This window comes from Erinaceus europaeus, chromosome 10 (assembly GCF_950295315.1).
Source record: "Erinaceus europaeus chromosome 10, mEriEur2.1, whole genome shotgun sequence".
Lineage (NCBI taxonomy): Eukaryota > Metazoa > Chordata > Mammalia > Eulipotyphla > Erinaceidae > Erinaceus > Erinaceus europaeus.
Genome location: NC_080171.1, coordinates 25,986,691 through 26,270,234, shown reverse-complemented (window position 1 = coordinate 26,270,234; position 283,544 = coordinate 25,986,691). Strand labels below are relative to the sequence as shown.

At 50.1% G+C, this 283,544-nt stretch overlaps 3 protein-coding genes and 1 long non-coding RNA gene across 5 annotated transcripts in view; 1 reads left to right on the top strand and 3 right to left on the bottom strand.

The window, feature by feature from the left end:
- LOC132540859 (uncharacterized) overlaps nt 1–236 on the bottom strand; it is a 234,429-nt gene extending 234,193 nt beyond the window's left edge. Inside the window, exon 1 of the long non-coding RNA XR_009551983.1 lies at nt 1–236. This exon is cut by the window's left edge and continues 14 nt beyond it. This is a non-coding gene — a long non-coding RNA (uncharacterized LOC132540859).
- A 64,911-nt stretch (nt 237–65,147) lies between these two features.
- On the top strand, nt 65,148–204,055 carry COL5A1 (collagen type V alpha 1 chain). Of its 2 annotated transcripts, none has more exons than XM_007521425.3 (66): nt 65,148–65,688; nt 98,476–98,643; nt 102,503–102,716; nt 104,209–104,371; nt 120,845–120,976; nt 121,973–122,113; nt 122,846–123,067; nt 124,396–124,557; nt 124,912–124,968; nt 129,160–129,201; nt 129,413–129,475; nt 132,739–132,813; nt 133,537–133,629; nt 135,208–135,264; nt 135,947–136,000; nt 136,283–136,336; nt 138,306–138,359; nt 139,621–139,674; nt 140,696–140,749; nt 142,635–142,679; nt 143,963–144,016; nt 144,620–144,664; nt 145,712–145,765; nt 145,977–146,021; nt 147,229–147,282; nt 150,046–150,090; nt 150,768–150,821; nt 154,847–154,891; nt 155,212–155,265; nt 157,209–157,316; nt 158,018–158,071; nt 160,385–160,438; nt 163,938–163,982; nt 164,107–164,160; nt 164,883–164,927; nt 165,385–165,438; nt 166,019–166,072; nt 169,919–169,972; nt 171,064–171,171; nt 173,226–173,315; nt 173,405–173,458; nt 174,817–174,924; nt 175,880–175,987; nt 176,932–176,985; nt 178,502–178,555; nt 178,640–178,747; nt 179,761–179,814; nt 180,205–180,312; nt 181,401–181,454; nt 182,199–182,306; nt 182,623–182,676; nt 182,901–182,954; nt 184,660–184,713; nt 185,522–185,575; nt 185,905–186,012; nt 186,120–186,173; nt 186,268–186,321; nt 187,961–188,068; nt 188,698–188,751; nt 189,504–189,539; nt 189,926–189,979; nt 190,659–190,914; nt 192,238–192,350; nt 194,470–194,538; nt 197,988–198,221; nt 201,449–204,055. In XM_007521425.3, the coding sequence occupies exons 1-66, from the start codon at nt 65,580–65,582 to the stop codon at nt 201,593–201,595; spliced, it is 5,496 nt and encodes a 1,831-aa protein (XP_007521487.1). In that variant the 5' UTR covers nt 65,148–65,579; the 3' UTR covers nt 201,596–204,055. The 2 variants fall into 2 exon arrangements, with proteins under 2 accessions (XP_007521487.1, XP_007521486.1); XM_007521424.3 differs by lacking the exon at nt 194,470–194,538 and adding an exon at nt 194,339–194,407 and having other exon boundaries at nt 65,149–65,688.
- A 40,680-nt stretch (nt 204,056–244,735) lies between these two features.
- LOC103112120 (ficolin-1-like) lies at nt 244,736–252,248 on the bottom strand. The gene is made up of 8 exons (XM_060199340.1): nt 252,131–252,248; nt 250,197–250,310; nt 249,062–249,115; nt 248,545–248,584; nt 247,390–247,546; nt 246,932–247,061; nt 245,952–246,086; nt 244,736–245,322 (listed from the first exon to the last, which is right to left on the bottom strand). Exons 1-8 carry the CDS (start codon nt 252,231–252,233, stop codon nt 245,063–245,065), a joined length of 993 nt encoding a protein of 330 aa, XP_060055323.1. The 5' UTR covers nt 252,234–252,248; the 3' UTR covers nt 244,736–245,062.
- Nucleotides 252,249–263,038: 10,790 nt separating this feature from the next.
- On the bottom strand, nt 263,039–269,139 carry LOC103112059 (ficolin-1-like). The gene is made up of 9 exons (XM_007521423.3): nt 269,022–269,139; nt 267,453–267,566; nt 266,555–266,608; nt 266,043–266,078; nt 265,830–265,862; nt 265,396–265,523; nt 264,937–265,066; nt 264,023–264,157; nt 263,039–263,401 (listed from the first exon to the last, which is right to left on the bottom strand). Exons 1-9 carry the CDS (start codon nt 269,122–269,124, stop codon nt 263,154–263,156), a joined length of 981 nt encoding a protein of 326 aa, XP_007521485.1. The 5' UTR covers nt 269,125–269,139; the 3' UTR covers nt 263,039–263,153.
- Between the last annotated feature and the right edge of the window lie 14,405 nt (nt 269,140–283,544).

The window sequence follows — 283,544 nt, the reverse complement described above, 5'->3', positions numbered from 1 at the left end:
GATCTCACAGCCACAGTAGGGCCATGTTTGCTCCTGAGAAGTTCTTCCTTGGGGGAGAGACTAGACGTAGAGCCTCCGGGACCAGCTTCTTCCAGAGTGGAGCCTGCTTACCTGCCACCCTGGGTCTGGGCTGAAGACCGTCTAGGGCAGTGAGGTGGGGTGGAAAAGATGCGTCCTGCCTGTGTGCCTAAGCTCTCCTCTCTGCCACCCACTGCAGCTGTGTGACTGGATCTCATCTCTGGACATCTCCTGTGATCACACAAACCCCACCCACGATGATGTGGCCGCCTCGGGACACTGTTCATCTTCTGTGCTGGGTGTGAACTTCTCAAACAGATGATGGGCAGGACCAGATGGGTGTCAGGGAGCAAAAGGGGAAAGGTGTTGGGTAGGCTTTCTTTTTGTCTTTGTTGCTTGGCTGGGACCTTGCACATGTGCAGTTTCACTGCTCCCAGGTGCTTTTTCATTCAGATAGAGGGAGAGATTGATTAGTTGAGTGACTGACTGATTGATTACAGCACCACCTATACCTTCAGTGCCACAGACACTCCCTCCCATATGCTGTCTGGGTTTGAACCAGGGCTGCACACATGGTAAGGTATATACCCTACCCAGTGAGATATCTTTCCAGTGTGTGTGTGTGTGTGTGTTTGTTTAATTAAATAACTTTATTGAGCCATAATTCACATAGAACATTCACCTAGGGCTGAGTGGTGGCATACCAAGTATAGTGCACATGTTACAATGCACAAAAGCCTGGGTTCAAGTCTGCTGCAGGGGGAAAGCTTCACAAGTACTTAAACAGGTCTGTGGGTATATCTCTCCTTCTCTCTCTTTTACACTTACCTATCAATTTCTCTCTGTCACTAATAAATAAATAAACAAATAAAATATTTAAAAGATCATCCATCTTAATATACAATCCAGTGACACTAATCATACCTTAAAATTATTATTTTTTTTTCCTGGGACTTTACCACTCTGGGATGACTTTTTCAGATAGGAGAGAGACAGAAACAGACACAAAGGAGAAAGACAAACACCACAGCACTGAAGCTTCCCCCAGGGCTTGAGTCTGGGCTGTGCATGTAGCAAAGCAGGCACCCCTCCCAAGAGGTTCTTGAGTGCTTGTTGGGGGTCCCCTGGGGGTCCCTGGGGGTCCACAACATTACAAATATTCTTCTCAGTTTTCCTTAACATTTTATTTATTTAGTTATTAGATAGAGGCAGAGAAACTGAGATGGAAGGGGGAGACAGAGAGGGACAGAGAGAAAAAGAGACACCTGCAGCACTTGTGAAGTGTTCCACCTGCAAATGGGGACCGGGGGCTTGAACCTGGGTCCTTGTGCCTGGTAATGTGTGCTTAAGTGGGTGTGTCACCAGCTGGACCACAGATACTCCTACAAATACCTTGACTGGAGGGGGCCTCTTGATTATAGGTGCCTGCTAGGTACCAGTAGGAATCAGACCCTTGCATTGTCCCCTGGGATGGTGGCCCTGACCTCCAGGTGGCATTTCCTCTGTTCTACTCATGATGTCACCAGAGCACATGGCTTTGTGCCAGTGCATGGCGGTGGAGAACTCTGGAACGAATGAATGGCTTCGTGATTCTTATTGGTAATGCTTTTTAAAATTATTATTAGTGATCTAATATTGATTTACCAGAGTATGGGGTAACAGGTATAATTTCACACTGATCCCACCACAAGAGAGTTCTGTGTCCTCGTCCCCTCCGTTGGGAACTGCAGTAGTTCTTCCAAGGTCACCGATATGAGATGAGATGACTACTTGCCTTTTTTTTTTTTTTTTTTTGCCTCCAGGGTTATTGTTGGGGCTTGGGGCCTGCACTATGAATCCACTGCTACTGGAAGCTATTTTTTCCCCCTTTTGTTGCCCTTGTTGTTTTATCATTGTTGTGTTTATTATTATTGATGTCATTGTTGTGGCATAGGACAGAGAGAAATGGAGACAGGAGGGGGAGATAGAGAGAGGGAGAGAAAGATAGACACCTACAGACCTGCTTCACCGTTTGTGAAGCGACTCCCCTGCAGGTGGGGAGCCAAGGACTGGAACTGGGATCTTTACGTCGGTCCTTGCACTTTGCGCCATGTGCGCTTAACCCACTGTGCTACTGCCCGAGCCCCCCTATTTTTCCCTAAATCCTGCCTTCTCTTGCTTTCTAAGTCACACCTACACCTATTACTATTTCCAAATGTCCTTCCTTTTTTCTTCTCTCTCTGTGTCCTGATGGAATTGGAGATCAGAGCTCTCTGGTTACCTTCCCCTAACATTTCTCCCCCTCTGGGGGTAGAGACCAAAATTCTTTTTGGGGAGCAAAAGCTGGGAGTTGTGGCTTATGTAATTGCTTCTCTGCTGGACATGGGCATTGGCAGGTCGATTCATACCTCCAGCCTATTCCTATCTTTCCCTAGCAGGGCAGGGCTCTGGGGAGGTAGGGTTCCTGGACACATTGGTGTGGTCATCTGCCCAGAGAAGTCAGGATGGAATCTGTATCTGCAACTTGGTGATCTGGGGAGGATGTTGGTCTGGTGAGACTTTGGCTGTTTCTAAGCATGTGAGATATCTCTCCCTGGCCTAGTGGTGGTGATTCCAAGTCACCTCTATAACACGAACTCCATAGTCTTGTGGAGGCAGAGGACAGTCCCTCCCAGAGGTAGCTGATTGGCCATTTGTCCCACAGAAGATCAGAGAAGGCCTTGCAGTCTGGGAAGAAGGTGCTCACTCCTCAGCCTGTCTAGGGCTTTCCTGTGTAGGTGAACTCACCTATTTAAGTTCAGGCTCTTCTGGGAAGTGGGACATCATCTCCCTGTAATGAACATCCAGAAGTAGGGGAAAGAGGGGGTGCATCTTGCCTGACATATGTCAGGGCTGGGGGAGGGGAGCTAAACAGCTTTTACCATGACACTAGCCCCCAGCCCCAAGCTCCAGCTTGAAGTGCACCCGCTGAGGGCTGTGTCTGTCAAGTGTCACCTTCCTTTTGTCCAGTGCTGCAGGGATGGGGTTCCAGACCACACACCAGTTTCCTTCACGCAGGGGCTGGGCTTTCGTTGAAAGTAGTGGGCACACCTTGGATGGAGCTTGAAGAAACCATGTTAAGTGAAATAAGTCAGAAACAGAAGGATGAATATGGGATGATCTCACTTTCAGGCAGAAGTTGAAAAACAAGATCAGAAAAGAAAACACTAAGCAGAACCTGAACTGGAATTGGTGTATTGCACCAAAGTAAAAGACTCTGGGGTGGGTGGGTGGGGGGAGAGTACAGGTCCTAGAAAAGGATGACAGAAAACCTAGTGGGAGTTGTATTGTTATGTGGAAAACTGAGAAATGTTATGCATGTACAAACTATTGTATTTACTCTCAACTGTAAAACATTAATCTCCCAATAAAGAAAGAAAAAGAAAAAGAAAGCAGTGGGTGAAGGGGTTTACTGGGGGAGACGTGGGGGTGCAGAGTGAATGAGGATCAGCCAGTGGACAGGAAGCAGGGGAGCCTCCACCCCTTGCCTCATGTTCCTGGGGTGGAGGTGGTGCATCCAGCTGTGCTCCTAGTAATTAATTAGCACTGTGGACAGCTGTTCCCAAAGTGCTTGCTGAGCAAAGAAATAAAGCAACTCCTGCGTGTGTGTGTGTGTGTGTGTGTGTGAAATACACTCTGGACACACCAAGGAAAGGAAGAATCTCTAATGCCAGCCACAGCCCACATCCCTGTGGCATATTCACATGCCATGTCCATGTGATGTGGTGGGACTGTACATGGTGATGATGAGGCATCATGGTCCCATGTAGCTGTATAGATGGATGTGAGCCAGGCAAAGGGAAGGAAATGATTACAAATTAGGGCTCAACCCCTGCAGATTGCCATGACAAATCACTGCAGGCTCAGTGACTTACTACGTGCATATTTGTGAGCCCATCCATCTGAGGTCAGAATCCATAGCCAGTTCCCATGGGGCACAGTCATTGAGTGGGCAGAATGCTTCCTCAGGGGCTCTGGGGACTCCCACGCCTGGCTTCCGTTCTAGAGGCTTCCATGCCCCTTGACTCATGGCCCCTCCTTCCCACTTCAAGGCCAGTAGGGTCCTTGCTCCTGTCACCTCTGCTTTTATGCTATGTCCTCTGTGATACTGCCTCCCTGCTCCCTCTGCTGAAGCTCCCCTTGTGTCCCCAGACCCTCCTCCACCCAGGACCCCTCCCTCAGTCACACCTGTGCCCCATTTGACACATGTGGTTACAGTCTCGGCTTCACAAGTAAAGCCTTTGGGGACATTAATTTCTCTAGTGTGTAAGAGCATGAATACGGTGGTCTCAAAAAGAGGCCATTACAGAGGTGTGTCCACCAGTGCCCATGCACAGCCCCCTGCAATGCCCCTAGATATGCCCAACACCCCAACACCCATCCTTTCTTGGCTGGGCCAGCATCTCTGGACCATATTCCCAGAGGACTTTACAGGATGGCACCCTGGCCACCCTCTGTGGGGACTGGCTTTCAGGCTTGTTTTCTGGGAGGTGAGATGTGCCTATCAGCCCTTTTAAAGGGAGCGATTCTGAGCTCTCAGTATGTTCAAAAGGGTCTGTGTGGCTACTGCTTCAGCTAGTAAGAATCTCTGACCCTGATGGACACTAGATAGTTGCTCTCCTGGTGCTGTACTCAGTGCTTCTGTGAGCCTGGGTGGACTTACCATGTCCTATCCTCAGGAGTGGTGTGCCCACTCCCCTTACTGACAGACCTGTTCCCTCTGACCCACGCCAGCCTCTCCACATGCTGAATGAACTACTGCTCCTTAGTCTTCAGGCAGATCTGGGGGCTAAGTCTGGAGAAGCGGAAGCTTCACAGAAACACCATCCATGTTGAGCCTCTTGAACAGTCATTTTCTCTCAACCAGCCCAGAAGCAGCCCCATCACCTGTGACATTTTAAGTTTTATTTTAGTCAACCAGTCAATTATTATTATTGTTCTTCTTCTTATTATTTTTTACCAGAGCCCTGCTCAGCTCTGGCTGATGGTGGTACTGGGGATTGAGCCTGGGGCCTCAGGCATGACAACCTTTTTTGTATGCACCAGCTCAATGTGACTGTGTGTGACATTTTAATATTTATTTCATTATATTTATTTATTTGATAGAGACAGCCAGAAATCAAGAGGGAAGGGGGTGATAGGGAGAGAGACACCTGCAACACTGCTTCACCACTTGCAAAGCTTTCCTCCTGCAGGTGGGGGACTGGGGGATTGAACCCAGGTCTTTGTACACTGTAACCTGTGCACTCAACCAGTATGCCATCAGATCACAGCCCTGCAATATTTATTTCATTTCATTTTATTTTGTGGAGGATGAGGTCTTGCATGTTTACAATTTTGCTGTTCTTGGGCTGAATTTCTTTTAAGGTAATGAGGTCACAGAGAGGGAGAGAGAAAAGAGAGAACCCTGCAACACTGCTTCACGACTTGCAAAGCTTTCCCTCTGTAGGTGGGGACCTGGGGCTTGAACCTGGGTGCTTGCACATTGTAACATGTGCACTCAACCAGGTGTGCCACCACCAGGTCCCATCCTGGGCTGACTTTTTATGCCAAGGCAGGTGCCTTACTTGGTGAGCTGTCTCTTCAAACTAACCTGTGACTATTTTAAATGGACACACATTCAGAACAAATCAGAGGACTTAGCAGGTCCCTGAGCCACACACACTGATGCTTCCTGCAGCCTCACGTATCTGTCTAGCAGCTTCAGGATTGGACAGGATGGACGTACAACACCCAGACCAACATGGGGTGGCCCAGCTCTTGGAGGACTCTGCATTGAACTTCTTGGTGTTTTGAAAACATTCCAGAAATGTGGTAAGGGCTGGGGAGACAGGGTAATGGTTCTGCAAATGACTCTCATGCCCGAGGCTCTGACATCTCAGGTTCAGTCCCCAGCACCACCAGAAGCCAGAGATGAGCAGTGCTCTGGTGTAAATAAAATAAAATAAAATAAAATAAAATAAAATAAAATAAAAGTATTAGAGTCCCCAAACAAATCACAGTAAGGGCCTAGAGGAGCTGGGAGACTAGGGCAGAGCTGTGAGCTGCCTTCTAGTCCTTGAGTTTGTCCCTCTGGAAGGTGGCCCTGAGGAGTATATGGGTGTGATAGTAAAGGCGAGTATAATGGATGGGCCTAGGTTTTGAACACCTAACTCACTGGAGCAGGCCCATGGACTCCCCTGGACTGAGAGTCTCTGGGAAGCTGGTGAGGTGACTCTGACCAGCCTTGTAGGGTGGCCGGGCGGCTCCCCAGCCCAGGGCCTTTGGCCTGCTCAGAGCTAGGGTAGCACAGGTCTGAGCCAGAAGCTTCTTACCAGCACTCTGCCCACCAGCTGGGCAGCCCCATATCTCTGAACCCCTCCTCCAGGAGAGACTCTTGGGGCTCCTGCCTGGCCACTGGGCTCCCCTGTCCTTGAACCCAACTTTCCTCCTTAGGCATCTTCTGAGTTTCACTAATAACCCACCCTCCTGAAGGGCTTGCCTGGTGCCATCTGAAACACCCTGGGGATGTCAGCTCATTTGATGTGACACTTCCACTAGACACGTGTGCATCTGACCTTGACTTTGCAGATGGGGAAATTGAGGCAGCATGATGTGTGGCCTGCCAGCCCCAGGTCACATGGTCAGCAGGGGATGGGTGGGCCTGAATATCTGAATGAGATGCTTCACCAAGTGTGGTGGCATCTCCAAGGAGGCTTGGGCAGTAGGTGGGCACCCAGGCCCTCTCCCCCTGTGGGTGCCACCCATGTGCACATGGTGGCTGTTTTGGCAGCCACTGTGCATCCGGCTCCCAGGCCCATGACCTCATCCCCACCCACACCCTGGCTCCACCCTGCCGATGACCCCAGAGAGACTGTCATTTATTAGTAGGTTTATGGAAGCCTAGGGAGGGTAGAAGAAAAAAAAAAAAAACCTGGACACTGAGGCTGAGATACATAGTCCATCAGTCCCCACTGCTCTGTGTTTCTAGAACATGTCTGGGCTCTCTCCCACATGTACCCCCTTAACCTTGGAGACCCCAGGAGTCCCAGAGGCCTGTCCCTACAGTGGACAGCTGGGGAGGCTTGAAGCATTTTCTAGAGCATTGACATGCTTCCCCACTCACCAGGGAGGGGGTCCCGCTGTCCTTTGTGAGATGTGTTCCCCCACCTCCCCATGCCTCCTAGTTGAATTCCACACCCAGGACATAGCAGGGGAGCTCTCATGGCCTCCTCTTCCTCCCTGTGCAGCCCAGAATGAGGGCGGAGAGAATCAGCAGCTAGCGTGGGAAAGAGTGAAAGTTTGGGTGCCAGGCCAAGGGGCCAGCACCGAGCCTGGGTCCTCCTTCCCCTGGTCTCCCAAGACCCATCATGTAGAAGTGAAAACCTCCTCTTCCAGGAAATTAATGAAAACCTCATTTACAAAGCAGCTGTTCTGGGGTGTGAACTTTGTGAAGTGGTCAGACGGTGCCGGGGTGAAGGAGTGAGGTCCCTTGTTTATCTCCTGATTGTGAAGTAACCCAGGGCCAGCACTGTCTCCCACCAGCAGGCAGGACCCTGAGGTAGGGCTTCAGTTCCTGGATGTGGAGTATGGAGCACTGGTGTTAACAGAGCTGGCCTCTACTGTGTCCCCTCTTTTGGGGACCAAAGGGTGGTCCCCTTACTTGTGATCTGAGAACTAGACGCAGCTTTGGGCACCACCTCCCTTTCAGCTGGGAGGTGGGATGGAGGTGGTGGACTGAATTTCCAAGATCCCATTTTTTTTAGCTCCCCCTGTGAGTAGTCGAGATGCCTTGTAAGGATGCCTTCATTGTCAGTGCTTGTGGCATGGGTATCTTTCTCACCTCTGGTTGACAGGAGAAATCAAGTGTCAGTGAAACCAAAGAACTTCCCAAGCTTGCTCATTTTGGAAGTGGCTTTCGTAGTCTATATGGGTGACTACGGTGTGTGGGATGGGTGCTCCAGTGACATTACACAGCCAGACAAGACTGAAACAGCACCCAGAGATGACCCTCTTGCCTTCTCACACTGCTGATGTGATCTCCTGTGCCCAGGAGGCAGGGAGCCAGTGCCTCTGGCTTGACTTGGTGCAGAGGAAGAACGGCAGCCAGCCAGCTCACTCTTGTCCACTCGCTGGCTAAATTGAGATGCAAAAGGTATTTTCTGGGCTGTGTTAAAGTCATCTGTGCAGAAGACTCACAGATGGGAATACAATCTTTACTGTTTGGATTTGGACCATGACTTCGACTGGAACAAAAAGCACTCTCAGAAAGGATGTGAGGACAGAGCAGGCAGCTGCTCCCCAGCTGTGGCGGTGGGAGCGGGTGGGGACCTGGCTGGGGGCTGGGAACTTGGCCCTGAGGAGGGACTCTTTGGAGTTGTCCTGTACACAAACACCCCATCACTGCAGCCCAGCAGTCCTCCCATCCTCACCCAGCACCTCGTGGCCAGGCTCTCTATGCCTCCATCACAGGCTCCCCCCCCCTCACCAACCTCCTTCCCCAACCTTTGAATCTCTTCCACCCAGTGGGGCCCTTTGGTGATCTCACTATAGCCAGCCCCTCCTCCATTGTGCTGTGAACACACTCACAGAGATGGCAGGTGAGCCCAGAACATCCAGCTGTGCCCTCATATGGAGAAACTGAGTCTGGATGGGCAGGGAGCCATGGAGAATGGCCGCACCCACACTCCACCTTGAGGCTGGCCAGCCCCACTCACCTCTCCCCCAGCCCAGACAAGAACAAGAACATGCCAGGGAGTCAGAATGATGGGAAAACTACAGACAATTGCTTTGGGGGGGTACATGCTTGTGTGCCCTTCATTTCTTAACTGGAAAGGCAGTCCACTGCTACTGCATATCCACTGACGCACTAGGGAGGCTCGTAGGATGACATGGAGGATGTTACCTGCCTTTGAGCACAAGCCACTCCCACTACCCCCCACCCCCGCCCCCAAATTGATCCCTGACCACACTGGACGACCCTGGGGACAGTACTCAGATGTCACCCAGAGAGTTCTGGAACCTTCTTAGGCCCAGGACCCAGGATCTGTGGAACATCAATGGAAAGGCTGAGGTCACCATTTCCTCAGGCCCTGCCCCCAGAGTGACCCCACACTGCTCCTCCCTCAGTGATTCAGGGACCCAACAGCCCATCTGTAGGACAAACTTCCCCATTGATTCTTGATTCTTGGGTTCATCTAGAGGGAACCCCCCTTAGCCTTTGGATGCCTTCCAGAGCTGGAACCCGGGAAGGGGAGACGCCCAGCTTTCTGACTTGCTGTAAATAGCTTCCTGGAAGTGGTTGAGCGTAGCGTGCCGTCTCTGTGACCTTACTGGGGAGCGTATTCTGTGCAGGGGTACTCTGTGGCTGGAACTGAAGGGCTTACTGAGAGGGAAGGAAGGCCCAGGTTCTGCTCCTGTAGCAACCCCCCCCCCCAACTCCCTGCCCCCTTCACATTCCTTTCAGGACCCTGGGACCTTTTATCATCTGCAGGGTGGTGACAGCTAGTTCAGGATGCACTGGTTACTAAATTTAATTGTCACATGTCACTGCTCAACACATGGGCTCCACTGTCTGATCAGTTTCTAGCAGATACCATGGAGTAGAGACCTGTGATCTCCTTCACAAGCCAGAGCACCCTGTGTCCACTGTGACAAGTACATACCAATCATGGGGACAGCTTCTGCCACATGCCAGAGTCCCTGCCGACTTGCCCACAGGCTGCTGTATGGCCTTCTGCTGACACCCAACCTCTTTGGGCTTGGTTTCCTCTTCTGTGTCACCAGAAGCCTGGTGATGTCTTCCTCCTGGTGTTAGCATCTCCCAAACCCCTTGTGGGTACACCAAATGCAAGAATGACACCCCATCTTCTACAGACTATTTGGTCTTCAAGCAATGAGGTGAGAAATTTACTGTTTATGTCATGGCCCCTGGGTCTAAAGAAGTGAATTTATTGCACTGAACTCCTAACTGAAGGTGCATTGAATGAATGTCCAGTAGCCCAGCAGGGTGTTTGCTGTCCTTTCTCCCACACCCTGGGCAGCACCAGAAGCAATGGCAACTCACGTTTTTGCTGGTGTATTAAGTTGGAGAGAACTTGAGCTGGGCTGCACGCACATAATAACAAGCAATGGATTTGCTTTTCTTTGTGGTCTGTTTTTCTTAGTGGCTTGTATTTGGTTTATAAAGAATAGAGAAAGCCAACACCAGGGGGTGGCATACCTGGCTGAGTGCACATGTCACAATGCTCAAGGACCTGGGTTCGAACCAGTCCCCACCTGCAGGGGGAAAGCTTTGCCAGTGGTGAAGCAGTGTTGTAGGTGTCTCTCTGTCTCTCTCCCTTCTCTACCACCCCCTTCCCTCTCTATTTCTGCCTGTCTCTATCCAATAAATAAATAAAAATAATAAAAAAGAAAATATTTAAAAAAAGAATGGAGATAGCCTTCTGAATATGAGGGGGATCTGGTTGTGACATCTGTCACCCACTGGGTTCCAGAGTGGATGTGGATGACTTGGCTACGTAGGTGGGGGTCCCCTTCTGTCCTCACCATTCCATGTGTGTCCCTCTCAAAGCCTTCTGCCCCATCAAAGGGGTCAATGTCCTTTCTAGAATCTAGATGAACTGGTCTTTGGTTGAGGTTATATGAGTAGCTGTGCTCCCCTGCTAGAACCTCCAAACAAGTTCTCAAGCATGGATAGTCTCCAGCAAGACATTTTCTTGATGGGGGTGTCTTTGCATTGGAATTCTGTGGGAGCTAGCCCTAACCCTAATACTAACTCTGTCTTCTCTGATGCAACACTTGGGGTTAGGTATGGGACCATCTTGCAAATTTTAGAACTTGAGTAGCTATATTTCCACATGAATTTCATTTCTCTTTCACATTTAAATATGTCTCCTAGGATTTATTTACTTATTTATTTTTATTTTCTCTTTTTCTTTTACCTCCAGGGTCATCACTGGGACTTGATACTGGCACTATGAATCTTGATGCTGGCACTATGATGCTGGCATTGCTCCTGGCTGCCTTTTTTTTTATTGGACAGGACAGAGAGAAATTGAAAGGGCAAGGTGAGATAGAGAGGCAGAGAGAAATATACCTGCAGACCTGCTTCATCACTTATGAAGTGACCCCCCCCCAAAGGTGGGAGCCAGGGACTTAAACTGGGATCCATACTCGGGTCCTTGCGCTTAGTACTATGTGTGCTTAACCAGGTGCACCACTACCTGGCCCTAATTTATTTATTTATTTATTTATTTATTTATTTAATCACTGACTTATGGGGGTGTGGGTATTGAACCTGGGACTTTGGAACCTCAGGCATTAGAGACTCTTTGTATAACTACTATGCTGTCTACCTTTCCCTCTCCTGAGACTTTTTGAGCTGTAAAACTGGTGACTAAGATCTTGTCCATCCTCTGACTTTCCTTCCAGATGGAAGGACACTGGTCATGCCCCTGATCACAGGGGTTCATACCTCTTCTCATGATGCCAGTTGCCTTTCTGAGATGCTTTCTGGACCTTTGGGGTTCCAGAACCGGCATCCAGTTGTTTTAAGGGGGGTGGCCTTCCTAGTGGGCAGGACCTCAGAGGTGCTTTCATCATTGCAGCAAAAGTCTCTGGTCTGCCTTCCTGAATCAGTATGTCACTGGAACTGCAAAAGCTGTTTGTTCTATTCCCTCCAACACCGCCAGAGAGAGAGAGGACTGCTGGTATTTTAATTAGCAGACTGGAGCTAGCTGAAAAGGACATTTTTTCTGTTTAACCTGTCTCCTATCCATGAGAAATTGCTTCTCACTGGCCCTCCCCCCACCCCATTTGTCTTCTTTTCCATAACTTAGTTTTAGTGTTTTCTGGAACCCGGGTATGTCTTGTTCAGCAGGAGTTGTCATTTCAGAACTGCCTGGTGTTTTGTGAGCAGGTCTTCTCAACCTCTCTGTTCTTGCTGGCTGCTTTGTCTCTTTATAGGCAAACAGCTGGTTACTGGACACCGGTCTGGACAGGCTCTGGGGGAGGGGTGCAATCTGCTCCTTAGCCCTGGGTTCTAGCCTCTCTACAGCGGTTGCTGGGAGTGAGGGGAGAGTTGTTCTGGATATTAGAGAAAGGGGGAAGAGGGTATCCTTTGAGTCCTGGATCCTGCTTTATCCCTGGTCCTATTAGAGGAGATGTGTGAAGTGGAGCCCTGAGTGGGAGTCCTCTCCCTGAGTCTGCTCTGCTTTGCACTCTGTAGGGCGGTCTTGAAAGAGCCTGGCCTTCAGTAGCTTAACTTCTCTTCTCTGTTCCCTGCAGACAGCCTAAAAATACCAGGGATGTGAGTCACACATGGGTGCCATTCAGAGGGAGAGGCTAGAAAGCAAAGGAAGCCACTATTCCTCCTCCTCCTCCTTGGTCTTCCCTGCCCCAGAGGAGTTACTTTCTTTAAACAATGAGCTATTTTTCTTTGCTCTTTCTTTTTCCTTTATTTAAGTAAAAAAAACAAAAAAAGATGAATTATTTTAGTGACACACACACAGAGACCACAACACTGCTTGGCTCCAGCTTATGGTGGTGCTGGGAATTGAACTTGGGACTTCAGAGCCTCAGGCATAAATGTTTGGTGTTGTGCCATCTCTTGAATCAATCTCCCTTCCCTTCCCTTCCTTCCTTCCTTCCTTCCTTCCTTCCTTCCTTCCTTCCTTCCTTCCTTTCTTCCTTCCTTCCTTCCTTCCTTCCTTCTTCAGAGCCTCAGGCATAAATATTTGGTTTTGTGCCATCTCTTTAATCAATCTCCCTTCCTCCCTTCCTCCCTTCCTTCCTTCCTTCCTTCCTTCCTTCCTTCCTTCCTTCTTTCCTTCAAATGGGGATCAGGGTCTAGGATATAGCTTATCAGGTAGAGCTCGGATTTTACCATGTGGAAGGACCCAGGTTCAAGACTCCTCAGTTACCAAATGGGAGCACCACACAAAGAGGAAGCTTCGTAAGAGGTAGGTCAGTGTTGTGGTGTCTCTCTTCCTTCCTTCTCTCTGTCTCTTTCTCTCTGCCTTTCATATTCTGCCTCAGAAAAAAAAAAACTACACACACACACACACATAAACACACACTAGGAGCAATGCAATCATGCAGGCATGAAACCCCAATGAAGAACTGGCAATGAGGGGTAAAAACAGGCCTCAGTGTGATTGCACAGCAATGGGTAAGCTCCATTCCTGGCCTCATGAGAGACTTGCTCCTGCTAAGCAGCAGGACATGGAAGTCAGCCTCCCAGATGTGTCATTTCAAGTCCTATGTTACTAGGGTGGTTGTTCACTAGGGATGGGCAGAACTGTTAGGGACAGCAAAAGGATAGGAGGTCTGGAAACCCCAAACATCTGGGGCATTTTATTACAGGTTCCCTATGCCAGTGGGGAAGAAGTCAAAAGTAACACTGAGAAATGTAATGGGACAGTTTTTGGAAAGCACAAAAAGAAATACCTTGTATGCTTTGGGAGGAGTTTTAATAAGGTGATCTCAGTTGACCAATGGAAGCTAACTCAGGTATGATGTAGATGGGGGTTTAAGTAAATGGGAAATCCATAAACACAGACCACTGTCTTTGACACTCAAAGGAATCTCCCACCACCCCCCCCACCAGCTGTCTGCACTTTGATATCACTTCTGCATGATTTCTACCTCACATCTTTGTAATAAAGAAGTTTGAACTTTGTGTACCTGATCATGAAGCTTCTTGTAATTCTTTCAAGGAGGTGACAGGAAGGACCATCTTCTTGGGTGAATATTGGCCCAGTATGCCCCCCCCCCAAACCCTTGGGGTGGTTCTCTGCTATAGGAAGGCATGGTGGGCAGAGGCTCATGGAGTTTGCAGAGAGCTGAGCCCCTGGGGTTCTGGTTATGTGTGTGATGTGCCACAGTTGCTACCATTTTCCATGAAGTATATCCTATTTTTAAAAAGGTGAAAAAAAAATTTTCATTGTGCATTTTCTGGAAATCTGATTTCCTAAAGTCTAAACCTGGGAACATCTGGATTTCCAGATCACAGGAAACTCCTGCTGCATTTGGAACATCGGCAACAGGACGCCACATCCATCAGATGAGGAACTGCTGGAGATAGCACAGGGACAAGAGGCCTGGAATCCCAAGTACCAGGGACATGGACACTTGATTGCACATTATCAAGTGTTTCGCAGCCCACTGGGGAAAACTGAAAGGTAGCACCGGAAATAGTAGTGGGACAGTTTTTGGAAGCACCTTGATACACTTTGAACACTATGGGGGAGTAAGGTAACCAACCACACCTGGTGATCTCAATGGACCAAGGTGGGGTGTATATTGGGTATTTAAGAAAAGATAGGGGCCAGGTGGTAGCACACCAGGCTGAGCACACACCAGTTCAAGTCCTCAGGGCCCTTCTGCACGGGGGAAGCTTCACGAGTGGTGAAGCAGTGCTGCCGCTGTCTCTTTCTTCCTCTCTGTATCTCCTCCTCCCCTTTCAAGTTCTCTATCATGAATAAATAAATAAATAAATGAATAAAAGATAAACACACATATCCTGGCCATTCTCTTTTGGCCCCTGGCTCTTTTCTCCTGAGCTGTCTTTGCACCTGAAATATCACTTCTGCAAGACTCCTACCTCACATCTTTGTGATAAAGAAGTTTGAACTTTTCAGAGCCAGGCAGTGGCACACCTGGTAGAGTGCATATGTTATCATGGACAAGGGACCAGGGGGAAGCTTCATCAGCAGTAATGCAGAGCTGCAGGTGCCTTTCTTTCTCTTACCCTCTCTCTCTCCCCTTCCCTCTCAATCTCTCTGTCTCTATTAAAAAATAAGCACATATTAAAAAAAAAGAAGTTTGAAATTGTACACCTGGTCATGGAATCTCTTGTAATTTTAATTTTATTTTTTTAATTTTTATTTATAAAATAGAAATATTGACAAAACCATAGGATAAGAGGGCTACAATTCCACACAATTCCCACCACCCGCACTTCCTGTCCCGTCTCCTCCCTTGATAGCTCTCCTATTCTTTATTTTTCTGGGAGTATGGACCCAGGATCATTATGGGGTGCAGAAGGTGGAAGGTCTGTCTAGCTTCTGTAATTGCTTCTCTGCTGAACATGGGTATTGGCAGGTCGATCTATACTCCCAACCCGTCTCTTTCCCTAGTGGGGCATGGCTCTGGGGAAGTGGGGCTCCGGGAAAACATTGGTGGGGCCGTCTGCCCAGGGAAGTCTGGCTGGCGTTATGGTATCTTGTAATTTTTTAAAGAAGGCTTTTCGAAGGACCGTCTCAGGAGTAAACTGGTGGTCCTGAGGCTTTCCATGTACCTAGCCAGCTTCCCTGAAGTAGCACCAAGAAGGAAGCCTGTCTCCCCAGACTAGCTGGTGAGGTAGTCTTGACTTCCCCTGAAGAAGTCCCTGGAGGCTCTCATGTTTCAAGCCCATTTTTCTTCTCTTGGACTTGGTGATGTGAAGGAGCATGTGTGCTGCCCCTAGAGGACCAGTCCTGAATTGCAGTTACAGAGAGCACCGCCCACCCCCACCCCCAACTCCCTTTCACCACTGCAGAAAGCATGTTTCCCCTTCCTCACTTCAATCTGGGCTTCACTCTTCTGGGTGAGTGCCCTGGGGTTTGGCCTGGTGACAGCCTCCAGACCACAAGCAGCACCTCTGGTTTGCGGGGGGTGAGGGGGTGTCTCTTCTGTCTCAGGGACGTTTTGGGGATGGGAAGGTCCCAGACTTTTAAACTGCTTGGGGGACTCTCCTCTGGGTGGAGTACCCACTACCTGGTAGTTAGCTTTTTTGGGGCTCCAGTGGAATTCAAAGAGTCCCCCCTCCCCATCCATTCATCCATCCATCATGCTCCCCATAACTAGGAAAAGGGCTGGCCAGCGGGGAAACTGCTGTGTGTGCTCCTTCTGGTGGGCTCCGCATTCTTTCCTAGTGAGGTATTGTGCCTGGAAAACCAGAATGTATGTCAGCATTCTTCCCACAAACAGAGCAATTGTACGTGGTGGAAGAGTTACTCAGCTGCCGCTGCTGGGGTGAGGGGTGTCACAGTTATCCTGCCCCCAGCCATGTGGTCCAGCCTTGCAGCTTCTGTGGGTCCAGCCCTCAGTCTCTGGAGTCCCCTGTGACTAGGGGTCCCCACTGACTTCTTCAGACCTTGCTGGGGCATGGTTTTGTGTGTCCTTTGCCATAGACTCTCACTTGAAGTGACACGTGGAAGTCAAGGGTGTGGCACAGACTGAGATGGGGGCCTTGGGGTGGTGGTTTGGGTGGGATCTGCCTCCTACCATTTTCTTGTCTTGTCTGCTCTCCCTGGATGGTACTTCAGGGCTCCAGGAGGCCGCAGAGACTCCAGTAAACACAGCTTCACTCCCTCTGTCTGCACTTTGGAAAATTCATCTCCTGTCCATCCTTCCATCTGTCTGTCTTGGCAAATACATGTCAGCTTCACACTTGCTGTTGTGTGTCTGGTGTCTTTTCCCGCCTGCTCTCAGATGCTTTCTGGAGGGGTTGGGACCCAGCTCCTCACTTCTGGAGGAAACCAGTTGGGGCGCTGTGTGTCCTCTGAGAACTGCTTGGCCTTTCTCCAGGGCCGGCGGACATGCAGCCTTGAAAGGAGTCACAGAGCCCATCCTTTTGTGCAGCTAATGGAAAGCATGCTCTGCCAGACCCAGCCCAGGCCCAGGACACGCCCTTCAGTCCAAGACTCCGGGATCCTCTATGAGACTGCAGGGTGGGTGCTCTGGGTCATCCTTGTGCTGGGAGAAGGGTCCCCAACGTTCTCAGGACAGGTGGGAGTCTGACCTGGGAGCACCACCTCTGGAGAGGTCTGGTCAGCTGGCTCATGTCCCCTGAGAGGGAGGAGGAGTCATCTGAGGCTCAGTACCCCTGCATGGTAACTCACTGAGCTCAGCTCTTCAGACAGCCTTGGTTTTGGCAGGGACAATCTCGGGGAGGGGGGACTCTAGCACCCACTCTTGTGCGCCTCTGTGTAGCACACTTGCTGCCTGGGATAGCACTCTAGGATATGGAGTCCCTTTCTTCAGAGGTGTTCCAGGACATCGAGGGGTGGGGTGAGGGGCTGGCTCTGCTGCCCTATCCTCCCTCTGTGTTGCTGGGCTCAGAGATGTGTACTCTGTTCAGACCTTTCTCCACCACACCGTCCTCTCCCCACCTACCACCTGTGATGGGCCACGCTTATATCTGGAGGGATCCCAGCCACCACCACCCCTGCAACCCCCCCACCTCTGAGGGCTTGATGCTTCAGGGATCACACCATCAGTACTCTTTCCCTCCAGAGTCCTTGGGATGGTTTGTGGGATAAATTCAGACTTACCACCCGCTCAGCTCCATGCTGGACAAAAATATAGTACTGGGGGCCATGTGGTGGCATCAGGTTTAACACACATCGTATAGTGAGCAAGGATCTGGGTTCTGGCCTCTGGCCTCCACCTGTAGTGGGGAAGCTTCATAAGCAGGAAAGCAGTGTTATAGGTCTCACTCTCATTCTCCCATTCTCTTAGCCCTCAGCATGGTCTTCTGTGGAACCACAGATGGGGCTGGGGGGTTGAAAGAAAGTGTCAGTTCTTGTCAGGTGGGGTCCTCTGCAGATATTCCATGACCATGGAAGCTTCATCCTTCTGTGGGAGCCCTCTAATTCTTCTTTTGGGGGACAGGGGGCTTGAGGCATCCCCCAATAGACCTTCTGAGGGCTGATGCTGTGGGAATATTAGTGATGGCTGTTCTTCCTTGAAACTCACTACACATTGTATTGGAATATTCATTTAAAGTTCCTTGGCCAAGTTTATATTATTTTCCCATTGTATTAAAAAAAGAGAGAGAAAGGAAAGAAGGGGGCAGGCAGTGCCACATGTGGTTAAGTGCACACTGCAGTGTGCAAGGTTGCAGGTTCAAGCCCCTTGTCCCCACTTTCGGGGGGAAGTTTCATGAGCAATAGATCAGGGCCGCAGGTGTCTCTCTGTCTCTCTCCCTCTCTGTCTCCCCTCCCTTCTCAATTCTTCTCTATCACTATCCAATGATAAATAAAAATATTAAAAAATGTTTGGTTAAACAAGAGAAGGAGGAGGAGGAGCAGAAGAAGCAGCAGAAGCTTCAGTGCAATGACTTTAACTTTCTCTGTGACCCACAGTCCCCTGTCTCTGGTTTCTAATGGGACCACTGGTGCTGTGGGTGAGGTGGGGTAGGGAGGGATATACAGCCTACAGCAGATGCCTTTGAGACTTTCACCCCCACACCCTGGGGGTTATCCAGGGTCTTGCTTCCACAGATGTGGATCCCAAGGTGCACCAGCAATGGGGGCTGTCCTGGACAGGAACACGGGTGTGTCCCAGCTCTTCAGAATTTCTGGGCTTTCTGTCCAGTGAAACTGGACTCTGGGAAGAAGGATACATAACCACGTGGTCACATCTTGCACTAAGCCTGGCTTCCTTCCCCGAGTCAGTGTTGGAGGTTGAAGTGGCTATTTCAAGTCCTTACATGTGGGCCTGGGAACCAGATGTACCCTTGTCAACGTTTATTGTTCTGTCTTTATTACTTCTAGCCTTTCCTCTGTGGGTTTATTCGACTCATGTTTGTCTCACTTTACTTTTTCCTATTTATTTATTTGAGAGAGAGAGAGAGAGAGAGAGAGAGAGAAACCTAGCTTAGCTCTGACTTGTAGTGGTGTCAGGGTTTGAACCTGGGGCCTTAGAGCTTCAGGCGTGCAAGTCTAGTGTGCTACCACCACACTGTCTACCTGACCCTGTCTCACTTTTTGTTTTGCTTATTTTCTAGTTTAAATATAAAAAATCCAGACAGTCTCCTCTCAGATGTTTCTGCTCCTTTCATGTATTTTGACACTTTTCATGTCTGGACAGTATTTTCTCCCCAGTCTCCTTTCTGTTCCTTCATCCCACCTCCTGACCCCTTGCAGAGGCATCATCTGGTGGCAGCCAGGAAGAGGTGACTGGTGAAGGGACAGCAGAAATAGTCACACACATCCTGGTGGATAAGGTGGTAGCCATGTCTGATCCTGCCTCATTAGGGGGACCCCAGGAACTTGCCTCCCAGAACTTCCTGTGCTTCCTGTGCTCTGTCCTCCCCACTCCAGGCATCTCCTCTAGTCCCTGCCCCTTGCCCCTCCCTCTCATCTGTCCTGAGGGGCTGTGGAGGGCTTGCTTTTTTGTTTTTTCTTTTAATCAAAATCCTGGTCTGTTAGGAGTGGTGCCTGGGAGCTGTGTTGAGAAGGACTTGGGGGGCAGAGTCCTGACTGCAGGCAAGAGACTCTCATCTGTGTGGGGCAGAGAGGGGAGTGGAACTGGGTGTTTATTCCCTGCTGTCCTGGTGTGGTTAGTGCCCCCCACCCCTCCCATGATGTTTCTGTCTCACCCCTCACACTGACTCTGAGGGGGTCATGTTCAGGCTAAAGTCCTAACAAATATGCTCTGGAGAAGTGACATCCTCCTGGGCATGTGGCCTGACAGGCAGCAGCGTGACTGGTGAAGAGGGTGGGTGCTGGAGTCCTGGCCACCCTAATCTTGGAGTTCTGGGTAGCTGGACCACTGAGCTCTCTGGTCTTAGCTTATCCACCCCCCTCTGCCCACATGGAGACTCCAGGGGTCCAAAGTGGTGCCCTGCAAGAGGTACCTTGGTGAGGAGCCAAATGGCACTGGGATGGGGAATGACCTCCAAGGCTCAGGGCAGGGCAGCTGGAGTTTGGCTGAGTTGCATCAGCCTCTGGGACCTGCCCAGGCTCCAAAAGTGCTGGCTGGGGCGTGTCCCCAACTGTCCTCTGACACCAAACAGCACCTCAGTCGGACAACACCGCTTTGCTCTTGTTTCATGGAGCCGGCAGGGACATCTCTTTTGGAAAGCTCCATCTGGAGCTTTCTTTTCCATTCACTGATTTTTCAGGGTATCCCTGGACACCCACAGGACTTGCACAGCCTAGGGATGTGAAGAAACAACTTCTGAGACCGATTCAAGTCCTCATGTCAGTAGACATGACAGTGATGCCAGCTTAGGCCAAATACTGACCGAGAATCCAGCTTTGTGTCCTGATGGAGAGGACAGTACAGTCCCTCTTGCTCAGTCCAGGGACTCACAGTCCTTGTGAGACCTGGACCAGAGGCTCGTCCATCTTTCTCTGATCTTGTGCACTGCTGGCCAGTGGCCAGTCTGTGGCTGCCTCTTCTTCCCCACGTCCCCCTTAACCTCACTCCTACTCACGCTTTTAACTCTGCCCCAGCGCAGAAGTAAGGCATAGAAGTGGGGAAGTGCCAGGAGTCAGCCTTCCTTCTGGGATGATGAAAGCCCCTCTGCTCAGCTGACTCACAGTCTAAAAATGCTCTCGTGGCAGGGCTGTGGCCTCTGGGCCTGGAGTGGTGGGGGGGGCATGGGGGGGGCGGCCCCAGCCTCAGGCAGCCAGGACCTTTCTGCATGAAATCCCCTCTCCCAGCATGCTCCTACTCACTCCACCTCTGCACCCCCTCCCTACTTTGACAGAGACCCTGGGGGTGGGGGTAGGGTTGGGGGTGGGGAGAGAGGGAAGCTGCCTAGAGAGGAATCAGTGTTCAGACAAGAGAGGAGATTGCCCAGAGATGATTGAAATGGGGAGCAGAGGGAGAAGCTACATAGCTGAGTTCAACAGATGAGAGTGCAGGCCCTAGCATACTCTGGGTGAGGTGAATAGGGTCTGAGGAGTTAGGGGGTGGGGCAGTGAGGGAGCTGTGTCCTGCTGTCCTTAACTGGTCAGGAGATGGAGGAGCCCTTCAAGGCCAGAATGGGGAGCACCAAGGTTGTGACTGGGGCTTTCCATGTAATGGCTCTCGGTGGCCCAGGACAGTAGAGGTGATCACAGGCTGACCCACAGTGGCAGACAAGGGGCCAGCTCCTCCCAGAGGAACTCTAATGGGTGAGATAACTGAACGCCCATACCTCCAGTGACCCTGCTGCAGAGACAGGCAGGTTGGACCTGGAGCAGGGCTGGGCTCGTGGAGACTCGCTGCTGGCTCAGGACCTACTGACCACACCAAGGCAGCTTGGCTTGAGAAGGGCTCCCCATTTTCCATCCCAAGTGCTCCTAACCAGACATTCTGAGTGACCAGCAGTTCTCTCCTCTCTTGGCAAGAGGAAGTGACTGGTTAGGGGATGGGAGTGACCAAAAGATGTCACAAAGCCCAACAGCTCACACTGGCAGTCAGAATTTCTGCTACAATGAACTGCCCCCAGATCTTGAAGACTGAGGGGTAGACCAGGGACATGAGGAGAGGGGGACCTGGGAAGTTGAAGAGGACAGATTTCCCCCTCCTCTGCTCTGCTAAGATTCTCCCTAGGAGCCAGGCTGTGATACCCAAGGTGATGCACAGCCTCCCCCAGCCTGGAGGGACACCACTTACCCACAAAGGAGGCACATCTTTGTGACCTTCTTCCCTTCCAGCCCTGGGCCTACCCTGCAGACTCCCAGCTCACCCAGAAGCTTAGTCAGGTCTCCAAGAAACTGCCCATGATCCCTGAAGATTCTGGTCCCTTAGTCTTCCCAGGAAAGTGTGCACATAGCAGGTGCAGGATGAGGACAGCTGCTGACTCACTCGTGGCAATATGTGAGTGCCTCCCATTGCCAAGGCCACCATCTCTGCAGCTTCTTGCAGAAAGTCAGTCTCTGCAAAGGCAAGACAGTGGAAGGGAGGGGTATGTGTTGGGGGAGATGCACTTCAGTCAGGCAGGAGCCCAGGGTGGGCACAGCACTTGGAGTGGTGGGTGACCTTTGACATCTGAGGTCAAGGGAGGAATGCACGAGGGGCAGGGAGCAGGGATGCCGGCAGAAGGAGAGGCCTGCAGCCCGCATCTGGGGCACAGACACTGACTGAGCTCATCCTCTGGGCCTCCAGGCCTGGCTGGGCTGGGCTGGGAGCAGGGTGGGTTCAAATGATCCACACAGCCCCCTGCTGTGGGGACAATAGCCAGTGGCAGCAGGGTCTGCCTCAGCCTCAGATGCTTTGGGTGCAGAAAACCAGGAGTCTCAGGAAGTCCCTGAAGTGTTGGGAGGAGAGGACCAGGCTTGAAACCATTCTAGATCACCACAGCCTTGCTGTATGGGCACTGGGTGTGTTACTGCCCTCTCTGTGCCTACTTTGCTGTGTCCCTTGGTGTGGGCACTGCTTTCTAGGCAGCAGCTGTTGCAATTGCAGATGAAGGGGCTGGGAAGCGACTTGATGATGCAGGCTGGAGGGCCACAGGAGTCCTCTGGTTACCACAGGGCCAGGTAGGGTGGGGAGGTCAGTTTCTTCCCCAGTTCTGGCAGAAAGGCTGCTTACGGGTACAGCTGTTCTACTCCAATAGGTATATGGGGATGTGAGGCTTCTGCACACTAAGAAGCTGTGTGCAGCTCCTAGAGGGGGTGCAAGAATTCTGCTCATGGACCAGGAGTTAGCTCAATTGGTGGAGTGCACACCGTGTGCAAGGACCAGGATTCAAAGCAAGGTCGTCACATCACCACACGTACAAGGGGAAGCTTCATGAGCGGTGGAGCAGTGCTGTGGTGTCTCTCCCTCTCTGTCTCTCACCTTCTAACTATAACAACACAATGAGAATCCACCTAGAGCAGTGGAATCACACAGATGCAGAGTCCCAGTGATAACACTGGTGGGGAAAAATCTGTTCAACTCTGTTATCACCTGCCCAGAAGCCTCGGGTAAAGTGTCCAGTGTCCTGCAACCAGTGTCTGCCTCAGCGGCCACTAGCCCATAGCCCTGTCGCACTGTCTCAGCTTCAATTAATTTGCTAGAGCAACTCACAGGATTCAAGAAGCCAGTTTGCTCACAAATTACAGATCTTTGACAGAGGCTGCGAGCAGAGGCAGGGGAAACTAACAAACAAAAAAACATGGAGAGAGGCTGTGGGGCTCCAGGCCCTTTTCAAGTGTGCCTCCTCCTCAAACCTCCCTGGGAATACCCCCTGTGGAGGGTCAGAGTGTTGCCCCTCATAGGTTTGTCTGGACAGCACCCTCCAGAGGCCTGTTGATTAAGTCAGTGCTACACGTTGTCCTAGTCCCACTCTGGGGCTGGGACTTGGCTGGTGTTGGCAGAGCTGCTCCCTGCTGGTTTCCTTGGCAACCTTCCTGCCTCAGCTGCAGGTGTGCCCCCAAAGTCACCCATCATGAACGTAGACCCAGTAAGAGCAACAAGACACACACTTTAACTCTTTTGTCTTCTCTGAAGCTTGCTCAGGAACTGAGGACTAGAGGCCAAATGACAAAACGAGATGGTCCCACTGCTCACTTGAGGGGACTATGGGGGTTGGGAGGTGAGAAAGGACTGAGAAGGCAGTGAGAGTGTGACTTCAGACATTTGTCCCCTAGCCACCTGGACAGCAAAGAGTTCCAGTGTCTCTGCTTCTGGAAGGAGACTGGCAAACTCAGAACCCCAAAAGAAGTGAGCTTGGTCTGTCTTCTCTGGCCCTGGGGGGAGAGGCTGGTCAGAGACCGATAAATTGGGGGTAGGTGGGTTCTTAACCTCCACAGTGAATGTATGAAAGCTGAGACTGGAGACAGAAGGATGGCTGCAGGGAGTACCCCCCCCCCCATCCTGACACACACTGGTTGTATCTTTGTGACAGTGGTGAACAGTTGAGGTCCCGAGTACTTTGTTCTAGGAGGAACCTTGCTCTTAGAGGCAGTCCAATTCAGGAATCTCTGACTCCTGTCAGATTTCCTCCAAACCCAGCTCTAGTTTCCTGCCACCCCCATTTCCACATGCTGATTTCCTTGAGGGTGCGAGGGTTGTTCTTGACTTGAATTAAGGGACCTCAGTCCTAGACTGTGGGTTCAAAAGACAATACATGTAGATTTTCCTTCATGCAAAAGCTGTCATGACAGCAGCCAGTTTGCGGTGTTCTTGTTGAGCTCAGTGAGAATAGGCATGGCAGGGCTGTGTAGAGTCCCAGGTGAGGCTCTGAAGCTAAGAAATACTAGGCTGGGTTAGGGTTTGGGGAGACAGCATAATGGTTATGCAAACAGACTGTCAAGTCTGAGGCACTGAAGGCCTCAGGCTTAATCCCCAGCACCATCATAAAACAGAGCTAAGCAGTGCTCTGGCAAGAAAATGTAATAATAATAATAATGATAATAATATAATTATTAATAATTATATTAATATGTACTATTGATATAATAATGGTGATGATAATGAAAAGAACAAACCCTATTCTAGGCTGAGTTCTCAGGGCCTGCTGGCCCCCAGGGAAGCCACCCCAGACCCTCTCCCTGTGGCCCCTTAGTCTGATGGGCCAAGTTGAGGATCTTGCCTTCAGAATGGAACCTCTTTGGAGCACCTCCCATATGCCAAGTCAAGGGATAGGGGTGGGGAGAGTGGAGATGGGGACTCAGGGACAAGTTCTCCACAGACACCTGCATACCCAGTAAAAGCATAGGTAACCTCATTCTACAGGTCAAAGGTCAGGAGGCCCACAGGAGGGAGGGAGGCATCCTGCCCCAGTCTCTGCCCACCCCTAGCTGAGTCTTTACAGCAGGTAACACTCTCCTTAGCCTATTTTATAGACAAGAGGACAGACATACAATCTTGGGGACCCCATCTCCATAATTAATCATTTTATGGGATCACGGTAGTCTTGAATTCAGATTAGCCTGAGCGTTGCTCCTTACTGCTGGGCTGCCTAATACTTGGGGTTCCTTGGGCTTGCTGACCTGTGGTGGCCAGACAGTGGAATGGCAGGAGGCCCCGGTATCATAGCTGGGAGGGGGCAGTGGTGAGCCCTGCCCATGAGCCACGTCAGTGCTGTGCTGCAGTGTCTCCAGCCCAGATGGCTTGGCTCTGGGCCTGGCTGCTTCTATACATCACGAATCTGATAGAGCTGAGATGTGTGGGCTTTGAGCAAGTACATTTTCACTAGCAAACTGAGGACTCAGGAATCCCCCCGGGGGGAAATGTTCTCCTCAGGCGGAAGCTGGGCTGGAGCTGGGCTGTGCTCCTCACGCACTGCAATCAGGGTCCCAGCCCAGCCAGGCTGTTCTCTGGAACAGCCCCTGGCCAGCAGATGTGTGGGAAAGAGAGGGCTGGGGCCTTGGGGGAGCGTGTTGCATATACAGAAGGGAGTGGGGGGAAGAGGTTCCTCCCCTGCTCTCCAGAGCTGCAGTGCTGCAGACATCTTCCCTTCGGTTCTACTTTCCTGCTCAAGTCCCCTGCACAACTTGCAAGTGCACGTGAGAAGTGGTTAAAGATTAGGAAGGGTCTGCAATGATGCTAGGATGTGATTCCTCTGCCCTGGCCCATGTGTCCTCCTGGCACAGGCTTCTTCTGTGCAGAGCTGATCTCTAAGTGTGCCTCCATGCCAGAGGCCTCATGGCGGAGGGTCAAATCCTTGTTTGGCCACCCAGAGCTATAGGCCTAGGCAACCACAGTCATTCAGAACTCAGACTCCCTCATCCCTTTCTATCTGTAATGCTTATCCAGGCAAGGCAGCTTGCGGGAAACCTGCCAGCACCCCTCTTCTGCCCAGAGCTAACAGGCCCTCCCCAGGACCCAGCAAAGAGCTACAGCTTTGGGGGGATGCAGAAGTCTCTCCCCCAAGGGGTCACAGAGGTGCTGGCTGATGGCTGACAGTCAGGGCAGAGCCGACCTGGACACATGAGGTCATTCTTGGAGACTCTGCTCCTGATCTGTCAGGGGAGACCCTCTTACATAGGCAGTCAGCAGAGGCTATGGCCACTACTGTGAGTGCCTTACATCCACGCATGTCACTTGGCTCCAAGCAGGCAGTAGCATAGTGAAAGCATCACTTTGCGATTGAGGCAATGAGGCTCAGAGTTAGGACAGCCACCTGCTCCAGGTCTGTATCTTATAGATGGTGGAGCTGGGATTCCAACCCATATCCCCCATTCTATAGGTCTGACTGGGGTCTTGCTGGGGGAGGGCTTTTGATTTTACCCCAGAGAGCCCAAGCCTCTCTTTTTGGTGTCACAGGATCTGTGACAGTGAACAGTATCTTGAAATTGAGCAGATGAGCAATGGTGCAGACTAGGGTGGTATCTAAGTCCCTTGAGAGGCATGGCCTGGAGCTTCTGGGTACTGCCTCTGTAGACACACTGCCTGGGTTTGAGCCCCAGCCCCACTATTTGTTTGCTTTGTGCCCTGGATCACTTCCTGATTGTCTCTGTGCCCTGGAGATGGGAATGTAACTGCCCATCAGATGGGAACGTAACTACGTCTCCCTCAAAGTGTTGCCTACCTAGGTCAAACGAGCCAGTACTGCAGACATGCAGAGGGTGGACTCCATGATGTGGCAGCTGCTACTTGCCTGTGGTCAGCACATGATACAGGGCTGAAGGAGTGAACGAGCACATGGCAGGACCTGACACATGCTGGCTCAGAACTGCTTTTCCCAGGACCTGCCATTGATTGTGGGCTCAGTCACGTGGGACACTCACTTGAGGGCATATTCATCCTGTGCAGCTCAGGGGACTATGGAGGGTGGAGGTGGAGCCTCAGATTTACAGTGAAACACCCCTGTAGTCAGCCTCTCAACTCGACAGCCTCATTGTGAACCTCAGACTGGTGCTACTCCCAGCATTGCTGTAATTATTAAGGATCATGGGCCTCAATGAGAGGTGAAGCAGTGCTGCAAATCTCAGTCTCTCTCTCTCTCTCTCTCCCTCTCTATCTCTCCTCCCCTCTCAATTTCTCTGTCTCTATCCTAAATAAATAAATAAAATATTTATAAAAAGAAAAATATGTGCCTGAAAAAAAGAATTAAATGCGGCCCTGGAGTAGTAGAAAGGAGCACCTTTGGAACAGGTATGAGAGGCTCAGAGGAGGCCTCTGTGAAGCCAGGTCCAAGCATGGGCCAGTGCTCAATACCACTTGCTCTATTACTGTGCCCTGGGAGTTTGCTCTAGGAGCTAGAGGGCATCAAGCCACATGGAGCTGTTGTGATGTGCCCTTCAGATGAACAAAAACAGCCATCATTGTTAGATGCTGGCAAGAATGTAAAGCCCCAGAAACTCCTCCAGAAGGAGCAGAGTGAGAATGAAAATGGGTTTGGGGTAAAGGTTAAACTGTAGACCCACTCGCTCCTCAGGTCAGCAGCTGTGGCTCTGGAGGTGTAGCCAAGAACCCACTGCTGCTCCTGGGCACCAGGAATTGAGTACAAGGCTTAGGATGACTTTGACAGCAATACACACATATCAAGGGAGAAATGGGGGCTGGAGAATCACTCCCTGGGGAGAGCTTGTGTTTTGCTGGGTGCACTTTCTGGTTGGAGCCCCGTCATGGATGGAGCTGGGGTCCCTGGAGTTCCAGTGATATACTGTCTTTTTCTTTCTCTGTGCTTCAGTCTCTGTTCTGAAGTGGTAGAAATCACACATGCTTGAAGACCTTGCTCTGCAAAAGAAAATATAGACAGACAGACAGATAGATAGATAGATAGATAGGTAGGTAGATGGTAATATAAAGTATTTGTACAGTAAGAATGCATACAGCGGGAGCCGGGTGGTAGCCCAGCGGGTTAAGCACATGTGGCGCCAAGTGCAAGGACCGGCGTAAGGATCCTGGTTTGAGCTCCTAGCTCCCCACCTACAGGGGAGTAGCTTCACAAGTGGTGAAGCAGGTCTGCAGGAGTTATCTCTCTCTCTCTGTCTTCCCCTCCTCTCTCGATTTCTCTCTGGCCTATCCAACAATGATGACAACAATAATAAGTACAACAATAAAACAACTAGGGAAACAAAAGGGAATAAATAAATAAATTAAAGAATGCAAAGCAAGGGAGTGACAATAACCAAACAGAATTCCCCCATCTAGATACCCACTGAGCCCCATTGAAACGGCAAGGACAAACCTAAAAACATAATTTTGAAGAGGAATCAAAAAACCCCAAAGACAAAAGAATACTTACTATATGATTCCATTTATATAACACTGAAATGCAGAGACAACTAAACTATATTGTTAGGGCTGCGTAATTAGACGGTAAAACTCAGAAGATGAAGAAGGAAGCAATTACCCTCGGCATCAGGGTAGTGGTTATGTCCCAGGGTTGATGTGTGTGTGTGTGTGTGTGTGTGTGTGTGTGTGTGTGTGTGTGTGTGTGTGTGTGCAGGGGGCAGCTGGAGAGGTCATGAGGAAGTAGTGTCTGTGGGATTTGTGGCTGTGTCTGTCATGACCTAGGGAGAGTGTGTATGTATGTGTGGGGCGGGGGTACAGTTCTCGATAATGGTTGCATTAGGGAGAGCTGGGAGGCAGGCAGGGCCAGTTTGGAGGAGATAGAAGGGAGGTCCAGACCTAGAAACCCTTCTCACCTACTTCCTATTTCACTTCCTTCAATCACTCTAAGGCTAATCTTGTCAAAGTAAGGATGACAAAAGCTGGATAAGGGCAAGAGACTGGCATATTTTAACGATAGCTCTTTAGTTACTACCAGGCCACCCCATCATCTTGGGCCCTAGTCAGGGAATCCTGGGATTCCCACACAGACATGATGGGTCTAGACCTCTAACAAATCCTTCTCTCCACTGCTACTTGTCACCCATCAGGAACAAGATAGTGGACCCTCTTGTGGGCCCCTACAGGACCTTGCCCTCGGTATGAATCAACAATGGTAGGGACAGCCCCATTCTCCGAAGGGAGGTTGGATCAACATTCTCTGCCACTTGAGGAAGATGGGTCCTGCAATGAGTGCAGCCTAGAATGTTCCTAGCCACGACCACAGAATGCAAGCGCAGACCTATAGGAGTGCAAAGGTTACACAGGCTCTTGTGCTGAATTTAGGCCCCAGATCAAATTGATGGATGTAATAATTAACAATATTTATATACTTTTCTCGTATTTGGAAGCTACTGATCCAGCTTTCTAATCCTATTTCCATCTCTGACACCATATCCCTAGACAATGGTCTTCCTTGAGTGGCAGGGCAAGATAACCCAGCCTCCCTTTGGAGAGTGGGGCAATCCCTACCATTGCTATTATATAGTGAGGGCAAGGCTCTGAAGAGACCCACAAAAGGGCTTATGATGATGTTCCTGTTCTCCATCTATTTATTATGACTGCATACAGCTATATCAAGTGCAAAAGTCTTAGGGGACTACATGAACATATTAAGAGAATTCATAATTGAATCATCTTTTTCCTAGTATGTAGACCACTCTATATCAGACCTGTTATCTCCAGTTCTAGTGATTACACCAAATTCTATGTTTACTCTTCAAATCCTGGCCCAAAGATATAGGCATAGTTCAGGGGTATCAGACAAGGCTTCTTTTAGCCTGCAGTGCCCTTTGCTCTGATTTGTGTTTACTCTGATATTGGCTAAACATCCATGAAGGGTGGAAACAGGAACAACAGAGAAAGCAAAGAATTTCTGACACGACTGGTTCTAAGACATAGTTCTTAATGATTGAAGAAATCAGTCACATATCCATAAGCAATCAGATATTATTATGAATCACAGGTTCCCATTTCTTTTTCTTTTTTTTAAATTTTTATTTATAAAAAGGAGACATTGACAAAACCATAGGATAAGAGGGGTACAACTTTGTACAGTTCCCACCACCAGACCTCTGTATACCAACCTCTCCCCTGATAGCTTTCCTACTCTTTAACACTCTGGGAGTGTGGACCCAAGATCATTGTGGGATGCAGAAGGTTGAAGGTCTGACTTCTGTAATCGCTTCCCCACTGGACATGGGCATTGACAGGTTGATCCATATTCCCAGCCTGTCTCTTTCCCTAGTGGGGAAGGGCTCTGGGGTAGCGGAGCTCCAAGGCATATTGGTGGGGTTGTCTGTCCAGGGAAGTCTGGTTGCATCCTGCTAGCATCTGGAACCTGGTGGCTGAAAAGAGAGTTAATATACAAAGCCAAACAAACTGTTGGACAATTATGGACCTAAAGGCTGGAATAGTGCAGGTGAAGCATTGGGGGGGAGGGGGTCCTCCATTTTGTAGATAGCTAGTAGGCATATTTTAGTTATATTTCAAAGGGCCTGTAGCTATACTAGTTTTTTTTTTTTCCTGAGCCTGAAACCTGATATGCAGGTGAATCCTAATTATTGTCTGGGGAGATGATGTCATGGCTGAGAAAAGACCAGAAAGCTGGATCAGGGAAGAGGGTAGCTCCCTAATATGGGAAAGGGGTATAAATATTACTGTAAACCCCATTAATTTGATGTGATCTGGGGCCCATAATTAGCTTAGGAGCCTGTGTGACCTCTACATCTCTCTATATCTGAGCTCACATTCTGTGGCCATGAGTAGGAACATTTCATGCTGCCCCAGTATCGACCCATCTTCCTCAGGTGTGTATCATAGAGTATGTTGTCATGATGGCACATTCTCTACCATTGTTGATCCAGGTTGAGGGCAAGGTCTTATGGGGGCCCACAAAGGGGTCTATTTTGTTGTTCCTGATAGAGATGACCGGAAACAATGGAGAGAGCAATTTATTTGAGGTCTAGGCCTATCAAGTATGTTCCCATTTCTAAGCCCTGCTTCTCTGACTTCACACCCCAGCCAGTGGCCTAAATCACCCAGTACCTCGTGCTGGGCAGCCCAAGGCCACCCTGTAGCCCAGAGCCATGGGTTTTCTAGCCAAGCTCACTGGGCCTCCTGCCCTAGAACCCACAGTGCAGGCTGCTCCTCCCCTGGCTGCCCTGTAGCCCTGCCCAGGCTACTGTCCTTCTCAGGAACTGTCATTAAGAAACTCTCTTTCATGGTCATTGATCTTGGCCACCTCTACAAATTACGTGCTGGGTATAATCATGGGGTGTGTCTGGTGCCTTCTCCCACATGGCACAGAGCTGCCTCCTCCAGCTTGGTCTTCACAGCGGCCCATCCCGGCACTCCTCAGCCCAGCATCCTCATGGATCAGACATGATTGTTCATGGCAGGAACATGCTGCTCTTTCCAGCCTCCCCTCCCACACTCCTGGTGTGTGTGTGTGTGTGTGTGTGTGTGTGTGTGTGTGTGTGTGTGTGTGTGTGTGTGTGTGAAGCCAGGAGCCCAGACACTTACTGAATCTTTCCTGGTTTTTTTCCCTTAGTCTTTTGGCCAAAAAATACCCCAGGATAATTAAGAAATCTATTTACAGTAGCAAGACTCAGTCTGGTGCCTTCTGGAATGAATTAACCACAGGAGAATGTTTTTTTCTTTTTTAATCTATGCGGAGGCCAGCTCAGGCGATGGACACAGGAATCAGCTCCTGGTGGGACCCCTAAGATGGGCTATCAGAAGCCCTCTCAGACCTAACTCCCAGCGTCTAGATGCTGCCCTGTAGGTCTCAGGTCAGTGAAGGGCAAATCCCCACTACTTGTGTTCAACCACAAAGATGGCAGCTAACCTGAACCTTGGGTCCCCAGCCTGAGAATCTGCTTTTGGGTCCCTTGGTGTCCCTTTATCTGCCTGAACAGTCTCCTTTAAAAGTGACCATCTCTATCTGCTCCCCAAGGCAGGCCCAGCAGGATGCTGGGCTGGCGGTCAGCCTCAGCTGCTAATCTGTGGCTGACTGTTCCACAGACTGGGGGTTTCTCAGAACAAACAGAATGTTCTTCAGTTCCGATGCTCACTCACAGGAGCTGGCCCAGAGCCTGTGTCTGTGGGGCCCCTGCCCTCCTCCTAGGGTCTCCTCTCTAAACAGAAATCTGAGCTCTGCGCAGTGAGAGCACCCCCATCCCCATCTGGGTGACTCACTGTGTTGGCATCCTTCCCTGAGGCCCTTGTGGGGTCCCAGGCTCAGGTGTGCTCCTGTTCTGTGGTTGGGAATCAGGCTGCCTCCCTTCCCCCTCCCCACCCCCCCTACCCCCACAGGCATGCTTGGTGGACCTGCCTCCCACCCCATAAGCTTCCTCCTGTGAGACACACCTCTCTCTCTATGTGCCCATGCCTCTCCTGTTCTGTTGCTCTGCTGGACTTGATGCATCTGAGCCTTAGTGAACCAGTGAGTTCAAAATAGTGTGTCTAGAGTCACCCCCCAGGCCTCAATGGGGCTGTGCTGAATGGAGCTCCAGGTGGCCCTGCTGGGTGACACAAACACACACATGGTCATATTCTTTACCTGTAGGCAGAGGTGGCAGAGGGGACGGAGCAGGACATCTGCTCTACCTGAAGTCTGGGACAAGAAGATTCTAACATCTTGCTTCAGAATCCCAACTCTGCTCACCTATAAGCCCAGGATAGCACTCCTGATTGCTGAAAAAGGGGAGCAGAAAATCAGACAGAGACTCTAAGAGGGTGTGGGGGGCAGGTCTGTGCTGGGCTGGTGAGTCAGCCTCTGCAGGGCTGTGGGCCTCCAGTCCTTAGGCCATAACTACTTCTTATTCTTATCCTCTTCCTCCTCCTCCACTTCCTCCTCCTCCCCCTCTTCCTTCTACTCCTTCTCCTTCTTCTCCTCCTCTTCCTCCTCCCCACTCCTCCTCTTTCTCTTCCTCTTCCTTTTATTTAATTGTGATTGACAAGTCTGTTGGATAAGAAGAGTACAATTCCATATTATTCCCACCACCAGAGTTCTATTCCCATCCCCTCCATTGGGAGCTTTCCTATTCTTTATCCCTCTGGGAGTAAGGACCCGGGGTCATTATGAGGTGAGGAAGGTGGAAGGTCTGGCTTCTGTAATTGCTTCTGTGCTGGACATGGGCTTTGGCAGGTTGATCCATACTCCCAGCTTGTCTATCTTTCCCTAGTGTGGCAGGGCTCTGGGGAGGTGGGGTTCCAGGACACGTTAGTGAGGTCATCTGGCCAGGGAAGTCAGGTTGACATCATCGTAGCATCTGCAATTTGGTGGCTGAAAAGCATTGTTATAATAAGCAGAACAAATTGTTTAATAATCAGGAACCTAAAGATAAGAATATAGCAGATGAGATTAGTGGGTCTCCATTTTTCTTGGTCATAACGTCTTCCTTGCAGTTTTGACTATTGAATGGATCACCTGTCTGTAAAGCGAGGCCCCACAAACAAAGGGAATACCCTGAATGCTGGTCTTCCTCAATGAACAGTGTAGGCCAGACTGGTTATTTATTTATTTATTTATTATTGTTATTTTTTTAACCAGAGCATTGCTCAGCTCTGGCTTATGGGTATGTGGGGGATGGAACCTGGGACTTTGGAGCCTCAGCAATGACAGTTTCTTTGTATAACCATATGTTAGCTACTCCTGCCAGACTGGGGCTTTCCATGGCTTGTATGGGCTGTCCATGGCACCATGCCAGGGGCCTATCCACATGAAGCAGCATGATGCATGGTAATTAGACTTTGTCCACAGTCACCAAGCTAGGCTTCCTCACCACTTTCACCCGGGGGCCTGGGACCCAAGGATGGTATTTTGGATAGAGTGGGTATGTTCTTTCCTCACCTCCTAATCTCATATCTTGAATTTGAAACATCCAATGTGATGGTGTTTGGGGGAACCTTAAGGAGGTGACTAGATTTAGATGGGGTTAGGGGAGAGGACCCCACAGTTGGGATTGGTGTCCTTATAGAAGAGGAAGAGACCAGAGTTTGCTCTTCTTACAGCATCTGAGGATACAGTAAGAAGGTGGTTGTATTTTAGATTCTCCTGGACTCTGATCCTTGACTTCCAGCCTCTAGAAATGGGGACTTTGACATCACCTAAGCTCCCAGGATGTGGGGTCTCCTACATTGGCCCAGGTAGACCAACAACATGGCTATGAGTGGCTCTTTGCTCGCTAGTCCCAGGCTCAGGGGCTTTGAGGAAACTGTACATTTCCCACCACCTTCTTTCCCCTTCTAAATGGCTGAGATTTGTTTACTTTTTTGTTGTCACTAGGCACTTCATCACTTCTGGCTGCTTTTTCTTTTCCTTTTTTTTTTTTTTTAAGCCCTAACAGAAAGAGAGTGGGGGACTAGGGAAAGATAGAACAGGCTGGGAGTATGGATTGATCTGCCAATCCCATGTCCAATGGAGAAACAATTACAGAAGTCAGAACTCCCCACCTTCTGCACCCCAAAAACAATTTTGATCCATACTCCCAGTGGTGGAGAAGTGATAGGAGGAAGAGGATAAAAGGGCTCTGGACTCCAGCTTTATCAGGACCTGGAGAGAGAGGAGGACCATTTAGAGGTCTTAATCTTCCTCCCGTGTTGTAGTGCTTCCACTGGTGCACCAGGACCTCCAACAAGTAAGGGAAAACAGGTACCAGGGGGGCTATCCTGCAGCTTCCAAGATGGCTGGAATTTACAAGGGAAGTTCTAGATTAAGCATCAGGAAATGGGAGGGAAATAAGAACCTTGAACATTGCTCATGGATGCCTCAGTTTCCTCATCTGACTCATTTTCTCCTCCTTCTTCTTCTTCTACTTTCTCCTCCTATACTCCCCCTCCTCCTCCTTTTTTTTTTTTTTTTCTTTCCAAGAGCACTGCTCAGCTCTGGCTTATACATGGGTGCTGGGGATGGAACCTGGATATCTCAGAGCTTCAGGCATTAGAGTCTCTTCGCAGAACCATTATGCTGTCTCTTCACCCTGAGACCAGCTTCTTTCTTGTCTGCATCTCTGGGTTCTACAGTTCTGTGTCTGTAATCTAGGGTAAGTTCAGGGATATGTTTTTTGTAAGTTTCACCACTGGGCATCTTACCCAGTCTCCTCTTTTGGGGGGAGAGCCAGAACATGCCCCGACTTTAGAGGACTCTGCCTGGTTTTAGATACCTTCTGTCCCCTTTTTCTCTTCCTCCTCTTGCCAGTGGGGACTGGAAGGCTGTAGTGGGCTTCTTTGTGACTCCCAGTGGAAGAAATTCTCTCCAGCTTTGCATTTTGATGCTTGAAAAAATTATTGGAGGGAGCAGATATGCCGCTGGCTCTGCCCTGATTACAGCCTCCCTAGCTGCGCTCTGGAGCTAGTCTCCACCCGAGCTGCGTGGTGGCCATGGCTATGAGAAATGGCTGGTTAGGAAAAGCCACACTCCTCCTGGGAAGCCTACAGTGCCATGGCCTGCCCCACGCCACATAAGGACACATGTGCTTTTGATTTCCCCCATGCAAGGGCCAGTCCCCATTGGATAGCAGCAGCCTGACCTGCTTGCAGTGGCACCCAGGGCACAGCTGCTCTGAGTCACGGCCACCATCTGTCCCTCCAGGCAGGCAGCTCTGGCAATGCAGTAGACAGGAGGACCTGGAAGAGGGCAGGCAGGGCTGGGGGTTCCAGCTGAGTGTACGATTGTCACTAGCTACCATCTTTCTCCAGCAGAAGCAGCCAGATTGTTACCCAGCTGTCTCCAGAGTCCATCTCCCTGAGCAAGGAGGTCTCTGGGCTGTAAGGGGATAGAGATCCTTGGGATTCCCTGGCTTGCAATTTGAGGATCTGGAGGCTCTATTCCAGGGAGAGGGTGAGCCCTGAGATGTGGACCATTCTTTCCTATTGCATGAGAAAGAGGATGTATTTCTTTCCAGAAACACCTAAAACATTTTTTCAGATGTACAAGCTGGCTTCCCAGACTTCAAGTTACATCTTGCTGTTTTTGTCGGGCTTGAGAGAAGGAGGGAATGAGAGACAGTGAATGAGACATATTGAGAATGCAAGGGAAGGGGACTGAGTGAGAACAAGACAGAGAGAAGGAGATAGATGCAGAGGGACAAAAATACAGAGAGCAGAGAGAGACAGAGTAAAGAGAGACACAGAGAGCAGTAATCTGAAGCCTGCTTTGGCCAAGGTGGGCTAAAAGGCTGCCCCAAGCCTGTTTCACTTTTTCACTGGCATCCAGACTGCCTCCCTCTGAAGTGTGGTACACTTGGCCTTCAGATAAAACAAGGTGCGTGTGCATTTGCGTGTGTGTATTGTCACCTGGGTTATTGTTTGGGCTCAGTGCTGGCAATACAGATCTTCTGCTCCCAGTAGCCACTTTATCCTCTTTTAAAAAAAATTATTTCTTTCTCTTTTGTTTGATAGGACAGAGAGAAATTGAGAGGGGGGAAAGAGAGAAGGAGAGAGAAAGACACCCAAAGACCTGCTTCAGCACTTGTGAAGCTTTCTCTCTGTAGGTGAGGAGCAGAGGCTTGAACCTGGATCCTTGTTCATGGTAATGTGTGTGCTCAATCAGATGCATTACTGCCCAGCCTCCAAGTTGTGTTTTAAAGAGTAAAGGAAACAGTGATTCCGAGCAGTTGGCTGCACCGCAGATGGTAGTCTTCACCCTCTTTCCAGGGAGAGACCCAGGGGCAGAGAATAAGTGGAGGAGAGAATCTGTCACATGTAATGGGGGACACAGTGTGTGTAGGGGGCTGGTGAGTGATACACCTCTCCTTCCTCCCTCACCTTCAGCACCTCTCTCCTCTGCTGTCTCAGGGGATCCCCAGCAGAGACACTCACATCCATCCCGCCCAAGTGAATGGAGGGGAGACCCTGTGTGCAGGGTGGTTTGCCATCAGGGTTCTGGGTGTCATCAGCCTGCCCATTGTGATCTGCCTTTGGGGGCTAGGGAACAGCCAATCCCCCTCCTTGCCCATCCCCTAATCTTGGGGGAGTTGGCCCTCCTGCCTTTGTGCTGATGTATGACCATGTGCCCCCCCCCTCCCCAGCATAACTAGTACAGATGGCGTAGGATATCTGGCTTCTCAGCAGAGGTACTGACAGAAAGGCAGGTTTCAACCTTGTTCCACCAGTGTGGGCAGGAGGCACCACAGGGTGTCACCATTGTCAGGAAGTAGCAGCATGGTTGAATAGCATGTCCTGTTGAAGTTCCAGGGGCAGAGGGGGCTGTTTGCTTCTTAGCACTCCTAGCCTGTGACCAGAGGGACAGGAAGGGTGCACTCCCACTTCTGGGACACAGGACACCAGCTCTCGAGAGCCAGGACCATGTCAGGTCCATCTGGCCAGAGTAGCTTAGCGCTCCAAGACTCCTTATTCCTTGCAGAAAACACTCCAGCCTCCTTTTCTGGCTGGTTTCTCACCACGTGCAGGGGATGCTGGCTGCCCAAGGAGTAGAACTGGGGTTGGTGTCAAGAGTTCTCTGCCATGTGTGATGTCATCAGTCAGCCTTCATCTCCTGCTGGGACATTAAACCCAGACCCTAGAGCTAGAGTCTTTGTGCAACACAACAGAAAGACCCACATTTCCCCCCTCCTTTCCTTCCTTCCTTCCTTCCTTCCTTCCTTCCTTCCTTTTTTCTCTTTTCTTAATTAATTAATTAATTCCCTTTTTGTTGCCCTTGTTTTATTGTTGTTGTTGGATAGGACAGAGAGATGTTGAGAGAGGAGGGGAAGACTGAGGGTGAGAGAAAGATAGACACCTGCAGACCTGCTTCACCAGGTCACTTGTGAAGTGACTCCCCTGCAGGTGGGGAGCTGGGGCTGGAACCAGGATCCTTATGCCGATCCTTGTGCTTTGCGCCACCTGCACTGAATCCGCTGAGCTACCACCCAACTCCCCTTTCCTTTTTTCCTTCCTTCCTTTCCTCCTTCCTTCCTTCTTTCCTTCCTTCCTTCCTCTCTTTCTCTCTTCCTTTTTTGGGGGGATATATTTTATTGATTTTATTTTAATAAGACACAGAGAGAAAGACAAAGAGAAGCACCAGAGCACTGCTCAACTCTGGCTTATGGTGGTCCTGGGGATTGATTCTGGGATCTTGGAGGCTCAGGCAGGAAATTCTTTTGCAGAATCATTATGTTGTCTCCCTAGCTTAGGCCTGGCTGTTGCTAGAAAAAAATATTCCTGAAGGACATAACCTGACCACATCAAGAGCATGATATGAAGTCTCACCCAGGGAGAGAGGCAAGGGCAGACAGGGAGGAGGAGTTCTGCTCTTGGGAAAAATCATATGCTTGGTCATAAAATAAAGTACAAACCTAACACAGGAACTTTCTCTTTCCCACCTATTTATTTGTTTTTATTGGCTAAAGACAGAGAGAAATTGAGTAGGAAGGAGGAGATAGAGAGGGGAGGAAAAGGGAGACACTCACAGCACTGTTTCACTGTTGGTGAAACTTCCCCTCTGCAAGTGGGGACTGGGGGCATGAACCTGGGTCTTTGGTTATGGCAACTAGTGTGCACTCAACTGGGTATGCCACCACCCAGTCTCTAGAAAATTTCTAGAATAGATACATATCATGTGACTTGTGCTGTTGGGTCATGAGGGTTATGTGGGGGCATCCTTTTCCTGTTGGGGCTTCATTTTCTCTGATTGTAGTGCTAAATTCTGGTCTTTTGTGTCTTGAGGACCATGTATCCCTAGTGAAAATGTCAAGAGACTGCTGATGACTAGGGAGGGGGTGAAGAAGTCCTTTACCTATATCTTGAATGGTTCACAATGTTTGCCTTGGGCTTGCTCAGAGAACAACTTCATTCTGAAGTTTTAGGGACACCCAAGTCCTTATTTGAGTCCTTTTTTAAAAAAAATTTATTTATTTATTTATTTATTTACTAGCTAAAGACAGAGAAATTGAGAGGGGAGGAGGAAGATAGAGAGGGAGAGAGACAGAAAGACCCCTGCAGCCCTGCTCACCACTGGTGAAGCTTTCCCCCTGCAGGCGGGGACCAGGGGCTTGAACCTTTGTCCTTGTGCACCGTAACATGAGCGCTTAACCAGGTGCACCACTGCCTGGCCCCAGTTTGATTCCTTAAGATTTGGCAAAACTAGAAGTCAAAGGCCCAGAAGTGGACTGAGGGGTCACAGCAGATTTCTGGGCTAGCTGGCTGCTGACTCAGGTCTGTCCACAGCACGGCAGCCTGCACCCCCAGCCCAAAGAAAGCCCCCTTCTCCCACCCCTGAGGGGCCCCAAACCTCGGAAGGCTTTGATTCTGCAACTTTTTCCAAACCCCAGGCATGAGTCACATCTAGACCCACAGTGGAATTTCTGGAACTAACTGCTGAGGCATCGTCTGCTCCTTCGAGGTCCCCTGGCTTCCACCTTGGGGGGAGGGAGGTAAAGCCTGTGAGAGGCTGGGAAGGCTAGTTACTCAGGGGTGACCCTGTCCATGACACAGAATTTGAGCAGTCCCACATCCAGCTCTGGTGTGCTCGCTTAGGCTGGGCTGCTGGGACATGTGTGGCAGGGTAGGTCCTCTGAGTCACAGGCCCCTCACAAGCAGGGCCCTGTGGAATGAGCGCCTCCATCCTGCCTGTCCTTTTTCTGCTTAAAGAAGGAAGCCACCAGCAGGAGGGACTGAACTGAACCAATAGTCCTCATTGCTGTGGGGGAACCATCACTGTGTCCCAGTGAAGCAGCCCCCCTGGAGGACTCAGGATCCCTTTATCCCTTATTCTTGCCTGGTTATGGTGACCTCAGGAGTGACTCCTGGGGCTGGGGCATAGTTCAGCCTCACAGCCCTGCTCATCGCCTCCTACCTGTGATTGTGCTCTGACTCCTCCATGTTGTTGTAGCACCATCACTTCCTCCCAGGTCTTTTATCTGCCTGTGAGATGGTTGAAGGTGGCTGGGATGAGTGGCTCCTTGCCCAGAGCACAGTCATGAGAGATGAAGGCCACAGCCATCACCAGCTACCCCGGAGTCTCAGGAGCACAAAAGGCTATTGTGATAGCCATCAAGAGGAAGCTTCTGTCGGAGGGAAAGGACCAACGAGAAGAAGGTGACAGGGATGAGGTGTCCTCCCCATGGGAATGTGAGCATGAAGTCAAGGAGGCAGTGGGCTCCCCTGTCAGAAGTAAATGGGTGTCCTGGGAAGGGGAGAGCGAGGCTATCTCTTCAAGAGACATTCCTTGTTCCCAGTCTGAACAGGGTTTAAATATATCAAGTCATCGGGGGACTCCAGGGACAGAGAGATGAATGAACAAATGAAGGAGAGGAGGTAGAAGGAAAGAGTGAGAAAGAGAAAGAGAGGGCAAGGGAGATGGACAGAGAAAAAGAGAACTTTCAGTGGGAAAGCAGTTCTGTCTGGTTGTCTGAACTCATTGCCTCTTGGCTCCATCCTGGCTCCCTTTGCTCCCCCTCCATTGTGGGTCTCCAGGAGCATTTGTGCAATATACTCAGTGAGCCAAAGAGATGGATGGTCACAGAGAGAATCAGTAAATTGGTGGAAAGAACTGGAGAAATTACCCTGAATGTATTACAGAGAATAATTAATAGGGAGTCTGGGCGGTGGTACACCAGGTTAAGTGCACATAATACAAAGTGCAAGGAGCCTTGCATGGATCCAGGTTCAAACCCCCAGCTTCCCACCTGCTGGGGTCATTTCACAAGTGATGAAACAGGTCTGCAGGTGTCTATCTTTTTCCCTCTCTATCTTCCCCTCTTCTCTCAATTTCTCTCCATCCTATCCAATAAAATGGAAAAATGGTTGCCAGGAGCAGTGGATTCATAGTGCCAGCACTGAGCCCCAGTGATAGCCCTGGAGGCGAAGAGAGAGAGAGAGAAGTAGAGATAGATATGTAGATAGATAGATAGATACAGAGAGAGATAGAATAAAATTAACAGAAGACATGAGAGACAGATAATAAGCAGCCTGTGAAATTGCTTAGTAGCCAGATAGCAGGACTTTGTAAGCATGATGTCCTATGTTCAATCCCCAATATCACATGTATCAGAGTGATGCTCTGATTATTATTCTGTCCTCCCTCTCTCTCTATCATAAATAATTTTTAAAATATTAAGAATTATGAAGTAGGCTTGGCAAGACAGCATGATGATTGTGCAAAAATCCTTTCATGCCTGAGGTATCATAGGTCCCTGGTTCAATGCCCAGCACCACCATATGCCAGAACTGAGCAGTGCTTTGATAAAACAAATAGATAAAACAATAATAAAAATTATTTTAGAAGAATTATGAAATAGAGAAGGCTTAACTCACATCTCCTTAGGGAGAAAAACTATTTTGTGAGAAATAATAAACATAAATAATTACACTGACCTTCTTATTCATCAAGCCTAGAAAATTCAGACTAATAAACATAAGTGAGAATGCAGAACCTCAAAAAAACTATTTATTTATTTAATTTTTTGCCAGCAGGGTTATCACTGGGACTTACCAGCATGATAACTCCACAGTTCCTGGAGTTATTAATTTATTTTTTATAAAGACAGAGGGTTCTCAATTCTAAAATTGAGAGTGGAAGGGGAGATAGAGAAGGAGAAAAGGGGCAGACACCTGCAGCACTGCTTCACAGCTCATGCAACTTCCCCCATGCAAGTGGGGGCAGGGGGTTTAACCTCCCCTCCAGGTCCTTGCACATGGTAACGTGTACACCTTTTACTAGGTGTGCCACCACTCAGCCTCTCCTTTTTCTTTTGTGATAGAGGATAAGAGGCAAAGAAGGATAGAGAGGGTGAGAGAGAAACAGAGAGGAGAGAAACCTGCAGCACTGTTCCACTGCTTATGACATCCCCCTCCCACAGGAATTTGAAACCAGGTCTTTATGTATGGTAATGTGTGCACTCTCCTGGGTATGCCAACACCTTGCCCCCAAAGGAGACCTTTAAAATGCCAAAGAGAAAGTCCATTCTTCTGTTTCTTGACCTGCACTGCTGTCCTCTTCACAGATAAATCTCCAGACACTCATGGATTTGAACATGAACTTCCCATAGATGTTGGATAGTATGCCAGCTCCCCCTGGCTTCTGCTTAACCATATGCCTATATAGGGATAGATTTAACCCCATTCAAAGCTTTGGTCTATTTACATAAATCACTTTTACGTTTATATAAAGCACCACACTCCCTCCAGGGCATTGGTGGTTTAGTGGTAGAATTCTCACCTGCTCCACCCCCTCTCCTTGTCACACCCTGATCCTCTCCTTGTCACACCCTGATCTTCCACCAGTCACTTTTCGCTCCACCCTCTCTATATCACATCCTGTTTCCACCCTACTTGGAGAGTATAAAAACAGCTGCTCTTCTGATTAAAGACACTTGGAAATTGCTTTCCGGCTCCGAGAGTTCCAGAGTGTATCTCCTGCGAAGTCAGTGCAGCACGAGTTCCTGATCCCTCTCCCACGCAGCAGCCTAGATCGGCTCCAGTTGAGTTCTCTCCAACCCAGAGAGCACTAGCTCGGGAAGAAGTACCCTCAGGCTATCCCAGCACATAGAAGGACAGATTAACAGCTGTCTTGCCAATATCACCAGTGGAAGCCACAGAAGAGTAGAATCATTACTTTCTTGAAAAGTACCAAGACAAGACAACAAAACAAAACAACAAACAATCCCCCCCCACAAAAAAAAAAAAAACACAACACAAAGCAAAACCAAAACCACCAATCACTATCTTCCCTAAATGTGTAGAACCTTGGATGTATCTTTCAAGAATAAGGGGGAAAATGAAATTGATTTTTTTTGACACTGAGTCACCTTTATCAACACTTTTATAAACTAGCTATAGATATAGATAGATGTAGATGTAGATGTAGATATAGATGTATATGTAGATATAGATAGATGTAGATGAAGATGTAGATGTAGATGTAGGTGTAAGTGTAGGTGTAGATGTAGATGTAGATGTAGATGAAGATGTAGATGAAGATGTAGATGTAGATGAAGATGTAGATGTAGATGAAGATGTAGATGTAGATGAAGATGAAGATGTAGATGAAGATGTAGATGTAGATGAAGATGTAGATGAAGATGTAGGTGTAAGTGTAGGTGTAGATGTAGATGTAGATGTAGATATAGATAGATGTAGATGTATAGACAGGAATCAGAACATTTTTTGTCATTTTGTGAAGTGCTGAGGATTGAACCCAGGGTTTCATGCATTCAAAGTGTGCACTTTACCGCTGAGCTATCTCCCTGGTCCTGAAAACCTTTTTAGACACAAACAGATGTTTCCCACCATATATAGCATAGAGGAAATTGTAGAGGCTGTACGTCAGGGAGAAGAATATGATCTCAGATGGGAAGGAGCCAAAGGGAGAGGTTGTGATCAGTGCAAGTGGGACATATGTGGCTCATGTAATCAGACCTGACTGTGAAAAATAATCAAATCACAGAAGAAATAATAGAAAATCAGGAAGAAGTGACTTTAGTGGCAGTGTTTTAAACCTTCCTTTATTTTTGGAGTTAGGTGAATATATCGATTGACTTTGAATTTTCTGAAGTGTACTATGTATGTTATAATGTCTGTAGTAGGTTTGAGTCCAGCCCCAAGGTGGACTCAAAGTGCAAGGACCAGCATAAGGATCCCGGTTCGAGTCCCTGGCTCCCCACCTGCAGGGGAGTCGCTTCACAGGCGGTGAAGCAGGTCTGCAGGTGTCTGTCTTTCTCTCCCGCTCTCTGTCTTCCCCTCCTCTCTCCATTTCTCTCTGTCCTATCCAACAACAATTACAGCAATAACCACAACGATGATAAACAACAAGGGCAGCAAAAGGGAAATTAAATAAATATAAGAAAAAAATTCAAAAAAAACCTAATTGCAAGTTGATTAAAGAGCTGAATTGAAAGGTAAGCTTGCAATACTCTTAGAATATAATATAAACACACCCATCCAAAAAGATCTGTGAACACATATGTTCTTAGCAGCACAATTTGTAATAGCCAAAACCTGGAAGCAACCCAGGTGTCCAACAACAGATGAGTGGCTGAGCAAGTTGTGGTATATATACACAATGGAATACTACTCAGCTATTAAAAATGGTGACTTCATCATTTCCAGCTGATCTTGGACGGACCATGAAAAATTCATGCTAAGCGAAATAAGTCAGAAACAGAAGGATGAATATGGGATGATCTCACTCTCAGGCAGAAGTTGAAAAACAAGATCAGAAAAGAAAACACCTGAACTCGAATTGGCGTATTGCACCAAAGTAAAAGACTCTGCGGTGGGTGGGTGGGAGTAGAATACAGGTTCAAAAAGGATGACAGAGGACCTAGTGGGGGTTGTATTGTTATATGGAAAACTGGGAAATTTTATGCATGTACAAACTATTGTATTTACTGTTGAATGTAAAACATTAATTCCCCAATAATGAAATAAAAAAGAATATAATAAAAAGTTACAATTTCACAGACCAGACAAAGGTAGCAGGTGTCTTAAAAGGAAAGATAAATTTTATTTGTTGCATTTCAATCCAGGACTTCTGCTTAGGAAACAATTCAGAGTGGGGGAAAAAGCCTCTAAACCCAGAAGCCATGTTTGTAACCTTCTAACGAAAAACAGTATAATAGCCTGCTATTTATTTTCCATTTTATTTTTATACTTATTGACTCCATGCTTTTCTACATTCTTTCACATTCCCAAGGAAATTCCTAGCCCAATGCCATGCCACCCCTATCCAAGTCACAGACCAAGATGGAAGGCTTCCCAAGCTGTTTTGCAAAACAGCAGAATCCTTCCACTTTCACTGAATAAGTGAAAATCCATGTGAGGCTGAAGTCACTCTCAAACTCAGATGAGGAAGTCAATTAACCCTTCTATGAAAGACTCACTATTTGAAAAATTCCTCATGGACAGTTGGCTCAACAGGAAAGTCTTATATACATGAGGCTCTGTGTTGGACCCCTTGCATCACATGAGAACAACACAGACAAAACAAGAAGAATTTTGTGGAAGGTGGAGCACTGCTTTGGATGTTCTCTCTTTCTCATTTCTTCATAATAGAAAATAAATAAAATATTGGCCTCAGAGGTGAGTGATGCAGGGGCAGTGTGCATAAAGACCTTGAGTTTGACATTCATACTGCTTTAAAAAAACTCTTAGAGCTTGGGTGTTGGCAAGCCCACATGATACCATTCTTAGGACCCAGGTTCAAGCCTCTGGTCTCCACCTGTAATGGGTTGGGGAGAGTTTCATGAGTGGTAAAGCAGTACTTCAGGTGTTTCTCTCTCTCCTTCTCTATCTCCCCCTCCCCTCTCAATTTCTCTATCTAAAATAAATAAATAAAATATTTAAAAATGTGTAAGAAGGCATTATTAACAAATTTGATTATAACATTATTATTGCAAACTGAGCCCACAATGTCAGACACTTCCACACATTAACAAACCTTGATGGTTATAATAATGTCAATTTTGGTAAGGATGAAAAATAGGACAATACTCATAGTTGCTCTTTGGAATATAAAGTGGTTCCATGTTTCTGGAAAACAATGCAGCACTGCTTTTCACAGTGGCCAAGAGTATGCCCTGACCCGGAGTGTTCCTGTGAGGGGTGTGCCCATAAAGATGAGTGGCGTGTGACTGCACATTCACAACTCACAAAAATGCAGCAGAAGGAAGAGAAATTGCACTCACAGCCATTCCCAAAGCTTGAGATGGTGATGATGATGATTATCAGAGTACTGCTCATCTCTGTTTTATGGTGGTACTGGGGATTGAACTTGGGACCTGGGAGCCTCAGGCATAAAAGACTTTTTGAATAACCACTATGCTATCTCCTCAGCCTGATCAACCCCAAATTATTGGAAACTAAAGGAAGTCAAGTGTTTAACAAATCTTCTCACATCCCTGGACAAGCCGTGTCATTATTAGCAAGCTACTCCTTTGATTTCCTGCCCCCTTTATCTGGAACTTTTCATTTAAATTCCTAAGTGAAATTATTTCTGTGAGGTTGTGCCTGGTAGAAATTAAAGACACATTTCTTTTTTTTTTTTCATTTATTTATTTTCCCTTTTGTTGCCCTTGTTTTTATTGTTGTTGTAACTATTGTCGTTATTGATGTCATTGTTAGATAGGGCAGAGAGAAATGGAGAGAGAAGGGGAAGACAGAGAGGGGGAGAGAAAGATAGACCGACACCTGCAGACCTGCTTCACTGCATGTGAAGTGAATCCCCTGCAGGTGGGGAGCCGGGGGCTTGAATCAGGATCCTTATGCTGGTCCTTGCCTTTGACACCACGTGCGCTTAACTCACTGCACTACTGCCTGACCCCCCAAAGACACATTTCTTGCCCATGCTCTAGAGGTTTGAATGCTGCTCCCCAGCTGTGCAACTCAGTCTTCTGTCTGGCCCTCAGTTTTCCTTACCTTAAGTGGGTAGTAGTAATTTTACTCACATCATGCGATGAATGAAATGCTTTCTCAACAATGTCCAAGTTGTGGAAGCACTCATTTTTATTTTCTATTGTCACAGAGAAAGTTCCATAAAATGAATGAAAACATTTGGATCCCAGCTGTGATTCGGAACCTGAAAATTAAGAATTCTAGAGCAGTAGAATGCTAAGGACATTCTTGAACATTTGAAAGACCTCCAGTAAAACTTTCTGGGCTCAGAGCTTTTTATCCTTCAAGGTGTCATTCAGACAAGTTTTCCTCCCATTTCTCAGAGTCCATGCTTCTTCAAGGAGGCTGTTTTAGAAGATACTGTTGACAGCCCATCCTCATTTCTATTTTTGAAGGCTGTGATTCTCAAGCTATCCTTTTGCTTTTTTATGACAAATGGCTGTCATAGCTCATCACTTTCTTGAGTTGCGATCCCACAGGGCATACACAAAGACAGGGTGTGTGGTGAGTGTCTCAAGAGATAGACTCTGTGAAGGCTTGTCTGGGTTCCAGAAATTGTTCCAGGGCAAAGAAAGGGAAGAATAGGGCCACTAACTCTGCTCTCTTTTATGAAAGGGCCACTGTGAGCATTTGTCATCCCTCCTTGTTTGTTCCTGCCTTCTCCTGCATAAGGAGCTGAGATGAGAATGGAGAGGGGACAGAGGAAATGACTGGTCCAGCACACTGGGTCCCCAAAAGGGACTGCAGAGGACCTAACCCTACCCTACCTGGCTCTAGTGAGGGGGGTCTGTTTTTAAGCCAATAACTGGATAGGAAAGATGGGAGGGAAACTCAGTCACTGGAGGAGTAGTTCTTGGAAATGTTCTGAATTACTAATACTTTTTCTCCTCCTCCTTTTCCTCTTCCCCCTTTTTGCAATTATTTTTATCAGAGAGAGAATGAGAGTAGGAGAAACCAAAGCACCACTTGCCTGATTCTGTATACATGGTAGGAATGGAGCCTGGGGCCTCAGGTGTGCAAGCCTTACACTCCACCTGGTGAGTCATTTCTCTGGTCAGGTCTGGTCTCCTTTGACAACCCACAGAAAGGCTCCATTTCTCTCCTGAGGACATTGGTGTGCAGAGTGATTCTTGGGGCTTCCTGGGGTGAGTATGGCAGCAAGGCAATGGAAAGAGTCCAGCCCTGGAGGTGGCACTGAGCCTCCCACTCCTGCACCCTCAGCACACCTGCTGGCAGACCAAGTCTCCCAGATGTTAGGATCAGGACTCCTGGTCTACCTGAGTGTGAACTCCCCAACTTCTTCCCTCCTGCCAGCTTCCCTGACCTTCTCATCTGGGTCTTATTGCTGCCAACTGTCTAGTTCCCGGTGCCCACCCCTACAGGTCACCCTAGCTCTGCCACTAGACGTGAGGGATGAGAGAGAGAGCAGACTTTCCGCCCCTTGTCCCAGGTCACTAGTGGTCCCAGACGGGGTCCCCCCAGGGTAAGGTTGAGTTGTACATCTGCCAGCACAGCTCCCCTTGAACAGCTGGAGCTGTTTCCTGTCCACGTTCAGAGAGAGAGCCCGTGGCTTTGATGAGCTTCCTGCGGGCCGCTCTTGTGGATTTCCTCGGCTGCTCTACTGGCCCCTGGCCTGATGCACAGACCATCTGCTCCCCGTGCCCCGCAGCCTTGTCTCAGCTCTCCTGCCAGAGAAGGGATTTGATGCTTTCCATTTCCTCTACTCCACCAGCATGTGCTTGTCCTGAGGGCTCCTTCCCTAAGCTTCCTCTGGACAGGGACATGCCTCCCCTGTCTGGTCCTGGTGACAGAGTGGACATGGAGGCCGCGTGAGTGCCATGTGGGAGCCGAGCCCTGCACCCCTCATTTACAGTAGGGGCTCTCGACAGGCCAGATGGCTTACAAGCCCAGTTTCTTGTTTTCTTTTTCTTCCTAGAGTAGACTTTAATGGCTGTGTCCCTCCTGTAATGGTCCCTGCACCAAGGTGAGGCCTGGTCAAGGAGACCTATGGAGAGGGATGTGAGCCTCTTCCTGTTGGCCCGGTCAGTCAAATGTCAGCGTCCAGTGTGTCAGCTGTGTCTTTGTGCCATGCCCAGCTATTCAGGGGACCCTGACAAGAGGCTCTGGGTCCTGTGTGTTGGGGACTCAGGTGGACAAAAGGAGGTGCTGAGGATAAGTAGATTTGGTGGCTGTTGGGCAGCCCCCCTGCTCTGTTCCATCGCTGATGCTATGGTCTATTTACATAATCATTGTTTTGCCTGAGACCTGCCCTGCCTGCAGGGTATTGGTTAATCCCACTGGTTAGGACCTTCGCAACAGCTGCTATGGAAGCTTTCTACCTTCACACTCTTTTCTCCATCCCCTCTCCTAGCCATTTCCTTTTCCCACTTGCCACTTCCAGTTAAAGATATATATATATATATATATAAAGGCATTGTCTCTGATCAATAAACGCATTGCATTGTGTTCCCACTCCACCATGAGTTCCTGGTCTCTCTTCCACGTCACTGAGTAAGCAGCAGTCCAGGTTGGCTCCAGTCGAGTTCTCTCCAACCCAGAGAGCATGTGCCTGGGAAGAAAGACCCACAACGCTAGCCCAGCAGGTGGCTTTCTGGGAACTGCAGGCTGGCCTGTCCCTTCTCTGTAGCTGCTGGAGTCCCAGCTTCATCTTCCCAGGGTCACATCCAGTCAGGGTATCCTGGGGTCTTGACTCTGACCCCTGAAGCCCCTCGTGTCCTGCCCCATCAGACATCTGCCCAACTTTCCAGGCTCAGCCTGCACACAGAGTCAATGAACCCAACCCTCAAAGCAAGCTCTGGGCTGCTGTCTACCTCAATAGTGTCGCCACACAGTGATACCAGTGAGGCAGTCCAGCAAGTGCATTTCTAGAACCTTCTCTGTTGACTTACATGAGAGACTTGGCACTATAGAACCAATGGATGGGGCTATAAAGGGAGCAGCCCACCTCCAGAGGGTAGACTCCTTGGTGGTGGTGGCAATGGTGGGGTCTCTCAGATCAGCTTGTCTCTTTCAGGCAGGTCAATACAGCTGTAGGGACAGGCCTGGCAGACTCTAAGACTAATGTGGGAAGCTCTGTCCCCTGTCATGCACAAGGAGTGCTGGCTTCTGATATGCCACTTGTCTGAAAGCTTTCCTGATGGTGCACTGGGGTTGGGATGACCTTTCTCACCAATGGGATTGACCCTGGGGCATTCCTTAATTGAGCTTTTCCTGTTAAGACCTGTCCCTCCTCACTCACTGCCAGATTGACCTTGCTCTCCAGGAATAGAACTAACTGTAGCTCCAGTTGTTGTTTTTTTTTTAGCATTTTTTAAAATCTTTGTTTATTATATAGAGACAGCCAGAAATGGAGAGGGAGGGGGGTGACAGAAAGGGAGAGAGACAGAGAGACACCTGCAGCCCTGCTTCACCACTTGTGAAGCTTTCCCCTTGCAGGTGGGGACCGGGGGTTTGAACCTAGATCCTTGTGCACTGTAGCATGTGCGATCAACCAGGTGTGCCACCACCCGGCACCACAGCTCCAGTTTTAAGGGGGCCTGAGGAGAAGCTGATGGGGTGGAGTCCCTCCCAGAATTGCACCTCCACCCCCACCCCAGATGAGGAGAAGGAGCCCCTCCAAGGATCAGGATCCTACCCCTTCTAGATGTGACATCTCTTCCAAGATCAGGCCATCTCTCTGCACCAGGGCATATGACCAAGGGCAGGGGCAGCTGGGCAAGTTCAAGTCATGTCTGTTTGGGACAATGTCACCCAGGGAAGCCACTTGTAGCTTTGTGAGTGAACAAACTCATGGGGCATCTCCAGAAGGGAGTGCCTGGGCTCAGGTAGGCAAACTCGCCCTTGCTTGTGCTGGTAAGATCTCAGAATGATGGTTTCTCCATCTTCATTATTTATTTATTCCTAAACCAGTTTGTATATATGATTAGTCATGGGCTATAAGATTGTAAGAGGAGCTGGGCATTTCTAAAAGCCAGTCTGACCTCTAAGAGCTGTGAGTGCTGTCCTACCTGTGAGAGTGATGTCACTTTCTGGGACAAGATGTGTGGGTGGATATAGCTGTGCACAGAGTTGCAGTGGCTTGGCCTTCCAGAATGGTCAACCAAGGACCTCCCACCCCAAATCTATGGGTGTCAGTTGTTAACTGCAGTCACTTGATGCCATGGGACATGTGACAATGTCTGGAAATGCTTTTGCATCTAGGAGTGGTGGTGGTGGTGCTGGGTTGTAGTCAGAAGATTCCAGGGATGCACCCCAAATACATAGGGAGGCCCCCAGTAGAAATCATTCCTGCCTCTAAGCCAGCCTTTTCTCTGGAGATGAGAGACTGCTCTAAAGCAGTGTGACTCTACCCATTGTGAAACATACCAGGTATGGCAGGGCACAAGGGGAAGAAACAATGAAAAGCAAATCCTAGAAGGTGTCTGGGCTCCCAGCAGCAGGATGGAGTCATGAGCTCAGCCATGGGGTGCTCTGCTTGGCTTGATGCCTGATTCTTTGGGGTTCCTCTTGGGCTTCTGTGTTCCAGGCCTAAAGGAGGCTGGATTGTACTTTTAATTCATAATGCCAGCAGCCAGGGAATTAAAATCACACCATGACATCAGACAGGGCCTGCCTTCCCTGTCCTCTCCTTCCTTGAAATATGGATGTGCATGCAGCCCTGGAACCTCGTCACCACCTATGTGACTGCTAACTCTAGTGTTTCTAGTGATTCATTTGGCACAGATGGGCCTCTTTGGAAAGTCTCTTATCCCCCCCCCCCAATTCTTCCCTTCCACTTTCTCTCTCCCTCCTCCCTACTTGCTTTCTCCCTGTTTTATTAATTTATTTTATTGCCACCAGGGTTATCTCTAGTGCTTGGTGACCATTTTTTTCTTTCTATTTTATTTTGTAGGACTGAGAGAAACTGTGAGGGGAGAGGGAGAGAAAGAATGAGAGGAAGAAAGACACCTGCAGCCCTGCTTCACCATTGAATCTGGATCCTTGTACACTGTAATGTGTGTGCTCAATGGGGCACACCACTGTCCCTGACCCCATTTCTTGTTTTTCATTCCTTTTCTTTTCTTTTATTTTCTCCTCTTTTCTTTTCTTCCTTCCTCTCTCCTCTCTTTCCTTCCTTTCCTCCTCCCTTTCTTCCTTTCCAGTTTATTATTATTGTTATTATTATAAAAGAGCCAGAGGATTACTCTGCCATATGTGATGCTGGGAATTAAGTTCTGGACCTCAAGTTACTAAGAACAGCATTGTAGTCACTGTGCTACCTCCTGGGCCACTTTTTGTTTTATTTTAAGATCTCTTTTTTCTCACCCTGTCTCCTCCTCTTGGTCTCTGTCTCTCTTTGTCTCTGTTTCTCTCTTTCCTCCCTTCCTTCTCTTTTCCCTCTTCCTCTTAATCCGTCTCTTCTCTCTGTTCTACACCATCCTCCCCCCATTAGTGTGTGTCTTCTCTGTGTACACCCACAGTGCATTCACTTCTCAGCACTGTGGTAGGCTGTGATGGAGTCCTCAGTGTCAGACTTGTGCCCTGTCCCCTGTTTATCTGGTGCCTGGTGTGACCCTGGCTCTGATGACTGGATGGACCTGGGCACCCTGGCATCATCTGGAGCAGCAAATGGTCTGGTAGAAGAGGCTGCTTTGGATAGGGTCTGTTGTGGATCCAGGGACTTGAGCACGGGTCCTGGGCTCTGGCAGCTAGCTTGGGGGGAAGGGCAGGGCAGTCCTAGACTGGAGGAAGCAGCCATCAAACCCTCCTTGAGTCACACTGATGAATTTTCCAGTACATGAATCCACAACAGACTTTAGAAACCCTGAATGGATAGCAAGAGGCATGAGTTTTGTCGAGACTGAGGGTCTGGCTCCAGCCCACACTCCATGATTCATTTTCAAGAAACGAGTTCTTGGCTCCCTGGCTGCTTGCTCTCTCTCTGTTGGAAAGTCATTTCCATGAAAACATTCTGGAAGAGTGAGCATGTTTTTGGAGGACTGGGCTCACACATGAATTCTCTGATGGATATTGTGTTTCTGAGCCACTGGTTTTCACATTGAAACAACTGCTTCCCTTGTGCTGGGTGCACAGAAGGTTGCAAACCACCACCTGGAGAGAATGAGGATGGAAAATGGACCTTGGGAGCCACCAGACCGCTGACGTGAGGATGGATGGCTATGTGAGAACAAAGCCCCACTGGGGACCCTGCATCAGTTAAAATGGCCTGGAGAGCTGCCTGGCCCCTAGAAGGCTCAATGCTATAGAGCCTATTCTGCTCAGTATGTGCAGTGCCAGAGTCACCTGGAAGCTTCTTAAACACCCCCCTGGTTTCCAAGGCCTTCGTCCCCATGAAGAAACTCCAAAGTAGAGTGCTGGTCCTGCATTGGGAACTATATGACCTCTTGACTGTGGGACTGTGATCTGGACTGTGGAACTGTCATCTGGACCAAGGCTGCCCATTACTACATCAAGGTCTAGGCATCTACAGAAACTTCCTGTCTGCTGTGCTGTGGCTGGCTACTACCTCTCCGTACCCATGGGCACTTGAAATGTGACTGATACAAAGGGATCAGACTTTCTATGGGTGGAGGGAAGGATGTGTTAACTGATAGAGGGAAACCAGAGCACTGCTTGGGGACTGTGATGTCAGGCATCAAACTCAGGGTTCTATACATGCAAAGCATGTACCACTTGGACCCCGCTGAGCCACTGCCTTGCCGTTAATGCTATACTGTTCAATTATGCTGAATTTCGATGAATTTACACCTGTATGGAAGTAGTCACATGTGGTGGTGGCCAGGGCATTGTAAACACAGTTGTGGGACTGCCATACACTACTGAGGTTGTCACTGAGTGAGCGTGAGTTGTCCAGCTGTCATTTGCCAGGCTGGGCAGGAGAGCTGTTCTATTTCATCCTCCAGAAATGGGGAAGCAGGAATTGTTTTTGCAGGGGGAGGGAAGATGCTTTGAGGTCACAAGAGCAACTAGCATTGATGGTCAGCTGTTTGCCCTTCTGTCTCTCAAACCATTGGAAGATTTTCATTGCACTGCAGAAATATGGTCACTGGTTAATTTGTGTTTTGGGATTCTGATTCTATAAAGAAAGCTTCTCAGGGGCCTCATGGTGGCACACCTGGTTAAGCACACATAGTACTAAGCACAAATGCCAGGGTGAGGATCTGGATTTGAGCCCCTGAAGCAGGTTTGCAGGTGTCTCTCTTTCCCCCATATCTCTCAATTTCTCTCTGTCCTATCCAATAAAATGGAAAAAATGGCCTCCAGGAGCAGTGGGTTCATACTGCCAGCACCAATAACCCTGGAGACAATAAATAAATATATAAATAAAGCTTCTCTCTCTTAATAACTGAGAGAGGGAGAGAGAGAGAGAGAGAGAGAGAGAGAGAGAATCCTTAAACTATGAAACAAGATGAGACTAGAAAAAATCATCAGTCATCTGGTCAACCTTTTATGGCAGTCAGGCAGAAAAGGACTTCTATCCTTCCAGAAGCTACCATAAGATTTCAGAATATCCTAGCAGGTGTGAAATGGCCAGAAAGGCCCACACTGCCCAGCCTACCTCCTGGATTATTGTCACATGTTGACCATCTAGATGCCACGTTGCTGTATCCCATCAGACTCTGACCAGCTTCTCCCAGGCCTGGGCCCACCTATCCTACTGCATGACCTCATGGCCCTGAGTCACTAGTGGGTCCTGCCAGTGGGCCTTGGGCATGAGGTGTGTCTACTGACTAGACCATACTCCAGTCACTGAAAACAGTGTCCCTGCAAAGGCCGAGCGCTGGCTCCCTGCCTCCAGACTCCCTGGCCAGCACAATTGCTCATAGCAGAGGGTGACAGAGACTTCCCTGCTGATTGACTCATTCACCCAGCCTGGAGGGGTCAATGCAGGGCACAGAGCCTCCCTGGAGCAGCACCTCTCACCCCCAGGAGGAGGGGGAAAGTAGGTCAGCCACTGACTTAGCAAGAAGCAAACTCCATGGGTCCTTTTGTGTTACAGAGAACACCTACCCCAGAGGCCACACTGCCTCTAAACTCTTGTTTAAACACAAGCTGACAGTTCCCCCATCAACAAAGATCCAACCTGACTTTGTGTCTCAAGTATCTCCACGGTGTCTGGCAGGTAACAGGCACTCATGCATGGGGGCTACTGTTTGCACCACACAGTCACTTTGGTAGTCTGGAATTAGTTATGCTTCTGGGGACAAGAACTCCACAGTGACCAGTAGTGCAGGTAGCACCCACAATGTAGCACAATGAGGCTGGGCTCTTGCATGCTTTCTTCACCCTGATCATGAGTTTCTTATGAGGAGCCAAGGAGACCATAAATTTTATGGCTTTGAAAGAATTGCACAGGGGGCTGGGCTGTGGTGAACTCAGTTAAGTGCACATATTGCCATGCACAAGGATCAGGGTTCGAGCACCTTCTCTGCACCTGAAGGGGGAAACTTTACAAGCAGTGAAGCAGGTCTGCAGGTATCTGTCTTTTTCCCTTGCTAATCCTCTCCTCCTCTCTCAACCTCTCTCTATCCTATTAATAAAAGTGAAAAAAAAAAGATATAAAAGGAAAAATGGCTGTTGAGAACAGTGGACTCATTGTATAGGCACCAAGCCTAGCAATAGCCTTGGTGGCAATAAAATAAAAAAATAAAAGAAGGGAAAGAAAGAGGGAAGAAAAGAAAGAATTGGGTGAACTGTGGCCAGCAAATCAATGGCAGAAGACATTTAGACTCCTTGGACAATGAGACTACAGGAAGGTCTTCAGGCAAATGCAATCCTTGCCCTTCAAAGACTGCTTATCAACTAGAGTCCAAATGAATGACTCATTTTGAGTTAATGTGTGTTTGTATTTATTCAGTAGGGGTCTCACACAGGCATCACTTCACTGCTCCTGGGCTGATTTTTTTCATTTAGGGACAGGGTGAAGTAGCATAGTGTGGAGTTTCCCTTGGTACTGAGGCACTCTCATGGGATGTTCGGGTTTAAACCTGGGTCTTGATGCACATGGCATGGCTTGTGCCCTCCCAGGTGAACTATGTGGTTATCACCACCCCTGTGTTTATTTGTTTTAGAAGTAGACAGAAGATGGAGGGACAACCAGGTGGTAGTAAGCCCACTGAGTGCACATATTACCACGTGTAAGGATCTGGGTTCAAGCTCCAACTCCCCATATGAAGGGGGATGTTTCGTAAGCAATGAAGCAGGGCTGCAGGTATCTCTCTTTCTCTCTCCTGATCTCTCCTTCCCTTCTCAATTTCTCTCTGTCCTATCAAAATTTTTTTAAAAAGGCCCCCAGAGGCAGTGGATTTGTAATGCTAATACCAAGTCCCAGTGATAACCCTGGTGGCAATTAAAATAAACAAACAAATAAATAAAATTTAAAAACGAGTACACAGGGAAGTTGGGAGGTAGCACAGCAGGCTAAGCACACGTGGCACGAAGCCCAAGGACCTGCGGAAGGATCCCAGTTTGAGCCCCCAGCTCCCCACCTGCAGGGGAGTCACTTCACAGGCGGTGAAGCAGGTCTTCAGGTGTCTGTCTTTCTCTCCCCTCTCTGTCTTCCCCTCCTCTCTCCATTTCTCTCTGTCCTATCCAACAACGACGACATCAATAACAACAGCAATAACTACAACAAGAAAACAAGGGAAACAAAAGGGAATAAATAAATAATAATAATAATAATAGTAAAAAGAAACGAGTACACAAAAGCAAATAGCAAGCTCCAGAGTGCAGACGTCCAGCGGGGGTCTGAATGAAAGCCATGCGCTGGTGCATGCAACCCTAGGAGGCAGTGGACCTTGGTGTTGTCACCACTGCCCAGGAGGGGCCCTGATGAGAATTCCACTGCCTGAGATATTTCCTGAGGGTAAGAGTGACTTTGCTGATCTCTGAGAGCCCACCCCACTCTGTGGTGCCAGGTTCTGCTATCAAGTACTAGCCAGCTGATGTGTACGCTGGGATTGTCACTGCAGTGTGGGCCAGGCCATCTTTCCAGGGGACAAAAGCAAAAGGGCTTTTCTGCACTGGAAGCTTCTCCTGGATGAGGGACCCTCACACAACAAGAGCCCTATGAAAGGTTTCTGGACTCTGACACATGGAGTGAGGGACGGCTGCTTCGGCACTCCCTGTCGGGTGGCTCCCTGTGCACGTGGCAGGGCTCCCCACAGCTGAGGGCAGCTGCTCAGGAGATGTGGCTCCTCAGGAAAGCAGATGGCCACCCCACAGGAAATTGGGGCTTTTAGAAGGATCAGGGAAGATCCTGCTTCCGTCATCCCCCAGGGCTTGATATGGTGCTGAATTGTTTCAGAGAATGATGTGGCCTTAAGAAGTTTTGGGGGACTCCAAACCAGAGTCCATATGAATGAATACTTTTGTGTCCTGTGTGTTATATTTAGTGGCAGTGCACCCAGCAGAATGGACATATGTGAGGACCCTGGTTCAAGCCCCCTGCTCCCACCTACAGAGGGAAGTATTCACAGTGGAGCAGTCCTACAGATGTCTCTCCTGTCTGTCACTCTCTCCATCTCTCTGTCTCTCACCTATTAAAAAAAGGAAAGAAAATATAAAGAGGGGGTTGGTCAGTGACGTACTTGGTTGAGTACACACACTACCATGTGCAAGGACCTGGGTTTGAGCCCCTGCTTCCCACCTGCAGGCAGGAGGGAAGCTTCATGAGCTATGAATCAGGGCCAAAGGTGTCTCTATTTCTCGCCATCTCTGTCTGCCTTTCCTCTCTCAATTTCTTTCTGTCCTATCTAACATCAAAAGAAAGGAAGAAGAAAAAGGAAAAATGACTGTCAGCAGCAGTGGATTTGTTGTGCAAGCCATTTTTCCATTTTTCTCTCTTTTGTACTTTACTTTCTTTTTTTTTTTAATTTGATAGGACAAGTAAAAATTGAGAGAGAAGGGGGAGATAGACAGGGAGAGAGATACCTGCAGCACTGCTTTACCACTTGTGAAACATCCCCACTGCAGGTGGTGAGCTGGGGCTCAAACCCAGGACCTCATGCTTGGCAATGTATGCGCTTAACCAGGTACACCACTGCATAGCTCCACAATGAGTAATTTTAAAATAAAAAAAAGTAAGGAAGAGAGAGATGGGGAGGGAAGGAGAGAGGGGAGAAAATAGAGAGATAGAGAGAATAAAAGAGGGAGGATGGGGGGGTGGAGACAGAAAGGGGAAACAAAATGGTTGCCAGGAATGATCAGGGCACTGAGGCTCAGCAATACTCTGGCAAATGCTATTGACTGACCCTGAAAGGAAAGACCCAGCTCTGCAGTGCCTATTGCCAAGGTGTAAATGTTCCTACCACTGTCAGTGTGAAGTCATGGTCTGTGATCCACAAGGCTGCAGGGAAGAAGCCTATGCTGGCCCTTGCCAGTCCCCACAGGTCTGCTCGAGCTGCCACCAGGCCTCCCAGTAGCTGTCCAAGACAGACCTCAGGCAGAGAGAGTCCTTGGGGTTAGAGTCTGCAGAGGTAAGTGAGAGGAGCTGCCTGAGTTGGCTTGATTCCTGGGGGCAGAGGGAAAGGGGGTCCCATTCTGACAGCTCTAGAGTAAGTCCTGTCATCTAGGTCTCAGAGGATCCAGGGAAGTTGTCCACAGCCAGTTCAGAAACACTCATGCAACCAAGAACCTCCCTCCTTGGGTACAGTGGCTCCAGACTGAAGCTTAATGGATACCAGAACTTGTGGCAGGTTACCAGGTGGAGTTCTCATTACAGTCCCAGGAGGGTTCCTATTTTACAGAGAAGAAAACTGAGGCATGAGAGAAGTTAAGGGCCTGTCCTTTGGCACCTGCCTGTCACAGTCAGGGAATGGGGTCATTGTCTCTTCCCAGGCTCAAGACAGGGAGCCTCGAGTTGCAGGGGGTGTGTGGGAGAGACTGGGAACCAGCCAAGAGGCCTGTCTGAGAAGCCCTCCCCACTCTCTCTCTTTGTACCCTGTCCTCAGGATTCACAGCTGCCTGGCTGGGAGGTGGCGTCAGGCTGTGCTGTGCAGACCTGCAGGAATGGAAACTCTGCAGTCCAGATTCTGCTGGTTCCTATTAAAATGGATCTCCTTGTTGACAAAGAGCGAGCACCCCAGCTCGACGCCAGCTCTTGCCCAGGGCACACAGCTTTTCCTTTTCCTGCATGGAGCTAGAGTATGGACTCCAAAGTGGGCTCCTGAAGGAAATTCTTCCAGGGATGGGGCTTTGGCAGGGTGCCCCAGCAAATGGAAGTGTCCTGGGGGCACCGACCTGGAGGTGCCCAGGCCTGGGTTAGTGCTACACACACTCCCTTTCATTTTCCATGGGCAGAGTCAGGGTCCGTGAACGGAGGGAAGCTCTGAATGCTGAACCAGGCAGGCTGGGCTTTTTGCATTTGGGCTGGCTGATGAGTCTGAAGTGCCACCCATGGGTGGTTGGCTGGGAGTGCCAGTCCCTGACCAGGGTTCAAAGCATCAGCCAGGAGTTAGAGTATTTCAACTGATCTCTGAGCTCTGAGTCTCTGGATGAGAAGAGGAAACCTGCCTCATGTAGCTGAGTGCTGCTGATAGGAACCTCAAAGTTGAAAATTGAGGTGTCAAGGTCTGTGCTGTGAGTCTTGGGTAGAGGGGGCTCCTTCCTGTCTCCCCAGACCCTGGAAATTGCAGGAGCCCTTTGCCCCAAGAAACATGACATCAATCTCTTTCTTTCCCTCTCCACAGAGTTTCCTTTCTTCTTTTGCTATCTCTCTCATGTGTGTCTCTGATTGGGACACTTGTCATTGGGCACTGCCATTGGGCACCCTGCCTTTGTCCTAGTGGGGACAGTGGAAGAAGGAGGAGGTGTGCAGACCCCCAACTGGTGCTGTGCCCAGAGTGCTGACACTTGGCCCAGATCCAGCACCTGCTTTTAATGCTCACCCTCTGACCAAGCAAGGGGAAAGGTAGCGTCGGGTTGTGCCACTGGACCACATCACCTAAGGGGGCTTCGGTTCACATCAGACCTGCCACTTGGTATGGCCTGCCTGCCCCAGCCCCTTCAGGTACCCCAATGCTGGGCACCCTCTTGTCTGGCCAGGAGAACTCAGAAGTTCTGTGTATTAGCATCCTGTGGGCACTCTAGTTCAAAATTGAAAAGCAAGTGCTTGAGCCACAAAGATCACTGTCTTCTAGTTCTGGATCTCAGATCCAACCCCCTTGCCCTTTGCTCAAACCCCCAAGGTAGGTGGGCTGTACTTTCTCTGGAGCCTCCAGGATAGTATTCTTTGCCTCTCTTCATTCCCAGGGCTCTAGATATTTTGTGGTTTCTGGTCATATGGCCTGATCTCTGCCTCCATCTTTCTGCCCCTTTCCTTCTGTTTGTCCTTTTTAGCCTTGTTCGATCACCTCCTAATAAGGACACTTACAACAGCACTTAGCACTTAGCTGGCCACCCCATGGTGGCCCCTTAGTTTACGGTTCTGAGCAGAAGCACACCTGCATGAGTTCTTTCCTTCATCAAGGCCATGGTCATGGTTTCTGGGAACTGAAGCCTCCACCTGGAGTGCCAGCTGCACCAGCCCCACACTCTTGCTGGAGAGAAGAGTGGCCAGAGCATCAGGAAATTGATGGCTGGGGTAGGGACTTCCCACTCCTCCACTTGAGGATATATTTCAAAAGGCTTTGAGCCTGCATTCTCACCTGAAAATTGAGGGGTTACCTGGGGTGCTGGAGCCAAAGAGGACTACAGAAAGACATGCTTGCTAAGGCAGCCAGTGTGTGAGTGATTCACAGAGACCCTTTTACCCAGGTGCTCCTCTCCCTCCTCCTATCCCCTCCCCTTCCCTTATTTCCGACTCCTCCTCCATTCCCTCCTCCAAATTCTCCCTCCCATACCTCTTGGCATCCCTTGTCACCTGCCCAGAGCCCAGCGGCTCAGCTCTTCAAAGGTTCTGAGGGAAGAAGACATTCTGTTTCTAAGCTGGCATCCAGTTTGGGAGTCTCGTTTTGGGGCCTATATGTTCCCTTTTATTTCCTCTTATGGAAGAAAATCTAATCTGGGAGTTATTTCCATGAAAAACATTGGTTTAAAACTGAAAATGAAAACAAATAAAAACTGGACCCTGTTGGAAAAAAAAACAAGCCCAGATGAGGTTTGGCATCGAGCAATGATGGGCAGGCAGACGCAGGGCTCCCGGGCTCCCTCTTCATAGCTGGTTCATTTATGCTCCCAGCAAGGTCTGGACTCATACCCTCACACTGAGGTGCAGAGAGCTCCACTTACTGGCTCTAAGCCACATCCTTAGGGCTGGGGAGCACAGGAGACCCTGGGCCTAGAAGCCCATTTCACCCCTTTCAGTACTGGTGGGTTGAGTGGACACCCCCAAGTCCTAGGTCCTCGTCCCAACCCCAGGAACTAAAGACCATGAACATATTGGGAAAAAGCATCTTTTCAAACGTAAGCAAAGATGCTCACTTTGGCAGCACATGCACAGACAGATATAAGCAAAGATCTCCAGAGCAGGAAAGCGCCCTAGCTCTCTAGATAATCCAGGTGGCCCTTGATGTCATCACTGGTCGTCCTTATAAGAGAGGTGGAGGGGTGCTAGGGGGGCAGGTACAGAGGAGTGGGAGGCCATGTGAAGATGGAGAAGAGAAGGGGTCATTGGCTCCATGATGAGGAGAGCTTGAGGTCTCCAGAAACTGTGAGAAACAGAAAGGATCCTGCCCCTAAAGCTTCTAGAAGTCAGACAGCCATGTGACACTTGGCCTCCATGACTGGAGGTAAGTGTGTGTGTGTTGCGGGGGGCCAGGGGGTAGAGTGGGGAGATGTCAAATCTGTGACTTTATTCTTTTGCTTTTTTAAATATAATTTTATTTGTTATTAATAGTATAGTTTTATTTCCTTGCTTGTGGTAATTTGCTACAGTGGTCCCAGGACACTTGTACAAGGACTGGGGTGAAGCTGGCATGACCACAGTACTACTGAGTCCTTCTCTATGGCTGGTGTGAGTCCTGTCTGGGTGCTGTCTGGGCCTGGTGCATGACCCCCTCCCCCCCCCCCCATGCTGGGGTTGCCCTGCACACAGAGGGCAAACACATCTTCTGGCTCAGATTGGGTTTGGTGAACTTGCATGCCCTCCCCCTCCCCCTACTACAAGATTGAGTGCAGATCTGACAGAGCTGAGGGAGGCCAGATGGAAGGAACAGCCCAAATCGGTCATAAGTAACCCTTGCAAACACTTCTCTGTTCTCTACTTTCTCAGAGTGGGTTAGGTGCTCATAGGCAGGAAGCCCTGCCCACCTACCCTGGGATTTCTTCACCAGAATTCACAGCAGGAATGCTTTTGTCAGCTATCATGCTCCCCAGGCTGCAAACCCGGGCACCGTTTTGCCTAAGAACAGTAGGATTTTGCAAAGTCTGCTGGGATATCGGGCTTAATAAAACCCCGCTTTGTGGGCAGGCAGAGAAATGTGGAGGTATTTTGCCCCGGCCTGGCATTAGGCTTTGCACTCTCTGATTTCTGTTGTCCTGACTTCGCCCTTGATGGAGGCCTCTCTGCTCCCCCTAAATCCTTGTGGAAAGACCTGAACAAGAGACTTCCTATTTCCTGGGAACCATGAGTTTGGTGTGAGTGGTGACACTGAGTGACCATGACCTACCTGGTCTTACCTGGACAGTTGGTGGTAAGGTGCCTGGAAACTGGATGTGAACTCTGGGACCAAACAGCAGCTGTTTCTCCTCCTCCTCCTCCCTCTTCTCCTTCCCCCCTCCTTCCTCTCCTCCTCCCCCCCTCCTCCCTTCCCTTTCACCTCCTTTTCCCCATTCCCATTCTTCTTCCCTTCCTCTCCTCCTCTTCTTGTTCTCTTTTCCAAATCATTTTGTGTGTGCGTGTGTGTGTATGTGTGTGTGTGTATGATCAGTAGTGAGTCACAAGATTGTAGGATTACAGGGCACAGCTCTACACACACCTACTACCAAAGTTCTGTGCACCCCCTCAATGATCACTACTATAGTTCTCACAACATCTTAAAGACTGTTTGCTTCTGCATATTTTATCCCCCAACTTCATGAGTATCAGTTACCCAGATTCCATATACGAGTGAAAACACCAAGTAGTTGTCTTTCATCTCTTTACTTATTTTGTTAAGGGTAATCACTTCCAGTCTCATCCATTTTGCCACAAAGGACACAGTATCATCTTTTTTGCTTGTAGAGTAGTATCCCATGGGGTGCATCTCCCATAACTTCTTTATCCAGTCAACTGTCAAGGGGGCATTTAGGCTACTTCACTCTGTAGGATGGTGTGCTTGGACATAGGTGCAGGAGGACTTCCAGTGTCAAAAATAGGAATAACCATAGTATTGGAGGTGAGACTGCTGTTCCTGATTCCCTGTGTCACTCCTTCCAGTCTGCACTGCTTTGACTCTCAGCAAACCATGACCCTGAGTAGATTGCAGCTGGCCTGGGCCCTCCTGAGCTTAGGAGCTAGAAGGATAGGAACCCTGAGCAGGACACTTGGAGGCCAACCAAGCCTCCCCATGTAGGTGAATAAGCACTCATTGAGGAGGCCCATTCTCATTCCCTGTTGCCTGGCCATCTGCATTGGGTTTAGGCTATGATAGCCCTATTCACAGAGAAGGGAGGGCTGATGGCTATCCTTGGGCAGACAGAGAAGCAGGGAGAGAGAGACTCAGAAGCCTGGTCCCCAGTCTGGACTGTGCTAACTCCAAGCTGAAGGAGTCAAGCTGTGGGCAGGCCTGGAGAAGAAGCACCAGACATCCCTACCCTATGGATAATGCCCTCCCCAGAGGGCTCAGAATGATTCTGTTTTCTTCTAGCGTTTGCCCTTCTTCCGTAGCCAGTCAACAGCGTCAGGTTGAGCCTGATGTAAAGTTTCAAGACCTCCTTTGAATCTGGAGAGGTGGCAGTCATTGACTATGTGGGTCATAGTCTGTCTGTAGCCACAGGGGCAGTTCGGGTCGTCTCTGGCTCCCCAGTGATGGAACACAGCGGCGCACCGGCCATGGCCTGTTCGATAGCGATTGAGGAGGGCCCAATCATAACGTGCTAGGTCAAAGCCGGGTTGACGCTTGCAGGGGTCTGTGATGAGGTGTTTGTTCTTTACCTCAGCTGACTGCCAACTCTGTTTCCAAGAGACTGGAACAGAGAAGTTCAGTGTAGGCATACGGGACCAGATTGGGTGATGAGACGTCAAGCGTTGGACAGGGTGGGCGAAGATATCCTTGTATATTGGCAGGTCCGGTCGAGCGTAGACGTGGGAAATGAACTTAGATGATGCCGCATCCCGACGAATATCTGGCGGGGCGATGTTGCTAAGAACTGGCAGCCATGGAACCGGGGTGGAACGGATGGTTCCAGAAATTATCCTCATGGAGGAATATAATTTGGAATCGACCAAGTGGACATGGGGCCTACGGAACCATACTGGGGCACAGTATTCTGTAGTGGAATAGCATAATGCCAGAGAAGATGATCGTAGTGTGGAAGCGCTCGCGTCCCATGAGGAGCTAGCCAGTCTTGCAATGATGTTATTCCTCGCGCCCACCTTTGCTGCAGGTTTTATGAGATGTTTGTGAAATGACAGAGTGCGATCGAGAGTAACGCCAAGATAGACTGGCTGGGCTTCATGCTGGATTCTCGTACCGCCAAGCTGCACATTAAGCTCACGCGAGGCCGAGGCATGGTGTAGATTCTGTTGTTCTGGAAAACAGAATGCCCCAAGCCCTGGGTTTTCCTAAAAGGACTGGGATTGCCAAAGAGTTATTAGGTGATTTCTATTCCCCAGTTCCTATGTGGAAGCCCTAACTCCTAGCACCCCAGAATGCGACTGTACTAGGAAGTGCCTGACTGGCAATGATGTCATCATCTTCTTGGGGTGAATTAGTCCAATCTGATGGGTGTCCCTGTATGAAGAGGTGGCAGGCATTCGAGGAAGCCATTGGGGGCACAGGATGAGGGGGGATATCTTCATAGCCAGGAGAGGTATCTGCAGACCCCCCTCTGCCCACAGACCTCTAGAGCTGTGAGCAGCCCATGAATTCTGATGTGTAGTGCCTTGGGTTAAGAGCTGACTCACATCCTGTCCTAGGCCTGTTGTCCTCCTCCTCCAGCCCCTCTGCCACCTCCCCCTGCTGCTAAAGTTGCATGAAGAATGCTAGAGAATCAGGTGATGAAGGACATGCTTTGTCCCAGGCCTTTCAAGCGGTGGGTCTTCCCAGGTAATTGTTTGGTGCTGACAATGAGATTAATAGGCATCCCAAGGTAGGTAGGGAGGCCCCCCCTGAGATGCTGAATGCCACAGTCTGTATGCAAAGCAAGGCAGTAGGGTGGAAGGTAAACCAAAGGCAGCGAAGACACAGGTAGGTTCAAAGAGGGAGCACAGTTGGTCTTCAGATGGCTGAAGTATGTATCCAAGCTTCTCAAAAGTGATTTTCTCAGCCCCACTTTCCAGAGAGCAATGCTGGTGACCAGCACTGAGAGTTCACTTGCCTGCAGCTACTCGGAGACTGGGTGCTGTGACCAGGAGGAGACTGTAGTGTCCTGGTCCCGGCTCAGCAAAGGCCACAGGATGTGGGTTTGGAGCACCTGCTAGGGCAGCAAAGAGGGGTGACCCTTTATGTCCCCGCTGCTGTGGGGACAGCTTAGGCGTTGTCTACTGACCTAGCTGCTTGCCCAGGGCCCAGTGAGCTGGGGAGGGGAAGGTGGTGGTGGTGGGGGGTCTAATCCCATCTGTCAGTTCCCTTTTTGCTTCTGAGGCAGTAGGAGTGAGGAAAGCATGGGGGGCGGGGAGACACATTCATGTTCTGGGGGCTGGGGGGTTGTCTATTGGGACATTGGTAGACCCTAACTTGGGCTATGAAGCTCTGTCTGGGCTAGGGGTCAGGTGGAGGGCGGCACTCGCCCCATGACACGTCTGCTGGCCACAGTCTTGGGCGCCCCATCTGGCTGGTTTGGAAGCTCCCGTCTCCACCCAGGGAGGCAGCCTGGACTCCACGTCAAAGACAAAAATCAGTCAGGGCGAGCTGCAACTCCTTTTCTTTTAACCCCCAAGGGATCAAACTCCAGGCCCCCTCCCGGGGCTTGGCCAGGCTGAGGCATCTAGATAGAGGAGAGTGAGGGGCCGGGGAACACCCTGGCCTGGGGACTCCAGGCAGCCCCCTCGCTCGCGGGCCCACGCTCGCTCGCAGAAAGAAGGGGCGCCGCGCCCGCCCCAAGTCGGTGCCCGCCCCGGGCCGCCCCGCCCCTCCCGGCCTCAGCCCCGCCCCCTCGCCCGCGGCGCCCAGTGGCAGGCGGGGCCGGCCCAGGCGGGGCTCTGATTCGCTGCGGGCGCCCGGGAGCCACAGCCTCCTGGAGCCTGCGGGAGGGAGCGAGGGAGGAGGCGGGAGGCGCGGGGAAAAGTGCAAGGCGCCCGGGGCGAGCCTGCAGTTCTCATCCCCGCGGCGGCGCAGCACCTCGCTCACTGCACCCAGAGCGGGTCGCGGGGTGGCGGCGGTCAGGAGGGGACGACAGGGTGTCGGGGGAGGCGGAGGCGGAGCGCGCACGAGCCGAGCGGGGTCCCCGCCGCCCCGCGGGCCAAGGTCGAGCCCTCCCGCCCGTGGGCAAGCGAGCCGCCCACTTCTAGAAGCGTCCACGCCACAAAGAGCCCCGGGCCGGCGCCTGCTCCCCATGACTTCTTAAAAGGGGGTCGTCCCTCCGAGTCCGCTGCCCGGGCCGCGCCCCGCGCCCTCCTGAGCGTCCCCACGCGCCCCGACCCGCGCCCCGCCGGCATGGACGTCCACACCCGCTGGAAAGCGCGCATTTCCCTCCACCCGCTCCTGTCCCCGCAGTCGCTGCTGCTGCTGCTGCTGCTGCGGGCGCCGCCTCAGAGCCACGCAGGTAGGCGCGGGGTGCGGGGTGTGTGTGTGTGGGAGGGGGGGATGCAGGGGACACGGGGGTCCTGGGGCGTGCAGGGAGGGTTTGCAGGCCTGCAGGATCCGCTGTCATCCTGGGCTGCCCCGCTGGCCTGCAGAACTCTGACCCCGGGCTTGTGGAATGCAGGGGCCCAGACTCCACATACCAAGAGTTGGTCCCCCTCCCTCCCCCCCAAGAAGGAGCCTGCACAATACCCCGAGCTCAACCAGCCGGCTGCATGGGGCCATCGCTCGAGCTCCGTGTTGGCCCAGCTGGGGGTGGGGGGCTGTCCACGAGGCCTCAGACTTTTGTCCCGAAACTTGTCCTGGCCCCCCACATCCCTGGAGGCCGGCTCTGGCCCACACGATCCGCAGCACAACTTCCTCTTCTTGAAAAGCCGGGAAGGGTCGCCCCCTAGAGTCACAGCCCCGTCAGTTCTAGTGGGGACTGGGGGGGGGGGGGGGGTCAGCTGGAGGAATTCCAGAAGCTAGAGCCCTCACCCTCCTCTACTCCCCACCCCGGTCCTGTCTGCCTTCTCTGCCTCTAGCCAGGCTGCCGCCTCCCCCCATCGCAGCACCCACAGAAGTATTGAGCAGTCCTGGGGTGCCAGCCCCACTGCAACCCCACCCCAACCTGAACCTCCTGACCCCCTGGGGTGGGGTGGGGCAGTTTTCTTGGGTTTGTCTCCATGAGTTTGTGGAGCGCACCAGGGCATGGGCTTGGGGTCCAGGTGTGCTCTTGTAGGATGTGCAGCGCAAGCTCCTAGCGGATCTTAGGGATGTTCTCTTCCTGCAGGAGCTCAGCCACGTTGGGTGATACCCCAGTCCCTGGGACACAGCTCCCAGTGACACCCATCGTGCTATCTGAGAAGTCTCTGGGTTTCACCTGTGGCACAGGTTTTCACACAACTGATGCCAGAACCCCCAAGTCTCCACTGTGAGTCCTAGAGTCCCAACTGATGGGGGGATGAGGGCATGACTCAGAGCTGTGGTGCAGAGAAGAAAAAGGGCTCAGTAGACTCTGAACCACCCAGCCATGGTGTGTGTGGGGGGTCTGATGCTCCTCTTCCCCACCCCCCACCCCCAGACTGTGAAGACTTGTGGGGAGAATCACTTTCCATGTTCCACTCACCAATTAGGATATTCTTTTCCTTTTTCCTGGCACAGTGAGTGCTCTGGGCGGGGGGTGTGTGGAGCAGGAGTCTGGATGTCCAGCCCATGAGGAGCTGGGGAGGGGAGATGGGAGAGGTGAGAGCTGACGCTGGACTAGCCAGCTTTGTGTTTCTCCTGGGGTCAGTAGAAGCTGGGGTTAGTAGAGACCCCCCACTCCAAGCAAACCATTTGGGGTGGGGCCCCTGACTTGCCTTCCTGCATGGCTGCCTACTGGGGACCAGGGAGGTGGGCGAGGTCCTGGGCCAGAGCCGCCCCCTCACTCCATTTTGCGCTTCTCCAGATGTTTCCCAAGTCCTTTCAGAACACGGCTTGGTTTCTGGCGTCCTCTTCAGCCAAGTGTGTGAAGGAATGAGGAGCCCTGATTGCATTGGGGGCCAGTTACCATTGTAACGGGACGAAGGCTGTTCTGTGAAATGAAACATGACCCCAATATTTGGAAATTGAGGTCATCGCTCCGGCCCGTCGTTGGCCAGCGCTGGTCATGTGGTGGCTTCGTGCAGTGATTTTTGTGGGAAGCTTCGCCGAGGTCTGTGGGATTTGACAGATAGCAAATGGTTAAGTTTCCTCTGACTCAATCGAGTTGGCTGGAAAGACATCCTTTCCATCCAGTCCCCCTTCCTCCTCCTCCTCCTGCTAGAACAGGCGATGGGAGGAGTTCAGAGCTGGGTCCCTCAGGCTGCCTCACCCTCTGTGGTCCAGGGCTGGGCAGATGCAGGAGTGGGGGCTGTGGGCCTGGGTTCCTGCCCCACAGCCAGCAGCCCCTGCCACCCAGCAGTGGCCCCAGGCTGGCCATCTTCCCCAAGTCTTTTCTCTGGTGATTATGCCTCAGGGCTGTTTCTGGGGTGCTGGCCAGAGCCTGCCCCTTCACCCCACCCTCCAGATATTTCTGGACTCTTACCCGCCCCACCCTTAGCAGCCCTCTGATGCCTCAGGCCCGCCCCTGCCTCTGGCTGTCTGGCTCTGTCTGTCTGTTCCCCACTTCTCTGGGTTACTTAGCTGGGTGGAGCAGAGGGAGTTGGGGCTCAGACACCCACTGTCCCTTACCTCTCACTTATTTATCTAAATGATCTCTTTTTAAATATTTATTTATTTCCTTTTGTTGCTCTTGTTGTTTTATTGTTGTAGTCATTGTTGGATAGGACAGAGAGAAATGGAGATAGGAGGGAAAGACAGAGGGGGAGAGAAAGATAGACACCTGTAGACCTGCTTCGCCGCTTGTGAAGCGACTCTTCTGTAGGTGGGGAGCCGGGGGCTCAAACCAGGATCCTTATGCCGGTCCTTGCGCTTTGCGCCACCTGCGTTTTACCCGCTGCGCTACCGCCGGACTCCCACCTCTCACTTATAACAGTGACCGTGAGGGCAGGCTCTTGAATCCCTGCAGGGTCCAGGATCGCACCCCCAGAACTGTGTGTGTTCTCACTGGAGCAAGGCAGGCAGGCTACCCCCACCTCCCCACCCCCTCCTTCCACTGTGCCCATAAATGTGCTGGTGCTTGCTTGCTGCCCTCGTCACCCCACTTGACTTACGGGGGGTGGTGGGGCAGAGAGGGGAACTTTGAGCTGAAGGAGAGGCTGCTGTTTCCAGAGGCCATGCAGTTGGGGAGGGGGACCCCAGACTCTGGGTCTGCCCTCTACCCCAGGCCCAGAATGGGCTTTGCCTGTCTGATTTGTCAGGTTGTGTCTTCTCATTTCCCATCTGCTTATCTTCTCTCTCCTGGGACAGGCCAGTGTCCTGGGCTGCAGGCTGGGCCTGGAGCCAGCCGGATACAGATACAGCCACGACTAGGGTGGCCAATATTATGATTCTCGCCCCGCCTCCATCCTTCCCTACCTCCCTTCCCCTCTCCCTCTCTTCTTTTCTTCTTCTCTCTGTCTCATTCTCCTCTCTTTCCTTCCTCTCTTCTTTCCTCTCCTTCCTTCTCATTTCCTCCCTCCCTCTCTTCTCTCATTCTTCCTTCCCTCCTTCTTCCCTCTTCCTCCATCTCCTTCTGCTCCCCTCCCCTCCTCTCTTTCTTCTTTCCTTCCTCTCCTCTCCTCTGTTTCTCTTTCTCTCCCTCCCTCCTTCCTTCCTCCTTCTCTTCATTCCAGTGTGCTCACGAGGGATTCACTTCTCTCCCTCTCTCTCCTTGTCCATCACCCAGGTCCTTTTCGCATCTGTATTCTGTCAGCCCCCAAAGGCTTTGCCTTTGCCCCCACGCCCACCCCCACTGTGGGAAGACTGAGGTGATTGTGGGGGGCACCTCAAAGTCTGATGGAAGGTACACATATGGACACTGTTTGTGTCACTTCCTGCCAAGTGTCCTTTAAAGGATCTGGAAGGGTTGGAAGGGTTGGCCTCTTCAGGGAGTCTGGAGAGGCTTCCTGGAGGAGGTGTTGCTGACTTGCCCTTCCCTGGTTCTTCTTCCCCTTCCTACTTTGGATTCATCTGTCTTGTCTCCCTGACAGAGCCGCCAGACTCTGTCCTTCTCCAGGCCACTTCTGGCAGCCAGAGAAGCCCTGTGAGCTTGGTTGGCAGGAAGCCCCACCGTGGTGCTTGCTCTGGGGATGCCGCGAGGGACCTTGGGGCAGCGGGAAGCAATGGAGGGGAGCAAGGCCTGTGGGTGCCAGGCCTGCTGTTGGGGTTTTCCTTCCCCACAGGATGGCCTCTCTGCACAGGGGTGTCCCAGGCCTGCAGTGCAGGCAGCCAGCTCTGGCTGCGGGAGCTACCCCCTGACTTCTACATTTGTTTGGTAGCTTTACTTTCCTGTGGTACCTCCTGGGTATACGTTGCATGAGGCTCCCTAAGTCTGCCTGAGGCTTGTGGTGTGTGTGTGTGTGTGTGTGTGTGTATGTGTGTGTGTGTGTGTGTGTGTTTATGTGGACCAAACCACCCCTGCCACAGGATACAGCACACACCAGTGGTGGTGTGACAGGTAGGGGCAGCGTGCTGAGGCTCCTGTCCTATCTCCAGCACCGACTAGCTATGCAGTTTAACCTACATGTGCCTCAGTTTTCCTGTCTGTAAGTAGTGGTGGTAATTGTCACTCCTTCAGTGTGCAAAAATATTTATTCTCATGAGAGAGAGAATGAGAGTATATCTCTGCTCTGGCATCTGGCATATGATGGTGTTGCGGATTGAACCTGGGACCTTTGGGATCTCAGGTATGTGAGTCTGATGTGCTGCTGCTACACTATCTCCTCAGCCATCCTGTAGGTCTTTTGTGAGGCTCCATACCTATGTGTTTGGAGCACAGAGTTGGGCCTGTTAATCACTGCTACCACCCTTCTGGGCCCAGAGGGAGTTCTGAGCCTGACTGTGGAGGCCCACCCCTGGCAGCGGCGGGATGGAAAGCGGGGGTTCAGACTGCCACCACCCCCCATTTCACAATGAGAAACCAGGATCCAGAGATGGATACTAATGGGTGGCGGCCAATGCATGAAAGTGTGTGTTCCGGGGTGGGTGTTTGCCATCTGGGACACTGCTTCTAACCCCTCCCCCAACCATCCCCAGGCAGCCTGAAGGAAGAGTGCAGAATGAAAGGATGTGTAGCTGGGTGTGTGCCAGTGGGGGCTGGGGGGGTGGGTTACTTTGTGTCATACATGTCACATTGTTGAAGCCACCATCCCAACAGCCTCACTCTTCCGGCAGCTTTTCTGGCAGGTCCCCAGGCTAAGCAGTGGCCCTATATTGGGAGTAATCTCTTCAGGTTTTGGTGATTTGGGCCTCAGAAATGGAACGGACTGCAGTCTGACCCACTTGCCTCCAAAGTCTCTGATACAGAACTTGAGGCGGCAGCCAGGCCCATATCCTGCCTGTCTCTGCACAGGCATCATTTTCTCTCTCCTTGACTGGTGTTCTTTCGGGGAAAAGTCACTCTTCTCTCTGTCCCTTCCACCTTTTCTGTCAGTTCCTTGGTGATAGTGATTCCACTGCTTTTTTTCTTTCTTTTTAAAATTTTTTTAAAAAAAATTATTATTGGATAGAGACAGATATTGAGAGGGAAGGTGGAGAGACAGAGAGACACCTGCAGCCCTGCTTCACCACTTGTAAAGCTTCCCCCCTGCAGATGGGGACCAGGGGCTGGAACCTGGGTCCTTGGCACACCATAGTGTGTGCGCTTGTGCGCTTTACCAGGTGTGCCACCTCCTGGCCCCTTTTCTTTATCTTTCTTTAGCAAATACCACAAATGACATTAGAATGTATATATATATATATATATATATATATATATATATATATATATATATAGCAGAGGTCATTGAAATATAAAGACTCTGACCCTTATATATTTAAAAAATTTTAATGATATATATATATATAGAGAGAGAGAGAGGGGGGGGGGAGAGAAGGAGAGAGATGGAGCAAGAGACGGGGGAGGGGGAAGGGGGAGAGAGACACAGAGCGCTGCTCAGTTTTGGCTTATGGTGGTGCTGGGGACTGAACCTGGGACCTCAGAGTCTCAGGCATGGATGTTATTTGCAGAACCATCATGCTACCTCCCCAGCACTCTGACCCTTTGATTCTAGAAAAGGCTGATCTCAAGACTGCTAGATAGCTTACCTGGGAGGGTGCCTGCTTTGCTATGCATCTGACCAAGGTTTGAGTTTGGCCCCAGGATCCTGGTGGAGGCTTTGTGGAGGTGGTATCTTTCCTCTTTTCCTCTTTCCCTGTCTCCCTCTGTCTCTCCCTGAAAAAAGTCTTCCTGAAGCAAAGAAACTCTGACAAAATTATACAAAAAAAAAAAAAAAAAGAAGCTGCTGTCATAATAGAAAGGCATGTGAGGGCTGGTGAATTAGCTCCCTTGGACAATGTGCTGCCCTGCCAGGTTCGAGCCAGGTATCCACCACACTGAAGGCAGCTTTGATTCTGTGGTCTTTGCCACTCTCTGTTCCTTTCCTGGTTCTTTTCTGCAGGCAGGTGAGGGGAAGAGGCTCTATGTGTTTGGTGGTGTGTCCTTCCTTCCTGTGGGGGCAAGCAGAGGGAAGGGTGACCACCCAGCTCTGTGCAGGGAAGTCAGGGGAGTGGGTGAAACTTTGCAGCCTCTCATGTGAATCACACCTCTGTGAGCATGGCCGGCAGGTGCAGAGGGCGAGTGGGAGCTCTGTCCTCTGGGAGTTCCCTTGGCAGTGGTGACATCAGCCCTTGAACAGGGCCTGCCTCCTGCCAAGGCAGAGTGGGAGGCACTGAAACTCATCACCTGCAGGTAGTGAGTACATGGCTTCCAGCCAATCAGCACCAGCCAATCAGAGGGAGGTGCTTGCCAGCTTAGGGGCTCTGACCAACAAGAGACCAGCCTGTTCTGCCCAGGCCTGTGGCATTTTTTGCTGGATGCCCCTGGCCCTTTCAAAACCATGTGTGGCTTGCCCCTGGTACCTGTGCCTATTCACCAGACCCACTGGGAGGTTACCTGTGGAGTCCCATGATCGTCCATGGCTCTGGACCGGGTAGGGATGACCTCACCCTCCAGATGTGCTTCCAGAGGAATGACAACGGTTTCCTCCTATGAAGTGGGGGTCATTGCTGTCATATACACTGACACAATGGCCATCCTCAACTGGGACAGTGGCATATCAGCTGTAGGAGAATTGAATGGGTCCCAGGTTCCTTGGGCTTCAGCCCCAGCCCTAGGTGAGGACACAGGGGACTTGCCCAAGGTGGGGACATGGGGAACTTCTGCCTCTGTTTCTCCTTCTTCCTTTCTGATACACGGACATGTCTCTGGGGAGTGCAGTGGGCTTGGCTCCTCTACCTGTAGCTTGATATTGTTAGATTTCAGGGTCCTAGGGCCCTGGTCCTTAGGGATGAGTTGCAGGAGTCTGTGGGGTGGGTGGGCAGATGCTAGGGCCCCTTACAGCCATGGACCCTCAAATTCAGTTGGCTCTTGATTTGAGCGAAGTGTATAGGAACCCTTTGGGGAGATGTCTTTTCATGCCTTCAGGAGCCTTCCAGGAACTGAAGTTCCTTCATGTTCATGTTACTTTTCTGCTTTTCCTTTTTTTCCCCTTTGGGGGTCAGTGTGAAACTGAGGGCAACTTCATCTTTTGCTGTGCTGTGTCAGTGTTCTGCTGGTTTCTCTGCGTCAGTCAGACACCCATCTCTATGGAGCAGGTATAGACCATGTGCTTCCTCCTTCCCTGTGGTTTCATGCACAGAAGGGACAAGGGAGACAGGGGAGACAGCATGATAATTATGCAAAATCCTTTCATGCTGGATGGAGCCTCTGAGGTCTCAGGTTCAATCTCCAGCACCACCAGAACCCAGAGCTGAGCAATGTGTTGAAAAGCCAAACAAGAATGCAAACAAACAAAAACCTACAAACAGGGAAAAAGTAGCAATCTCTTCTCAACTCCTTGAGACCAGACAGAAAGGCAGGAAAAGGTGCTTTATTGGGTGGAAGTGCTGAGAACAGTAAGAATTTTCCAGGTGGCATTATTCCTACTGGTTAGGCTCACAGTTTCCATAATGGCTGCTAAACTCAAAGTGTACAGGTTGGAAGATAGAAACCACGAGGACACCCCGAGACTCTTCCTTCACACAGTGGTGCAGATGCTCAGGAGGTATGGGCTAGGAGTTTAGGATGACAGTGTGAATGTAAGGGGCTTTGCTGAGGACTGATGCTCCTCAGCTCAGGGAGACCTGCCTCCAGGGACATGTCATCATATCTGGGAGCAGTCCTTGGCTGTCACAACTTGGATGGAAGGGGGGCAGCTGACATCTGGTGGTTCTGGTCTAATTATCTAGGAAACAGGCTTTGAGAAATACTGGGGCAGAGGAAAATGAGATGAGTCTCCAGGCACCCTTCCTTCCAGCCTTGTGGCTTCTCCTGGGGTCGAGTGAGACTATGTCGCAGAACTGGTGTGGACAGCAGTTCTCAGACTGCACTATTTGCAAGAGACCATCCTCCCCCTGGAAACTGGTTCCAGTCTGTTAAAGTAGGTTGGGGAGATAACGTAGTGGCAGCACACAGGACTTGTACTCAAGAAGTTCCCAAGTTTGATCACTGGCATCATTGTTGTCAGAGGTGAGAGTTAAGAGGCAAGCTTGTGGTGCTGTAGTTAAAAAAAAAAAAAAAAAGCCAACAAAACAAAGCCAACAGATTGAAGAAAAAAGCTTGTTAAAATTTCTGACTTAGGGGGTAGAGATCTGGGGTAGGGCTTGGGAAGCTGCATTTTGACTGCAGGAATGACACTTTGAAGCCTGTTTTGAAGGTTCAGCATCTGGGCCTCATATTGTGCTGAAGTGCAAATGGTGGGCTGAAAGGAGAGGGGAGAGGGGAGAGGGGAAGGCAGAGGCTCCCCTTTCCCTGCCTTCCCAGACACTGTGAGCAGGAGGAAGGGAGATAGCTCCAGGTAGGGCATCTGCACTGCCGTGAGTGTGGTTCAGGTTCAAGCTCTGGCACCTCAGGAAATGTACTTTGACAATGGAGGAAGCTTTGGTGCTGTGATGTCTCTCCCTTTCTCTGTCTTACTTTTTTTTTTTTTAAATTGCATCCAGGGTTATCATTGAGGTTCAGTGCCAGCACTACCAGTCCATTGCTTCTGGTGGCCATTTTTCCTCCCCCCCCTATTTTATGTGAGAGGGCAAAGAGAAATAGAGAGGAGAGGGGGAAGACAGGGAGAGAAAGAGAGACATCTGAAGCCCTGCTTCATCACTTGTGAAGTATCCCCCCTGCAAGTGGGGGCCGGGGGCTTGAACCTGAGAACTTGAGCATAGTACCACATGCACTCAACAAGGTGTGCTACCACCTGACCCTCGGCTTCCTTTCTTAATTTCTGTCTGCCACTATAAAAGCATCACCACCAGGAATAGTGAGTTCATTTTGCAGGCACTGCATCCCAGTGTCAACCCTTCAGCAAACAGACAGACAGACATCAAAGTAATCCCTTCCTGAGAGGCATGCTGGGAGGACTAATGAACTCATTTCCATAAATGCATGGACACTAGGCCTGCTGGCCCCCTGGCCAGTTTTTACTTTTACACAGATGCCTGTTAAGTGCCAGCATCTGGCCTCCTCCTGGGTGGTCCACTGGGAAGGGGATCCACTCACACCCTAGAGCTGAGCTGCTCAGGGCTCCCCCTCTTTTGGCTTATTTAGATCTGAGGGTGATGTGGCTGGACGGGGGCAGATTCCTACTTTATTACAACTTTTGTGGAAACCCACATGGGATAAATGCTTCCTTCCCTTCTCCTCTGATGGGGGTGGGGGTGGGGGTGGGGGTGGGGGTAATGTTGCCCCTTACTTGCAGATATGCTGACTCAGAACAGAAAGGTTTAGTAAAAAGCCAAGATCACACAGCCAGAACTGGGCACCCTGCTTTCTTGGCACCCTGCACTGTTGCCCCAGTTTTAGCTCCTGAACTTTTCAGGGTCAAAGGGTGACCTGACCTGAGCTGGCCCCATACAGGGAGACGGAGGGCCAGATCCTGCCGTATGCTACACGCTATGCTGGGTGCTTCAGCAAGAGCTGGCTACTGGCACCAGAATTCAGGGGGGGAAAGGGGGCAGGACAAGGGGCAGCCCCAAGGGCTGTTAGAACTCCAGGCCCTAGGACTGGAGAGACAGCATGATGATTTTGCAAAAGGCTTTCAAGCCTGAGGCTTCTAAATCTCAGGTTCAATCCCCAGATCTACCATAAGCTAGAACTGAACAGTGGTCTTTCTCTGTCTTTCTCTCTGTATCTTTTATTAAAATAAAATACTAAAAAAAATACCTAAAAAATTTAAAACTCCAGGCCTCAGGGCCCACCTCTTCCCTTGCCCAGGAATAGAGGACTTGACCATGGAGGTGCACAGCCTCCCAGACAGAGCTAAACTGGTAGGGTTCACCATTCAGCCTTGGAGTCATTCTGCAGGTACATGACCTCAGACCTAGACAATTCAGGCTCCCAGAACTGTTGAGAACTGGAGTACCTCCTATGGGCTGAACCCAGGGTCCTACAGCTGGAAGCAGACTGGTAGCCTTGAGTGTCCATTAGCAGGGCAGTGTTGGCACCTTGCAGCTTTGGTCTGAGACTTTGGGTACTCAGGAGGGGAAGGACGCATCAGGGGTCTTCTCCTGCAGGGCTTCTTTGTCCAGGGCAGGTTTCATTATCAGACACACGTGGTTGAGTTTATGCCTCTGTGCAGGCCAGGCCAGAAAGTGCTGGAAGGCAGCTTCTGGTAGCCATGTTTTGCTTTGTTTTTTAAATATTTATTTATTTTCACTTTTGTTTTTTGTTGTTGTAGTTATTATTGTTGTTGTTATTGATGTCATCATTGTTGGATAGGACAGAGAGAAATGGAGACAGGAGGGGAAGAGAAAGAGAGACACCTGCAGACCTGCTTCATCACGAAGCAACTCCCCTGCAGGTGGGGAGCCGGGGGCTCGAACCGGGATCTTTACGCTGGTCCTTGTGCTTTGCACCATGTGCGTTTAACCCTCTGCGCTACCGCCCAACTCCCAGTGCCCATGGTTTTAGCCATTATGCCAGCAAACATGGTTTGTGAAAGTGTCTTAAAGCTGCCTTGCTCATCAGAAATAGACCAAAAGCTTTCTTGAGTGGAGCTGCCTTACTTCTCTTTGCACCCCTCCCTCTTCTCAGTACTGCTCAGACAGCCCTGGTGGGAGGAGGCTGGTCCTTCCTTGTGTCCTGGCTGGCTGGCTGGTGTTTCTTTCTTTCTTTCTTTCTTTCTTTCTTTCTTTCTTTCTTTCTTTCTTTCTTTCTCTCTCTCTCTCTCTCTCTCTCTCTCTCTCTCTCTCTCTCAGGATGGTGACCGGCCTGTCCTCACATGCCCTGGTGCTGTGGGCCCTTCAGTGTGGACTGGCTTCCACTCTGCTCCCCGGGGCCAGGGCCTGTTGGATTACAAACAGCTGCCTGGCCTCAGCTGTCCTCCCCAACACTGGGGAGTGGCTGTGTCCAGGCCTGGCTCATGGGCTACAAGGCACACAGGCCACTCCTGCTCTCCTGTTCCAGAGAGACCCCAAATGGGGGTGGAGGACAGACTAGCTGCTAGCTGGGTGCCTGCAGGAGGGTACTCTGGGCTCTGGGGTCCTGATACTCCCTCCAAGGCCTCTCTTGAGCTGAAACTCCCACATGGAGGTAGAAAGAGCATACAGCAAGGAAAGGGTGGTGTTGAGAGAATTTTCTCTGCGGGTCGAGTTAGACTGGCTGAACTTTTGCTTTGCCTGGTGCTAAGTTCACTTTCCAAGGTAAGAGGTGTCATAGGATATAACATGTGCCACTCCATGGTGAGAAAGCCAGGCTGCAGAGCCCCTGGGGTTGGCAGGTGGTGGGGTCACAGCATCCAAAAGGGTGTGAGTATTCAGGGAATCTGATTCTGTGCAGCCTCTTGGGGAGGCGCCAGATGCTCAGCCACAGTGGCTGCGCAGAGCAGATGCCAACAGCAATCGGGGCTTCAGAGGTCGGGTCCCCTTTTCCTTTCTTCTGGGATCTTCTTCTTACATCAGGGGTCTGAGAGAGGAAGAGTTTGGGTGACTTACATACCCACAGTCTGTTTGCTCTGTCCTTAGGTGGTGGGTAGGGTCCTGGCTTCAGGAGGTCACTGTCATGGACACATCCCTGTTTCAGCCTTCCCCCCTCCCCCAAGTCCTGGCCCCCACTGTGTTCTCGAGCTTCTTCGATGAGATCGTGGGGATTACATCTTGAGCTATGTTCAGCTGCAGTGGGGTGTTTGTGAAAGGGGGGGTAGTGGTGGTGATGGTGAGCTGCCCTGTTCTGAGTCACTTTTTCCGTGTCAGTGGGAAGGAAAGAGTGATAGCAGAGGATTACAGCCAGGTAGGTGCTGCCTGTGTAACATCAGCTGACACGGGATGGGAGAGATTTGGGGAGTCCCTGCCAGCAAAATGCTGTAAAAGATAAGGGTGGGGGTTGGACAAGCCATCCATCAGATGTTCCAGGAGCTAAGCTGGTAGAGCTGAGCCATAACTCCTCATGGGCCAGGGAGGCTGGGCCAGGCCTGGGGCCACATCTTGAAGTCATAAGCTGTTCAGAAAAGGAAAATTAACCCCCCACCCCCAGAGAAGCAGTTTCTGGAGGCCCAGATTCTGAGCCTGCCTGTGATACTTCCAGAAAGCCAGTGAGATGAGAAACTCCCCTCTCAGACTTCCCTTCAAATGGACCTTGGATTCTGGGCCTTGCCAAAGCCCCTAGAAATGGTACTGCACAGGTAGCCCAGTGGGGGTGTCACACAGGTAGGTGCTTTGGGGAAAAGGAAAACTTTCCATTTGTTTGAAACCGGGGAATAAGGCTTCTCTCACATCAGTGGTCGTAGACGTGGCTGGTTGTCCTATGGCCAGTAAACTCTGCTGATGCTGGGGACACAGTGGCTGTGGGTGCCAGGACACCCCAGCACTGCTGAACTCTGGGACGCAACTCTCAGTTTCTCCACATGTGAACTAGAGCTGACGATGTCTCTGCCTCCTTGGTTTGTGTCATTCTTGGTGTCTGTACCACTGCAGCTGTGTTGGGCCTGGCTGTTGGAAGTGGGGCAGGGGACCTGAAGCACCAAGATCTCTCCAGGAATCCTCAAGCAAAGGACCAGCACGCGTGGTTTTGTGTTTATTCATGCGTGTGCATACTTGTGTCATGTTTGTTTTGTGTGCGTGGTGTCTTTATATATGCACGCTCACCTGTGTATGTGTGTGTGTACCCAAAGAGGTGTGAGTCCTCATCTTCTAGTGGTCTGTTGAGATTCAATTCCTGGTGCCCTGCTGCTTCTGAGAGCTGGGCACCTTCACCTCCCTGCTTTTCAAACCTTCTATCAAGCCTGAGCGTTTAGGATTGTCAGGATTTGTCCAGTGATTTAACACACCAGGAGCTTTGATGCCTGCTCCTCGCACCCCGCCCAGCCCACCCTCTGGTGTTTCTTCAGCTTTGGATATAATCTCCTCAGATGAAGGTTTCCAGGCCCTGCCACCCAAATCCTCTAATACTGGCATCGATCATCTTATCCTCTAGAGAGAACTTCCAGAAGCTCTTTGAGCTGTGTCTCAGAATTCTTTCACTGCTGTCAGCTTCTGCTTGCCCTTCTCTGGGAAGACTTTATTTTCATTCCTTATCTTGAAGTGCTTTTGCTCTCTAGGATTGGGGTGGGGACAAGACTACTGGAGTCTCCTCCAGGAAGCCCCTGCCTTGATCTAGCCATTTCCTAGGATGGTTCTCCTCTAGAATCTGGGGGAAGGTCTGTTCCTGTCTTTGTCGCTGGGCCCAGTGGGTCCACCTGCCAAGAGGCCAGAGCTGGGCCCCAGGCCTCCACTTTGGGCAGCCTGGTCCCCTGTCAGTCACTTGTCAAGTGTCAGTTGGTTGCCACAGTGGTTCTGAGTACAAGGACCTGGCCCTGTGTCCCTCCCTGCTGCTCCAGTTGGGGTGCAGAGGCTTCATGCTCAGCACATTCTGCTCCGATGACTCACTTCAGTCTCAGTCTCTCTATCCTGCCTGCTCCCCGCCCTCCACTTCTGCTTCTCATCACCCTGGGAAGCCCGAGGCTGCTGTTTTCAGGTGTCTCTGCCAACTGCTCAGCCCGTTCTTGGAATGCTTCCTGACACTTGGCTAGGTGCCTAGCGTTTTCTGCCCTGGGGACAGTCATGTGCCATGGGCACTAAAGGTTGGACATGGGCTGAAGTGAGGGCAGGGCTTGGAACTTCTTGGTAGGATGCGTCTCTAGTCAGCTGTTACAACAGCCGTTTTTCCTTGTTTCAAGATGAAAAAAGAACAGTTTTTTGGGGGGTCAGATGATGGTGCACCTGGCTGAGTGCGTGCGCCACCATGTGCAAGGTCCTGGGCTCAAGCTCCTGGTCCCCGCTTGCAGCGGGGGTGGTGGGAAGCTTCACAAGCAGTGAAGCAGGGCTGCAGGTGTTTCTCTGTTTTTCTTTCTATTTTCTCCTTTCTTTTCAATTCTTCTTAGTCTCTGTCAAATAAACAAATAAAATAAGCTTTTTTAATTTAAAAAAGAGATGGGAAATGAAAAATGTGTAACAGAGAAGTTGATATGCAGTAATGTTGGAGGAATTTCAACAAACTGAAAGGAGAAAGCCTGGAAACAAACCAACAAACAATGGACAGAAGACACAAAGGGTTCTTAAAAAGAAAAATACAACTAGCTTTGAGATGTATGAGGAGGCACTTGTCCTTAATAGCAGAAGGGAGAACAGGTGAGAACTGGGTGTGTAAGACCAGACAGAGGATGTGTTCATTTTTGTAGTCTGCAGAAGAGAGGTGAAGTGTCAGAGCGTGCCCTTCCACTAAGGGGTTTGCAGCTCTGTCAAAATGTTATCACAAAATGTAGGGGCAGGGAAATGGTGGACCTACTAGAGTCCACATGTTACCATGTGTGAGGACCTTAGCTTTATCCCTGACCCCACCTGCAGGGGAGAAGCTTCATGAGTGGTAAAGCAGTGCTGCAGGTACCTCTCTTTTCCTTTTCCCTATCTTCTCCTCCTTTCCTCTCACTTTCTTCCTGTCCTATCAATTTTTCTTTAAAGAAGAAAAGATTAAAAGAAAAAAAGGCCACTGGGAGCAGTGAATTTGTCATACAGGTGTTGAGCCCCATCGATAACCCTGGTGGCAATAATCCACAGACGTATGTTCCTGTACATCTAGTCTGACCTACATGGATATGCTCCATCAGGGAATGTTCTCTATTGACAGCGTCACACGTGTATCTAGACACCAAGGTGTAAGGTCAGTGACTGTGCAGCCACAGAACAAAACACAGTGCAGCCCCCATAAGAACAGGATTTATGTGGCACTGTGTGCACCATGAGCAATCGCCAAAACATATTAAAAAATGTAAGGTGAAGAAGAGGCCCTGTGGAGCACTCGAGCATGCCGTGAATCAGTTGGATGGTGCTGGTGCCTGTGGGTCCGTTGGAAGGTGGGCAGGTGTGCAGAGCAGAGAGGGGCAGGGTGAGGGCCCGTGGGCCGGCGGCTCCGGGAGCCGCGGGCCTTGGTGGTTGGCAGGCAGCTGCTTTTGGCTGGAGTGACTTAGTCAATTAAAATAGATTGTGGTCCAGAAACAGACAAGAAAGGGGAAGTGATGATGGGAGATCCAAGGAGAGGTGTGGATTGATGTCCATGGATCAGATCACCCTTGCTCCTGTGAGAACAGGCAGGTGCACTTGCTGAGTTTATGGAGCTGGTACTGCTCCTGTGACCCCACCTGCTTATTTTACAGGGAGGGTAACTGAGGCTGGTATACTTTAAAAATCTTGTTATGTAGTAATTATTTACAAGATTCTAAGAAAATAGGGTTATAATACCGTACATTTCCCTCCACCAGAGTTCTGTGTCCCATCCCCTTCATTGGAACCTTCCCTACTCTTTATCCCTTTGGGAGTATGGAACAAAACTTTTTTATTGGGTGCAGAAGGTGGGAGTTCTGGCTTCTGTAGTTGCTTTTCTGTTGGACATGGACATTGACAGGCTGATCCATAATCCCAGGCTATTTCTTTCTTTCCCTAGTGGGGTAGGGCTCTGGAGAGGTGAGACTTCTGGACACACTGGTGAGGTTCTCTGTCTAGGGAAGTGAGGTTGGGATTATAGTAGCATCTGCATCTTGGTGGCTGAAAGGCAGTAAGATATAAAGTAGGACAAATTGTTTAATAAACAGGAACCTAAAGTAGGAATAGAGCAGATAAAATTAGGGGTCTTTGTGTGAGAAGAAGCTAGAAAGTCTATTTTAGGTATTTTCTTCTAGGGTTCATGACTTTCGTAATTTTTACCTGATCTTGATAGCTAACATTTAGGTGGACTGAAAATATTGTTTAGGGAGATGGTGTCAGATAGTAGGGCTAGAAGACTGAATTAGGGCAGACAGTAATCCCCAAACTTGAACAAAGTATATAAGGTGGTCCGGGAGGTGGCACAGTGGATAAAGCATTGGACTCTCAGGCATGAAGTCCTGAGTTAAGTCCCTGGTGGCACATGTGCCAGAGTGATGTCTGGTTCTTTCTTTCTCTCCTCCTATCTTTCTAATAAATAATATCTTTAAAAAAAGAAAGTATATAAGTACAGTTAGCTGTTTACCCCATCGATTTGACTTAGTACCCATATATATTCCTAGAGGCTGGTGTACTTAGATCCATTTGGCAAACTGGGAGCTGGCTCCAGAGACATTGTATTTTTAAGTTATTTGTTTATTTATTTTGCCACCAGCGTTATTACTGGGGCTCAGTGCTGGCACTATGAATCTTCCACTCCCGGCAGCCATTTATGTATTTATGTATCTGTTTATTTTTGATAGGACAGAGGGAAACTGAGAGAGAATGGGAGAAAGAGAGGAAATGGGGGTAAGAGTATGTTGCGGATGTCTATGATGCAGAGCTGGGAAATGTGTAGATAATTGTGCTGCAAACCATTAACCTCCAAATAAAATGGGAAAAAAATGACACAGTGGGTTTCTTCTGGATCTGGAGGCTGGGCACCTGAGGTCCAGATGCCAGCATGGTGGGAAAGGGACACTTTCCTGGTTCCTAACTGACCTCATCTCACTGTGTCCTCCCCTGGGGCTGGGAGGTCTCTGGAGCTGTCATCTTTGGGGGGTGGGGGGCGGGACTTAACCTGTGAGTCTTGGGGGGGAGTGTTTGGAAGACAACACTTTCATAACACTTTCCCTTCACTGTGTGAGCTCCGTGTAGACACAGAGATGCTTGTCCTTTTAAAAAAAATTATCTTTACTGTTGGATAGAGACAGAGAGAAGTTGAGTGGGGACGGGGAGATAGAGACAGAGAGACACCTGCAGCCCTTCTTCACAGCTCCTCCTGCAGGTGGGGACCAGGGACTTGAACCTGGGTCCTTGCTCACTGTAATGTGTGAACTTAACCAGGTGCTCCACCACCTGGCACCGATGTTTCTCCTTTATATGCCATCAGAAACCCTCCAGAAATATCTGAACAACTCCCCAGTGTACCATCCCATCTTCCTGTTCCTGCTCACTTAGTTGTTCCCTTCCTCTGGTGCTTGGGTTGCTTCCAGCTGTTTGCTGTTGTAAATAACACCTGGAGGGACATCTTTCTGGTAAAGCTCTACTGCCTTTTCTAAGGATCCCTTCCTCAGGGTGGATTCCAAGACACTGAGTCATGCTTAAGCACACGGGTACTTGTTAGAGCCCTTTTACTGCAGAGCTTGTCCAGAGGCAGTCAGTTATCACCTGCACTGTCTCCCCTGGGCAGCAGCTGTGGTCGGGTGCTGCACCCAGTGGTCCCTGTGTTACAGCCTGGGGCCACCCAGCTGGCAGCAAGTCAGCCCTCCCCCTCTTCATGCTCCTGAGAGGTGTCAGGACCTGGTGTACTCATTCCTGGACTTGCAGGCCATCCCAGGCCCTGTGTCCCGAGGCTCACTCGACCTCTTTCCTCTGGAAGGTGGGACAATGATTCCTACCTTCAGGGTGGTTTGGAGAATTCAGGTTATTAGTACTGGTGACCAAACATGTATTCATTTTATGCTTTTAAAAATTTATTTAGGAGGCCTGATCAGTAGCGTAGTAAGTTAAGCGCCCACGGTGCGAAGTGCAAGGACTGGCATAAGGATCTGAGTTTGAGCCCCCCCCCCCATCTCCCCACCTGCAGGTGGGTCGATTTACAAGTGGTGAAGCAAGTCTGCAGGTATCTATCTTTCTCTCCCCTCTCCGTCTTCCCGTCCTCTCTTGATTTCTCTCTGTCCTATCTAGCAACAGCAACAACAACAACAGTGATAAACAATAAGGGCAACAGAAGGGGAAAAATAGCCTCCAGGAGCAGTGGATTCATCATGCAGGCACCAAGCCCCAGCAATAACCCTGGAGGCCAAAAAAAAATTATTATTATTTATTATTCATTTCATTTTATTTGTTAATTTAAGCAGAGTACTGCTAAAATGAACAATCTGATGGCGGTACCCAGCATTGAACCTGTGACCTCAGAGCCTCAGGCATGAGAGTCATTTTGCATCATCATTATACTGTCTCCCCAGGCCCCAGCTCACATGTATTCCAGAGTTTTAGCTTCTCCATCCCATGAAGTCAGAAAACATATGGGAACCTTCTTGAACCCCATAGACAGCTGGTAGATGCTGTAGCCCTCCCCTCCCCTCTCAGTGTTGAGTCATCTGAGCCTTTGCTGAGTCCCCACTGTGGCTGTTTGAGGGAGGGGAGCAGTGATATCAGGGTCCTGTTGGTTGTGGGGACCACTCACGCCGTCATGCGGGATGAATGTGCTTAAGGCTGACACTGGGGTGTGGGTGTGGGTGGGTGGAAAGGGAGCCTGGTGTAGGGTGGGGGTGGGGTCCAGGGGTGAAGGGGAGCTTCTGCTCAGAGCTTTGGGCAATGTGATGACATCCTCTTCTTCCTCCTCCTCCTCCTCCTCCTCCTCTTTCTTCTCTCTCTCCTACCTCACCTCTTTTTCTCATTCTCCCCCTCCTCTTATTCTTTCTCTGCCACCTCCTCCTCCTTTTCTTATTCTTTCTCCTCCTTCTTCTCCACCTCCTCCCTCCACATCCTTTTTTGTTGTTGTTGTGCCTCTTTTCCCAGAGATGGGGTCTCACACATAAGTGATTCACCATTCCTGGCTGACTTTCTCATCTAGGTGGTGAGGGGGAGCAAATAGAGGCATCTCAGCACTGGAGCTTCTCCTGGTGCTGTATCCCCTCCCATGTGTTGCCAGGGTTAGAGCCTAGACCCTCATGCATGGAAGGTTAGCACCCTATCCTGTGAGGTCTCTCTCCAAGCCGCCTCCCACACCTTCCCCACAATAAAAGAAACATTGATGCATTTCCTCATCCAGGAAACAGGGTCTGTTTCTGCCCCTCTACCCACCCCCCCTCACTTCCAACTCACCCCCTTCCAAGGGCAGACTCAGGATTGTGGTCCTGTGCAGGGAGCCTGGAGAGCCACAGCTGCTTCTCCCAGACTTGACTTTGTGGTGCTGTCATGTGGGGTCCTGGGGATGTGGACTCAGGTTGGTGACCATGGAGTTGGGGAGTCCTGTCACGGGCTGGTGGGCCCTTGGGCAGGGGGCTAGTTTATGTCTATCTGGGCACTGAGTGCCAGCATATGCCTGGGTGAATAATGAGGAGAGTGCTCTGAGAACGTATCATACTGTCTCTGGCCACTGGGGACACCTCTGCCCTAGGGACATTGTGATGTAGCAAATCCCTCTGGTTAGAGGGGCCCTTAGGATCTTACATGTGTGATCAAGTAAAGCTGTTTCAGAGCCAAAGCCAGAGATTCAGCGCCAGCACCCACATGATGGGCCCAGGGCTTGCACCTTGCAGGCAGCTGTCACAGGGCCTGATGAGCACCCTTCCCTTGGGACAGGTGGAAGCTGGACCTTAATTAGAGAGACAATAGCTTGAATGTGTTCTTTGAACACCACTGATCACATGACCCACTTGGTGACATTTAGTAGATGTTCAGTCATCTCTAGAGGTCAATTTCCTTCTCTTTTAAGAGAGGTTCTCTCTAATGAGAATTTCTAGGCAAATGCCAGCTTAAGCCAGGCTGGGAACTCTCTGGGAGCCAACATATGTCTTTGGTCTTTGTCCACACATCAATCTAGAGGGACAGGGATGACCCGTAGCCCAGCCTGACCCAGTGGCCCTGAAGACTCATGGTGTGGGATAGCCCTTTTCAAATGTCAGACTCGGAAATGCAGACATTCCTGAGAAGGACGAGCTCGGTTTCATTTTGTCAAGGTCAGTTAGAAGCTGCCTGCTCTCCAGTCAAAGACCAAAGGATTGGTGACTGCCTGGCAGTTCCAGATATGCGCAGAAGGAAGACATTTACCTAATTAAGTAATGCTATTTCCTTCTAGACATCGATGGGAATTTATTATTCCACTAATTCGTTATATATTGGACCTACATATCAGAGCACCATAAAAATGTTAGAATCTACTTTACTATATAAAGAAGAAAATAAAATCTAATTACAGTTCTTTAGTTGTCTGAACCATGCTGGAAGACTAGAGATAGATAGCTTACCTGGTAGAGCCAACACTTTACTGTGTACAAAGGCCTGGGCTCACTTTCCTCGCCACCACAAAGGCACACCATGAAAAGGGAAGGTCTTGGGGCAGGCAGTGATGTATCTGGTTGAGCACACACACTCCCATGTACAAGGACCTGGGCTTAAGCTCCTAGCCCCCACCTGCAGGATGGAAGCTTCATGAGTGGTGGAACAGTGCTGCAGTTGTCTCTTTTTCTCTCTATCTCTTCTATCCCCTCAGCTTCTCTCTCTGTCCTAACATATAAAAATAAATAAATAAATGATGCGGAAATAAATGAAATAAATGAATGACTTCTTTAAAAAATTAGAAAAGTCAGAAAGAGGACGAATCTGAAATGGTCTCATTTATACACAGAAGTTGAGAAATAGAACAGAAAGCAAAACACAAAGCAGAACTCAGACTTGGTTCTGTGTATGGCACCAAAGTAAAGGACTGTGGGTAGGGCGGGGGGTGGGGTCCGGGGTGGGCTTCAGGTCCTGGTGCATGATGGGGGAGGAGGATCTAGGCTGAGGGTGAGACTTCTGTAGAAAACTGGGGAATTGTACACATGTACCAACAACTGTGTTTACTATAAATCATTATTCTCCCTGATAAAAATATTTTAAAAATAGACAAGAATGAAAAGGGGGAAGGAAGCTTCATGACTGATGAGGCAGTGCTGTGGTATCTCACCTTATTTCTCTATCTCTTCTTTTTTTAATATTTATTTTATTTATTTATTCCCTTGTTGTTTTATTGTTGTAGTTATTATTGTTGTTGGATAGGACAGAGAGAAATGGAGAGAGGAGGGGAAGACAGAGAGGAGGAGAGAAAGATAGACACCTGCAGACCTGCTTCACCACCTGTGAAGCGACTCCCCTGCAGGTGGGGAGCCGGGCTTCGAACCGGTATCCTTATGCCGGTCCTTGTGTTTTGCACCACCTGCGCTTAACCCGCTGCGCTACAGCCCGACTCCCTCTCTATCTCTTCTTATCTCTATCTCTCATCATCTGTCTGGAAACAAAAAGGTTCTACATGCTTCACTCCCGCACAAGCCCTGGAATCATGCAGGAGCAAAACTCCCGAGGGGGAAAAGAAATCATGTGTGACTGTTGATGCCTATGATAGCTTCTAAGTGCAGCCAAATAAATGACTAGCTGAACATTTCAAGATATTTACTTCCCAGGATTTGTCTGTATTTACAAAATTGGGATGACATGCTATTTTGTAATTTTTTTTTTGTGTGTGTGTGAAGTTAAGCTAGAATGAGTAGGCCTCAGCACACGAGGGCTTCAGTCTGCTGAGTGGCCTCTGTGACGTCTATACTGGAAGCTTTCTCTGCAGCCAGAGATAAAGTGAGGGCCTTAGCTCATGCAGTTGCTCTGCAGCCCTGGCTTAGCAATACTAGCCAGTGGGATAAGACAAGAACAGGAAGAGAATGGCACGCACCCTGGTAGGGAAGAAGCGAAGCTGTTTCTGCACACAGCCTTCTGTTATTCATTGCAAATCCTAAGGCAGTTGCAAAAGGGTTTCTGGAATAGATTCTATAAGTTTAGCATGGCACAGAATCAGAGCCAGTCCACAGAAGTCAGCTACATTTCTTTTCCTTTTCCTTTCTTTTCTTTTTTGTTTTTAAGCTACATTTCTAGATGGTGCAATGCATAGTTGAAAATAGAAATTGAAATAACCTATATGGTCACATCAAGAGTGTGTTAAGTTTAGGGATCAATTTGAACAAGGCATCTGTGCACTCAAAACAACAAAATGTTTTTTTTTTTTTTACCATTTAAAAATTTATTTATTTATTTTCCTTTCTGTTGCCCTTGTTTTATTGTTGTAGTAGTTGTTGTTGTTGATGTTGTTCGATAGGACAGAGAGAAATGGAGAGAGGAGGGGAAGACAGAGGGGGGAGAGAAAGATAGACACCAGCAGATCTGCTTCACTGCCTGTGAAGCGACTCCCTGCAGGTGGGGAGCTGGGGGCTTGAACTGGTATCCTTACGCCGGTCCTTGTGCTTGGCGCCATGTGCGCTTAACCCGCTGCACTACCGCCAACTCCCAACAAAATATTCTCTATAGATATTAAAGAAGAGCTAGAGAGATGGAGAGCTATACCATTCTCATGGAGAAGAAGAGATCGTTGCTAACTTGTTATCACCCTTTCCCCCCATTTGAGCTGCAGTTCCATGCAAGGCGTGCCAGTGAAAATCCCACCAGGGACAAGGGGTAACTCACTTGGGTAGTGTGCCTGCCCAACCCAGTCTCCACTGCACTGAAGAGAGCTTTGGCACTGCAGTACCTTTTCCTCTATCCCTCTGTCTCTGTCTCTGCCTTTCTGTTTTTAAAAAAGTCTGCCATGAGTAGTGAAGCCTCAGCAACAGGAACACAATAACAAAATTGCAACAGACTTCTTTTTTTTTTTTTCCTTAAGTAGGGACAGGAAAAAGATCAATGACTTCCCAAGATCAGAGGCAAAAGAGTTGTCAGAGAGAGATGTAAGAGAATTTTGTGAAGTTATGGAAGTGTCCTTTAGCTTAATCCTGGTGGAGGGTTATAGGATATACATTTGTCAAAACTTGAACTGTACACACACACACACACACACACACACACACACACACACACTCTCCAAAATCTCGCTTAAATAAAAGCCTATAGGGAATCCGGCGGTAGCGCAGCGGGTTAAGTGCACATGGCATAAAGCACAAGGACCAGCATAAGGATCCCGGTTCGAGCCCTTGGCTCTTCACCTGCAGGGGAGTCGCTACACAAGCGGTGAAGCAGGTCTGCAGGTGTCTGTCTTTCTCTCCCTCTCTCTGTCTTCCCCTTCTCTCTCCATTTCTCTCTGTCCTATCCAACAACAACAACATCAATAACAACAACAATAAAACAAGGGCAACAAAAGGGAATAAATAAATATTAAAAAAATAAAAGCCTATAAGCATTTTCCTAGATGAAAGAATATTTTTATTATTATTGTATAATTAGTTATGTATTAATAGCACTATATCAACATAATTGTGGAATACAAATTAGTGGCTGTGTGGTGTTCTGTTTTTCTGGTGGACCATAGTAGATTTAATCCCTTCACCTCAGGCTGGGCCATTTCCTTTCTTTCCAAGTGTTTGGTATGGCACACGATTTCAGGGTGGGTGTCTGAGTATCTGTGCTGATCACTAGCTCAGTGTTAGAGATAACGTTTCCATTGGTGAGTGAGTGGAGGTAGTGAATGCTTTCAGGCTCCGGAGCCAGGTGTCACACTGTTTTCAAGGAAGGTGTCAAATTTGACTTCCATCCATATTACATGAGAACCTGCATCCTTGCCAAAATTTGGCAAATAGGCTTTGTGTGTGTGTGTGTGTGTGTGTGTGTGTGTGTGTGTGTGCTTTTTTCTTTAATTGCCACCTGGGTTATTGCTGGGCCTTGGTGCCTGCAGGACAAGCCCACTGCTCCCTGTGGCCATTTTTTCTTCTTTCTTTAATTTGATGGGACAGAGAAAAATTGAGGGGGCAGTTGCAATTAAGACTTTACGGGTTGGGAGCTGGGCGGTGGCATAGCGGGTTAAGTGCACATGGCACAAAGTGCATGGATCGGCAGAGGGATCCTGGTTCGAGCCCCCGGCTCCCCACGTGTAGGGGAGTTGCTTCACAAGTGGTGAAGCAGGTCTGCAGGTGTCTGTCTTTCTCTCCCTCTCTCTGTATTCCCCTCCTCTTTCTGTTTCACTCTGTCCTATCCAACAACGAAGACAGACGACAACAATGACGATAAACAAGGGCAACAAAAGGGAAAAAATAAAGTTTTTTTTTTTTTTAAAGACTTCATGGGTTTTGTTGTTGTTGTTAACAGCAGTTCCAGCCTTCTATGCATGTTGCTTCTGGTAGCGAGAAGCCTATAGATTCTCTCAGTTCTCAGTCTTCTCCCAGACATACCCCTCACTGTTTGGTGCTTTCTTCTGGCCCCTTTCTGAATGTGCATTTGCACAACGTGGCTTTGGATTCCAGGGGCAACTTTTGTTTATTTTCACAGGGAAGGGCTGGTGCTTTCTGGCTGTTTCTACGAGCACTGCTCTCACTCAGTCATCTGTCTGGGTTCTTTTGCCACGCTGGCCCACCGGATAACACCCTCCTGGCTGTTCTCTGAGGAGTATCTCTAATACCCCCCAACTTTTGCTCTGGGCACTTACCCCACTCTGGGCACCTTATTGTTCAAACAATACTGCACTACATAGTCCTTTCTGTAGGATTCACCCCCAAACTAACTTGTGGTGCCTGCTCAGCATATGTGTATGTGCTAGTTGAGAAGTTGCAGAATTGCTGCCTCAAAGCCTGCCTTTCCCCCTGGCTTTTATCTGGGCTTCTTTTGCTTATTGCTTTCTTGGCTGGCTCATTCCTTTCTTTTTTTTAAATATTTATTCCCTTTTGTTGCCCTTGTAGTTATTGTTGTTGTTATTGATGTCGTTGTTGTTAGATAGGACAGAGAGAAATGGAGAGAGGAGGGGAAGACAGAGATGGGGAGAGAAAGATAGACACCTGCAGACCTGCTTCACCACTTGTGAAGCGACTCCCCTGCAGGTGGGGAGCCAGGGGCTGGAACCGGGATCCTTACCGATCCTTGCGCTTTGTGCCACATGTGCTTAACCCACTGTGCTACCGCCCGACTCCCTTATTCCTTCCTTCTTTTGCTGTACTGATCTGAGCTCCCCCTCCCTCTTTTGCTGTGACTAATAGGGACACTTGTCTCTTCTCCTAGGACATTACTGTCTGGGAGTTGGCAGGCTCTCTAGCCCCTCCTGTTGGTTCTATATATGGAGAACATGGCGCTGCTGGTTGGAGGAAGGCAGGGCACTGGGAGGCAGATGTCTGTCACTCCTGTGGTGGGGTGTCTTATGCTCCCAGAGCATCTTGGGGTCTCTTATGGACACCCCTTAGATGTACAGTAACTCTTGAGCTTGGGGAAGAAGCCTGAGAGGCACATATTAGTGTTGCAAAGTTCACCTTCCACTGTGAAGAGGCAAGGGACAGCAGGGAAACTGAGGCCCAGGGTAGCTGAGCTGTTGTTGCTCTGGGGTCACCCTAGTGCCCTCTTCTTTAGAGACTGCCAGTTCTGGGCCCTGAGGATTCCAGCTCATGCACATCAGCAGGGATGAGGGATGCAAGCGCCTAGGTCAGTGCTGCCAGGCCAGGCCAGGCCATGCTGACGCTGGGCAAGGTGTGGGTGCAGAGGGCCCCCTGCCAGTGTGAGCCCAGCTGAGCTCATGGCTGCCAGCCACCCCTGGGTCTCCTGGAGGCAGGATGAGCAGTGCAGAGCCTGGCTGTGCAAACAGACACCCTGGCACAGTGGAGTCTGATGCCTGGGCCCTCCCCGCCCTTCTTCCCTCCCTCCCTCTAGAACAAGAGATAAATTACCTTTGAGGAAACACAGATTAATCATCTGGCTCCCCATCATGCTGCTGGCTGCACTCCTGGGCTGGCTTCTGCTGACAGTGCCCGGGCACACCGCCTGCTGCCCAGCACTGGCCTTGGCAGCTGTTGGCCTGGCCCTTTTCTGCTCTCTCTGTGCCCTTTAAGGAATGAAGAGCGAGGGTTGTCTCCTTGGTGTTTCTATCAAGGATGTAGAGATGGGTGGTGATCAGCCAAAGGGGAGGGGAGGGCTCATCCACAGAGCAATGATGATGGCCTTGCCCCTTCTTCCCTGGGCTCCCATTGGAAGAATCCTCCAGTTCCTTGCGGTGACTCTTCCTCCCAGCTGTGTGTGGAGCCCTGGCGGCACTAAGCATCCACAGTTGCCACTTAGTTATCTTTGCATGGCCCTGTGGCCTTGTTGCTGGGTGGTGACCCTCACTGGAGTGGGCCTGTGTGCTGGCCTATGGTCTCTGTCCTCTCTGTGTGATGTCCCCTGCTTTCGTCTTGTGCCTCTTGAAGAACTGTTTCCCAAGGGCCAGTCTGTTTTTTATTTTGTCCTTGTGGGCAGTGTGACTCTCTGCTAAGCCACTATGTGTGTGTACGTTTTTGTACAGGGGTCTCTTCTCACTCAGAGAGCATGCCAGGCTGGGTGGGGGGCACACTTGCCAGCATCTGGTGACAGTGTGGGGGTGACAAGAGGTCCAAGTGTGTTTAGACTTTGGGGTCAGCCTCATTAAGAGTTAGAAGACAGCGGTCACAGCTGGAGAAGGGTGAAGGCAGGGCTGGCCCCACGTCTGAGCGTGTAGACCAGAAGTCAGTCTCCATAGTGGCCTCTGTGGAGTTGACCTTGTGTTCATCAATATGGCAGGCAGCCCTTCTACCTGAATTTTTACATAGAATCTCCTGCCAGAATGTCTCTGCCAATGATTCTCAGAGCTCTTGGCTTCCTGTCTGGTAGAAGAGGGATGTCTAGGTGAGCATAGGGAGTGATGATCTTTGGTTTCCATCCAGATCCTCTCAGCAGACCCCTGCTGGTGGTGGGCGATTGGATTCTCTTCTGTGGTCTGTTCTGCACTGCCCTGCTCCCTACCGTGCAGGGTGCCCTGCTTGGGGAGGGAGTTGGAATGGAAACAAGCCAAAAACATCACACAAGACTTCATCCTCAAATTCAAAAGGAAAAGTGAGACCACCCAGAGCTGGCAGTCTGGTTAGGTGAATTATTGTTACCCACATCTTCAAGATGATAATATCCTTTAACTCATTTACTTACTCACTAACCACTTCCTGTCCACCCATTCATCTGTCTATGCATGCATCTATATTCATCATCTATCTGTCCATCTGTCTACCTATACCCCTTCTTCCATCCTTCCATCCATCCACCCACCCATTACCCACCATCTGTCCATTAATCCAACATCCATCATCCATTTATCCATCCATATTTCCATCCATCATTCATCAGTCCATTTATCCATCTAGTCATCCTTCTTTCCTTCCTTCCTTCCTTCCTTCCTTCCTTCCTTCCATCTGTCTATCCATCTATCATTCATCCATCATTCAACTTTCTATCCATCCATCCATCCATCCATCCATCCATCCATCCATCCATCCACTCATCCATCCACCTATTTGCCCATATAGTCATTCATCCATCTACCTGCTATCCATCATATACTATCCATGCATCCATCCAACCACCATCCACTTACCATTTATCCATCCATCCATCCATCCATCCATCCATCCATCCATCCATCCATCCATCTATCCATCCATCCATCCACTATCTATTATCCATTACCCATACATACACCCACCCTTCCATTTATTCATCCACCCTCCCATCTTTCCATCATGTAATCATCCAGGACATGTATTCCCATAAAGGTGCTTGGAGTTGTAGCATCCTCACCCCATCCAGGTGTGCACCCTCACAGCTGGAGTGGTGGCTGCCATGCTGTGCACAGAGCCTAGGATGCTCTGGAAGGAGCTCTACCTTGCCTCTGTGGTGTCAGATGGAATGATGTGCAGGCCTGGGTGGCCAGGAGCTGAGGGTGACTCTGCCTGGACTCCAGCTCTGTGGTAGCATCTGTCATGAGCCAGTGGCCTCCCCCTTCTACATCCTGCCCCTGGAAGAGGAAGGGTGGATAGACTTGCTGTTTTTTAGCTAACATCTGATAGCTGTTCCCCGAGGATTTCTGTAGACTGGACTTGGTGGCCATTAGTGAGCTCTTATCTGCTATCTGGAAGCTGACCATGGGGGATTGAATGAAGTCCTCCCCCCTTCCTACAGGGGAGCCCAGCCCACCTATTTGGTCTGCTCACAGGTCTCCCACCTGCCATGCCTTGGCATCACTTGGGCCTTGTTCACTGGGACCTGGGCTGTGGACTTCCAGTTCCAGAGGGTTGGAGATCCAAAGTGGCAACTGGGTCCTTGAGGGGCAGGCAGCATTGCTCAGACAGGGCCTGGGTCTCAGGGAATGAGTCTCCCTTCCCTGGAATTTTACATGGTCCAGAACCTTCTGTGTTAGCTGGGGTGAGTTGACATGGGTCAGAGATGAGTAGCCCAGACTAGCCCTTTCACTGGACACCCCTGACTGGGAAAGGTTGACAGTCCCAGGTTAGTGAGATAAGGGCTATGTCATTTCCTGCTTCACCTTCCCAATAGATAGTCTGGTGAAATTCTGTCATTCTAGAAGGAACCCAAGACCCGGGACACCTGGCAATGCTGAGTGACACTTTTTATTGAGGAATGGGTAGTAGGTGGCCATTGCCCCAGCTTAGGGGACTCTGGAGAGCTCAAATGGAGGGTTGAGGGAAGGCTGCCTCCTGCTGGTACCTGCTGTAGATTCTGAGGCCTGAGAGCCACTTCTGAGAAACCACAAATTTTTAAAATTTATTTTGGATAGATAGAGACAGAAAAATTTGAGAGCAAAGAGAGAGTTGGAGAGCAAGAAGGAGGGAGGGAAAGAGACAGAGACAGAGACAGAGACTGAGAGAAAGAAACATCTGCAACAGCTTCACTGCTGTTGAAGCATCCCCCCCCCCCCCACACACACACAGGTGGAACTAGGCTCTTGAACCCAGATCCTTGCATATGGATATGTGTCTACTTCAACGGGGTGTGCCACCTCCTAGCCCTTAAAGTCACAAATTCTTGAATTCAGGGGACAGGGAACTAACTGCTTCCCCAATCTGAAGTAGACAACTGGATTCAGAGGCAGGCTTCCCCACCCTCAAGCCTGTGTGACATATGTTGCTTATTTTGAGAAAAGCCAGAAGCAATGGCTTTGTGGCAGGTGACTGGAGCTAGTCCTGCCTTGCTATTCTGCTTCTTAGGAGGAGCTGAGCACTGCTTGAGGAGCTTGGCCACCATGATTCCAGGGTGCTGGAATTATGTCCATAGGGGTAGCAGCAGCACCTAAACCCTGCCTCCTAGTCTGTCCTGTCCTGGGAACCAGGGTTTCTGTCCCTCTGTCATCTACCAACCATGGCTGAGTGTCAATGTCACTCCCTCCCCAGTTCAGCTCTGGGCACTGCTGCTGCCTCTGCTGCTGCTGTCCCTGTGCCCCCTGCCACCTACTCTCCATGGGCCCTGGGCCAATAGCTCAATCCCACAGGGCTCTTTCCCCATCCTTGGCATACAAGTGGATCTTTCTGACTGAGTTCTTTTTGCCTTGAAGTCACCCTCCCAGCCCCTGGCATGGACTTTGAGGGCTGGGGAGCTCAACATTGACACGGACACTGGTGAGGGCTCCCTTCTTTGGGTACTGACAGGCTTAGGATGGTGCGGGACTGGTGAGCTCTGTCCTGACTGTGTGTCTTTGCTGGTCACTCTGGGCCTCTGTGTTGCTCTGAGCATCCTGGAGGGGTGTCCAGATGCCCCTGTGTGTCTCCAGCACCCTGTCCTGTCCTCTCTGTGTTCAGGGTGGCTCAGTGCACAGGCTGAAAGCGGGGAGCCTGGGGCTTGCATAGCAGGATCATCAGACTCCCACTCATGGGGGCTTCACAGGGGGGAGCCCCTTAAGCAGAGGCCGGGAATTCATGGAAACTGCTGGTCCCAGACCCAGCAATGGACAGGCTACCTCCATATTCCTTTCTGACCTCAGAAACCTGATTGACAGAGCCTGGTTTATCTCCCCAGTGTGGTGGCAAAGGGGGTGTGAGAGAGGTGACTTTGAGCCTCCAGACTCTGCAGAGCAGGTAGGCACAGAGAGAAGGAGGACTGGAGCTGGGGGAGGGTCTCAGAGTTCCCTGGGGGGTTATGCACAGGGGACAGGGGGCAGGAGGGCAGGGATGTCACCTGGAGTAGTAAGCTGGGGTCTCCCAAAGCTTTGGGGCTCTCTTCTGGCCTCACAGGTGTACCAGACAATACTGCTCTGCTATGTCTATTCTCCATGAGCCCATGGGCGCTGCTGGGGTGTCCTAGCTCACCTGCAAAGAGCCAGATTGGGGGCAGTGGCACCAGGGGGTGGGGTGGGGCTCTGCTGTGGAGCTTGAGGTGTTAGAGCTGGCCTGTGTCCTCTGCCCCTGCAGCTTCTCATTGGAGTGTTGGAGAGGAGGTGACTACAGGGGCGTTGAGTCAGAACCCTGTGCCTGGCTCCCCACCCATAGCCGCTGCTGCCTCCTGGTGGTGTTCTCAGCCTGAGCAGGAGCTGCCTGGCCCAGTGTGAAGGGCAAGGAAGGCCTTTGGGCCCTGGTACAGGGCATCCCTGGCTAGCTGGACTGTGGCAATGGGTCTGGGAATGGCCCCAGGGCTGTTTCCACTTGTGGCACCTGCACTCTGTAAACATGTCCTGGCTTGTTTATATGGAGGCTTCTGGAAAACAGCTCTGTCCCTGCCACAATGGAGGAAGCAGGCTCTCAAGCCTCACGTCTGGGAAGAGCATCACTGCGGTGGGGACGAGAGTCCAGGAAATCCAGCCAGACTCTTTGATCCTGCTCCGACCCAGCCTGGAGCGGAGTCTCAGCGATGAGCCAGCAGCTGGCAGAGTGTCACCTTGGCTGTGTCACCAAGGCTGGCACGGGGCTGGCTCTTCCCATGGCCACTTCCAGGCCGGCGGGCACCTATGCTCAAGTGTCCTCTGAGGTTTTTGGGGGTTAGTTGTCAAAGTGACAGGTGCTTTGGGGGAGCCCTGGATGTATGTGGGATGTCTATACTGGGCTCTGGGGAGGAATGAGAGTCACCCAGGAAGTGAAAGAGGCCACTTGAGGTGGGATGAGAGCAGGCAAGACAGGCTGCAGGGTGTACCTGGTTCCTGCTCTCCCCACACTTGCCCTTTGTAACCTTTGTCCTTTGGTGACAAGAAAGTGGGGGTGTAAAAGTGGCCCTGCTGGGTGCATGATACCCCAACTCTACTGCCCATCATAGGGTTCAGACAAGTCTGAGGTGACAGACACCAGAAACTCTGATTCCTAATCACCTTGTCTCCCCTGAAGCTGGCCCTCAAACCCAGATTGTCTTGGGGGTGCTGGGAGTTCCCGGGTGCCATCTGTGCCCCCGACCCCCAAGAGCATTGTCCACAGGGCCTGCTCCCTTCCAGGCCAGCCCTCTGGGATATGGGTGTGCTGGACAGACAGAGAGTTTGTCTGCACTGTCATCCCATGTCCCGCTTTCAACCCATGGTCAGGTCAAGCCCCAGTGTGGATACAGGGGTCTTCAGGGACTGGGAAGGGGAAGGGCCATCTGTTTCCTCACCTCTAAATCAGTCATCCTGGTCGCAAAGGTGACACTTTGGTCTCGAGCAAGTCCCAGGCACGTAGCATATTAACCCCCCCCCCCCACCTAAAAGGGCCAGGTGGGCAGTGAATCCAGTCAAGGAGGGGTGGGGCAGGGCTGTGGTGCACCCTATTGAGTGCACACATGGCACTACTCAGAGACCTAAGAGCAGGGCCCTTGGTCTTCACCTGTGGGGTATGGAAAGCGCTTCACAAATAGTGAAACAAGTACTGTAGGTATCTCTCTGCCTCTGCCTATTTTTTAATCGTTATTTATTATTATTATTATTTTTTTATTGCCACCAGGGTTATCCTTGGGGCTTGGTGCCTGTACATGAATCCACTGCTATCTGTGGTCATTTCCCCTTCCCTTCCCTTTCTATTTTATTGGATGGGACAGAGAGAAATTGAGAGGGTTGAGTGAGATAGATAGATAGAGAGATAGAGAGACACAGATACCTGCATCACTGCTTCACCGTTCTTGAAGCTTCTTCCCCCCTGCAGGTGGGGGGATCAAACCTATATTTTTGTGCTTAGTAATATGTGCACTTAACCAGTGTGCCACTGCCCAGCCCACACTCATATCTCTATCTCTTGCTTCTCTCTCAATTTCTTTTTGTCTTAATACAAAATAATAATAATAAAGGGCAGGGTGGGGGATGGCTATTGAAAGCTGTGGGTTTGTAGTGCAGGTGCCAACCTCCAGCTATAACCTTGGTGGCAATAAAACAAAACAAAACAAAAACAAACAAACAGATAAACACCCCAACACCACCAGCAATAACAAAACCACCAAGCAGGAGGCCAGAAATCCCAGACAGGACATGTGGCCAGTCCTCCCACTGCATCTGGCAGGGGGTGTGACTTTTGTCTGTAGGTGCCAGACTGTAACTCAATTGTGCGTACACGCACAGAGTCCCTCTTAACTGGCTCACTCAATGACCCTTCAGGCACAGCTTGACTTAGGAGCCCAAGCAGGGCACTGGGAGTCTGTCCATCATGTTCTCAGACAGTTGCTCCCCATGGTCACCTGCAGCAGGGTGCCATCATGGGGCCAGCAAGCAGAAGGGAGGTCCTGTTCTCTAGGGAAGAGACACTGCCTGGAGGGTCCTGGTCCTGGCACAGTCTCTTGCCCACTAGGGTGGCATGGCATTGTGCTCTGACTGGCCTGGGGGAAGTGCTGGTCAGAAGGAGGGTGCCATCTGTGTTGGGGTTTCTCCTAGAGGTGGGTGCCTCCCTTCTTATCCTGGTGGCCTAGCTGACACCCCACTTTGAGGGGGATCCTTGGGGCAGGCTGGGGCAGGACTGTCCAGGGTGATGCCTGCTGCCTTCAGCACCTGGGTTCCCACTGGGCCTCAGCCTCTCCAGGGCCAGGGAGTTTGTGGCTCTGTGTGTGTGTGTGTTGTGGGGGGTGTGGTAAGAATTGGGGGGAGGCAGTGGAGGGAGGGGGAGAGGGCTAAACCCTGGGTTTGCTCTGAGAAGGGGGCCTTTGCTCTGTCCCCTCTGGACTGACCTTCTACCCTCTCCCTTTGCCGTTTCAGCCCAGACAGCAGACGTCCTGAAGGTCCTCGATTTTCAGAGCCAGCCTGATGGTGTAGTGAAGACAACCGGCTTCTGCGCTACACGGCGGTCTTCCAAAGGCCCAGATGTGGCTTACAGGGTCACGACAGAGGCCCAGCTCAGTGCACCCACCAAGCAGCTGTACCCCAGTAAGAGGCTGTTTGTCTCAGGGTGGGGAAGCCGGAGGGTGAAGCCTTGAGGCTTGCCTGGTGGGGGAGGCATTGCTGGTTCTCTAGAAAGCCCTTCTTGGGGGTCCATCTGTCTCCAGAAGTATGAAGCACAAGCCCGCCTTTGTCACCTGCCCCCTGTCACAGCACTGGGGGGTGGAGGGGCGATAGCAGGTGTCTCTCCAGCTGCAAATGCAACAGGAGATGATGGTACCAGGGGACAAGGTCAAGAGAACCCAGGGCCACAGGAAAGGAAGTGCTTGGGGACAGAAGCCTAATTGGGGGCAGTGACATTAAGAGACACATGAATCAAACATCAGGGCTCTCAGCAAGGCAGCGGAGGTTTTAATGAGAATCAATTGCCAAGTGACTCAGGCTCGGCTTTTAATTACATACACAGAGCAGGAAGTGCCCTTAGCTGCTAAGAGGATACTGTGGTCCCTGTCACCTGGCCCGGGACCATATGTGACACCCCCTCCTCCAGCCCAGACTCAGCCACACACACTGGCCTTATCTGGGAGGACAAGTGAGTGGTGATTGATGCCTCTTTCCTGGCATGGAACCGATTCCTGTTGGGATGCAGAAAGGGCCAGACAGAGGGGGCCAGGACGCCCGGCAGATAAGCTCACTGCCGTTAGTGGAAGACTGCATACTGTCACCCTGGGGTGACCTGGAGGTGGCCCTTATGTTGATCCCAGAGTAGGGCTGGCAAGTAGTGGAGTCTGTCCAGCCCCCAAGGACACACTCTCCTTTGGGGTGCACCCATTTCTTCTGGCCTCAGCTTTTCCTGCCTGGAGACTCAGCTCCCTCTCAACCCACAGTGTTCTTCAGAGTCCTATCTCTGAAAAGCAAGTTGGCCCTTTCCAAGATTTCACCAGGGTCCAGGCAGATGGCGTCATGGTGATGCAGAAGCCTTTCATGCTGAGGCTCTGAGCACCCAGCTTCGGACCCTGGCAGCACCAAGACTGAGCCCATGGGTGACAAAGGGCAAGCCTGGCAGGTGCCTGGCTGGTCACTGCAGGCTGAGGCCACCCCCATGGCCTTCTGTACTCCTTCCACAGAGAATACAAGGATTTCCTCTTCTCACGCTCCAGTGGGTGCCCTGGCGACCCCTGGGATGGACATGTCTTTCATGTTTGGTAGAAGTAATGCAGAATTGAGAGTGAAGGTGCAAAGACAACTCAGAGGGAGAGAGTCCCTTCCCAGAGCCAAAGAGAATGACCAGAGGATGTACATTTTCCCTTCTCTAATATCCCCAATCTATGTCACACCCAGCCTAGCTTCCCATTGGTCCACTGAGATTACTAGGTGTGGCTCCCTTAGTAAAACTTCTCCCACTGTGTTCATGGTGCTTTTGTGTTCTTCAAAGACTGCCCCACTACCATTTCCTGGTGCTACTTTTTAAAGTTTTTCCCACAGGCATAGGGGAACATGTAATAATGTGTAATAAGGTGTCCATGTCCTGCCCCAGCTATTTCCTGGTTCCAGGCCTCCTGTCCCTGACACTGGGACCCAGTGGCACACCACACTGGGTGGCTGTATGTACTGTTCTGTGGCCTGTGGGTCTCATGTCACTGGTCAGGGAAATGCTCTAGGGAGTAGAGCTGGGCCTACCTCTCTCCTGTGACCATCTTCTGAAAGGTGAATCACCGAGGCTTCCCGACAGTTCTTTCTCCAGCCCTCCTGATGTTTGCATTCTCACTCTGGGGTATCCCTGAGACTAGAAACTCAGGAAATGGCACTGTAGCAAACTGGAGAGACAGGGTTTGGTCCTTGGCTGCGGATCATGCCCGAGAGCATGAACACACTCTCATTTTCTATTCTCTTTTTTTTCTTCTTTCTTTTTCTTTTTATTTTTTATTAAGACAGGACAGTAACTGTCAGTGGCATGGACTCAACAGGTAGGGACAACAGGCAGATGACGCTTTACAAGGAGATCACTGACTTTAAATCTTAAATGCAGAGTTGGGTGAGTCCCGGGCTCTTGGGTGCCTGTTCCACCACAAGGAACAGGCACCAAGCATGTTAGTACAAGCGAGTAGAAGGTGACTGGCCCATGCCTGTTACTTCTTTCCCTCTTTCTGTCCCTCTTTTTTTTTTTTTTTGTGGCCAGCAAGATGGGGGCTTCCTCCTGGTGCCCAGGGATGGAGCCAGAAAAGGCTCTCCCACTGACTCCACAGGATGGTTATGGTGGTGGCCCCTAACATAGCTTCCACCCTGGGCCCTGTGATGGGTGTGAAGGCTACACTAGAGCTTCCTCCTCCACTCCATTAGGGCTTGTAAGGGTGTCAGCCTGTCTGTTTGTCCCTGTCGCTCCCAGAACAGAGCTGCTTGCAGTACAGCCTTCCTGTCAGCAGAGGGCGCCATTGGACTGCTGCCAGTCTGCCCACACTCTGCTGCACAAGGCCTCTGCGGCCATTTGATTGTCCTTGATATGATTCCACAGGAAGGGTGGGTTTGATAAGGTGGGCCACGAGCCAGGATCAGAGCTCTCTTAGTACAAGTGAGTGGGAGGCGGCTGGTCATTGCCCACTTCTCCCCTCCCTCTTTCACTCCCTCCTTTTTTCTCTCCTTTCTTCCCTTGTTCCTTCCCTCCTGCTGACACCCCCCTCACTGTGGGTACAGGCTGCATTGATTATCCACCCTCTCCCTCTCCCTCAGCCCTGGGCTCCCGGCAGAATTGTAAATTGCACACAGGGAACTGAACAATTCTGCTGAAATGTGCTGACCTCACCACCAGATCCAAGGGGAGGAGGGGGCTTCCTGTCACCCGCTCTGATGGAGCTCTGACAGACAGGGAAGGACATGCCTGTGGAGCTTGGAGGGGCTTTGCCTGCCAGGCCTGGTTTCACTGGGGCGCCAGCCTGGCCTTGGCCTTTAAGGAACTAGCACAGTTTCTGGCCTGTGTTGAAAGGAGCTTGCCCTCCCACTCACATTCCGGAGTCCCCTTCCCCCACCCCCCTCTTTTAAACTGTGAAGTTTCTTGATTTCAACCTGCTTTTCTCTGTTTGGCACATCAGTGAGGAAATGACAAAGTGCAGTTCTCAGTGAGACTGCCCTGTCTGTTGCCCCTTCTCTCTCTCTCTCTCTCTCTCTCTCTCTCTCTCTTCTCTGCTTCCCTCCTCTTGCTTTATTCCCTCCCTCTAACGTGCATGCTGAATGGCTTCCACAGTGCTAGGCATGGCTCTAGCTGCTGGGCACAAAGATGCATCAGAAGCTGTTCCTGGGAGTCGCGCGGTAGCGCAGTGGGTTAAGTGCACATGGCGCAAAGCTCAAGGACCGGCATAAGGATCCCGGTTCGGACTCCCAGCTCCCCACCTGCAGGGAAGTAGCTTCACAACTGGTGAAGCAGGTCTGCAGGTGTCTTTCACTCCCCCTCTCTGTCTTCCCCTCCTCTCTCCATTTCTGTCTGTCCTATCCAACAACGATGACAATAATAACTACAACAATAAAAAAGAGCAACAAAAGGGAATAAATAAATATTTTAAAAAAGAGGCTGTTTCTGTCCTGGAGAACTTCACACTCTGGAAGCTTCCAAGTAGGAGCTGTGTGCAGACGTCTGAAGATGTAGAGAAGTGAGAAGACAGCTCAGAAGGATCACATCTGGAAGGTCCATTTGACTTTGCATTTAGAATAAGCCTTATAGAGGGGTGACTTGGCCAGCTGGTGATAGGGAAGGGACTCAGGAACGGTCTGATCATTGTGCAGAAGGGACATGCGCCATTATACCATGCAGAGGCTGTCAGGTCTCCCTGTGGGTCTGTTGGCAGAGAGTGGCATCTGCACAGGGTTGATGGGGGGTGGGTGCTGACGGCTTATCTCTGTGCTCCTTCCCTTCCAGCATCTGAGTTTCCTGAGGACTTCTCCATCCTTACCACTGTGAAAGCCAAGAAGGGCAGCCAGGCCTTCCTGGTGTCCATCTACAACGAGCAGGGCATCCAGCAGCTGGGCCTGGAGATGGGCCGCTCTCCCGTTTTCCTCTATGAGGACCACACGGGGAAGCCAGGCCCAGAAGACTACCCACTGTTCCGGGGCATCAACCTGTCGGATGGCAAGTAAGTGTGGGCGGCACCTGGGAACCTCATCCTTCTCCTGTCCCTGGTCAGGCCAAGCCACCAAAGGCTGTGGGTGGGTTGGGGATGGTGTCACAGGGTATGTATTCTGCTGGCTGATGCCAGCACACTCGAAATTGGACCCCAGGGTCAGGCCATCCCCTGTGGTTCTGAGGAGCCCTTTATCTCCCTGCTTCTACCTCCCCCCACCAAAATGCACAGAAGTGCATCCAGTTCCATCTTGAGTCAGGAGAGATTCAGGAGAAAGTAGCTATACCTAATTTTTTTTTTTGTATTTCCATTGTCACCAGGGTTATCATCAGAGCACAGTGCCTGTACTACAATCCATTGCTCTAGTGGCCATTTTTCCCCTTCCTCTTTCTTTCTTTCTTTCTTTCTTTCTTTCTTTCTTTCTTTCTTTCTTTCTTTCTTTCTTTCTTTTTCATAGAGAAAGTGAGGGGGCGGGTGGTGGCACACCAGTTAAGTGCACATAGTACTAAGTACAAGTGCAAGGGCCCTCGCAAGGATCTGGTTCAAGCCCCCGCTTCCCTACCTGCAGGGGGGGGGTGCTCCACAAGTGGCAAAGCAGGTCTGCAGGTGTCTCTCTGTCTCTCTCCCTTCCTCTCTCCCCCTCTTCTCTTAATTTCCCTCTATCCCATCCAATAAAATGGAAAAAAAAATGGCCCCCAGGAGCAGTGGATTCGTAGTGTTGGCACTGAGCCCCAGTGAGAACCCTGGGGGCAAAAAAGGGGGGAGGGAGGAGGAGATACAGAGAGGGAGAGAGAGAGAGAGAGAGAGAGAGGAAGAGAGACACCTGAAAACCTGTTTCACTGCTTGTGAAGCTTCCCCTGCCCCACCCCTGCAGGTGGGGAGAAGGCACTCTAGCCCAGGTCCTTGAATATGCTAACCTTTATTGTGGTGTGCCACCACCATCCTCCCCCATCCTGTTTCTTCCAGAAAGGACTTAAGTCATCCTTAAAGATACAGGCAATTGTGGATAGATGTGGGGGCCACTGATGGTAAAAAAAAAAAAAAAGGACGTCTTTTTAGAATTGTCTGTTGAGTGGGCCCAGCAGAGCTGACATGAGTACAATAGCGTGGTCTCTGCTTCCTGCCTTCCTGCCTTCCCTGTTGTGGGTTTCATTTGGAGCCATGGGTTCTGCCACTGCCCAGTCTGGCAGTTCACAGGTTCGAGTACCATGCAGCACTGAAGTTCAGAGGGGGATGGGCACAGGGTGCTGCCTTGCCCCCTGCATCGATAGTTTCATTGCCCACTGGGTTTGAAGGTTTGACCTTTCCACAGAGCTCACTTACAGGCTCTGGCAGCACCCTTGTCTGAGAGATGAAAGTGCCGAGCAGCTCTGGTACCATGCACTTCGACACAGAGCTGCCCCGTCTCCCCTGGGCCTGTGGGTATCTGTGGGGAATTCTTGTGTGGGCATTGCTGGACACTGTCCCCTTCACTCACTCACCTGGCATCTCTATGTCTTTGCAGGTGGCACAGAATTGCCTTCAGTGTCCACAAAAAGAATATCACCTTGATCCTGGACTGTAAGAAGAAAATCACCAAGGTGCTCAACCGCAGTGACCACCCCCTGATCGATCTCAATGGCATCATTGTCTTTGGTGCCCGGATTCTTGATGAGGAACTGTTTGAGGTAGGCAGCAGGCAGCAAGCAGGGTGGGCTGGTGCTGGGCATGGCTGTGGTTCCTGCAAGTCTGAAGCCTCAGTTCTGTCCCAGTGGGTGTTTGTGGCTGTGGGGAGGAGATGCCATGTAGGGGACAGCAGTGACTCCCCTTGTCCAGGGCCCCATGTCTGGCATGATCTTAGGAGTGGTTGGAGCTTTGGGGAGCTGAACATGAGCCTGGTGTGGAGAGTAGTGCCTTCAGGGAGAGAGGGGGTGTTGGGTGGTGGGGCTCAACTGGAGAATGGAAGCTTCAGGAAGGCCCTTCCTGGCTCAGTGGTGTCCAACTATGTCTGGCATGGGGCCCAGCTTCCCTTAAAATGCCTAGGAGGTGGGGATGGGCAGCTGAGCATAGCTGGGAGCCCTGCTTTACCACCTGGAGCCCCAGGTGGGTCAGAGTTGAGGAACTTTGCCCTCCTTCCAGAAGTACGTCACCTCTGTAGATGACAAGTGCCCCAGAGGGGCACAAGGCTTGAATTGAAAACCCCTGGGAATCTAAAAATCCAGATTCCTGTGCCCCACCACCTGAGCTTCTGGGGAAGCAGACCTTCAGCAGAGCCTTGAAGTCTGCATTCTCGAAAGAACTTCAGGTGGCTGGCGTGACATCTGACTTGGGCCGAATGATAAACAGACAACCACCAGGAAGTTGAGGGTGACTTCTTCCCTATAAACTTGCTTTGTGGAGAAAGACGCAGGTGTGCTAAGAGCTCCCCACAAGCATATGTTTGGACAGGCTAGAAAGTCTCAAGAATGCTGGTCTGGCTCCCAGACTCCATGGCTGTGAGCTCCAGGGACAGAGGACAGGGGTGGAAGACAGGCTGGGCCAGTGTTTCCTTCCTAAATAGTCTGAAAGACCAAGGGCTGGGCTAAGAACACCTGCAACAACTCACATGCATGACTGCCTTCAGTGTCACCCAGACTCATGGCAGAGTGGGGGCCTGGGAAACTGAGCATCCTCTCTGTGACTTGGGGCCACCAAGTCAGACTTGGGGTGACTGGACTTTGACACCCTGCCAGGGAAGAAAAGAGAATTTATGCTTTTTACTCAATGTCTGTTCTCAGTTTTTTATTTATTTAGTATGAGATAAAGAAATAGCATAGTGGTTCTGCAAAAGACTCATATGTCTGAGGCTCTAGAGTCCTAGGTTCAATCCCTAGCATCACCATAAGCCAGAGCTGAGCAGGGCTCTGGACTCTCTTTCATAAATAAATCTTTAAAAATTATTTTCTTGGCTAAGGGAGATGGCATAACGGTTCTTCGAAGAGACTGTCCTACCTACCTGAGGCCCTAATATCCCAGGCTCAATCCCCTGCACCACCATAAGCAGTGCTCTGAAAAAAAAAAAAAGGAAAAGAAAAGAAAAGAAAAAGAAGAAGAGAAAGGGGGGGAAGGTGAGGGAGGACAGAGATCGAGAGGGGGAGAGGAAGAGAAAGGAGCTCCAGTCTTGTGCTTGATCTCTGAGGAAGAAACAGGAAGTCTCAGGTGTGCAAGTCCTGTGCTCTTCCTACCGAGAAAGCTCCCCTGACCTCATTTTCTGTTTTTGTATAGTGATATCTGCCAGAGGGTGGGGAGAAGGGTCAACGAATGGCTCTTCTTTTGATAAAGTCACAGTAGGCCTGGCTGTGGCCTGGCTGTGACAGGCAGCTGGCTTGGGCACAGGCCTTCAGAGTGGGGCTTTCCACGCCTTCTTGCTGGAATCCAGACCTAGATTTGGCTGCTCTGCTTATCTGGGCCTTGGTTTTCCCATCTGTGAAGTGGATTATTAATACAGCAACTTTGTAAAGCTCTGAGCAAAATTATGAGAGGCTGAATGTAACACCAACCCCTGCCTCCGTCACTGCTCACTCCTGCTACATGCCAGTGGCAGCCTCGAAGGCAGGTAGGAGGCAGGTGGAAGATGGTGGAAGATCCTTCTCACTAACAGCCAGTGTGTGGATCATGAGGTTCCTGGGGTGTTGCAAATGCTGTGGATGTGTGGAATACCAAGGGAAGAGCGGAATAGCCATCTCTCCATGGAAATGTGTGGTGTGGGGGAAGCGGGGTGTGACACAGAAAAGGATCGGGGGTTAGGGAGATAGCATAATGGTTCTGCAAAAGACTCTCATGCCTGAGGCTCTGAGGTCCCAGGTTCAATCCCCAGCACCACAGTAAGCCAGAGCTGAGCAGTGCTCTGGTCTCTCTATCTCTTTCATTAAAATAATAAAATAAAAAAAAAAAACAAAGAAAAGAAGAGCATCAGGCGTTGAGATACAGAGAAAGAGAGAGACAGAATATCATGTATCTCTGAGAGCCAAGGCTGGTTTATTGGAAGGAAAGCGGGAGGTGACTAGTGGTCAAAAGTCCAGGCTGGTACTCTGTCCACAGACCAGCAGGTTCTTATACCTGGTGAAGGGGGAGGTTTGGGGGGATGTGTGCAAGCAGAAGATTGGGCGGTCTGGTTGTAATGGGCCATGTTGTTGTTGTGGATCAGTCCTGTATTTTTTTTTTCAAAATTCTAATGGCTAAAAAAGGTCAATTCCTCATTCCCAGGTCTGTGACTGAAGCCTCAGGAAAGGTATGGGGCTGTTATGGTCACTCATTCCGAGAGCTCTCAGGGGGCTCATTGGAAGAAGGCTGGGGGCTGAGTGCAGGCAGCCCCTCCTGGGGGTGATTCCAGGGCAGCTCTGGCCACACAGGCAGCAGGGTGGTCTGGGCACCTTGGCTCTGCCCATTCCCACGTGCTGCGGATGCACACACAGCTTCCAAGGTGCTCCTAGCTGAGCTCACCCACTGCCTCAGGGTCAGCCCTGAGGTGTCTGAGGCTGTCTCAGCTGGGCAGGGAGGCAGCTTTGGGGACCTGCTTGGGTTCAAAGCTGGCATAGGGGTTCCCCAAATGGGCACTGAGTTCTTTTCTGGTGCAGACCTCTGGCTAGCGGGTGGGTTCAGGTTTAGCAGGAGGCCTTATGGATGACCTTGTGACTGTCATCTGTCAAATGTGAGTGGAGCAACTCAGTTGGGCTCACCCACAAATCCCTTGGCTTGGACGCCTGCTCAGAGTGGGAGCAGGTTCTCTGTTGCTGCCCGTTTTCCTGCATCTGGAGACAGGAAAGTGCTCCAAAGGGTTGCAGGCTGGGCCTCAGCAGCTCAGCTTCGAGTTCTTTACTGTGCCTTGCCAAAGCTTTATTGCTCGCGCGTTTTGTGTCGGCACAATGCATCTTTTAGTATGAAGACTCAGGGAAAAAAGCTTCATCTATCTATAAAACGTAGCAGCCTGAGATAAATACTGCCTCCTTGATTTTTCTTGCTGAGCCAGACAATCTTTTTTCCCCTTGAGCACAGTGCGTGAAGACTCCACTGCTGTGTGTGTCTGGGGGTGGGATGGGGGTGGCAGAGCTCAAGACTGGGCTTGATTTCCCCTTCACTCATAGTGCTGTGAGATCTTGGGGTTTCTGCTTTCAGTTTCTGAGACTCAGTTTGAAAGTGGACGGGTCAGAGGGCCAATCCTGCATTTATCCTGAGATGCCTGCCCCCACGCCTCCTTGTCAGCGCTCGACAGCACCACTACAGTTAGCCTTAAAGGGTGGAAGCAGTTTCTGATTTCCAAAAGAAGTGTCCCTGGAATGCATCTATGTTGTCCAATTTATTTGCATTGAAGACACCCGTATTATTCTCCTATGATTCTTTGTATCTCTCCATCTTCAGTTGTAGTTTCACCTCTCTCACTCCTGATTGTTTTTATCACCTTTCTACCTCTTGCACTCCCCCCTCCCCACCCTCCCTTGGGTGAGTCTAGCCAGGGGTTTATCTGTTCCATCCTTTCAAAGAACCAGCTTTTATCATTCTTTGGAATTGTCTTTCTGCTCCCCATTGTATTTATTTCTGCTCCGACTTTGACTGTCTCTTTCTTCCTCTTGACTTTTGGCTTTCGCTGTTGCTCCTTTCTTTTTTTTGCTGATTCAGTTGTGATGTTTGATAGTTTCCTGAGGCCTCAAGGAGCCACTGTTTCCCTCCTCTGAACTGCCTTTCTAGCCAGTGATGGCCTAGATGTCTGGCTGGGAAGAGCCTGGCTCTGGGTGCTCAGCCTGCCTATAGGAGGAGGATCTGTTCTCTTGGTCACCCCTGAGTCTAGCTGGAGGCTGTGGGGATGGTGTCTGCTTGTGCACCCTTGTCTCTGGAGGCACTTCCAGGCCTTCCCTTGTCTGGCTGTCAGGCGTGTCCTCTTCTGACACTGCCCTCCCCCCCCCCCCCCCCCCCGCTTCCTTCATGAAGACCGGCAGATCCACTGCTGCCTTCCACACTCCCCTAAGCATCTCATGCTGATTTTCCCCAAAGATGATGATCAAGTTGGCTGCGGTGGCCTCGTATCCCAGTCAGCATTGTCCCCTGTCAGGCAAAACAGAATCTTGGCTTCCTGTGACATCAAAGTGACTTCATTTTTTCTCACTTTTTTAATATGTGATTAATAGTAAGCTATAAATTGTAAGGTCACAGTGTCTAGTGCCACACTACAGTGATTTCACTTTTTACTTTTTAGCAGATGCCAAATAATGATGTTTCTGATGTTTTTCTTTTTCTTTTTTTTTTTTCCCAGTTGCCACTGGGATTATCACTGGGGCTCAGTACCTGCACAACAAATTCCTTGTTCCTGGTGGCCATTTTTTCCTTTCTTTCTCTTTCCCTCTTATATGATTGAACAGAGAGAATTGGGAGGGGAAGGGGAGACAGAGAGGGAGAGAGATGGAGAGACACCAAGCTAAGGAGGCAGGGCTGGTTCCTGGTCTGCTGCTGTCCAGAGTCTGCTCTAGCTTGCTAACAGACACTGGTGGACACAGCAGAGCCAAGGTCGCTTTAGCCACCAGACAGAATAAACCAAGGACTCAAGGGTAGCATTCCAGGTGGCCCTGTAAAGGCCTGTGAATGTGGGTGTCCTTGGGCTCTTGGGGTTTGTGGGACCCACTTTCCTAGGAATGCCCACAGAAAGAGCCAGCACAAGCTGCCAGCAGGGGCTGGGAGCCAGAGCTGGCCTTCCCTGTACCCACTGTGACTCCTTCCACTCAGCACGGCTGTGCAGCCACAAACGCCACTCCCATAGCCTTGGCTTCTCCACAACCTCAAGCCAGAGCCAGCTGGTGTTGGGGGAAGGAGGGACACACTGAGGGACTGGGGCCTGGTGCTTGGCAGGGCTGGGACCCTTCTCTCTGAGTAAGCCACAGCAGGGGTGTGTGGAGGAGGAGAATGCCCCCCCGCAGGGGAGGCAGGCCAGGAGCCAGCTCTGTTTAGCAGCTGTTAGGCGTTTCAAGGGGCAACAGGACCAAACAGACTGTCTCCGCCCAGCCTCTGTGGGACCTCCGGGAGCCAGCGTAAGGATGACGGCATCACGGCCCAGCCATGGCCCAGTCTGTCTGTCTGCCCTCATTTTGATTGTTTGGAAGGACCCAGCAGTTTACCTAATCCCTGAGTCCCTTTTTCCAGGCCCCAACTTTTCCACTGACATGTTCTTTCCTGGACTTGAGCTTTTCCAGGGTAGGCATGGGGCCTCTGCTGAGCCACTGCTTCCCTCCACTGTGAGCAGGGAATGGTCTGGGGGATGTGAAAGCCAGGTCCCTGTCCCCCTGGCCAGGATGTGCCTGTTGAGCCCCAGGTCCTCCCTGGAGCCACCACCCCCCTCTGCTCCTAGTTTAGGGTTTTCCTTGGGGGTCAGGTTGAGGCCCACCTGGGCATACAGAACGTAGCCCAGCGCAGGACACCGCCTAGGGCTCTCCAGAGCCAGTGAAGGTGGACACTGGAATGAGAGTCATGAGGGAAAGTGTCCCAAATGTGCCAAGCATGGAGCCTCTGGCTGCTGAGACCTGTGAGTGGGGGCTGCAGAACATTCTGGGCCTGGTTTGTAGGAGAAAGTGGCCTTTAGTATAGAAGTGGGTGGGGTGTGCACACCTCCTGGGGACTTCCCTTTGCTCTGACCTCCATCTCTCCAGGGTTTTGTCAGCTGGGCTGGTCCCCACAATGAGGGTACCCACGGAGACATCTGAGTGTGCTTTTCCCTTCCTGGATGGTGGCCAAGAGGAATGCAGTTGTAGGGCTGTGGGGCCCATGCTGAGTCCCCCTGAAGCACTGTGTTTAGACTCAGGTGGATGAGAAATGGGGACTGGTGTGGGCACTCCTAGGACTGTGCTCTGTCTGTGCCCCACTAGTGGACATCTCCCTCCCCAGGCTGAGAGTGGTTCTCCTTTGGCGTTGTGGTGAACCCCATGCTGTTTCAGGAGGAGCCAGGTTTGGGTGCACACGTGGCAGGAACCTTCTGGAACACCATCACTAGTACTATTTTGAGGTCAATGCCTGGGTCCAGAGCTGCCTGGAATGTGACTCAGTGTGTCTGTACATGGGAAACCATGCTCTGGGCCCACGTCCTTGCCTACCTGGTCTGTGTGGTCACATGTTCAGTCCCAGTATCTTCCAGGGAGGTAGAAGCCTGGTCATTATGCATCTGACACCATCCCCGGCCAGACCCACGGGTTTTACCTTTGGAAATGGAGGCCTCCAAGGCTGAGTCTTGGACTCAGACCTGCTGGGGGAGCAAGTGGCTCAGACCTGAGTGGGGTGGAGCCAGAGGGCAGCAGGAGTCCTCAGGTTCAGCAGCACAGTCCCAAAACCTTTGTGTCCCTCCCACACACTCCAACTCCCATGCCTTCCTCTGTCCTTAGAGGTAGGTTACCTCTTTGCTGTGTTATGCCCAGCGCAGCTGTCCTGATGCTCAGCTAGTCCCTTAGATTCATGTAAGGATCGGAGGCTTTTAGGCCCACGTCACAGGGACTGTTTCTGGCTCCTGGGAAGGACAGGGTGTCAGTCAGTAAGTGAAAGGCCTGTGGTTCTACCCGACAATTTATTCTCTCTAGTCCTGGAGCCAGAAATCTGCACCCTAGGTATTTCAGGGTGTGCTCCCCTGTAGGCTCCACGGGAGTCCCATGTCTCCCCAGCTCTTAGGCCCTGTGTCCTTGACTCCATCCCCAAGTGCCACCCTCCTCCCCAAGCCTTGAGGCACTTTGATGCAGGGTGATCTTATGTCTTCCCTCCAGCCAACCTGCTTATGTCCACAGAGATCCAGTTTCCAAGTAAGGTTAGGAGTTCAGCTTCTGGGGGTAACAGTGTGGACCTGTCTTTGGGGGACCTGCATGGAAAGGGTTCTTTAGGGGGTGTGTGGCTCATGGCAGCAGTGCTGGGCCCAAGTATCTGACTGGATTCAAAGCCAGGCTGTTTGGGCTGCCAAGTGGGGCCAAGTCTGTGGAGATGGGGGCACACTCCTCCCAGCTGCAGGGGTGTGGGCATCAGGGCAGCCCCTGTGTGGCTCTCCTACTGGACAGACAGCCCACTGGCCTATGAAACTGACATGCAGGGCATTTGAGGTGTGGTTTCTCCTCTGGTTTTTGTGCGTGAAGGACTGGGTAGCAGGCAGGCGTGGGCATGGACCTCTGCCAGTGCAGGTGGGGCCTCTGGGCTGGGAGCCAGGGCTGGGCTCACCATCATGGGTGTGTGCTGGGTGTGTGTGTGTGTGGGGGCAGCAGGTGAGAGCAAAGTGATAATGGTCTTCTGGATGTCTGCACCCAGGGACTCGAGTCTGGAATGGCAGTGGCTGGATTCTGCCAGGTGCTGGCATTGACCCATCTTCATTCCCATGGGGCCAGGTGGGGGTGGGGCACAGAGACCCTGCAAAGCCAGGCAGGCCCTGCTCTCCGGGCCATGATAGGAGTTGGCATCTCAGGCTGCCTGGCCCTGGAGGGCTTGGGTTTGCTCATGGAAACTGTGAGCCGTCAGCCGTGTCTGGTTCAGACGGGCTGACGCCACGAGGCCGCCCAGGGGTGATGTCACAGGACTCAGGTGCTTTCTCATCTGTGGGCCTGGTGGGGCCTGGTGACCCCCAGGGCTGGGCTGCACCATGAAGGGTGCCTTGAGCCAGACTGGGTCTTGTCTGCAATGGAAGGGGGCAGCCCTCCAGGCTGACTCTAGGGCTGGAGCTTGGGAAGGGGGAGGACTCCTGCATCCTAGGTGTACTGTCTTTAGCATGACTGTCAGATGATGGCGTGCAGGAGGGGTGCTATGACCTGGCCCTGGTCTCTGCTCCCTGTTTTTGTGGCCGCGGCGAGCCTGAGCCCTGGTGTCCTTTCGCCTTGTGGTGAGAAATAGGATGTAACACCAGGTGAGCTCTCAGCTTGGTCCACACCTACAGAGAGCACCAGCCCCCTCCACCACTTGGTAGTAGCACCCCGCAGTCTGGGGGGTGCAGCCTGCACTTGTGTTCCAGTGCAATAGCTGGTGATTAGAGTGACTGATAATCCAGTTGGTGCTGTTGTCATTTCAGTCACCTCTGTCTTCTGGAGAGATTCCAGAGTGTTAGAGGGTGTGATTCAGTCCAAGCTCAGCCATAGGTGGAAAGCTGGAGTCCAGACCACCCCTGGCAGGTACAGCTGTGAGGGTGGGGTGATGAAACCCCTCTGTGCATGGGCTGCATGGGGAGCCAGGGAAGGTCTCCCTGAGACTGTTGGCTTTCAGTGCCCTTCTGTCTCCCGGGGAGGACACCTCCCTTAAACCTTGGGAGAGCCCTCTCCCCCTTAGACTAGAGCACTGACTCAAGGTCGCTGTGTCCCCTAGGGTCACATGTCTGTGGTTGGATGGCCCTGTGGGGTGGCTGCCAGCCTCGCTGAGCTCCTTGGAGGTCCTGGATGTGTTTTCTCCAAGCTGTGGTCTCTGAGAGCATGGAAAATCCAGTTGGGGCTTGTCTTCTTGTCTGTTCCACCTGGGCTTATTTGGAAAGTCTTCTAGTTCTGGGGAGGATGAGTTGGGGGGGGGGCAGTGAAGGGGTAGAGGGCTCTGGGCCACATGGAGCCAGGCAGGAAGGCTGGGGCCAGTGCTTGTTCAGAAAACCCAGCCCCCGGGACTGGTGGGGCTGTGGCTCTGGAGGCCCTCCCTGCCCATCCCGGACAGTGACTATCAGATGTCACTTACTGCCTCCCAGAACTGAGGCAAGTGTGGGACTGGGCTCCAGGGCCTGGTACAGACCTGCCCTGCACAGGCTGGGCTGCTGGTCCACTCTTCCCCTCAGAAAACATCCTGCCCCTGTTTGTTACTTCTGCTTGGGTTCCAAGTTTCCCTGGCTCGAAGTGGCTCTTCTTCCTCCCTACCCCTCCCAGCCTGACCCCTTGTCTCTCACTTTAGAACAGAATCTTCACGTTCTCCAGACTCCAGGAGGTTTCTAGACCCCCTTCTCCTCACCCCACCCAAACTGTGTTTGTCCACAAACAGGTTTTTAGAAAGGGCCTGGGTAGTCAGGTGGCAGCCAAGCCCTGAGGTTGCAGAGCTTGGGTTCTGCCAAGCAGACTTGATTTTTCTCTGTGCTTCTCTCTCCAGACCTTGGGATTGCTGGCTGAACAGCTCAGTGCCTCTGGGAGGCTGAGTGCCTGAAGCCACTTTTCCACGATAAGGAAGTACATCTGGTCCCCTTGCATGAGGCTTACTCTCATATCTGTCCCCCTCAGGCTCATGTGTAAATGTTTGCTGGTGAGGTGGCTAGGCTTTGGGGATTTGCTTGGGCTTCTTATTGTTTGTATCAGTGCTTGAGGTGAGAGTAGCCCAGGGCACAGGGTCTGCTTCAAGTAGTGTGTTGGCCGAGAGCCTGAGGAGCAGCTTGGCCTCTGAAATCAGGCCTCCTGCCCCCACTGCATGATGCCCTCCTTCAGGCTTGTGTGGGCCCTGTGTGCAAGGAGAAGCCTTCTGCTGGTGTGGATTTACAGCAAGTCCCCAGCAGCTCTGTGACATTATAGCAAGTGCCATCTTATGCTTGGTTGATACATAAGACTCAGGAAAGGTCATTTTGGGAGAGGGGCATCATAATCTGGAAGTGAGCAAGTGACATTCAGTAAAGATGCTGGTAAATTTCCTCACTTGGGTCTGTGACAATCAACCCTGCAATGTGGGGAAGGAGTGGCAGGGCTCGTCACTCAGTCACCTGGGCTGCCTTCTGAGGAAGCACCAAGAGGTCAGGGAGACAGATTTACTCATCTCTGTGTCCACTTGGGGGACAACGAGGGAAAGGGACACTTTGGGCAGGGGAGGCTGTGAACCTTTGTCAGGGTGCGTGGCTGCTGCTGGTGGTGATGATGGTAGTGAAGATGATGATGATGGTGCTGGTGATGTGACGGCGATGCTGGAGGTCATGTGGGAAGTGATACTGACGGTGAGGGTGATGGCGATGATGGCTTTGGTAGAGGTGACAGCACTGAGGATGACGATGGTGTTGTGGATGATGGTATGGGTGGAGGTGATGGTGCTGAGGATGATGATGATGGCAGTAATGGTGGTGTAGATGATATCATAAGAAGTGGTAGTGATGACAATAGTGGAGGTAATGGCGGTGATACTGGCAGAGATGGAAGTGGTGATGGTGGTGATGGTGGTGTTGAAGATGGTATTGGTAGAGGTGGTGGTGGTGATGGCGGTGATGATGGTGACAACGGTGATATTGGTAGAGATGGTCGTGGTGGTGATGATGGTGGCAATGACAGTGCTGACGGTAATACTGATGGAGGTGGAAGCGGTGTTGAGGGTGGGCATGTCAGTGGTGGTGGGAGCGACAGTGGTGGTGATGGTAGGTGCTGATATACCTAGTCCCAGTAAACACTAGGAGGCACTGTAAACTGTAAACTGTACTAGGCCCAGTAAACATTTAGAGGCACTGTCACAGTTATCTTCACTTCCACATGGTAGATTGTTTTTTATATAAAATGAACCAGTGGAGACCTGCAGAGAATAAGTGATGTGTATCAGGCAGGGGAGGGAGGGGTGCAGTCACTGTCATACTTTATAGTGTGAACTTTTGGGGAGGTGGGCTAGTTGATTTGGCCTATGCTACCTTGTTGCTTGTTCCGGGGGTATCCACTAAAGGGGTAGCCCTTTAGTCCCCAGAGTCGATGTTAGGATCAGACCGTGTGCCACCCCTGACTCCCCTATGTGGACATGGATGCGGCATTTTGCAGCCACCAGCAGCATAGGAGTGGGTACGCTGGACTCTAAACACCCTGTGACCACCTGGCTAGCTGGGGGACCCACAGGTGACCATCATGGGAGAAAGCACAGCCACAGACCAGCAGGGCAGGACCTGGGGGCAGGGGTTGAAGGAAGTGATTCCTAGCCATGCAAAAACCCCTTAACTCTCATCTGAACAGAGCAAAACTCAGTCTCAGACTCTGTGGGCACTCCAAGAAAAAAAAATCATGGAAAAACCTCTGGCTTGCAGCCCTTCATTTCTGTTTATGTAACTCTTAGATGAAAATGATTGAAGCAGATTACAGATGTGATTTGTAGGGGCCATAGGATCTCGGCTGGGGAGGATGTTGATAAGGTTGGGGGCCTTTCATGTGCCAGGTCTCCCAGGAAGTCATGGAAGTGGACAGTGGCTTGGCACTATTTGGGGACTCACCTTTGGGTTCAAACCCAGATGTGCCAGACCTACAGAGCCCTTGCATTCCCCACTACTGCCCATCACCCACCCCAAGATGGCCGAGTTAGGGTTCTGTGCCTTTCTTATGCTGCAGATGGCAACACCCTGGAATGGTCTTGCAGGTGGAGAGGGACAGCGTGAGGCCATAGCCCATAGCCCATGAGCTGCAGGAGGGTGGTCCTGCCCTTTTGCTTCTGCTCAAAGCGTAGCCTGCTGGCTGGGTCTTTCCAAGGCTACAGACAATAAGCATCTGTGTTTCCGAATCATCTGTGTGTCTCCACTCAACCAGTGAGAAGTGGTCTGACTGAAGCTAGTCTGTGTACTCTGTGGCTGAGCAGAGTGCCAGGATGCCCTGCAGGCCAGTTGGCATTGGCTGAGGAGGGGATGCAGTACAGCCAGTGATGGAGGGGGCGCTGGATCCCTCCAGACCCTGGGGGTTTTTGTGAGAGGACGAATGCACAAGTCAGTGGCCTGGGTAGGATAGCAAAAGGGGTGTGATTTGGGGGGAGCATAGAAATGGCAGGATGTGAAGCCTCACCTGCTACCAACCACGCCCCCCTGGGGGGTCTGTGCAAGTTCCATTTTTTCTTTATTGTCTTCATAAGCCCCTATGGTTGCAAAGCTTTCCAACAAAGACTACAATTTCCTTAGCTCATTGCAGAAATGAAGCCTGGCAAAAATCTCATTACTGGAGAAGGCAGGACTGACTCCCTTAGCAGAATGCTCCTGGCCCAGTGAGTGCCAAAGACAACAGTGTCCTCCCTAGCGCGTGCAGGAGGCATGGCAGAAGCTTCTAGGGCTCAGCATAGGTGTCTTAGTTGCGGGGGTGGGCGGGAGGGGAGCAGAGAAGAGATGCATAATCTAGGAGGCAGCCAGAGTCCCCAGGAGAGTTGTAGAGGGGACAGCTAACACCTGCCCTCGGGCGGGGTCTTAGGGACAGCCACCTGAGTGCTGAGTTTGGGGCTTGACATTTAAATGTAAACAGAGCAAGTGCAAGGTTGGGTCTGGGGGACCCAGAGATGGGGTGTAGGGCGGCCCCACCTCACAGATTGGTGGCCGCAGGAAGGAACCTCACTTCTGATTACTTTTGGCCATCCCTAGTTGTCACACGGGTACAACACTCCACTTCCATTCCAAGGGGACCCTTCAGATCTGGGGTGGTGTTTCGGGGGGGGATGACTTGGGAGGCCACTGTGTGCTCTTGTATCACTCTACTTTTATGAGCATCTACAGAATGGGGATTTGAGGGAGCCCCTCCCCAACCCTGGAGGCTATAGGTGGCTCACTTGTGAGCATGGGGGGGGCGTTGATCGTCAGGCACTCACAAGGGCTGTGACTGCAGAGGGTCCAGCACACTAAGGCTGCAGGCGGGGTAAAGGCACCAGCACCCCAGAGAACCTCGGACTCTCTAAGTGGTCCGTAGGCTGCATGTTTGGACACGGGGCGCAGGAGATGGGAATACTGAGGACACTGGCTGGCAGAATGGCAGCAAGTAAGTTGGGGAGCCAGATCTTACCCTCATGGGGTAAGTGGGGAGCAGGGGATGATGGGGACAGTGGACAAGTACTGACGACTGTTTCTTTGGGCTCAGTGAAGGCCTGAGGTTCAGAAATCTGGGAGCACTTTGGCATGGCATCCCTTGGTCATCCCATCCAAAGCCACTCAGTGCCCCCCCCACTTCCTGTTCTTCCAGTCAGGGTCTGCCTGTGTCCTTGCACCATAATTGTAACTGGGATGAGAGGGTCCAACTGTAATCCTCTCACCTTTGCTCATGCTGTTGGCTGACTGCCCTCCTTGAGGCACTGGAAGGGGAGATTCTGGGACTCAGAGCCCCTAGGGCACAGTCATGCCTGTTCTTGATCTTTGGTGAGCAGGTGTGCCCCGGGTGTGGCCAGGTCTGCCCTGTCTCAGCCACTGTGCTCATCCTCCCATTCAGGTGGGGGTCTGCTGTCAGAGGCAGACACAGGGACAGCCCCAACCCCACAGGAAGCCCAGAGCACCCCTCTCTTCCTCCCTGCAGGCATGGGGAGAAGGGTAGGCCTCTGCTCTGTCGGAGCCTCACTGCTCCCTGACCCTTGTGGGTGTGTGTGTATGTGTGTGGGGTTTGCAGTCATCCCCCCATCCTACAACTTGTGTGTTGGAAGAGATCATGAGTGGACTGAAAGGAGCCCTAGATGAGATCTGGCCCAGAGCTGGTCTTTGTATTCATACCTTAGTTTCCTTTTCTCCACAGTGGTTGGGTGTTGAACAGAGCCTGTTGTCTTAGAGAGCAAACAGGAACATTTGCTTCACTGGGAGAAGCCACTCGATTTGGTGTGTGTGTGTGTGTGTGTGTTTAGAGTGTTTTAAATGAGTCTGGGAACTTGCAGAAGGGAGCTGGTTGAAAGGGGTGCCATGGCTGGGCCCCCTCACTAGTACACTGTTTACACAGTCTCTGGGAGTCAGCAAGGATGCTGGGAACCCCGCTGGCGGAGGGCCTGCTCAGTAGATGTCTTTAAAGTTCGGGGCTCTAGTATGCCAGGCTAGCTTTGCGGCGTTAGACAGAGACTTGAGGACACATGGCTGTGCAAAGAAGCTGTATTTCTTTATTCAGGAGCAACGATTCAAAAACTAACCTGAAACTAATCACCACACAGATCTGTCCTGCATCTTTCTCCTCTGGCGGCAGCATCATGAACTCAGGAAGTACATAGGATAGGGGGCAGGGAGAAGGGAGTAGCTGTGAAAACTAGCAAGGGCTAAACCAAATCTCCCGGCGGGGGAGAGTGAGACCAAACCAATGTGAAGCATGGCAACAAGTAGAAATGGTGCTTAGGCTCAAAATGTGGGGAGCACCTGTTCACCCTCCTACTGAGCCTTGCTCCCAGGCTGCTGTGTGTAGCATCTGTATGCCTCTCACTGGACCTGAGTGACCAGGCAGGGGAAAGGGCTTGCTGGGACCCAGAGACGACAGACCTTCCTGGGAGGCCTGACACAGGTTTCATGGTGCAGGGCCCAGCGGCTCTATCCAGGGGAGCTTGAGGCCAGCAACCACAGCTGCCCCCACTCCACTCCCAGATGCCTCTCCTTTCCAGCAACTGCACTGGGAGAACATATATTTAGATGTCGAATTGCCAGTTGAAAGGAAAATGTGTTTTATTTGAATTGGATGCCATTCGAACTAGAAGTCATGCTGCTTAATAAAAATGTGTGGTTTTGATTCATGGCTCTCATCATACGGTTCTCATCTGCTGAAGAGTTGAAAACATAGGCCAGAAATCCCTGGCTTCCAAGAGGAGGAGTGGGGGGAGGATGGAGAGAGAGAGAGAGAGAGAGAGAGAGAGAGAGAGAGAGAGAGGAGGGAGCAGGATAAAAAGAGAAAGAAGAGGAGGGAGAGAGGTAAAAATGAAGAGAAGCAGGTGGGCAAGCGGCGTGCTTATGATATGAGGTGTGCATGGCTGGCCTCTCTCCCTTTTCTCCACACTCCCTGGTTTGCGCTGGGGGCAGGGGGACTGCTGGGGCTTGTCCTGTGACCTTGTGGAAGGCGGCCCACCTGGATGCCCTCTGGAGGCAGAGTGGCTCTGGGGCTGCATTAGCGGGGGATGGGGGAGTATCATTGCTCTGCAGCACTTGCTGTGAGTCAGGGATCAGGAGGCACCTTCCCTTTCTGACTCTGACACCATCACCCAGTTCTGCCAGGCTTTATCCTCTTTCTCTCTAGACTCTCTGGAAAGCTGGGGAGGGTGGCACAGAGCCTGTCTTCTGGGTAGTGCACAACACAGCAGAGGCACCTTGCTCCACAAACCAGGGGACACTGCGTATCCACTGTTAGTCACCCGTGGGTGTCAGGCATTCCCAGCCCTCCTGTAGTCCAGTGAGGCAGGCCTTCCAGGTGTAGCCACTTGCTGGGCTTGTGGTACTGCCTCCTTGGTCACGCTCATGGGCACCACAATCTCCTCTTGCCTCCCTTGGAGCTTTGTTCTTTAGGAATATAACCAACCTTTTGCTGGACCGCACCAGATCAGGGGCAAGGGCTCAGGGGCAGCCACAGACCTCTAACCAGAAAGTGGAGCTTGAGGGGCAGTGGAAAGCCTGATGGCTACATATGGGTGTGCTGGTGAACTTATCTGTGGGGTACAAGGCAAGTCCACAGTGATGGGGAGTGTGGGTACCTCTTGGCAGGGCCTGGACCATAGCTGCATCCCCTCTATTTGATGCAGTTCTTGGAACTCAGCAGCTGTTTAATAATTGCTTTTGAATGATGAGAACCCCACTGAGTGGTGGGTAGGTATCTGGGTGGGTGAATGGATGGATGTATAGGTGTATGTATATAGGTATATATGTATGTATGTATGTATGTGTGAATTGAATTGATAGGTGGATGGGTGGATGGGTGGATGGATGGATGGATAGATGGGTGAATGGATAGATGGACTGATGGAAGGAAGGGAGTGAGGAAAGAAAGGAAGGAAGGAAGGAAAGAAGGAAGGAAGGAAGGAAGGAAGGAAGGAAGGAAGGAAGGAAGGAAGGAAAGGTGGATGGATGGATGAGTGAATAAATGGTTAGATGGCTGGATGGTTGGATGCACAGATAGGTGAATGCTTGAATGGATATATATATATATGTATATATATGTATATATACACACACACACACACATATATATATATGTGTATATATGTATATATGGAAGAATATATGTATATTCTTCCTTATATATATATGGAAGAACAGATGGGTACCTGGATGTGAGTGGGTTAATGAGTAGGTGGGTGGGTACTTGTTTGAGTGGGTGGGCTAGTGGGTAAGTGACAGGGTAGCTGTGTGGACAAGCCTCCCTGGCTTGGGTGGCCCCTGGAGGCAGCACTTCCCGAGAGGAAGATGGCCTTACATAATGGTTCCTACTGGCCTCGGCCTGGGCTGCTGTCCCCTTGGGCACAGGCTGGTTTCCGGGTGCCCAGGTGTGTGAGCTTACTTAAGGGCTGTTGTCCTTTTGCAGGGTGACATCCAGCAGCTGCTCTTCATCTCAGACCACCGGGCAGCCTATGATTACTGCGAGCACTACAGCCCTGACTGTGACATCCCTGTCCCCGATACCCCCCAGTCGCAGGACCCCAACCCCGATGAATATGTGAGTCAATTCTGTTGGGTTAAGTGTGGGTATACCTGGGAAGGGTGAGGTCTGGCAGGCAGGGGGAGGAGGAACCCTCATCTCACGTGAATGCTCTGGAGAGAAGGTGATGGGGGGGTACCTGATTCAGTTACCTGGTGCTATATCACAGAGCTGTATCCACCTGGTGCTGTATTCACCTCTGACTTTTCAAAGGACCTTCCCAGGGGACCCAGCAAGCCTGTCTCTTACCTTCTGGTTTCTGACCTGCTGGGGCATCTATGAGCAAAAAAATACAACTTTGGTGGGCTGAATATACTGGGTGCATCAGAAACCTGCCAGATTGGGGGGTGTTGCAGACTGTGTTTGCAGGGTGATGGGATCTCTGAGCCCATATGTTTACCAAGGGGCAGTGTCCTTGAAGTGTTTCAGGGATATGCCTCATCACTCTACTTCTCCCTCATCCTCCTGCCCCAGACCCAGCAAGTCTCTTCACTGTACTTGTGATCCTCTCCATCCAGCTTCCTTCCCCACTCAGAGCCAACCCCCAGTTCAGTTAGAGGGTGGGGGGCAAAGCCCTGCTCTGGACTTTGACCAACAGAAAGGATGGAATGCAGTCTGCCTAAGGCCGCAGAGTCCCACAGCCCAGGGTGCATCCTGCTGTCTCCTGGGTCTTCTTGACACACAGTGGCTTTTCCTTTTGCTGTTGGGGCTCCAAGGAAAGTCAAGGGGAACCCTGAGTGCCAACCACACCAGCTGTTGAGCCCACAGTTTGGCCATTGTTGGAGTCCTGGGCTCTGTGGGGTCAGAAAGCCTGGACCTTTCAGAGCTCAGTTTTCTTTGAAGGGGGTCTGGGTTCCCCATATTGCCCCTTGGGCTTCTCGAGGGGCTGAGATGGAAGGAACCCATAGGGGGCTGGGTGCTGGTTTCTGGTGTGCACTCTTCCTGTCTGAATTCAGAAGAGGGAGAATGGGCAACACAGGCTGAGTCTGCCTCATGTGATCCTGTTGTTTCTAGTACCCAGAAGTAGGAGAGGGTGAAGGGGACACTTATTACTACGAGTACCCCTATTATGAAGACACGGATGATGGCAACAAGGACCCCCCTCCAACCAAGGAGCCTGTGGAAGTTGCCAGAGAGACCACAGAGATCACTGAGGTCTGAAGAACTCTGTGTGTGTGGGATGGTGGGGGAGGAGGCACCTTCGGTGATGTGTAGGGAATTGGAGGATGGGGTGGGGTGGCTTGGCAGGGGACGGGTGACAGTGACTGGCTGTGTTTTTGATTCATGAGAAGTATTGGGTGAAGAACTGTCCTTGGGGACGAGTGTGAGGAGTGCCGCCCTTACAGGGAGTGGGGACACTGGCTTCTGGTCCTACTCTGCTCTTGTGGGTGGACAGCAACAGCTGACCTTGAGGCTGTGGGGCTGTGGGTCCTGGGTTACAATTCAGCCAGGGGGTCATGGGCTCCAGACTGCTGCTCCAAGAGTGCTTGGCCTCAAGAGCCCACCTTGCCCCCTGCCACCTCTGCGGAGACAGTTCCAGCATTCAGTATAGACCTGGATGTGGGGGTGACTGCATGCCCCAAGGACCCCCACACGGTTGAGGGTGGGGTTGGTGAGTGAGGCCTTGCCTGTCTTGACTGCTTCCAAGGCAGATGACCTAGTCCCTAGAGCTCCAGGCCCTGAGTGTTACACTTCATGCTGTGATGGTGCCCGGACCCCAAGCTCAGTCCCCGGCTATTCAGCTGGGTCTGCTCAGCCTATGGGTGGCTGTGGTGTCTGGAGTCCTGGGGCTTGGTTTGAACTTTGCTGCTTCTGCCAAGCAGCAACAGAAAGGCAGGGGCCAGAACCATGGTCCCGATCACTCCCTCATTTTCTGCCCTGTTGCAGGACCTGCCCCTGCCTCCCACGGTGCCCCCCACGGCGGTGCCCGATACCGGTGAGGGGGCTGGCAAGGAGGAAGACCCCGGCATTGGTGATTATGACTACATGCCCACCGATGACTACTACACGCCACCTCCAGATGAGGACCTTGGCTATGGCGGGGACCCCGACCAGCTCCCCGACCTGGGGCTCCCCACCAGCACCGTGCTTAGCTCCAACTCCTCCAACGTGAGCACCCTCCTCCCTGAGTGGCCTTGCTTGCCTCTGCTTCTGCTTGTGGTGCCCTGGGTGACCTCCTAGGGATGCCCATGGAGCTTGGGACCAGGGCCCTGTAATACCCTGGGTGCACATCTGCATGGGGTGGGCCAGGCAACTCAGCCACCTTCCCTTTCTGGGGCTTCAGGTAGAGGTGGGGAAGGGTGTTGTGTTGGGAGAAGGTGTCCCTCCCTGTCTGTGGGGAGGGCCAGGTGCAACAGGTCCCTGAGCTGAGGGGCGATGGGGACAAGGCATCAGGAGGCTGGGACATACAGCGGACCTGGCCCGGGATCTCCTCTGGCCTTGGGACCTAACATCCCCCAGAATCCCTGCTTTCCTGGTGATGACAACCTCTCTGGGGGTATGGCAGGGTTTTCTGATTTTAGCAAACACATGGAAAATGCTTAAAGCCAACCAATGTAGAGGGGCTGAGTGGTGGGGGTTTGAACACACACGTTACTATGCTCAAAGACCCTGGCTCAAGCCCCCAGTCCCACCTATAGGATAAAGCTTCATGAGCAGTGAAGCAGGTCTGCAGGTGTCTTATCTTTCTTTCTCCTTTTCTTTCTACCCCCACCTACCTCAGTTTCTGTCTTAGCCAAAGAAAATTAAAAAAAAAAATAACAGAAAGAAATAAAAAGGAAAAATGATCACCAGATGTAGTGGATTTATAATGCTGGCACCAGACCCCAATGATAACCCTGGTGGCAGAAAATAGAAAGAAAATAAATAAACCAATCAGTATAAAGGGGCTGACTGGTGGTGCACCTGGTTGAGTGCATACATTAGCATGCCCAAGGACCCTGGTTCAAGCTTGTGGTCCTCTGCTGCTGGGGGAAGCTCCTTGAGCTGTGATCAAATGCTGCAGGTGACTAGCTCTCTCTCTGTCTCAACATTACCTGTCAGTTCCTCTCTGTCTCTAGAAAATGTAAGTATATATGCATATTTACAAATATATATATATATATATTTTTATTATATACTACACACATATGTAACCAGTGTGTGATGCAGAGCCTTGAATGCTGCCAGGAGGACTCCCCAGTTTCTTTTGTCTCTGGGGCCCCCATCTGCCAGCAGAGATCTGCTGCTATTCCCTGGGTGACCCTGACTTCTCTGGTTCCATGTCACCTGGGTCCTGGCACAGCCTTAGCTTCCCAGAGGCCTGGGGCCTGTTTGGATGACATGCACTGGACTGCTGGCTTGGCAGGCTGGGAATCCTGGAAGGGAAGGGCCTCTTAACAGGTTACCTGGAATCCTTTGGGGTGACACCTGCTCCCCACCGTTTACTCTCCCGCCAGCCGGCTCCAGGAGAAGGGAATGAGGATCCAGATGGGGACTTCACTGAGGAAACCATCCGGAACCTGGATGAGAACTACTATGACCCCTACTACGACCCGACCGTTTCCCCATCTGAGATCGGGCCAGGCATGCCCGCAAACCAGGACACCATCTATGAAGGGGTGAGGAAGCCCTGCCTGGGGTGGGTGGTACTGGGCACAGGAGGCCAGGAGCAGCCCCTCCAGAAAGGACCTGGATTAAGACCCCAGTCCCCATCTGGAGGGTAGAAAGCTTCACAAGTAGTGGAGCAGTGCTGCAGATGTCTCGATGTCTCTCTCTCTCTCCTCTCTCTACTCCTGCCTTCCCTTTTGATTTCTCTCTGCCTCTATCTAAAATGAATCCGTCATATAAGAAAATTAGGAGATCGGTTAGTGGTGCCCCTGTTTGAGTGCACATGTCACCATGTGTTTGCTGCCGCTTGGGGTTCCCTCCTCCCCCCTCTCACCCTCTCTCCACCTGTTTGTTTTAATCCCCAGATTGGAGGCCCCCGGGGCGAGAAGGGTCAGAAAGGAGAGCCTGCCATCATTGAACCAGTAAGGACATTTTTGTCTCCTCTCTCTGGAGGGTCACAGCTTGGGGTACATAGCCAGACTGTTGGGGTCCCTGTGCCATGGGTTACTGTGCAGAGCCGCGTGGTCTAGCGGGCTGCACATGTCCCTTTTGCTGGGCTTTGCCAGAGGTGGTCACCTGGGTCCTCTCTGGTTAGACTTTGCCCTGTGAGCTTGAGACTTCATGTCACTTGTACTTGGATGAGGAGAGGACTCCCATCTCCTCAAAGGGTGGGCAGGGTCTCTCGCATGGGCTGGAGAAGGTGGACAGGCAGGGGCTGTCCACTCAACTGCAGACCCAGGGCTTCAGCCAGGCAGTTATGGGGGACTCTTCCTGCCATGCCTCAAGTGTGAGCCTTTGGTGGGGTACGGCATTGGGACTCCGGACCCCTCTGATGAGATTCTTGTTTGTTCTGTCAGCCCATGCTGCTGGAAAGCCCCTGGTTGGACCAGGCAGGACATGTCCCATCTCTGGGGAACAGGGGGGAGGGGATCTCCTAAAGGATGAAGATTCAGCAGAATTCCCCTGATTTGGCCCTCTTCTGGCCTGCAGAAACATCTAGATTCCTGCAAATCTTGGGCAACTCTGTGTTCTCCTGCCAGGACTGTCCTGGGGAAGGGAACCTGTCAGCTCCCACAAGGCTGTGGCCACTGGACGCACCATTTTCTGAGACTTGGGGCAGCCCCTGTCTGGGGTGTTCCAGGGAGATGGGGCTAGTGTGAGTGGGAAGGCTGGCAGGCATTGCATTGGGGGTGCCTAGGAACCAGGGGGTACCATGCATCCAGGCCTGATAGAAGGAACCCTAGGGGAGCTGTGGGCTGTAGGAGCCCCAGCCAGCAGTGGTCTGGGTGAACCTCCTCCAGAAGGAAAGTGAAATTGCCCCCAAACGGAATGGGCCCCATGTTCACTGCTACCTGGGGCTTCCTTTGTGTTGTCCCCATCAGTGGCAAGGTACTCCGGAAGAAAGTGGGCCTGTGGAGCAGGTGGGGTCTGGGCTCACTGTCTCACCTGTGCTGTTCAGTCTGTTCACTCACACTCCATGGGGCCTCTCCTGAAGGAACCTATATCAGCACAGGTTGTGGTGTAGTGGGGGTGTGGACAGCATTGGGTGTCTTCCCTTTGCAGGTTCCCTGGGGCGGGGGTCGGGAGAGGACAGGTGGTGTGAGAGGAGAGTGCTGAGCAGGTCATGGTGATTGATCCTTCGGTGAAAACAGTTCAGATCCAGAAAGCTACCTCTTCCTCACTAGGGACAGCCCAGCCACATGGAAGCAGTTAGCATAGAGTCCCCTCCCCACCTCTGCCCCGACCTTGTTCCAGCCTCCCACTCACCCAAGAACGTTCCAAGTGTCCACAGACCCTGGCTGGGGCCCCTGGAGAGCTCATGTAAACAGTTGGAATTTCTCAGCCTGGAGCAGGGTCAGATGGTCCTCTAAGTCTTAGCTCCCAGTAAACAGATGGCCAAGTTCCAGGAGACAGCTGCCGGGAGCCTGCCACTGACCATGTGGGCGTCCACCCCGGAAGAGGGGCTCTGATCCCAGGCTCCTTAGGGAGATGGGACGCCCTGCCCTTGGAGCTCTGGACACCATCCCCCACTCATCATCTGTAGTGGGTACTTGGCCTGCTGTCCCCTCTCATCCGGCTCCTTCTGTCCTTTGTCAGAACTGACAGGGCTCCTTAAAAGGTCAGGAATCTACCTCTTCAAGCCCTACTCCACTAGGGAAAGATAAAAACAGACTGGGGGTAATGGATCCACCTGCCAATGTCTGTGTCCAGTGGAGAAGCAATTACAGAAGCCAGAGCACCCACATTCTGTACCCCATAAACAATTTTGGTCCGTACTCCCAGCAGGGGAACAATGTGAGGGGAAGATGACCAAAGGGCTCTGAATCCTAATTCTATCAGGACTTAGAGAAAGAAAAGGAATAAAGAGAGGACTCTCAGATGTAATAATAGGTGTTGGCGCTACTTAGAAAGGAAGAGAAGGCAAGGCCATAGAAAAAAATGAGCAAATATATAGATACATAGTTATAGAAATAATAATCCACCCATATCTGTGACTTTGAGAGAACTACTACTACAGTATCCAGTGGAGGAAATGGGGACACAGAACTCTGGTGGTGGGTGGGAATGGTGTGAAATTATACCCCTGTTATCATATAGTTTTGTTGATCAATGTTAGATCACTAGTACAAAATTAGAGGAATTAAAGAAAAAAAAAGGCCGGGAACCCATTCATCAGAGAGGAATAAGGTCCTGGGCATCTGATAACCAGGGCCTGTGGACCACAATGTCCCAGATTCAACCATGGTGGCTGACAGACACGTCACTCACTGTCTCACCTTCTGTTGTGGTTCCCACTGTGATTGAATTAGGGCTGAGTCAGGACTGCCGTCAGGTCCTGGGAGTAGGACAAGGCCACTGCTCTGCCCTCGAGCTCTCCCAGGTGCACCTGCCTGCCATGGCAAGTCTGTGCCACCTCCCGGACCTTCTCGGAGTCCCCCTGCCTGGAGAAGTCCCTTCCTTCTAGGTTTCTTCCCCTGCTGTCCTGGAGTGGTCTCGCTGTCCGCCCTGCAGGACCCAGTCTGGGAACAGCCTGGGTGTATCTGCAAGGCAGATGTCGTGCCCCCAAGCCCTGCAGTGACCACTCATCTCCCAGCCCAGGTCTGAGCCTTCCCAGCTGCTCTGTCAGAGGAGGAAGCTGGGGTGCACCGGGTTATTTGGATGAACTCCCTGTGGATATCACATGTACAAATATTTCTCTGTGTGCACATCTGTGTAAACAGAGCCTCCATCTCTCCAGTGATGGGGAGTCCCAAGAAAGAACTGGAGGGGGGGAGGTCTTAGTTCCCTGACTGCAGGGGTCCCTACTGGTTGATGTCTGCCACCAGCGGTGACCCCATGAGTCTGGTTTGGTACATCTGGTTCCAACAGTGGACCATTCAGTGTGGGGGAACAGCTGAGTGTAGGTCACCCCTGAAGAGATGAAGGGGACTCCCTTTGATCCAGGAATGAGGGAACTAGCTAAGGTTAATGCCTCCAGCACTGTAAACCATCTCTCCCCCCCACACACACACCAGGAGAATTAACCAAAATAGTGTTGCTGTGTTTACTGGCCACACATGCAGCCCACCCAACACGGCTGGACAAACATTCTTAGTCCCATACTTCATTACTCACTGTATTTTTGACCTATAAGCTCAAGCAGGTTAGGAGACCCTCCTCTTTCTGGGAAGAGTGGGAACCCCCCTCCTCTCCTTGGCAGACTCCACATTGCTTCAGACCTCACTAAAGTGGGCAGAGAACATGGAAGACATGGAGGGAGGTGTCTTGGTCCTGACGGTGACTAGACAGGAAGTGGACAAAGGGGTCCTGCACTGGAAAGGTGGGAGGGGTGGAAGTGAAGGCCTGAGGGCAGGGGGTTTGTCTGGCATTGAGCTGAAGCCCATGCTGCCTCTGCCTCTCGCTGGAGCCCAGACCCACAGGGTTGGGATTGCAGGAAATGAAAGAGAGGATAGAAAGTCTCATCCCCTTTTGGGAGAAGTGTGAGTGTGGCCTGGCTTGGAGGCAGGGTGGACCTGGACACTGTACTGTGAGGGGCCAGGGAGGCTGAGGCTGTGAGCCCCAACCACATAGTGACTTCCTATTTGCTGGTCCTGCTGGGCTGGGGAGCATTTTCTTCAGGAGGCAGGAGAGGGTGTGGCTGGTATGAGAAGAGTGGCCTCAGGGTCTCCAGGCCAGGGCAGAGGTTCAGCCTTGAGTCCATGATTGTGTGCCCCTTTACTCTGACTAGGATGCTCATCCTGGGGTCCCCTCACACTGTGGGTAGTCACTACCCAGCATCTGCCTGGGGCTCCCTGTGGAGGAGACAGGATAGAGCTGGGGTTCAGCCTTCCTAGCTCTCCTCTTGGAGAAGAGGAGAGTCTCTGGACATGTTGGTCATTGTCTAGTTAGTTGTCTCTGCTCTTGGATGTGCTTGGAGGACAGGGGTCGTGGCCCTCACCATAATCCCCAGCACAGGGATGGTGGCTCAGCCCCTTGTGGTCCTGGCACCCTGGCTCAGGGGCTGCCTGCATTACCTGGGGCCCATACTAGGATCTTGGGAAAATGGGGTCCTGGGAGCATTAGGTTTTGGGGGTTAGGACCCTAGAGTCTCAGACACTGTCTCTTTTTTCCAGGGCATGCTCATGGAAGGGCCACCTGGCCCAGAAGGCCCCGCTGTGAGTATTGCTTTCTATTTTCCCATGACTTGTGGGATTCTCGGGACCAGTGACACCCCTTAAGCTTCTTAGAAGGGAAAAAGGGGCCACTTTGCATCTTTTCTTGGCACCATGGGATGCAGCTCTCTGCTGGCTTCTTTCTGTCTCTCCTGGATGGGCAGGCACGGAGTTGTGTCTTTAAACTTCATCCTGATTTTCATTTCAATTCTAGGGTCTCCCAGGACCTCCGGGAACAGTGGGTCCCACTGGCCAAGTGGGTGACCCTGGAGAACGGGTAAGCAGTGGCCAGGCTCCCTGTGGTCACACACCATCCCCTGATTGCATCTCTCTGGATTTTGGGTAGGGGGAGTAAATATTGCCATCCTGAGTGAGACAGGTAACATCCACAGAGTGAGACTCATTGGGGGCTCCCATGCCAGTCCTCCTTCAACGTGGAGTCTTTATTTCCCTGTCTTTCTTCCTTATTGCAAATCAAGTAATGGACACACATCACCCTGGTCATGAGTCATGAGGTGCGCCCTTGACCACCATGGTGTTGGTGGTGTTGGTGTTGGTGTGGGGGGGGGGGTCCGGGGGGAGGGGGCGTTGTTCCCACTTGGGGCAGAAAAGATTCAGGCTGAGCTCTGACACCTGGTGGGGCTGGGTGGTACTACACCCTAAGGGCTCTGCCTTGGCCTCTTGAGTTTTTCCTGCTGCTCTAATGAGTATCGATGTTGAGTGCTGATTAAAAGCTTGTCATGCGTTGACTAAGTTGTAGGTGAGGGAAGCAAGGAGTGTGTGTGTCCTAATGGACCTTTATTCCTAGGCTTGGCCCACAGCCTAGAGCAGAGTGTGCAGTGGGAGCTTCTGGGGAAACGGTGGCTGGGTCACCTCTAGGAATTTGCTTCAGACAGCAGGATGGGGGAATCCCACAAGGATGCCTTCTAAGTTCTAGGAGGCTTGGGGCAGTGCTCAGGGCCATGCATGAGTGCAGATACAACAGTAGGGGGGCAGGCTCTTGGGGTATAAGTCAGGACCTCAGGTTCTCACAGGCACTCTTGTCTAGGTCAGAGGAGCCCACATGCGTGAGTCTGTGCAGCAGTGAGAGAATGCTGTGTGACGCAGTGGAGGAAGGGGCTTGCTCTCTTAGGCAGAGGACAGGGTGCTGTTCCCAGTGTGTGTGGACACGGACTAACTTCACAGTCCTACTGAGGCTCCTGGTGCCTCTTTCCATCCACCTTTCTGGCTGTCCATCACATGAATGCACCCTGAATGCCCACAGTGCAGGGTACCAATCAAGCACCAAGGGTCTAGATGCTTGTGAACCAGAGGGACACTCCTTTTCACAAGGTACCTGATGGTGGCAGACTGTTGGGTTCAGCAGCTGGTGTGTGTGTGTGTGTGTGTGTGTGTGTGTGTGTCCATCCAGAATTCATGCCTGGGGCCAGCAGTGTGTGGGTGTATTAAACCCACTTCCTCCAGAGCCTGGAGTGGGGAGCCCAGCATTGTCCACTCCTCTGGGCTCTGTTTAAGCCAATGATGTCCAGAAAGTTATCCCTGGCCTTCCAGCTCAGCCTCCTCTCAGTGTCACAGGTCCTGCACATTCGCAGATTAGCTGTGAAAGAGCACTGGAAGCCCAGTCAGGACTGAGAGCTGCCTGCTACAGTGAGGAGGGTATGCTTCCTCTGCTCTCTGCGAGTCAGTGACAGGGCCTGGAAACGGGACTCTTGTGTGCCCACACAGGGTGCCAAGGATGTGGTGGTGCTCTTTCACTGCAGGTTTTTGTTGTTGTTGTTGCTTGTTTTTTTTTTTTTTCCAGAAAAAAAAGTATCATAAGCTTTGGTTTATGGTTGTCCTGGGGACTGAACCTTTGTTGCTTCAGGCATATGAAATTCCGTTTTGCATAATCATTATCATTATACTATCTCCCCAACCTTTTTTTTTTTTTTTATTTTAGCAGCGCACTGCTTAGCTCTGGTTTATGGTGGTGGTTAGGATTGAACCTGGGACCTCAGAGCCCCAGGCATGAGTCTTTTTGCATAGCCATTATGCTGTCCTCCCCCTCAACCCTCTTGTGGGGTCTTGGTATCTCTGTCTCTCTTTCTCACTCTCATCTGAATTAAAGAAAAATCCCTGGGACAGAGAAATTGTGCATGGCTCTGAAGCATAAAGATTAGTAATTCAACTCTGAATCATCACTCACACGGGAAGTTCAGCTACTGGCCTTGGATTTACAAGAGGAAACCTGGGCTGGAAGTTTCTTTCTTCAAGTGTCTGTTTTCTGAGGATGTCTTCTGGAATGGCAGGCAAGAGCAGCTTGGCTATCTCCATTAGCAATTTAAAATAACGCCTTGCATTGACACAGCTGCTCTGCTGCTAAACCCACCTAGAGAACTTGGCTGCCTGTGTGATAGTGGAAGTGGGCCTGAGCCCACCGTGCATGGGCTGAATAAGTGACGAGTCCACCATGCCTGGGGGACACCAGGGCTGTTAAGAAGAATGAGGCCAAACTCATAAACAGGCTGCAATGAGCTGCAGAGAGGGCAAATGGCAGGACAGTATGAACAGAATGATCTTATTAGCAAAAGACGGACAGGATCTGGCACTGACTGGCTAGTTCTGGAGGGAGGGGAGGCGACTTTCCCTTTGCCATGGATCTAAGAACATGGATTCCTTCTGGACCTAACAGTTCTTGCCGAAGAAAAGCCAGCTCAGTGTTGCCACACTCTTTGGATGGTTCCAGCAGAACCTCCCAGCTTCCCGTTTTTTTGATGAGAAGTTGGGGATCAAGCTGGGGTTTCCATGCTAGCAGCTTCAACATCTGGTGGCATTAGCACACCTGCCCGAGAGAATGACCGTTCTTGGATTATCGTGGGGGTGTCATCATGGGGACCTTAGCTCATGTGTTTATGCAAAGCAGACAGCCACCTTGTGTGGAGCCTGCCTGAGGGAGGTGAGTGACAGAAAGCTTTGAAGATGAACTGCCCCACTGATGTGCTCTTGAAGCTCCTAGAGACTCCATGCAGGGGTGCTTGTCAAGCCCACCTGTGCTGAATTCCAGAAGATTTGGCATCCTTTTAAAATTGCTCCAGGGGGACTGTGTGCCCCCTTTGTGTACTCTGGCTCCTTATCTGCCCGAGCAGGTGAATTTCTCCCCCTCCCTTTGAGCACCCCCCTGGCAGAGCAGCTGGGCAGAGAGCCCGGCTCCCTCACAGATGACATGAGAAGGAATCGGGCCTGTGAGCCATGCAGACTGTGGGGTGCACTCCTGGGGTGGTCCTCTGCCTGCCCCCACCCTGGGGAGTGCTGTCTCCTGCCTTTCCATCTCTCTGAATCTCCCCTTGGTCCAGACCAGGCCATTCTTGTCATCCCTTCCCTTCCATCTCAGAAGCCTTTTTTTATTCTCAGCTCACTATAATGCCTCTCACTCTTCAGGGCTTGGCTTCTGGAACATTCCATGCTTGGAGGCTGGCAGGGCTCTTTGTGTAGTTTGTACACCCCAGCTCTGACTCTAGTATTCTAACCAGTGGTCTCTCTCTCTCAATCCTCTGTCCACAGGGTCCCCCTGGACGCCCAGGCCTTCCAGGGGCAGATGGGCTACCCGGCCCCCCTGGAACTATGCTCATGCTGCCTGTGAGTACCGTTACTTGTGGGTGGGGAGTGAACCTGGGACTCCCTGTGGTGGGGAATGGGGCCCTGGACTGCTTTTCTGAGGCTGATAATCTACTGGTCCCACCATGGGCCAAACAGCTTCAAGAAAGAGGCCCCTCTTGACATGCCCACTTATGGGACAGGGGCTGCTTCTCTGGGCTCTACCTGTCGTGGAAGGGCTTTAGAAGGAAGCTGTGTGGTGTCTGCCCTCTGTCACCCACTGTCACCATGTAGGCCTGTGGGTATGATGCTGTGAGCCTGTGGGATCCTGATCTCTCTCTGTCTTGGGGAGCCCAGCTGGGGAGGGTCTCACATCAGTCTTCTGGTGGTTGTCCCTTTCCTGTGGACCCCATGCTTGTGCCTCAGGGACACACAGTGTAGCCAGACCTCCTCAAAGCAGGTACCAACACCTGGCCTGGGCTTCCTTGTAGGAAATGAGGGCTGTGGCATCTCAGGCGAGGTGCTGCAGGTGCCACTGGGGCCCCTGGAAGTGGGCAGGTGCACCAGGCGGCCCAGGGCAAGGCTGGAGGTTGGGGTTTGGCCAGCTCTGCAGGCTTAGAGGGTGGCATCTGGGGTAGTCTTTTCCAGCTAGACCCTCTGAGTCTCCATGGCCCCCCCACCAGTGGGTGGGCACCGCTGAGCCCTGGGGGTCAGTGTGGGTGCACACACCATGCCTACCTGGTGACCTCTCTTCTTGCTCCACAGTTCCGGTTTGGAGGGGGTGGTGACTCAGGCTCCAAAGGCCCCATGGTGTCAGCACAGGAGTCCCAGGCTCAGGCCATTCTCCAGCAGGCCCGGGTGAGTGAGGGGGCCGGTGAGGTGCGGTGAGGGGTGTGGGGGTTGTGAAGGGGAGAGCAGAAGCCCCTCGTGACCTGGCTGAGCCAAGAGCCAATCGGCATGTCTAATTGTCCTGTTAAACTGGGGAGCTGGGTGAGCCCCAGGGAAGATGAGGGGAGGTTCCTCAGGGGAATTTTTGTCCTGGTACCCCTAGACTCCTGGACTGGGCTAATTGGGGGGTGGGGGGTAGGTCCAGCAAGACACCCTTGGGAGAGAGCTAGGGACCCCAGTGGTCACTCTTTGAGCTTTTGCTCACCCTCTGATGAATGAATGGAGTCTTTGCCTGAGGAGGTGCCAGGCTGCCGAGTGGGGAGCCTACCCTCCAGTGGAGCACCCTAATGGAGCATCGTGGGGACCTGCCAGCTAATCCCTCGTTGGGACATGTTTATGTGGCGCAGGGTGCAGCCCAGAGCTGTTAGCAATCAGAGTGGCTAATCCGCAGGCCAGGGCAGGCTGTGAGCTGTTGCCATGGAGCCAGTTGCCCTCCTGATGGGAGGGAAGGCCAAGGCAGGGCAGCACAGACCCATTACCTGCACCAGGATGGATGGGCTTGGCCTCCTGGTGGGCTTCTGCCCACTGGCTGTGTTCTAATAGAGGCCACAGAGGCTCCCAGCACCGCATCCTCCACACAAGAAGCAGCCTGCAGGGTGGCAGGGTTGCAAAGGGAGCAGAAGAGGTTCTTTGGGAAAGTGGATTGGAACCTGGAAAGTGGGGAGTGTGCTATCAACAGTGGCCTTTTCTTAGGCTGCTTTAGTTCTCAGTGGGCAAGGTGGGGTGGGGTGGGGTGGGGTGGGGTGGGGTGGGGGAGCTCCAAAGTCCCTGAGGGAGCTGGGCTGTCTCTCATGTAAAATAAAATGTATTTTCTTCTTTTCCTTTTCCTGGAGGTGGGACACCCTGAGCACACAAAATGTTGCAACTTTTAGCATTCATATATATTGGCCTATGGGAAAAGTCACATTTTTGCATAGAAAAAATAGAAATAAAACATTGTGACTTTTCCAACAAATATATATGGGGTGAGAGAGAGAGAGCAAAGGGAAAAAGAAGGAGAGGGAGAGGGGGAGGGAGAGGGAGAGGAAAGGGACAGAGAGAGGGGGAGAGACACAAAAGAGTTTCCTCCAGTGCCACAATGCCTCCCATGTAGTGCTGGGGTTTGAACCTGGGCTGTATATATTGGCAAGGCATATGCTCTATCCAGTGAGCTATCTCTTTGCACCCCAAATGTGTTTTATGTAAAAAATGTACTCCTCACCCAGCCCAGAAAGGGAGGATGTGTTTCAAATTCACGGAGGGTAGGGCCTCTAGTGTGGGCATGAGGTGGGGAGAGCCTGGGGGGACCCCATGTGAACGAACATCACTACAGATGGCACTACCAGAGGGCACTGGTACTGAACTGGGCTTCACCTCTGCTGAGAACCCCAGGAGTTACATCAGGGCCCCTCCTGAGATCCCTGCCCTTGGCCTTCCCTCCCGGTAGAATGGTGCCTGTCAGGACCGGGAGACTAGCTGTGTCTTAGCGAGTCCCATTGTCTCTTGCAGTTGGCGTTGAGGGGTCCGGCCGGCCCGATGGGTCTCACAGGGAGACCCGGCCCCATGGTGAGTGGCTGGCAGGGTGGAGGGTGGAGGAGCTGGGGGTGGTGGGGCCCTTGCTTTTTGCCCATTAGCTCCTAGCTCACCCTAGAGCTGCCACCAGCCCTTATTTATAGCACTGACATGTCTGGGGTGGGAGGCTGGCTGGTCCTGGGACAGGAGGAGGGGCGTGTCTACCTGGTCTTGGGGCTGGGGAGCTCCCCACACCTGTACTGGCTATAGTTTGTCCCTGTGACCCTGGGATTGGGAACCTCCTTCTTTTGGGGTTTTATTTTTCTTTACTGTCATGTTTGCAAGTCACACTCAGAGCCCTGCCCCCTCCCCCCATTCCCTGTCCCAGCAGTCTCTTCCCGAGCCCAGGAATGGGCCTGTGCTTAGTGCCTTCCTCATTTGGGTGCTGGTTTAGGGCCATTCTTGGACATCTGAAGCTCCTGCTGGGGGTGGGACCACATGATGCATAGTCATGTCTGTGACAGGCCCATCACTGTCACCTGAGTGAGAGGTTATGCTCATGCCTCCACTGTCTGGAATTCCCTTCAGCCCTGGGAAGAGCTCTCCACACAGAGGAGCTGGGCTGGTGCCCGTGGTACTACCCGAGGGTGGTGGTTGGGGGCCCTGAGGGTCTTGGAGGGAGCCCCACCCAGGGACTGTGCTGACTGAACCCTCTGACCCCCCCTAATCTTCTTAGGGCCCCCCTGGAAGTGGAGGTTTGAAGGGCGAGCCTGGAGACATGGGGCCTCAGGTATGCAGCCCCTCCAACTTTGTCTTTGGACCCTCTTTGCCCCATTGGAGGTGGGGACTTTGGGGGTTTCCTTATGGAGGTGGTACAAGGGGCCAGACATAATGGGCATCCCTGCCTGGGGAAGGCTCTGGCTTCTCTCTGTCCCCTCAGGAGTGGGTCCTGGGCTTCATCTCCTCGCCACCTGGCAGCTGGGGCGGCGACCCACAGGCTGTAGTTATCAGCATGGAGATAAGGCTTTGCTTTCTCCTCTGAAAATCACTGACCTCTTGTCTTTGATTTCAGGGTCCTCGTGGAGTACAGGGCCCACCTGGCCCCACAGGGAAGCCTGGGAGAAGGGTGAGTTTGTATGGCATCCCCCTGGATGTGAATCTGCAGTGGCTTTCTCCCCAGTGCTGGCCCACTACCACCCAGGGGTCCCCTAGGGTGAGGTCCACCCACTGGGCAGGGACCAAGGCCACTTATCCTGCAGCAGGTGCAGCTCATCTGTCGTCCTCCCCACCCCCGCCCATGGCTGCCACCATGTAGCTTGTGCCTTCAGCTCCACAAGCCCTGCAATTAAAGTGGCCTCTCAGGCTCTGTGGACACAAGTGTTAAGAAGGCAGATTGATGAGTGACCCGTTTCTTTTGGGCACCCTCCTTTCTGTAGGTGTTTCACAGTCTCCTTTTTTTTAGGGGGCGCTGCCCTGCACCTCCTTGTCATCCTGGGTAGCACTCACTCAGACCCCTGTTCAGGTTGTGACCATGGTAGATGGAGCTCATTTGTTTGTATGAAGGAGAAGGGGCAGGCATCTACCAGTTATTACAAATGAATGAACAAAGCCCAGACAAGCCGGGAGGTCCCAGTTAACCTGCATCAGGAGGCTCTTTTCAACTAGTGAATGTTTCTGGTAATTGAAGAAAGATTTACTTAGGGGTTGTGTTTGTTTAGGTGTGAGTGAGGGGTGGAAGCTGCCATTTCCTGTTCGTGTGTGTGTGTGTGTGTGTGTGTGTGTGTGTGTAGGAGACAAAAACATGTTATCCTACAGTGGCTCAGACTCCTCCTGGGAATTCAGTATGGTTTCTAAATAATCCCAGGAAGCATGCTTGCTCACACACCCTACAGCTCCACTGGTCTGGGATCTAGGGCGGAGAGTGGGGTTAGAGACTAGGACTGGGTGAGTCTTGGTAGATATCCAGGTCCATTGATCTTGATTGCATTCTGCAAAGCGTGTGTGTGTGTGTGTGTGTGTGTGTGTGTGTGTACAAATACACACACACACACACACACACACACACACAGGTTCGTTAAGCTTCATTAAGTTTGCTTGGGAATCTCTGCGAAGACTCATGATCAAGGCTCAACTGGAAATAGCTTCTCTTTAGAGAAGGCGGAACTGATAAAGGTGGACTAGCAGGAAGGTTGAAAGTGACTGGTTTCAGGATTAAGGGGTGTCAGTCCTGAAAGTGTCTGCCTTTCAAGCAACCAGTTGTTTCCCAAGAGCTGCTGGGGTGCAGAGATGGTGAGTGGTCCTGGGGTGGCCTCTGCTTGGTGTGCATGACTCTGCCAGGGGTCAGTGGACCATTGAGCCCACAGGGTCTGGCTGTGGAATCATGTGGACTGCTCCGCCAAGTCTCTAGTTTCTAAGAGTGTTTGGACTTTGGAGGAGTCCCTCCTCCTGCCTCCAGTGGACTGTGGGCCTGTATCTTTATTGGGATGACTTTTCCTCCCTGGAACTTGTAGCCTTCAATCAGGAAGAACCCAGCCCTCCTCCTGGTGGCTGTAGGATCCCAAGTTCAGATCTCAGCTTTTTTCTTGTCTGTGGTCTTTGTTGGTACTGTCGCTTTCTTTTGTGTCTTGAGAATGAAGGCTGCAGTCCTCTGTGCTTGGCAGCAAATTTCAGTGATGGCCAGTGAATGCTTCTTACCAGTGAGTCTAGTGGACTCTCCCCAGATGTTTGGGGGCCCCATATGAGACCCCTGGCAGGTCCAAGCCCTGTCCCTCATCTCCATGGCCACCAGCTGGGGACTGTGATTTGTCCTGGGCTCTTTGCAGGGCTGGAAGTTGTGGCTGGGGAGAAGCTTCTGTGGAGAGAGCATCTCACTTCCAGCCCAGACCCTCAATTCCCCTCTTTCTCTAGGCCTTCTCGAGTGCTTTAAATTGACCCAGGCTGTGCGTGAGGTGGGCTATGGTCTGGGACATCATGTCAGGCCTGGACCAGCTTAACACAGGGGGGTCAAGGTCATCATGGCCTGTGTCGGAGGCCAGTGTAGGGGTCTCGGTCACTCTGCACTGCACTTTGCTTACCATCTGCTGCCTCTGTTCCAGGGCCGGGCTGGGAGCGATGGGGCACGAGGAATGCCTGGCCAGACCGGCCCAAAGGTAGGTGGCTTCTCTCACACTGGGGTCTGGCCAATGGGATGGTGCCGTGCTGGTTACACAGCCACTTGGATGATGATGATGATGGTGACAGCGTCAGGGTTGAGGAAAGCTCTGTCTGACCCATTAATCTAAGCATGAACAGCAAGACTGAGGTGGGAGGGGTGTGAATTTCACAGGGAAGTGTGACCCTTGCAGTTACTTGCTTGCCACAAATAACTTGGGGAGTGAAGAGGGGTTTGCTCACTGAAGATCTGAGTTACATTAGCCCAAAAGGTGTGGGACACCGGGGGGAGTCCCTGTCACCCACACCAGCTCCTAGGCAAGCAGGTGCTGTGGATACCTAGCATCTAGTGGCCCAGTGTTCTTCCCTTTCCTGAATAACTGTCCCCAACATGGGCTCTTCATTGGAGAAGTCACCCTTCCACAGTCCTGGCCAGGCTCTCTCAGGAACTAAGAAGGAAGACTGAGCCCAGAAAGGGAGTGGGGCAGGACTGTAGAAGGGTGCAGTGGGGGGGGGGGGGAGGAAGCTCCATTTCAGAGACAGTGATTCCACAGGCTCAGGCAAGCCGGGCAAGGGGCAGATCTAGCTTGTGCCCCTGCAAGAACCTGTGTTCCTGCAGCACTCAAGGGCCCGAGTACACCCCAAAGCCTTCCTTTAGGGCAGGGTGGCAGTCTCAAGGCCACCAAGATTGTGACCTTGCCTTGGTGAATCTGTGAATGCTCTCAGAGTTGGGATGCATCCCTGGTGCTGGCCTCCTGAAAGGAAGGATGAGCAAAGGCATTGGAGAAAGACTTGCTGAGGGTCTGGATGGTGACACACCTGTTTGAGTGTACACATTATAGTGTCTAAAGACCCGGGTTCAAACCTCTGGTTCCCACCTGCAAGGGGGAAACTTCATAAGTAGTGAAGCAGGACTGCAGGTCTCTCTCCCGCCACCCTCCTTCCTTCCCTCCACTTCCCTTTCCTTCCTTCTCAGCTCCTTTGGTTAAATATTTTATTTGTTTATTTATTGGATAGAGATGGGGGAAATTGAGGGAAGAGGGAGTCTTAACACTGTGGGCTCCTTGGTCTATGACTCTGAGGCAAACTCCCTCTTTCCTGCAGCTCTTGCTGTTGGAGGGTGAGAGGCCAGGACTCAGGGTTCAGGGTGTGGGTGTGTGGTGTGAGCTGGGCCTTTGTCCCCCCCCCACACTTGGGGTTCCTGTGGCTCAGGAGCATGATACCTTGTGGTCCCTGAGCTTCCCTTCATCTCCTTCATAGGGTGACCGTGGCTTTGATGGACTGGCTGGCTTGCCGGGAGAGAAGGGCCACCGGGTGAGTGTTCCCATCTGTCTTCCGGGGGGGTGGAGGTTGGGGAGGTGGGGGGTCCTGCAGCTGAGGGTGTATTGAGAGGGGGAGGGGCTTGCAGACAACCGTGGATTACTTGTGTGGGACTGGGTCCCTTTGATTCCCAAGTGTCACTAAATGATGCTCTTGGGGATCTGGGAGTGGAAAAGAAGGTCAGTAACATGCCTCCATGGATGGAAAGGAAGTCGGCTCAAGGGAATGGGTGGGTTTCTGGCCTGTGGCTTGTGACCAGGGGCTGCTTGTCCACGTGCTAGGGGAGGGGTGTGTGTGTGCACGAAGTGAAAAGGAGTCAGTTCTAGAATCTGCTGGGCAGATACCCAGTAACTAGCATTTTAGGAACTGCTGAGGACACTTTGCACCTCTCAAAGGCACAATGCACATGAACATGCACACACACACATGTTCACAGAGACACAAAGACACACAGTATGCATACTTGCACACACGTGAGTATATGTGCACACAGGTGCAGTCACATGCCTTCCACGCTCTGTGCTGGTGTTGTGAGTGAAGCCTGTCTGTTAGACTACCAGTCACTGAGAAATGGCTGTGGTGGTTTCCCCAGCACTGCTGCCTCTACATCCCATGACCTTGTGATGAAGGGAGTGGAGGCAGCCCTGGGTCAGGCGTTTCTTTTGATTAAGGGGTATGTGTTAAGTGCTGCCTGCTTGCAGGCCTGAAGCTGCAAGGGTGAGGTGGACAGTGCTGTAGGGGAAGCGTGGTAAGGCAGAATTTCACTCCTACATCTTGGGGAGGTCTGCTGAGTGCTCTTTGGTGTCCTGGCACCCTGCCTGGCCCCACTGGGTATCCAGTCCAGTAGGTCCCCATCCAAGTCAGCATGAGGCCTCACTTCCCATCTCCAAACAATCTGACTCCCAGCACATCTTCAAAGGAAGGGACTTTCAGTCTGAATTAGGGGAATGATGGCAGGGCCAGCTATGTGCCCCCTGTTCAGGAATGACTAACACTGACCTCATCTGCTTCCTAGGGTGACCCTGGCCCCTCTGGCCCGCCAGGCCCTCCAGGAGACGATGGAGACAGGGTACGTTCCCTCGTGCCTGCCCTTCTTCATGGGTTTGTGACTTCAAGGCATCCCTGGGCAGTGATGTTGGCTGCATGCACACAGACGGAAATGAAGGAGCTTTGGAGCTGGGAAAATGACAGCAGGGTTTGAGAGACCCAAACGCTACACCTGTGTGGTGTACTCCCACCTGTGTAGCACCTGGAGGGGCCGTCACCTTCGTAGGTGTCACCGGGGGAGGAGAGGGCCTGAAGGCAGGGTTTATTTAGCAAGCTCACCTTCCTGGATCATCTGAGTGTGTGGAGGCCTGTGCAGGGGTGTGGGAACAGGAGAGGGGGACAGATGAGCGTGAGTGGAGAAAGATACTGCTGCCCACAGCTTCTGGCTGGAGGCAGGTTCCCTGGGAATCTGTGGGTCTCTGTTGATCAGGACCATCTTGTGGGGGGTGCCAGCCAGGTGAGTCCCTCCACATAAGTCCTGCTCTCCTTGGTGGCCATGTGTTCTTAAGAGTCTCTCCCTTCAAATGTCCTGGTTGCTTGTACAATTTCTGAGGTGTTAGGCACTCTGGGAAGGGTTCCAGGAGCAGGCTGGACAGCGGGGGTGAAGTCTCGGCTGCCCTCTGTGCACTGCCACAGCACCTCTGTTCTCAGTCTCAGCACAGCTCCCTGCAAAATGAGGAAGGGGGAGTAGTCCTCCTAGATGCCTGTGCTTCCTGAGCCAGGACTGGCGTGCATGTGTTTATGCATATGTGTGTGTGCTTGGGCCGTGTGTACATCCTATGGTATGTGCCTGCTGGCATGTGTGTGCACACAGGCAGACCTGGCTGCGTACACACTTTCGTGCTGGTGTGGAGAACACACGTGTGCGTGTGTGTGTGTGTGTGTGTGTGTGTGTGTGTACACAGCTGTGTACATATGCAGTCATTGCTTGTGTGTGCGCGCCCATGCAGGCATGGCTGTGTACACATGTCTGGTGAAGGGAGGAGGAAGAAGCAGTAACTTGATGGAGGGAAGTGGGATGTGGACCCCCAGCTCCTGATCATCAACCACCAAGCCAGGGATGCAGTCCTTCTAGAGCTGGAAGGAAAAAGATCTGTCTTGGTTAGCTTGCTATGCTGTGTCAGGGGCCTTGGCAGAGACCCTGAGCACTAGAGCACTAGGGGGTGCTAGACGGCTCTAAGGCAGGTGGATCCCCATTATGTAAGCAAGACGTCAAGATGGCATCTTTAGGGGCCATCACCACCCTGCTGTGGTGGTGTGTGGTCAGTGTCACCTGGAGGCAGCCCCCTCTGTGCACACACTGTTCCTCCATGTGCCCCATCATGACCAGTGGTGGTGGGGGGACACTCTGCTTGGGACTGCAGCAGCCGTCCCAAAGAAGATCTGTGAACCAGGCTTCTTCCCTGTGCCCGTCAGCCACTCATTACTCTCCCTGTGTCCACAAACCTGTTCATCCATCCATCCATCCATCCATCCATCCATCCATCCATCCATCCTCTATCTACATATCTACCTCTAGTTTTTCTGTCTGTCTGTTTGCCTGTCTGCCTTCCTTACCTCCGTCTTCTCCATTTGGTTGACCTCCACCATTCAGTCACTCACTACCTATCAAGGAAGCCAGTCTTTTGATTGCATGACTTTGGGGCACGGCATCCCCTCCTCAGAGCTGTGGTTGGGGAACTGCTGAGGTCAGCCCTCACCTCTTATCTACAGCACCCACATACCTGGCAGCTGCCAGAGTGAGGAATCCTGGGTTTCCTAGCTGTCACAGATACCTGTAAACCCCAGCATGTGCTGTGCTCACCCCAGGCCTGAGCATCCTTCTGTGCAGCTGAAGGAACAGGTGTCTCTCCACTGTGCAGGTTTTGCAGCTTGTTCCTAAAATCTACCTTGTTTCTTCCCTGCAGGGTGATGATGGAGAAGTCGGACCCAGAGGGCTTCCTGGGGAGCCGGTAAGCCTGAGAATTGGGTGGGGTTCACTCCTAGGTGGTACTGGGGGGCAACAGGGAACCCATTCAAGAAGAGCTCAGACTTGAATGGGAATTCCCCTGGCAGAGATGGAGTGGTGGGGAGGGACAGCTTGAAGGAATCTATGTGAGCCATGCTCAGCCCTGAGGTTGTAGTTAGGACCTTCTGCTGCTGCCATGGCTGGAGGCCAAGGTCTTTCCATGATGGAGGCCAGGGTGATCCCTCCATGATGGTGGCCAGGGTCCTTCCATAATGGAAGTGGCCAGGGTCCTCCCTTGACTAAAACTAGTGCTTCCCATAGACTATCTCTTCTTCCCAAGCTCCTTTGTATCTAGGGCCAAAGCAGATTTTCTCAGTGACAAAAACAACACCAGTTCCTTTTCTCTCACCATCTCTGAGTCTTGCCTCTGCCCTCTCTCCCACCATGTGCATCTGGAGATGTCAATGGAAGGGAAAAGGGGAAATGCTGCAGGTGCTGGGGGGGCGGGGGGGGCGGGGATTTCCTTCCAGTTCATTCGGGACTAAATGACCTGATTAGGCACTAAGAGGGATTCATCAGCGCAGCCCTCTCAGCACATGTCTGAGTGATACCTTCTGGGTTATTAACTTGCTGAGAACATAGTTATGGCTTGGAATTAAGACAATGAAGAGAGCGTTTAAGTGGCAGGGGGGGTCCTGCATCTGAGATGGGCCCCCCCGAGCTGTTCCTCCATGTGCCCCTCATGGCAAGGGTGGGGGTTGTGGGGCTGGGGGCCAGCTCTCTCGGGGCTGCAGAAGCCGTCCCAGAAAAGATCTGTGAGCCAGGCTTCTTCTCTGTGCCCATCACATGCCCACTATTCCCCTCTCTGTCCCATGTCCACACACTCCAAGACCAGGAATACAGTTATTTGTCTTTGACCACACGAGAACGGAGAGGGGCAACTGGGAGAACTGGATAGAGTTGCGCACAGTGGAGTGTAATCGTGGTCTTAGCTGGAAGAGTTTGTCCCCCACCTGTCGTCAGGAGGGGGGGAGCACCAACCCACCCTCTCTGAGGGTGCCTCTTTGACCTCCTGTCTGAGCTCTTGTTAATTCTCTTGTTAATTCCCAGGGGTGGTGCTGTGGGGGGTGAAGCAGGAAGAGGCTGACGTGTGGGTCCCCCTCCCTGAGTAGCAGGGGAGAACTGTGTTGGCCACAGAAACTCATGAGGAGCGTGTGGGGTGAGGGTATCCCTGGGGCAAGGGCTTCCTGCCGGGTTCTGAACCTGCCTTCCGTTTTCCTCTTGCAGGGACCACGTGGTCTTCTGGGACCCAAGGGGCCCCCCGGCCCTCCTGGACCTCCTGTAAGTCCTGTCTCTTCTCTGCATGTCTGTCCACACTGCTGCCCTCGGACCCCAATGCCCTGCTTTCAGGCCACACTGGCCTTAGAGTCCTTGAGGTGCTGAGGGCTGTGCACAAGGACGGGTGTTGTTGTGAGGTGGTGGCCGTGCTCTGGTTCATAGCTGGTGGGTTTGCAGGTGCAAACAGCTGTCCCCAATGGTTCTCCCACCACAGGCTGCATCCCACTCCTATATGAAATAGTAATTTGGGACGCCATATTTCCTCCCTACTTGGAGGCCCTTCCAGAAGCTTCTGGGAGGTTCTGGAAGGAGGCATGGTTTTGGTAGTGCTCTATCCCTAAGGCTGGGCCTCACCCTTCCAACCCTCTGGCACTTATGCCCTGGAACTCAGGGCCGTGTCACCACTTCCCAGGACTGGTGGCTGGGTTACCTTCCCTGCCAGACCCGTGGGAGTGGCTTAGGATCAAGCCTCTCTCCTCCCACCAGTCTCATACTATCCTCTGACTTCCCGGGATTGGACAAGCTGTGCTGAACAGGGTCTTTCTTCTGAGCTTTAAGTCTCCCAGCATTCAGGGTTTTTGTTTATTTGTTTCCATTTTCATCCAGGGTGTGACGGGGATGGATGGCCAGACAGGTCCGAAAGGCAACGTGGTGAGTCTGGGGGCCCTGAGACCCACCCTCATGACTGTTTCCTCCAGGGGGCGCTCCGAGCCAGAACAGGAGAGCTCAGACCATGTGGGGGAGGGAAGAGGAGTCAAGCTCCTTCCAAGCCAGGCCAGGACCTTGCTGCTCACTGTGTAGGACAGAGCTGGTCTGCAGGCCTGTGAGCCGTGCCCACCCAGATAGGTTTCACAGAGCCTCTTTCCATCCCCTCCCCTCCCCTCCCCTCCCCTCCCCTCCCCTCCCCTCCCCTCCCCTCTCCTCTCCTCTCCTCTCCTCTCCTTTCCTTTCCTCTTCTTTCTCTCTTTTTCTTTCCTCCCTTCTTTCCTGCCTTCCTTCTTTCCTCCTTCCTTCCTCCCTTCCCTTCTCCTTCCTCCCTTCCCTTCTCCTTCCTTCCTTCCTTCCATTCATCCTCTCTTCCATCTATCCTCTCTCTTTCTTCACCATCAGTGAACGAATCAAGGCCTCACCCATGTGTGATGCACCAAGCAGCCTCCCAAGCCCAATATTGTTTTGCTTCTTAATACTGGGAAAAAGGTGGGAAATGAGGGGGGGAAAGGGAGAGACAGAAAAGTACTGCTCCAACACCCACCCCCTTGGTGCTGTCCATGGTGCTGAGTGATTGATGCCAAGGGTAGAACCCAGGGCCTCATGCACAGGAAGTGTGTGCTCTAATCACTGAGCTATCTCCCATCCTCTCCATTTATCTTTTGGGCATTGGAGACTTCAACCTGGCACTGGGATTGGGATAGTTTGTGTCCAGTAGACTGTTTTCTGGTGATTCTCTCTTGATATTTCCCGGGAGAGGTGGGCTGGTGTGTCTGCATGGCAGTCAGCACTTCTGGCACTGGTCAGCACCAGAGCCTGGACAGTGCCCAGTCTAGTACCCATACTGGTTCTGTGCTCTGCCTGGCCTCCTGCCCTCTCCCGTCTGGGCTCTCTCCTCTGCACTGGAGTGGGCACAGGGGTAGGCTGCTGGTTCTGCTCACCCTCCCCCTTCAGAGCACCCTTCAGTGCCTCCGCCTTTGTTCCCTGCAGGGACCCCAAGGAGAGCCCGGTCCCCCTGGACAGCAGGGTAATCCAGGTGCTCAGGTAAGTGAGTGGAGAGGGCCCCAGGGCTGGGTAGGGGGAGGCAGGCCTACCCTGTGGTAGGTGACCTGGGTGTGAGTCTGAAGAATATGAAGCTTGGGGGTAACCTAGAACTCGGGAGTGCCCAGTGAGGAGGTGGGTCAGAGGAAGATGGGGATTGTCGCTGAGTATATATGTTTCCTGACCTTTGCTCCTCTCCTCACTCCCCTCATAGGGTCTCCCAGGTCCCCAGGGTGCCATTGGCCCTCCAGGAGAAAAGGTAGGTGAACTGGGCTAGATATCTGCAGGTAACACTCCCCTTCCCCTTGTGAACCTCTGCCTTTTTCCACTGAGGGGGCCATAGACACACACACACACACACACACACACACACACTGTGCCCAGAGGGCTAGATATCTGCAGGTAACACTCCCCTTCCCCTTGTGAACCTCTGCCTTCTTCCACTGAGGGGGGCATAGACACACACACACACACACACACACACACACACACACACACACACACACTGTGCCCAGAGTATACCAGCTATGTGTGTGTGTGTGGGGGTCTTTGTCTTTTATTGCTCTGTAAGTCCATTCATTTGTTCATTCTCTTGCTCTGTCTATGCTAACCCCATTTTTGAAGAAAAGTGATTATCCCCCTTCCCTAGTTAAATGTGAACTGTTGTTTGTGTGCAATCCAAATATAGCTGGGCATCTTGTTTCGTTGCTCTTTGTTTCTTTGGGGTGGTTTTTGCTAAATTTGGCAGCTCTAAATATATTATGGGCACTTACTGAGTCCTAGAAGCTGGGAAGAGAGCTGGGGATACTGGCTCCTGCAGAGCTGGGGCTTGATCCAGGAACTCTAAGCACTTTGGCTAAGACCAGCAGAACTGCTGCAAGGGGTTGCTGGATGGTGATGTACCTAGCTGAGCATGCATGTTACCATATTCAAGGATCCAGGGTCAAGCCCGCCTTCGGGAGGGAAGCTTCATGAGTGCCGAAAGCAGTGCTGTAGGTGTCTCTCCCTCTCACCCTCCCTGTCTCCATTTCAATTTCTCTCTGTCCTATCAAACAAAAAGTAAAAACATGGCATCTGGGAACAGTGGATTCATAGTGCAAGCACTGAGTCCCAGCAATAACACCAGTGGAAATAAAGACAAATAAAGTAATAAAATAACATTTAATTAAACCTGCAGATTACTAGGCAGTGCAGGGTCTGGGTGCCCTCTGAAACCATATCCCTTCACTTGACGGGTGGTTTTGTTTCAAGATCACCCTGAGGACATGGGCACAGTAAAGGGTGAAATCCACGGTCTTTGGTGCTTCTGGAAGCTTGGGAGCTGTGGGAATGGACTCCCTCTGAGCCAGTGTCCCTTGAGCAGAACGCGGAGAAGTCAGTCCAGGCACAGGCAGGGAGAAAGGCGGGCGGGTGGTCTGGGAGGAGGTGAAACCAGGCTCTCAAGATACACCTCTGGTTCTTCCTAGGGTCCCTTGGGAAAACCCGGCCTCCCAGGAATGCCCGGTGCTGACGGACCCCCGGTGAGTCCCCCTGTCTGCTTCCCCTTCCCCTTGCCATCCTGGGGACAGCTGGGACCCCAGACACACTGTACTCCTTCGCCCCAGGTCCCCATTGTGCACAGCTTCCTTGCGTTCCTTCCTCTGCCGAATGAAGACACATTTGACAGCTGCTGGTGTGACTGCTCTGTAATGACTGAGTATTGGATGCGTGCTTTCCTAAAGAGCTCCTATCAAAGGATGGTGATTGCATGTATCGGCAGAAGTCATTTATTAGGGCGCATGTGAGTGTGTTACTTAGAGATCACAGCTCAGCCTTGAGTTTCTCGCAGTGAGTGGGGCTGGCCAGGCTCCCAGCTCTCACGCGGCACCCGTGTGTGCCTGGAAGGGCAGCGTGCGCAGGATATATATTTAGCACTCACACACTGGGTGGGGTGGGAAGCTGATTTGCAAATGTGTTTGCAGTGTGTGAGCGCACAGCTGTGGAGCCAAATTAGACAGGACCCAGAAATAGCGGGAGAGTGACAAATCCAATCTGCTGTAAGACCTGTGAAAGGAAAGGAGTGAGGAAGTGACAAAGGCTGACTGTGAGCATACGTGTGCGAGTGTTCACATGTGTGTGTGCTTGTGTGAGTATGTATGTGCATGCATAAGTGTGCGTGTGTGTATGAGTGTCTGTACCAGTGCTTGTGACTGTGCATGTGTATGTGTGTTTGTGTCTGCATGTGTGAGTGTGTGAGTGTGAGAATTTGTCCCCACCACCCTCTTTGGAAGTTGCCGACAGGTTTGTTGGTCTCAGTGTTCAGAAGTACTGAGTTAGTGCTGAGGAGACCTTGTTTCAGGAAACAAGCTCAGCTGAACTAGTCATTTCGGACAGCGTGCTTTATTGTTTTAATAACACCACTAAAAACTAAGCACCAAAGTTAAGTGTGTTGACGGCTAGTGGATGCCTGTCCCCCGCACAGCTGCTTGTCCCCATCTTCACGGCCTGGGGCCTTTGGTGAGTCACAGGCACCCATGTACTGTTGGGTCTGAACCAGCAGGTGCCTGTCATCTCCTTCCCATGAGAACAAGTGGGACCTGCAGCCTCCTGGGCTCTGGGCGCGTGGATATGAAGTGACACATACTTTTCAGCATGCCACTTATGTCCTTTGATGTATGTTTGCACTTGATTGCATTTCCTAATTATAAAATAAAACTCTCATTATGGAAAATTAGGCAAATAAATAAAATGACAACAAAACGAAAGCACCACCATGGCCGTGGTGGTTAAGCCAGGGCACCAGGTGTCCCTCCAGTCTCCTCCTTTCTTGTAAAGGAAGCAATTTTTTTTGCACTGTGGGGTATTAAGACTCTCCATTTTCTCCCCAGGCAGTGCTGAACTTTAACACCAAGTGCCTGTGTGTGCTGGCTCAGCACTGCTTAAACACATAAAGCAAAAGGGCAAACCAGGAACCTCCACTCTTTGAGTCTAAAGAAGTGGATTCAATTGTCATGTGTGGATTTGGCGGAAAACGTTAAAAACCAAGCCACAGAAAACCCTACATTGTCCACCAGCCTCAGAGAGAGGGTTCTGCTGCTTCTTATCCTTTGTGTTGGTTTGGTTGGGACTTGAGAGAGAAAAGCAAATGTTGAAAAAAGAAAAACAGAAAGTAAGACCTTGTAAGAAGTCTGAGGTGTTGAGAGCACAGGCTATGTGTGGAAATGAATTGAGCCAACGGGACTGTTAAGTCTTTCCGGTAGTGCATGATGAGGGAGAGCTTAAGTGAATTATGGTTCTGAGGAATATTACAGAGCCAGCAAAAATCAAATTTGAACAAATATTCGGTGACTTAAGCAAAGGCCCTGGGAGACTATGAAATTAAAATCCCCCACCTGGTGCCAACCCTGCCTGCATATTCACAGAGAAAGTGGATTAGGAAGCTGTTGTCACAGAACCCGCTGGGGTGCTGTGGGGCTGCGGGGAATGTTAATGTGCTCTCCTGCTTGCCTGACTGTCAACAGTGAACATATATTACTTTTTTAATCAGAAAGGTACCAAATACAAATAATGTAAGCTTTATTATTTCCCTATTATATAAAGGAAAGCTTATTATAGGATATTGGAAAGATACAGACAAATAGAAGGAAATAGCCTGACTTTTTATGGCAGAGAAGCCAATGACTTCTTTTTTAGGTCATATTCCTTTCAATATTTTCCTGTTCAGACAGTTTTAATAAGTACATTTCATACTCCCTGCCCCCCCATCTCCGCCAAGGTAATCTCTTGCTTTAGAATACAGCAGCTGCATCTAAAAAAGTGGGGCCTCAGTCCATATGGTAGTTGCCATCAAGGTGACTGTCAGCCTGTGCTGGTCACTTGCTGGGGGATGAGGGTGCCTTCCTAAGTGCTTGGCCAACACGAAGCAAGTCTGGGTCCACTTCATCCCTCCTTGTTTGGCCAAAGAAACCTTTGTTTCTGGATGGCCAGCAGGAGCGGACACCCTTGTTGTCACTATCCCACTTACCTTGCTTGGAGGTGGATTTGTGACTTGGGGGACACCCCTGGGATTGTGCCTGGTGCCACTAGGGAGCCTCAAAGCTTGTTTCTTTCCCCCTCATTACAGCCAGCCCATTACAGTCCTGGGTCACAAAGACACAGGGCTATGAGAAAGGAGTGTCTCTAACTCCACTGTGGTTATCTTTGGTTTTCTGATGGGTGGAAAGGAATGGCTGGGGGGGGGGGGTTAACATCACTCTCACAGGGTCAGACTATCACCAGCTCATGACATTTCTCTCTTCCCACAGGGGCACCCTGGCAAAGAAGGCCCCCCTGGAGAGAAAGGAGGCCAGGTAGGTATGGCTGGGTAGTTGTAGCCTGGTGCAGGGTCTTTGCCCAGGGACTGTCCCCAAATAGAAGAATCCTTCCTATCAGTGGGGAGCCCCCACTTGGTTCCCTACAATAGCACCCCACTCTCAATTAGGAAGGAACCTAGTTGGGAGAACTGGTCTAGTCCCACTGTACCCCCTCCTCAGTGTACCCCTAAACTGCTCTATTCTGGAGCTGCACCCTGAGTAGGGGATCATCAGAAACTGGGGATTGGGAGTGGGTGGTAAGAGGGCAGAGGACTACAGTGGGGCTTAAGCTGGTCTGATATGTCTGGATCATGTGGACAGACAGACCTCCAGAAGAAGGGTGTCTGTGATTGGGTGGTGTCTGGCACATGGTTCTGCCAGAGGTGTGGGGCCAGCACTGGAGTCCCTGGGAAAGACCCCTTTATTCCCATCCCCTTTGGGACTCCTGAGTGGTCAGAACATCACACTGAGGTCAGAGTGACCTCAGGAGTTCTCACTGGTGTCCAGACACAAGCTGACCTTCCTTGCTCATGCTCATGTGGGCCCAGGAGCTGGGGCTGTGGGGACTGGCCTGGGATGTGGGTGGTGCTTCTGGGAGAGAGGTGTGGCGCGGGGAAGCAGAAGTGTCAGCGAGCAGAGGAAAGAGAGCTGATGGCCTTTCCCTTCTGTTTCAGGGTCCACCTGGCCCCCAGGGCCCACTGGGCTACCCTGGTCCCCGAGGAGTCAAGGTCAGATTCCTACATCCAGGACTGGAACACACAACAGCGTGGTTGCTTGGGGTGGGGGGTGGTGGTGGTCTGGGGGCTGTGTGTGTGCACATTCTTTCCTGCTTAACTCTGAACATCTGGGCGCCCCCCCCCCCCCGTTTGTGTGTGTGTGTGTGTGTGTGTGTGTGTGTGTGTGTGTGTGTGTGTGTGTTCAGGTTCCAATGCTGTGACCAGAACAAGTGATGAGTCACCCAGTTCTGGAGCCAGGAGGGGCAGAATGGGAACAGGGACTGTCTCTAGTGGGCGTCCTGTGCTGGTACAGGGTGCAGTGATGGAGGCCATCTGCGGGATGCCCTTTTTGCCTTCTGCTGCTCTGGTTTTGTCAAGCTGCTCTATCTCCAAGGTCCCATAGACAGGGGCCCTCTACTGAGAAGAGCTGGCCTCTCGCTCCCGAGAAAGCTCAGGAATGTTCCTTCCCCTTTGCACCTTGTGGGTGAGAAAGGAATGGGCCATGGCATAGCATCAGAGATCTGTTCTGGGTGGAGGTGTGTGGAGGGGTGTCCAGCTATTCCCTGCTGTGTTTCTGCCATGAGGAACTTCCTAAAGCTCAGGCCCCATCTGTCTCAGCAACCTTATCTGGGTTTGATTTCAGCTGTGTCATGTAACCCTGAATCAAGCTGTGCCCAGCACACATTTACACAGAGAGGGACACCCCCCTCCCCTGAGTGCCTGTGGGGAGGCATTTACCCCCCAGAACCGGGCCCTGAGGTGTCTTCAAGTTCCAGGCTCTCCACCTGTAGGAAGACCACGTGAAGCTGCTTCCTTTTCAAAGGCCTCTAACTCCATGTGAAGAAAAATCCATTCCCTTGAGTATAGGAATCACCAGTTTGGCTAGACGGTCATGTGAGCACTGTGCCTCATATCTGATGTGCTTTGGGAACATCTGATTTGCACTGTTGGGGGGCAGGGGTGGTGGTAGTAGTGGTGGTGGTGGTGGTGGTGGTGGTGGTGGAGAAGTGAGGGCTCACATTTACAGTAATATGTCCCAGTTATCAGTGAATGGTCACCCTGTGAAGACTCCAACCCAGACCTGCTGATCACTAATCAAGTTTTCCAGCCTTGACCATAAATATCCTGGAAGTCCATATCCAAAGGGCCAGGCCAGAGCAGAGTCCTTCCTGGGTGAGGGATTCAGGTGGGTAGGGTCCCCGTTGAAGCAGGTCATCACCAGTACACACTCCAAGACCTTTACTGAAGTGAGGATTTAGTGACAACACTAGTTGTGTAAGCATTAGGTGAGTTTATGCTACAGATTCTGGTCGCCTGGAAAAGCCTTTGGCAGCTAACGCACATGGCTAATTGCACAGTGCTGCCGATGCCAGCTGAAAAGGTGTCTGTTCAGGATGCTGGTGGAGAATGCTCATATCTTGCCTGTCTGATCAGAATTCATACATGGCAGGAAAGTTCCAGTGAGGATTGGAAGCTGGAAGAGGTGGGGAAAGCCAGGTTGAAGACTCTTCCCTGGACAAATACCCTCACCTCTGGTGCATTGGGGAAACGGGATCCTGGCCCGCAGGCCCCTGGGAAGGGATGGGGTGGGAGCGAAGGCTGTGTGGCCTCCTTAGGGATAGTAAAGTGGGGGAGGGCATTGGGACCCTCCAGCGTCCTGCTGTCCTGATCTCTTTTGAAGTGGGGTTGTGCTTGGCTATTGATGTGCGATGAAATCCACCTGTCAGCCCACCGGTGCTAGGTGTATTACAGTTCTGATTGGGTGGGAGGGGGGAGAGAGGGAGGGAGAGGCTAGGAACCACGTGGAGGTCAAGGAATAGCATTATTATGCTGTCGGGTTCAGTGGGTTCATCCAGGAGTCTGAACTTGCCCCATAGTCGGCTCAGGCTTTGCAAAGGGGGCATGGCATTCAGGATTCTTAGTGCAAGTGTATTGGACAGAAGCAAAAGCAGCAGGAACTTTAAACTGGGCTGTAGATGGGCACAGTCAAGGGCATAGGAATGTGGAAGTAGAAGCCTGACACAAATTAGGGAGGGGGGTCCCTCTCAACCTATAGGAATTGGGGAATGGAGGTCTGCCACAAACCACAGTGGTTCCTCCTCCCCCTTTCATTCCCCATCTGCTGGTTTTCCCATTTCAGGTGGGTCAACATAAAGACCCAGATAAGAATCCATGGGAGGTTGCAGGCAGAGCTGCACCCAGCCCCTGCTCAGACTGGCTGGCCTAGCAGTTCCATCTGCTCAGCTGGTCTGAAACCCCAGTGCTGGCTGATGGCCACAGGAGATGCTGTGTCCAGCCTTCTTAACCTTCCTGCCTGTCGGGGGGCAACTTGGCAATGCCTTGGAGACATTTGGCACTGTCAGAGTTGAGGTCTGTTGTCTAGGCAGGGATGCTGGGTGTAGGAGCTGGTCTCTCTGCTATGTGAAAAGGGCAATTGTGCCACATCCCTAACTAGTCCCTGGACAGGCATGCAGTGACATGGCCTTCAGGCTTGTGTTGTGTACCCGCTCTGTGCTTAATTCCAAGCTCCACTGCTCACTTCAGTGAAACAAACCATGCAGGAAGTCTGATTATGGTCAGTGGGTGACGGGCCACAGGCATGGCTGCCTGAGTGCAGAGGAGGGGCTGGCAGCAGCCAAGGAGGAGGGAGACAGGGGTTTCCTATAGTGGAAAAGCCCTAATGGGATTTCAGAGTGACTGTGTGCCATCCCTTTGACCTGGGGCCCCTGCCCATCTGTGGCCATGGAGAGTGTGGGCCACACTCTCAGCGTCAGTCTGTCTGTCCAGCTCCATTCTCCCTATTTCTGTGCAGTCCCTCTAGGCCACTGGGAAAAGGCTCAAAACTGTAGAGTCAGAGAAGTTCTGGTCACAGAATTGGCACAGAATTGAACTGAACCAAATGTCTGGCCTAGGTTGGGCTGGCAGGGCAAGGGCAGCTAGTGCAGGGCTCTATGAAGGCCCAAGTTTGAGGGGGAGGGACATAGGGGAGCACAGTGGCTGGTGCTGGCTGGCGTGGGTCACAGGGAGGACATGGAGCTGTGCCTGCTATTTCTGTTCAGCATGGACGTGAGCTGCGTCCTGAACTGCTTACAACAATAAGAATTACTGCTGCTGCTGCTGGAGTTGTGATTACTCAGTAATTAACAATATTATCACATCACCATGTAGTCAATGCTCACCATATATTAACACTAGTAATAAGAATGCAAAGAATCAGATGGGGACTGGGCAGTGGCACACCCAGTCAAGTGCACACATCACCATGCACAAGGACCTGGGTTCATGGCCTGGCTCCCCATCTGCAGGGGGGGAACTTCACAAGCAATGAAACAGGGCTGCAGGTGTCTCTGTCTCTCTCCCTCTCTAGCTCCCCATCTCCTCTCATTCTCTCCCTATCTTATTAAATACAACAGAAGGAAAGAGAGAGAGAGAAACAAAGAAAGGAGAAAGAAAGAAATGAAGCAGGGGCCTTGTAGTGCAGGCACTGAGCCCCAGTGATAACCCTGGTGGCAATTAAAAAAAAAATCAGATGGCATATAGACATCACCGGAGTGGTTCCCATGTCCTAGGTGCTGTCCCCAGGGCCTCATGGATGCCCTGACACCACACTGCAGTAATGGTGGGATTGCTAGCACACTGGCTTTCCAAACCAGTAGAGCAAGGAAAGGAGTCTAGGACATCAGCAGAGGCCTCGAACAAGGCCTGACCGAGCCCATTGACCTGATCCAGAATCCCTGCCCTAGGCCTTCCTCCCTTCTGTCTACCTCCTCCCAAGCCTAGGATCAGTGAGTGTTTCTAGAAGGCATGATGTTCTGGGAGGCCTCACAGGCTGTGGGGAAGCAGTGCCCTGTGGGATCATCCTGCAGTGCTCTCCCTCCAGGTCCCATGGAGACCATCTGCTTAGGGCCTGGCTGGGCCCATGCAGTGGCTGGCCCTGGAAGCCCCACTATCCTCCATGTCCAGGGCTGGGACCTGGGTGGGCTTGAGTGGGCTTTGCTTCAGAATGGCTCACTTTTCTCCTTTTTCTCTTTGCACAGGGAGCAGATGGCATCCGAGGCCTGAAAGGCACCAAAGGCGAGAAGGTGGGTGTCCTTTTCTTCCAGCACTGCGCACCCTGTGGGTAGAGGGGCTTCAAGGCCCTCAGAGCCTGTTCTACCACATCTACTGCTCTCAGGGGGGGCTTCTTTAGGACCCTTGCTGGGACATGGGGATACAGGGATATACTCTCTGCTTTTTCACGGAGCAGCCAGGCCTGTGGACATGGGAGCAGGCTTCCCAAGGAAGGCATGGGGCAGGCCCTTGAGAGCGTCCACATGGCCCTGAGTCTTCATGTGTTGCAGGCCCTGGGCCTGGGAGGTGGGGTCCTTCTCTAAGCTGAGGCTCTCTGTCGTCTCTTATTCAGGGTGAAGATGGTTTCCCTGGATTTAAAGGAGATATGGGTATCAAAGGAGACCGGGTACGTATTTGGGGGGCAGGGCCAGTGGGGTGGGTGTGTGGGAAGGCCTGTGATAGAGGCTGGGAGTGTTCTGGGGTTTCAGGGCAACTTCTCAGCATGGAGAGAACATCCACTGGGAGAAACCTAGTCCTCATGTAGGGCTTCTAGGAGGCTGGAGCTTGGTTCCCTCTCCTCTTCACCCTTACCCCCATCTTGGAAGGCACAGTGGGTCTTGCTTGACTTCAGCCCAGCTACAGGGAGGGGCTGGCTTATCGTCACCTGGCCACACCACTCTGCAGAGCCTGGTCAGGGGACTTGTTCTTTGCTGGTTGTTTCTGTGAATTGCAGAACAGTTTGCCCAAGATCCACAGGGAAGGGTGCTGGGAGGAGAGGAAGGGGTGCAGAATGACCTGCCCTCACAGCATCTTGACCCACAAATGTGGCTTTTGTTGCTCACCAGCATCCCCAGACATCTGTGTTTGGTTGCCTTATGCTGACCTTCGAGCCACCTGGCTGTTCCTAAGTACTTGATGTATCTCAGCTCCAGGGAGCTTGATTGGGACTGGGGTAGGGGATTCATGTGGCTGAACCTGAGGGCCATGGGCTGTTTCAACATGCCTGAGGAGAGGGAGGCAGGTGGCACCCAGGCAAGATGGCTTGTAGCCAGTGGTGCCAGAGTGGGAGCAACTTGAAGTTCTCTAGTCACTTAAGAGCCATGGCTACAGGGCTGCCTGCTGGGCACAGCCAAGACAGCAGCAGTAATGCAAATCTGGGTGGCTGTCTGTGGAAGCCAGCTGTCCTGTAGTTACTGCTGTGATTCCTCCCCCAAAAAAGTGGGCCTGAGGGTACCATCCAGAAGATGCCAGAGCCAGAGCACCCCATATTCAGGGTCTCTGTCCTGGACTTCAGAGGCTGACCCCATGTGCATCTGGGTCAGGCAGAGGAAGGCTGAGAAGGCTTCATTTCACACTGGAATCCAAGCTTATGGCTGTGACACCCAGCTTTTCTAGAACTTTTTCCACTCTCAGAGCCTTTCTCTGTGTAGCTGGCAGAAGGCCTTTTTTATCCTGCCTCTGTGTGCACAAGGTCTGCAGCTCAGGGTATATCTGCAGGAAAACCTTCCAGGATTTCAGACTCTGAAGGGTGGAGCTCTGGCCTGAATTGGATCACGACAATCCAAGGGCTGCAATACCTCCTCCACTGGGGAAAAAAGAATCGTCAACCAGGATTTCTTCCAGAGAGGAGTTTCTGTCCAGCTCTGGCAATTCCTAGATGCTCAGTAAATATGTGAAGGCTTATTTTTGTTGGAGTAAAACAACAAACAAAAAACACTTCTTAGGGACAGAGTTCTCAGTCCTTAGACAAGTGGATCTAAAGAATAAGGAGGTGGTTATCTTTCTTGAGCATGACTGTTCTGGGGTTGCTCCTGGTTGGCAGGGCTGTCCATGGCAGAAAGTTCTGGAATGGGTACTCAGGACAGGAAGGGGTCACTGCTGGAACCAGATGTCATATCTGGGCCAAGCTTTAGCTCCTGGGACTTGGAAAAGTTGGGGAGTGACAGTCAAACATCTTCTGTCTCTAGGGGAGTCTTATGAAATTCCTGTGTCTAGTCTTGCCTCAAAATAAATCCACGGGTCTAGGGAAGAGTCTTGTGGAATTTCTGTGTCTAGTCTTGCCTCGAAATAAATCAAGGGGTGTATAATACATAAGTGCCTGTGACTGTGCTCTATTTGGGGAAGGAGGGATTCTGAGCTTCCTGGGTTAATTTTGGTTATTTCCGACAAGAGGCACTCAACATGCAGAGGGTCATCAGGAAGATGCTGTGTGCCCCGACCCCTGCTGCTTCCTGCTTCTCTGGGCAGGGCTTCCCAGAGCACCTTATTCACTGACAAGCTTGAGCCCAGCATATTACTTCCAGGCATTTGTGGGACCAGCCTCGCACTCACCTCTTCTCTAACTCACAGGGGGAGATTGGCCCACCTGGACCCAGAGGAGAAGATGGTCCTGAGGGCCCAAAGGGTCGTGGAGGTCCGAATGGTGACCCTGGTCCTCTCGGGCCCCCTGGAGAGAAGGTAGGACACAGGTGGCTGGGCCACCTACTGGGAAAGGCTCCTCTTGGTGGCCTCAGGCTTGTAGGCTGGTGGCTCGGTCAAGCTAAGCCCCCAGGTTAGGGGGTGCTCTCTGGCAGGCACCCCATACCCCCTCAACTGGTGAGTTTGACAGATTGTCCTTTCCTTCCCCATGTTTGGTCTTTATGAGCACTTTAATAGATTCCCTCCCCCCAAATAATAAATCCTTCCATCAGCAGCTCACAGAGACTGGGGGTCCCATCAACCATGTGCATAATGGGACTCCCTTTTGTCCTGTTCCTGCTGTGGAGCAGCTCTTGATTACACCCAACCTTTCCAGCTGCAGGCTCAGGAACAAGTTCTTGGAACAACTCAAACCTCCCACCCCGTCTTGTCCTAAGACCAGAATGCTTTTGCAGTTGGGTGACATGGCACGGCACTGAGTGTGTTTTCCCAGTGTTTGCCCTAAGGGTCCTAGCTTTCAGCAGTGATATGGGGTCTGGGAGGTGGGGGACCTTTTCTGTGAAATCAGAGTGAGGATCAATGGAGGGAGGGAGTCCATCCTCTGACTGAGCTAAGGAAGTTCTCCTGGGAGGACAGGCCTGTCCACCAAGGTCAAGACCTCCAGCTCTGGAGCCCACCTCCCTGCCCTGCCTCATCCTGTCTTGGGGCCACCCATGATGGCAGCTCCTTTCCTTCCACAGGGCAAACTTGGCGTGCCAGGACTTCCGGGCTACCCTGGACGACAAGGGCCAAAGGTAATTCACATCTGTGTTCAGCTTCCAGGCAACTACCTGGGACACACAGCCTGCCCCCTACTCACTGTCCCTTGGTGTAGCTACAGAGACACATAGATGTCACTGGTCTGACCAAGTTGGAGGGAGATGCCTGGGCATCATGTTGTATGTTTCAGAGAAGGGTGGGGATAAGAACGTTGTAGGTGTGGACAGTACCCCAGTGTTCTCACTCCTGGGCCCCTGGGGGTGGGCCTCTGTCTAGAGGCTCCTCACAACCAGGACTCAGGACCCTTCCCCTGCTAGCTCCAATTCCCCTGGGAGAGTTGAAGGTTATTTTATCCTCACTGAGCATAAACGAAAGGCCATGCACTTCTTGTCTGAAATCATGTTCTGCTCTTCAGTGAGACAGCTCCTGGAAGCTTTGAGTATTTTTTTTTTTGGTCCAAATCTCACCTATTATTATTCACAAGTCTCCCTGTGAAAAGACTGCTTGTACTGGAGATACCATCAACAGACAAAGTAAAGTTGGGCTCTCTCAGCCAGCTCCACTTCCACTTCTGTCACCACAGAAAAGGGCCTACTTTTTAGACCAGCCTACTGGCAGGCAGTTCTGCAAAGAGGAGGCCTTGTTCACAGTCATGCCTTCAGTGGTGCTCTTGCCAGCTCCAAGGAACACTCTCCTGGGGTAGGAGAGGTCAGGACAAGAGTTGTTTGAGGCAGATGGGGGAACATAGTTCAAATTCATAATTTTTTTCCAGAGCATTGCTTGACTCTGGCTTATGGTGGTGCTGGGGATTGAACTTGAGACTTTGGAGCCCCAGGCATGATAGTCTGTTCACATAACCATTATCCTGTCTTACCCCCTGGCAATTCATCTTGTTTTTAAAGATTTATGTGTGTGTGTGTGTGTGTGTGTGTGTGTGTGAGAGAGAGAGAGAGAGAGAGAGAGAGAGAGAGAAGACACTAACGCTAGAGCACTGTTCAGCTGCGGCTTATTGTGAAGCCAGGATTGAACCTGGGACCTCTGGAGCCTTAAGCATGCTGATGCTATGCTATGACCTGTTGGGCTATCTCCCTGGCCGTCAGGGAGCCTTTCTGGAAGGTGAGGGCAGAGCTGGGAAGCCACATATGTGGATGGGAAGGTACTGGTAGTGGCCAGCTCTCACACAGCACAGGGCCTACTCCCAAGCCTGTACTGATGTTGGCAATGGGGTCTCTGGGGGGAGGTCTTCTGCTTGGGGAGGCCATGCTCAGCCCCCTGAGAAGTACAAGGTTAGATCAACAGAAAGCTCTTTGTGGCCTGAGCATTGGATGAGGACAAGGGCTCCACAGTGAACACAGGCAGACTTCCTGTAGGCAACAGCCACCTTCTAGCCAGATGAAGTATGGAGACACTGATGCAGGGGCTTTCATTCACATAACAGATGTTCGGACAGTTGCCAGACCAGAGTCCTTGAGCTCATCTGTTGTCTTTGCGCACTTTGTGGATTTCTAGAATTAAACTGTTATGAGATGCCACCGTTTGATGCATAAATTTGCATGCATTTCTGACTTTGCAAAGTGCCACACTTTATTTAGAGGTGTTCTGGGGAGATAACAAGGTGCAGTAAACAAGATGTCATACGTGGGAGGTTCATACATCATCTCCAGTTAATCTCAGTAGTTGGCGTTCTCTTCCCTTCCACCAGTGTTTTGCAGACGTGGGCTTGTTGAAAGCAGGTGTAGGGAACAGAGAGGAGAGGGAGGCATGGTTTAGACTTAATTCTGGCTCTTAGAGTTGGGAGCTATGTGATACTCGATGTATTTGTTGAGTGGGTGTATGGGTGGGTGGGTAGATGCATGGGATGAAGTGAGGAGGGTGCACGGGTAGAAGGGTGAATGAATGGGTGTCTGTGTGGGTGAATAGCTGGCTGGATACAGTGGGATAGATAATTGAATGGATGGATGGTCCAGTTGAATGAGTGGGTAGTCAGATGGATGTATAGCTGAAGGTAGGTGTTTGGATGAACAAATAGATGGTAGGTGGGTGAATGAGTATATGGATGGATGGATGGATAGATGAAGGGATGGGTACATAGATAAATATATGGAGGTAAGTAGTTGGGTGGATGGGTAGGTGCTTGAAAGGATATACGTTTGAAGGTGGCTATTTGATGGATGAATGAATGGATGAGTGAGTTGTGGATGGGTGGATAGGTAGAGTGGAGTGGGTTGATGGGTGGGGAATGGGGTGATGAGTGGGGCTCATGCCAGAGGCTGTGATCTTTCTCCAGCTACATAGCTGGTTCTTCTGGCCCAGTTCTCATGCTTCCTCCTTAATGAACTCCTTTTCAGGGTTCTATTGGATTTCCTGGATTCCCCGGTGCCAACGGAGAGAAAGGTGGCAGGGTAAGAAGGACTCCTGGCCTCTGCTCTGTTCTGCTGCTTGGCATTACATGGCCATGTCACTTTCCAATCTATGACCTGTTTATTTCTCATCCTCTTTGCTGCCAAAACTGCTTTCCAGAACGGCTGACCTTCTGCTTGCAGCCGTTAGCTCTAAGTGCTGGTGAGTCTTCCTGCGCTGGGGTGGGCGGTGAGGAGAGAGAAGGGTGGCAGGCAAGGGGGAAGGTGCCAGGCAGACACAACCCCACAGCACTGTCAGGCCACTGATGAAATCAGATCCTGGCCTTTCTACCCAAGTGACTGTCCCTCCAAGCCAAGTTTAAAGGGAAGGGGAGGGGACCAGGCAGTGTCACACCTGATTGAGCACACATATTACCATATGTAAACATCCGGGTTCAAGCCCCTGGTCCCCACCTGCAACGGGGAAGTTTCATGAGCGGTGAAGCAGGTCTGCAGGTATCTCTCTGTCTCTCTCCCTCTTTATCTCCCTCTCCCCTCTCAATTTCTCTCTCCTATCAAAATAAAATAGAAAGTTGAAAGTAAAAAAAAAAAATAAAAGGAAGGGGAAAGAGTTTCTCTCACTTCCTGTGTTTGCCCACGGTTGTTGGGCATTTGTTTATTTCTTTTCTTTCTTCTTCTTTCCTTTCCTTTCCTTTCCTTTCCTTTCCTTTCCTTTCCTTTCCTTTCCTTTCCTTCCCTTCCCTTCCCTTCCCTTCCCCTTCCCCTTCCCCTTCCCCTTCCCCTTCCCCTTCCCCTTCCCCTTCCCCTTCCCCTTCCCCTTCCCCTTCCCCTTCCCCTTCCCCTTCCCCTTCCCCTTCCCCTTCCCCTTCCCCTTCCCCTTCCCCTTCCCCTTCCCTTTCCCTTTCCCTTTTCTTTTCTTTTCTGCCAGAGCCTCCTGCAGATCTAGGTCCACCGCCCCTTCCCCACTGGGGCCACTTTTTTCAGGGAGACACACCACAGCAGCCAAGCTTTCCCAAGTTCCACAGTGCCACCTTATGGCGTGGAGATTTGAACCTGGGCCATATACATGACAAACTGCACACCTGCTAGTGAGTTCTTGCTGGCCCTCAACCACAGTTGAAAAGCTTCCCTCCCAAGCTGCCATCGTCTCTGGACACCTGCTAGATACCATGTGGTTTGGTCCTTTTTGCTGTCCCTGTGAACAAGCTGACCTCAGGTCCCAGGTGGGGGAGCACTGTTCTCCCTGACTCCCCGGACTTTGGGGGCAAACCTTCCTGCAGGAAACAGCTTGAAAGCTCTTTGGGGAAGCTTTATAACTAGGTGAGAGGATTACCACTCAGCAAAATAAGTGCAAAGTCCTCTTGGGCCTTGAACTTAAGCAGGACTTTTCCATAGGCCTGGGGTGGATGGGATGGAGGGATGGGACTGGGAGCCTCTGTGGGGTTGATGTTCAGGGAAGCATCTACAGGGAAACCTGAGGACTCAGCTCTCCACATGATATAACCACCTCTCACTCCTTTGTGTCCCCATTGGCTCTCCCAGCCCAAACCTCAAGCTGTATCCTCTCAGCGTGGCTCCAAACTTGAGTTCCCATGTGGAAGCCTCTGTGAGCTATTTTGAAAGCCAGGAGAAAGACCTACATCAGCCCACACCTGTGCAAATGGACATCGCTGACAGATTACAACAGTGCAAGTGGGGGATTGTTCTGAGCACAGGGGGCCAATGTCCATGCAGGAAGGTGTCTGTTTATCTACATACATGTTTATGTACACCCGGAGAGCTGTTATGGGTACAGCTGTCATGTCTGTGTCTCTGCTTATTTCTATATCTGGGTGCCTAGCATCCACCTACCTATCTGGTTCTGTCTGTCTACCTGTTTCTAGTCTACCAGTATCTGCCCATCTTCTACATATCTATTTGCCTCTATTCTTTCATAGTCAGCCAGTCAGCCAACCTGTCTGTCTGTCTGTCTACCTATTTACCCATCCTGTCTACTGCTGTATATCATCTGTCTGTCTATCATTATCTGCCCTGGTAATGGCAAAATGTGCTGAAAGATGCATCCATTCCTGAATCATTCTCAGTACCTTCCAGGAGTGGGGGTGTGGAACCAGCCAGAACTGGAGTCTAGGGGACAGTTTCCCCTTGCCTTCTCCAAGAACCCTGCTCCCAGAAGACCAGACTGGAGCTCTGTTTTGTATGCATGTCTTGGCCACAGACCTGACCTCCGGGGCTGAGGCAGATGGTCAAACCTGACTGTGTGGGTGCTCAGGTCTCACTTGATATAAGCCCCCTTTGCTGTATGTTTAGACCCCCAGGGGAACCCCAGAATCACGAAGCACACCAGCCTTCCCATCCCTTTTGGAAATAGAAACCTTTATTCCAGAATCTTTGCCAAGGAAGAAAGGGGTCCCCACTTGCCTGCCCTGTCCTGGAATGCAGGCATATGTCTTTCCTGGGAGAGAGAGCTTTTTGACTCCAAACTCCCTGGAGGCAGCAGTGAGGATTTGGGCAGCTGTGCTCGGTCACAATTGCCAAGGAGTGACTGGGTTAGGCATGGTGTCTCCACTGGCCAAAAGCCTATTGTTTGAAGAAAGCAGATGTTTCATTAATTTTTGTGTGCAAATATTATTTTGAAGCCAAAGGATATTGCCACGTAATTACACCAGTGAAACCAGAGCCTTGCTGCAAAGCAACATAATTACCGCATCATCATAAAACGATTTTATTCAATTAGTTCAAAATGGGAGAAGACAGTGTTGATTCTGGCAGTGAAGGAATGAAAGATGGTGAGAGGAGTTTTTATCAGGTGGCCTTTCATAAAAACAGGACCCCCCTTGGGAGGGGGTGTTGTCATTAGAAAGCAGGAAGAAAGTTCTGGAAAATGGATTTGGAATGAGGGGGCAGTTAGTGGGGCTGTACCTGTGTGCCTTTGTGGTCAGCTGCTCTGACCAGCTCCAGGGAAAACAGAGGAGCGGTGTATTTTTTTCCTGTGGCTTGGAAACAGGCAAGCAGCAGCAACGGGGGTGGTGGTGGGGGAGTGGGAGAGAGAAAAGGCCTCTAAATTCTATTAAAGGAGAAGCAAATGACTCTCGGATAGATGATTTATGTATTATATTGCAAGTTTGCTCTTCAGCAAAGCCTGTTGAAAATTTAATGGCTAATATTCTTAACTGTAGCAAAAGTAAATTATGTATGAAAGGGCTGGCTTTCTTCTCTTTTCTTGCAACAGTGATTCCTTGCTCCCCCCACTGAGAGAGAGAGAGAGAGAGAGAGAGGGAGGGGGTAGGAAAGAGGAGAAGAGGGAGAGGGGGAATAGTGAGAGGAGGGCAGATGCTTTGGGAAGAAAACCAGGCACCTGCCAGGCTGCAGGAGAAAAGTGGATTCCAGCAGGCCTTACGTGTGCGGGCTCCAAAGCAACCCCTGGGACAGAAGGTGGTGGTGCTTTCAGGCTTCTGCTTCTGCACGGTCTCCCCCTCAGCTGGGAGGGACAGTGACCTCCAGTGACTGACCTGACCAGCCCCTTCTCTTCTGCTTCCAGGGCACGCCTGGGAAGGTGGGACCACGCGGGCAGCGAGGCCCAACGGTAACCACCCCTGGGCTCCAGTAACTCATTGCAGGAGGGTGGGGCAGGTGGGGTGGGCATGAGCATGGGGGCCTCCAGGGACCTGGGGGCTGTGAGCTGACTTTGCTTCTCTCCCTCTGTCCAGGGGCCGAGAGGAGAGCGAGGCCCCCGGGGCATCACTGGGAAGCCTGGCCCTAAGGTATGTCCAAAACCAGGCTTCTTTGTGGCCTGAACCAGTATTGAGAGGCAACAACAGAACTTTGGGGGGTGGGGGTGGGGTGGGGAGGGGTTGCTTAAGAAGAAACTGGTTACTTACTTCCAGCTGCCTTGGAGTAACTCAGTTCCAGTGTGCTGGGCTGTGCCTGATGCCCAAGGTCTAAAAGGAGAGAGTAGGGCAGAACCTCAAGTTCCCAGGATACCAGCTTGGGTTTTGGGGGCTGGGATGGTCCTCGTTCGGCCAGATGTTCCAGCCCAGAGGCTGGAGACAGTGCCCAGTAATAAGCTTGGGGCATCGCCTGTCCCCCTGAAATGTACTCACCCCTCACCCATAGCAGCCAGTGGCCTCAGGGATCTGCTGAGCTCAGCTAACCAGTGGTTCCAGAGTGGATGCTGCAGTCTTGTGTTAGTGTGTATCCTGGATGCCTCTCTGAGCTGGAGCCCAGTCTTTGGCCCCCAGCATGACACTGTCCCTGGGAGATGGCCCAACCCCTGTTGACTGTGTGTATACAAAGAAGTTTGAGAACGAGCAAGTGGGGAGCCCAGATCAGTGACTGGGGTGCTCTTCTCTCTGCTGGGGGTCAGGTGGTCTTTGGTGGATGCTGTCTATACAGTGGGGCTGTGTGGTCTCCCCCCTGGCTGTCACCAGAGTCTTTATCCAGCCTGGTGATAAGAGGAACACTAATTTGCCTTCTGGCCTCCTAGGGCAACTCTGGAGGTGATGGCCCGGCTGGCCCCCCTGGGGAGCGGGTAAGTGCCAGAGACCAAAGCCTGCTGTCACAGACTGAGAGCAGCTGCTCTAAATGTCCCCTCTGTGTTTTCCTCCTTTCCCTTGAGGCTGGGTACAGGGACACCAGTGCTGCAGAAGGATTGGAGTTTCCTAAATGTATAGGGGCTTGGGGGGGGGGGGGGCGCGGGGAATGTGCTTTGGAGTGAGGTTGAAGATGGTGGCTCTACTCACTTGGTCCTGGCCTTGGGTTTTGGGGTGGCTGAGACATGGAAGACAGGGTGCTGTGCTCTGTTACTCTGTTTCCTGGCCTTTCTGCTCTGGCCCACTTCTACTCATCAGTCCTAGAGGGTACTGGACTCGCTAGAACAAAGCTGTGAACACACAGTTTACTGGGCAGGTATAATCACACAGCCACCAGCTTGGGGCTGTCAGACTGGGCTGTGGGGGGTCTTCAAACTGGCTATTCTCTGTCACCAGGGACCCAACGGACCCCAAGGACCCACAGGCTTTCCCGGCCCAAAGGGCCCTCCAGTAAGTAGTACATGTTTTGGCACAGCCAGTGGGAGGGAAGGTCCCTTGGGGTCACATCAGCATGAGGGAGGGAGGAAGCGCCTGGTCACCTCCACCTACTGGGCCCTCCTGCATGTCACCCCATCTCTGCCTCTGCTCTCCTGTCAGGGCTCCAGATCTACCTGTTAAAGATAGCGGTTACTGGTTTGGGGGTCACCCCAGCCCAGGTACCCACCAACCATTTATCCCATCAGCAAAGCCTCTCTTTTCAAATGAGGTCACACTCACAAGGCCCGGGGGTGAAGCTGTCATGGGGGGCATGTGGCACAGTATACTGCCAGCTGGTTCAGATTTACTCTGAGACCTTTCTGGGACAGGCTATGTTATAGGACCTGCAGGGAGGGGGCTTCACCTCCAGAGAGACTGGTCCCCATGCCACCTGCTGCTCCCTGGCAGGACCTCAGGGCTTGGCTCCTCTCTGCTGCTAGTTCTTTCTGGGAGAGAATAATGACACAGAAGACCCAAAGTGACAGGCACTAAGCCCTGAAGTTGCATTCTTTTCAGAACCTCACAGACCTTCTGCCTTTGCTTCTTCCTCCAGGGTCCTCCAGGCAAAGATGGGCTCCCAGGACACCCTGGGCAAAGAGGCGAGACGGTGAGTGCTGACCTTCTCTGCTGCTTCCCTCTCAGCTGGGGAGAGAGTGCTCCCTCCTGGGAGGCTCTCTGACTCCCTGATTCTTCCTCAGTTTGGGCTCAGACTTGCCTGGGTGAGCCATGTGCAGAGGCTAGGCAGCCCACAAAGGTGTGTTAGCTGCTTCATTCAATGTTTAACACCTTCCACACTGTCATAGCAAAAACTAAATGCCATAGGCATGTGGAGTCCTGTTGTGGCTGGCATTTTCTCCCCTCCATAATCATTTTGGGGCCTAGGCAGTGGTGTACTTGGTTGAGCGCACGTGTTACCAAGCACAAGGACCTGGGCTCAAGCCCCTCCTACCCCCCACTTCTCACCTGCAGGGAGTAAGCTTCATGGGTGGTGAAGCAGTGCTGCAGGTGTCTCTCTTTCTTCTTATTTCCCCCTACCCTCTCAATTTCTGTCTTTTCTATCAAATAAATGTGAATGTTTTTTATAAAAATAATTCTGAATATACCCTAGCTCAAGCAACATACATTGTAATTGGAAAGCAGTTGAGGATCCCCCTCCCCATTTCTTACCAAGCCCTTTGGTGGTCTCAGGCTGTGAAGCCTCAAGAGAGGGGCATGGCTTTGTTCCCACAGCCCATGTCTGTCCAGTCTGCTGGGTGGGCATGGTGTGAAGGGCTACTCAGTTTCCTTTTCTTTGTTTCCCTTGACCTGGGGCCCTACACATGTACTACTTCACCTCTCCTGGGCCACTTTTTCATTCAGATTCAGAGGCAGGGGAGAGAATAATAGAGACAGTGTGAGGAAGAGTCATCCTAACACAGGAGCTCTCCCTGGTATTATGTTATCTCCCATGTAAAGCCAGGACTTGAAGCTGGGCCATGCACATGGGAAGGAATGCACTCTACCCCATGAGCTATCTCTTAAGCCCTCTACTTCCTTTTCTGTAAGAAGATGGTGGCCAGTTGATGGCGGAATAGACCTCAGTGGGATCAGTTAATAATGATGAATCCACAGCCTTTGCCTGTCAATGCCTGCTTTAGGCTATCTCACCTTGGCTTTAAAATACACTCAAATTTTCAGCTAGAACCTAAAGGCTTTATGGAGAATATGACCATTCCTGGCCCTGGCAGTCTTTTTTAGACCTCATTTTGTGGTGTCTGCTATTAGGGGTGTCCTGGGAAGGATGTGACCTACTCCTGTGACCTTGGGGCTCCCGTGTGACCTTGAGGCCTCAGGCTTTGCACCATTGAAGTTTCTGCTGACCTCACTGTCACCAGACAGCTGGGGAGGCGGAGGTGGGGTGGAGACAGAAGTGGCCCTTTATCTCCGCAGCCTGTGTCCTGGTGGACAAAAACAGAAGCCCTGCTCTCGTGAGCGCGTGAACCTCATATTTAACGTCTGCTTGCTGCCTGGTTCGCACAATCCCTTTGTCTCTCTTTATGGTGAAACCTCTTTTAATTATGCCTTCCCTGTGATCTGCCACGCGGCACACCAGGGAAGATAAATGAGGATGACTCGGCTCTTTTGTTTCTAGAGAAAAATTAAAACATTTCGTCAGAGAGCTTTGCATATTTTTCTCTAATTCCTTTCTGGGGAGACAAGATGGAAGGCCCCTGCCTGTCGTATGCTTTCTTCCCTTTGGAAGAAGCGGGCTGGCTAATTAAGCTGCTGTCTTTGCTAGGAAGATAAGAGATGCTTCCTTTCTTCTTTTTTTAAATCTTTTTTTTTTAAAGAGCTTATTCATTTATTATTGGATAGAGACAGAGACATTGAGAAGGGAGGGGAGATAGAGAGACAGAGAGACACCTGCTGCACTGCTTCACTGCTCCTGAAGCTTCCTTCCACCCCCAGCTCCCCCGCAGGAGGGACCAGAGGCTTGAACACAATGTGTGCACTTGACCAGTTGCATCATTTCCTGGCCCCTGAGAGGTGCTTTCTGGCCATCCCCCAGCCTGCTCTTTCTTTCCTAGAGACTGACTTTCCTCTTTCTTTATCATTTTGCCAAATAGGAGCCAAAGCCCACTTTCTGGCAGGGCCTGGGCATGGAGCCCCCTCAGCTGTCTCGGGAGCTCTCCAGCTGTGGACCTGCTGGAGCTCTTCCTGCTCGCACTGTTGCCTGGCTTGGGCACTTCCGCCCTGACTCCACTGAGCTCGCCCTGTCTATCACCCTTCACTTCCCGCCCTGCAAATGCTGCCCAGGAGGCAGCTCAGCTAGATAAAAGTCATTGCCTTCCACACAGGAGGCCTGGGGTTCAATCCCTGGCACCACATGAGAGCACCCAGGGAATTCTGTGAATGGTGGAGCTGTGCTGTACTCTCACTCTCCCTCTCTCCCACCATTTCATTCTCTAAAAATACTGAGTAGCAACTGGCAATATCTAGGTTCCTTCCTGGCACTGTATAAGAAAGTTTAAAAATGAGGTGTTGGGTGGTGACACACCTGGTTGAAAACACAAGTTGCCACATGCAAGGACCCATGTTCAAGCCCCTAGTCCCCACCTCCAGGGGGGAAACTTCACAGATGGTGAAGCAGAACTGTAGGTGTCTCTCTTTCTGTCTGTCCTACTTCCTCTTCCTCTCTTAACTTACCTCTCTCCAATCCAATAAATCAATAAAGTAATGAAAGTGTTTTAAATGGAAATGGCCACTTTAGCCCATTCGTTCAGCTCACCTGAGTCCTGAACTGGAGCATCCTTCCATAATATTTGAAGATGCTGCTGCAAGCTGACAGCAAGCAGCTCCATGAAATCTCTGTGTCTGCACTTGGCTGTCCCAAAGGCTGAGCTCAAGCCACTGGGCTCATCAGCCCCCCACCCCACACATACACACCTGTCTGTATGTATACCCCCTCCCTTGGGAGCCTAGTCAGAGTCTAGTTTTCCCCATGAAACTGCCTGGTGTGATATCCTGCCTGTCTGATGTCTTGGGAAAGGGATGCTTAGTGGCAGGGTGAAGAGGGCCTGTTCTGGGTGTGTATCTCAGTCCACAGGGGCAGCAGTGGGAGCTGCTAGGGAAGATAGCCTTCCATTACCTTCCGGAAATTAGCATAAAAATGAAGCAAGAGGGGGCTGGGCGGTAGCACAGCAGGTTAAGCACACATGGTGCAAATCACAAGGGCCAGCTTAAAGAGCAAGGCTTCCCTGGACTGAATACCCCACCAATGTGTCCTGGAGCTCCACTTCCCCAGAGACCCACCCTACTAGGGAAAGAGAGAGGCAGACTGGGAGTATGGACCGACCAGTCAACGCCCACGTTCAGCGGGGAAGCAATTACAGAAGCCAGACCTTCTACCTTCTGCAACCCACAATGACCCTGGGTCCATGCTCCCAGAGGGATTAGAGAATGGGAAAGCTATCGGGGGAGGGGGTGGGATATGGAGATTGGGTGGTGGGAATTGTGTGGAATTGTACCCCTCCTACCCTATGGTTTTGTTAATTAATCCTTTCTTAAAGAAAAAAAAAAAAAAGAGCCCCCAGCGGCGGCGTGGGGGGGGTCACTTTGCAAGCAGTAAAGCAGGTCTGCAGATGTCTTTCTCTTCCCTCTATCTTTCTGTCCTCTCTCAAACAACAACAACAGCTATGACAACAATAATAATAACAGCTGCAACAAGCGCAACAAAATGGGAAAAATGGCCTCCAGGAGCAGTGGATTCATAGTGCAGGCAACGAGCCCCAGTGATAACCCTGGAGGCAAAAATAAATAAATAAATAAATAAATAAATAAATAAATAAATAGATTTTTAAAAAATGAAGCAAGAGCAAGGGACCTTTCAGATCCAGTCTAGAACATCTGCCATTGGGGATGGGGCAGGGGACAAGCCTCTTATTTGCTCCTCACTGGGTACATCTCTCCACAGGGTTTCCAAGGCAAGACTGGTCCCCCAGGACCCCCCGGTGTGGTTGGCCCTCAGGTAAGATATAGACCCTTGGGTTTCACTGTGGGGATGAAGGGTGTCCTAGGTCACCTTCAGGCACAGGAAAGAGGACCCTGCCTGGGGTGTTTCTTCCATGGGGATCCTGAAAGTTGTGACTGCTTCAAATAGAACCAGAAGTCGTGTGGTGCTTGTTCTCATCTCAGGATTTACTCTGTGTAAAAACACTTTCAGAGAGGAAGAGGCAGCACTGTAGAGAATTAAGCTAAGCAGACCGTTGGTTGGGCAGTGGCTCTAGACCAGGCGGGCCCAGGAATCTGTGTTGAGCCAGGGCTGGCTACGCCCTGCTCTTATAGCCAGTATCCATAGCAGTTCCTGACTCCAGCCCTTGTCTCTTCTGAGGCCCTGAGGGTCTAACTAACAGCAGATAAATGCCAGGAGAGGCTCAGAGCCAGGATTGGTGGCTTAGAGAACCAAACGAAGTGGCTGTCACCTTGCTTCTGGGAAAACTCACACTTAATGTAGCAGCAAATGAGATATTGACCCTCTGTAGCCACAGCCTGCAGGAAGTGTGGCTTCCCTCTTCACCTTTCCTGGAGCCAGTTGTCCACCCCTCACTGCATGGCTGCACCTGTCCTGGGAAATATCAACACAGCCACCCCCTCATCGAAGAAGGGAGTGATAGGATGAGGAATGCAAGGTGGCACACCTGGTTGAGCACACATGCTACAATGCATAAGGACCTGGGTTCAAGCCCCCCAGTCTCCACCTGCAGTGGGGAAGCTTTGCAAGTGGTGAAGCAGTGCTGCAGGTTTTCTTTTTCCCTACTTTCCTCTCGCTTTCTCTCTGTCTATCCAATAAATAAATAAACTACTATGCTGGGACAGAGCTAGGGTCAGGCCCTAGGCTGTTCAACAACCTCCACCCAAGGTGTTTTGATCATCTCTTTCCTGGACCCCCCCACCAGAGACTTATAGAGGAACCTGGAATCATGTTGGACATGCCATGGACCTCTCCCCCTCCATGGCCATGGCTGTCCTTATATATAGGAAAAGAGGTCACTTCTTTTGCACTCCACTTTGAAATACTTTATTTTTAAAAAAAGTAATTGCTGCTGATCTTCCCTTTAGGGTCCCAATGGAGAAACTGGTTCAATGGGTGAGCGTGGTCACCCAGGCCCCCCAGGGCCCCCTGGTGAACAAGGCCTCCCAGGCCTGGCTGGAAAAGAAGGGACAAAGGTGAGTTATTCAGACCTGACTTTTCTTAAGGAATTATTTTGGTACTTTTATTCTCTCTCTCTCCCTCCCACCCCCCAATAAATAGCTGAATTCTCAAATGCTTCATGCCAACCTTCTCCTCAAATCATAATCTTAGCTTGATCTTTGCCACATTAGAAGGAGGATTTGAACTGGCCAGCAGAGGGGGGGGGGGTTGACTTTCTGCTGCAGCTGCATCCTGCATCCTGCATCCTGCTAATGACTCTTCCCTAGCTGCCACCCCTGAGCTTAGACATGGAAAGAACAGGGGAGTCGGGCGGTAGCTCAGCGGGTTAAACACAGGTGGCGCAAAGCGCAAGGACCGGGTTCGAGTCCCCAGCTCCCCACCTGCAGGGGAGTCGCTTCACAGGCGGTGAAGCAGGTCTGCAGTTGTCTGTCTTTCTCTCCCCCTCTCTGTCTTCCTCTCCTCTCTCCATTTCTCTCAGTCCTAACTAAAAACGACAACAGCAATAACAACAAAATAACTACGACAATAATAAAAAACAAGGGCAACAAAAGGGAAAATAAATAAATATAAACATTTAAAAAATGGAAAGCACAATCTGACATAACACCCTAAATTCATGTCTAACAGGAATTTAGCAGAAAGTGATCCTTTAACAAATACCTCTTAACTACCTTGAGAGGTTACAGAATAAATAATAATGTAGGAAATGGATATGTTTCTAGCCTGCTTCTTAGCACCAGCTGTGCCCTCCTTCAGTTAGTCCTCAAAGCCAAATGTGGAAAACCACACACACATGTGCAGCATACACATGAATAAACACAAGAGCACTTGTCAATTATGCATGCTTGTATGCACATGTGTATGTGCATGTAATAGAGGTAAGTAGAGATGCAGATATAGGCTTAGGTTTAAATTCCACTTATAAGTGGAAATCTGAGAGTTTGGAAAGCCTAGAGCATGCTGGGTTTGGAGAATGCCATGTTCACATATGGGAGTCTCATGGAAGATCCTAGAAGATAGCAATGCTTTAGGGAGGCTTAGGTGGTTCATCCTTTCAGAAAATGCGACAAGCATCCAATGCATTTTGCTTGATTTCTTTAACACCTTGACCCTCACCCGCACATGCTCCTACACTGAGCCCCAGATATATGCAAGGGGCAGGTGCCAGAGTGGAGCAGATGCCTGGCCATTGACTCCTGCTTAGCCTGTGTGGCCCCCAAAGACCTTAGGGGGTTCTGGGGTTCTATGGGGCTTAGCCAGAGCGGGCTCTTCCTAAACCACCCACTGAACCTCAGCTTACCACATACTACCCCATGTTGCCTGTATGATAGCCTGTGTGTGAGCCTGATGCTCCTGCAGGTAGAGCTGCCATGAATCCAGATTCAGATTAAAATTTTTTTTTAATTTTGCTTTTCATCCCCTTTTGTTGCCCTTGTTTTATTGTTGTTGTAGTTATTGTTGTTGCTACTGATGTCGTCATTGTTGGATAGGACAGAGAGAAATGGAGAGAGGAGGGGAAGACAGAGAGGGGGAGAGAAAGACAGACACCTGCAGACCTGCTTCACCACTTGTGAAGTGACTCCTCTGCAGGTGGGGAGCCGGGGGCTCGAACCAGTCCTCATGCTGGTCCTTACCACGTGCGCTTAACCTGCTGCGCCACTGCCTGACACCCTCAGATTTCTTTTAAAGCCAATGTCCACCCCCCATCTGTGCTCAGAGTCCCCAGTCTAACCCAACTCTAAGCCCAGCTCCTGGCTTCCTGCTCCTGGGTATCATTCAGATGCTAGTGAGGGGCTGGGTGGTGGAGCACCTGACTGAGCATACATGCTGACATGCAAAGGGCCCCAGGTTCAAGCCCCTAGTCTCCATCTGCAAGGGGAAGGTTCAGGAGCAATGAAACAGTATTGCAGGTATTTCTCTTTCTCCATTCCTCTCTATCTCCCCCCCCTCAATTTCTCTGTCTCTATCCAGTAGATAAATACAATAATAATAATAATAATAATAATAACAGCTAGTGGGGACCTGGATCTAGGCTTCCAGAACTCCTAACCTCTGGCTCTGTTTGCAGGGTGACCCAGGCCCTGCCGGTCTTCCTGGAAAGGATGGTCCCCCGGGGTTACGTGGCTTCCCTGGAGATCGAGGGCTTCCCGGACCAGTGGTGAGTATGGGGCCAGGCAGGAGGAACTGGGCAGTGTCCAGCTCTGGCCTCTTCTGCAGTGCCCTCATCACACTCTCTTTGCTTCGCAGGGAGCACTTGGACTGAAGGGTAATGAAGGACCTCCCGGACCCCCAGGCCCCGCAGTGAGTGGCACTGGCCCCCAAGAGGCCTTACCTCCCTTCTTCCTAAAACCTGGCCTGTGGGCAAGTCCGGGCATCCTGGGGTTCAGGGAAGATAGAGGTGCAGGTGACACATCTGGAGGGGGCGGACAGTACATTCTCAACTGTCAGGGTCAGATGGGTCACTTTGTATGAGGTATGCAGGGGACAGTTAGAGGGAGGAGGGCCCCTTGTGGCCCAGCTGACACTCTTATGCAGGCCTGGGGCTCAGCAGGGAAGAAGCCATGGCCTTTGGATGCCAAGCATGGACCCCAGGTCCAAGCAGCACAGGAGGCCCATCCCCCAGCAGTGGGTCAAGACAGTCCCCCTGGCTGCTAAGGCCAATGTGATGCTCCCAGGTGATAGTGGCTGGTGAGTCTATGTTCCCGATGTTCAGCTGCAGTCCAGGGACTTTCCGAGCCATAGCAGGCTCTGCCTCCTCAAAAGGCACACACATGGGCCCCGTTCCTGGCTAACCCTCTATGGAGATGTCACGTCTGCCCTCCAGTGGGGTCCACCTGGTCCCCCCTGCTTTTCTGGCTGTACAGATGTGGGGTTACAGTAGCTACCCTGCTCCTGGCTGGTTTGCAGAGTGAATCTTAAGTCACACACACACACATACACACACACACACACACACACACACACACACACACACACACGCGGACAAGGGAACTGAGGAAGATAAAATTTCCACCTTGCCTCCAGATGAAGTCTGTGTATGGATCAACATTTGCCCGAGCTGGTCCCCTGGGATGAAGACAAAGTCCCGTTCAGCAGTGCTGGGACAGAGCCCTGCTGTGAAGCATGTGGCTGGGAGGTTCAGGGCTTGAAGTGAACAGCATTTGGACAGACCCTACCAAAGGGACAGGGGTTCAGAAGATGGAGCTTTTGGACACTTAAAAGGACAGACAGGGCACAGGGGACGGCACACCTGGTTGAGTGCATACATTATAGTTTGTGAGGACCTGGGTTCAACTCCAGTTCTTGTCTGCAGGGGTGGGGGTGCTTCATAAGTGATAAGTGGTGGAACAGTCCTACAGGTCTCTCCCCCCCCACATCTCTCTTCCCCTCCTCCTTCCTCCCTCCCCCCTCTACTTTCCCTTCTGTTTCAATTTTTCTCTTTCTATCCAAAGGTGGGGGGGAGGATAGACATGTGCTTAGAATAGAAGCCAGAAACAGTACCTCAAGTGCTAGACCCATGCTTGAAAAGGGTCTTAGGGAGCCATGGTGGGCTCTGAAGTGAGGAGTGTACCCGGAGGTGCTTTGGGAGATCCTTCCCATGCGGTTGCATACATGTTGAAACTAACGTTTTCTTTCCCCCCCACCCACCTCCCCTGCAGGGGTCTCCAGGGGAGAGAGGCCCTGCAGGTGCTGCTGGGCCCATTGGCATTCCCGGGAGACCCGGGCCCCAGGGACCTCCAGGACCAGCTGGAGAGAAAGGTGCACCGGTAAGAACTGCCTAGGAGGACCCCCATGTCCACCCTGGCCACTGCCCCATGCTGTCCCTGGGCAGCTTGTCCCCCAGGCTGCCAGGTCCTAGCATGCATGGGGGGGTCAGAGGCAGGGGCAGCTGGAGGCAGCTTGTGTCCAAATGTGACCTCAGACCTGACTCAGAGCCATAGCTGCGTCCTGTGTCCCCAGCCCATGATCACTCTCTGAGGAAGATGGTCGTTGGAGTGGGTCCGGGGGGGGGAAGATGGGGTGAGAGGGGGTTCTCTCAGATTCATTCCGCTGGGGAAGGGGGGGAGGAGGGCCAGAGGACAAGGAGTTCCAGGAGGGAGAAGGGGAAAGCTGTATCATTTCCATCATCTCATATCCCCAGAGTTCTAGCCACCAGCTGCAACCAGTACTAGGCACTGTGGTGTCTTAAGCCACAGTATGAGTGTTAGCTAGTGAGGGCCTAATGACTTAGCTGTATCTGACTCCAGAAAAATGGTGTTAAAATCACAGGGTGTGGCTTCAATGGTCTCTTCCTAAGCATTTTGACTTCCTATTTGTGGACTCTTCCTTCCAGTCCACAGTAGGAGTGAACTAAAGGCAGGAGAACCCCTGGATGGAGATATGGGTTTTGCCACTATTGTCCTCTGAGGACTCACCACTCCTGGCTGACATTTATTTATTTATTTATTTATTTATTTATTTATTTATTTATTTATTACGAGAGAGATACAGAGAGGAAGACAGAGAAAGACTAGAGAGCACTGCTCAGCTCTGGCTGATGGTGGTGCTGGGGATTGAACCTGGGTCCTCAAGGCCTCAGGCATGACAGCCTTTTCCAGAACCATGATCTATTTCCCCAGCCCTACTCCTAGCTGACTTTGTCAGACACAAATAGACCAAGACAGAGGGAGAGAAGGAAAGACAGAGCTGTATTTAATGGGGGTCGTCTTCTCTCCTCTTTAGGGTGAGAAAGGTCCGCAAGGCCCTGCCGGCAGAGACGGTCTGCAGGGTCCTGTGGGGCTCCCTGGTCCAGCTGGCCCGGTGGGCCCCCCAGGAGAAGATGGAGACAAGGTAAGGAGAAGCCCTCTTCAGAAAGAGCCCAGCTGCTCCCCAGTAACACATGGCTACACTGAGCCAGGGACTAGGAGTGCAGGCAGGCAGCCATCATAAACAAAGGGTTCCAGTGGGATATAGAAGGGGCCAGCAACAGATGCCCCAAGCCCATCCAGCCCTTGTGTTAGTGGATGATTTGGGGACAGCTCAGCAGTAAGTAAGTAACTGAGCTCTGTGACCTGCCCAGGGGGACTTAGAAGCTTCTTTCATCTCATGTGGTTTTGGTGATCACAGCATGACACCACTCTGAGTGGTTGGAGCAAAGAAAAATCCCCACCCACCCCCCTGAATCAGCTCAGATTTTGATTTCACAGAGCCCGGCTTAATGAGGTTTTGCTTAATATCTATTTTTAAATGTCTTCGCCGAGCTGCCCAAGCTCCCTTTCATCACTGTGGTCGCCTACACGTTATCCTTCATTTAACAAGGGTGGGCAGATCGAGCTCTTGTGCTCAGCTCTCCACTGGTGACAGCCCTCTGCTCCGTTCCCTCTCTGTGTGGATGATACCTTGCCTTTCAGAGTGAGAGACACCCATGAGGCAGAAACATGGGAGTGGTTTTAATAGTTTCTTTTGGAAGCACACTAATTGAGTTGTCTGTTATTATTCCATCATGTCATCTGGTTTGACGCACAAAGTAAATATTTGCATTATGGTTTTTAGCACATTTTCCTCCAATCTATGGAAATTCTGTGTAGTGTGAGATCAAGAACCTCCTCCCTTTCAAGTCTCCTCAAGAAACTGGAAATCAAATGAATAGATGGGAGCGTTTCCTTTTAGGAAAGCTGTGAGACTTCCTGGGGAGGGGAAGGAGGCTTAATCTGCAGGGAGGGTCAGCTTTGCAGGGACAGATGGCATCCAGATGGAATGGGGCCGGCTGAAGGGTCTTCCACATTTTCCCACAGGGAGAGATCGGGGAGCCAGGACAGAAGGGGAGCAAAGGGGACAAAGGCGAGCAGGTAAGAGGCCACTGGGTGACTACTACCAAAGGGCTACTTGCTCTGTGTGACATCCAGCCTCCATTCACAGTAACTGGAAACTGTCAGGGTGCTTCTTTCCTGTTAAAGTTCACTGCATGTGTGTAGGTGTGTGTGCATGTGTGCATGACTATGCACACTGTACATGTGTGATGTCTGTGTTGTATGTGTACAGGGATTTGTGTAGGTGCTTAACTCTACGTGTACGTGTGTATCTGTGAGTGGGTCCTGTGGTGCTAATGAGTGAATAGAGAGTGCCGGCAGGTTTTGTGCAATAAAGCAGACTGAACGTTTATATCTTGAGGCTGTACCCTGCAGATGTCAGTGCCACCCTCTGATGCTGACAGAGCAGAAGGCTGTGACAGAGGCACCTTCGCTGGTGGCAGCTTTCTTAATGAGTGAGCTGAAGAGACAGTAGAGCAGAGCAAATCACTCCCCCATTTACATCCTATGTGTTGTTTTTCTTGCTTTTATGAGGTATGGGGGATTGAACCCAGGGCCACACACATGTCAGGCATGGGCACTACTGCTGAATCACCTCCTCAGCCCTGCACCAGTTAACTTCCTAATTTTCTTTTAAAATGGCTTTTTTTTTAACTGATTTTTTTGTTGTTTTTGGAATATCACCACCACCACTCCATGATGACTTTTTCAGATAGAAGGAGAATGGCAGAGACAGAGAGAGACACCACAGCACTGACACTTCTGCCAGTGTCATGGGAATTGGCTGGGCTTGAACCAGGGTCATGTGCTTGACAGAGTAGGTGCACTACCCTGGTGAGCTGTCTTGCCAGTCCTGTCTTTATAAAAATAAAGCTTCTTCAGAGATGTCTATGTGTCTCAACAGTGCTAGCCCACTCCTTTCTATGGTTGAGGTATATCTTCTGCACAGTGGGGCCTGTCCCCCACATGGCCGTCCCCGGCTCACAGTGACCATATCCTAGTATGGCCTGTGGTCTCAGTGCCAGCTGTGCCCTACTTCCCCCTTTCCTCTCCCTCTGCTTCCTGTGCTGACTCTGAAGGGCTCTTGGGGACATTCCAGGAGTCATCTGTCATGGAGTGGTGTACAAGGGATGAATGCACGGCCTTGATCCCTAAAGCCAGAGCTCTAGGACCATGTCCTGGTGTGTGTTGGTGTGTGTGTGTGTCTTTCTGTATATATGTATCTGTGTACATATATGTGTATCTATGTGTCTGCATGTGTATATACATCTGTTGTATGTATGCATGTGTCTTTGTAAGTGTGTGTGTGTGTCTGGTGGAAATGACATAGAGTGGCTTCTGGCAAGACTCTCGTAACCGCTGCCCCATCGCCCATGACACCCATGACACCTGCCAGGGGTGAACTCCTAGCCTGGCAGTTCTGGGGCCTGCAGCACAGCATGCACTGAGGTGTGGACAGGCCTCCCCTCGCACATCAGCTGCTGTGTTGACCCAGGACTCCACCTTCAACCTCAGCTGTGGTTTTGGAACCAACCGCCATGTCTTTTCCCCACAGGGTCCACCTGGCCCTACAGGCCCTCAAGGCCCCATCGGGCAGCCAGGCCCTTCTGTAAGTATCTGCTTCCTGACCTTCTCTCCCAGCTGGTGAGGGACAGCCATGGGTCCTCACCACCAGCTTGATTCTTCCCCGCAGGGAGCTGATGGCGAGCCGGGCCCCCGTGGCCAACAGGGCCTCTTTGGGCAGAAAGGTGACGAAGGACCCCGAGGCTTTCCTGGGCCACCTGGGCCAGTGGGGCTGCAGGTATTGTCCCTGGCTCCTCAGCTGACTCCTTCTGCCCTGCAGTGTCCTACCTCCTTCCTCCCCCCCTTTCTCTCCCTTCCACCCCTCCTCCTTCCTACTCAGTCCTTTTGAAAACAAACCAGATTAAGCCACAGGGGGCCTCCAGGGATTGCCACAGGCCAGAAGACTGTGTTTGGTCTCTTCACCTGTGACATTTATGTGCCTGCTCATTCTATAAGCATAGGGACATGAGCCCTAGTGAGCCAAACCTAGATGAGTTCTGCCCTTGCCACCTGGGCTTGCCCACTGTAAACACCTGGGTGGTCCTCAGTGTCATCACTCTTCCCATTGTGTGTGTCCAACGCTTGTGCGATTTCACTGCACACTGTAACACGTGTCCTGTCGACATTCCTTTATCACGACGCTTTCTAATTGCTGTCAGTGGCATAATTGTTAGTAACTGTGTAGTGTTCTAGCATATGGCGGTGACATGATTCATTCCAACATTCCCTGCCCTTTGGCTCATTAGGTTTTATTGTCAGAAAGGCTACTGGAATAGTACCTCAGCCTGTCAGTCTTTACACAACGATGGGCTGGGCAATGGTGCTCCCGCTTGAGTGCTCATGTTACTGTGCACAGGACTCCATTTGAGTCCCTGCTTCCCACCTGCAGGGGAAAAGCTTCATGAGTAATGAAACAGGTCTACAGGTGTCTCTCTTTCTACCTCCCTCCGTATCTTCCCCTCCCCTCTCAATTTCTTTCTGTCCTATCAAATGGGGGGGGGGGGTGATGACCACTGGGAGCAGCTGATTCACAGTGCTGGTACAAAGCCTCAACGATAACCCTGGTGGCAACAACAACAACAAAAATCTCCACATAGTTTACCTCCCAAGCTAGTTTTGGGTCTTGAATCTGGGGGTTCTTGTTTCTCACTGTGCACTCTGCAGCTGGCCCCAGAGGCTTGAGGTCCCGCTTGATGGGTGTGCATGCCAGTATAGCTCTTGCCTGCTGAGTGTGACCCTCCCTCCCTCTAGGGCCTGCCAGGACCTCCGGGTGAGAAGGGTGAGACTGGGGACGTGGGCCAGATGGTAAGTGCTCCCTTTCACATAGAAAAGCCTGTGCCGGGAGCCGGGTGGTAGCGCAGTGGGTTAAGCGCAGGTGGCGCAAAGCGCAAGGACGGGCGTAAGGATCCCGGTTCGAGTGTCTGGCTTCCCACCTGCAGGGGAGTTTCTTCACAGGCGGTGAAGCAGGTCTGCAGGTGTCTATCTTTCTCTCCCCTGCTCTGTCTTCCCCTCCTCTCTCCATTTCTCTCTGTCCTGTCCAACAATGACGACATCAATAACAACAACAAGAAAACAAGGGCAACTAGAGGGAATGAATAAATAAATAAATATTTTTTAAAGAAAAGAAAAGCCTGTGCTTTCTGTTTCAGTCTATGTCTGTCTTTTCTCTGTGCTCAATAATGTTCCTTTTTCCAGGGCCCTCCCGGTCCCCCTGGCCCTCGAGGACCCTCTGGATCTCCAGGCGCTGATGGGCCCCAAGGCCCTCCAGGTGGAATAGGCAATCCTGGTGCTGTGGGAGAGAAGGTGAGGCCCCAAGTCCCATGTACAAGGCAACGTGTGTGTTTGCACGCATGCGTGCATGTGTATATGCACATGCGGGTGTGTGTCTGTGAACAGGCACACGGGAGCTGGGCTGGGCGAGCTTGGCAACGCACAGGAGAAAGAATTTGTGCCGTGGCACAGGAAACCTGGCATCATCCTTTGTGACTATCCCCAGCCATGTAGCTGCCTGCAAAAGGCCTATTACCTTCTCCATTGTTCACTCTGGTGGACCCATGTGTCCAGTGCTGGAAGTCCTCTAATCACCAACTTTGAGTTTCTTTGTCAGTTAACCCACTCTCCTGAGATTGCAGGCTCTTTTCTCTCTGGTCTGCTCATTGTAGGACCTGGCTCTGAAGGGCCGGGGCCACTTCACACATGTGCACATGTGTGTACAGCCCTATGAGTGACTGAGCAGCACCTCTGCCTTCCAGACTTCTGGGTTTGCTACGCTCCTTTGAGAGCCTTTCTCCTCACTCCTGGCGATAAACCGCAAGCAATGATGCACTTCTATCCACTTGTTTTCCTTGTTAACTGTTTCCTGAACTTTTGTTCTGGCACCAACGCACTGAGTTGAAGGAAACTTCTATTCGTTACCACTCCAATTTTATGATATGGAAGTGAAAGAGGAACACACTCTGTTTCTGCCAACTGGTGTCTGTTTCTCTGTCTCTGTCCCCACGGTGGGCTGCATGTCTTATCCGCATCTGTCCCCAATACACACATGACCCTCCCTGTCTGCCCAACTGCCTGCCCCCCCGAAGACATTTAGAGCCCCCTCTATTGCTAGCTTCTCATAATTACCCTCCCTCCTTACTTTCCTTCCTGGGAAGGAACCTCTGACTCTCCATGACATCTAGATGCCCCCCGTGTGTGTCCTTCACAGCCTGTGACATCACTGTCACTGCTGTGCCCCTGACCTGAGTCTGCCACCCTTCATGTCCTCAGAATGCTCAGAGGACCTGACTGTCCCTGTGCCCCTGTGCCCTGATGTGTGATGGCAGGGAGCTATGCTAGGTGCTTGCCGTGGGGCCACCATTCTTGTCACTGACCACATGGCCTTTCCTCCTTAGGGTGAACCTGGTGAAGCTGGAGAACCTGGCCTTCCAGGAGAGGGGGGGCCCCCGGTGAGTGAGGGGTCTTTGAGGTGAGGTGGGAGGGAGGCTGAAGGGGTGGCCTCAGTTTCCCACCCACAAAATGGGAGCCATGGCTCTCTGGTGCCTGTCACAGAATGACATAGTGAGGAGGGAGTGTGTATGTGTGGTGTACATCTTTGTATATATGTTACATGCATGTGATTGGGCATATGCATTTATCTATGCGCCTGTGTGCGTATGTGTATTTACATTACAGAGTTTAGCAGTGAACCCCTGTGAGCTGGACAGAGTTGCTCCACCATCTGGGCTGCCAAGGCCTTTTCTCGGGATACCATAAATGTGGGGTGTTTGTTGTCACATGTGTCATCTCTGTTTTGGAGGGGTCAGGTTGCCCAGGGCGGGTGAACATCTGAGTAGCCTTGCAGACCCAGGAGGCTAATGGCAGGTGGGGGATGTCTAGGTGTATTTCTAGCTGTTGTGGTGGTGAAGCCCCTGGTCCCTGTGTCTAGCTACCTGTGTCTAGCTTAGGGGTCTGTCCCTCCTGGAAGGCAAAGCTTGGTTTCACAAGGCCCTAGAAGCCTGGTGGCTCCTCAGGCCCAGCTCTTAGTGCCAGGGGTCGCTGAGCCTGGCCAGGAGCTGGGGTATGAGGGAGCAGCCCCTTCCCTCAGTGAGGGTTTGGCAGAAAGCACAATAAGCACTCCCGCCTCCCTGGGCTGAGAACTTGTCCCTACAAACAAGAGGGCCAGCTCTGACCACACTGCCTTCCCCCCACAGGGACCCAAAGGAGAAAGGGGGGAGAAGGGCGAGTCTGGTCCTTCTGGTGCTGCTGGACCCCCTGGGCCCAAGGGCCCTCCCGGAGATGATGGTCCCAAAGGCAGCCCTGTAAGTATCCCTAGGTGTGTAACACAGGGTGCCCACAGTGGGGAGATGGACTCTTCCCCGACCCCCCATTATTATTCTTACACAACCCCAGCCACTTCTTCAGAAAGGAGGGGACTGGCCCTGACTTTGCCCACTTCTGGATCTGCTGTGGCTCCAATGGATTGACATGCACTAAAGGGCTTCCCAAGCTGTGGAGTGCACTGCTGTGTTCGGATGGGTAGAATGTTCTACAAACTGGATGACAGCAATAAACCCGGCAGGGTACTCTCCAGACCAGATTGCTGAACACGTTGATGAGCCTCGTTTTCCTTTTCAGGGCCCAGTTGGCTTCCCTGGAGATCCTGGTCCCCCTGGAGAACCTGGTCCTGCAGTAGGTGTTCTGGGTCCCCATCACCTTTGACCTTCATCAGCCTCTGGTCATGTCTTTTTGGTTGATCTTTGTTTAATTGAATTCTCTGGGGCATAGACACTCATGTGCTGATCAGATACAGATGTGTTTCTTCTCTAGGCTTGCCAGGTGCCACCCCCAGTGGTCATGGGCTCAGGGTGTCACTAAAAGGCTTTCTAGAAAGCACCTGCTTTGTTCCCCAACAGGGTCAAGATGGCCCCCCTGGTGACAAAGGAGATGATGGTGAGCCTGGGCAAACGGTGAGTCTGATCATGCCTTCTGGGGATGTGGGGAAGGAGGGCCTGGTGTGGCTTCTTGTTGAGGGTGTACACAGGGTTTGCAACTTATTTTGCTTGTTTCTAAGAACACAGACCTATCTTATAATACTGACTATCTTATAATACTGTGACATGGGCTCCCTCCCAGGAGGACACGTAGCCCACCCACAGCCCTGTCCACCCACCCCCTCCAAAATAAAACTCACTGTGGACCTCAGGAATTGTGGGCTTAGTCCCTTGTCTCACCACACACCTTCTCAAGGATCCTTGGAACGTTGCACATTGACCCCTCCAGCTTAAATTTCCTGTTACATGTGAGCCAAGAGTCCCTTTGGGGATCCCCACCCTTTGCTTCACCAATGCAGAGAATTGCACTAGGGGTGCCCCAGTGCAGGACATAGGCTGATGTCACAAGGAAAGAAGGCTAAGTGGGGGTAGATAGCATGATGGCTAGGAAAAGAGACTTTCATGCCTGAGGCTCTGAAGTCCCAGGTTCAATTTCGCCACACCACTCTAAACCAGAACTGAGCAGTGCTCTGGTTGGGGGAAAAATGAAGGAGAGAAGGCTAGAAGCAATTACAGAAGCCAGAGCTCTGACCTTCTGCACCCTGTAAAGAATTTTGGTCCATACTCCTAGAGGAGTAAATTTTAGGGAAAGATGACTAGAAGGCTCTGAACTCCAATTCCATCAGGACCCAGAAAGAGAAAAAGCAAAAAAGGAAAGACATGCAGAAGTAGTAATAGATGTAGGTGTGACTTAGAAAGGAAGAGAAGGCAAGACCATAGGGAAAAAATGGCAAATATATATAAAAATATAGATGGCTTTAGAAATAATAGCTGGGAGTCGGGCAGTGGTGCCGCAGGTTAAGCGTACGTGGCGCAAATCTCAAGGACTGTAAGGAAATCTGTAAGGATGCTGGTTCAAGCCCCCCGGCTCCCCCCCTTCAGGGGAGTTGCTTCACAAGTGGGGAAGCAGGTCTGCAGGTGTCTGTCTTTCTCTCTCCCTCTCTGTCTTCCACTCCTCTCTCCATTTCTCTCTGTCCTATCCAACAACAACGACATCAATAACCACAACAATGTTAAACAACAAGGGCAATAGAAGGGAAAACATTTAAAAATCCTAAAAAAAGAAATAATAGCTATAGAAATGGTTATAGAAATAATAGACATTACTGCAGTTTCCAATGGAGAGAATGGGACACAGAATTCTGGTGGTGGGATCAGTGTGGAATTATACCTGTTATCTCATAATTTTGTAAATCAATATTAAATCACTCTTAAAATAAAAAAGGAAGTTAGAGGCTCTGAGGGTAGTACCCTTCACCCCAAGAAGTGCCATGGGTTTCTTGACCTAGGCCTTGGGGTCTCATCTGTTCTCTGTGGCTGGCTGGGGTCCATTTCTGGAGGTCAGGAGTTTTGTTTACAGACTGTGTGTGGCTTGAACCAGTGTTGAGTATGGAGAGTAACCACAGTGTGTTGGAAAGTTCTCTCCCTAATGCTGTGAAAGTGCAGGCATATGAGGGAGGCAGTGGTGCTGAGTCAGGGGGTTCAGGTAGAGAGGTTCAAGGTCACCTTTGCTGGGACCCTTCTTATAATTCTGTAATGAGAGAGGACAGGGCAGGTGCAAGCTTCCAGACTGGAGACACAGGCCTGATTCCTAACCACTTTGTTCTTTCTCTGCTACCAGGGATCCCCAGGCCCTACTGGAGAGCCAGGTCCCTCTGGGCCTCCAGGAAAAAGGGTAAGTGGCTGGGGACCCCAGATCTCTGAGCAAGTGCTAGTGTTTGAAGAGGGCTCTGTGCCACTTCCTGCCTCACCCTCAGCTCTCAGCCTTGCTGGGCAGATGAGCTGGGCAGATGAGCTCCTCTGAGGAGCGCTGGCTGCTTCTTCTTCTAGCGTTTGCCCTTCTTCCATAGCCAGTCAACAGCATCAGGTTGAGCCTGATGTAAAGTTTCGAGACCTCCTTTGAATCTGGAGAGGTGGCAGTCGTTGACTATGTGGGTCATAGTCTGTCTGTAGCCGCAGGGGCAGTTTGGGTCATCTCTGGCTCCAGCACTGGCTGCTGACAATGCAGCACTAAGATCCCAGTGGGAAAGAACCGGGACACAGAAAACCCTCCTTATTCCATGAGGCCAGCCTCTTGCAAAGTCAGTCGGGCTGTTTCCTTGCCCCTTGATGAGCCAGCCGTTGGCTTGTGCTGCCTAACGGGTGTAGATGGTCACTCTCAGAGGAAAGAGGCACCTCAGCCAACATGCATGGCAATCACACCTCAAAGGAGGTCTCGAAACTTTACATCAGGCTCAACCTGATGCTGTTGACTGGCTACGGAAGAAGGGCAAACGCTAGAAGAAGAAACTGCCCCCAGACTGACCACCAGCTCCCCCTCTCCATCTGGAGTTGGAGTCAACTGGGGGGTGGGGGATTCTGGCTTGTCCTCCTAGCCCCTCATCCCGTGGGTCCATCCCTTCACTGAGCCTGGTGCCCCCAGACACTGAGCTCTTGCCTAAAGCTCTCCAGTCTGACTCTCCTTGTTCTCCTTTTTGTTTCAGGGTCCCCCTGGTCCTGTGGGCCCCGAAGGCAGACAGGGAGAGAAAGGAGCCAAGGTAATGTCTCTCCCAGAGCCTCAGGCATTGTGGGAGGTGGGGAGTGTGCACACCCAGGGAAGGCTTAAGGCAGAAGGGGGGTTGGTGATGGTAATATGTAGGAGGAGATGTCTCCCAGCACAGTGCTGGAGCCCCACATGTTACTTTTTGCCACTTCCCATGGGTGTCCTGCATCTCTGACCAGCCTTCTCAGGGAGGGGCTGGGATGGACTAGGGCAGTTGCCTAGGAAGGTGGAGAGTTTGGGGCTGCCTCTGGTGTCTGGAGACATCTGGGGTTTCTTCTGAGCAAAAGTAATTGGTTTCCACTCTGCCAACCTGGCCCCTCACAGGGAGAAGCTGGCTTGGAAGGCCCTCCTGGGAAGACTGGTCCCATTGGCCCCCAAGGGGCTCCTGGGAAGCCAGGCCCTGATGGTCTTCGTGGGATCCCTGGCCCTGTGGTGAGTGGATGGGGCAAGTCTGGATGGACAAGTGGCTGAGGGAGGCATGTGGACATAGGCTCAGGGTGGGCCAGGCAGGGGCTCACATAGGAGGGATACTGTTTCAGGGTGAACAAGGCCTCCCAGGATCTCCAGGCCCTGATGGGCCCCCCGGACCTATGGTGAGTGACAGTCTCTGGAACCTTCCCCTGGGGTGGCAGCAGGGGTTGGGTTTGAGGACACCCAGAACTCTGATCCTGTTGCCTTCCTCTGCAGGGCCCACCAGGACTTCCTGGCCTCAAAGGAGATTCTGGCCCAAAAGGAGAAAAGGTAAGATTACCCTCTGGTGCTTCTGCTGTGACTCAGGGCTCTTCCAACCCCATCCACCCCCCAAGATAGTAATCCATCACCCAGTGGTCAGTTGCGTATTCCTGACTGGAATGGGTTCCTTGAAGGTCACAGAAACAAGAAACAAATCTGCTGCATTTCTGGTCCCTGTCCCAGAGCCCATCAGGTCCACACAAAATTGACAGCTTCCTAGCTGGGTGTGGAGAGCCCAGCTGAAGAGCATCTAGGCCCTGCTAGGGGATGCTTGCTCTGCACAGCCATCCCAGCTGCTTCCCATGAGGCCCTCTGTGGCAGGCAGAGCCACGTCATTTCCCCTAATTGGTGGTGATTTTTCTACCAACATTGATTTATTTTCAAATGCAAAGCAGCCTAGCAGCCAAATGGCTGTACTGGAAGAATACAGAGTCTCTGTCTTGCCCACTCTGATGTCCATCACTCCCAAAGAAAGCTGGAGAAATCCTACTAGAACTTTCTACAGGTGCATATAAAGCAGATGTGTGAGCATATGCAGTGGACTTTTATTCTCTAAAAATAGTATATACCATGCACAAGGACCCAAGTTCAAGCCCCCAGTCCTCACTCATGGATGAGAAGCTTCACAAGAGGTGAAACAGTATGGCAGATGTTTATCTTTCTCTCTCTCTCCCTCTTAATTTCTCTGTGTCAAGGAAGAAAGAAAGAAAGAAAGAAAGAAAGAAAATAAAGAGAGAGAAAGAAAGAAAGAATAAGGAAAGAAGGAAGGAAGAAAGGAAGAAAGGAGAGGAGCCTAAGTGCACCTGATTGACTACACATGTTGCAATGTTCAAAGACTTGGGTTCAAGCCCCTGCTCCCCATCTGCAAGAGGGAAGCTTCAAGTGGTGAAGCACTGCTGCAGGTGGCTTTCTCTCCCTTTCCCTCTGTTCCCTTCCTTCTTGCTTTCACTGTTTCTATCCAATAAGTAAATAAAAAATTTAAAGTGAAAAAAGGAGGGAGTGCAAACCCAGCCACTCCACACTCTGCCTCTTCTGAGTGACACTAATGGTGTTTCCTACACACACACACACACACACACACACACACACACAGAGAGACAGAGAGACAGAGAGACAGAGAGACAGAGAAAGGCCGCTGAGAGCAGTGGAGTCCTCATGCAGGCACTGAGCCCCAGTGACAACCCTGGTGGCTGTGTGTGTGTGTGTGTGTGTGTGTGTGTGTGTACTAGTTACTATTTGTAATTTTATAATTTTTTTTCTAAAAAATCCTGATAAATTAGCATTTGTGACTTTCCACGAGCGTCCACATGTCCACATGTATTCCTTCTAACAAAAGGTGCATGTTTGCTATAGAAAAGCTAGGTGCTGCATAGATAAAGCCATGTCAGCAGGATCTCTGAGGAAAGACCCCTTTGGCCACACTGGGCTATGTATGTCTGGCCCTGCGTCTCCTGCCTGTTCTTAGATCTGACTTTGCTAAAGCAGGACTAGGTCAGGCCGCTGCCCTGTCATCTACTGGCCCCATGGCCATGTGGCAGCTCCACAGAGTGGTGACTCAGTGCTCCCATGGCAGGACCGTGCTTGGCAGGAGTGGGCTTGTCCATGAGCAGGACCACGTGACAGCTTCTAACACCTCCTTTATCCACAGGGTCATCCAGGCTTGATCGGACTCATCGGACCTCCAGGAGAACAGGGTGAAAAGGGTGACCGTGGGCTCCCCGGTCCCCAAGGCTCCTCAGGCCCTAAGGGAGAACAGGTTTGTGAGACTGTGTAACCCCAGTGTGGCTACTTAGGGGCTGGCAGGAGACCTCCTAGAACCCTGAGCTCAGCCCAGAGGCTCCTCCCTCAAAGCTGTAGCCAGATGGACATTCCCATGACAGTGTGTCTTGATACCCAGGGAACTGCCCTGGGTGGTATGCTGGGCTGCTAACCCCCTAAGCTAGACTGTTGCCTAGAGAGGGGACAGCCAGAGGCTGGGCACATGGAGGGGGCTGGTAGGACATGAAGGGGGCTGACAGGACAGACAGAAGAGATGAAACTCCTGCTGGGCTTTGTTCTGGTGGGGGGACCCACACCTTCTATTTCCTCTGACCCCCGCTAGAGAAACAGGGATCGTGATGGGAACAGTCACTTCTTTTTAATTTTATGATTAATAGTGGTAACACTTCCCACCAGAAGGGAGGGCTTCCTGGCAGTCACCTCCTGGGGACCATTCTTTCCAGCCCAACCAGGGCAGGGTACCAGCAGTAATCCATGTCAGGGTGGGCATTCCAGAGAGAAGGCTGCTCAGCCACCCAGCTGGCCCCCTAGGGGCAAACCAGGCCATTGCACACTCTGTCTCCTGAGTGACATTAATGGCGTTTCCTTCTTCCTCGTTCTTTTTAGGGCATCACCGGTCCTTCTGGTCCACTTGGCCCCCCAGGGCCCCCTGGCTTGCCGGTGTGTATCTGGGGTAGGAGGTTGTGGGATTCCCTGAGCACCCTGGGGAGGGACAGGAGGTGGGTAACAATAGGCCGGGGTCTTGAGGTGATCTCGGGAAGTCACCCAAGATCTGAGATTAGGGTCCCTGGGACTGAACTCCTAATGACCAAGCATGGGGTTCTGAGCCCCAGAGCCAGGAAGTAGGGGTCACTAGGCCCTTGTGGGGTGGGAGCAGGTGAGTGCTGGCATTTGAGGGACTTTGTAGATCTTTATGGCAGGCCTTTTAAGGACAGTGAAGAAGTGTGTGTGTGTGGGGGGGGTGCTCAGTCCTTTCTGGTCAGTTCGAGCAGAATGGGGCTGTCCTGGGCATGAAGAACTGGGGAACCCCTCCTCAAAGCACTAGATGGGGATACCCCACATCACTGGGAGAGCTAGTGCCCCAGAGACATTTTCATGGCCTTTGTGTCTCTACTTGCCCCAACTCTGGGCCTGATGTCCATGTGACCCTAGCTGATCCCAGAGGGCTGGGGGGGCTTAGTGTCAGGGCACCCAAGGCCACAAGCTCTTTGCCCCAAAATGTGAGTCCCAACCTGGGAGAGTGGGGGGCCTCCTCTGCCTTTACGGTGTAGTGTCCCTTCTCTCCTCCCCAGCACAGGCACAAGTGTAGATTCATAGGGGAGGGTGTTGGGGGGTGCATCTTTGGGTGCTGGGGGGGTGTCTGGAAGGGAAGGGGTTGCCTATTTGCTGATGTTGTACCCTCTTCCGTGCAGGGTCCTCCTGGTCCAAAAGGTTCCAAGGGCTCCTCGGTAAGTGATGTGTTCCCCAAGAATGGCTGGATACCTGAAGAGGGGTGTATGCTCCCTCTGGAACCCCTTTTCCTCTCATGCCCCTTTTAGGTTCTTCCTTATTCCTCCTCCTCCTCAACTGCCCCAAGCTTCTCAGCCCAGGGTTTGGGCAGTCCACCTCCTGCCCAGTCAGAGGTGACTTTATCTAGAGCTTCCACATGGGGGTGCCTGGTTCTTACATCTGGCACTTGTCTTTCTGCTTTCCTCAGCATCCAGCCCCCTCCAGGCCCCAGCCCTATGAATTCTACCTTCTGCATATAGATTTCTGCATCGTTCCACAGCTCCAGGTCTTTAAGTCATAGTGTGCTCCAGTGACCAAGAGTGGCTTCTCTTTGCTTTATCCCCAGGGTCCAACTGGCCCCAAGGGTGAGGCAGGCCACCCAGGACCCCCTGGACCACCGGTAAGTGACTTGGGAGACTGGGATGTGGGGATGGGATTCTCAAAGGATGTGCCCATGTGACTCAAAATTTTGTGAACTTTGGTTGGTGGCAGCAAAGAGAGGCCTGTCCCTGGAGGTGGTGCCCAGGGACATATGTCACAGGAGCCCACAGGGGACTCTCACACTGCCTGACTCTGAGGGGTCTCACTGACCAGGAGAGGGGAGAGACCTCACACATGTGTATTTGTGTATGTGGGCCTGCATGCATGTGTGTTTGAGAAGGTATAAGGGTGGACAGTCCTGTGGTAAGCTGGGGTGTGCTGAGCTTGCTTTAAACACCCCTTTTGGCTGTGCAGCCTCTCACCACTTGTTCTCACCCTTGGCTAGGCCCTTCCGCCATGGCCTTCACATTAATAGCATTAATGTGGCCTCACTGTGTGCAGTGCATCCTGGACAGACAGCATAGGCACCAGCAAATGGGGTTCGAGTCAGGCTGAGAGCAAGGCACACAAACAGGCCAGGGTATGAGCTGCTGGCTGCTTCCAGGGGGGCAGGAGCTGGAACTGAGGGCAGTGCCCTGTGTGGGCAGGACTGGCAAGAAAGCAAGAAAACCTTGGACATGGAGTCTATGGTCATGACCCTGGCTGGGCCAGCCCTGGTCTGAGCTTCTCACACCTACCACTTCCCTCTCCCACACCAGGGTCCCCCAGGCGAGGTCATTCAGCCCCTGCCAATCCAGGCCTCCAGGACCCGGCGCAACATTGATGCCAGCCAGCTGCTGGACGAGGCAGAGGGGGAGAACTACATGGACTATGCTGATGGCATGGAGGAGATCTTTGGCTCTCTCAATTCACTGAAGCTGGAGATTGAGCAGATGAAACGACCCCTGGGCACACAGCAAAACCCGGCCCGCACCTGCAAAGATCTTCAGCTCTGCCACCCTGACTTCCCCGACGGTAGACACAAACTCCCATGCATAGAGGGCACAGACAAATGGGGACACAGGGCAGGAAAGGAAAACATGAGCCCAGGCTGGCTGAGTGGAGACATGCTGGATCTCCCATCAAACCTGACAGAGCCCCCAAGGCAGCCGGGGTCCTAGCCTGGGCTCAGCCACTACCTGCCAGGTGCCCCACTTATAATGTGGGCACAAGACCCTCTAGCCATCAGCACAGAGCAACTTGTCAGCGTTAGCTTCTGTGTCAGCGCCGCTGCTCTGATTGCTGCTGGTTGGAAGCAGGCTTGTCATTTCACAGTATCATAAAACGCGATTTCTTGAGGGGAGTGAGGGATGGCACACCTAGTTAAGCACACATGTTACCATGCACAAGGACCTAGGTTCAAGCCTCCCATCCCAACATGCAGGGAGGAGCCTTCATAAGTGGTGAAGTAGGCCTACAGATCTCTCTTCTCTCTCCTCCTCTATCCTCCCCCTCCTCTCAATTTCTCTCTGTTTCTATCTAATAAAAGAATGAAAGGAAAAAATAATGGCCGTGAGAAAAGTGGATTCATCATGCAGTCACCAAGCCCCAGCAATAGCCTTGGTGGCAATAAGAAGAGAAAAAAAGAAAGAAAAAAAAAAGCACAACCTTTTTTTTACCTTTGTATTGATAATCCAAGAGTGATTTCCACCTCTTAAAAATAAAACTATCAGGACTAGGTGGTGGTACACCTAATAAATACACACATTACAGTGCACAAGGACCCAGGTTCAAGCCCCCAGTCCCCACCTACAAGGGATAAAGCTTCACAAATAGTGAAACAGTGCTGCAGGTGTCTTTCATTCTCTCTCAATTTCTCTCTGTCCTATCAAATTAAAGAAAGAGGGAAAAAAATGATCACCAGAAGTGGTAGATTTATTATGCAGGCACCACATCCCAGTAAAATCATCATCATCATCATCATAAATGAATGACTATCCTTCCCCTAGGAAGAAGGAAAGTTTTACCTACAAGATTTGAGGGCAAGACATATGGTCAGTGTAACTCAATTGTGTGATTTCCTAGCGTTTTTCCACAGTGTTCTGGGCATGTGCACCTGCCCCTGCCAGCCCAGTAGCCTCCTTGTCTCCATAGCACATGCCCTGGGTGCCAGCCTTCCCTGTTTTCTGGGCTGGGTGCCCGTATCCCCTGGTGGGCCTGACAGGCCCCCCTGGGAGGACTAGTGTAGCATTGGTTCCTGCTGCGGCATTGACCTGCTGGGGTAAAGCCTTGTGGCTACTCCCGAGAACATGGGGTGCACGGTCATGAAGTCTCCCGCTTCCTGTTTCTGTACTGCAGGTGAATACTGGGTGGATCCTAACCAAGGCTGCTCCAGGGACTCCTTCAAGGTATACTGCAACTTCACGGGCGGAGGGTCCACCTGTGTCTTCCCAGACAAGAAGTCCGAGGGGGTGAGTACCGTGCCCCTCGCCCAGAAGACTTCTCCTCTGCAGACCTGTGGGGCCTCCTAGCCACTAATACAGGTGCAACTTTTATCACAGAAATTGGTCAGTTTCAAAATCAAGCCATTTCCTGTAGTGGAGGAATCTTTAGGGATGGAGTGGGCTTAAGACAGCCTTGGGTTGAGGAGTTGAACTTCTGTGACTGAGATTCTAACCACTGACTATTCTCAATCATCCATGAATGGCTAGCTTTGATGGAAGACCAACCAGAAACGCATGGTGGTCTTTATTTACTTTTACCTTTCTCTTTTTTATGCCCCTCCCCCACTACTCAGCTCTGGCTTCTGGTGGCATACAGGATTGAACCTGAGACCTTGGAGCCTCAGGCCTGGGAGTCTGTTTGTATAACCATTAGGCTATCTCCCCTGCCCTTATTTTTTAACATTTGTTTACTTGAGAAAGAGAGAGAGAGAGAGAGTCAGAGTGTCACTCCAGCATATGTGTTGCCGGGGATCAAACCTGGGACCCAGCACACCTTGTAGAAACAGGTTGTGCCTAAGTTCTTTGTCTCAGCCTAATCTCAGATGCTCATACCTCTTTCCAGAACATCTGAACCCCTTTAAAGCCTACTGAGTAGGTGGCTCTGGTTAGTGAGGTTCCCATCTGCTGGAGTTAGTTGGGTAGTTCCCCCCTGTGTGGTGGGAATTGTGTGTTTGGACATGTGCGGGGTGGGGGGGGTTGTCTTTTGGTCTGTCTGTATGCTTGTCCTCTACACCTAGCTCGAGATAATTCCCCTATGTAACCAAAATGTGGGCAGTGAACTCCTGGTGGCCCAGCAGGACTCAGGCAGGCTGGGGGCTGCAGTCCAGCCTCTGTAAATGGCTTGACTATAGGAAGGGAGGTGACAGGACGGAGCCCCCAGGGGTCCTAGATGGATGGAACCGTCTCTGGATATCTGTCTGAGCCCCTGTGCTGGACTCACTGATTCTGTGCTGGGAGCATGGGCTTAGGCACATCCACTTACCTTACCCAGTGCCCTCTGGGTCACTGGTGCCTCTGGTCTTCTTGGCACTGAGTCCTCTCCAGGGGGCCATGGATGGGTTGGGTTTAGAGCCAAGCTGGGCTTGGTTCTGAGCTGCTACCTCCATTAACTGTGACTGGTCAGACACACCAACAAGGGAGAGACATAGGGGGCAGGAGTCCAGCTCAGGGGAGGGTAGTGGGGCTGGGCCTGGTATCTCGGCCTCCACTTCCTCCAGCACCACCCAGCATGGACGCCATGGGATCTGGGCCCTCAGACTCAGGCAGGCTGGTCTGTGGGCACTTCACTCTGCTCTGGGGCTCTTCCTGTTGACGGGTAGATCGCACTGTGCAACTTTGCTTCCAGATTGAGTGACAGGCCTCTCGGAGAAGGGAAATACTTGTTCCCTCACCCACTAGCTTCAAGCTGTCTGCATGCCCTCTGAGCTAGGACATGCCCCTGAACGGAGGCTCTCCCTTTAGGAAGGGGACAGGTGGACTGCTTTGGGTGGCACAGCAGTGCTGGCACACACTGGACCCTTTTCTCTGTGGGCAGTGGGACAGCCCAGATCACTCACCCTAAAGAGAACCCACTGCACTCCAGGTGGCCCTCTGTGTCACAGAAGCACAGGGACTCTGGCAGGTGGCCATCCCACTCTGTCCCCTAGTGGAGACAGAGCTCAAATCAGGAGAGTCAAGTGGGAGGTCACCCCCTTGCCTTCCCCTTCCATCCACATCTTCTTCTGCATCTTTACCACATCCCCCATGCACTCTGTGTCTTCCTACTCCAATGGGTCCCGAAGCACCTCTTCCAGATCAACCTCTGGTGCCAGGCCCACCCCAGGGCCCAGGTGGGGAGACTCCTATGAGCCCTCAGGACTCGGGAGCCTTTGTGAAGGTGGAGGCAGGAGAAGTAACCCTATTTATTGTTCTCTCTGTTTCTCTCTCCCTATCCACCTGCCCTGCTCCACACCTAGGCCAGAATCACTTCCTGGCCCAAAGAAAACCCGGGTTCCTGGTACAGTGAATTCAAGCGTGGTAAACTGGTAAGGCGGCTTCCAGCTCATCCGCGGGTGTGGCCTCAACCCGCCCATTTCCTATCTTACAGAGTAAGATGGCCCGCTGGCCCAAAGAACAGCCCTCCACCTGGTATAGTCAGTACAAGCGTGGGTCCCTGGTAAGTGCCCCCGGGCGCTGCCTGCTCGTGGCCTGGCCTGCTCGCGGCTCTGCTTGGTACTTGCCACGCCTGGGACACTCCCGCACCTGCCCCTTGGCTGGCCTGCTCTACACACCAGTCAAATGTGGCCCCAGAGTCCCAGTTGGTGCTTCCACCTCCACCACCCCACAGAGAGTTGTCTTGACCTGGGTCAAGGTGCAGGGGCTCCACGTCAGGTCTGGGACTTGAAGTAGTCACTGAGAGGCTCACCAAGTCCCAGCAGCAGGGTGCTGATGCCAGTTGAAACCAGGAGCAAGGAGCAGGGCACATTTTTTTATGCTGAGTCACTGAAGGGGTGGTGTCAAAGGGGCTGGATCCTGAACCTCTGAGCCATCTGGAGCTGTATTCAGCATGGTGGCATCAAGGCCCATCCTGTCTACTGCTGCCTGGGGATCTGGGGCACATGTACCTCCAGCCCACACCGTTTTGAGTGCTCCCCCTCCCAGTTAGCTGTGGGGTCCCAGGTACGCAGCACAGACCTGTGGAGCAAAACATTCATCTCATATGTAAAAGAGAAATTGGCATCCCTTATAAGAACCAAAGGTGATGCTTTTCTGTCCAAACTAGAGCCGAGAGTCAGTTTGTGATTAATAATGTGCAACCCATCAGTGTGTCAGGAGATTGGCACTGGTCCTTTTCTGGAATAAACTGCACTGTCCCATATCCCTTCCTAAGAACCAAAAGGACCAGGACTCCCCACTGTAGCTGGGTCTCTAGTGCCCTCAGCTCTCCAACTTTATTACTTCCTTTTTTTTAATTTGCTTTTTTTTTTTTTTGATAGGACAGAGAGAAATTGAGAGGGAAGAGGAAAATAGGGAGAGAGAAAGAGACACTTGCACACATGCTTCACCCACTGTTCATGATGCCTGACCCCCCACTGCAGGTGGGGAGTAGAGGCTTGAACTTGGGTCCCTGCACGTTAATGAGTGTGCTCAACCTGATACACTACCACCCAGCACTGCCCCCCCCCACACACACACTTGCTTTTTGAATTCACTTCTGCAGATCACTCTTGCCCCAAGTGACCTCCAGAGATGGTTCCTTGTCTCTTAGACATGTCTTGGAGCCCATGATGGCCTGGCTGGCTCCCTGGGTGGGCCAGTAACCTTGGTCTTGCGCAGCCCTCATCTTGAATCTTGAGATGCTTTGTGGCTGAGGACTGGCACACGCCATCCTCCCCATCTGTCTTTGGTTCTGAGCCCCACCAGCGCTTACCAGCCACTCTGAAGCCCACGCATCAAGCTCACTGCCACAGTTTAAGACACTGGCTTTTCTGCGTGGATTCGGGGTCCCCTCGCACTTCCTTCTCTCCTTCTGCCTCTTCTCCCCACTCCATTACCTCTCTCCATGCTCCTTTCAGAAAAGAGAAGCCGCCACAGAAGGACCTGACCTGGCACACACACCCTCAGTTGGAGAGGGAACATCCAGCAATGGGATGCTTGAGCTGAGTGGACAGAGAGTGAGAGCCTATAGCTCCACAGGCTGGTAGGGGGTGGGGGCTGCCTGGAACCCAGGTCCCAGATACTTGGTCCTCTCTGCAGCCGTTTTTCTCAGAGGACATTGCCTCCAAGAGACCTATTCTTTTTTAAAAATTTTTCTTTATTGGGGAATTAGTGTTTTACATTCTACAGTAAATACAACAGTTTGTACATGCATAACATTTCTTAGTTTTCCATAAAACAATACAACCCCCACTAGGTCCTCTATCATCCTTCCAAGAGGCCTATTCTTAATAGCTTGCTCATATCACTCTGAGAAAATGATGACAGTAGAACCCCACCACCACCTTTTTGTTTATTTGTTTGTTTTTGCTGCCAGCTCAGAAAACCTATAGAATCTGTCCTATTTGTTTGAAATGACCAGGATGGAGGAGAAAGACCAGTACAGGGCAAAGGCCAGCTTGCCCTTTGTATATTCCTCTGCACTGTTTTCAGCTCTTTGTGGGGGTGCGAATCAGGCAGCAGGTGCATTGTCTGTGCCAGGCTATCTGGACAGATCACCTGAAGGCCTCCCATGGAGACCCCTCACCGCCCCCAGAAGGGCAGGCTCCTTCCTGGGAATCTGGCCGAGGTCCTTCTGTGTCCACTTCCCTGCCACCCACCCCCCTCTGCCCACCCCTCCCCCACTGCTGCATGCCTCCCCAAGTCAGTCACGTGGTGCCTGGAGGAGTATCGGACAGCCTGACATGGTTGGTATTTCATTGTCCTTCTCAGATGCAACCTGGAGGTCTGTGAAAGCCGTGGCTCTGTGTACTCTCAGCCTGGGAGGCTGGGGGGAGGGTATAGAGGAGCCATCTGGCCTGCTCCCCTCAGCTTATGGTCACTTCTTGTGGGAAGAGCGGGCAGTAGGGCTCCCGCTTCTCCTGAGGGCCAGACCACCTCTTTCTGGGGCAAGCAGTTAGGGGGAATGTCACCACCCAGGACTTTCCAGAGAGGAGGTCTTCAGGGTGGCTATGGTCTCATAGGCAAAGGGGCCCCTGTGAGCCCCAGCCCCAATATGAAGGGGTTTATGAAGCCTGGGTTTATGAAGCCCCACCAACCCTCCAGCCTTGCCTGGCTGTGCTAAGTAGCCTGTTGGGGCCCCTGGGCTGGCAGAGCTGCAAAAATCACTTGACCCTCACAGCCTCTTTTCCTGATGTCCTGGCTCTGCTGTCATCCATGGGGACCTTTCAATGAGCACCCTGTCACCAGGTGCCCAGGTTGCCCTCTTCTTGGGGCACAGTCAGGCTGCTTCCCTGGTTTTGCACCTAGAGGGGCCTGTCAGGCCTAGCTCCCCTAGGTAGCCAAGAGGGCACCCAGACACCCCAGTCCTCTGACCCTTGGCCATATGACCATGACCCTCCCCTGGGCCAGCATTCCTCCTGTCTCGTGTGCAGCTGAGCAGAATGATGCCCCACCCCCTGGTCTCCCCACCTTCTCTACGGTTCCCTGGGCAAGGCCTGGGCATTCTAGATGCTCAGCAGCTGGTTTCCATTTGTGGTCACAACTGAATGGATATCTCCCCTTTGCCAGCCTCAGTGTACAGTGACAGGGACATATGTGGGCTGGCTCTGCCTCAGGGGCTCACGGGACAGGGAGGACCACAGAGCAAGCACCTGGGGTCAGCCCTCCTGAGGGGACTGCAACTTGGGAGACTCACCTGGAGCCAGACCCAGAGGAGCAAGGACTTCTTAACCAGGAAGGCTTCCTGGAGGAAGAGGCACCTGAGCTGAGCCCTGAGGTTGAACAGGAGCTGGCCAGGCCAAGTAGAGGGGCGGTAGGTGGGGATGGGTTATTTTAGAGTGCTGGTCCAGGAGCCCCAGTGGACAGCACACTTCCGGGACATAGCCTGGGCATGCCGCCTGCTGTGAGGAGATGACTGTGTGGAGGAGGCTCTGCGGGTCCCCTCACACTGCCATCCCCCACCCCTAGCTGTCCTACATAGACGCTGAAGGCAACCCCGTGGGCGTGGTGCAGATGACCTTCCTGCGGCTGCTCAGCGCCTCAGCCCAGCAGAACATCACCTACAACTGCTACCAGTCAGTGGCCTGGCAGGACGCCACCACGGGCAGCTATGACAAGGCCATCCGCTTCCTGGGCTCCAATGACGAGGAGATGTCATACGACAACAGCCCCTACATCCGGGCGCTGGTGGATGGCTGTGCTGTGAGTGTGCCAGGGTGCAGGGGATGGGGCTCAGGACACAGCTGTCCCTGAAGGACACTGCTGCCTTCCCCCATGGTGACCCAGTAACCTCTAGCTGTGTCAGGGATACCAAAGGCCTGGTCACACCCCTGGGGGACATGCCCCATGTGGCTTTCACAGGCCTTGATAGGGGTCACCTGGAAACACTGGCAGGGCAGGTTTTGCTGTCACCCCACAATAGACCCCCGTTACCAGCACCTCTCCCTCTCCTGAGAACCCTGCCCATCTAGTTCCCTTAGGGAACAGGGTTCCTGCACGCTTCACCCCTTGTTCAATGTTCACTGTCATCCTGTGCCCTGCCACAGGCGAACCAGACAGAGCGGCACGTGGGTTTCAGAGGTGCCCAACCATCCTCAGTCCCCTCTGGTTCTTCCTGTCCCCCCAGGAACCCAACAGCTCCCCTCTCATCACTCCACCTTTTGAGCAAAAGTAGCCAGGCAAGTGCTGGAATTGGCTACCTTGTGTCCCTGAGCCCTGGGCAGCCTTACAGAAAACGTGAAAAGCCAGTGTGCTGGCCTCTGGGGCACCCTCCAGGTGACAGCTCCTCTTGCACTTTCTCAGAGTGTGTTGGAGGATGAGAGGGTATTTCCACCCATATCCATGGAGAACCATGCAGTTCGGGGTGGTTGGCTCTGCAGACTAGGCTATGTCAGGCTGGCACTGGGTCTGCCCAATCCAGGCTTAACTTCGCCTCCTCTAGCACCAGCTGGGACTCTAACAGCCCGGGCATCTTGGTCCTTTTTCCTTATGAAAGGACCCCCTGGGCTACTTTAGGGTGACAGTGAGACTACTGCGTGAGTTGAGGACAGACACCCAAGGGAGCAAGTCTTAACCCCTCCCACCTGCTCCCTGCCTGTGGGGTCTGCATGTCCACACTGCAGACCACATGCACCGCTACACACAGCCAGAGGGGTTCAGCGCCCCGAGGAGGGAGGGGCCCAGAAGCACTAGGGGCTTTTCTCCTCGGCATCTGCTGTGGCTCCCCACACACACCCAGGCTGCTTCCAGAGGGTCGTGTGACAGCAGTAAAATCATCCCTCCCTTCCTCCTCCTCCAAATGCAGATAATTATAGCACTGCTTCCCAGGCTTGTCCCAGGAGCACATTCATTGCACATTCAGAGAATCTGGGTTTTGTGAGCTGCCATGAGCCCCCGGAGAATTTACATCCTGTGACTGTCTTTAGACATCATGGGCTCAGGATGTGCAAGAGGAGAGGGGAAGATGTAGAAAGACTGCCTGCCTTTGAGCTTCCTGATCTCCATGGCAAAAAGAGAAATATTCTCACCTTCCCCATGTATGCTGGGAAAAGGAAGCTGACTGGCCTTCCAGAAGAGGGAAGCTGTTCTTAGCAAGGCCAGCTGGACAGAGATGTATTGTGTGAGGGACCCTCAGAGGGTGCAAGGCAGGCTCTTCTCCCTGATGCAACTCAGGCCCCCATCCTCAGAAGAGCTTCTGAAACTATCTAGGCTCTCCCACCCCTGTTTCTCTTGAGGCTTTTCTGGAAAGAACAGAGTCTGTCTTTGAGAAGGTAGAGGAGTGAGGGTCATGCAAAACAACTCACTTGGATAGTGCGCTGTTTTGCCATGTATGTGACCTGGGCATAAACCCGGCCCTCGCCGCATTGAAAGAAATTACAGTGCTATGGTCTCTATCTGCCGCCTCTGTCTCTGTCTGAAGAAAGAAAAAAAAATTGGACTGAGAATGATTCCAAATAGAACCACAGTGCTGGTGGTGAATGTGGGTGCAGGGACCAGTAGCAGAATGTGGAGGTTAGTGGGTGGGCAGAAGACTTTCTGGGGAGCAGTACGAAGGCAAGTTCATACACATCTCCGAGAAGTCTAGCCAGGCTTTGAAAAGTCACAGCCTTCCCTCTCACTGAAGGAGGGGACCCAGGCCCCAAAGCGGGGTGGTGGGGGAGGCCTGCCTGGGCCCCGTGATTCATATCGCAATGAGGGCGACGCAGTAACACTCTACATGGCTCCCCTCGCCCTGACAGACCGCAGTAGTGAGGCACAAATCAACGCAAGAGGCCCTGGCAGCGACGCTTCGTAAATCCTGCTGTTTGTGCAGCTCTGCGCACCCCCGGGGGCCCCTGCTGGCCCATAATGGTTATTTATGCCTCTGGAATGAAGGGGCGATGGAGCAGAGTGCACGCGTGGCAGCCTGCTTTAAATGCGCCCCTCTCTAAGCGCTCTGATAATTAGAGCTCTGGGCCTAATAAATCCAGAGAAATCATGCTGTCGGCTTAGCAACGGCCACCCTCCCCCAGGGGGGCAGGGGCTAGAGGGGGAGGGAGGCTGCCTGTGGAAGCCACCCCACTACAGCAGCTTTCTCCTCTCCTCCTGGAGAAGAGACTCACAGGCTGGAACTGGCGTCCCATGAATCTCTACAGTGTGGCCTTTCAGCTGCACTGGGAGGGTCCACCCTATCCCCCCTGCATGTGACCAAATTGCTAGGGACTTTGAGGAAAGGGAAGACCTGGGTTCCTCCTGTAAGCCCTGTTCAGGTAGGAGTGGCCCTCAGCCACCTTCTCTCATTTGAAGGGCATGTGTCCAGTTTTGGGGATACTATATTGACACCAGCAGTCATAGGGTATAGCTGGTTCCTAGCCTCATGTGGCTGCTGGCATCTGCTGAATCAAGTATATAATCTGGGTGAGAACCCTGGCTCTGACAATCCTCTGCACCCCAAAATAAGAAACTCCTATTCCAGGGCTGTCCTTGTACTTCTGTGCCTCAGTTTACCCTGTGCTCCCCTGGACCAGGCTTGAGTGGGGCTTCCTCCTGCATAGTCTGCAGGGTGTTCAAGAAGTGTGGCCCAACCCTCACTGTCACCATTCTGGAACTGTTCCTTTTTGAATGAGGTTTCACCAGTCTGCCCACCCCAGTGGAGCTGGGATATCTCACTGCAGGTCCTGGTGGGGCTGTCAAGGGTCAAATATTGGTGTTCTGGTGAGAGGTGACCCTGGCAACAGAGAGAATGGGTCCCATTGGCTCCCTCTGGGGCCCCATCTACCACACCTCCTGACTTTGGGAGGTTCTGATGGGACATGGCCCTGGTCTGGCCCAGACCCCCCTCCCACCTTCTCTGAAAAGCGAGCCTAGAAACCCACATGTCCCAGCTGGAACCGGGGCAGATCATGGGCCCTGGCTCCTCCTCTTAGCCATGTCCCTTCTTCCCCATCCAGACGAGAAAAGGCTACCAGAAGACGGTTCTGGAGATCGACACCCCCAAGGTGGAACAGGTGCCCATCGTGGACATTATGTTCAACGACTTCGGCGAAGCTGCCCAGAAATTCGGATTTGAAGTGGGGCCGGCCTGTTTCCTGGGCTAGGAACCATGAGCCCAGCCCCTGAGACCAACCTCGTGACCTCAGTGCGCCGTCTGTGGGGGTCCTGGACAGTGAAGGCCCCTTCTTGTCCTTGCCCCGACCTCATCTGCATCCCGGCCCCGAGCCGTGCCAGACCCCAAATTCAGAGAGAGAGAGCCAAGGGAAAGAGCCGTGCCCTCCACCACACACAAACACCCGGAGCTGAATCACATGACCTAGACCCCCCTCCCTGGTCCACCATCGGCTGCTCGGGGCCGTCACACCACTCGGGACCACCGGCCCCCATTTCTCGATGCCCACCCAGCTGCCTGTTGGTGCTCATGGGGGAGTCCAAGGGTGGGAATAGACGACAGTATTCAGAGATCACTTGTGCTAACTCAACTTGAAGATGTGTATCCCCCTACACACCCAATATTCAAAAAGTATCCGGAGGCAAACCCAGGAAGGCCAGCCTGGCCCTGCCCCAGCCTCTGTTTTCAAAGACACAACCCACTTGCGTGCCAAACGTCACTCTGTATGTGCCTCTCCGAGGGATTCAAGGTGCTTTCGTTTTATTTTTGTGCGTTTTATTCGTATTGTGTTGTCCTATCTGTTCCACGTGCCCCCGTCCCACCACTACCGACTGTTAAGTCAACCCAGCCTCATCCAGCTGGGAGAATGGGAAAACCGATGGATGAAAAGTGGGGAACCCCCCAGTACCCCCTGTCTGGTCTGGACCCTGCAGTGACAGGTGACCCTGGGCCCTGGGCAGCAGTGAATTTTACACACGAGGACAGCCATCTTTTCCAGATTACTGCTTTGACGTGATCTGGATAACATTTGAAATTTTAAATGGGGAGGGAACCCCCACCAAAAATGAATTTTCCTTCCAACTCTGCCTTTAGATTAAAACATAGTCTTAAATTCACCCCAGTGGTTTCCTTCTTGCCTGCTTTTCTTCCTGTGCTGCCTGGTGGGAAGAGGCCCCAGCCTGGGAGGCTATCTGGTCCACAGAGGATGCTGATTCAATAGTAACTGGTGCTTACTTGTACACTTTTCTTTTGTGGTGCTATCTGTTTTGAGATCTCCTTGAAGGCAGCCCTGGGGGGAGCCTGGATGTGCACCTCATCCTCACACCTTTCCCAAGCCCAGTATTTGTTTTTTCCAGGCTGTGGGGATCCTTGTGGACTCAGCCACCTGATGGCGGCAAGGCCCCTCTGGGCCTGCTGGTAGCATCTGTGCTGCTGGGCGTGGTGTGATTTCACAATACACACACACACACACACACACACACACACACACACACACACACACTACACCTGTGGTGCTTTCTGCCTTGTACCTGGTGTGACAACAGCAGACTATGTTCGGTTGCCAGATGTTTGTGGTGCTAATTTTCTGTTTGTTCCAAGAATTAAGTCAGAGCAGGGTCCCAGGCGCTGGCTCTGCAGTCTGAGGTGTGTGCAATGGACTCTGTGCGTCTCCTGGACTGCGGGGTTCTCCCTACCAAAGAGGTTGGGGTTTCCAGCTGCAGATAGCTTGGGCAGGTCTCCACATTCAGGGCTGGCAGGTTTTCTCTGAGTAACATCTCTTCCCAAACAAGGGTGAGAAGGCTCCCTCTGAGGGGGCAGGAGGACCGCAGGTGCTGACCAAGCATGACAATCAGTCCCTTTACTGTGAAAAGTTTCCCCCAGAAACATCCTCCCCTCCTACTGCACCACCAGGCCCCGCACTGCCCCTGGCGGGGATGGCTGACCAACTTTCGTACTGTCCTCCCTATAACTGTCCTAGCGGAACTTGGTCCCAGGAGGAGCCATACACCACCCACAAGGATTTCCAGAATCCCCGCAGTGATCATGCCTTGCTCTGGTCAGAGGAAAGCCTGGCTCGGAGATCTTTAGAGCCCAGGATGTCAGCACTCACCTTGCAAGGACTCTCTGCTGCCTCTCTTCTGCAGAAAAGCCGTCGCCAAGGATTGTGAGCAGTGCCCCCATGAGTTTGGTCTAGGTCATGTGATTCTGTTTTGGTTTCTCCTCCTTCCTGAGTTCTCCATTCATTTTGTCATCTTCTTCCTCTGTGGGTCTCTCCAAAGATGTCGTGATTTGTACTGAAAGTCAATATGTGCCCCCTTCTCCCCAGACCACTGAGCTGCGGTATATTGCAATAAAAATTACTTCTTATATTTGCAGAAATTCTTCTGGTGTAATTTTGTTTTGTTTTCCTCCTAAGAGAGACAAATGGACAAATGTAGACAGAAAGGGGGGGAGCAATATTCAGGAAAACCAGTGGTGAAGATTTCAGGGCTCTAGGCTCTTTAATAGAATGATAAAGGGCATCTTGTACATTTCTTACAAACCCCATACACATGTTCATGAGTTTTAACTGTCACACCCAGGAAGGGGTATTTTAAAGCAGTTGACCTGTGTAACAGATTGACAATTGTTAAATTTTTCAATAAACCACATTGGCTGTTACCACCATCAACAGATGTGATTGGCTGTCTTCTTAAGTGGGACCAGGATACCAGGACGTCCCTTACATTAAAAGGGTGTGGAAACTTCCACTGCAGAGTCACAGCAGGGAAGGCAATACTCCCCACCCTCTTCAAGAAGAGAAAGCTCTGCCTTGGGCAAGGCTGTTGTGGAGCTTCTATAACTGGGAATTGGTTAGAGAGTCTTGGCAGAAAATGGGCCCTGCTATCAACCTGGGTCGTTGGTATCCTAGGGCAGCGTGTCTGAGTGGGTCCCATTTGCACATCCAGTGGCCAAGGGGACTGACTATTCTTCCAGGCAATTGGGATTGCTAGGGGCTGTATGACCACCCCAGTCAGTGACCTGAAGCAGAAAGGACACATGCTTCTTCTAGTTTAAAGTAGTGACTTCCTCTTGTCCATCTTCAGCCACCTTCACCTAGGTGGCTGCGTTACCACTGGGTCCTCCAGGAAATCTTAACCTACCTGCAACAGCCTTATGGTATGAGAGAAGTATATTTTACTGTCCTCTCCGCTGTGAGGGGGAGATTGTCTGCTACTCCAGCATACCCTAGACCAGTGGTTCTCAAAGTAGGGTCCGAAAAAGCATCACCACTTTGCTAGAAAAAAAACACTCCTGGGGCTGAGCAGCAGCACCACATCCATTGAGTGCACTTGTTGCCATGTACAAGGACCTTGTTCAGGCTCCCAGTTTCCACCTGCAGCTGGGGCAGGAGGGACCTTCACAAGTAGTGAAGTAATGCTGCAGGTGTCTCTTTTTCTCTCTCCTCTATCTCTGGTCTTTGTCCAAAAAATAAATACAATATCTATAAAAGAAAAAGAAAATGCATTCCTTCAGGCCAAGCCTCCCCCTTCCATCTCAGTCTTTCTGTCTCTAGCCAGTAAATAAGCAATATAGAAGGAAAGAAAGAAAGAAAGAAAGAAAGAAAGAAAGAGAGAGAGAGAAAGAAAGAAAGGAAGAAAGGAGGAAAGAAAGAAAAGGAAGGACAGAAGGAAGAATGAAGGACAGAAGGAAGGAAGGAAGACATGTCTTTCAGGCCAAGTACTGGCACAGCAGTGAAGCACTAACCCTTTCCAGCATCAGGTCATGATTCTGATCTCCAGCACCACATATGGCAAAGTGATGCTCAGCCCCACCCCACCCCCCCACACACATAAATAAAAGAATACGAGATGGCATATCCCGGCTGCAGGCCTATGGAACCATGAACCTGGGCTTTGACAAACTCCCCCCACCCACCCCACCCCACCCAGGAGATGTTAAGACCCACTGGCCCAAGAGATCCTGGAGTAGCAGTGATTGGGCCCTGGGAGTGGGGGCTGTTTATAAGGAAATGAAAGTCCACGGAGCCCAAGAGTCAGTTGGAGCTGTCTCCTGAGGGTGGAAGGTGACCAGTCTCTGGGCTGGGACTCCTGATGGCTGTGTGTTCTGTGGGCTGATGGGGTGGGGGGCATCACTTTAAAGGTGGGACTGCAGGTTGAGACGCAGCTGCTGCCTTGGACTGCAGTTGGTTGGCACAATGACCTTAGAGAGAGGAGGTGTCCCACTGAGAAGCCAGGTGTCTATGCAAAGGGGAGCTCTGGCAACTCCTGGAAGGAGCCAGAGGAAAGAGCTCACAGATGGGGTGCTCAGGACTGGGGGTGCCATCCTCTCAATATTGGAAGTTAAATAAAAGGAAAAAAATCCTGAGATAACAGCATGAGGGACAAACTTGGTGAAGCTCAGGCCTCCCTGATGGGGGGGTGGTGTTCATTATTTTTTTTCTTTCTGTCATTCTTCCTACCTTTCTCTCTCTCTCCCTTCCTTCCTTCCTTCCTTCCTTCCTTCCTTCCTTCCTTCCTTCCTTCCTTCCTTTCTTTCTTTTTCTTATTGCTATCAAGGTTATCACACGACAAATCCACTGCTCCTTGTAGCCATTTTTTTCTTCTTTCTTTTATTTGACAGGACAGAGAAACTGAGAGGAAAGAGAGAGAGAGAGAGAGAGAGAGAGAGAGAGGAAGAAAAAGAGGCAGGCAGAGGAACAGACCTGCAACACTGTTTTACCACTCATGAAGTTTGTCCCCTGCAGGTAGGTGTAACAAGGTATTTCCTGTAGATTTTTGATGACTTCAGAGTTGATGTATACTTAATACCTCACCCAGCACCTGGAGGACTCTGTACCCAGTAAAGTTATCTGTAAGATCGTCAAACTACAAGGCAGCTGGCTCCGGATATGGGTGTGGAGTATCAATAACTTACTAAGACAGTGACAACCTAGATGCTGAGTTAGATACAGAGCGGGTTACTACTTCCTATATGCTAAAGCTTTTTACTCATGCACATTGTTTGTCCTGCTGCCTGCTGAATCAACACCTCTGTAACCTGGAATTATTTTATTTTTTTACACCAGAGCACTGTTTAGCTCTGGTTTATGGTGGCACTGGATATTGAAGCTGGGGTCTTTGATGCCTGAAACATGAGACACTTTTTGCATAACCATTATGCTATCTCCCCAGCTCTAACCTGGAATTATTGGTGCATGGTAAAATTTGCTATAAAAAGGCTCTGCCCTTCAAGACGGCACCCCATTGTTCGCCCCCCTCCTTTAGGGGTACACGTTTATTAGAGACAACTTAAAGCCTCTCTTAGAAGACATAATTTATGTCTCTGAGTCAATCTTTGAGATCCTGTGTCATAAGAACATGGCAGGGGGGGGGCGTGGGGGATCTAGGGGTTTGAGCCCAGTTCCTTGCACATAGTGACGTGCACTCAACCAGGTGCACTATCGTTTGGCCCCCAGCATGTTTAATTCCTCAAGCTTTAGGTGGATGAAGATGATGCCTAGTGGATGGGCACTTTAGCTTTGCTACTGAGGCTGGATCCTGAGACTGGGAAGAGAGGAAGCTTAGTCTGAGCTCCATGACAGGAGGGCTAGAAGTGACAAGCAGAAATTGGTCACCCCTAAGAGAGGTGCCCTGCAGACAGGGTTCTTTGGCTGATACCCACTGGGGCCCACAAGTTCTTTCACATGACACAAGGAAGGAGGTCTAGGCAGTGGGAGCCCACTTACCTCCATTTGAGGCAGAAATTCTGAGCTCCACCTCTGGATGAGCAAACTGAGCCTTGAGAAAGGGGAAGGAGGTAGGGAATGACTGAGACCCTGGGTCCTAACTGAGGCTCACCTTGGGGTGGGGTGGGGATTCCAGAGCTCCAGCACCTCTCTGCATAGCTCCTCGTCCTTGCGCCTGTCTGACCAAAGCATCTGCCTTGTGCTGGGCTGGAGGACTAGGAGCTACTGACATCTGGACCCCAGGGTATATGCACATGGGACACTGGAGCAGAGCGTGCACAGCTGCCTGAGGCCTATCACTCCCTCCACCATGTGCCCAGTGATAGTCACTGAGCACTTCAGCTGCTCATACCTGGGCTGGGGTTTCTGGAGAAGTGGGTTTACACGTGCCTTCTGGCCTGTACTCCTCCTCACTCTTGGAGAGAAGATGCTGATGGAAGCCAGGTCTGAGGCCTCGTGTTTAAAGCTGAGGGCCGCCATCTTGGCAGCTCCTTTGAGACTATGTGTAGGACTTGACTGCGTTTTTGTGTTAGAATTCCCAGAGTGCGTGCTGGGTCTTGTTGGATGAGGGAACACATCTGTCTCTACAAGAGAGAAAGCAGGTTATTGCTCACCAACAGGAGCTGAGAATTCAAGCTTCCTATCTAAGGAAAGAAGTCATCCCTTTTCTTAGCACGGCTGCCCCAAATTCTAGGGTGTCCCTCAGTGGCAGAGAGGAAGGAAAGGAGGGACAGGGAGGGGAAGTCCATGCATACCAGCCTTGGGCTTTGCCAAGAAGCCCCTGTCACTGCAGAACAGGGGGTGCTGGACTTCAAGAGTTGAGGCATAGTTCCCCCCTCTGCCAGGACTCTTGACCTCTAGGATCTGAGTTTGACCCCAACTTGCCCTGTGTAGCACCTCCATTTTCATCCAGTGGCTAGAGGGTTAAGGAGATGTCTCTCTGTCTCGGCCCCAGGCCCAACTGGACCCTCTTGACTCTGTCTGGGGTAGGCTGGGATGTCCACAGGGAGAGGGAGAAGAAGGAGGACTTTCCCTAGGACAGTGGGGGAGGGTGCTCCTACAAGAAGCATGTTTTTCCATCTGCCCTCTTTGCCTTCCCCACCTCCAAGAAGATACCAGATGAATACAGTTTGGCTATTTAGGGGAGCTATTAGGAAAGTGTGGAAATGTGGACATATTTTCCATGAAACATGGAAAATAAGAGCTTGGGGTATATGGTCACACCTAGCAGCACCCTGAAGACCATGCTTCAGGCCCAGACATAGAAGGAAGGAAGGTTAGTCAGCATCTCCTCTGAGGAGTGGGCAGAGGAGAGGAGAGGCAGGGCTGCTGACTTTATCACATACCCTCTCCCTACGTCCCCTGCAGCCCCTACCACAGCACCCACAGCCCCATTTTACCTGCTTGCTGCATGAGAGGGGTGGGTACCCCCACCAACAGTATTCCTCTGGGTACACAGTGTCAGAGGATGTAGCTGGTCACCTCAACATGGCCAGCTCCTAAGTGGGTGCAGCAGCCTGCAAGACCCAGTCCCAGGCCTTTGCAATCACTCACTCGACCAGAGAGGCTGGTGGGATGCTCCACGCAAGGTGAGCCTGCTGGCCCACTGCTTCTCAGGGGCCTACCCAGAAAAACATCTTTGTGCCTCAGCCAGAAAAACACTTCCAGCCATCTCCTCAAAGTGAATACTCCAGCAAAGATCACATGCACAAAGCATCCTGCTTTTTATCTTTTTTTTTCCATTTGTTTAATTGCAAATGAATCTCATGTCAATTTGGGAAGAAATCCAATTCCCAGGCATATTTTGGGAGCTGGCATTTGGTAGTGTAAGAATCTTGCTAACTTCAGGACTTTCTCAAACTTGTTTTTAAACTAGAAATTTCTATAGTGAGTTGAGAGCATTTGAAAGATTTTAATCATGGGAGACAGCTAAGAATGGACACCACTTTTAGTATTTATATATTTTATTGCTAGGTAGCAAATGTCCAACAGTTAGAGGCTCAAAACAATACACCTATGCTAACTCTCTTTTCTGAAAGATCAAGAATCATGGTACAGCTTGTCTGGGTCCTTGCTACAGTGTTTCTCATGAGATTGCAGGCAAGCTACTGGCCTGGCTGCAGTCCCATCTGGAGACTCAATTCGAAGCTCACTAAGGTAGCTGTTGGCAAGATCCAGTTCTAGGAGGGTTGTGGACTCAGGATCTCATTGGCTAGTGGCTAGAGGTTACTCTCAGCATCTTGCCTCTGGGCTTCTTCATCATGACAAGTCATGTCCTCAGGCCTTATCCAGAGGGAACATTTGCCAGCAAGGTAGAGCTCAGTCTCTGTATCCTATCCCCAAAGAGATGTCCTGCTTCCTTTGCTATGTTCTCCAAGGTAAGAACAAGATGCTATCCAGTCTTCGTGCACAGACGGACACAATCATACATTCTATCTACACACAGGAGTTTATGCAGGTACCTGGGAAGGGCCATAACTCTGCCCAGACCCCCTCCCTCTTCTGCTGATGGCCATGGGGTTGGTTATGTGGAGGAGACCAGACTCCTGTCCTCAGGTGTCCATATGAAGAGATGGTGGCTATGCACCTGGTAAGGGGTATTATGTGTCACTGCTCATGTCCTGCCTGGCAGGGTCCAACAAGCTGTAGTGTGGGGCCGGCTTAAGCAGTGGGTAGGGTGCCCACTGGGACCCATCATCAGGAGGCTCCATGGGAGAGAGGGTTTGACCTAGGCCCAGAGTACCAGTCAGGGCCATCTCTCTGGGAGCAGCTTACCAGGAACTGACTGAGTGACAGCCCACAAGCATCCAAGCTCTCTGCTCCCCCAGTCCTAGGGCAACAGATCTGATGTCATGGGGGAATCCCTCCACTGTCTCTAAGCAGGTGCCTGTGAATCAGCTCCCTGAGTTCTGTCCAGTCTCATGAGGGGCATAGGGATAGCTCTGAGAAGTGCCTGGAACATTTGAAGACAGGACAGCACTTGCCCCCTCTGAAACCTTTCTTGAGGCAGAAGTAGGAGTCCCATTGGGCTCAGATCCTAGCTCTAGTGAAGACCAATGGGAGGAATGTGGCCTGCCCGCCAGGCCTCCATGGTCATGTTCACAGATAGCATAGAGTGTGGCCCCATGCCCAGGGTTCCTAGGATTGAATGCTGACAGAGGCTGTGAGAAGAGGAAGGGGGTTGTCACAAGTGGGAAGGGGGAATGCTTCTCCTCCACATTCCAGGGATCCTGTGGGGTCAGAGGTCAGGGAATCATTGAGGAACATTGGCCAGTTGTTTTCATGTCTCACTCTGTGTTTGAGTCTCCTAGAAGGTTTGTTAAAGCATGGGGAGTCATCAAGCACTGTTTCTACTTTCTTTCCTTTCTTTTCCTCCTTTCTTTCTTTCTTTCTTTCTTTCTTTCTTTCTTTCTTTCTTTCTTTCTTTCTTTCTTTCTTTCTTTCTTTTTTGTCAGCACCCAAATGCCACCTCCACAGAGAAACTTGATGGAACCTCAAGCTTGAAACACATACTCTCCACCCTGATCCTTGGAAGCTAGCCTACCTTGTATTGACTCTCCTGCTGAGAAAAATCAATACCTTCTAGAGAATCAGGAAAATGACTGCTCCTTGAGCGACCCAAAGCAGGCAGAAATTGTGCTAGCTGAGCTATAAGATAACGGGCACAAGTTCCCTGAGGGTCCCTCAGCCCCTGTGACTCAAGCAGAAGGGCAGATGACTCACTGGGATGGCAATTTCTTGTATGAAATCCAGGTTAATGGAGTGACAATGTCAAGGAGGAAGAGAGTCGCATAGCAGAAGTCTCCAAACCTACTATTGATAGATGACAGGCCTGAATATGCAAGAGGTGAGACTCCAGGGAACACATGAGAGGAGACTCTCGGATGTCTGTGCAGCCAGGTGAAGATTTCAGCAGTTCCCATGCTGGAGGGAGCAGTCCAAACCCCATCATTAGCAGAGTCTCATGCTGTAGGAGAACACCCAGGAAAAGATTACCCAGCATGCCATATTTGTGAAAGGCAGCTATGCTCACCACTATACTACCAATGCCCTTGGCATGCCATATTTGTACACAAGTTTGTTAAACCCATGGCCTAATTAGTTTGCACAGCCACCAAAGATTTGTAACTCCTTAAGCACTGATAGGTGTCAATGGAGACAATGCTCCAGGTACCAAAGGCCTGGCCACAGCTATAGTAATTAAACAAAGATGACTTCAGAGGCTCAGGTTTATTACATGGTGGTTATTAGGTACAGTAAAGAGACAAAAAATCTAAGACTAGACCAGGCCTATGAGACCATAAGTTAGTTACCAAGGTTCAACTCCATGTGTTCTATCTCTCCAGTGAGAGGCAGGATGGCAGGTCCTGCGGAGCTGAGCCAGCATAGAACACACAAGAAAAGAGGGAGCTGGGAAATGAGACCCAACTGCCAGCAGGCTATTAAATAACTTGGTTTACATAAGTCCGTAAGTCTGTCAGCTTGATGTCAGGTATATGCTAATTACATGCCAAAATCCGTGCTGTATCACAACACACAGCCAATTGGATACCGGACATGAATAAAGTTACGTACTCATAATTGCTAATCATTGAAGCCACAAATCTGCTGAGATCATTTTTTTCTTTATTTTATTTTGTTATTGATTTAATAATGACCAACAAGTCCATAGGATGAGAGGGGTACAACTTCACACAGTCCTCACCACCATAATTCTGCATTCCACCCCCTCCATTGGAAGATTCCCTATTCTTTATCCTTCTGGGAGTATGGACCAAAGATTTTTATGGGGTACAGAAGGTGGAAGATCTGGCTTCTGTAATTGCTTCTCTGCTGGACATGATCATTGGAAGGCCAATCTATGCTCCCAGCCTGTTTCTGTCTTACCTTAGTGGGGTAGGGCTCTGGAGAGTTGAGGTTCCAGGACACATTGGTGAGGTCACCTGCCCAGGGAAGTCAGGTTGGCATCATGGTAGCATCTGCAACTTGGTGACTGAAAAGTATTAAGATATAAAACAGAAAATTTTTTAAATTATCAGGAATCTAAAGGTAAGACTGTAGCAGATGAAATTTGGGGTCTTTATTTTGGAAAAAGCTAGGAAGTCTACTTTAGGTATATTCCAAGGGGCCCATAACCTTACTAATTTTTACCTGAGCTTAACAGCTAACATGCAGGTGGGCTAAAGTTATTGTCTGGGGAGATGATGTCACTGTTGGACATAGGACTAGAAAGCTGGATCATGGCAGAGAGTAGCTCCTAAATAAGGGTAAATTATATAAATACCGTCAACTATAAACCCCACCAACCTGATCTGGGTTTCAATCTGTGGATTCAGCACAGTAGCCTGTGTAATCAATCACTGCATCCCTGTAGGTCTGAGCTCACATTCTGTGGTCATAGATAGGAACATTCTAGTCTGCATTCATTTCAGGACTTGTCTTCCTCGAGTGGCAGAGTATGTTGACCCAGCCTCCCTTCGGAGAGTGGGGCATTCTCTACCATTGTTGTTCCACATTGAGGGTAAGGTCCTGTAGAGGACCACAAGAGGGCTTATGATGTCCTTGATGGAGAAAATCAGTGATGGTGGAGATAGAGATAGAGATAGATAGAGATAGAGATAGAGATAGAGATAGAGATAGAAATAGATAGATAGATAGATAGATAGAGAGAGAGAGAGAGAGAGAGAGAGAGAGATCTGTTAGAGGTCTAGGCCCATCATATCTATGTGGGAATCCCAGGATTCCCTGAGTAAGGCCCCAGATGATGGAATGGCCTGGTAGTGAACAAAAGAGTCATAATTAAAGTATGTCAATCTCTTGCCCTTACCCAGTTTTTGTAGTCCTTACTTTATCTTAAAAGGTTAGCTTTAGAGTGATTGAGGGAAGTGAAATAGGAAGTAGGTGAGAAGGGTGTCTAGGTTTAAGTAGAAACTACTTAAGAGTGCTACTAGGAGAGACCTTAAAACCAAGAATGTTAGAAGAAACTTCTGGCATCTGCTCTCATCGGTGGTTCCCCTTTTGTAGATTCCTAGCTCCATTTGCTTCCCTTATCAAAATGCTCTACTTTTTGCTGATATAAGCTGTCTTAAAATTCCTTTGATTTATTTTGAAAAGAACTAATAAAAGGCAAGAGACCCATAGTTGGGGTTTCACTATTACCATCAATCATTAAGAGAGTAAATGGTGTGAATCACCCTGGGCTTCTTAATACCATGCCAGGAGCTTAAGTAATTACTCATTGTTCCTGGATCAGAGACTTTGGGTCATTGCAATCATGCACTGAGCAAACAGGGACCCTGGTGTTTCATCCCCTCAAACATAGTTGATGATTATTCTGGTCTCTCCCTTGAAGTCTCAATACACCTATCCCAAAATAAAAGAATCTCAGAATGAAATTGTCCCCTAGTGTCAAGGACAAATAGAAACATCTAAAATAAGGTAACAATTAAAGATCACATGAGCTTCTTACAGCACAATCGAGCTCTTTGAGAAGAGACAGAATGCATGTTCTCTATGCAGTAGTCACCATGTATCTTTCAGACCCAAGACTAACTAGATACAAGCAAGAATGGAAATATGGCTCACAATCAAGAGAGGAAAAGCAACTGAAACCAGTGCACAGGTGTCTTAGAAGCTGAAATTTACAGACAAAAAGTTTAAGAAATGGTCAGAGAAAGGGGGCTGGGCAGTGGTGCTGCAGGTTAAGCGCACATGGTGTGAAGCCCAAGGACTGGCACAAGGATCCCGGTTTGAGCCCCTGGGTCCCTACCTGCAGGGTGGTTATGAAGTAGGTCTGCAGGTGTCTGTCTTCCCCTCCTCTCTCCATTTCTCTCTGTCCTATCCAACAACGACAGCAATAACAACAACAACAATAATAAAAACAACAATAAACAAGGGCAACAAAAGGGAAAAAATGGCCTCCAGGAGCAGTGGATTCTTAATGTAGGCACTGAGTCCCAATAATAACCCTGGAGGCAAAAGAAAAAGAAATGGTCAGAGAAATAGCTCACTTGTATAATGTCCTGCTTGGTCATGTGCACGACCTAGACTGAACCTGACACCCACCACATTGGAGGAAGCTTCAATGCTCAGTGCTGTGGTCTCTTTCACTCTATCTCTCTATTTCCCTTCTCTATTTAAGAAATAACTTTAAAATATGCTGGATAAATGTCAGCTAATACTCAAGGAACAATGGTTACAATAGGTGAAAAAAAAATCCCCAAAGAGGCAGAGAATCTAAAAATGAGCCAACTGTAAGTGTTAGAAATAAAAATAACAGTGTCTAAATTTTTCAAAGAATTTATTAAATAGATAAAGTTAAAGAGGATTAGTGACTAAGAGTATATGTTGGTACTTTTCCTAAACTCAAGTGTAGAGATATATATGCTTTAAAATGGGAGCAAAGTCTCAATGGCCAGTGGGAAACTGTGGTATAGCCCTGTCCAAAAGGACTGAGAGGGAATGAAGCAGAAAGATATTTGAAGGATATTGGCCAAACATTTCCAAATCTAATCAATAGCAGGCTATGGAGACAGCACAGCATCCAAGCACAGGGACTGACTCTCAGAAGCCCTGGGTTCCACTTCCCAGCACCACTAACAGCCAGAGCTGAATGCTGCTCTGGTCAAAAAGCACAGTCAAATCTGATCAATAATGTGAACCTCCAGAGCCAAGAACTCAATGAACCTCCAACAGGATGAATAGAAAGAAAACTCCAGCGAGATATGCTACTCAAAACAGCAGGGAAAAAGGGCAATCTGATAAAAAATAAAAAAAAAAAAGCAACAGAAATAAGAAAGGAGGGAGCCATGCTCAGAATAATGGAAACTTCTCTGAATAGAGGGCAGGAGACAATGAGAGGATTTTTAAGATGCTGAGACACAGCTTCCTAACCCAGATACAATTCTGGCAAAACTATGACTCAAGTGTGAGGGTGCAATAAAGCTCTTTCCAGATAACTGGAAGCTCAGAGTGTGTTGCCAGCAGCCCTGCATGATGGGGAAGGAGGGAGTGGGGGCTCTTCCGGCAATGGGAGATCACACCAGATGGAAACACAGACCCTTCCCCTGCAAAAGCTGAAGAGCGAAGGAAGTAGAAAATAGGGCGAGAAGTGCAAAATACCTTGCCTATCATTTTAAAGTGTTGTTAAGAGACAACCCAATGCTAAGGCAAAAATAATGAAGAAAAAAAAAGAAAGCAAGAGAGACTTGTGAGGTTTCTGATCAATGTAGAAACAAAATCTAGGTGAGCAAGAGGAGGGAGGATTGGGGGAGGTTTGTAGTGTCCCATGAAGGGGTAATATGGTCACTTGGGGGAGACAGTGATCATCTGAAGAGGCATCATATAATCCATGGGCGCAAACACAAAATAGAACACAAATGAAGACCTGCCAAGTCAAGGTAAAGAGATAGCAAAGTGCTGAGAGATACTCTGTGAACCCTAAGAAGATGGGTAAGAAAGAATAAAGGGTGGGGTAGAGCAATGGGGTGGTGGTTCAGCTGGTTGAGCACACACATAACAGTGCACAGGTATCCAGGTTCAAGGCCCTGGTCCCCACCTGCAGGGGGAAGCTTCACAAGCGGTGAATCAGTGCTGCAGGTGTCTTTCTGTCTCCCTCTTTATCTCCCCCTTCCCTTTCAACTTCTCTATCCAAAATAGCTCAAATATTTATTTATTTACTTATTTATTTATTACCAGAGCACTGCTTAGCTCTGTCTTCTGGTGGTGCAGGGGATTGAGCCTGGCACTTTGAAGCTTCAGGCATGAAAGTCTCTTTGCATAACAGTTGTGCTATCTATCACTGCTGGATAAATATTTTTTACAAAAGAATGAAGGTGGGAGGGCTGGGCAGTAGCACACCTGGTTAAACACACATAGTACTATGTGCAAGGACCCCTGGTTTAAGCCCCTCATTCCATATTTGCAGTGGGGATGCTTCACAGTTGGTGAAGCAGGTCTTTGGGTGTCTTTCTCCCTCTCTACTTCCCTTCCCTCAATCTCTACCCTATCTAATAAAATGGAATATATATGCCAGAAGCGGCGAATTTGTAGTGCCAACACTGAGCTCCAGTGACTGGAGGGAAAAAAAAAAAGAATGAAGGTCGTAGGATATAAAATATACAAGTCTGGGAGGTGGTGCAGGGCCTTGTGTGTTGGATTTCAAGTCATGAGGTCCCCAGTTTGATCCCCAATATCACATGTGCATAAATGATGCTCTGGTTTCCTCTCTGGTTAATAACCAATTCTTAAAAAATAACTTTAAAAAATACACATAGCAGGACTAAAAGCCTAACACACCTATATCAACACTCCCACTGTCCAGCCAGAGTTGAGACCTGTCCCCACAGTGACATAGGACAGCAGAGTCAAGGACACCTCTCAGGGCCTCAGCGACATACAGGATGGGTGTTCATGGAGGGAGAGGAATTCAGTGGGCTCTCTGCCCAGCAATGACCTTGAAGTGTATTTTCCCCTTGGCTCTATTTGGGCCCTCCTGATGCACCTTCTTTCTGGGAAAGTCAGGCTCACTGCACAGGAAGCACCTGCCTGGCAGGATGCACATCCCTACAGACACACACAGAGCCAGAGGTCAGCAGCAGGTGGCCTCGCCAGCACAGCGCCCAGGCCATGAGGATGAACATGGTGGAGCTGGCTGAAGGGCCTGTGCAGGTGCTGGCTATTGCCATCCTGTGCACCTCCACCTTCACCAAGGACACCTGTCCAGGTGAGTCCACCCAATGGTGTGGTGCAGACCTGAAACTGAACACTTGCTGTGCTCAGGCCCCAAACTAAGTGTCCGGGGGATGTTCCTTCCCTTTTCCTCTTTCAGTATTATTACCTGAAAAAATCAAAAGCCCAAAAGAAAAAGGAACAGTTTCTACAGGGACACAGAGGTTACACAGGCTCCTGTGCTGAATATGGGCCCCAACCCAAATCGATGGGATTTACAGTTAACAATATTTAGATAATTTCCCCATATTTGGGAGCTACTCTCTTCCCTGATCTAGCTTTCTAGTCCTTTTTCCAACTATGACACCATCTCCCCAGACAATCACCTGGGTCCAACTGCATATCAGATGTCAGGCTCAGGCAAAAACTAGTAAAGTCATGGGCCCTTTGGAATATATCTAAAATAGACCTAATAGCTTTTTCCAAGAGACTGCAAATAGAACTCTTGCTAAATGCCATGATATCATTAAGATTTCAAATCTGCAATATCAGACTTATTCCTCCCAACTACTGCTTTTGTCCTTACAACTCACAGAAAGAAGTCCAGAGTGACTGACCCTAGGACACACAGCCCTAGGGACCTGAGTTTCCCTATGTCGAGGGGGAATCCAGGGCCCAGGTGTTTCCTGATGTCACCTCCTACAGAAATCCTGCAACCAAAGAAGGGAAACAGGGCTTGCAAACTGGCCTCCAGCTGGGGGACACTGGACGCAGAGCCCTCAGGCCCCATGTAACACTGGGCAGGTCCAGGGAACAGAGGCCTGTGTTCTGCCTTTGAGGCCCTTGGCAAGGCTGTCCCTGAAGGTCACCGTCTGTCCATAGAGGTGCAGGTGGTGGGTCTGGAGGGCTCTGACCAGCTGTCCATCCTTCGGAGCTGCCCAGGACTGCCTGGAGCTACAGGGTCCAAGGGAGACACAGGCATCCCTGGAGGGAGAGGTAGGTGCTGGGGGCAGGGTGGCTGGGGTGGGCTGAGTGCTGCTGCTCAGAGGCTCTAATGTGGGCAGAGTCCTGTGGGACTCAGGGTGCAGGGGAGGGCTGGCCCTGCTCAAAGCCAACATCACAGGGACCCTAGGTCCCTTGGTCTGGGACCCTCTGGGTGAGGAGGGGCTGCTCTCCTGCTTCCTGAGACCCTGGTCAAGATCTATCTGGTACAGTGTCCTATGAAGATCTGATTCCATGTTCTACCTGGAAATTGGGGTACTGAGTCCTTTGATCTATCTCAGTCCAGGAAGCTGAGGCTAGAGGAGGTGGCAATGTCCTCAAGTGTCCCCCAAGGAGGGGTGGAAGGATAAGAGCAGGAGGCTGTGTGCTCACTGTGATGGGGCTGAAGTGGGGCTCCTTTGGGGACACTGAAGAAAGCGCTCTGCCCATGGGAGTCACAGGTGACCTTGTCAGGGTGGTTCAGGATGGAAGCACAGAGTCCCCACCCCAGGGCAGGGCCAGGTGAGGAGGTTACCAGGCTCAGGGCTGAGCCCCACTCATGGTCCAGCCCCCGCCATCAGTTTGCATGTCACACACAGCACTGCCAGGGGCCTGCAGTCAGGCAGGTAGATGGTATGCCAGCCACTCAGAGTGTGTCTGCTCTTGAGCAAGTCCTGACAGGACCTGGGGTCTAGGGGCAGGGAGGCAGGACTGGGGGATTGGCTCAGTGGGCATATGCATGGAGGAGGGAACCAGGCCTAGCACAGACACTGGCCCATGGTTGCCCTTGTGATGCTTACTGCTACCACGTTCCCTTCCCCTAGGCCCGTCAGTCTAGAACTGCTGCAGCCTGGGAGCCCTGATGGCAGTATCAGGAGAGGATGCAGTGGGAGGGAGGGAGGAGCCATGGGGACAGGCCTGTGCTGATTCTGAGGGGTGTCTGGGGGCCTAACCTCTGCCCCTCCCCTCAAGGCCCAGGCCTGGTCAGTCCAGTGAGGAGGGTCACCTGTCTCACAGGTCTCAGCTGGTGTGGATCCCCCTGTAGTGAGAGAGGACAAGTGTCACAGGATCAGTCCCCAGGATCCTCCAAGCCCCCCTTCCCCAGAGCTGCATGAAATTCTTTGGCTCCTCCCCCACTGTCAGCCCCTCCCATCCCCACGCCAGCACAGCTGACTGCTCACCTTTCCCTCCACTGTCACCTTTCACCCCTGGGTCTCCTGTAGATTTACAGGGAAGGGGTCAGTGAGGAGCCAGACACCACCCCAATCTTCACTCCTGTGGGGAGGATGTGGGGAGGGCAGGCTCCTAAGTAGTGAGGCCCCTTATGGGGCTCCAGGCACCAGCCCCCCTCCTGTGATTACAAGATTCTCAATGCCAGGTCTTTATAAAATGAGAGGACATTGAGATCTGGGTGTCCCCTGGGTAAGGAGGGGTCATTCTGGGCTCAGGGGCCTGGATGCGGGTCCTCAGAGCAATCACCAGGCTCTGTGGCAATGAAACTGACATCCCCCTTGTTGTTCCCCATCCCCATCTCTCTCCTGCTCTCTTCACCCTCCTCTTTTCTCTCTTCTCTTACCCTCTTAGCTTGTTTACTTTCTCTGTGTTTCTTTCATACTGTCTCTGTCTCTCTTCTGCTCTGCACACAGCCTTGAGGTCCTCCTAAAGGCACTCAAGGTCAGTCACTCACTCACTTTTGGGTCCAGGGGATCCCACCTTCCCAGGGAATCAGGGGAGCCTGGTTGTCCTGCAAAATCCATCTCTCCTCTACCTTGAACGACAAGTTTCTTCTTTCTCCCTGATCCTAACTCAAACTCCTCCTTCTGCCAAGCTCCTCGGTGGTAACAGGAAGGCCCCTTCTAGAGAATCCAGGACCCTTTCACATCAAAGCTTCTTCTATCACACCAGCATTTTGCTAGAGCAGACTTACAGGTTTCTTGGACAAATTCTGGGAGCTGTTATTCAGCCTCTCGTCTAGAGATTGCAAATGTTTTCTTTGAGTCTGTGGCTTTCTTTTTGCTTCTCCAAAGAGAGATTTTCAAAGAGCAGAAGGTTTTCGATTTGATGAGGTGTATGAGTATTTTGCTTTTGTGCAGGCCATACCCAAGAAGTCAGTGCCTATTTCAACTATGTTCTTGCTGTGGTTTTTAAAAATACTTTATAGTCTCAGCATTTCACCTCTGATGCCCTTGGAGCCCATTTTGGGCTCAGTTGGAAGGTATGTACTAAAATGCTTTGTGGTTCTGGAGCCAGCTGCTCCAGCACCACTTGTTGGAAAAGAAAAGCCCAGTCTTTGCCCATTAAATATTTGGTCAACTATTGGTTTTCTCATTTGCTTGTGTCTTTTCTAGACTCTACTCTGCTTTATTGAGGTATGTGTCTACCTTTATATCAACACCTCTAAACACTAGACTATTAATATAGTGTCTTTGAGGGTTCCCTTTAAAAAATAAATAAATAAAGATATATCTATTTATGAGAAGGAAGGAGAGAGACCAGTACAACACTCCATCAAATTTGCTGGGAATTGAACCTGTGACCTCACATGTGTAAGCCTTCTAGACTTAGTACTAAGTCATCTGGATGTGTCCAGTAAGAATTGCACATCATACAGATAAGGACTCAGGAAGAATCAGGGATTTGGGTCACTGTGTTGAGATGGAGGGATGAGGCTGAGGAATCTCTCCCCCAAAGTATTGGTTCATCACTTGGAGAGACCACAGTTTCAGATTGTAAATGATTAATGAAGAAAATGAAAAGGCATGCATGAAGAAAGCACATGGGCCATTCAAGCAAAGATTGCTGCCCCCCCCATCAAAACCATGCCCATTTTTATGTACTTCTAAGATGCCACCTTCACTTCCTTTCTAATCTAATCCAACCTTATACCTATTACAACTTCCTAGTTTTCTTCCTGCTGACTTCTCCCCTTTCAGGTAAGAGAAATAGGACCTGATTTCCTCAGGTGTTCTCCACATTCTCTTCCTTCTCAGTGATCAGATAAAAACAAAAGTTCCTAGTCATAAAATTTCCAGGTCCTGGTTCAGAGTCTTCTGGTCATCTCTTAACATCTGGGCATACCATCCCCATGCCCACTAGGTGCTTCTGGCCTGAGTCTGACCGTCTCAGCTGTAGGAGATCTGAATGTGTTTGCTATGAAACCTCTTTAACATCCTGCAGGGCTCACAGGGCAGTCAGCATGTGCTCAGGGCCACATGGACCTAGAGATGATGGGGTGTGGTTCCTCATACAGTTTCTGGACTTGGAGTCAGCACTCACATATTTCTTTCAGGGAGCTTAGGGAGTATGTGCCTGTTATACCACAGAGGCTGGAGGGGGTGGTGGTGGTGCGGAGGACTTGAGGGTACCTCTTGGCACAGGAAGACATGGGGCATACACTCACTATGTCTGCTGTCTCTCCTCCTCCAGCTCCCCATTCCTAGGGACAACCCTGGAAAGTCATAGTAGTCAGAATAAGCAGGAGACAATCCCTGCTGAATTCAGGCCCCTGAGTCTGAAAGTTTTGCTCCATAATGTGTATTAAAATGTATAGCAATTGGATGAGGGAAGATAGCATAATGACAAAAAGACTTCCCAGACTGAGGTGCCAAAGTCCCAGGTTCAATCCCCTGCACCACCATAAACCAGAGTTGAGCAGTGCTCAGGTCTCACTCTTTTTCTCTCTCTCATAAAAAGAAAACAAATAAAATATGCTTTAGAATCTACAGTGATTAAATTTCCTCTGGTGTCCCCATAAGGCAGGAATTCCCAGGCACAAAGGGGAGAGTTTATTTTTATTTGTTTATTTACTTTTGCTGCCTTTGTTGTTTTATTGTTGTAGTTACTGTTGTTGTTGTTGTTGGATAAGACAGAGAAAAATGGAGAAAGGAGGGGGAAGACAGAGAAGGGGAGAGAAAGATAGACACCTGCAGACCTGTTTCACTGCCTGTGAAGGAACTCTCCTGCAGGTGGGGAGCCAGGAGCTCGAACTGAGATCCTACGCAGGTCCTTGCGCTTTGTGCCACTTGCGCTTAAAGCTTAATCGGTAGTGCTACCGCCCTACTCCCAAAGGGGAGAGTTTTATGTCACTTGGATGTTGGCATGCTTCTAATTCTGCTTTTAAAAACCCCTTCTGTTTCACTTGGTTTAATCCCCCCTGCATTCTATTTACATAACAATGTATTCTATTTACATAACCTCTGTTAACAGGCACCACCCTCCCCCCAGGGCATTGGTGGTTCAGTGGTAGAATTCTTGCCTGCTCCACCCCCTCTCCTTGTCATACCCTGATTTTCACCAGTCACTTTTCTCTCCACCCTCTCTACGTAGCATCCTGTTCCCACCCTACTGGGCTAGTATATTTATAAGGACAAGATTGTTTGTTGTTTTAATTTAGCTTAGCTTGGCTTAGACTGTGCTGCATCCTGCATGAATAAAGAGATACTGGGTACAACCCAGCCATGAGTCCCGGGTAGTCTGTCTTCTCTCGAGAAGCCATACCAACATAATGGCGCCCAACGTGGGGCCGGACCTGCGCAACTCCCAGATAAGTGAAGACTTTGCCTACCTATGCACTATGGTCTTCTCTTCTACTTATGAAGAGGTTTGCCAAAGCCTCTACTGTTTCATCATGAGACAGTTACTCTGTCTCTGGAACATTTTGCTTTGGGCCACACTTTGTTTCCCTGACTGGGAACTTTGATTTCTTGTGACCCTAATCATAGAGCTTGGGAGATGCACTGAGATTTCTCTTTGGACTTTCTGGATTCCCTCGCCCATGTTTCCTAAGGAAAAGGACTACATTTTGCTCCGGGCCACAATTTGGTTCTTTATGACCGTGATTGTAGACCTTAGGATATGCATGGGGATTTCCACTGGGACTTTCTGGACTTCTTCTCGAATGTTTTCCATGGAGAAGGACTACTTTAATTTGAGGAACATTCTCGAGTACCCTGGCAGTCCCCAAAAATGGAGACACGTGGTTAGTTCTACTCTCCTGATTGGATTCTTTCTTCAATGGGAAGACACTTTTAAAAATGGGTGCCTGAAGCAATACAGCAGGAACAGTCAGAAGCACCCTAAATGGAATTTTGAAGAGCTTTTTGGACTAGGACGCCCTCCGGGGACTCATACTACATGGTGAGATCTGGATAATCTGGTTCAAGTTGCCTATCATAAGAGAGTGATTTAAATGACTGAATTTTTGTATGACATTGACTTTAAAAAAATGCTAGATGCAGCCATGATTTCTAGAGACATCCATAAACAATCCAAAAAATTGTTTTTTCCCTCCTTTGATTTCTTTTTTACGTCTTGGCATAAATCTGAAATGTTTAATCCTGAAACAGTATGAGTTATGGGCGGGGCAGATAGTGCAATGATTATGTTAATTATTCTCATGCCCGAGGCTTCTACCATGGTTCTTCTGTTTACCTTTCCACATTTTATTGAGTTTAAACTGTTTAAACAAACCTTAAAATCATACTAGAAAGGACTTCCAATTATAGTAAACTTCTATTCTGCTACAAGTTTTGTTTGACAAGTAAGTGAATTTCAGCTGTCAAGTCTTCACATGAAAAAGCATCTACTCAAATGGAATTCCTGGAAATCCATTTGGACTCCTGTTCTCTGACATCGCCCACAAGATGGAATGACTACAACACAACCCCAGAAACCAATGATGTGACCTGGCACGACTTGAAGAAACAGATTCACAGACTCCAAAGATCACTCTCTAAAGAAAAGCAGAATTCTGGTGGCTGACATTCCCCATCGAGACAGACATGCAGCGTTTCATCCCTTGGCATTTTCTTCCATGGTCATCTACTTTGTACTGACACCTCCATCGGACTTACTGGTACACGCTGCTGTGTTTCTCAAAGACTAACTTCAGCCAATTGCCTTGAGACTTTATAGACCATGTCCCATCTCCTGCAGGCTTTGTCCCCAGAGGTAGAAAACTCCCCTTCCTTACTAGGTCATGCCCACAGAGGTAGGAAATGCCCTTTGAGACAAGAGATGCCCACAGAGGCATGAACGCCCTTTTGAGGCAAGAGATGTCCACAGAGGCATGAAGCGCCCCCAGAGGTAATAGATGCCCCCAGAGGCAAGAAATGCCCTTTCGCCTGCTAGGCCTTGCCCTTTGAGGCAAGAAACGTTCCCCTTGGCATCACACTGGTTATTGCTGCTTGCCTATTTTGTTTTCCATGTCTTATGCCAGTTCTTTTGAAAACGCCTGTACGATATAGGTTTCTGTTCACCCCACAATCCTGATACTATGACCATTAGTTAAAAAGAAAGGGGGAATTGTTGGTATGCTTCTAATTCTGCTTTTAAAAACCCCTTCTGTTTCATTTGGTTTAATCCCCCCTGAATTCTATTTACATAACACTGTATTCTATTTACATAACCTCTGTTAACAAAGCACCACCCTCCTCCCCCCAGGGCATTGGTGGTTCAGTGGTAGAATTCTTGCCTGCTCCACCCCCTCTCCTTGTCATACCCTGATTTTCACCAGTCACTTTTCTCTCCACCCTCTCTACGTAGCATCCTGTTCCCACCCTACTGGGCTAGTATATTTATAAGGACAAGATTGTTTGTAGTTTTAGTTTAGCTTAGCTTGGCTTAGACTGTGCTGCATCCCGCATGAATAAAGAGATACTGGGTACAACCCAGCCATGAGTCCCGGGTCATCTGTCTTCTCTCGTGAAGCCAGACCAACACTTGGGGGCCCCTGAGTGCACTGGGTTAGAAAAGAGGGGACTCTGGGCGTAAATATATGCTGTTTCTAAAAGGCTAAGTCCTGCCCAGATTGGCCATTCAGCTCCTCCTGGCCTGGGGCTGCGCAAATATCCTGAGTCAGCCCAGGGCAGGAATCTCAACCGTAGCAGTCACTTACCTCTGGGTGTAGAGAGATGAAAATGAGATTTTGAGATGTCCCCACCTCATACCTGTCCTCCACTCTTGACCTCACCCCAGCTGCAAGAGGGCAGGAAGAGGACAGGATAAATCCTCTCTGGCTGGTCCTTTTCTGTAGCAGGAGGCCCAGGGAGAAGGGCATGCCTGAGAAAGGCGGTGAACCAAGCTGTTATGGGGGGGGGGGGCATACTTAGCTTGCCCAGAAAAGGGCTCCACAGTGCCAGCAGCTTTGACCAAATGTAGGAAGTGAGTCCTCTTCTTGAAGGCTGGATTCTGACTTATCGGGAAGAAAGGTAAATGGATTCTGGAGGGGAGAGACACCTGGTGAGGAAGGCTCTAGCACCTGTTCTGTCCACACCTTCAAAACTATATTCAAGGAACTTAGGTCCAGGACCGTGGGGTGTCAGAGGTTCCAGAATGCCTTGTGCGCATTTGGTCTTTTCATTTATTTATTTATTTATTTATTTATTAGTTTGTTTGTTTTATTTGATAGAACAGAGAGAAATTGGGAGGGAAGGGAAGATAGAGAGGGAGAGAATGACAGAGAGGCACCTTCAGCACTACTTAGCCACTCATGAAGCTTTCCCCCTACAGATAGGGGCTGGGAGCTTGAACCTGGGCCCTGTGCATGGCAATATATGCACTTAACCAGGTGCACCACTACCAGGCCTCTTGCATTTGGTCTTGATGTTTGATGTGACTGTTAAGGTGAGGAGAGGTGTCCACAGCTTCCAGGCAACCCAGACCCTTTGTGTGCCCTGGCCACAGTCTCCAGTCAGAGTTAACGACTATTATAGGATTTCACTTTCTATCCTTGTTAAGAAAGCATCTTCAAAACCAGGGAAACACATAGAACTAAGTCTGGAAATGGTTACTATCTTAAGTCAGAAAATGGTGATTTTTTTTTGCATTAAGAATCTGGGCAGGCTTAATACTCCACAATCTTAAAATGTCTAAAGACTTTGGTCTGTTGTGGAGGAAGTCTCATAAATCCACTTATAAATGTGTAGTGAACTAATTGGCTTCGTCTTGTGACGTACCATGGAACTCTTGGTGCACTTAGACACAGCACAGAAGCTGCTAAGAGACTTGAGCTCACTGCGTTTCAAGTTAAATAATTTGATTTCTAAAAATTCATTAGTACCAAGAAGTTTTTGTCCATTCGATGATTGAAATGACCAAGGAGGAATAAATATATCACACTTACTATTACAATTTAAAGTTATTTGATAAATCAAATCTGTATTTTTTATATTTATTTATTTATTCCCTTTTGTTGCCCTTGTTTTATTGTTGTAGTTATTATTATTGTTGTGATCATTGTTGTATAGGACAGAGGGAAATGGAGAGAGGAGGGGAAGACAGAGAGGGGGAGAGAAAGATAGATACCTGCAGACCTGCTTCATGGCTTGTGAAGCCACTCCCCTGCAGGTGGGGACAAATGTGTATTTTTAAAAGCTTTTGCAAGCTGACTAGTACAGGTCTTAAAGGCAAGATCTGTTAGAAATATGAGACACAGAAAAGATAAGAACAGTCAGGTGAGCAGAGGAAGGAAAGCTTTTTTTTTTTTTTTTTTTTTTTTGCCAGAGCACTAATCAGCTCTGGTTTATGGTGGGGTGGTGCAGAGGATTGAACCTGGGACTTTGGAGCCTCAGGCATGAAAGTCTTTTGCATAACCATTATGCTTTCTACCCCTGCCCTGAAGAAAAGGGGGGGGGGGGGCTGAAGCTAAGCTGGGCGGAACTTGAGAGCTTGCCCTGGGACAGACTTCAGGCTTTATCTGGGGTCTTGGTTCAGGGCTATTTTTGGCAACATAAGAAGAGTTGACAATCTTGGATTTATGATGTATTCAGGGGTATTTCTGATTCCCTGGAAAAACCAAGCCTCAGAGGAGGTCCCTCAGATACATCCAGTGCAGGCAGGAGCAATGGTAAGTTTTTCCTATATGGGTGAGAGGTCTGTCTGTTCTTTCAGCAAGTCACCTTCAGTCTGAGTGAGATAAGTTTTTTCTGTGAGGGTAGAGGGTCAGGCCTCAGCAATATTTTCTTCAAGATCTATGGCCCAATTGTGAAAATGTAGGAAATAGCCAGGTTTTTGAACTTGAAGCTTTCAGAAACCAAACATTAAGACAGACAGGAAAAGTACACTGAGGAGGTCCTTCCTTCCCTTTCTTTCTTTTTTATTCCCCCACTTTTTTGTTGCCCTTGTTTTTATTTATTTTTTTATTGTTGTTGTTATTGATGTTGTCATTGTTGGATAGGACAGAGAGGAATGGAGAGAGGAGGAGAAGATAGAGAGGGGGAGAGAAAGATACCTGCAGACCTGCTTCACCGCTTGTGAAGTGACTCCCCTGCAGGTAGGGAGCTGGGGGCTCAAACCAGGATCCTTATGCTGGTCATTGAGCTTTTCACCACCTGAGCTTAGCCCACTATGCTACCGTCCAACTTCCTGAAAATTATTTTTTAACGGGCTGAGCAGTGGTGCACCCAATTGAGCACACAGGTCACCATGTACAAGGACCTGGATTAGCCCCAACTCTCTACCTGCAGGGGGCATGAAGCTTCATGAGTGGTACAGCAGGTCTGCAGGTATATCTTTTTCTCCCTTTCTTCCTCCACCTCTCTTCTCAATTTCTCTCTGCCCTATCAAATAAAATAGGAAGAAAAAAAAAACTTACTGCTGGAAGTGATGGATTCATAATGCCAACACCAAGCCCCAGTGATAACCCTGGTGGCAATAAAAAAGAAAATTCTTCTTTAATTAATGTATTTATTGTATTGAGTGAAGACAGAGAAATAGAGAGGGAATGGGGAGATGGAAAGGGGGGTGGGTGGTAGAGCAGCGGGTAAGTGCACATGTCACAAAGCACAAGGACCTTCGAAAAGATCCCCCTTCTAGCCCCCGGGCCCCCACCTGCAGGGGGGTCACTTCACAAGCGGTGAAGCAGGTCTGCACGTGTCTATCTTTCTCTCCTCTCTGTCTTCCCCTCCTCTTTTGATCTCTCTCTGTCCTATCCAACAACAATGACAACAACAACAACAACAACAAAACCCCCAATAAACAACAAGGGCAACAAAAGGAAAAAAATAGCCTCCAGGAGCAATAAATTTGTAGTGCAGGCAAGGAGCCCCAGTGATAACCCTGGAGACAAAAAAAAAAGAAAGAAAGAAAGGAAGAGAGGGGCAGGGGAGATAGCATAATGGTTATGCAAATAGACTCTCATGCCTGAGGCTCCCAGGTCCCAAGTTTAATCCCCTGTACAACCATAAACTAGAGCTGAGCAGTGCCCTGGTAAAAAACAAATGAATAAACAAACAAAAACACTCGCAGAATTTCACTATTGAAACTTCCACCCTGGAGGTGAGGAGCAGCAGTTTGAACTTAGGTCTCTGTACATACTAACGTGATATATATATATCCCCTTTTGTTGCCCTTGTTTTATTGTTGTAGTTATTCTTATTGTTGTTATTGATGCCATTGTTGTTGGATAGGTTAGAGAGAAATGGAGAAAGGAGGGGAAGACAGAGGGGGGAGAGAAAGACAGACACCTGCAGACCTGCTTCACTGCTTGTGAAACGACTCCCCTGCAGGTGGGAGCCGGGGGCTCGAACCGGGATCCTTATACCTGTCCTTGTGCTTTATGCCACATGCGCTTAACCTGCTGCAATACTACCCAACTCCCTTAACATGTGTTTTCTTCTGGGCCTTCCCAAACACAGAGCAGCCAAACTCAGTGGCTATCAAAACTGCTGCTTTTGTATTGGAGTAGAAAGAAAATAAACAGTCAAGTCTCCTTGCTCTGGATTCTGTACTCAACCTGCCAAGAAATTCCTGGACTCTCACCTTTGCACTTTCCTTCTTTCAACTTAATAAAAAGTTTCTTCAGTCTCTAAACCTTTTCTCTGATAGGAAAGTGACCCCAGGGAAAGCTCCCAGAAGACTATCTCTCTGGATTTGTGTTTCTGCTGACCTGTCTGCTGGTAAATCCTCAGCATTGTGACATCTTTAACGTGAACTCTGCCCTGCTTTTTATCTGTTTTCAAAAGGAAGCTTGGTGTTTGTATCTAATACACGGTTACTAGAAGTCAACGTCTGTACATTGTCTTATCTGCAGAATTTAACTGCTTTTCTCCATGTTGCTAAAGTTTGCATACTGCGTGCATTTGATAGTCACATGAGAAAATATTTCTCTTTATGCTAAACCACTTTTTTCTTACCTGGTCTGTGTATATGTTTTAGCAATTAGCTCATCTCTCCACAGTTTTTTTCATATTAATTAATTTTTTTTTTTTTTTTTTTTTTAGAAATAAGTTCCTAGGGGGTGGAGCGCAATGGGTTAATCACATAAGGTGCTAAGTGCAAGGACAGGCTTAAGGATCCTGGTTCGAATCCCCGGCTCCTCACCTGCAGGAAGGTCACTTCACAAGTGGTGAAACAGGTCTGCTGGTGTCTGTCTTTCTCTCCCCCTCTCTGTCTTCCCTCCTCTCTCAATTTCTCCAACAACAACAACAACAATAACATCAATAACAACAACAAGGGCAACAACAGCAACAACAAAAAAATGGGAAAAATGACCTCTAGGAGCAATGGATTCGTAGTAATAATGAAAGAAAGAGAAGAAAAGAAAAGAAGAGAAGAGAAAAGGAAAGAAAGAAAGAAAGAAAGAAAGAAAGAAAGAAAGAAAGAAAGAAAGAAGAAAGAAAGGAGTTCCTAGTGGGGCTGGGTGGTAGTGCACCTCATGAGCAGTGGAGCAATGTTGCTGGTGTCTCTATGTCTCTCTCTATTCTTTATGTCTCTCATTCTCTGTAAAAAAAAAAAAGGGGGGGGCCACTTCTTCTTCTAGCGTTTGCCCTTCTTCCGTAGCCAGTCAACAGTGTCAGGTTGAAAGCTGTCAGGAGCTGCTTGTTGCTGGCTTTGAAAGTGACTGGGATCCATGTGGATTCAGTCGGTTAGGAAGGATCGTCAGTTTCCCCAATGAATGGGTACTCACGGGATGCACCACGGGAAGGTCGATCCAATGCATCCCATCGGGGGTGGGCACTGAGAATGGTGGAATCTTGTAGACATGCTTTCATGAGGCAGATTTTGAGGGGTGACTCTCCCTGCTATAGCAGCTGAGGAAAGTGTGAGAGTCCAGCTGGGGTTGGGGGTGGGGGGCTTGAGAGCCCTGCTTGGGGTAAGCTGGGAGGGTTTTTATAGGGTCTTGGTTCAGGGTTATTTTGGGTTAGCGTGGGAAGACTAGCGGTCTTTAGGAAGTCTCTCGGATGTTTGATGCAGGCAGCAGCAAGAGAAATTTTTCCTGTATGGGTGAGGAGTCATGTCTTTCAGTCTGTTTGAGCAAGATAAATTCTCTCCTTGTGTATAGAGGGGTTTAGGTCTTAGCATATTTCCTTTACTTCCCTTACTGTTTTTTTTAATTAATTAATTTGTTTATTATTTATTTATTTTACCAGAGCACTGCTCAGCTCTGGTTTATGGTGATATAGGGCTTTGAGCCTGGGATGTTGGAGCCTCAGGCATGAGAGCCTCTTTGCATAACCATTATGCTGTCTACCCCTACCTTTCTCTTAATGTTTAATTTAGTCTCCTGCCTCCTTTCATGCTTCTGTTTGCTTTGTGTGTGGTGACATGTGGCCCCAGGGACTGGCTGGAACTTTTGGCTACAATCCTAAACTTGAGGCAGCAGAGCAATGGCTGACACTTCCATTCGGATTCCTCTCATTCCTTTGTGTCCCCAGCAGTGTCTATTGATTCACCATGCACCTGACACTGTGATACTACCTAAAATGCCTTGTCGGGGAAAGGGAAGGGGTGGAGTGGCATTTACCTGATGATTCCTACTGTGAGAAAATGGAATTCCCCAAATCTAGACTAGTTCATTGAAGTAGAGAAAATTTCTTAGAAACTAGATAAGATGAAATTACACTAATGCACTAATTGTTTCAGCTCCAAACCTGGCGGATAAGGATGTTTATCTTGAAACTGCATACCCTGTAACCCCTGCCTCCTCAGCTATATGTTAATTTGCCCACTTGGCTGCTGTAAACACTGCTTGCTTCCTCCCTGGAAGATAAGAATAGAATGTTCTCCTTGAAACTTTTACCCCAAAGATAAATTAGCAAGGACATGCAGACCACCCCAATCATGCAGACCCCCCCCCCCCCCTTCACTTTTCCCTTTTAAAGGAGGGTGAGTTTCAAGCCTGGTAATCTCAGAGCCACAGGACCAGACTTGGTACGGACCTGGGATCACTCAGCTGAAGTTTGTCTTTGTCTTTTGTCTTTTGGTTTTGTCTCTTTGTAAGTATGTGGACTGGCCTTATTTGCACTCTTTCAAATTTAAGAATAAATTCCTTATACTTCACTTATATACTGGAGTCGTGTCAGTTTATGTGGGTTCGGATTAGTTGGCCTCAGTTTGTCTTACTTTGTAATGGATACGGTCAGAAACAAAACTTAACATTTGGCGACCACGAAGGGACATTTAAAGCTTTCTGACCACCTATTGCAGCTGAGTTTCCCTGTTGTTTGTTATCTTGGTCATTGTTGTCCTGGTCATCCTGGTTGCTCTCCTCTTCACTTAGGGTTTGGTTTCTGCTACTCCCCCCCAGGAGACAGGCTCCTGGTCATTTTAGCTTTCCTCTTTGGAGTACCTGTTTCCTGGCCTTTTTCTGTTTTGGTCTGGACCTGACCTGATTTTTGTCTTCAGTGATCTTCAGCACGCTCTTCTGACTGGCAAGTTGTGTTTTGTGGGTGAGTGTTTTGAATGATTGATTTCTTTGGTGTGTGACCCATTTTGGAGGGGTCTTGTTCAGGGTACTCTGAAACTTGGTTGCCCTTACTTGGAACGCTAGACACAGCAAGAATTTCCATTAAGGCGGGCTGGCTGGAGACATCCAGAAACAGTCCTTGGCCTTCTTAGGCTTCTCGTGGAGAGAAGCAGAGGGAATTTGTTTCTTCCTCCTTGTTTTTCTGGGGCTAGTTAGATTGTTTCTAGGTTTGAGAATCTGTTTGAATCAAAGACAGTTAAATTCTGGGAATTTAACTGACATGGGAAACAGTCAGGCTAAGAATAAGACCAGCCTAGAAGCTGTCATGTCTCATTGGACAGTATTTGAGACCAAAGGAAGAAATCTTGGTGTATGAATGTGAAATGTTTTGTCTTGAAAACTGTGAGTGAGAATGGCTTAACTAAGACAGTACAGATCTGAATCTGTGTTCGATCAGATACATTGCTAAGTTGTGCCTGTACTGGTTAAAAGCTGTTCTTTTCCCCTAAGCAATCAGTCCCAGATAGCTAAAAGATACTACAAAAAACCAGGTGACTATGATATGTCTTGGTAATAACACTTTTCTCCTCTTGTGTGTTATAGACTATATGTTTATATGCCACATGCGCTTAGTCCGCTGCGCTACCACCCGACACCCCCTGAGGTGTCTTTAAGCAAAAGCAGAAGGGAATGGACTGGGCTTCAGGGCCCTGCTCCCTATTCTGCATAAGCCCTGGCAGCTGTACCTCATATCCCAGCTCTGAAGTTTCATGATTTACATTTTAACACCAATTAGAAGTGAGAGTCCCTCTCTTTCAGGCAAGGCACAGGACTCTGGGAGAGGTCTGGCTTGCTTCTCTGGGACAGATGGACATTTCCAGATGGTCTTGGTTTCTGGGCTGGGATTTATGCCACAGTCTGGGATGGGTGGGTGGGGTTCCCCGCCTCCAGTGAAGCTCAGGGAATCAGATAATTGGCCACCCCCTCCCCATATGGCCTCAAGCAGATTAGTCACTGAGACAATGGCAATCATAACCAATTGAGGAGCTCAAGTGTGACTAAAGAAATCAGTAGGAGGCAGAGTTGGCATGAAGCCCAGATGGTGTTCAGAGCTTGGATGAGGCGAATGCTGTGTCCCAGTTCTGGGGACTTTACCTAGGCCACTTCTTTGCTGAGGTAAGTAACAGCTCTAGTGATGGGATGATGGACACTGGTTCGTGACCTAGGCTATGGTCCAGACAGACCCCAGAGCTGAGGGCCAATCCTCCAAATCTTCATCTCCTTTGTTGAAGGACAAGGTACCACCCAGAAAATAGGAGTGGTTACAGGTGTGGCTTGGAAAGGTAGAGGCAGGGCTTGGGTTTTAAAAGTTAGACTTTTGGTCTTTTGGGGTCACTCTCTGTCCAGATATCATCATGTGAGTATCAACTCTGTTTATCTCCCTCTGTCTCTGTCTCTCTCTCATGCCCTAACATCTGAATTTCTCAATTTCCCCTAATAAAAGTTTAAAGTACCTGAAAATAATGCTCTCTCCTCAATTCTTTGTTGAGATAATGCGTGATGAACTTTCTGATGTTGGGGGAATGAACACCAGCCTTTCTTTCCCCCTTAAATCCCCCCCCCACCCCATCCTACAGTGTTAGGAGGCTGCTTAGGGAAAGACTCTTGGAAGGACATTAGCAAGCACCTCCTCCCCCTGCACCCTGGAAACGGGTTAGAGGCCAAGATGTCTGCATCCTATACTGGTATCTCCCTTCCCACATGACTAATAAGGTAATAAAATGCAGATGATTGCAGATGAATGCAGATGTGAGCACCTGGAGACAATGGCTGAAGCTAAGCCCCTCACCAGCCTCAGCAATCCCTAAGCTCATTATAAAAGCTGGAAGATAGAGAAACTCTGGGCCCTCTTTCTCTCTCTTGAGCATCTGCATGTGTCTATGTATGAGTTTTGATTCACTGGTTCTCTGAGCATTAAGTAATGCCCATTCCTATCTTTTTAAATTTTATTTGTTTTAAGGTCAATTGCATCAGATATGAGAATAGGGTTCCTACCCTTCTTTGTGGTCCATTGGCTTGTAGGGTAGTTTTCCATCCTTTCACTTTGTGCTGGGCTAGCATGAGAGTACCCCTTCCTGGGCACATACTCTCTGGGTTGGAGAGAATGTGACCGGAGCCAGCCTGGGCTGCTGCTCACTCATCAATGCGAGGGAGATGACTCAGGAACCAAGCTTGTGGTGATGAGGCAATTAGATTCTTTATTGATCAGAGAGCCAAGGCTTTTAAAAGGCAGACCCAGAAGTGGCAAGTCAGAAATGGAAGTGGTTTGACATGGTTTGGAAAGGGGCGGAGAAAGGCAAAAGAGCTGGGAAAAGTAGGAACTTTTTTAGCAACTATTGCGAGGGTTTTAACTGGTAGGATTAATAATACTCTGGAGGCAGGGATGGTCTTGAGGGTAGAAAGAAGATAGGTCAAAGGAATGGAATGGGTGGGGATCTTTCAGGCAAAACTATGATTATGTAGATAGGCCATAGTATCAGGAATGCAAGATGAGAGGATGGATGTCCCCTCAAGTCAAGCCCTGCCGAGCTCAACCACATCTTCACAATTTCCCAACAACTTTGAGTCTGTGTTTGCCTTGTTGAGTTAGGTGGGATTCCTGCAGACAACATATGGTTGGGCTGTGTTTTCTGGTCCATCTTCCTACTCTGTTATTTTTAATAGGTGAATTCAGGCCATTGACATTTATTGATATTATAGAATGAAGACATTTTAATGCTAGTATTCTAAAATTTTAGAGTGCTCTGAGATATGGCATGTTTATGATGATGTGAATGTTTATAGGAGACCTTTCATAACTTCTTTCAGGGTAAGCTTGGTGATAGTTAATTCCTTCAACTGTTGCTTGTTAGAGAAGGTTTTTATGTCTTCATCTAGTCTGAATGACAGTTTAGTAGGATACAGTAGTCTTGTTTGAAAGCCTTTCTCATTAAGCACTTGATATATATCTTGCCATTCTCTACTGGCTGAAGTGTTTATGTAGAGAAGTCTGCTGCTAATCTTATGGGGTTTCCTCTGTAATTGAATCTTTGGTTTTCTCTTGCAGCCTTCAGAATCCTTTCTTTATCCTTGATCCTTTCTTTATCCTTATTCATTCTAAGTATGATGTGTCTTAGTGTCTTGAAGCCTAGTTTAATTCTGTTTGGGACCCTCTGAACTTTTTGAACTTTTATGTCTTTTCTGTTGTCTAGACTAGGGAAGTTCTCAGCTGTTATGTCCTGTCCTCAGCTATTATGCCCTATATTAAGAATGCTTTCTTCCCTTCCCTCTCTTTCTTTTTCTGGTAAGCCAATAAGTTGTATATTTCTTCTTTTGAAGTCATCACATATGTTTCTGTTGTTGTTTTCAGTATCTCTTAATCTCTTTTTGAGATCTCTTACTTCTTTCTTAGTTTTCTCTAATTCATCATCAATTTTGCTAATTCTGTTTTCTACCTCATTTATTCTATTCTCTCTCCCCTCTGTTGTTTGCTGTAGCTCTGGTATTTTGTTACCCTGTTCTGCTTCTGTATTAGCTTGTTAAGCTAGTTGTTCTTTTAGCTCAGTTATTTCATCTTTCAGCTCTCTAATTACCTCCAGAAGTTAGTGTTTTCTTTCAGAGTCTCATTTGTTGTTTCCTCATTTCTGGTAATAATACTTCCAACAACTTTTCTCACTCCTGTGACTAATGCCTCAACTAGTGTTTGGATGCTGTCCTTATTCTCATGTGCTCCTACCTTTGGGGGGCTTTTAGCTGGGCTTTTGTCCTGGCTCATTTATCCAATGTTTCTTCTTGGTTTAACTAATGTATATAGTGTGCTATGAGGTCCCTCTCTCAGTATTTTTCAATCCACTGATCACTCTTTTTTTGTTGTTTCACTTTTTTAAAAATATTTGTTTATCTATTTTCCCTTTTTTGTTGCCCTGTTGTTTAACATTGTTGTGGTTATTGATGTTGTTGGATAGGACAGAAAGAAATGGAGAGAGGAGGGGAAGACAGAGAGGGGGAGAGAAAGACAGACACCTGCAGACCTGCTTCACCACCTGTAATGTGACTCCCCTGCAGGTGGGGAGCAGGGGCTCGAACCTGGATCCTTACATGGGTCCTTGTGCTTTGTGCCACCTGTGCTTAACTCACTGTGCCACCATTCAACTCTCCACTAATCACTCTTGCCTGGATTGAATTATGTCTAAGTAAGGTACTTAAAGTGTTCACAGTTGTGGAAATTAACAGTTCTTTTAATGTCATTTCAATCCCTGAGTTGAAGTACAGTGGCTGTTAAACCCTCTATGTTCTTTTTCTTCCTAGTAGGCTATGGGTGCCTGAGGGATTTTTAACTATAAGTTGGTTTTATTTTAGCTTGATTACTCACTCCTGACCAAGAGATAAAACAGGGTGGGGGAGAGATATCACAGTGATTATGCAAAGAGACTCCCCTGCCTCAAGGGTCCAAATCCTGGGCCCAATTTAGCTGCTCTGACAGCAGCCAGAGCCAAGCCAGGCAGCACTCCTTGGACCTGTGAGTTTCTAAAGAAAAAACATCCTGTTTTCACTCTGTGGGTTCTGAGGCAATGATTCAACATGTCTCCTAATTCATCAGGAGAACAATGTGGAAAGGCTGCCACTATACAGCCCCACTTCCAGACCACTGGGAGTGTATGTCTTCTCCTGAGTTGCATGATCAGGACTCTATGCCAGATGTCAGCACAGGACCTCCTGCTGCTGCTCCAGCCTCCAAGGGACAGTAGCAATGAAGACTCAAAATTCCATTTGGTGAGCCTTAGGGGATCCTCTCCTCCCTTCAACAATCTTTTTGTTAATAAAACTCAAACTAGAGGTGGTGCCTCAACTGGTAAATTGCCAGACTGTTGCTCTTCATTCCTGAGTAGATATGGGCTTTTAGCTCCAGGAATCTCTCCTTAGGCCCCTCTCTGTCCACAAGCTCTGTCCACACACCTGTGACTTGGTAGGTTCCCAAAGTATTCCTAGTCTTGTCTTGTTGCATTCTCAGATGATCTTTGCTAGGAGAGGAGAGAGATGAAACTGCTGCTACTCTGTAGCCCCACCTCCTGTCTATGTATGTATTTTCCTCTTTCTTTCCCATTTCTGCTTTGTTTCAATAAATGCTCATCTCCCTGAAACTGATGGAGTCTTTTATGATTCTTCCATGTAGGCAGTTGTCTAAAATCATACCAGTGGAACTTAAAGGAGACCCCATTTACTTTTGTCCTGTTACCTCTTTGCTCCCCTACAATAATACCTATTGGTGGTGGGTAGGGGGGATATGGGGAGATGAGGTCCCCTGGTAACACTCCCAGATAGACTGGGGATTCTTCTGAGTAGCAAGGGAGATCTACAAAGAGCTCTGTGTGTTGATATTCCATGTGGCGTTTGAGGTAGGCTTGTTCTGCTTTCTTCCTTAGCTCAGTAATTTTGACCAAGTGTTCTAGCAAAGGAAAGAGAATGGTGAAGGAGGTTGAAACCAGGCAGGGGGACTCCACTGCAGGCCATCCACAGGCATAGGTGCCAACAGCTTGGCTTCTCTTTGTAATAGGAAGTCCATTACAGAAAAGCTGCTATACACAGAATCATGAACATTCTTCAGAACTGACCTCCCTAGACAGGGTCCTTCTTTGGCTTGCTAATTTATATTATTATTATTTTAATTATTATTTTTTTTTAAACAGAGCTCTTGCTTACAGTGGGGATGGAGATTGAAACTGGAACCTTTGATGCCTCATGCATAAGAGTCTCTTTCTCTATTTTAATTGGGGGGGGGAGTACTGATTTATAGTCAACAGTAAATACATTTGTTGGTGCATATATAAAACTTCTGTTTTCTGTAAAACACTCTTGTTGAGGGAGAAGGTACCACCCAGAAACTAGGAGTGGTTATAGGTGTGGCTTAGAAAGGTGGCTTTGAGTTTTTAAACAACTGGATCTCTGAGCTTTCACACTGTCTGCCTGGATCAGCATGTGATCATCATGTGAGTGTTGGTTTCTTTCTCTCTCCCTTTCATTCTAACATGTGATTGTTGTCAGTTTTCCCAATAGAGTTTAAAGTGCCTGAATAAGCATGCTCTCTCCTCAGTTCTTTGCTGAGAAAATGGGTGACGGACTTTATAATATTGGGGAAACAAATGTTACCTCCCCTTCCCCCTTATTCACTCTACCCTCCCCACCTCCCCAGTTGTGTACCAGGACCTGAAAGCTGCCCCACCCCTACAGAATCCTCTACTTTGGTGCAATACAGCAAACATGGGAGTATTTTCCCATTTGATATCTCTCCAGTCTTTATTCCTTTTTTTTTCCCATACAGACAGAAAGGTAGAGAGAAATTGAAAGAGACCATAGCACTGAACATGATTTGTGCACATGACAAAGCAGCACTCTATCCAAGTGGGCTGTTTTGCTGGCCCAGCTTGTTAATTGTTCAAATGGATGATTGTGTAGACCAGGAGATGAAAATAACTTCACCTTTCCCCTCCTCATTTTCTCAAAATGTCAAAAGTCAACAATGTGTGGCACAAAGTTTATAAGTATGGCTTTGGCCAGGCTGTCAGAATAGCAACAGTTCAGAGCTATGCAAGTGAAAGCCCCTAGGCTTAAGGCATTTGAAATATCAAAAGAAAAAGCTCCCACACTGGTAATTGAATAGGACAGAAACCTGTCCCTGATTTCTTAGAAAACCCAGTTTCAATAGTATGTATGTATCCAGTGCATTCCTGCCCAACAAGTAAGAATTTGGCTCTCTCTTTGCTGACCTGCCTCCCCTTGCCTCACCTGTGAGGCAGCTGGCTCCTTTTTATTGTTCTTAATTTGTTTATTCCAGTAAATTTTCTATAACCTTTTCTGTGTTGCTGCCTTATTCTCTCCTGGATCCTCTGTGCATTGCCACCTAGAAGGCAGCACAAATATGTCTTCAGTCACTAATCTTTGTCAGTGTCTAAAGCAAGTGCTTTTTATTCCTTTAGTCTCTGAGTTCCTCCCCTCTCCCCAGCTCCCTGAAGAGGAAGTGGAACAAGGAAGTGCCACACATAAATCACTTCTACAAGGAAGTGGAACATTGCCCAATGTCACAGAAGGCCAGAGGTGGTTATATTAGCTACTTCATGGAGGGAAGTTTGCTTTCTTGCCATTGGAACTCCCAGTCTAAGGCTGGAGTCTGTTACACAAAAAAACTACCCCCTCCCTCTGCAGAGTGTCAGCCTTTCACAATGATGCAAGAAACTGAGAGCTAGATGGAGAACAGTGAGGGTCAAAGACTCCTAGATCTGCTGACCCCCCCCCCCTGCCTCTTGGGAGGGTCATGACTTCCTTCACAATGGGTTACAGCAGAGCAAGGCTACCAGAAAGTGGGGTGGTGATCTTCGTCCCTGAGGCTGTCCTCTTTTTCTGGCTTTTTCTTCAACTGTCACCAGAGTTCTCTCTGGGCTCAGTGCCTGAACTATGAGTCTACCACTCTCAGTGGCCATATTTTCATTTTCTTTTCTCTCTCTCTCTCTTTCTTTTATTTGATAGTGTAGTGGGCAGCACAGGAAATGAGAGTGGTGACAGATGTGGCTTAGAAAGGTGTTATAAACTAGATCTGTGGGCTTGGCTGCTCTCTTTGCTTAGGTGAGCCCTGGTGGGTCATCATGTGAGTAAGACCTCTAAGGGGCTCCTCTCTCTCTCTCTCTCTCTCTCTCTCTCTCTCTCTCTCAGCCTAATGTGTGAATATTCTCAATTTTCTTGAATAAACTTTAACATTCTTGAAAGTCATGCTCAATTCTTTGTTAAGATTATGTGTGACAAACTTTTAAATGCTGGGAAACAAATGGTCTGGTCAATTCCTCCCCCCCAATACAATAGGACAGACAGAAATTGAGAGGGGAGAGGGAGATGGAGAGGGAGAGAGAAAGGGAGATACCTGACTGATCTGCTTCATTGCTCCTGAATTCCCTGCCCCTACAGGGAACAGGGGCTTGAACCCTGGCCCTTATGCATGGTAATGAGTGTGTTCAGCCAGGTGCACCATCACTCACCACCCTGCCCCAGGCTGTCCTATTTTCACATCAGCTTTAGCTCAGTTGAACTACAGCAGTAAATGCCAACCCTTTTAGCAGACTCTGGTCATTTCCTTCCCCCAGGGCCATATGAAAATCCTAAGCTAGTCCTTTTGGGACACACAGTTTCAAAGACACAAAGGGATGTGTTTCCTTTGGAAGCTTGCACTAGGCTATGAATGAAATCAGACTATGATCAGAAATCAGACCTCGATGAGAAGCACAGTGAACCTCAGCAGACCCCTCAGGGTGAGGGTGGGTTGAGGTGTTACACCTGCCTCTCTCAGCAAGTCTGACAGTGAGCCTGTGCTGAGTAAGTGAGAGCACGGAGCACTGGATGCTGGCAATTGCATCACCTTTACCTGAGCCCCCCAGGACTCCCCCTCCCACCTGGGGTCTCTACTCATGGCAGATTGGGCCCCACCCAGATCCATCTCCTGACCATCTCCAGAAGGGCTGACCCAGTTTCTTGTAGGAGGGTAGGGAAGGAAGTAAAGGTGGGGAACCTGACACCCAGCAGCGACTAGCAGACCCGGGCATCTCCTTTCTGGGCTGTGAGCCCACTGATGCTCACCAACCAGGCTTCCAGTCCCTGGACTGCCCCCTCCCACACCTGCCTCAACATACCTGCACAAGCCACAGTGGCAGCTAAGGATGGAGGGATGTGTGGACAGGCCCCCTAGAGCTCTAGTTGGCCTTTCCATGCTCCTAGAGACAGTGGGAAATGCCACCTCCAAATGACCTTTTAATACACAATAGTGGGGGGCTGGTAGTGGCACACCCCATTGAATATACCCTGGCCCAAGGACCCAGGTTTGAGCCCCTGCTCCCCACTTGCAGTGTGTGTGTGTGTGTGTGTGTGTGTGTGTGTGTGTGTGTGTGTGTACGCTTTATGGCCATTGAAGCAGGACTGCAGGTGTCTCTCTCTCAGTTTCCCAACCCTCTCAATTTATCTCTGTCCTAGCAAATAAACAGTAGAAAACAACAACAACACAGTGATGACGAGCAGATTAGATGCATGCTTAACCTGACCAATAGCCGGCATGAGAGGACTGAAGTCCTCACATCCAGGGCCTTACTTACTCATGATCCCCCAGCAGTGGCACCTGTAGGTGCAGATGGCATGGGGAGACACATTCTCTTCCTCAGTGACAGCGATGGGCCAGGGCAGAAGTGAGCACATGCAGAAGGGTAGTACAGGAAAAAAGGACTGCCAAGACGTTTGCGAAGCAAGAGAGTTGTACTGAGGGTGGCATTCTTCTCTTACAGGGCTCCCTTATAATTTCACATGCCCCCAGGACCAGCCCACGTGCGTGTCAACCCACATGCTCATGGCACCACGAGACAGGCCGCACCTTCATCTCTGACAGCCTGTAGCCAGAGTAGTAGCCTTGCCATGAATACCAGTTGATGCCAGTGGCATAGCTCTTGTGCCCCGCCCCCAAGTAGCAACCATTCAGGTTTCAAATATGACTATATGCATACCACCATGCCCCCTGGTAGATCTGGGTACAATTTGAGTAGCTCTGATCCTGGTCCTTGTCTTTGGTGGAGAAGGCAGAGTTTTTGTGGGATGTCAAGAAGACTCCTGCTCAGGAGGAATGGAGGATAGAGTGGGTGTCATATCCCAGCCACTGGTCCTGCCTCCCTGGTCAGGGACACCCCCAGTTTAAATGCTCTAGCTGAGCTACAAAGGAGGGGAGGCCGTGGGCCTAGGGCCCAGCAGAGAGGATGCCCCAGCTTCCTGGTCCTGGAACCCACCTCACTAGGCAATGTTCCCCTTTCCAGAATCCTTTCTTCCTTCCCAGGAAGTCTGGGCTGCTGTTCACCCAGGAGGGCCCTCCCTTCTCAGCCTGGGCCTTCCCCCAGGTCCCGCTCCCTCTGTGGGGATTCAGGAAAGCAGAGGACCTCTTGGGAACCCCTACTTAGCTCAGCAGGGGCTTGGCACTCAGTGAATCTCTAGAAGTTCCCCCATCAACCTCAGCTGAGCCCCCTACTGAGGGTCACTAAGCTTCCCCCATACTCCTTCATCAGAGGCATCATGGGAGAGGCAGGTTATAGGAGGCCCAAGCTCAAAAGGCCCCAGGGTCACTCAGTTATCAGGAGAGCTGTGTTCTGGGTTTAACTATAGGGAAAACTGCTCTTGGAGCCTTCCTGGGAGACAGGTGCTGGGGATCCACAGAGGATGCTCACCTCAGATGTGAGACCGGATATTTTCCCTGGGGACACTTCAGAAATGCTGTGTAGTCATGATTTGACTGGCCTCCTGTAGGTGCCAGATAGGGTGGAAGGTTGAAAGGAGCAATGCCTGGTGGGGAGGGTTCCAGGGGCAAGAGACTGTATGTGCCGGGATAGCTCAGTGTAGCACCCACCCACACACTAGAGTAGAGAGAGAGAGAGAGAGAGAGAGAGAGAGAGAGAGAGAGAGAAGACTGACTAGTTAAGGGATGGCCCTCCAACTACACAGAGACAGGAAATCACCTCAAGTTCAGTCAGTAGGCAAAGCTGTTTCCCACCTGCAAACACACGTGGCACCCAGGCCCTGTGCCTGTGAGGACCCTCACCTGCAGTGCCTCTATGAAGCTCCTCAGCATCAACTTGTACTTCTTGGCCTCACTCCCCATCCTGAACTCCTTGTAGTGGGCAAACTTGTGGTTGCCCATGAAGTCCACCAGGTCCATACAGAGCTCCAGCTCGATGTTCCCTGTGTGGAGGGGGAATCACCGGGGCGGGGGGCAGCTTCTGGGTCAGAGAGAAGAAGGGGAACTGTGATACATTCTCGGGGAAGGCTGAATACAATCCCAAGATAATCTAGATGGGAACATGTGAACACTGCCTGTTGCTGTGAGGGCCTCCTCTTTTCCAAAAATCATTTCCTCTTTGCATGAACCTGGTCTGTGCTTCCACTCCAGAAAACACAACTGCACTGAACCCCATTCTATAGGAATGTGCATCTGTCCTGCTCACACCTGCTCAGCCACAGCCACAGGTGAGAGCTGAGTGTCAGCTGTTTGTGTGAGAGCACGGGGCTCCTGAGAGGACTTCTTCCCACTGGTCCTTTGGCAGACAAGGAGGTAAACACATCTTTGGTCTGCACTTGACCTCAGGGCCAGGCCAGAGCTGTGCTAGTTTTTTTCCAGAGTGGATATTCCAAATCTCATCTGTTATAGTCTTACCTTTAGGTTCCTGATTATTAATCAATTTGCTCTGCTTTATATCTTAATGCTCTTTCAGACACCGAGTTGCAGATACTATCATGTTGCCAACCTGACTTTCCTAGGCAGAAGAACTCACCAGTGTACCCTGGAGCCCCGCCTCTCCAGAGCCCTGCCCCACTAGGGAAAGATAGAAATGGGCTGGGAGTGCGGATCAACCTGTTATTGCCCATGTCCAGTGGAGAAGCAATTACAGAAGCCAGACTTTCCACCTTCTGCACTCCATAATGATCCTAGGTCCATGCTCCCACAGAGATAAAGACTAGGAAAGCTTTCAAGGGAGGGGATGAGATACAGAACTCTGGTGGTTGGAATTGTACCCCTCTTATTCTTTGGTCTTGCCAATATTGTTCATTTTATAAATAAATTAAAAAGAAAGAAAGAAAGAAATGAGTCAGGCTGTAGTGCAGTGGGTTAAGCACAGGTGGCACAAAGCTCAAAGACTGGCCTAAGGATCCCGGTTCAAGCCCCCAGCTCCTCACCTGCAGGGGAGTTGCTTCACAAGCGGTGAAGCAGGTCTGCAGGTGTCTATCTTTCTCTCCCCCTCTCTGTCTTCCCCTCCTCTCTCCATTTCTCTCTGTCCTATCCAACGATGACAACATCAATAACAACAACAATAGTAACTACAACAATAAAAAACAAAAGCAACAAAAGGGAATAAATAAATTTTTTTTTTTAATTTAAAAAGAAAGGGAAAAAGGAAGAAAGAAAGGAAATGTGGTTTGGAGAAATCTTCCACCGATCAAATATATTTAGCTCTGAATGTCTTCAATAGCCTTGATAGTCTGGAAGACTGTCCTGAAATCTGGTAGTTTGGCTAGTTCTGAGTAAAAAGCAATATAGGCATTATTTTGGGCATTGCTTTTACTATATAATTTGCTCTGTCTTTTGACATTCACCCCCTTTTTTGTCCTATGTTTAGTCAAGTTGTAAAAAAAGAAATAATAACCACAACAACAACAAAAAAGAAAATATATGTTATTTGTTTTTAGGGAGAATATTCTGCATATATCTGTTAAGTTCATCTCTTCTGTGGTTTCATTTAAAGCATCGATTTCCTTATTGATTTTTTTGTCCCTATGCTCTACCTCTTGTCGAGTGTTATGTTAAGGTTTACTTCTGTTTTGATGTCACTATCTTGAGGTCATTAAGTACTTATTTACATATTTGGGTGCACTCATATTGGGAACATATATATTGATGATGGTCATGCCTTCTTGTTGCAGTGAGCCTCAAGCATAGTAGCTGCTACTGCCCTTTTTTCTGCATTATCACCTTGGAATGCCTTGTTCCAGCCTGTCATTTGAAACTTCTATTTGTTTTTATTTCGTATGTGCATTATTTATATAGCTGCTTCCAGGGATGAGTGGCCAGTTCTGGAAGGTGCATGGGAGATGGGGCTACAGTTGCCAGTGGTCCCCTGGGGCCAGCTTGTGTCTTATGGGGGATCTGGCCAGTAAGGTCTATACATTTAACACCAGCCAGTGACACCCTCAGGCCTACACACACACACACACACACACACACACACACACACACACACACACACACACTTTCCATGTAATTCAGGCACATTTATAATCACTTCAGTTGAATACAAGCCGTTCTCCCCAATGCCTTTGACTGCCTCTTTATTGGTAGTTCTTATTTTTATCTTCTCAAATTCCAAAACCAAGAGGGAAATTACTAAATCCAAGTCAGACTCAAACTATATCTTCCTGGGGGAAAAAATATGTGCTCCTAGATTATATCTCACCTAAGTAGATATTTTAAAAATGATGACTGCTTCAAGTACAAAGCTGATCTTTAAAATTGTCTATGTCTGTTTTATGAAAGTGGCAGAGTGAGGCTGGAGCATCTCTCCAGTGCATGAGCCCTCTTGCCCTTGGCTTTGCAAGCCTGTGTTCTACTCACTGAGCAATTTCTCCCTTCCCAAAAGCTGATTTTTGAAACAGCATTACAGGAAAAAAGTGAGGCCTCTCGGTAAAAATAGCTTTGCTATATAAGAGTTTTATTTCTGCTTTCAGAGGGATGAGGGTGAACTATTGCAGGCAGGTTTTGCTCGAGAGGAATTTCTCAAGAGTTGTTTTCCCAGGGCTAACTATAACCTCAGCAGAGGACTTCCTGAAAGGGGGCTGGATATAGGGAGAACCAACTCCAATGCTGGAAGGCACAAGAAAAGCCCTGCTTTCTCTCACTGGTTCTACGAGACTGCATTTCCACTCAAAGAGGATGAAGAAGGCAGAGACATAGCAGGCCAGGTGGAGGAGGCATGGAGGAGGGTCCCCACAGCTGGTAGGCACAACCCTGTCCCCCATCATGATTCAGGAGTGAAAACACGCAGCTTCATCTCTGACACCCTGTAACTGTAATTGTAGCCTCTCCATGAATTCCAGTTGATGCCATTGGCATAGCTCTGGTGGGACCCCCTGAGGTAGCGGCCATTCAGGTTTGAAACATGACAATCTCCATACCACCAGGCCCCCTTGTACAGCTGGGCACAGTTTGTGGAACTATGATCGTTGTCCCGGTCTTTGGTGGAGAAGGGCTTGTCCTTGTGAAATGTCAAGGAGTCACCTGCTCAGGAGCAATGGAGGATGATGTGGGTGCCTCAGCCCGGCTGTCTTATCCTGTCTCCCTAGTCAGGGCCACCCTCAGTGTAGACCTTCCTGCTGAGCTGCAGGAGAGGGGAGGCTGTGGGCCTGAGGGAGGGAGAGTCCCTCTCCCACCTCATATCCCTGTACCCCTTCCCACCAGCCAGTGCCCCCTTTTCCAGATTTCAACCTTCCTACCTAGGAAGTCTGGGCCCCTGATGCCCCAGGAGGACATCCCTTTCCCTCATCTTGGGCCTTTCCTCAGGCCTTCCTCTTCAAGGGTATCCAGGGAAGTGCTTCCATGGACTTATATCCCTGTAGACACATGGGGACAGGCTCTGAGCCCTTGTGAATTGACTGTCCTCAGCAGGTGTGTGTGAGCTGGTGGCAGGGCAGCTCACTGAGTCTCACCAGCTGGGACCTGACTGGCTGTGTCACTGTCCCCCCAGCTGCCCTGACACCTGGCTGTGGTCTCAATGGGACAGATGGAGAGTGGGGCTCAGAGAGCACAGGCACCAGGTTGGGTCACTTGGGGAGACAGCCAGGAGGCTAAGCTGTTTCCCACCTGCAAACACATTGAAGCCCAGGCCCTGTGCCCGTCAGGACCCTCACCTGCAGTGCCCCCCACGAAGCTCCCCAGTACCAGCTTGTACTTCTCTGCCTCACTCCCCATCTTGAACACCTTGTAGTGGGCAAACTTGTGGTTGTCCTCAAAGTCCACCAGGTCCACACGGAGCTCGATGTTCCCTGCGGGGGGGGGGGGGGGTCAGGACAGAAAGGGCCTTCGGAGCCAGGAAGCTAGTTAGGGAATGGGGCTTACTCTCAGGAGAAGTCTGAATTCGATCCTAGGATAATTCAGCTCGGAATCTATGAATATTTCCTGTTGCTTTGAGGACCGCCTGGGTGCCTTTCCTTCTCAATCAATCTTTGCTGCTTTGCATGAACCAGGCCTGTATTCCCTGGAGTTCATCCTGGGTGACATCATCTATGGGAATGTGCATTCCCCTCACAGACCACTCAGCCACAGCCACAGGTGAGAGCTGAGTGTCAGCTGCTTGTGTGAGAGCACGAGGCTCCTGAGAGGACACCTTCCCACTGGTCCTTTGGCAGACAAGGAGGTAAACACATCTTTGGTCTGCACTTGACCTCAGGGCCAGGCCAGAGCTGTGCTGTGGTGCAGAGATGGAGGAGGAGGGCTCTCCTGCAGGGCATGTGACCTCAGTCAGGGCAGTGACCCTGGAGAAGCAAGTCCCCAGCACTCAGGGCCCCTCACAGAAAACACCCACAGTTGGCAGGGGAGACTGACCAGTTCTGGAGGCTGACACTGCTTCTTCATCGTGGAGCTAAGATTATGGGTCCTGACCGGACTCTAGCTCCTCTCAATAGCCAAGGGTTCCAATGTGAATCTGGAGTCTCAGAGATGCCTGTCTGTCTGACAGTGTCACAGAAGTTGTGAGCTTTCTGTACCCAGGTTCTCCCTTTCTGGACAGAGGAGAAACACTATATCACAGGTTTCCAAAACCCAGGGCTAAGGTCAGGTCAGGTGACTTGGGGATGTCCCTCCAGCCCCCACAAGCCAGGTGAACCCCTACCCTGAGCAGTGAGGGCGTGGATGTTGTCATTGCCCAGCCAGAACTCCCCCAGCTGACTGCCAAAGCCCTTCTTGTAGGAGGCCCAGTCCCGGTAGAAGTCCATGGAGCCATCCACCCTGCGCTGGAACACCTGGGGAGGGAGGGTTCTCACCCCACAGCCTTGGCTGAGCCAGCATGGCCCCCACTGGGGACACATAGTCTAGGGCCAAGGAGGCATGAGGGGAAGAGAGTATGGAGGAGGAGGAAGGGGAGTAGCCCGCACACAGCAGCAGGGGGTTGCCCAGGCCTGGCTCTGCCCCTGGGCACTGCCCACACAGGCTGCTCTGGGCCTCAGAGGGAGGGTCCTGGGCTCTGGGACAGGCCCCCAGGGAACTGGCAGGATGGACACACACAGAGCCCCCATCCCAGAGCAGGGCCAGGTAAGGGGTTCCCCAAGCCCAGGGCTGAGCCTCACTCACTGTCCAGCCCCCGCCATCAGTGTTCATGTCACACAGCACTGCCAGTGGCCTGCAGTCAGGCAGGTAGATGGTGTGCCAGCCACTCAGAGTGTGTCCCCTGCTGAGCAGCTCCTGGCAGGACCAGGTGACTGGAGGGCAGTGGGGCAGGACAGGGGGGCTGGCTCAGTGGGCATCTGCATGGAAAAGGGACCAGGCCTGGCACAGACACTGCCCCACAGCTGCCCAGGTGCTGCCACCTGCTCCCTGCCCCCACTCTCCAGGTCCATAACTCTAGAGCTGCCCAGGGTCCCTGCAGTCTGGGAGCCCTGATGGCAGCACCAGGAGAGGCTGCAGCAAGAGGGAAGGAGGGAGGAGCCATGGGGACAGGCCAATGCTGGTTCTGAGGGGAGTCTGGGGTCCTGGTCTCTGCCCCTTTGCCACCGAAGTGCCCAGGCTCCTTCAAGCCAGTGAAGAGGGTCACCTGTCTCACAGGTCTCAGCTTGCATGGAGTCTCCTATAGAGAAAGAGGACAGGTGTTCCAGGTGTCGTGGGAGGCCCTGTCCCTGAGCACAGAGGGATCAGTCTCTTGGGTCCTCAAACTCTGCTCACCACCTGTATCTGACTGTCTCTGGACTGTCCTCCTCAGGGACTTGGGGTCAAGCCACCCTGTGCATGTTCTGGCCTGTACCTGGGGGTCCTATGTCTCAGGTACTTTGAGGTCTGACTTGCTCCTTATCCTTCTGTCACTAGGCCCAGTCTGGACCCTCATTTCTCCATGTTTCAGCCTGTTTCCCCATCCGAGGTTGCTTTGTGGTCAGGCTGTGAGGGCCAGTCCTGTTACTCCCACTTCCCATTGGACAGAGGACTCTAGACATTGAGTTAATTTTCCTTTTCAGATATAAATATATACATATATGGATGTGTGCCTATGCACATATATATGTAACATATAAAATAAGTATAATAAAGAGGAAAAGTTTGTCAGTGTGTTCATTCAAAAAATTAATAATGTCTGCTTATAAACACTTAAGATCACTTTGTGAACCTCTCACACCCACTGCATCATCTGACCGTGGAATTATTTTGAGACACCTCCACCCCATATCATGCTACAGAATATCTGAGATTGTTCACCCCTCCAGCTGCCAGAGCCCCAACCCCAGGACAGTTGTCAGCTCACCTTTCTCTCCACGGTCACCCTTCACTCCTGGGTCTCCTGCAGAAGAATAAGGGGTCAGTGGTCAGTGAAGATCCCCCCCCCACAGACACCACCTGTCTTTGTTTTTGGGATGATGGTGTGGGGAGGTAAGGCTCCCATGTGGCAAGCCCCATCCAGGGCTCCAGGCACCAGGTCCCCCTCTGTGATTACAGGGTTCTCTATGCCAGGTCTCTATGGAAGGAGGGGATATTGAGGTCTGGGTGTTCCCTGGGTAAGAAGAGGTCTCTCAGGGTCCAGGAGCCTGGACCAGGGTCCTCAGAGCAATCACCAGGCTCTGTGGAAATGAAACTGACAGTCTTCTTTCTGTCCCCCATCCCCATCTCCCTCTTGTCCTCCTTGTCTCTCTCTTTTACTCTGTATCTGCCCCTACCCATCTTTTCCTTCTGTCTCTCTCACACTGTCTCTGTCTCTTATCTGCTCTGCATACAACCCTGGGGTCCTTCTACAGATGCTCAGGTTCAGTCACTCACTCACCTTTGGGTCCAGGAGGTCCTGCCTTTCCAGGGCCTCCAGGGTAGCCTGGTTGTCCTGCAGATGCCAAAGACACAGGAGAAGATGCAGGTGTGTTCCTCCCAGGACCTTCCCTGTCCACCTGCTGCCACTCACTGCAGTGAACGCTCCCTTCCACAACAGGTGCCCACACCCAGTCTGGTGGGGGACATAATGAGGGGCTGAACCTCCTTTGTGGCCTGAGTGTGATGAGCTCAGTCCAGGCACTCCAAATTAGAACCAGACTGGGTGAGCATGCCCCCCTTTATGTCAGGTACAAGCTGATTCTGTTTTCCTGACCCAGGTCTGAGTCCACACTGAACTCCATTAATAGACTAAAGTGCCCTCATCACCTAGTCCTTATAGGGATCCCTGTACTGTGTGTGTGTGTATGTTTGTTGGGGGGGGGGGGTAGTGGTGGTGGTGTTTCAGAGTCAGGTCCTCATACTCCGTGCTGGGCTGTCCACTTCCTGGTTTATGAGTGTGTAGGTGGATGTGTGGAATGCAAGGCTTGTGGGCAGGGCCCCTCTTCTCAGCACATCAGTGTAGGGCGGTGTGGACCCAGGGTGTATGTTGTTGAGAATCAGTAGAGACATCCTGCATCAGGTGAAGGGCAGGCAGATTGGGGGCTCATCTCTGGGGTTTCAGCACCCCCAATGGGATACATGCTCCCAGAAGGGGGCCTCCCAGGTCTCCTTCCCTGGGAAGAGTATCCTTTCAGGTGTCTGTTCTACATCTCATCATGTGAACACACAGCCCTCATGTCCTGGACACTCTACCTTCCCTGGGGACACTTGTGGACACTGTCACCTTCTCCCATCCTCAGCATTCTGGGATGAGGTAGTTCAGAGGAATCTGGGGTTCCAATTTCCAGGCAGAATATGAATTCAGATCCTTCCCCAATGCTGGACCTAGTCTGACTAGAGTCTCAGGACCAGAAAACAGGAGAAAAGCCCCCCACCTAGGGGTTCCTGACCCAGGGATCAGGGGTCCCTCTGATCCTGACTCTGATCAAGGCCAGGATCCCCTGAACCCTGAGTCCCACAGGGCTCCACCCACATTAAACCCTCTGAGCATCAGTGCTCAGCTGACCCCAACTCTCCTAACACCCAGTACCTACCTCTTCCTCCAGGACTGCCTGTGTCTCCCTTGGGCCCTGCAGCTCCAGGCAGCCCCGGACATCCCCGAAGGATGGTCAGCTTGTCAGAGCCCTCCAGACCCACCATCTTCACCTCTGTGGGCAGAAAGACACCTTCAGGGACAGCCTGGCAGAGGGCCTCAGAGGCAGCACACAGGCCTCTGTTCCCTGTACCTGCCCTGTGTGACCTAGGGTCTGGGGGCTCTGTGCTCAGTGTGTCCCAGCTGAAGGCTCAGCCTTCTCTGATGCATGGTCACACAGAGATGTGACAGTACAGTGTCCTGACAGTGATGCAGGAGAGCTCAGTTTCCCTGGGCTGTGTGTCCTCAGGTCAATGACTTAACAGCTCTGGCCATGTGTCCTGCATTGCCAAGTAGGAAATAACTTGTGGGAAGACTGAGATAATATGCAAATAGATGATCTGAGTATAATCTTGGAATTTAGCAAGAGCTTCACTCCTGCAGGTCGTTTAGCACAGCAGCTACAGCTGTTTCTACCTGGGTCAGAGAAGAACTATCACCCTGACCTTGGACACCAACCATAGAATTCTGAACTGGTGTGGGGACAGGTCTCCTAGAGAGAAACATGCTGTGTCAAGGACACAACTCAGTGGGAGAATTATTTACTATTTGAAAACAAATATTGTAACTGTGCTAATGACACAATCAAAGTGGCCCCTGCAGAGCTCCCTGGAGGAGGTGAGCTGGCTCTGCTCCCTGGGCTCCCAGGGCTCCGCTGTGGGTGTCCCTCCATTGCCCTTCCTGCCTGCTCTGCAGCAGCACAGGCTGTGGTGCCCTGTTGGTGCCTCCTTCACAAATGTGTCATCACTCAGGGGACTGTGTCCCTAAGAGGAATCTTGCCAGCTGTGGCCCTGTAGGATCCACCTGTGTGGCTTGGGGCTGGGGAGATCCCTTTCTCTCTCTGCACTCTGCCAATATCATCTGAATCAAACTCTCAGGGTTGAGCTGGGCTGTGGTGCACCTAGTTGAGTGCACACATTACAGTGCTTAAGGACCCAGGTTCAAGCCTCCGGTTCCCACCTGCAGGGGGGAAGCTTCATGAGTGGTGAAGTAGGGCTGCAGGTGTCTCTCTATCTCTCTTCCCCTCCCTATCACCCCTTCCCTTTCTCAATTTCTTTCTGTCTCTACCAAATAGATAAAACTAAAAAATAAAGCCTTTCAGGGTGAAGCAACCCCCCCACGCAACCTGAGGGGTCCCAGGTTAAAGAACTTGCTTTGTGAGCAAGGAATATCTCACCAGGTGTGGTATGTGCTTTGCCACTTGTATGTATTATCTGAGCTCCAGTCATAGTATCTCATGAGAGATTACATGGCACCAGGGAAGTTCCTGGTGCTGGATTCTCTCTCTCTCTCTCTCTCTCTCTCTCTCTCTCTCTCCCTCTCCCTCTCCCTCTCCCTCTCCCTCTCCCTCTCCCTCTCCGTCTCCCTTTCCCTCTCCCTCCCTATCTCTCTCTTTCTCTCCATATATATGATAAAGGAATAATGAAATAAATAATGAAAATATGTCTGTGCTCTGCTGTCACATGTGAAAGTCCACAGTGACACACACACACACACACACACACACACACACACACACACACACACACCTTGGTGTGAGTCCTTAGGCAATCCATAGGAAGACATAGACAAAGACTGACATTGCCTCTGCCCCAAGGAATTGGAGAGAGACTCTGTGAACCTCTGTTGGACAATCATGGCATGAAACTATGACACGTCAGCCCACAACCTCGCTCCCCTCCTTCCAGGAAGGTCATTCATGCAGGTGTCCTTCTGCTGAAGATAGAGCAGAGTGTCCAGAAGCAGATGCAGGGGGGTGGTCTAATCAGGGGACACTATGTGACTATGATGGGAGTCACCTCCTTCCCAGGGCCAGAAAACACAGGCCCACCTTACCTGGACAGGTATCAGCAGCTTGGGCATTCAGGGTCCTGATGCACAGGAGCAGGAGGAGCTGGACCGCAGGCCCCAGGGCCACCATGACCTTGCTCAGCTCCATGCCTTCTGCTCTGTGCCCTCAGAGACATCCCAGATCTTAGAGAGTGGAGGAAGTGCAAGCTGGGGCTGCAGTTTCTCAACTCCCTGGAGTGCCCACTTCCTGCAGGCTCTCTGCTTGCACCATCATGGAGATGATGGCAAAGGTTCTCTCCTTCTATCCTGGTCTCAACCAGCTGACTCTACCCTATACTCACTACCTATACAAAACTCCCATGCCTTCTCAGCTAAAAACAAATGGGCTGAAAATTTCTGAGACCACCAAATAATGTGGGGTACAGTCCTTATTCCAATCCCACTGGTGGAGAGTGTTCTTTGATTTTCCCAGAGAGATTAAAGCCTGTTAAATCTGACTCAAGTCCACTCAAAGCACAGCACCATTGCCTCCCTCACACTGACGGGGTGGATGTGTCTTGTCCTTCTAGGTTCCTGAGGCCACATTCCTCATCCTACTCAACCAGTGACACTCCCTCTGGATGAAGCTGTGCCTCCAAAGGCCCAGGGTTGCCCAGACACACTTGGTGCCTTGAAGCTGATCAAATGGATTAGACAAAGATAATACCTGCCATTGCTCAGCTTACAGGAACTAATTTTGCAAGGAAGAATGCACCCTTTTTGACTTTGTGGATTCTGTGACACTTGTGAAGGGTCTAAAATGTGGAGGAAGTGTCACCAGGGAGACCAGTGCAGCTGACCCTATGCTCACGACCTGGTGCAATGGGAGGCCAAACTCTGTGACAGCAGTTTGTGCAGGAAGGGAAAGGCCCTCTACTGCCATATGAGTAAAATGGAGGCAGGGGCCCCTGCTCAAATCTACATCCATCTCCCTCTTTCAGGGAGTTTATGTAGGTTGAAGGAGATGGAAAACCACCAAGTCGAGGGGCCAAGTGTTGGTGCACCTGGCTGAACATACATGCTAAAATGCATGAAGACTCAGGTTCAAACCCTCAGTCCCCACCAGCAGAAGGAAAGCTTTGTGAGTGGTGAAGCAGTGATGCTGGTGTCTCTGTCTTGCTCCTTCTATGTCTTCCTCTTCCTCTCAATTTCTGGCTGACTCTATCCAATAAATACATTAAGATAGTAAAATAAAAAAGGAAAAGGAGAAGAAGAGGAGGAGGAAGAAAAAGGAGGAGAAGAAGGAGAAGGAGAAGAAGAAGAAGGAGGAGGAGGAGGAGGAGGAGGAGGAGAAGGAGAAGAAGAAGAGGAGGAGGAGAAGGAGGAGGAGGAGGAAGAAGAAGAAGAAGAAGGAGAAGGAGAAGGAGAAGGAGAAGGAGAAGGAGAAGGAGAAGAAGAAGAAGTAGAAGAAAGAAGGAACCGCCTGAGTGGGTCCTATACTAATGGAATGAGTTTGAAGACACCTGGTCTCCCTGTCTTTTGGATCATGGCCTCCTGGATCCTGCAGCATTACCTGTGAATTTCCTTCTAAATCAAAACCTGTGACAGATCTTAATTCTTTTTATTGTGTTGAAGGACCAAAACAAACAGACACTGTGTAGGGTATGAGTCTCAGATATTTATTTTGCAAATTTACTGTTAACATTTCATATTATCTGTGCCTTAGGTAGCAGTTCTTGCACTAAGAACTCTGAGAGATCTGCTGAGTTGATCCAATTTATCTCCTTGCAAGTCATCTCATCTCTCATGGGCAATGCCAGGCATTCTCTAAGCTCCAGCTGCACTTTTTTCTTCCTTTCCATTTTCTTTTCTTTCCTTTCCTCTTTCTTCCTTCCTTTCTTTCTTTCTTTCTTTAATTCATTCTTTCTTTTCTTTTCATTTCTTTTTTTATAAGACAGAAAGAAATTGAGAGGGGAGAGGCAGTTAGACAGGGAGTGGCAACTGCAGCACTATCTCACTGTTCATGAAGTTTCCTTCACCTTACAGGTGGGAACAGTTGCTTGAACCTGGGTCCTTATGCATGGTAAACCTATGAGCTCAACCAGGTATATCACCACCCAGTCCCTACACCAAGCTAACAAGAGTACAGAAGCAGATGGTGTAGTGTTTTGCTGTCTGAATTTTCTCTAGACCTGGACTGGGTCCCTGTGGAGTGACTCCATCCTTTGGAGAGGAGTTGAATCAAGAGTGCTCCCCTGGGGAATGTCAGAACATTCAGAAAAGAAGCAAATCTACAATGCTCACTCCCAAATGTCCTCCTCTCTCCTTGCTCCATGCCAATGCCCAGTGATTCAGGGGATGTGCTTCAGAGATCCTGATAGCTGGGGGACTTTTCCTCAGGATGCCAACTCCAGATGTCTCCTTTGAAATCTTGCACTAGGATGTGACTAAAGAAAGCATCAAGATAGGCAGCTGCACATAGAACCACAGCAGTCTGTTGGCTGGGTGAGGGAGACTGCAGTGTATACCTGTCCCCTGTCCCCAGAAAGTCTACTGGTGACATCGCAAAGAGACCCTGGATCCCTACTCCCAGTGATGGGACAGAAGGTTCATTCACCACCAAGCTGCCCCTTGGGGATGATCCAGCTTGGGATGTCTACAATTATGAGACATAATCCTGGCTCTGAGGTGTTTACTGTTAACTGCGGGCAGTCCCTGGAGGGCCTGAGTTTGTGGTTCCCCATCTTTTCCTCATCAGGGGCAGAGAGGGCAGAGGCCATGGCCTTGAGTGGGTAGGGAGCTATAGGGGAGAAGGGAGCTGTCAGGGCCTGTCTCCTCGTGTCACAGAGAGCCAACCTGCCACAGCAGCACCTGCCTGAAGGGGAAAGGCTTTATTGCCACCAAAGCCAATATCAGCCGTGTGAGCAGCAGTGTGAGCACTAAGGGAAACAGCTTCACTTCCCTCTAGAACCCTTGGGAGACATAGCAACTTACTCATACCAACTCTAAGACTTCCAAGTGTCCTCTTGTAATACAGGAAGTGCGGAAGGCCCAGCCCAAAAGCCAGTAACTGGACTTTGTGGCAGTCAGGGAGGAGAGCAAAAAGCTTTCAGATCTTCCTGCTCCTGAAACTTCCTCCTAGAGCAAAGCTGTAATTAGTCTTAAGGAATCTTTGCTGTGTCAAGTGGGCAAGGCCAGTAAGTCAGGGCTGGAGTGAGATGCCTGACCTTGGCTTGAACTCTTGTTTTGCAAAAGGATTCCTGCAAGTAGCCCCAGCCTCCTCTTCCTTTCCTCCAGGTCTGATAAGATTGTCTGTTCTTTGGGGGTATGGTTGCAGAAGATGGAAGGGTCAGAGAGGGGCTGCTAGCCCTGCGAGTCCAGGGCAGTCCCAGCTTGGGGACACACTCCCTGAAAGGCACAGGTCTGATATGATGGTCTGATGCTTGGCTCTTTGTTCTTCTCTATTACTTGGAGTATTTTCCCAGGATGCCCTTTGCAGCTTTTGCTCCCATTTTCATGCAATGCTCCTTCCCAGGCTTCTTTGAAGTTCAAAGCTGAGGACCCAAGACACAATCTGGTCTGAACTCTGTTGAGAGGAGCTTGGCCATCTCTTCTGTGTAAACATCATGATTTCCTGGATGCAGCCTCAGACAGCACTGTGGTTCTGCATGATGATTTTGAACCAGCTGAGCCCGTGGCTCACCGAATGCCCCTATCCCCTGTTTTAGGCTTATTGTTTTAATTTTTTTCATTTCTCATAGGATAGAGAGAAATTGAATGGGAAGGGGGGGTAGAAAGGTAGAGAGAAATAGGTATCTGCAGCACTGTATCACCACTCATGAAGCTTCTCCCTTGTAGGTGGGGGCTAGGGGCTTGAAACTTTGTCCTTGAGCATGGTCATGTATATGCTTAACCTGGTGTCCTTTTGCCTGGCTCCTGCATCTCTTTGAAATGGTGTTTTTGTGTTCTTTGGGTATTGTCTAGGAGTAGAATTGTTGGATCATATGGTAGTTCTATTTTTTTTTATTTATAAAATGGAAACATTGACAATATTATAGGATAAGAGGGGTACATTTCCATATAATACCCACCTCCCCAGAGTTCTATATCCAATCCCCTCCCTTGATAGCTTTCCTGTTCTTTATCCTTCTGGGAGTATGGACCCAGGGTCATTATGGGATACAGAAGGTGTAGGGTCTGGCTTCTGTAATTGTTTCTCTGCTGAACATGGGCATTTGCAGGCCAATCCTTACTCCCAGCTTGTCTCTTTCTTTATCTAGTGGGGCAGGGATCTGGGCAGGTGGGGTTTCAAGACACATGCTGGAGTCGTCTGCCCAAGGAAGTTGGGTTGGCATCATGGTATTATCTGGAAACTGGTGGCTGAAAAATACTCAAGATATAATGCAGAACAAATTGTTGACTAATCATGAACCTAAAAGCAAGAATATTGCAGATGAAGATTTGAGGTCTCCATTTTGGAAAAAGCTAGTAGTTCTATTTTAGGTATATTCCAGATGGCCCAAGGCTTTACTAGTTTTTGCCTTCGCCTGACATCTAATATGCAGGTGGACCCAGGTTATTGTCTGGGAAGATGGTGTCATAGTTGTAAAAAGGATTAGAAAGCTGGATCAAGGAAGAGAGTAGCTCCCAAATATGGGAAAAGCATATAAATATAGTTAACTCTAAACCCCATCGATTTGATCTGGGACCCATATTCAGCACAAGAGCCTGTGTAACCTCTGTATTCCTGTAGGTCTGAAATTGCATTCTGTGGTCATGGCTAGGAATGAACATTCCAGGCTGCACTAATTTCAGGACCCATCTTCCTCAGGTAGTAGGTAGACTATGTTGTCCAACCTCCCTTTGGAGAATGGAACATTCTCTACCACTACTGATCCACATTGAGGGGAAAGTCCTATAGGAGCCCCCAAATGAGTCCATTATGTTGTTCCTGATGGAGATAACCAGTGACAGTGTCGATAGGGATCTGTTAGAAGTCTAGGCGTATCATGTCTGTGTGGGAATCCCAGTACTCCCTGACTAGGGCCCCAGGTGATGGGGTGACCTGGTTGTGACTAAGGAGTCATTATTAAAGTATGCCAGTCTCTTGCCCTTATTCAGCTTTTGTAGTCCTTACTTTGTCTGACAAGGTTAGCCTTGGAGGTAGATTAAAAGGATATTAGGTCAAAGTAGAAACTGTTTTATTAGGTACTTTATGGTGTCTTTTTAGGTCTTTCTACTTCCTTGCTTCATTTATTGACTCACTGCAAATTATTGTGCACTTTTTATTCAAGGTATATGTTACATTTCCCCTAACTTAAGGATACATGTACTTATGCCCTATCTCATGGGCCCTGGTATGTATCTAGGTTTTGAGGTTTTGTTAAGAAGTGCACCACTTGAAATGGAGTTAAGTATTCCTATGAGCTGGGAAAGGTCTCACGAGAGTAATGAGGCTGAAGGGTTGACATTCCACGCCTGACTTTTCTGGACACAGTCTGAAATGAAGCATGCCGAGGTGGTACTGGTTCCATTGATTAGGTTGGGATCAGCAGATACAGTATCAGTTGGTATGAATTGAGAGAAGCATGCAGGAAAGTGAGCCCCACCCTAGAGGTTCCAGGACTAGGGGAAATATGAGCTTTATAGAGAAAGGGGAAGTTTCCTGTGGTCTTAGGGTTTAAGAAGGCAATAGATAGTTATTGCTATAACCAAATTATTTGGCAATTGGGTTAACATTGAAAATACAATTGTTAGGATTTGCTGTATCATACACGACCTCACCATAATTTATGTCCTTATGTGTTATTTATATATAACTGTATCTTATAAAGTAACACCGCCAGTTACTTCTGTTCTCCCCAGTCTAAGTTTTTTGGAAACAATATTTCAAAGAACAAGTCATTATTAGAAATGTATTAACAATTTGTGACCACCATTAAAATTCAGCCTGGTTACACTTTTGAAGTCTTAAGTGCTTAAATTGAAGGAACATATACTCAGCCTATGGTATATGCATCAAAAAGTTTGAGACATTCATTTTCCCCTCTCACATTAATTAAATAGTAATTTGTGAGCCTATAAGTTAATAGGAGTGTATATTAACACCATCCCCATCACCAAAAGTCTGTGTCCCTCTTCCTTCTCCCACCCTCCCCAGTGAAGCTGAGCATCTACCCTCACCCTCCACCCAGAGATTTTTACTTTGGTGCCATACTCCAAACTCAGTCAGATTCTGCTTTGAGTTTCCCTTTCTGTTCTTCTTTCTCAAATTCTGTTTATGAGTGGCATCATCCCATACTCATCTTTGTCTTTCTGACTTATTTTACTTAACATAATTCTTTCTAGCTCCATCCAAGATAGGTCAGAGAAGGTGCGTTCACTGTTCTTAATAGCTGTTTAGTATTTCATTGTGTATATATACCAGAGCTTTCTCAGCCATTCATCTGTTATTGGGAACCTGGTTTGCTTCCAGGTTTTAGCTATCATGAATTGTGCTATGAACATAGGTATACACACATCATTTTGGTTGGGTGTTATAGATTCCTTAGGTTATATCCCTAGAAAAGGAATTACTGGGTTATATGGGAGGTCTATTTATTATTTATTTATTTATTTATTTATTTAGTTGTAAAAAGTAAGCATTGACAAAATCATGGGATAAGAGGGGTACAACTCCACACAATTCCCACCACCAGAACTCCATATACCATTCCCTCCCCTGATAACTTTCCCACTCTTTAACCCTCTGGGAGTATGGAACCAAGGTCATTGTGGGATGCAGAAGCTGGGAGTTCTGGCTTCTGTAATTGCTTCCCTGATGAACATGGGCGTTGACAGGTCGATCCATACTCCCAGCCTGCTTCTCTCTTGCCCTAGTGGGGAAGGGCTCTGGGGAAGCGGAGCTCCAGGACATATTGGTGGGGTTGTCTGTGCAGGGAAGTCTGGTTGGCATCATGCTAGCATCTGGAACCCAGCGGCTGAAAAGAGAGTTAACATACAAAGCCAAACAATTTTGATCAATCATGAACCTAAAGGCTGGAATAGTGCAGATGAAGAGTTGGGGGTACTCCATTTTGTGGATAGCCAGTAGGCATATTTTAGTTATATTCCAAAGGGCCTGTGGCTATACTAGTTTTTTTTTTTCCCCTGAGCCTGAAATCTGATATGCAGGTGGATCCAAGTTATTGTCTGGGGAGACGATGTTAGATGTTATGGCTGGAAAAGGAACAGAAAGCTGGATCCTAATATGGGAAAGGGGTATAAATATTGTTGACTGTAAATCCCATAGATTTGATGTGGACTTGGGCCCATATTCAGCTTAGGAACCTATGTGACCTCTGCATCCCTATAGATCTGAGCTCACATTCTGTGGTCATGAGTAAGAACATTCCAAGCTGCCCCACTATTGACTCATCTTCCTCAGGTGGAGCATAGAATATGTTGTCCAGCCTCCCTTTGGAGGATGGAACATTCTCTACTGTTGTTGATCCAAGTTGAGGGCAAGGTCCTTTGTGTGGGGGCCCACAAAGGGGTCTATTTTGTTGTTCCTGATAGAGATGACCAGTAACAATGGAGAGAGGGATTTATTTGAGGTCTAGGCCCATCATGTCTGTTTGAGAATCTCAGGACTCCCCATATAGGGCCCCAGGGAGGTCTATTTCTAGCCTTGTGAGAGTTCTCCAGACTGCTTTCCACAGAGACTGGACCAATTTACATTCCCACCAGCAGTGCAGAAGGGTTCCTTTGTCCCAACAACCTCTTCAGCATTTGTTGCTGTTGTCATTTTGATGTATGTCATTATCCCAGGGATGAGGTGGTATCTCAGTGTTGTCTTTACTTGAGTTTCTCTGACAATCAGTGACCTGGAGCAATTTTTCATGTTTGTTATCCTTTTTGATCTCTTCTGTAGTGAATATTCTGTTCATATTGTCTGCCCTTTTTTGTATGAGATCATTTGATTTTTTTGTTGCTATGTTTAGTGAGCTCTTTATATATTTTAGTTATTAGTCTCTTGTCTGATATATGGTATGTGAAGATCTTCCATTCTGTGAAGGGTCACTTTGTTTGTGTGATGATTTCTTTTTCTGTGAAGAAGCTCTTCAATTTGATGTAGTCCCATTCATTTATTTTTGTTTTATTCTTCCTTGCAGTTGGGTTTGTATCATCAAAGATGTCATTGAGGTTTAGGTGGGAAAATGTTCCACCAATGTTTTTCTCTACGTATTTGACAGTTTCTGGTCTAACATCCAGGTCCTTGATCCATTTGGAGTTGACTTTTATTTCTGGTGAGATAAAGTGGCTCAGTTTCATTCTTGTGCATGTTTCAACCCAGCTTTCCTAGCACCATTTATTGAAGAGAGCCTCCTTCCTCCATTTAATACTTTGGGCCCCCTTATCAAAAATTAGTTGTCCATAGGTGTGGGGGGTAGTTCTATTTTTAATGTTTTGAGAACTGCAAATGGTTTTCTGATGGGTTGGTTAACTTACATTCCTAGTAGCAATATACAAGACTGCCCCCTTTGAAGCCCTTTTCTTGCCTATTGCTACAGAGGCTTCCATCTACTTTTGGGAGAACTTGTGCAACATGATGAAATGAAGGAGGAGGGACAGAGGCCAGTGGGTTTCTGTTGGGTGGGGCCATAAGAGTTTCCTGATTTCAGAAGTTGGGGTCACCCCAGCTCCCAAAGGTCAGTTTTATCGGCAGAGTAGGGGTGATGTTGCTGAGGCTGAGAGAGGGGAAAGGAGGAGGCCTGCTGTCCAAGTGGCTCCTGAGGGCACAAAGGGTGTGGGCTTTATAATCCCACCCAGTAGGCAGTCTCCTAATAATCCCACAAAGGGCTCTATAATCCCACCCAGTAGGCAGGCTCCCCACACTCGAGCTCAGGACCACCTCAGATGTCACAGACAGAAAGCAGCATTGGGACTGGGGGGAAGATTCAGCTGTGTAGTGCACTGCTTTGTCATACGCATGACCCAAGTTCAAACCTGGCCCCGTTACATTGAAGGATGTTTCATTTCAGTGGCATGTCTCTATCTCTCTCTTTCTATCTTTAAGAAATATAGAAGAAGAGGTGTGTACACAAGCCTATCCCCACCCCTGCTCCTAACCCACAGCAGCTCTTGATCCTGACCCAGGAGACAGATGGCTGCCCTCAGGCTGCTCCTAGGCCTTGGGCACAAAGCAATTTTTAAAGCACTTTGAAAACAAACTAACAAGCAAAAAAAAAAAAAAAAAAGACATCTAGGCCTCTCAGCTAAAACAGTTTCTATGTTTAAAAGTCTCAGTCTGTTTCCAGAATGGTGGCAGGGCATTATTGCAGAGCAGGCTTTTCTCAAGAGGAATTCCTCAAGACTTGGTGTCCCAGTGTTAGTGGTAATGTCAGCAGAGGAGAACCCCAACTTCAAGGCTGGGAGGCACAGGGGAAGCCCCCAGCTCTCCCTCCCTAATGTGTGAATAGGGTTCCCCTGAGAGAAGGGGAAGGGTGCAGAGATGAGCTCAGAAGGAGGGCAGGCATGGAGGAGGTCTCCACACCTGGCATGTGCTCCCTGCTCCAGTGCTGGCAGTCCGCCGGTGTTGGCGTTCAGGTCTGAGGATCTGACACCTGTTCCAGGCTCAGCTTGTATGTCACCAGCGCCCTGTGACTCATATTGACACTGAGAACTAGGAACTACAGAGTGAATGTGGGGGTGATTTCAGAAGGGCAGCACCACACTGATGGTAAGTGTCGCTTTTACAGTCTGACCCAGGCCAGAAAGGAAGGGAGAGACACTAAGTGTGAGCTGGCCCACTAACTCCTCTCACCAGCTTGTGCCTCAGGGGAGACTTGTGCTGCTCCTGTGCTTTCAGCTCTGGGTTAGACAGGTGAGCAGGGTAGAGAGTCTTCACTGAAACCCACAGAGATGCACCAGACAGTGGGGAGGGGTGGAGGGAGTTTGGCTGCGGGGTGCAGCTGAGCCTCAGACCAGCATGAGGGCTATCAGTCAGAGGGTCTCCTGAGTCCTGAGGCCTGGGCAGTGGTCTCTGGTCTGTAGGACAAAGGTCTCTAGGAGGTGACAGAAAACAGTGTCTTTCCTGGGAATGTAGCTCCACACCATGTTCTCCATGGTCCTGCTGTGTGGTTCATAGTGTTCAGAACCACATAAGGGACTGAGGGGTACAGGGAAGAACCCCAGTTAGCACTGCAAGAGGCAGCTGGTGGCCACCTGGAACCTTCCAGAGTCTCTCCTCTGCACACCCGACAGTGACACAGGGTGAAGACAGGCTGATGCTGGGAGCCTAAGGCTGGGGAGGGGGCTCCCAGGGAGTGGACAGCAGAAGAGGCCAGCAGCCTCCCCAACAGACACAGGCCCCAAGCCAAGGCCACTGTCCTTCCTGGGAGGCCCTCCCTGGGAAAGGTGGGTGTGAAGTGAGTGTCTCTTGGGACTATGTCTGTGTGGGTTCTGAGAGCAGCAGGCTGGACTCACAATGGAGCAAAGCAGCCCCACCTGCAGGAGGCTCAGAGGCCAGCTATCTGCCCCTGGGTTTGATTTCAATTGTGCTTGAGGAGTATTTCTGCTCTAACATGCTCCTTAGTCCCATATCTAAGCGTGTCTATAGTGTGCCCTAGAATCCCAGTAATCTGAGTGTGGATGGATGATACTGGACCTGGGAAGCCCAAGTAATCTGTGGGGGAAATAAGATCCCCATGTGTCCTTGACTGTCACCTGATATCCCCTCCCAGGGGAGCAAGCACAGATGAACAGATGTGGGCACATAACTCAGACTCAGCAAACAGAGTGAAGATGACAAATGAAGGCTGAAGGCCATCATGTCTGGACCCTTTCTCATGATGCCCCAGGCATGGCACCGGAGGGGGCATGTAGAGGACATGGGGAGGCAGGTGATTCCTCAGCGCCAGGGACAGAGCAGGGTGGAGAAGATCAAGTGGGAAATAGAAAAGGGAAGCAGACACAGGAGGGATTGCAAACCTCTTTGATGGCACAGTAACTGTATTGAGGGTGACATTTCCTTCTTACAGGCCTCTCTAACAGTGTCACATGCTCCAGCCCTTGTGTGTGCTGTGATCCCAGGGGCCCATAACACCCACTAGGCAGGCCGCACCTTCATCTCAGACACCTTGTAGCTGTAGCTGTAGCCTCTCCATGTTTGCCAGTTGATGCCATTGGCGTAGCTCTCATGAGACCCACCCAGATAACGTCCATTCAGGTTGGAATTGTGACAGTCTCCATACCACCAGGCACCATAGTACAGCTGCGCACAGCTTTTGGAACTATGGTCGTTGTCCTGGTCTTTGGTGGAAAAGGGCTTGTCTTTGTGGGATGTCAAGGAGTCACCTGTTCAGGAGAAATGGAGGGTGGTGTGGGTGTATCACAGTCCAGCCTCCTGGCCTTGTCCCCCTAGTCAGCGCCACTCTCAGTGCAGACACCTCCGCTCAGCTGCAGGAGAGGAGAGTCTGTGGGCCTGAGAGGGGATCCCCCCACCATAGCCTCCTGTAACCCTTTCCAGAATCCAACCTGTCTCCCCAGGAAGTCTGGGCAGCTGTTCCCCCACTAGGCCCTTTCTCCCTAGCCTGGGCCTCTTCCAAGGCCCCCTTCCCTCTGTGGGGATCCAGGACAGACAGTGGGTGCAATGGGAAGTGATTTCATGGACCCATAGTCAAGGAGACACATGGGAACAGGCTCTGAGCCCTTGTGAATTTACTGTCCTCAGCAGGTGTGTGTGAGCTGGTGGCAGGGCAGCTCACTGAGTCTCACCAGCTGGGACCTGACTGGCTGTGTCACTGTCCCCCCAGCTACCCTGACATCTGGCTGTGGTCTCAGTGGGACAGATGGAGAGTGGGGCTCAGAGAGCACAGACACCAGGTTGGGTCACTTGGGGAGATAGCCAGGAGGCTAAGCTGTTTCCCACCTGCAAACACATTGAAGCCCAGGCCCTGTGCCCGTCAGGACCCTCACCTGCAGTGCCCCCCACGAAGTCCCCCAGCACCAGCTTGTACTTCTCGGCCTCACTCCCTATCTTGAACACCTTGTAGTGGGCAAACTTGTGGTTGTCCTCAAAGTCCACCAGGTCCACACGGAGCTCACTATTCCCTGTGGGGAAGCAGGTCAGTGCAGGAGGGGCCCCTCTGAGCTACTCAGGGAGATGGGGAATGGGATTCATTCTCAAAAGTCTGAACTGTGATCTCAGGATAATTCAGCTGTGAACATGTGAACATTGCCTATTCGTGGTAGGGCTTCCTGGGTGCCCACTCCTTTTCCAAAAATTATTTCCCTTTGCCTGAGCCAGGCTTGTGGTTCTACTCTATGAGGCACTACTATAGTGAACACGTTCTGTGAGAATGTGTGTCTGTCTGCACAGGCCACTCAGCCATGGCCACAGGTGAGAACTGAGTGTCAGCTGCTTGTGTGGGAACCAAAGGCTCATGACAGGCTGCCCTCAGTCTGCCCCATGGAAGGGTCTAAGATTGTGCCAGTGAGTCATGATGCTCAGGAAGTGAAGGCTGTGGCACAGAGATGGGGAAGCCTCTCAGAGGGTGAATGTGGCATGTGGGGACTGCCACCCACAGTGCCCTGAGTTCAGCGGGTTTCCTAGGCTATGAAGCCCAGCAGGAAAAGATGCAGTGGAGGTAGGAAACCTGACCAGGTCCTGGGTACTAAGCTGAGTTCTTGCTCTGAGGCCTAAGATCTGGGTCCTGAACAGCCCACATCTCAGAAGGCACCATGACTCTGAGTGTAAATGCAGAGTCTCAGAGATGCCATGTTCCTCTGGTGTGTCCCACATTTGAGAACCTACATCAAATATTCCAGATAACCAGCACCAAGTTCTGGTCAGGTGACTTGTGGGACCCTCCCAGCTGCAGTGCCCCTACCCTGAGCAGTGAGGGCGTGGATGTTGTCATTGCCCAGCCAGAACTCCCCCAGCTGACTGCCGAAGCCCTTCTTGTAGGAGGCCCAATCCAGGTAGAAGTCCACGGAGCCATCCACCCTGCGCTGGAACACCTGGGGAGGGAGGGCTCTCACCTCACAGCCTGGCATTCCCCACCCCCCATTCTGGCCTTGGGGACACAGAAACCCAGGGCCAAGCAGGGAGAGGGGAGGAAGGCAGGAAGGAAGAGGGGAAAGCAGCCAGCACAAAGCAGGGGGGTGCCCAGGCCTGGCTCTGCTCCTGGGCACTACTCACAAAGGCTTCTCTGGGCCTCAGTGAGGGAGGGTGCTGGGCTCTGGGTCAGGCCTCTAGGGAGCTGGCAGGGGAACACAGATACACAGAGCCCCATACCGGGCAAGGCCAAGTGAGGGTGTCTCTAGTCCCAGGGCTGAGCCTCACTTACAATCCAGCCCCCGCCATCGGTGTTCATGTCACACAGCACAACCAGGGGCCTGCAGTCAGACAGGTAGATGGTGTACCAGCCACTCAGAGTGTGTCCCCTGCTGAGCAGTTCCTGGCAGGATCTGGCACCTGGGGGTAGAGGGGTGGGACAGTGGGCATCTGCATGGAAAAGGGACCAGGTCTGGCACAGACACTGCCTCACAGCTGCCCAGGTGATTACACCTGCCCCCAGTCCCCCAGGACCATCAGTGTAGAGTTGCCCAGGGGCCCTGCAATCTGCAAGCCCAGATGGCAGCATCAGGAGAGGCTTCAGTGGGAGGAAGGGAGGAACCATGGGGACAGGCCTGTACTGGTTCTGAAAGGAGTTTTGGGGGGGTCTAGCCTCTTCCCCCTGCCCCCAGTAGGGCCCAGGCTCAGGTGAGTGAGAAGGGTCACCTGTCTCACAGGTCTCAATTGGTGTGGATCCCCCTGTAGTGAGAGAGAACAGGTGTCACAGGTGTCATGGGAGGCCTTGTCCCTGAGCACAGAGGGATCAGTCCCCAGGTCCTCCCAGCTCCCCTTCCCCAAAGCTGCATGAGATTCTTTGGCCACTCCCCAGTGTCAGCCCAGGGTCCCCACCCCAGCACTCCAGCACAGCTGACAGCTCACCTTTCTCGCCACGGTCACCCTTCACCCCTGGGTCGCCTGCAGATTTACAGGGAGGGGGGTAGTGAGGAGCCCCTCAGCCAGACACCACCCCAATCTTTACTCCTGTGGTGAGGATGTGGGAAGGACAGGCTCCTACATAGTGAGGCCCCGTATAGGGCTCCAGCCACCCCCCTCTGTGATTACAGGATTCTCAATGCCAAGTCTGCATGAAATGAAGGGACATTGAGGTCTGGGCATTCCCTAGGTAAGGAGGGGGTCACTCTGGGTTCAGGGGCCTGGACCAGGGTCCTCAGAGCAATCACCAGGCTCTGTGGCAATGAAACTGACAGCCCCCTCGCTGTCCCCCTGTCCCCATCTCCCTTCTGCTCTCTTCACCCTCTTCCTTTCTCTCTTCTCTTACCCTCTTAGCTTGCTTACTTTCTCTGAGTCTCTCTCACACGGTCTCTGTCTCTCTTTTGCTCTGCTTGAAGTCTTGGGGTCCTCTAGGCACTCAGTTTCGATCACTCACTCACCTTTGGGTCCAGGAGGTCCTGCCTTCCCAGGAGCTCCAGGTGAGCCTGGTTGTCCTGCAGATGCCAAAGACACAGGAGAAGATGCAGCTGTGTTCCTCCTGGGACCTTCCCCCTGTCTACCTGCTTCCACTCACTCTAGCGACTCCTACAATAGGTGTCTGCACTCAGGCTCATGGAGACCCCAAGTTTGGCTTTGACTCCACTATGATCTGCATGCAGTGAGCTCAGGCCAAGCACCCTGAGTTAGAGCCAGACAGGATGAGAAGGGTTCTCCTATCTCTGGTACTATTTGATTCCCTTTGCTGACCTGGATCCCAGTCTATACTGAGCCCCACTAAGGAGTTAAAGGCTGTGGAATCATCTTGGAGACACTGTTTCCTAGCCACTAATATGAACTCCTGTACCGTGTGTCATTTCTGGGGCTTAAGTACACCCACTGGGCATACCTGTCCCAGAAGTGGGGCTCCTGTGTCTCCCCTGGGAAGAGTATCTTCTCAGGTGCCCCACTGGATCCCATCACATAAGCACAGGGCCCTCATGTCCTCGATACTCTGTCTAGCCTTGGGGGACACTTGGGGACATTGTCACCTTCTCTCAGCCTCAACTTCCTGGGATGAGTTAGATCAGAGGAATCTGAGCCCTAATCTCCAGGTAGAAGATGGATTCAGATCCTTCCCCAGCAATGGGCCTGATCTGAGCTGGGTGTCATTCAGTCCAGGAAGTGGGAAAGCAGCCCTGCCCAGGGGATCCCAGACCCAGAACCTGAGGTTTCTCTGATGCTGGCTCTGAGCATGGTCAGGTCCTCCTGCACCCTGAGTCTCACTGAACTCTGCCCACATTAGAGCCTCTGCGGAGCAGTGCTTAGCCCACCTCAACTACCCTGCCCCTTAGCACTCACCTCTCCCTCCAGGGGTGCCTGTGTCTCCCTTGGATCCTGTAGCTCCAGGCAGTCCTGGGCAGCCTCGAAGGATGGAAAGCTTGTCAGAGCCCTCCAGACCCACCAGTTGCACCTCTGTGGACAGACAGGCACCTTCAGGGTCAGCCTTGCTGAGGGCTTTAGAGGCAGCCCACAGGCCTCTGCTCCCTGGGCTTGCCCAGTGTGACCTGGGCTTAGAGCCTCTCTGTCCAGTGTCCCCTAGCTAGAGACTCAGCCTGGAGGGCAGCATGTCACTCCTCTGGATGAAAAGTTAAGAGGGAGATGACAGGGCAGTGCCCAGACCCCAGGTTGCACTATAATCCAGGGGAACCCAGTTCCCCAGGACTGTTGGCCCCCTGGCTGTTCACACAGATCCTTTGGTTATGTGCTCTAGGCTGCCAAGTAGAAAGAAGAATAGCAAGCTCTCGTGGTTCAAAGCACAAGGACCAGCATAAGGATCCTGGTTCGAGCCCCCGGTTCCCCACCTGCAGGGGAGCTTCACAGGCAGTGAAGCAGGTCTGCAGGTGTCTGTCTTTCTCTCCCCCCTCTCTGTCTTCTCCCCTCTTTCCATTTCTCTCTGTCCTATTCAGCAACAACGACATCAATAACAACAATAATAACTACAATAAAACAAGGGTTACAAAAGGGCATAAATAAGTAAATATTAAAAAATAAAAAAGAGGAATAGCAGGAATAGTTAGACCTGAAGATGCAAATTTAATATCTTAGTATCTTCCAGGTATTTGGCAAGACCTAAAGTGGCAGGCATTTTCAATATAGAACAAGCACTTGCTATTTATACTCTTGGTCATAGAAGCATCTTCACCTTGACCTTGAGCATTGACCATAGATTCTTGAACTGGATGGGGTCTTGTGGATCTTCTATAGAGAAATGCATTGATGGGGGGGTGAAATAATTGTAGTTATTTCAAGACTAACAGGCCCTGAGAGGGTCCTGGATGTGGGCTGGACTCTGTATTCCCTGGGTACCATGGGGCTCATCTGCAGGGTGTCTTTCCATTTGTCTTTCCTGCCTGATTTGGAGTGGAATTAGCCACATATCATTGTTTATGCTGCCTCCTCCTTTTGTGTCATCATTCAGGGACCTGTGTCCCCAGGAGGAATCTATTGCCAGGTGTGGCTTTGGAGGATCCTCTTGCCTGGGCTTGGGACTGGGGAGTCCTTATTCTCTTTGTACTCTGCCAATATCAGCTGAATCAGATCCTCAGGGTGAAGGATAGAATAAGTGTTACTAACCCCCAGAAGTTGGGGGCCCTGGGTTAAGAAATTATGGTACAATCATGTTTGGAAAGGGCCAAGAGCCAGCCATGAACCTCTCTGGGACCAATCACGACCTGGGCATCAGATACCCCTAGACAAAGCCCTTGCTCCTGTAATCTCACCTAGTGGCACCTGGGAAGGTGTTCTGCTGTGGATAAAGCAGAGTGACCAGAAGTCGATGCAGGCAGGAGTCTAATCTGGGAACACTATCAGTGACCATGATGGGAGTTACCTTCTACCAGGGGCTAGAAAAACACAGGCCCACCTTACCTGGACAGGTGTCAGCAGCCTGGGCACTCAGGGTCCTGATGCACAGGAGCAGGAGGAGCTGGCCCAAGGGCCCCAGGGCCACTGTGACTTTGCTCGGCTCCATGTCCTCTGCTCTGTGCCCTCAGAAGTGTCCCAGATTTTATAGGGTGAAAAAGTGCAGCGTGAGGCTGTAATTCCTCAACTCTCCCAATCTCTGCTTTCCTATAGGCTCTCTGCACCAAAGAAGAGGAGGAGATTATCACAAGGGATCTCTCCTTCTATCCTGATGTCCCCTCCCTTGACCCACTTCCTATGATAAGGACAATGACCCTCTACTGCAAAGGGTCTGCTCCACTATAACCTCAGAAAGCCCAACCCAGAAGTCCCTCTTTACCCAGCAATAAACCAGCAAAACTCTAGGTCATCGCTTGGGGAGAAGGAAGAATTGACTCAAAATTTCTCCCTTCCTCATCTGTTTTCCAAACATTTCAAGGCTGAGTCAGCTGTTGAGCATTTGGCATAGTAAAGAAAATAAAAATAAGCATGTATTTATTATTTTTCCTAGCCCTGCTTAAACCTTAGGTAGGTAGTGTTATTTGGGTGTGATCGCTGGAGAGACTGAAGTCAACTTGAGTCTCACACTGTTCTCAAGCCATCCATTGTAGAAGGATCATGTAGACATTCACTGCACCTGAAAGAGAGGTCATATCTTTCCCCTCCAGATCCCTGTGGCCACGCTCCATGTTCTGTACAGTTAATCACACTCAATCTGAATAAAACTGTGGCCTGAAAGGCACACGACTGTCCTAGAGGACTGAGGTGACCAGAAATTGATAAAATGGATTGACCAAGATAACTTCCTGTGCTGTTACAAGAACTGTTCTTGCAGTGGACAGTACATCCTCTTTTGTCTTCAAGAACTCTCTGTGACATTTTATGAGAAGGTTTAATGATATGCAGAACGGATCACTGAGGAATCCAGTGAAGCTGAAAGTGTATTCACTATGTGATGTCACAAGAATAACATTGTCATACTTGATTTTGCAGGAAGGTAAAGGCTTTTTATTTCATTGCAGATGCAATGGAGACAGGAACCCCCACTCAAATCTTCCCCTTCATTTCTTTTTTTTTTAATTATCTTTATTTGTTTATTGGATAAAAACAGCCAGAAATTGAGAGGGAAAGGGGTGATAGGGAAAGAGACAGAGAGACACCTGCAGCCCTGCTTCACCACTTGTGAAGCTTTCCCCTGCAGGTGGGGACTGGCTTGAACCCAGGTCTTTACGCACTGTAACATGTGCACTCAACCATGTGCATTCAACCAGGTATGCCACCACCCGACCCTTCCTCTTCATTTCTTTGTTGCAGGGAATACACAGGTAGAAAGAGGAGCTGGAAAACCAGGATGGCATTTGAGGCCATCTGGTCTCCCTGTGTCCTGCAGTTCCAACTGTTACTGGGTAATTCATGACCCCTTGGGACCTTCCAGATTCTTTCTCAACTTAGGAAGAATTTAACCAAACACGAGAATAGCAATTGAGTACAGGAAGCATTAGCATGTTAAGAAAATTCATTAGGAAAAGAGTTAAGGGGAGATGCCTCACCTGTTAAAGTGAAAAAGCAATGAAAACTCACCTGAAAACTCAACAAAATACAACCAGGATTTCCTCAGAAACTCACTAAGCCACAGCCATCAACTTGTAGATTGGCTAAAGCAGTGGATTGTTTGAGGCAGCTGTAGTCAGAGGTCTAGACTGTGGTCCCTCCAGTGACTCTAGACTTTGCAAACACTTATTCAGGGGCCTCAGCCTACTAAGAAAGTGGAAGTAAGAAAGCTGTATTGTCTCAGGCACCAGAAAGCCTCTGAGAAAATAACTTGTCCTGAGGATAGGGTTAGATCCCAGTGGTGTGAGTCCATCTGAAAGACTGATTGGAACTAGCTAGTGAGACATCTACTTGATGCACTAGGACTTACCAAGCCCCTGGCTCCCACCTGCAGGAGAAGAAGTCCAGAGCAGTGAGGCTGTGCTGCTAGTGTCTTTTTCTTTCTGTCTCCCTCTGTATCTCCCCAGTCCCTCTCAATTACTCTCTATCCTAGCAAACAAAAAGAAAAGGAAAGGAGGGGTTGGGTGGTGGCATATCTTGTTGAGCACACATGTTACAATACAAAAGGACCCAGATTCAAGCTCCTAGTCCCCACCTGTAGGGATAAAACTTCACAAATGGTGAAGCAGGGCTGCAGATGTCTCTCTGTCTCTTTCCCCCTCTCTTCCCTACTTCTTGATTTCTATCTTTATTCATTTAATAAGTATTTTGGGGTTCATTTTTTATTATTTTAGTTTATTTTTTATTTATAAAAAGGAAACATTGACAAAACCATAGGATAAAAGGGGTACAACTCTACATAATTCCCACCACCAGCTCCCTCATCCTATTCCCTCCCCTGATGGCTTTCCCATTCTTTATCCCTCAGAGTATGGATCCAAGGTCATTGTGGGATGCAGGAGGTGGAAGGTCTGGCTTCTGTAATTGCTTCCCTGATGAACATGGGTGTTGAGAGATTGATCCATACTCCCAGCCTGCCTCTCTCTTTCCCTAGTAGGGTGAGGCTCTGGGGAAGCAAAACTCCAGGACACATTGGTGAGGTTGTCTGTCCAGGGAAGTCTTGTCACATCATGGTAGCGTCTGGAACCTGGTGGCTGAAAAGAGAGTTAACATACAAAACCAAACAAATTGTTGAACAATCGTGGACCTAAAGGCTGGAACAGTGCAGATGAAGAGTTGGGGGGGGGGTCCTCTGTTTTGTACATAGCTTGTAGGCATATTTTAGTTATATTATATTCCAAAGGGCCTGTGGCTATACTAATTTTTTTTTTTTTTTTTTCCCGGAGCCTAAAATCTGATATGCAGGTGGATCCAAGTTATTGTCTGGGGAGATGATGTCATGGCTGGAAAAGGACCAGAAAGCTGGATCAGGGAAAAGAGTGGCTCCCTAATATGGTAAAGGGGTACAAATATTATTGACTATAAACCCCATAAAGTTGTTTTGGTCTGGGGCCCATATTCAGTTTGGATCACGTTGATTGATTTACATATATTAAACCAACCTTGCATCCCTGGGATAAACGCCACTTGGTGACCATGAAAAATCTTTTTAATATAGTGTGGTATCCAGTTGGCTAAAATTTTGTTCAATATTTTAGCATCTATGTTCATCAGAGATGTTGTCTGTAGTTTTGTTTTTTGATTGTGTCCCTGTCTGCTCTTGGTATCAAAGTGATGTTGGCTACATAGAAGCTGGAAGGGAGTATTCCAGTGTCTTCATTCTTCTGGAAGACTTTTAAAAGTAGAGGTATTAGCTCTTCTTTGAAGATTTTGTAGAATTTATTTGTAAAACCATCTGGTCCAGGACTTTTATTTTTGGGAAGGTTTTTGATAAATGTTTCAATTTCATTAGCTGTAATAGGCCTGTTCATGTTATCTAATTCCTATTTACTTAATTTTGGACTTCAACACCCCACTGTCTCAACTTGACAGATATTCCAAGCAGAAAATCAATAAAGAAATGAGGAAGCTAAATGAGGACATTTTCAGAGTCATTCATCCCAAGAAAGTGGAATAAATATTTTACTCAAGTCCACATGGGTCATTCTCAAGGATAGACCATATGTTAGGCCACAAAGACAGCATCAGCAAGTTCAGAGACATTGAAATCATCCCAAGCATCTTCTCAGACCACAGTGGAATGAAACTAACACTTAACAATCAACCAAAGATTAGTAAGAGTCCTAAAATATGGGAGCTCAACAGTACACTTCTTAACAACTTCTGGGTCAAAGAGGAAATCAAGGAAGAAATCAAGATTTTTCAAGAGTTCAATGAAAATGAACTGAGTTGTGTCCCAAATATCTGAAAAGGGAAGTTCATAGTCATACAAGCACACATTAGGAAACAAGAAGCATTGCATGATAAGTTGAATTTCTGTGGTGTCTGTTGTGATATCTCCTCTTTCATTTATGATCCAAGTTATTTGGGTCTTCTCCCTTTTTTGTTTTGTGAGTCTGGCTAAAGGTTTGTTGACTTTGTTTACTTTTTCGAAGAATCAACACTTACTTTCATTGATCTCTTGTATGGTTTTCTTATTTTCAATGTTATTGATTTCTGCTCTAACTTTAGTCATTTCTGTCCTTCTGGTTGCTTTAGGGTTCCTTTGTTCTTCTTCTTCTAGGTCTTTAAGATGTGCAATCAGGCTGTTTATGTGTGCTTTTTCTAGCTCCCTTATGTCTTTATTGATTTTCTGCCTGGATGATCTGTCAAGTTGAGAGAGTGGGGTGTTGAAGTCCCCTACTATGACTGTGTTGCTGTTAATATATTTCTGTAGCTCTTTCAGTAGAAGTTTGATCTATTTCTCATTGGGTGCATAGATGTTAATAATTGTTAAGTCCTCTTGATTGACTGATCCTCTGAGCATTAAGTATGTCCATTCCTATCTTTTTTAATCTTATCTATTTTAAAGTCTATCATGTCAGATATGAGAATAGCTGTTCCTGCCCTTTTTTGTGGGCCATTGGCTTGTATGATAGTTTTCCATCCTTTCACTTTAAGTCTGTGCTTGTCTTGTTGAGTTAGGTGGGTTTCCTGTAGACAGCATATTGTTGGGTTGTGTTTTCTGATCCATCTTCCTACTCTGTGTCTTTTAATAGGTGAATTCAGGCCATTGGAATTTATTGATATCAAAGATTGAAGATATTTTAACGCCATTCTTGTAGAGTTTTAGAGTGTTTTGATATATGTCATATTTGTGGTGGTCTGGTTGTTTATAGGAGACCTTTCAGAATTTCTTTCAGGGCAGGCTTGTTGATGGTTGATTCCTTCAACTGTTGCTTGTCTGAGAAGGTTTTGATGCCTCCATCTAGTCTGAATGACTGTCTAGCAGGATATAGTATTCTTTCTCATTGAGTACTCGATAGGTATCTTGCCATTCTCTTCTGGCCTGTAGTGTTTGTATGGAGAAGTCTGCTGCTAATCTTATGGGTTTTCCTTTGTAGGTGACTCTTTGTTTTTCTCTTGCAGCCTTCAGGATCCTTTCTTTATCCTTATTCCTTTCCATTCTAAGTATGATATGTCTTGGTGTCTTTAGGTCTGGGTTAATTCTGTTTGGGACCCTCTGGGCTTCTTGAATCTTTATGTCTTTTTTTTTTCTTTTTCTTTTTTTAAAATATTTTATTTTATTTATTTATTCCCTTTTGTTGCCCTTGTTGTTTTATTGTTGTAGTTATTATTGTTGTTGTCGTTGTTGTTGGATAGGACAGAGAGAAATGGAGAAAGGAGGGGAAAACAGAGAGGAGGAGAGAAAGATAGACACCTGCAGACCTGCTTCACCGTCTGTGAAGCGACTCCCCTGCAGGTGGGGAGCCGGGGTTCGAACCAGGATCCTTATGCCGGTCCTTGTGCTTTGCGCCACCTGCGCTTAACCCGCTGCGCTACAGCCTGACTCCCAATCTTTATGTCTTTGATGTTGTCTAGACTAGAGAAATTTTCAGCTATTATGGCCTGAAGAATGCTTTCTTCCTCTCCCTCTTTCTTCCTCTGGTAAGCCAATAATGCGTATATTGTTTCTTTTGAAGTCATCCCATAGGACTCTGTTGTTGTTTTCAGCATCTCTTAATCTCTTTTTGAGATTTCTTACTTCTTTTTTAGTTGTCTCTAATTCATCCTCAATCTTGCTAATTCTGTCTTCAGCCTCATAGATTCTATTCTCTCTGCCCTCTACTGTTTTCTGGAGTTCATCTATTTTGTTGCCCTACTCTGATACTGTTTTAGCTTGTTCAGCTAGTTGCATTCTTAGCTCAGCGATTTCAGCTTTCTAATAACCATGAGATAATTAGTATTTTCTTCCATATTCTCATTTGTTGTTCCTGCATTTCTGATTACAATTTTTTCAAATTCTTTACTCACTCCTGTTATTATTTCCTTAGCTAATGTTTGGATGTTGAACTTGTTATTTTGTGCTTCACCCTCTGGAGGACTTTTAGCTGGACTCTTGTCCTGGTTCGATTCTCCAATATTTCTTCTTGTTTTAACCATTTTATATTATATGTTATGAGGTCCTTTTCTCAGTACTTTTCAAATTACTGATCACTCTTGCCTGAATTGACTTGTGTCTAAGTAAGGTAATTAAAGGGCTCACAGTTGTAGAAATTGACATTTGTTTCAATAGTATTTTAATCCCTCAGTTGGAGCTCAGTGGTTTAAAAGCCTCTTTTTTTTTTTTTTTATTCCTTGTAGGCTATGGGAGCCTGAGGGCTTTTAAACTATAAGTAGGCTTCTTAGCTTGATCACTGATTCCTGACCATGAGATAAAGTAGGGTGGGGCAGAGATAATCCAGTGGTTATGCAAAGAGACTTTCACAGCCCCTCCACTGGGCCACTGGGGGTAGAGATCTTCTGAGTTTCCTGGTTAGTTCTCTGTTCCCTGGTATTGGCACGGGGCCCTCCCCCTGCTGCTACACATTCTGAGGGTAGTAGCAATGGAGACTCACAGTTGCATTTGATGAGGCTTAGGGGAGTCCTTTCCTCCCTTCAGCAGTCTTTTTGTTGGTGAAACAGACTGCAGGTGGTGTCTTAACCTGTAAACTGCCAGACTATTACCAGCCACTTAATCTCTCCCTAGGCTTCTCTCTGTCCATGAGCCACATGTGTTTGCACTCACTGGTGATTTGCTAGGTTCCTGAAGTCATTTTAGTCCTGTCTTGTCTTGGTCCCAGGTGGTCTCCTTTGGTATTCCTAGTTGACCCAGGAGAGAAGAGGAGAGAAACACAGCTGCTGCTGCTGCTCCATAGCCCTGCCTCTGTAAGCCTATCTTTTTTTTTTTTTTAAGGAAAGGAACAGAAAGGTGAAAAAATGACACTGTGAGCAGCAGAAGATTTACCTTTCATGTTGAGTGAAATAAGTCAAAAACAGAAGGATGAATATGGGATGATCTCACTCTCAGGCAGAAGTTCAATAACAAGACCAGAAAAGAAAACACAAGTAGAACCTGAAATGGAATTGCCGTATTGCACCCAAGTAAAAGACTCTGGGGTGGGTGGGTGAGGAGAATACAGGTCCATGAAGGATGATAAATGACATAGTGGGGGTTATATTGTTAAATGGGAAACTGGGGGATGTTATGCATATACAAACTATTGTATTTACTGTTGAATGTAAAACATTAATTCCCCAATAAAGAAATAAATTTTAAAAAAAAGGTTTACCTTGTAGACACTGAGCTTCAACAATAACCCTGGTGACAAAGAAAGAAAGAAAGAAGGGAGTTGGGCTGTAGCGCAGCGGGTTAAGCACAGGTGGCATAAAGCACAAGGACTGGCATAAGGATCGCAGTTCGAACCCCAGCTCCCCACCTGCAGGGGAGTCGCTTCACAGACGGTGAAGCAGGTCTGCAGGTGTCTATCTTTCTCTCCTCCTCTCTGTCTTCCCCTCCTTTCTCCATTTTTCTCTGTCCTATCCAACAACGACGACAACAACAATAATAACTACAACAATAAAACAACAAGGGCAACAAAAGGGAATAAATAAATAAAATAAATATTAAAAAAAGAAAGAAAGAAAGAAAGAAAGAAAGAGGACTGATTAAAATTGATCCCCTGAGGAGCAGAAGAGAGTAGAACCAGGTTTACATTCCTCAGTTCCATATATAAGCCTCACTTAATCCATATAGCAGTGTGCCCTTTCTTCCTTGCCCTGTCAAATAGAATCATTTTAGTGAGTTGTCAACAATATAATCGGATTTCAATTTAATATTTCTAATGTATGTGGAGCAAAAATAATGAAAGCCTGCAATATTCTGTCAAGCTCTGGTGTCTGAAAGTTGGGTCAATGAAAATAATTTTACTTCTGCTAATGAAAGTTCAGGTGTTAGGGACCATCAGTTCTAGTAAGAAGGAAACAGTCAGAACAGTAAAAATTAGATTTGCTTCAATGTCTGGAGAAGACTGAGATAACTTACCTAGGACATGGAGAGTATTTTGCTTTTGTTTTAATTTTAATTAGTATTTTATAGTAATTTACAATATGATAAGATAGTAGACATTTATGAATAGTTCTATCACACCACTCCCACCACTGAAGTTCTGTGACCCCACCCTCACCCCACAATGATAACCATCATAGTCCTATCTGCCGGGATAGCCTGAGGGTGCTTCTTCCCGAGCTAGTGCTCTCTGGGTTGGAGAGAACTCAACTGGAGCTGATCTAAGCTGCTGCGTGGGAGAGGGATCAGGAACTCGTGCCGCACTAACTTCGCAGGAGATACACTCTGGAACTCTCGGAGCCGGAAAGCAATTTCCAAGTGTCTTTAATCAGAAGAGCAGCTGTTTTTATACTCTCCAAGTAGGGTGGAAACAGGATGTGATATAGAGAGGGTGGAGAGAAAAGTGACTGGTGAAAATCAGAGTGTGACAAGGAGGGGGCGGAGCAGGCGAGAATCCTATCACTGAACCACCAATGCCCTGGAGGGAGTGCTTTATGTAAAAGTGATTTATGTAAATAGATCAAAGCTTTGAATGGGATCAAATCTATCCCTATATAGGCATATGGTTAAGCAGAAGCCAGGGGGAGCTGGCATACTATCCAACACTATCTTTATGTATTTGATAGCAACAGCCAGGTATTGAGAGGGAAGGGGAGATAGAGAGAGAGAGAGAAACAGAGAGACACTTGCAGTACTGCTTCACCACTTGAAAAGCTTTCCCCCAGCAGGTGCGAACTGGGGGCTCTAACTCAGGTTCTTGCTGCTTTTAACATATTTGCTCAACCAGGTTCACTACTACCCAACCTCTTGAACAAATATTTTGTATAAATGCCATCATGTGGACTGGCTAAATAGCTCATCTGGCTCATGCTTTGCCAAGAACAAAAATTCTTAATTCCAACTTCAATTTATAGATTTTTCCCTCTACCTTTAGGGATTTTTTGTTCTTAAAAAAATTTTTTTTTGTACTATTGTCACCTGGGTTTGTGCTGGGGCTCAGTGCTGGCACTAGGAATCCACAGTTCCCAGTAGCTATATATTTACCCCTTCCCTTCCCTTCCCTTCCCTTCCCTTCCCTTCCCTTCCCTTCCTTCTTCCCTCCCCCTCCCCTCCCCCCTTTCTCATATTGGATAGGACAGAGAGAAATTGAGAGGGGAGGGAGAGGTAGAGAGGGACAGAGAAAGACAGACACCAGCAGACCTGCTTCACTGTTTGTGAAGCATCTCCCCTGAAAGTAGGGAGCAAGGGCTTGAGCCTGGGTCCTTCCACATAGTAATAAGTATGCTTAACCAGCCCCCTAGATTTTCTGTTCTTAGTGAGATCTCCTCAAGATGGTTCAATATTTTATAAGGGACCGAAACTGCTTACATTATTATTATTATTATTATTATTATTATTATTATTATTATACATATGTGTACAAAATTCTTTTTTTATTTCTTTATTGGGGAATTAATGTTTTGCATTTGACAGTAAATACAATAGTTTATACATGCATAACATTTCTCAGTTTTCCATATAACAATATAACCCCCATTAGGTTCTCTATCATCCTTCTTGGACCTGTATTCTCCCCCCCACCCACCCCAGAGTATTTTACTTTGGTGCAATATGCCAATTCTAGTTCAGGTTCTGCTTGTGTTTTCTCTTCTGATCTTCTTTTTCAACTTCTGCATGTGAGTGAGATCATTCCATATTCATCCTTCTGTTTTTTATTTATTTCACTTAGCATGATTTTTTCAATCTCCATCCAAGATCGGCTGAAAATGGTGAAGGCACCATTTTTAATAGCTGAGTAGTATTCTGTTTAACAGCTGAGTAGTATTCCATTGTGTGATTTCTATGGGTTGTTCTTCCCCTCAAAGCAGTGGTGACACACGTAGTGCTTCTTACAAAACAGCTCCAGTAAGCAACCCAGGTGTCCACCAACAGAAAAGTAGCTGAGCAAGTTGTGGTATATATACACAATGGAATACTACTCAGCTGTTAAACAGAATACTACTCAGCTATTAAAAACAGTGCCTTCACCATTGAGTACTCATAGAAATTGAAAAAGACACAAAGAAGTGGAAAGATATTCCATGTTCATGGGTTGGAAGAATTAATATCATCAAAATGAATATACTACCTAGAGCCATATACAAATGTAATGCTACCCCCATCAAGATCCCAACCACGTTTTTTAGGAGAATAGAACAAATGCTACAAATGTTTATCTGGAACAAGAAAAGACCTAGAATTGCACCTTTGTCAAAGATTAGATGTCCATGGGTGTGGGGACTTACTTCTGGGCTCTCAATTCTATTCCACTGGTCAGTGTGTCTATTCATGTTCCAGTACCAAGCAGTTTTGATGACAATAGCCCTATAATACAATTTGAGATCTGGGAGTATGATGCCTCCAGTTCTGTTCTTTCTTCTCAAGATTGTTTTGGCAATTCCACTTCTTTGGCTAGGTTTATTCCTAGATATTTTATTGTTTTTGTTGCTGTAGTAAAAATGAATTGATTTCTGGATTTCAACTTCTTCTAACTTAGTGTTTGCATAGAGGAATGCCACTGACTTTGGAATGTTAATTTTGTAGCCTGACACCTTACTGTATTGCCTGATGATATCCAAAAGATAATTGCTGGATTCCTTAGGTTTTTCTGTGTATACTATCATGTCATCTGCAAATAGGGAGAGTTTGACGTCTTCTCTTCCAATCTGTATCTCTTGAATTCCTTGCTCCTGCCTGATTGCTATGGCAAGAGCTTCCAACACTATGTTGAATGGTAATGGTGATAGTGGGCAGCCCTGTCTAGTACCTGATCTGAGGGGAAATTCTTCCAGTTTTTCACCATTGAGTATAATGTTGGCTGTAGGTTTTCTATATAGACTCCACTATCTTCAGGAATTTTCCATCTATTCCCATTTTTGTAGCATTTTGATCATAAAAGGATGTTGTATTTTGTTAAAGGCTTTATCTGTATCTATTGATATGACCATGTGGTTTTTGTTCTTGCTTTTGTTGATGTGTTAGATCACGTTGATTGATTTACGTATATTAAACCAACCTTGCATCCCTGAGATAAACCCCACTTGAAAATGATGAACAATCTTTTTAATATACTACTGTATCTGGCTGGCTAGAATTTTGTTCAGTATTTTAGCATCTTGCTAACTTTATTTTATTATTATTTTTTAAGTATTTTATTTATTTATAATAATTTAATATTATTAAATATATATTTATTTATATTTAATATTTATATTTATTTATGCCCTTGTTGTTTTATTGTTGTAGTTATTATTGATGTCATCATTGTTGTATAGGACAGAGAGAAATGGAGGAGGGGAAGATAGATAGGGGGAGAGAAAGATAGACACACCTGCAGACCTGCTTCACCACTTGTGAAGTGACTCCCTTGTAGGTGGGTAGCCGAGGGCTCGAACCAGGATCCTTCCAAGGGTCCTTTCACTTTGTGCCACGTGCGCTTAACCCGCTGCACTACCACCCGACTTCCTAAATTATTATTATTATTATTTGCTTTTCACATTTGGTGCTAAAACTCTTCTGACATTAACATTTTTGTTTTATTTATTTATTTTGTATTTACTGGAAGTTTTGTCTTTCCCTATTGCTCTGGAGAGATACCAGTACTCTCAGTTCAGGGTCACTCTGTATCTGAACTCCTTTCTGGATTCTTTACTCAGGCCCACTGGTTTTTTTTCTGTCCATAGCCAGGACTAGGAGCCAAGACCATACTGATGACTAATGTCTCTGATCATTATTGATGTCAGGGAGAGAGAGTCATCCTTCCCTGTTCCTGTTCTGTGACATTGCAGTTCACTGACCCTTTGCTTTTATATCAATCTTGCCTTCATCTTGCCACATTTCACATTTTATCAATGGTGCAGAGAGTGGAAAAGGGGTAGTGGTGGGGGGGAACTAACATCCCACAATATTGAGTATTTTAATCAATGCACATGGAATATTCTCATTATTTTGATCTATTCAAATTTATCTCTGTTGACCTACTTTAATTTCTTTTAGATCATTATTTTTATCTACTCTAATTTTTCTCTTAGTCCATGTTTGGTAGTTTTCTACACCAAAGGTGGAGAAATTTATTTTACTAGGATTACTTGTGATTCTTTGACTTCATTGTTGCTCCTACAAAATTTAAAAATTGTTTGTTGTAAGTTAATGTGTTAAAACATAATTAATTGGGGCCAGGTGGTGGTGCACCTGGTTAAGCGCACACATTACCATGCGCAAGGACCCAGGTTCAAGCCCCTGGTCCCTACCTGCAGGGGGAGAGCTTCATAAGTGGTGAAGTAGAGCTGCAGGTGTCTCTCTGTCTCTCTCCCCTCTCAATTTCTCTCTGTGTCTATCCAGTAATAAATAAAAAAACTTAATTTTTGACAAACTGATTCACTAGAATTTTATAAATTTCCTTTGAATTTTCCTTATACTGTCTTACCTGCTGAAAAAAAAAAAAGAAAAAAAAAACCCTTTGCGTCTGCGTGTCTGTTCTTTTTCTCTTTGCTTTATTATACTGACTGACAGCTGGATTGTATGCATGGCAAAGCAGCTGCACTGAGTTAGCCCCATTTGTTATTTTATTGCTAACAGGGTTGTCACTGGGGCTCGGTGCTGGCAGTATGAATCTGCTATTCCTGGCAGCCATTCCCCCCTTTTTTTCCCCTTCCTATTTTTATTAAACAAGATAGAAAGAAGCTGAGAGAGGAGGGGGTCAGAGGGAGAGAGACACTCATAGACTTGATTCGCTGTTTGCGAAGTACCATTAGTTCGGTTTTTAAAAAATCTTTTTAAGGGAGTTGGGTGGTAGCATAGCGGGTTAAGCTCAGGTGGCACAAAGTGAAAGGACTGGTGTTAGGATCCCGGTTCGAGCCCTCAGCTCCCCACCTGCAGGGAAGTCGCTTCACAAGGGGTGAAGCAGGTCTGCAGGTGTCTGTCTTTCTCTCCCCATCTCTGTCTTCCCCTCCTCTCTCCATTTCTCTCTGTCCTATCCAACAACAACGACATCAATAACAACAACAATAACTACAATAATAAAACAACAAGGGCAACAAAAGGGAACAAATAAAAGAAATATTTTATAAAAATATCTTTTTAAAAATGTTATTATTCTCTTTATTTATTGGATAAAGGCAGCCAGAAAACAAGAGAGAAGGAGATGTGAGAGAGAAACAGAGAGATGCTTGCAGCACCGCTTCACCAATTGTAAAGCTTTTCCTCTGCAGGTGGGGACCAGAGGCTGGAACCCAGGCACATTGAACTGTATGCACTCAACTAAGTGAACTACCACCTGGCCCCCACTTGCTTTTTTTTTAAAAGACAGATTTATTTATAAAACAGAGACAAAGAGAACCAGAGCATCACTGTGGCACATTCAGTGCCAAGGATCCAGTCTGGGACCACACATGTGTTAATCCCCCTGCACTCTACCTCTAATTCAGTCCCCCGCCCCCACTACTCTAATTGCACCTATTGTGGACTTGTCTTGCCCCAGACTGGGCTTCTATGGGGATTCAATGCCTGCATGGCTCCACCTTTCCCAGAAGCCATTTCCTTTCCATTTCCTATTTTAAGAAAGGTAGAAGATGAAGAGGGATTTGATTCTATTCCCAGGTCTGTATGCCCACATCTGGACATCTGCTTCCATAGACTGTTGTTTGTTCTTACACAGGTACGTCACCCCCCCCATGAAGCTGGGTAGTTGTTATTGTATCCTAATATTGCATTTGAAAGAGAAAAACATATTTGAGAATATACCATGTTCTGAGATGTTGCTGTTTTCCTTCAGAGGAGATTGGTGTGGCTTCAGCTAAGATCTGAGATCATTCTCAATCTAGGAAGAATTTCATAAAATTTGGGGGCATGGACTTTTTCCCCCCTGGAACATTCAGATGTCTGAACATCACTTTGCAGTCCATTCCAGGACTAGATATTGAAGGTGAATCCTTTTTATCTAAGGCTATACCTTTATGGATCCCAGCCCCAAATCCACTGCCTTGACAAACCATATACTCAGCATTTGAACTTTTAAAAAAAATTTATTTATTTTATTTTTGAGAGAGATGCAGACACACACACACACACACACACACACACACACACACACACACACATACACAGAAACATCAGAGCACTGCTCAGCTCTGGCTTATGGTGGTACAGAGGATTGAACCTGGGATTTAGAAGCCTCAGGCATGAGAGTCTGTTTGCATAACCATTATGCTGCCTCTCCCACCCAGCATTTGAACTTTAACTGAACCATTGTCAAATGATTCTCAGTTGTGCTTTGGACATTGTCAGTTCCCATGAGCCAAAGAAGACACCCCCCCACCCCCACTCCCAGTGCTGGCTCTACCTCTCTAGGTTTCTGTTGCTCCCAACTGCTTAGCAATTTGCCACAGCCCTTAACACAATGGTTATCATACCCAGGCCTTGAGAAAAAGTGCCTCCATTGCATTTACATGGCACTAAAAAGCTTTTCCATTCCT

Excerpts from the sequence above, each read along its gene's own strand:
- COL5A1 (XM_007521425.3), top strand. The coding sequence starts at position 65,580 with ATGGACGTCCACACCCGCTGGAAAGCGCGCATTTCCCTCCACCCGCTC. Across the intron at positions 160,439-163,937 it reads ACGGAGAGAAAGGTGGCAGG|GGCACGCCTGGGAAGGTGGG; the intron begins GTAAGAAGGACT and ends TTCTGCTTCCAG. Across the intron at positions 190,915-192,237 it reads CCACCCTGACTTCCCCGACG|GTGAATACTGGGTGGATCCT; the intron begins GTAGACACAAAC and ends TCTGTACTGCAG.
- LOC103112120 (XM_060199340.1), bottom strand. The coding sequence starts at position 252,233 with ATGGAGCTGAGCAAGGTCATGGTGGCCCTGGGGCCTGCGGTCCAGCTC. Across the intron at positions 250,311-252,130 it reads AGCTGCTGATACCTGTCCAG|AGGTGAAGATGGTGGGTCTG; the intron begins GTAAGGTGGGCC and ends TTCTGCCCACAG. Across the intron at positions 246,087-246,931 it reads CCACGCCCTCACTGCTCAGG|GGAACATCGAGCTCCGTGTG; the intron begins GTAGGGGTTCAC and ends CCCCCCCCGCAG.
- LOC103112059 (XM_007521423.3), bottom strand. The coding sequence starts at position 269,124 with ATGGAGCCGAGCAAAGTCACAGTGGCCCTGGGGCCCTTGGGCCAGCTC. Across the intron at positions 265,524-265,829 it reads AATTGAGACCTGTGAGACAG|GTGCCAGATCCTGCCAGGAA; the intron begins GTGACCCTTCTC and ends CTCTACCCCCAG. Across the intron at positions 263,402-264,022 it reads CTTCGTGGGGGGCACTGCAG|GTGACTCCTTGACATCCCAC; the intron begins GTGAGGGTCCTG and ends TCTCCTGAACAG.